This window comes from Zosterops lateralis, assembly GCF_965231275.1.
Source record: "Zosterops lateralis genome assembly, chromosome: 27".
NCBI classification, from domain to species: Eukaryota; Metazoa; Chordata; class Aves; order Passeriformes; family Zosteropidae; genus Zosterops; species Zosterops lateralis.
This window is the reverse complement of record NC_139787.1, coordinates 1-270,541: the sequence shown is the minus strand read 5'-3', so window position 1 is coordinate 270,541 and position 270,541 is coordinate 1. Positions and strand designations below refer to the sequence as shown.

Genomic DNA, 270,541 nt, shown 5'->3' with positions numbered 1-270,541 from the left:
AGGATCCCCTGGGCACAGTGACAGCACCCCCAGAGACAGGGACAGTATCCCCAGGGACAGCAACAGCGCCCCCGGGTGACAGGGACAGGATCCCCTGGGGACAGGGGTGGCACCCCCAGGGACAGGGGAAGCACCCTCTGGGGACAGGGGCAGGGCAGCACCCCTGGGCACAGGGACAGCACCCCCAGGGACAGGGACAGCATCCTCTGGGGATGGGGACAGGGACAGCACCCCTGGGGACAGCGACAGGACCCCCGGGGACACCACAGAGGGGACAGCACCACAGGCACGGCCACCCAGCCTGGCCCTGTGTCCTCATCACTGCACCCCTGTCCTGTATCCCCTGTCCTGTATCCCCCATCTCTGCACCCCCATCCCTGTGTCTGCCCCTTCCCCGTGTCCCTCTCCTGTCCTGGCATTCCCCACGTGTTTATCCCCGTCCCCGTGTCCCCGTGTCCCCGTGTCCCCTCACCGTAGATGACATCCTGCCTCTTCATGACGTCCATGCGGTGCTGCTGCAGGAAGGAGTTATCCACCGCCAGGCTCCACGAGTCCGCCTCGAACTCCTTCCCGTCCGCCTCCAGATCGCTCAGCAGCTGGCTCAGGATGACGTCAGGGCCTGCGGGGGACATTGGTGGCACACCGAGTCCTCCCTGTGTCCCTCCCCCGTGTCCCCTGAGGTGTCCCCAGGCCCCTGAGGTGTCCCCATGTCCCTGTGCTGTCCCCATGTCCCCTGAGGTGTCCCCACATCCCTGAGGTGTCCCCATGTCCCCTGAGGTGTCCCCATGTCCCTGCAGTGTCCCCATGTCCCTGAGGTGTCCCCACATCCCTGAGGTGTCCCCACGTCCCCTGAGGTGTCCCCACATCCCTGAGGTGTCCCCACATCCCTGAGGTGTCCCCAGGCCCCTGCAGTGTCCCCATGTCCCTGAGGTGTCCCCACTTCCCTGAGGTGTCCCCACTTCCCTGAGGTGTCCCCAGGCCCCTCAGGTGTCCCCAGGCCCCTGCAGTGTCCCCACGTCCCTGAGGTGTCCCCACGTCCCTGAGGTGTCCCCACGTCCCCTGAGGTGTCCCCACATCCCTGAGGTGTCCCCATGTCCCCTGAGGTGTCCCCAGGCCCCTGCAGTGTCCCCACCTTCGTCGATCAGCGACTCCACCGAGAGCGTCCGGTTGCGCATGTTGAGGGAATCCGTGGACTGGGACAGGATGCGCCGGATGCCCAGGGGAGAGTCATCGTTGAAGGTCCTGGGGGAGCGGGTGGGACACGATGGGGACTCTGGTGACACCTCCCGGATCCCCCTGTGTCCCCCCTGCCCCGTTCCCTGCCCTTACCCCGAGATGTTGGTGGTGGAGACGCTCTTGGACAGGGACAGGGAGGGGCGGCCGCGGCGGGGCCCCAGCAGCGTCTGCCGGAAACTCTCCGAGGGGTAGATGGCGGAGTTGGGGCGCTCCCGGATGGCATCTGGGGAGGGGACACGGGGGGACAGTGCTGGGACCCCCCCGGCGCCCCCCAGGCTCTGCAGGGACATGGGGGAGGGGAGGGGAGGGGAGGGGAGGGGAGGGGAGGGGAGGGGAGGGAAGGGGAGGGGAGGGGAGGGGAGGGGAGGGGAGGGGAGGGGAGGGGAGGGGAGGGAAGGGGAAGGAAGGGAAGGGAAGGGAAGGGAAGGAAGGGAAGGGAAGGGAAGGGAAGGGAAGGGAAGGGAAGGGAAGGGAAGGGAAGGGAAGGGAAGGGAAGGGAAGGGAAGGAAGGGAAGGGAAGGGAAGGGAAGGGAAGGGAAGGGAAGGGAAGGGAAGGGAAGGGAAGGGAAGGGAAGGGAAGGGAAGGGAAGGGAAGGGAAGGGAAGGGAAGGGAAGGGAAGGGAAGGGAAGGGAAGGGAAGGGAAGGGAAGGGAAGGGAAGGGAAGGGAAGGGAAGGGAAGGGAAGGGAAGGGAAGGGAAGGGAAGGGAAGGGAAGGGAAGGGAAGGGAAGGGAAGGGAAGGGAAGCTCCCCCCACTCACTCTTGTTGCGCAGGGACACCGACTGCAGGGCTGAGCTGTTCTTCAGCAGCGCCGCCTTCTGCTGCTGCGGGGGAGCGGAGACGTCACTGTCCTCGCGTGTCCCCAGTTCCCACCTCCCCCGGTCCCCTCACCCCCCCCGGGTCCCTCTCCCGCCCGTCCCGCCTCACCCGCGCTCACCTTCTGCTTCACCTTGGTGCAGTTGGGCAGGGTGTCCTTGCAGCGGTTGTGGATGGTGACATTGCAGGCTGCGGGGGGACACGGGGCGGTGACGGAGAGGCCACGGGGACCCTCCTGCCACCCACCCCTCCTCCCCTCCCCCGGGTCCTGCCGGAGCGACGGGAGCAGATGTGGTGGGAATGCGGGTGGATGCGGATGGCCCCGAGCTGCAGCTGCCAGGGAACAGCTGCGCCAACCCCGAGGGCACCGCGCCAGCCTGGGGCCACCAGTGCCAGCCCAGGGCCACCAGTGCCAGCCCAGGGCCACCAGTGCCAGCCCAGGGCCACCAGTGCCAGCTCGGGGCCACCAGTGTGAGCTCAGGGCCACCAGCGCCAGCCCAGGGCCACCAGAGCCAGCCCAGGGCCACCAGTGCCAGCCTGAGGCCACCAGTGCCAGCCCAGGGCCACCAGTATGAGCTCAGGGCCACCAGTGCTGGCCTGGGGCCACCAGTGCCGGCCTGGGGCCACCAGAGCCATCCCAAGGCCACCAGTGCCTGCTAAAGGCCACCTGTGCCAGCCCAGAGCCACCAGTGCCAGCTTGGGGCCACCAGCGCCAGCTCAGGGCCACCAGTATGAGCTCAGGGCCACCAGTGCCTGCTAAAGGCCACCTGTGCCAGCCCAGAGCCACCGGTGCCAGCTCAGGGCCACCAGTGCCAGCCCAGGGCCACCAGCACCAGCTAAAGGCCACCAGTGCCAGCTCAGGGCCACTAGTTCCGGCCCAGAGCCACCAGTGCCAGCACAGGGCCACCAGTGCCAGCTCAGGGCCACCAGTGCCAGTTCAAGGCCACCAGTATGAGCTCAGGGCCACCAACGCCAGCCTGGGGCCACCTGTGTCAGCCTGGGGCCATCAGTGCCAGCCTGGGGCCACCAGTATGAGCTCAGGGCCACCAGCGCCAGCTCAGGGCCACTAGTGCCAGCTCAGGGCCACCAGTGCCAGCACAGGGCCATCAGTGCCAGCTCAGGGCCACTGATGCCAGCTCACTGCATTGCCCAAAATCACAGTTTTCCACCCCAGGAAAGTCATCCTGGAAAAGCCACCGTGGCACAGTCATCCATCCTGGCAAAGGCCACCCCAAAAAAAGCCGTCCCAAAAAAAAAAAAAAAGAAAAAGCCTCCTCAGGAAAAGCCACTGCGGCAAACCCGATCTGCCAAAGCCACCCCAGCAATTCCGCCCCAGCAAAGCCACCCCAAAAAAAGTCATCCCAAAAAAAGCCTCCTCAGGAAAAGCCACTGCGGCAAAACCGCCACGGAAAAGGCACCCCAGGAAAAGCCACCCTGGCAAATCCAGGCTGGGGTTGTCACTGTGGCAAAGCCACCCTGGAAATGTCACCACGGAAATGCCACCATGGAAATGCCACCCTGGCAAAGCCACCCCAGCAAAGCCACCCTGGCCAAGCCACCACGGAAATGTCACCACGGAAATGTCACCCTGGCCAAGCCATCCCAGAAATGTCACCCTGGCAAAGCCACCCTAGGAAAGCCACCCCAGAAAAATCTATCCTGGCAACTCCATTCCAGCAAAGCCACCCTGGCCAAGCCACCAAGGAAATGTCACCACGGAAATGCCACCCTGGCAAAACCACCACAGAAATGTCATCCTGCCAAAGCCACCCCGGGAAAGCCACCCCAGAAAAATCCATCCTGGCAACACCATTCCAGCAAAGCCACCCTGGCAAAGCCACCCCACCAAATCCTCCCTGGCAAAGCCACTGCAGCAAAGCCACCCCGGAAATGTCACCCTGGAAATGCCACCCTGGCAATTCTGCCCTGGCACATCCTCCCCAGCAAAGCCATCCTGGGAAAAACCGTGATGGAAAAGACACCCCGGAGGAGCCATCCCAAAAAAAACCCACTGCGGCAAAGCCACCCTGGCAACTCCACTCCGGAAAAGCCACCCCAGCAATGCCAGCCTGGCAAAGCCACTGCAGCAAAGACACTGGTGGCAATTCTGCCCTGGAAACGCCAGCCTGGGAAAGGGATCCTGCCAAATCCAGCCTGGGAAAGGGATCCCATCAAATCCAGCCTGGGAAAGGGATCCCATCAAATCCAGTCTGGGAAAGGGATCCCATCAAATCCAGTCTGGGAAAGGGATCCTGCCAAATCCAGCCTGGGAAAGGGATCCCATCAAATCCAGCCTGGGAAAGGGATCCTGCCAAATCCAGCCTGGGAAAGGGATCCCATCAAATCCAGCCTGGGAAAGGGATCCCATCAAATCCAGCCTGGGAAAGGGATCCCATCAAATCCAGCCTGGGAAAGGGATCCCATTAAATCCAGCCTGGGAAAGGGATCCCATCAAATCCAGCCTGGGAAAGGGATCCCATTAAATCCAGCCTGGGAAAGGGATCCCATCTAATCCAGCCTGGTAATATCACACCACCAAATCCACCCCATCAAATCCAGCCTGGCAAAGCCACCCCATTAAATCCAGCCTGGGAAAGGGATCCTATCAAATCCAGCCTGGTAAAGCCACCCTGTAAAATCCAGCCTGGTAAATTCATCCCACCAAATCCACCCCATCAAATCCACCCTGGCAAAGGGATTCTATCAAATCCAGCCTGGCAAAGCCACCCCATAAAATCCACCCTGGCAAAGGGATCCTATCAAATCCAGCCTGGCAAAGCCACCCCATTAAATCCACCCTGGCAAAGGGATCCTATCAAATCCAGCCTGGCAAAGCCACCCCATTAAATCCAGCCTGGCAAAGGGATCCTATCAAATCCAGCCTGGCAAAGCCACCCCACCAAATCCACCCCACCAAACCCACCCCAGCAATGCCACCGTGCCAATCCTGCCCTGGCACATCCCCCCCAGCAAATCCCCCCTCCCAAATCCCTCCTGGCCACCCCAGCCGGGCCCATCTCCCTGGAATGTCCCCCTGTTGTCCCCCCACTGTCCCCCCGCTGTCCCCCTGGAATGTCCCCCCACTGTCCCCCTGCTGTCCCTCCTCTGTCCCCCTGCTGTCCCCCCCCTGTCCCCTGCCATCCCCCCGGGTCACTCACTGGGACACACGAGCGCCTCCTTGGCCGTGATGCTCTGTCCCCCCACTGTCCCCCCATTGTCCCCCCATTGTCCCCTGCCATCCCCCGGTGACTCACTGGGACACACGAGCGCCTCCTTGGCCGTGATGCTCTTGTTGCAGGCGAAGCACATGGTCATGCCGGACACGGAGATGGTGGTGAAGAGGTGCCCGTTGGTGTAACGCGCGTCCTTCTCTTTGCCTTCCTTCATCCTCTCCTTGTCCTTGCCCTGCCCGGAGAGAGGCGCCGGCCGCCTGAGGGGGCTGCGGCAGCGGGGTCTCCCCGGGGGTCCCCCCGCGGGTCTGGGGACGCGGCTCATGGCCCCGGGGGGCCGGGGGGGCTGCGGGAGCGGCCGGGGGTCCCCGGAGCTGCCCGAGGCTTGGGAGGACGGGGAGACTCCGCCGCGCTGCAGCATCATCCCGTCTCCACGGCAACAGGAGGCTGCGGGAGAGGAGAGAGGAGCCCCCCCGCCCCGGCGCGGCCCCCCCGGCGCCGGCCCCAATGGGGAAAGGGTGCGGGGGCGTCCCGGGGGGCGGGGCTGCCCTGGGGGGGGGTTGGGGGCATCGCTCTGCGCATCCCCCCCAAAAAAAATTCCTATTTATAGCCCAGCTGGGGGGTTTCATCCTTTTTTTCCCCCCCCCAAAAAAAACCCCAAAAAACCGGGGGGTCTGGAGGCCGCTGAGCCCCCTCCCCAACAACTCCTATTTTTAGCCCAATTTGGGGGGTTTCAGCCTTTTCCCCCCCCCAAAAAAAAAAAAAAAAAAAAAGGGGGGGGGGGTCTGGAGGCAGCTGAGCCCCCACGGGGATTTTTTTTTTTTTTTTTTTTTTTGGGGGGGTGGGTTTGGGTCTCCCCCGCACGGAAAAGGGGAAGGAGCCGCTGTCACCCCGAGTGTCACCCCGAGTGTCCCCCCGAGTGTCCCCGCGCTCACCCCGGACCCCCCCGCGCCCCCCCCGGGCACAGAGAGGCCTTTGTGCCCCCCCGGGCCGTGCCTGGCACCGGGGCTGGGCCTGGTGGGGCCGGGGGGACTTGGGGGGTCAACACAGAGCCCCCCCCCCCCAAAACGGCGGCGCTTCGGGACCCCCCCCAGTTCCCTTTAATGATCCCAACGCCAAAGGGGGTCCCGGGGTCTGTCCCGGCTCCAGACCGGCAGTGCTCTCCAATGCCAGTGAAAAAGGACCCCCGGGGGGGGCTGGAGGGGGGGAGGGACGGGGGGCGACACAGGGCAGGAGTGGGACCCCCAGGGACACCGGTGGGACCCCGAGCGGGACCCCACGAGCAGGAGTGAGACCCCACGGGACACCAGCGGGACCCCCCTGACCAGGACTGGGACCCCAGTGTCACCCCAGTGTCCCCAGTGTCACCTCAGTGTCCCCAATGTCACCCCAGTGTCACCTCAGTGTCACCCCAGTGTCACCACAGTGTCCTCGGTGTCACCTCAGTGTCCCCCAATGTCACCCCAGTGTCCCCCAGTGTCACCCCATTATTCCCCCATTATTCCCCCAATGTCACCCCAGTGTCCCCGGTGTCACCCCAGTGTCCCCCCAGTGTCCCCCAGTGTCCCCCAGTGTCACTCCAGTGTCCTCCCAATGTCCCCCCAGTGTCCCCCCAGTGTCTCCCCAATGTCCCCCAGTATCCCCCAGTGTCACCTCAGTGTCACCCCATTATCCCCCCATTATTCCCCCAGTGTCCCCCAGTGTCTCTCCATGTCCCCCCAGTATCCCCCAGTTTCCCCCCAATGTCCCCCCATTATCCCCCCAGTGTCCCCCAATGTCCTCCCAGTGTCTCCCTAGTATCACCCCAGTGTCTCCTCAATGTCACCTCAGTGTCACCCCAGTATCATCCCATTGTCACCCCATTATCCCCCCAGTGTCCCCCCATGCCCGGGGGGGGGTCGGGGGGTCTCACCCTCTCTGTTCTCAGGGGTCCCTCGGCCTCCCGGCGCTGGGGGAACGGGGCGCAGGAGCAGCAGCACATCCCGGCCCCCCCGGTTTCCCCCCGGCCCCCCCCAGTTCCCCCCCCCGGTTTCCCCCCCCGGCAGCGACATCCGCCCCGCGCGCGATTGTTCCCGCCCGTTTGTTTGTTTTCCTTTGATTTTGATTTTTTTTTTTCCCTTTTTGCTCCGCCGGGTTTTGTTTGTTTTTCTTTTATTTTCCTCCTTTTTTTTTTTCTTTTTTTTTTTTTTTTTTTTTTTTTTTTGTTAATTTCTTTTCGTTAATTTCTTCTTTTTTTCTCACTCTCCCTTTTATCTGCTTTTCTTTCTTTTTCTTTCATTTTTTTTGCTTTTTTCCCCCCTTTGCTTTCCCTTTATTCTTTTCTCCCTTTCTCCCCCTATTTTTTTCATTTTCATTCCCTTTCATTCCCTCCACTTTCTTTCTTTCCTTTATCTTTCTGCTTTTCTTTCCTTTTCCGACACTGATTTTCTTTCCTCTTTATTTTCTTTCCCCTTTTTCACCTCCCTCTCCCTTTTTTACTGTTTCCCCCCCTTTTTTACTATTTTTCCCCTTTTTTACTGTTTTTTTTCTTTTTTACTGTTTTATTTTTCCTTTTTTCCTGTTTTTTTTTTCCTTTTTTACTGTTTATTTTCCCTTTTTTCTGCTCATTTCCCCCTTTTAACTCCATTTCCTTTCTAACCGATTTTTCCTCTCTTTCCCGCTTTTCTCCTCCTTTCCCGCTATTCATTTTCCCTTTTTTTACATCTCATTTCCCTTTTTTTTACACCTTATTTTCCTTTTTTTGCCCCCACACTTTTAATTCCCTTTTTCTTTTGCTTTGGGATTTTTTTTACCATTTTTCTCCTTTTCCCCCTGACTTTTCCCCCCTTTGCCGATTTCCGTGTTTTCCCTCCCCGTTTTGGGCCCCCCCGGGGAGGAAACGGAACGCGCCAGACAAAGGCGGGACCTGCGGCCGCTTCCTGCCCCCCGACCCCGGCCCGGGACCCCCGACCCCCGCCCGGGACCCCCGACCCCCCGCCCCGGGACCCCCCGGGACCCCCGACCCCCGCCCGGGACCCCCCGACCCCCGCCCGGGACCCCCCGGACCCCCGACCCCGCCCGGGACCCCCGGGACCCCCAACCCCGGCCCGGGACCCCCGGACCCCCCGGGACCCCCCGGGACCCCCCGACCCGGCCCGGGACCCCCCCGGACCCCCGACCCCGGCCCCGGACCCCCCGGGACCCCCCGACCCCCGCCCGGGACCCCCCGGGACCCCCCGACCCCCGCCCCTGCCCCCCTGCCCGGCCCGGGACCCCCCCGGGACCCCCCCGGCCTGAGACCCCTCCCCTAAAAAACCCCCTCAGGGGATTTGGGGTCTCACCCGCTCAATCGCTGCCGCCCCTCCCCCAAAAAAACCCCCCGAAAATCGGATTTTTCCCCCCGAAATGACGCTGGGAGAATTTGGGGAGGGGTCCCGCACCCCCCCGGCCCTGCTGAGAAATGGGGGGGGGACCCACGGCAGGTTTGGGGAGTCACGGCGCCATGGGGGGGGGGGGGGTCACAAAACCCCAAAGACCCCAAAATGAGGGGATGGAGGGGGGGGGATACAACAGCCGCGCCCCTCAGCGCCCCCCAAACCCCCAAACGGCGGAGAGACCCCCAAAACCCCCCCCTGAGCCCCCCAAACCCCCCCTGAGCCCCCCAAAACCCCCCAAACGGCGGAGAGACCCCCAAAACCCCCCCCTGAGCCCCCCAAAACCCCCCAAACGGCGGAGAGACCCCCAAAACCCCCCAAACGGCGGATAGACCCCCAAATTCCCCCCCAAAACCCCCAAACGGCGGATAGACCCCCAAATTCCCCCCCAAAACCCCCAAACGGCGGATAGACCCCCAAAATCCCCCCCGAGCCCCCCCAAACCCCCCCTGAGCCCCCCAAACCCCCAAACGGCGGAGAGACCCCCCAAAAAACCCCCTGACCCCTCAAAACAGGGGAGAGACCCCCAAAAACACCCCCCTGAGCCCCCCAACCCCCCCCCCCCGAGCCCCCCAAAGCGACCCCCGCACAAACCGGGGCCCCGCGGCGGCTCCGGGGGGAGTTTCGGGGTCCCGGCACTTCCGACCCCCCCCCCCCCCTTTCCTTTCCCTCCCCGGGCGGGGGAAGTTTCGTTGCCGTAAATAGACCCGGGGCTTTTTGGGCTTTTTGGGCTTTTGGGCCTTTTGGGGCTTTTTGGGCCTTTTGGGGCCTTTTGGGGCTTCTCGGGTTCCTGTTCCGGCCCGAGGAGGTTTTGGGGGGTTGGCACAACCCTCGGGGCCGCCCCCCGCCCCAAAAACACCCGCGGGGTGTGAAAGGGGGAACCCCCCGCCCCAAAAGCCCCAAAAGCCGCAGAGGTTTGGTGGGGCTGAACCCCCAAAAACCGCCCCAGGGAGGTGATGGGGATGAGCCTTCTCCTTTTGGGGGGCGTTTCCCGCCTTTTTTGGGGCAGTTCCCTCATTTTTTGGGACTTTCCCCCCCTTTTTGGGGCAGTTCCCTGATTTTTTTGGGGCAGTTTTCCCTTTTTGGGGGCAGTTTCCCCGATTTTTGGGGCATTTCCCCCCATTTTTGGGACATTTCCCCCCATTTTTGGGCCAATTCTCCCTTTTAGGGGGGCATTTTCCCCCTTTTTTGGGGTATTTCCCCATTTTGGGGGGCAGTTCCCCCATTTTTTCTGACAATTCCCCCATTTTTGAGGCAATTTTCCCCCTTTTTAGGGCAGTTTCCCCCATTTTTGGGCCATTTCTCCCATTTTTGGGACATTTCCCCCCATTTTTTTTTGGCATTTTTCCCCTTTTGGGGGCAGTTTCCCCCCGTTTTTTGGGGACAATTCCCCCATTTTTGGGGCATTTCCCCCCTTTTGGGGCCGGGGAATTGGGGCTGAAGGGAACCAAGCCCGACCGAGGCACAAAGGCCCCGCCGGGCCGGGAGGGGAAACACGGGCGGGGGTCCCAGCGGTGCCTCCCCCCCAAAAAAACCCACCAGGGGCACCCCCAGACCCCCAAATCCGCCCCCTCGGGGGCCCCCCGCGGGTCTGGGGGCGCAGTGGGGAGGGGGGACCCCCTGGGGTGGTCTGGGGGCTCTGGGGAGGGGGGGGGGGCGCTGGTGGTGGGACCCCCCCCAAAAGCAAAGGGGGATCCCCCGGAAAGCCGCGGGGGCGAGGGGGGGGGGAGGGAAATATCTCGGACAAAACTTTCTTTAAAAAAAAAAAAAATTAAAAAAATATAAAAATCCACCATTTCCCGCCCCCCCCCGACGGCGGCGCGGGGAGCGACAACCACTTCCCCCTTCTACAGAAACGGCCCCAAAACCCTCCCAAAACCCCCCCAAAACTGCCCCCAGACCCCCCAAAACCGATCCCTGACCCCCCAAACCTCCCCCTGACCCCCCAAACCGCCCCAAAACCGCCCCCTGACCCCAAAAACCGCCTCCTGACCCCCCAAACTGCCCCAAAATTGCCCCCTGACCCCCCAAACCTCCCCCTGACCCCCAAACCGCCCCCTGACCCCCCAAACCTCTCCCCGGGCCGGGGACGCCCCCAGACCCCTCAGCGCATCCCCGAGCGGTCCCGCCCTCCCCTAAAAAATCTGAATTTTGGGGTGACCTGAGGTCCCGGGGGGCACTGAGGGTTGTGTGTCCCCCCCCCCCCCCAAGGCCTTGGCCGGGCACGCAAAGCCCCGGGACCCCCCTGAGCCCCCCCCGAGCCCCCCGGAACCCCCCTGAACCCCCCCTGAGCCCCCCCCCGGGACCCCCCCGGGTTTCCCCAGGCCGGAATTGCCACAGGCCCGTCCCCGCCCCCCCCCCCGGTCACGGGGGTGGGAGCCGCTCCCGGAGCGCCCCGTGCCTCAGTTTCCCCGAGCCCGGACCCCCCGTGCCTCAGTTTCCCCGAGCCCGGACCCCCCGTGCCTCAGTTTCCCCGTGCCCGGACCCCCCCGTGCCTCAGTTTCCCCGAGCCCGGAGCCCCCCAGCCCCGGTAAAATGGGGGTGGGGGGTCCCTAAAAGTTCTCCCCCCCCGCCCGGGAGGAGGAAAAGCGACTTCCCCATCCCCATCCCCCCCCCGCCCCCGCCCCAGCTTTGGGCCCCGAGAGGGGGATGGGGGAGGGTCGGGGGTCGGGGGGGATTTGGGGCGGCGGAGGAGCTGAGGGGGGACACGCGGGGGTCCCTGGGGGGTCCCTGGGGGGTCCCGGTGCCCGCAGCGCCCCCGGGGAGCAGCTGGGGAGGGGGGTGGGTTCCATCGGGACCCCTGAAAGGCGAGACCCCCCCCAGCCCCGAGCATCGCCAAAAAAACCCCAAAAATCCCCAAAATCCCCAAAATCCGTCCGGGGCCGGGCTGGGGCAGGGCGGGGTGAGGGATGGGGAGACCCCCTCCCGCCCCCCAAACACGAGCAGGGAGGGAAAAGCCGCCCCCAGACCCCAAAACGGGCCGGGAGAAGGGGAGAGACCCCGCTGGGGCTCGGGGGGCTCCGCTGGGGGGTTTGGGGGGCTCCGCTGGGGGGTTTGGGGGGGCCCCGCTGGGGGTCGGGGGGCCCGCTGGGGTCGGGGGGCTCCGCTGGGGCTCGGGGGGCTCCGCTGGGGTCGGGGGGCTCCCTGGCCGGACCCACCTTGGCGCGGTCGCTCCTGGCCCGGGACAGGGACTCGATCCGGGACATAACCGGGGGCGCTCCCGGTGCCTCCCGGTTCTTTCTCGGCTCCTTCCCGCTCCCCCCCGGTCCCCCCCCGGTCCCCCCCGGTCCCGCCCTCCCGGGGGCGGATCGCGCCGCCCGCCCGGCCCGGCCTCGTGCTGCCCGCGGGGCCTTTGTTCCAGCGGGGTCCGGGGATCCAGCCGGGAACACCGGGATCCAACCGGGATCCAGCCGGGATCCAACCGGGATCGAGCCTGGATCCAACCGGGATCCAGCCGGGAACACCGAGATAGACCGGGATCTGGCCGGGATCCAGCCGGGACCGGCCCCCGGGATCAGCATCCCCCGGGATCAGCCCCCCCCGGCCCGGCCCCGCGCCGCCCCCTGGGCTCCCGAGCATCCCCCGGGATCAGAGCCGGGGCCCGGCCCAGCTCTGCCTGCCGCCGCAGCGTCCCCAGGGATTTGTATTCCATTATTCCCAGGGATCTCTGTTCCAGCACCCCAAGAGATTTCTATTCCATCATCCCCAGGGATTTGTATTCCAATATCCTGAGGGATCTGTGTTCCAGCGCCCTGAGGGCTCCAGCACCCCCAGGGATCTCTATTCCAATATCCCAAAGGATCTGTGTTCCAGCATCCCCAGGGATTTCTATTCCAGCACCCCCAGGGATCCCTGTTCCAGCACCCCAGAGATCTGTGTTCCATCATTCCCAGGGATCTCTATTCCAGCACCCCAGGGATTTGTGTTCCAGCACCCCGAGGGCTCCAGCACCCTCAGGGATTTATATTCCATCATCCCCAGGGATTTGTATTCCATCATCCCCAGGGATCCCTATTCCAGCACCCCAGGGATCCATATTCCAACATCCCAAAGGATCTGTATTCCAGCACCCTCAGGGAATTGTATTCCAGCATCCCAAGGGCTCCAGCACCCCCAGGGATCCCTGTTCCAGCACCCCCAGGATCCACAATCCAGCACACCCAGAGATCTCTGTTCCAGCACCCCAAGGGATTTCTATTCCAACATCCCCAGGGATTTGTATTCCATCATTCCCAGGGATCCCTGTTCCAGCACCCCGAGGGCTCCAGCACCCCAAAGGATCTGTATTCCAGCACCCCCAGGGATTTATATTCCATCATCTCCAGGGATTTGCATCCAGCACCCCGAGGGATGATCTCTATTCCAGCACCCCAAAGGATCTGTGTTCCATCATCCCCCAGGGATCCCTATTCCAGCATTCCCAGGGATTTGTATTCCAGCATCCCAAGGGCTCCAGCCCCCCCAGGGATCCCTATTCCAGCCCCCCCCGGTCCCAGCCCGGCACCCCTCGGGATTTGCCCCCAGACACATCCCGGATCTCCCCCCCCCCCTCAGTGTCCCCTGGAATCCCCCCGGAGCCCCCCCGGGCCGCCCCCCGGAGCCCCCCCGGAGCCCCCCCGGGCCGCCCCTCGGAGCCCCCCCTGGCCCGGCCCCGCAGTCCGGATGTGGCCCCGAGTCCAGCCCTTCCTCTCCGTGCCTCAGTTTCCCCTCTGGCACCGTCCTGGAAACCCCCCGAGCTCTGGGAACAGCCCAATCCCACCCCGGGGTGACCCCGGCATTGGGACCCCCAAGGGAAACAACAAATCCCACAAAATTCCCCCCGAGGAGACCCCAAAGGGCCCTTTTGGGGTGACACAAATCCCAGCCCTGCTCTCCTCCGTTCTGGGGACTTTTATCTCCCAAACCGCAGCAAATCCGGGCCCTTCCCGGGGATGGAAACTCGGGATAAAGGCGCTGTTTTGGGGAAATAAAAATGTTTATTTTCCCCGGTAAAAGAGCCCTGGGAGAGGCCCCGGCGGCGTCACCCGGTGAAACATTAACCCCCCCCCGATAAAGGGGATTTATCAGCCCCGATAACGCTCCGGGTCCTGTCTGAGCCTTTTTGGGGACCCCAAAAAACCCCCCAAATGTCACCGGGGGAGCCCCAGCGCGAAGCCCCCCCCCCAAATGGGGATGGGGGCGGCTCCTGGGGGGATTCGGGGTGTTTTATCCCGAATTTCCCGGCCCGGAGGGGAAAGGAGTGATGGGTTAATGAATAACCGGGAAAGGCCGCGGTGCCAGGGGTTGGTGTCACCGCTCACAAACCCCGCGGGAGAGGGGGGGGGATCCAGCCCGGGAGGGTGGGGTGGGATTCCCGGGGTGGGAAAAGTTGGGATCCGGAAAAAAAAAAAAAAAAAAAAAAAAAATAATAATAAAAAAAAAAAAAAAATATATATATATATATATATATATATATATATATATATATATATATAAAATAAAATTTAAAAATATATATAAAATAAAATTAAAAATATATAATAAAATTAATATATATAATAAAATTAAATATATACATAAAATAAAATTTTAATATATATAATAAAATTAAAATACATATATATAAAATAAAATTTTAAAATATATATAATAAAATTTTAAAATATATATATAAAATAAAATTAAATAAATATATATATATATATAAAATAAATTTTTTTGAAAAATATATATATAAAATAAAATTAAAAAAAAAAAAAAATCCGGAAAAAATCCCAAAAGTGCCGAGCCCGGGATGGGAACAGATCCATGGAGGAGTCTGGGCCTCGTCCCTGATTCATCCCCGACTCATCCCCGGCTCATTCCCGGGCTCCCAGGGCTGGGTTTTAATTAAAGTGCGGATTTTAATTAACTCCGGTCACCAAAGCGGAATGGAGGCCTCGGGGGGCCCCGGGAGTGGGGGGAGGGTGAGGCCAGACCCCCCCTCACCCACATTCCCCATTCCTCATTTCCTCCTCAGACACCCGGGGCCGGGACTCGCCTCCTCTCCCTCCAAAACAGCCCCAAAACCACAGAAAAAACCCCAGAGAGGCCCCCGGGTGCTCCAGGGGGGTCGGGGGGCTCTTCCCACCCGGATCCGCTCGGGGAAAACCCGCGGGGGGCGAGGGGAGGGGGCGGCCCGGCCGTGGGGACACCGGGGGGGGAACGGGGGGTCTGAGTGACCCCAGAGCCGACCTGGGGGGTCCCAGTGCCCCCAGAGCCCCCAGCACCGCCCCGGGGGTCTGAGTGACCCCAGAGCCGGGCCGGGGGGGTCCCAGTGCCCCCAGAGCCGGGCCCGGGGGGGTCCCAGTGCCCCCAGAGCCCCCAGCACCGCCCCGGGGGGTCCCAGTGCCCCCAGTGCCCCCAGTACCGGCCCCGGGCCAGAACTGCCCACCGGGACCCCCCGGGGATGGATCTGGGGGTCTCCCCAGCCCCCCCCGGGACCCCCTGCCCATCCCTGGGCTCGGGGGGTCACACGGGAACCCCCCAGGACGTTCCCCCAAAGGGAGATGATTATTATTATTATTATTATTATTATTATTATTAAAACTCCCGTTTGGGGGATAACAATCCCCTCCATCCCCGCTCTCCCAGGCGGGACCGACGCCCCCTCCCCACCCCCCACCGCCCCCCAACTCTGCGGCGCCTTTTCCCCACAAAGAATCCCAAACAAACAAACAATCGAACAAACCCCAACAAACGCCCCAAGGGGGGCGGGTTTGGGCCGGGTCCGGACGGGGCTGGGCCCGGAGCCCCCCCGGGCGGGATTTGGGGCGGGGGGAGCAGAGCCGCCCCCTCCCCCCCCATGGGAACAGCTGGCGGCGGGTCCGGCGGGAGGGGTGGGGAGGGGGAGGGGGAGGGGGAGGAGGAGGAGGAGGAGGAAGGGGATTAACGGCCCCAATGGCGCCGAGTCGGGGCCGCCCCGGGGGGGGAACGAGCGGGGTTTGGACCCCCCCCCCCAAAAAAAACCAAACCCGCCTGGGGGGACAAAGCCACTGATGTGTCCCCTCGTGCCTCAGTTTCCCCCCCTGAGCTCCCCCAAAATGGGGTGGGGAGGGGGGACCCCCCGTGCCCCCCCCGGGTCACCAAACCCCCCCCCCGAGTCACTAAAACCCCTCAGGAAAAGGGAAACTGAGGCACGGGAGGGGAAGGAGCGGGAGGAAAACATTCCCGGGGAAAGGATGGCGGCGGGAAAGGCCGGGATTGGGGCGGGGGGGATCCGGTTGGGATCCTTTCCCCGAGAACAACGCGCGTTTTTCATCCCCAAAGTCTGGGGGACGGCGAGGGACGGAGCGGGGAAACTGAGGCACGGCGGAGCATCCGTGGGCCCAGCCCGGTACCCCGTTATCCCGGTACCCCGTTATCCCGGTATCCTGTTATCCTGTTTTCCCGTTTTCCCGTTTTCCTGTTTTCCCTCTTTCCTGTTTTCCCGTTTTCCCGTTATCCCATTTTTCCTGTTTTCCTGTTTTCCCATTATCCCATTTTCCTGTTTTCCCCTTTATCCCGTTTTCCTGTTTTCCCTTTTTCCCCTTTATCCCGTTTTCCCGTTATCCCGTTATCCCGTTATCCCATTATCCCATTTTTCCCATTTTCCCATTATCTCATTTTTCCCCTTTTCCCCTTTTCCCCTTTTCCCCTTTATCCCCTTTATCCCCTTTCCCGTTATCCCGCCCAGCCGATCCCAGCCGCGCTCCCGTTTTGTTTTGTTTTGTTTTGTTTTGTTTTGTTTTGTTTTGTTTTGTTTTGTTTTGTTTTTCCCCCCCTACCTTTGTCTTCCCGGTCATCCTGCGGATGAGGCTGAGGGTCCTGTCCAGGGGGGTCCCTTCCCGGCCCGGGGGGGTCCCCGCCTCCCCCGCCAGGCGCGGGGGGCTCCGGCCGCTGCGGGAGGGGGATCGATGGACAATTTCCTCCGACAATCCCCCGACAATCCCCCCGGACAATCCCCCGACAATCCCCCCGGACAATCCCCCGACAATCCCCCGACAATCCCGCTCTGTCCCCGCCGGGAACGGGGAGGAGCGTCCGGTCCGTGTCCCCTCCCCGCCCCCTCCGGAGCCCCCCCTGTCCCCCCCCCCCCCGAGTCCCCTCTGGCCCCTTCCGGCCCCTCCCCCCCGGCTCTGAGCCCCCATTTGGGGAGCGGGTTGGGGGTCCCGGGTGTGGGGGGGTCCCCCCTGTGCTGGGGGGTCCTTGGGGACATCCCCGGGCGGGGACAAAGAGCCCTTGGAGGGGACAAATCAGCCCCGGAGGGGACAAAAGCCACCCCTGGAGGGGGAAAAACCCCCCCGGGAAGGGACAAACCCCTTTTGGAGGGGACAAACCCCTGTTTGAGGGGACAAAAGCCACCCCTGGAAGGGGACAAACCCCCCCGGGAGAGGATAAATTCCCCCTGAGGGGGAGAAATCCCCCCAGGAGGGGACAAACCCCCCCAGGAGGGGACAAACCCCTGTTTGAGGGGACAAAAGGCACCCCTGGAGATAAATCCCCCTCGAGGGGGGACAAGGAGCCCTCGGATGGGGACAAGTCACCTTTAGGGGGGGACGAGCCACTTTTGAAGGGGGAAAAGGCCCGTCCTTTGTGGGGCGGCGTGTCCCTGTCCCTGTCCTGTCCCTATCCCTGTCATTGTCCCCTGTCCCCATTCCTGTCCCCTGTCCCCGTCACTGTCCCCTGTCCCCGTCATTGTCCCCTGTCCCCATCCGTGTCCCCTGTCCCCATTCCTGTCCCCGTCATTGTCCCCATCCCTGTCCCTGTCCCCTGTCCCTGTCATTGTCCCCTGTCCCCATCCTTGTCCCCTGTCCCCATCCCTGTCCCCATCCCGGCCCCCGGAGTGGCGATTCCCGGGATCTGCCGCCCTAATGAGGACGGGAATGGGCCGTGACAGGCGGGAGGGGACAGGAGGGGACAGGAGGGGACAGGAGGGGACAGGAGGGGACAGGACACGGCGCGGGGACACGGAGGGGACACGGAGGGGACAGGGAAGGGACTCACCCGCTGACCAGGCTCTGCTGGGAGGCGAACGCGGGAATCTCGGCAGCTGGAAAAGGAAAAAGGGGAAAAAAAAAAAGGAATTTTGAAAAGGAGCTGCTGGGGAGGGGAGGGAGGGGAGGGGGGGCCGTAATTAACAGCGGTGGCAGCGCCATCGATTGTGGGTCGTTACCGGGGAGGGCGGGGCGGGGGCAGCGCCGGGGGGTCCTGGGGGGGTCCTGGGGGGTTCTGGGGGGTCCCGGGGGGTGCCGGGGGGTGCCGGGGGGGTCCTGGGGGGTCCTGGGGGGTCCCGGGGGGGGTCCCGGGGGGGACAGACTCACCCTCCTCGCCGGGGACACTGGCGATGACTCCGAGGGACGCGGATTTGGAGCGGGACCAGCCCCGGGAGCAGAACCCGGCCCGGGACACCGGGAGCCCCCACGAGTCCTCCTGTGACAGGGACAGGGACAGGGATGGGACAGGGATGGGGACAGGGACAGGGATGGGACAGGGATGGGACAGGGATGGGACAGGGACAGCGGACAGGGACAGGGACAGGGATGGGACAGGGATGGGACAGGGATGGGACAGGGACAGGGACAGGGATGGGGACAGCGACAGGGACAGGGACAGGGATGGGACAGGGACAGGGGACAGGGACAGGGACAGGGATGGGACAGGGATGGGACAGGGACAGGGACAGGGACAGGGATGGGACAGGGATGGGACAGGGACAGGGATGGGACAGGGAGAGGGATGGGACAGGGACAGGGGACAGGGACAGTGGCACCGCCACCCTCAGCCACCCCTCGGGCCCCAAAGGGAGCTGCTCCGGGGCAGGGCCGGGGGGATTGTCCTGCTGGTCCCAAAGACACCCCGGACAGCGGCAAAGCCACCCAGGGTGGTGGCACAGGCACAGGGACAGTGACAAAGCCACCGGGGCTGTGGCAAAGCCACTCCAGATGGTGACAATGGCACTCTGGGCGATGGCAAAGCCACCAGGACAACGGCCAAGCCACCTGGGGTGATGGCAGAGCCACCCAAAGTGACGACAGGGTCACCCAGAATGATGGCAAAGCCACCAGGACGGTGACAAAACTGCTTGGGGTGGTGACAAAGCCACCAGGACAGTCACAAAGCCACCGGGACAATGGCAAAGCCACCAGGACGGTGACAACGCCAGCAGGACAATGACAAAACCACCAGGACAGTGACAAAACTACTTGGGGTGATGGCAAAGCCACCAGGACAATGGCAAAGCCACTTAGGACGGTGACAAAATTGCTTGGGGTGGTGACAAAGCCACCAGGACAGTGACAAAGCCACTTGGGGTGATGGCAAAGCCACCAGGACGGTGACAAAGCCACCGGGACAGTGACAAAAGCCACCAGGACAGTGACAAAGCCACCAGGACGCGGCCTTGTCCCAGTGACCCCCTCTCCTGTCCCCTGTCCCCCTCTCCTGTCCCCTGTCTCTGTCCCCTGTCCCCTGTCCCCCTCTCCTGTCCCCTGTCCCCTGTCCCTGTCCCTGTCCCTGTCCCCTGTCCCTGTCCCTGTCCCCTGTCCCTGTCCCTGTCCCTGTCCCCTGTCCCCTGTCCCTGTCCCTGTCCCTGTCCCCTGTCCCTGTCACCAGCTCGGGCAGGCCCTGGTGACCCCGGGGGGACAGGGGGCTCCTACCTGTGCCCGCCTCAGGTCGGCCTCGTCCTCCTCGTCCTGGGCCAGCAGCGAGTCCAGGTGGTCACTGCTGTGCACCAGGGGGGCTCTGCGGGGGTCCCGGGGGGGCTGCCAGAGACCCCCCAGCTGCTCCACGCTCCCACTGGGGGGGGGGGACACCCACATTCAGCTCTGGGGACACCCCCAAAGCAGGGCTGGTCCCCCAGGGGGGAGCGGGGACTTTGGGGGGTCCCCAGAGAGGGGGGGATGGTCGGGGGATCCCAGTGACTGAATGTGGGGGTCTGGGGGACAGGGGGGGACCCCTGAGCCCGGGATTTGGGGCTCAAGGAGACCCCTGACCACTGGATTTGGGGCTGGGGGACACAGGGGGACCCCTGAGCCCTGGATTGGGGACACGAGGAGACCCCTGAGCCCTGGATTTGGGACTTGGGGACACCCCTGAGCCCTGGATTTGGGGCTCGGGGACATGGGGAGATCTTCGAGCCCAGGATTTGGGACTTGGGGACACAGGGACACCCCTGAGCCCCGGATTTGAGGCTTGGGGACGTGGGGGGACCCCTGAGCCCTGGATTGGGGACACGAGGAGACCCCTGAGCCCTGGATTTGGGACTTGGGGACACCCCTGAGCCCTGGATTTGGGGCTGGGGGACACAGGGATCCCCTGGATTTGGGGCTCGGGGACACCCCTTCTCCCGGGATTTGGGGCTGGGGGCCGGGGGGACGGTGACCCGGGGGTCTCCCCTACCTGAGCCGGCCGTAGCCCGGGATGCCCCGCGGGTCCTCCCCCGGCTCCCAGCTGTGCCTCCGGAACGGGTCCGGGGGGCTGCGGGGGGTCCGGGCTCTGCGCAGGGCCACGCGGGGACCCCGCTCTTCCTCCTCCTCCTCCTCCTCCTCCTCCTCCTCCCCATCCCAGCCCGGGCCGGGCTCCAGGACGGACACGCAGCGGCGCCTCGGGGCCGGGACCCCCGGGGGGAGCCCCCCGCAGGGCCCTGGGGGGGTGTGGGGGGGCTCCAGGGCGTTTTGGGGGGGCTCCAGGGTTTGGGGGGGATCCAGGGTTGGGGGCTCCAGGGTTTGGGGGTCCCGCTGCTCCTCAGGGCCGGACTCTGTGGGGAGGGGGCGCAGAGGGGTCAGGGGGGGGTCCAGCCCAGCCCTGGGGTGAATTTGGGGGTCTCAGCCCTCCCGGGGCAGGGGGGACATTCCCGTTCCCGCCGTGTCCCCGCAGGGTCCCCAACCCCCCCCCGGGAGTCTCAACCCCCCGCGGGCGGAGCTTTCCTGGTTATTCATTAAACACCTGGAATTCCGGACGGGAGAGGGAGGGGCGGGGACGGGGAGGGGAATGGGGGTGGGATGGGAGTGGGGAATGGGAATGGGAATGGGAATGGGAACAGGAATGGGAACAGGAATGGGAGTGGGGAATGGGAATGGGAACAGGAATGGGAATAGGGAATGGGAATGGGAACAGGAATGGGAATAGGGAATGGGGAATGGGGAATGGGGAGGGGGAATGGGAATGGGAAATGGGAATATGAGTGGGAGTGGGAATGGGAATGGGAACAGGAATGGGGACGGGAACAAGGATGGGGAATGGGGATGGGAAATGGGAACAGGAATGGGGATTGGGAATGGGAATGGGGATGAGGATGGGAAATGGGGAATGGGAAATGGGAACAGGGATGGTAAATGGGAATGGGGATGGGAGCAGGAACAGAAATGGGGACGGGAACAGGAACGGGAACGGGGATGGGGATGGGAGTGGAATGGGGATGGGGATGGGAGTGGGAACAGGAATAGGAATGGGGACGGGAACAGGAACAGGGACAGGAATGGGGACGGGAATGGGGACGGGAATGGGAATAGGAATGGAGTGGGGAATGGGAATGGGAATAGGGAATGGGAATGGGAATGAGGATGGGAAAGGGGAAGAGAATGGGAATGGGAACAGGCATGGAAATGGGGATGGGGATGGGAACAGGAATGCGGATGGGAATGGAGAATGGGAGTGTGAATGGGAATGGGAATAGGAATGGGGATGGGAACCCCCGCCCCAGGGAGACCCTGGACGAGGCTCATCCCACCCCCCAAATCCCCACCTCCTGAGGGGAGGGAACCCCCCTGGAGCAGCTGGACCTCGGGACAGGGGGCTCGGGGGGCTTTAGAGGGACCGGGGGGCTCCTGGGATTGGGATGGGACCCTGGAAGGACCTGGGGGGGATTTGGGATGGGGCTGGGGGAGGGTGTGGGATGGGAACAGGGTGAGGTTTGGGGTGGGATCTGAGATGGGATTTAATATGGGATCTGAGCGGGTTTTGGGGTGGGATCTGAGCGGGTTTTGTGGTGGGATCTGAGCGGGTTTTGGGGTGGGATCTGAGCTGGATCTGGGGCATTTCAGCTGGGCCATGACCCCCTAAAGGCCACACGGGACTGGGAAACCCCTGGGAACCCCAAACCCGACACCCCCTGAGCATCCCGACCCTGCTGGGACCCTCCTCTCTGGCTCCAGGCGGATCCCAGCGGATCCCCCAACCCCAGCGGATCCCCCAACCCCAGTGGATCCCCCAACCCCAGCAGATCCCCCAACCCCAGCAGATCCCCCAACCCCAGTGGATCCCCCAACCCCAGTGGATCCCCCGATCCCCCCCGTGGCTCCGGCCCCCCAAACCCCAAACCCCAAACCCCACCCCGGGCAGACTCACCCCGCAGGGACAGGGAGGGGACTGGGATGAGCCGGGATGAGCCGGGATGAGCTCAGTCGTTTTCCTGTTTTTACATTCCCGGCCCGGTCAGCTGATTTTAAAAACAAAAAAAATTAATAAAAATAAAAATAAAAATAAAAATAATAAGAAATCAAATCCCGCTTTTTCCTTTGTGGATGGATCTGCCGGGGATCGGCCACAGATGAGGAATAATAAATCCATATTTATTGTTTAATATTTATTAATTAAAAAATCATATTTAATCATTTAAAAAAATGAGGAAAGGAGCAGGGCCAGATGCAGGGCAGATCCAGGGGTCAGGGGGGGTCAGGGGGGGCTCAGGGGGGGTCAGGGGGGGCTCAGGGCGGTCGGGGGGGGTCAGGGGGGGCTCAGGGGGGTCCCTGGGGGGCTCAGGGGGGCTCAGGGGGTCTCAGGGGGTCTCAGGGGGGGCTCAGGGGGGCTCAGGGGGTCTCAGGGGGGGCTCAGGGAGGCTCAGGGAGGCTCAGGAGGGGTCGGGGGGCTGAGGGGGGCTGAGGGGGGAGGTCAGGGGGGTCCCTGGGGGGCTCAGGGGGGCTCAGGGGGCTCAGGGGGGTCGGGGGGGGTCAGGGGGGGTCCCTGGGGGGCTCAAGGGGGCTCAGGGGGGCTCAGGGGGGGCTCTGGGGGGCTGAGGGGGGTCAGGCCATGCCCAGGTGTCACCCCAGGTGAGCCCAGGTGAGTCCGGACACACCTGCGGGTGCTGGGGCGGGGTGAGACGCGGAAATCCCCAATTCCCGCTGTCCCGGTGTCCCCTCCCGGCCCCTCCCGGCCATTCCCCACCCCGGGGGTCCCGCTCCCCAAACCCCCCCAGCCTGCGCCCCCCTCCACCCCCCCCATTCCCATTTTCCCATTCCCGGCGGTTTTTGGGGATCGGGATCAGCCCCCGGATCCCCCTCGGGGTCAAACCGCCCCTTCCCCACCCCAGGAGACCCTCCCCGTGGGGTTTGTGGATCATTTTGGGTCCCCCAAAGGGCCGGGCGGGGAGGGGGGGGTGGGGGGATTCCGTGCCTCAGTTTCCCCGCCCCAAAGGCAGCAATTCCTTCTCCCCCCCCACAGGGAGAATTCCCGGATTTCCAGCGCCCCAAACCCGCGGGGCCAGACCCCAAAACCCACCGGAATTTCCCCCTCCCCAAATCCCCACCTGGTCCCGGCTCCGGGGGGGGGTCCCAAACCTCGGGCCGGGGTCTCATTTCCTGGGAAAATCCGGCAGGGAAAGGGTTAATCCCGCCTGGAGCGGCCCCGGCCCCCCCTGGGGGCACCTCAGACCCCCCAAAAAACAATCCCCACCCACCGGGAATAGCCGGGAAAAGCTCTGGGGGGGTCCCTGAGGCGGCAGAAACCCCCCAGAAAATCCCCAAAAATCCGAATTTTCCTCCCCAAATTCCGCCCCCAAACCTGGAGCTCCCGCCGGGAATGGCTGAGGGTTTGTCCCGCCGGGAAATGTGTTTGTTTAATTAAATAAACGGGCGGGACGGGGACCTTTGTGCGGGTTCGGGAGGCGACACTTCCCTCCCCGAGCCCCAGATTTTCCAGGGGGTTTTTGGGGGTCTCTGTCCCCTCCAGGGAGGGGATTGAGGGGTTTTTTTCCCCCCGAGTTTTGGGGTTAAATTTTGTGTCCCCGCGTTTCCTGGTCCTGCAGATCCGCCCCGGGGTGTTTGTTGTGTGTGCACAGAGATTTGGGGCTGGGGTGGGGTTTGGGGGGTTTGGGGGGTTTGGGGTGGGATTTGGGCAGTTTGGGGTGGGATTTGGGGGGGGTTGGGGGGGTTGGGGTGGGATTGGGGGGGGTTGGGGGGGCTGGGGTGGGATTGGGGGGGGTTGGGGAGGGATTTGGGGAGTTTGAGGTTAAATTATTGAACAGAGGGTGGAATGGGGGCTTGGGGTCTGTTCCACCCCCAGCCGTGATCCCTGTAGGGATAAAAATTCCTTCCTGGGAGCTGAAATTCCCAAAAATTCCGGGAATATTCCAGGGGGATGTTATAGAAATTATATAAATGTTATTATGTTTATTATATAAATTTATAAATTATATATAATTATATAATTTCTATTAAATATATTATATAATATTTATATAAATAAATTATTATATATAATTATATAATTTATATTATATTTATTATATACAATAAATAAATTATTATATATGATTACATAATCTACATTAAATATATATTATATATAATATATAAATAAATTATTGCATATAATTACATAAATTATATTAAATATATAATATATATAAATAAATTATTATATTAAATATATAATTTCTATTAAATATATTATATAATATATCTAAATAAATTATTGTATATAATTATATAAATTATATTAAATATATTATATTAAAATAATTTATTACATATAATTATATAATTTATATTAAATATATTATACAATATATATATAAATAAATTATTATATATAACTATATAATTTATAAATTATATTTATTATAAAAATTATAAATATATATATAAAAACCCCCGAGGTGTTTTTCCATCCCGGATCATTCCAGGATTCCCGAGGGGATTCTGGACCTGGGTCCTCACCGGGGGGTCTCATCCTGCTCCCCCTCCCCAAACCCCGGACCCAACAGGGGATTTGGGATCACAAGGAAACTCCTTTTCCCAACAAACCCCCGCCCCAAACCCCACCCCGGGCTCGGGGAATGAGTCCCCTCCGCCCCCTGAATCCCAGCCCCGACCCCCCAGAGCTGCTCCCGCTGGGACCGGCCTTACCCCCGTCCCGGTGGGGAAATTCCCGGTTCTCCGGTCCCGGGGAGGTCCCAAACCCCCCGGGCAGGGCGGGGCAGGGCAGGGCGGGCTGAGGGGGTGAGGAATTCCAGCCCCGGGACATCGCTGGGGACAAAGGGACTCTGTTCCCCCGGGGTCTCCACCCCCCCACGCGGAATTCTTGGCTCTGGGGTGACCCCAGACACCAAATATTGGGATTTTTTTTTTTTTTTTGGGGGGATTATCTCAGAAGAAACCACACCGAATATCGGAATTTTGAGGCAGCAAAATGCAAATTTTATTTATTTTTTTTCCATGGAGTATTCGTGATTCCGGCGGCGTCGCGACGGGAGAAATCGATGTCGGGCGTGGCGGCAGCTCCGGGGGGAGGGACCCTCGACCCCCGAGATCCCTGAGATCCCTGAGATCCCAATAATCCCTGTGATCCCAATGATCCCTGAGATCCCTGTGGTCCTGGTACCCCATCCCAGTGATCCCTGTGATCCCAGAAATTGATCCCAATGATCCCTGAGATCCCAATAATCCCTGTGATCCCAGTGATCCCAGAATCCGATCCAAATGATCCCAGTGATCCCAGTGTTCCTGGTACCCAATCCCTGTGATCCCTGAGATCCCAGTGATCCCAGTGATTCCTGTGATCCTCGTACCCCATCCCAGTGATCCCAGTGACCCCAGAAAATTGATCCCAATGATCCCTGTGATCCCTGTGGTCCCTGAGATCCTGGTACCCCATATCCCAGTGATCCCAGTGATCCCAGAAATTGATCCCAATGATCCCAGTGATCCCAGTAATTCTGGTATCTCTTCCCTGTGATCCCAGAAATCGATCCCAATGACTCCTGTTATCCTGGTACCCCATCCCTGTAATCCCTGCGATTCTGGTACCCAATCCCAATGATCCCAGTGATCCCAGAACCCGATCCAAAGGATCCCAGTGACCCTGGTACCTCATCCCCAGCAATCCCTGTGTTCCCTGGAATCCCAGTACCAGATCCCAATGATCCTGGTACCCAAACCTAGTGATCCCTGTGATCCTGATAGCCCATCCCAATGATCCCAGTGATTCCTGTGATCCCAATAGCCCATCCCTGAGATCCCAGTGACCCCTGTGACCCCGGTCTCCGATCCCTGTGATCCCTGTGGTTCGGGTACCCCCATCCCAATGACCCCAGTGGTCTCAGAACCCGATCCCAATGATCCCAGTGATCCCAGTGACCCTGGTACCCAATTCCAACAATCCCAGCCATCCCTGTGTTCCCTGGGATCCATCCCAGCACCAGATCCCAATGATCCCAGTGATCCCAGTACCCGATCCCCCCCGTCATCATCCCCGGGGCCAATCCCTGCAGGAATCACAATTTTATTACCCCCAAACCCCCAATTTCCCTCCCCCCCAAAAAAGAACTCCGTGGATGCCCATCAACGACAATCCAGGGATCTCTGGGGACCCTGGGGAGGAATCCAGGGGTCTCTGGGGCTCCGGGGCAGAATCCAGGGATCTCTGGGGTGGAATCCAGGGATCTCTGGGGCCCCGGGGTGGAATCCAGGGGTCCCTGTGGCCCCGGGGTGGAATCCAGGGGTCCCTGTGGCCCTGGGGTGGAATCCAGGGGTCCCTGTGGCCCCGGGGTGGTGCTGGGGGCTCTGTCTCTGGTCAGATCAGGGGGTAGGAGGCGTAGCTGGCGATCCCGCAGAGGTTGGAGGCGTTCCGGGCCATCCGGATGTATCCCGAGTCCCCGAACCGCAGGCCCCAGCTTCGGGAAAAGACACAGGGAAAACTCAGTCCTTGACAGGGAGAATCCTGGAATTCACTGAACCATTTGAGGTTGGAAAAGTCCTGGGGAATCACAAAGTCCAACTCTGTCCCGAGGCCACCAAACCGTGTCCCCAAGTGCCACATCCACACTTTGGATTTGGGCAGCTCCAAACACGGAATTGTGGAATTGTGGAGCGGGTTGGGTTGGGATGGACCTCAGGGATCAACATTCCAGCCTTTCCATGGGCCAAAAGGCACCTGGACAAGGCCCCTGAAGGACCAGGTGGGGGTTTGGGGGTGTCCAGGGCTGGGAATTGGGCTCTGATCCAGCCGGATCAGTGTATTAGTATTTACTGTTGTAGGAAAAATTAAAAATAAATACAGAAGTTGAGAGTGAAATAAGAAAAAACATTAAAAAATGAGAAGGAAGGGGAAATAAGACAGGAAATAAATATCAAACATAGAAATAGTCTAAAGTAGGAAAAGAAATACGAGGCCGAATACAGTAATGGGCTGATCTAATGTGTCAGTAACATTGTGGGGAAAGAGGAAATATTCTCAAATGAATGTAGTGTGTGTGTATATACTTATATACATATATAGAATTATATTTATATGATCGCTTCAAAAAAGAAGCATTATTTGGTATATTTTATAGACCAAATAATATATATATAATATATATAATAATATATATAATATAATATATATTATAACCCAAATATATATTATAACCCAAATATTCTCAAATGAATGTAGTGTGTGTATATACTTATATACATATATATAATTATATTTATACAATCACTTCAAAAAAGAAGCATTATTTGGTATATTTTATATACCAAATTATATATATATATATATATAATATTATATATATATATATAATTTATATATATTTATATATAAAAATTATATATTATATTATAATATATAATAATATATATAATAATATATATTTTGGTATATGCTTATTTGGTATATTTTAAAAATAAAACCATAAAAGTAGAAACATTTGTAAATATAATTGTAAATTCCAGTTGAATGCTCGGGGTTTGTTTTACCTGTTCTTCACCAGCCAGTAGTCCTTGTCGCCCAGGGAGCCGTAGCCCACCACCACCACGGCGTGGTTCACCTCCTGCGAGCACTGCGGGTCGTCGAACACCCCTGGGGAGGGACAAACCCCAAAATAATTCCCAAATTCCAACCCCAATCCCAGCCCTTCCTTCGGGAATTCATCCCCCGGCCTCCCAAATCCCAAAGTTTCCCAAATCTCAAAGTTTTCCAAATCTCAAAGTTTTCTAAATCCCAAAGTTTCCCAAATCTCAAAGTTTCTCAAATCCCAAACTTTCCCAAATCCCAAAGTTTCCCAAATCCCAAGGTTTCCCAAATCCCAAAGATTCCCAAATCCCAAGGTTTCCCAAATCCCACCCCAGATTCCCAAATCTTCCTCTCCACAAGGAGAAGACTCTTGGGGTGAAATAACGGGATTTAGAAGGTGGGAAGACCCCTCCAGACCCCAAAAAAACTCGACTCCCTCCAGGAATTAACCCCCGACTCCCCGAATCCCGGCGCCCCGGGCCCTCACCGGAGCTGTAGAGGAAGAAGCTGGGCCGGGTGGCGTCGATGGCCACAGCCACGGGGCCCACGGTGGCCACGGCGTCCCTGAGCGCGGCCTCGTCCCCCGGGGGCAGCTCCACGAACCGCGAGCAGGAGGCGGCGCGGGCAGAGGCGTTGTAGTGACACGTCCCGTTCTGACAGAGTTTGGGGTGAGCTGGGGGGGTCTGGGGGTGTTCCCGGAGCCCTGGAGACCCCTGAGACCCTCTGAGCCCCCCCCAGACCCCTCTGAGCCCCCCCAGACCCCTCTGAGGACCCCCAGACCCCTCTGAGCCCACCCAGGCCCCTCTGAGCACCCCAGACCCCTCTGAGCCCCCCCAGTCCCCTCTGAGCCCACCCAAACCCCTCTGAGCCCACCAGACCCTTCTGAGCCCACCCAGACCCCTCAGAGCCCCTCCAGGCCCCTCTGAGCCCACCCAGACCCCTCAGAGGCCCTCCAGGCCCCTCTGAGCCCCCCCAGACCCTTCTGAGCCCACCCAAACCCCTCTGAGCCCACCCAGACCCCCCAGACCCCTCTGAGCCCCCCCAGACCCCCCAGACCCCTCTGAGCCCCCCCAGACCCTCCAGCCCCCTCTGAGCCCCTCAGACCCCTCTGAGCCCACCCAGCCCTGCACTTCCCCATCTCTGGGTTTGTTTGTTCCCCAAAAGATTTATTTTTTCTTTGTTTGTTCCCCAAAGGATTCTCCGCCCTCTTTCCTCATCCTGGGGTGGTTCCCCTTCTCAGTCCAGCACAAACCTCTCCATCCTCATTTTCCCCTTCCCCAGACTCTCCATCCTCATCCTCCCCTTCCCTGGTGTTTCCATTCTCATCCTCCTCTTCCCTGGATTCTCCATCCTTATCCTTTCCCTGGACTCTCCATCCTCATTTTCAGCCTTCCCTGGTGTCTCCATCCTCATCCTCCCCACCCACAGACATTTCTCACTCCCTCCAGCCCCTGGGAACAGCAGCTTTTCCCTCTTTATCCCCACATTTGGGGAGTTCAATCCCACTTTTCCTCAGATGGAGCTGAGTTGTTGCTCTGACCCATTTCCCAGGATGGTGTTGTGTTTTTTTTGTTGTTGTTTGGAGGCTCCTGACCCATTTTTTCCCCCTCCCCTCCAGCTCGTTGCTTAAGAAATGGTGAAATAACCATGAAATAACCAGGTAGGAATTCTGGCTCCAGGTCCAGTCACTCCCCTCAAAAATAACCCCAAAGTTCCCTGGGACGTGTTTGGGTTCAGGGCAAAGGTGCCACCAGGAAAAACCAGGAAAAACCAGGAAAAACCAGGAAAAACCAGGAAAAACCAGGAAAAAGGAGCTGGGGAGGGGGGTTGGATGGGGAGAGGAGGGAGGAAAACAGGAAATCCATGGGGAACTCCATGATTTTTCCTGGGAAGGAGCTCTCCAGGCCCACCTGAGCCGTGTAGGGGTAGGACTCCTCGGACTCGATGCCGCCGTTGTCGATGATGTACTGGAAGGCGTTTGTCATGTACCCACCACCACAGCCCTTGTTCCCGTACATCCCCGAGCAGTCCACCAGGTTCTGGGGGCTCAGCGACACCAAATTCCCCGTTTTCAGCTTCACCTGGGCCTCCAGAGCTCCCACGGCGCTGAAAGCCCAGCAGGACCCGCAGGCGCCCTGGGGGAGGAACAGGGAGAGGTTCAGGAGATGCTCCAGGGGACTCCAGGGGGGTGGGATTCACCAAAATGAGGGTGAGGCTCACCTGGTTCTTCACCTCGGTCACGCAGCCCTTGTCCCGCCAGTCCAGCTCCTCGGGGATGTCGCCCACCGCCCGGAATTTGGGCTGGGGAGGGGGATTCCGGCGGGGGCCAGGGGGGAGCTGGAGCCCTGTCAGTGAAGCTGCCACCTCCTCACTGGTCTGGGGAGAAGGAAAATCCCAGAGGGTGATTCCTGCTCTCTCTGGGCCCCAGATCAGGGACTGAGCAGGAATTCTGAGGTGGGAGAGTTTGGTTTGGGTGTCCTCAGCTCCTTGTTTATCCATTTAATTCCCAGATTTTTCTCAGAAAAGCTCAGCTCCAGCTCCCCAAATCCCTGTAAGGTGGGTCATTAAACCCCCCTGAACTTTGGGACACAGAAAAGGGAATAATCCATAAACATCCCAAACCCCTGTGACACCTCCCTGTGCCCCAAACCCCTCCCTGAGGAGCTCTTTCCTCACAGAATTCCAGAACAGCCCGTCCCGGGCTGCTGGATCCCCCCAGGGGGAATTTTCCCACCCCAAACCCACCAATATCCCGGTTCAGCCGCGCTCCAGGGGGATTCCAGGGGGCAGGAACCCCCTGACCCACCATGTCCCCCAGGTGGTTCATGCCCAGGGTGTGGGAGCGGAGCCCCAGGGAGTGCTCCAGGTTGTGCAGCGTCACCAGCCACAGGTTCTTCTCCCAGGTCAGGCGCCGCAGAGAATCCTCCTGGAATTCCAGGGGGGCCCTGTGAGAGCTGAGAGAGCCCCCCCGGAGCCTTCCCAGCCCAGTTCATCCCAGTAAAGGCTGCTGGGAGCCCCGGGTGGGTCATCCCTGGGGGCTGGTTCTGCTTGGAGTGCCCTGGTGACTGGTGAGAGCCCCAGAAAATCCTGGGATAATCCTGGGACATCCTTGGGACATTCCCAGGACACTCCAAGATTCCTTGGACACCCCCAGCTCCCCCCTGTGACATTCCCAGGCCATTCCTGGGACATTCCAGGATTCCTTGGGCACCCCAGGATTTCCTGGGCACTCCCAGCTCCCCCCCAGTGACATTCCCAGATATTCCCAGGCCATTCCAGGATTCCTTGGGCACCCCCAGCTCCCCTGGCACATTCCCAGGCCATTCCCAGGATATTCCCAGGACACTTCAGGATTCCTTGGACACTTCAGGACATTCCCAGGACACTCCAGGATTCCTTGGACACCCTCAGTGACATTCCCAGGCCATTCCCAGGACATTCCAGGATTCCAAGACACTCCAGGATTCCTTGGATACTCCCAGCTCCCCCCCAGTGACATTCCCAGGACACCCCAGGATTCCTTGGACACTCCTGGCACATTCCCAAGACACTCCAGGATATTCCCAGGACACCCCAGGATTTCCTGGGCACCCCCAGCTCCCCCCCAGTGACATCATTTCCCACCTTGGGGTGATATTCCTTGCCGTAGGATTTTTTCCAGAGCTCCCAGTGCTGGTCCAGAGCGGGGTCGGGGTGTCCCAGGGCCAGCACCAGCAGGGCCAGGAGGGTGACGGGGGCCAGAGGCTCCATCCCGGGGTTTGGAGCGGGAGCCAAAGGCCGGGATTGACCCCTGGGTGACAAATCCGGTCTGGGCAGGGAGGTGACAACACCTGGGTGACCTGGAGGTGGCACCGACCCGCCCGGACACGTGTCCCAAAAATTCCCTGGGGGGGACAATCCCGGCCCCGCGTCCGTGGGGACAGGCTGGGACAGGCTCCCTGACAAACCCACGCCCCAAAAATCCCCAAATTCCCGTTTTTATCCAATCAGGGCCCTCCAGGACGGGATACACCAACAATCCCACAATCCAAACTGAGTTTTGGGATAAGACAAGACCCCAAACCCCCATAAATGCTCTTGTGTCGGAGCTTTACTTCCTCAAAGTGTCCCTGGGGAGGGTTAATGTTGTTATAAAAACACCAAACCCACACAAATTACCTCCAGAAGCTGCTCCGGGGGGCTCTGAGCTCCAGCAGGGGGTGGGGACGGGGAAAGGATCCGGGGATGGATTTGGGATGGATTTGGGGATGGATTTGGGTGGATGTTCCCAGCACCAGCACTCCGGGAGATTTGGGGCCCCACGGGGAGAAATCACGAGCCAGGAAATGAGGGAAGGAGGAACCGAAACCCCAATTTCGATTTCATTTCAGATCTGAGGAGGCAGAGGGGCTGGAGGCGCCAGAAAACACCCGGGGAGGGAAGGGGTTCGTCCCTCCAGCCCCCCAAAAACCCGGGATGGGGCTCCCAGGGAAGGGGGATGGATTTGGGGGCTCCAGGTGGGAACGGGGAGAGCTGAGCCCTGATCCCAGCAGAGCCAGATCCTGGGAAAACACCCCAGTTATTCCCTTTGAGGTGGGAAATCAGGGATGGGGAGAGGAGCCTCGTTGGGATCAGAGCGGGGTGGGGAGTGGGAGGCACGAATATTCCCAGTAATTCCAGTTAAACCACAGACAGAAAAGGTTTATCCACATGGAATTCCCAGCAGAGCCCAGCTGGAGCATCCCGAGGGTCCCCACGAGGGACAGAAAAGGAGATTTGTCCCAGCCCAGGGTGGTGGTGGCACCCAGGACTCCCCAGGAATTTGGGATTCTCTGATGGATCAGCCCCCATTTCCCTGGATAACCCACCCCAGCCCCTCCCAGGGGGGGAATTCCCTCCCCAAACCCCCCAAATCCCCGCAGAAAAAAACCAGAACTGACTCGATTTGGGGTGTTTTATCCAAAATTTATTGTTGGGGGGCGCTGGGGGCTGCAGGGAGTGGGAGGAATTCCCATCTCCGAGGTGTCCCGGGGGGCTCAGTGCTGCTTCCTCCGGAACGAGCAGCCTGGGGGGGAAACAGAGCCTGGGAATGCTGCAGGGGCTCTTTGTGTCCCCCTGGGAATGGGAATTATGTGCCCCCAACCCCAATTTTGGGGGGTTTTTGCTGCTCAGGGGGGTCTCCGAAACAAGAGACAATTTTAAACTCTTCTTTGGGATTGCAACCCACCCCCAACAGAATTCCAAAAGTCTCCTGAGGGGGAATCCAGCCCCTGGGACCCCACAAACCCCCCTGGGACCCCCACAAACCCCCCTGAGACCCCACAAACCCCTCTGGATCCCACAAACCCCCCTGGGACCCCAAAAACTCCCCTGAGACCCCACAAGCCCCCTGGGACCCCACAAAACCCCCAGGATCCTACAAACTCCCCTAGGACCCCACAAACTCCCCTGAGACCCCACAAATCCCCCCTGAGACCCCACAAACCCCTCTGGGACCCTACAAATTCCCCTGAGACCCCCACAAACCCCCCTGGGACCCCAAAAATCCCTCTAGGATCCTACAAACTTCCTGAGACCCCAAAAACCTCCCTTGGACCCCACAACCCCCCCTGAGACCCCACAAACCCCATCCCAAGGCAAAACCACCCTCTCCTTGAATCCCACCTCCCTCCAGTGGCATCCACACCCTCCCCACCCCCTCCCCTCCCTCTCCCCGGGGGTCCCGGGATTCCCAAACCCCCCCAAATCCTCCCCGTGGGATGTTTTTACCCACCCTCGGTGAGGCGGGCCTTGCCGCCCGTGGGCTGGCACAGCACGGTGGAGCAGCCCACGCACAGCACCACGGTCTGGGCATGGCTGAACACGGTGGTGATCTTGTAACAGCCTGCGGGGACAGCGGGGACAGGAGTCAGCGCGGGGACACCGGGACAGGGGGGGAAACACGTGGAGAAACACAGGGACACGGGGAAGGGCAGGGGAGAGCACTGGGACACACGGAGGGGACCCTCGATGCCCACCGGGGCACTTGACGTCCATGAAGTACGAGTTGGGGCTCTGCACCAGCCGCTTCTTCTTGTGCTTGCGCTTCTCCTCCTCGGGAGACGGGTGCAGCAGGTCCTTGGCGAGCTGCGGGGACACGGCGGGGACGGGGCGAGGGGTCAGTCCTGGGGACACGGAGATCGCTCCCTTTCCCTTCTCTCCCCCCCCGTCCCCTCACGCCGCCGCCGCCATCTTGGGCCGCCCCCCTTGGTGATCCTCGCCCGCCGCGCCCCGCGCGCCCCCGGCCCCGCCGCCCCTCCCGCGCCTTCCCCGCGCCCTCCCGCCCCTCTCTGGCCCCGCCGGGCGCTGTCCCGGGTGTCCCCGGGGCGGCGGGGGCCGCGCAGGGCCGGGCCGCACTCACGGGCATGGCGGCGGCGGCGTGAGGGGCCGGAAAGGGACGGGCTCAGCCCCGCGGCGCCATTTCCGCTCCGGGGTGGGCTCAGGGCCGGAAGTGGGGCGGGGCCGGCTGTGGAGGGCGGGAATGCTGGGCGCCATGTTGGGAAGGTCTCTCACTTCACCATCTTTTTTGGGATTGTCGTTAAAACTTCCCCAAGTTTTCGTCGCTTTGGGGAAGGCGCCTCTTACTGCCGCCGTTTGGGGCGGTCGTTTGAGTTGTTGGAGGTTGGGAAGGTGCCTCATCCTCGGTATCTTTTTTATTTCCCCCATTTTGATAAGGTCCCCATGTTGCCGCCATTTTGGGGCCGTGCCGCTCCCGCCATTTTGGGAGGGTCACTTAAACCATCTCGGGACGGCGGCGCCATTTTGGGAGTGTCACATCGGGCTCGTGACGTCATGCTCTCAGTGATGTGACGTCACCGGGGCGTGGCGTCACGGCTGCGGGGCGTGTCCCCAGGCAGGCCCCGCCCAGGAGGGGCCGGGCCGGTCCCGGTGGCGGCGGGCGGTGGCGGGGCCATGGCCAAGGCCTACGACCACCTCTTCAAGCTGCTGCTGATCGGGGACAGCGGCGTGGGCAAGACCTGCCTGGTCATCCGCTTCGCCGAGGACAACTTCAGCAGCACCTACATCTCCACCATCGGTGGGTGGGACTCCCCCCCGGGACGCCCCCCCAACCCGGGACCCCCTCCGGGACCCTCCCCCAACGGGGACCCACCGGGATTCACTGGGACCCCCCAACCCAGGACCCCCCAAGACCCCCCCATGGGACCCTTCCCAACTGGGACCCCTCTGGGATCCCCCAGCCGGCATTCACTGGGATTCCTCCTCTCCAAAATCCCCCAGGACCCCTCCCAGGACCCTCCAGCCCGGGACCCCACCGGGACCCCCAACCCAGGACCCCCCGAGACCCCTCAATGGGACCCCCCCAACCTGGGACCCCCCCATGGGACCCCCCCATGAGACCCTCCCCAACTGGGACCCCTCCAGGATCCCCCAGCCAGGATTCACCGGGAATCCCCCTTCCAAAATCCCCGGGACCCCTCCCAGGACCCCCACTGTGGGATTCACCGGGACCCCCCACCCGGGACCCACCGGGACCCCCATCCTGGGACTCATCAGGACCCCCCGGGACCCTCGCCCTGGACCCCCCACCCCGGAATTGACCCGAACCACCCCCGGGCCCCGATTTTTCCCGGATCCTCCACCCGGGAATTCTCCGGGATTCCCCAACCAGAACCCCCGTCCCGGATTTTGCCCCCCCCGCGTTTCCCGGGGAGCCAGATGGTCACTGGGAGCACTGGGAGGGGACTGGGAGGGGACTGGGAGCACTGGGAGGACACTGGGAGCACTGGGAGCACTGGGAGGGCACTGGGAGGGGACTGGGAGCACTGGGAGGGCACTGGGAGCACTGGGAGGGGACTGGGAGGGGACTGGGAGCACTGGGAGCACTGGGAGGGCACTGGGAGGGCACTGGGAGCACTGGGAGGGCACTGGGAGGGCACTGGGAGGGCACTGGGAGCACTGGGAGGGCACTGGGAACACTGGGAGCACTGGGAGGGCACTGGGAACACTGGGAGCACTGGGAGGGCACTGGGAGCACTGGGAGAGCACTGGGAGGGCACTGGGAGGGGACTGGGAGCACTGGGAGAGCACTGGGAGGGCACTGGGAGAGCACTGGGAGGGGACTGGGAGCACTGGGAGGGCACTGGGAGCACTGGGAGGGCACTGGGGGCACTGGGAGGGCATTGGGAGCACTGGGAGCACTGGGAGCACTGGGAGGACACTGGTCCCTCTCCCTTTTCCCCCAGGGATCGATTTCAAGATCCGAACCGTGGACATCGATGGGAAGAAGATCAAGCTGCAGGTCTGGTGAGTTGGTGGAGGGTCAGGGGAGAGCGGGAAACCCCCAAATTCCCCCAAAAAATCCAAAAAAATCCCCCAAAATGTTTCTGCAGGGACACGGCGGGACAGGAGCGTTTCAAAACCATCACCACAGCCTATTACCGCGGAGCCGTGGTAGGGCAGGGGGCTGCAGCCCTTGGGGGGGCTCTGGAGGCTCGGACCCCACCCCAAAACCGCGGGCAGGGGGTCCTGGGCCCCCTCCCCTTGACCCCAAATCCCCCTCCCAGGGCATCGTCCTGGTGTACGACATCACCGACGAGAAATCCTTCGAGAACATCCAGAACTGGATGAAAAGCATCAAGGAGGTGGGTGGGGGGGTTTTGGGGGGCTCGGGGGGTTTTGGGGGGCTCGGGGAGGGTCTCAGGGGGGTCCTGCCCGTGTTTTTTCCCCCTCCCCAGAACGCCTCGGCCGGGGTCGAGCGGCTCCTCCTGGGAAACAAGTGCGACATGGAGGGGAGGAGGAAAGTGCAGCGGGAGGCGGCCGAGAAGGTGGGGAGGGGGCTCAGGGGGAGCCCTGGGGGGGCTCCGGGGGGCTGGGAGGGAACCGGGGGGGGCTGGGGGAGCCCGGGGGGGTCTGTGGGGGTCTGTGGGGGTGGGACTGGGAGGGGTCTGGAGGAGTCTGGAGGTGGCTCTGGGGTTGGGGGGTCCCTGGGACTGAGGGGTTCTGGGAGGGTCCTAGGGGGCTCTGGGGGTTGGGGGGTCCTGGGGATCTCTGGGGGCGCTCTGGGGGGTCCTGGGGGGCTCTGGGGGCGCTCTGGAGGAGTTTGTGGGGCTGGGACTGTGGGGGCTCCATGGGACTGGGGCTGCCTGTGGGACTGGGGGTTCATAGGAGGGTTTGGGGGGGTCACAGGGGGCCGGAGGGTCCCCAGGGGATCACAATGGGGTCACAGGAGGCTGGAGGGTCTCCAGGGGGTCACAGGAGGGTCGGGGAGGGGTCACAGGGGCCCAGAGGGTCTCCAGGGGATCACAGGGGGGTCACGGGGGGTCACAGGGGCCCAGAGGGTCCCCAGGGGGTCACAGGGGTCCCGGTCCCTCAGCTGGCCAGGGAACACGGGATTCGCTTCTTCGAGACCAGCGCCAAGTCCAGCCAGAACGTGGAGGAGGTGAGGGGGGTCCTGAGGCGGGGAGGGGGCTGCACCCCGAGGTGTGGGGGGTCAGGGGGGTCCCCAGGCACTGCCCCCCGCCCTAAACAGCCCCCTCTGCCCCCCAGGCTTTCCACACCCTGGCTCGGGACATCCTGCACAAATCCTTCCGGAAAGCCGTGAGTGGGGCCGGCATTTTGGGGAGGGGGGGACAAGGGAGAGACCCCCCTGCGCCCCCCTGACCCCTCCCCTCTGTTCGCAGCCCCCCGGCAGCAGCAGCAGCAGCAGCAGCAGGGCCCTGCTGGAGCCCGGCGCCCCCCGAAAGGCCGGCGGGAGATGCTCGCTGGGATGAGGGCCCGGGACCGCCCGAGACCCCCGGGGCAGCGCGGGCGCCTCTCCGGAGGGATTTGGGGGGGAATTCGGGGGGATTTGGGGCTGCCCCCCTTTCTCTTCTTGTGCCATAAAGCCCCGCTGTGCCTTGTCCCGGCTCCGGAGTCTCTTTGGGGGGTTTGGAGGGGGCGGAACGGGGTCGGGACCGGGATCAGAGCCAGGACCGGGACCGGGATCAGAACCAGAACCGGGATCAGGGTCCAGACTGGGATCAGGACCGGGGTCAGGACCGGGACCGGGATCGGGACCAGCGGCGGCGCCCAAGCCACGCCCACAACACCAAACCGGGATAAACACCACGCCCACTCTCATAACCACGCCCCAAATAGCTGCGTATCCCCGCCCCTAATTAAACATAAGGCTACGCCCCTAGTTAAATATAAACAACTCCCCTAATTAAATATAAACCACGCCCCTATTTAAGTATAAACCACGCCCCTAGTTAGGCGAAACCACGCCCGTTATTATTAAAGGCACGTCCCTTTGCTCCCTGCAAGCCACGCCCCCTCTCTCCCATTGGCTGCCCCGCCAGGCCCCGCCCCTCCCTCCCGGCCTCCCCCGGCAGTTCCATCATGGCGGCGCCGTCGTCGGTGCGGGGCCGGGCCCGGTAGTTCCCGCTGTTTCCCGGCGGATCGCGGCGGTTCCTGAGGGGCTCCGGCGGATCCCGGCGCCCCGATGGGGCCCGGCGGGCTGGCGGCGCTGCTGGCGGTGCTGAGCGCGGTGCCCGGCGGGCTGCGGTGAGCGGGGCCGGGGGAGAGCGGGGGGCGGGCGGAGCGGGCCCGGCGCGGGGCCCTCACGGGATCCTCTGTGCCCACAGCGCGGCGGCGGCGGCGGCGGCGGCCGGCGAGGAGCGGCCCGGTGAGCGGGGCCGGGGCGGCGTTCGGGGCTGTCCCGGGGGGCTCGGGCTGGTCCCGGGGGGCTCAAACCGGGCCTGATCTCGGTCCGGTACCGGGGCTCTGTCCCGTCCCCGGTAACGCCGCCTCTCCCCGCAGCGAGCCCCGCGGTGGCCACGCCGTGCTGGCGGGTGGAGCAGTTCGTGGTGGCGCAGGAGTGCGCGCCGTGCTCCGGCTTCGAGATGGTGAGAGCGGGGCCGGGGCCGGTGGGGGAACCGGGGCGGGGTCAGGGGCGGTTGTTTTTTTGTTTGGTTGGTTGGGGTTTTTTGGGGTTTTTTTTCTTTTTTTTTTTCTTTTTTTTTATACTTTTTCTTTTCTTTTTTTTTCTTTCTCTATTTTTTCTTTTTCTTTCTTTTTAATTTTTTATTTTTCTTCTTCTTTTTTCTTTTTTTTTCTTTTTCTTTTTTTTCCTTTTCCTTTTTTTCTTTTTCTTTTTTGGGCGGGGCCCGGGGCGGGGCTCCGTGAGGGGCGGGGCCGGGCCGGGATTTGGGGCGGGGCCTCGGGCGGGGGCGGGGCCTCGGGGGGACCCCGAACCCCCCAAACCCCCCTGACCCCCCGTTACCCCGGGGGTCTCCCCTGACCGGCCCCTCCTCGCCCCCCCCGTTGTCAGAAGACCATCCCGGCCTGCGGCCCCACCGGATTCATCGAGAGGATCAACTGCGCCTCCTCCCAGCGGGATGAGTACAAGAGGTGAGAGCGGGCCAGGGGTTCCCTGGAATTGGGGCTGAGAATTCCCTGGGATTCGGGCTGGGAATTGCTGTGGGATCGGGGCTGGGAATTCCCTGGGACTGGGGCTGGGAATTCCCTGGGACTGATTAGGGTTGGTTATTCCCAGGGAATCGGGGCTGGGAATTCCCATGGGATCAGGGCTGGTCATTTCTGGGACATTGAGTCTGGTTGTTCCCAGGGGATCAGGGCTGGGAATTCCTGTGGGGATTAGGGTTGGGAATTCCTGTGGGATCGGGGCTGGGATTTCCCTGGGACTGGGGCTGAGAACTCCCTGGGATTGGGGCTGGGAATTCCCTGGGGTCAGGGCTGGTCGTTCCTGGGGGATCAGGGCTGAGAATTCCCTGGGGATGGAGGCCTTCATTCCCTGAGGATCGGGACTGGGATTTGCCTAGGGGTCGGGACTGGGAATTCCCTGGGATTGGGGTCGGGAATTCCTGGGGGATCGGGATTGGAATTTCCCATGGGATCAAGGCTGGGAATTCCTGTGGGATCGGGGCTGGGATTTCCCTGGGATTGGGGTCGGGAATTCCCTGGGATTGGGGTCGGGAATTCCCTGGGATTGGGGTCAGGAATTCTCCAGGGGATCATGGCCGGGAACCCCCCGGTCCGGGTCACTCCCAGCCCTGTCACTCCCGGGATTGGGGCACTCCCAGCCCGTGTCACTCCCGGGATTGGGGCACTCCCAGCCCGGGTCACTCCCAGCCCTGTCACTCCTCCGGGCCGTGCTGCAGCTGCCGCTCGGCCGCCCTGGAGTCCCAGCGGTTCTGGCGGTTCGTGGGCTCGGCGCTGGCCGTGGCGGCGGCGGCGGCGGCGCTGGTGGTGCTGCGGCAGCGCGTCCTGGACCGCCGGGCGCTGGAGAAGGTCCGCAAACAGATCGAGTCCATTTAGAGCCCCCCGGGGGCTCGGAGCCCGGAATTCCACCAGCCTGGAGCCCCGGGAGGAGGAGCAGCCCCTCTGTCTCTGCCCAGAGCTGGAATCCTGCTGGGATCTGCCCGGGAGAGCGGCCAGGGACCCCCTGGAGCAATAAATCCTGGTCACTGCTCCTGGAGCGACGCTGTGTTCATCCCTTGGGGGGAATTCACATCCCCCAGTGCTGGGATTGGCTCTGGGATCACCCTGGGTGACTCCAGGAGGGGGATGGGGAATAAATCCTGGTCACTGCTCCTGGGGTGATGCTGTGTTCATCCCTTGGGGGGAATTCACACTCCCCCAGTGCTGGGATCTGCTCTGGGACCATCCCGGGTGACTCCAGGAGAGGGATGGGCAATAAATCCTGGTCTCTGCTCCTGGAGCGATGCTGTGTTTGTGTCCTGGGGGGATCCCCAGTGCTGGGATCAGCTCTGGGACCATCCCGGGTGTCCCCAGGGTCCCACTCCAGGAGAGGGGTGTGGAATAAATCCCTGTCATCGTTCCTGGGGTGATCCTGTGTTTGTTTCCGGGGGGAATTCACACCCCCCCAGTGCTGGGATCAGCTCTGGGACCATCCCGGGTGTCCCCAGGGTCTCACTTCAGGAGGAGAATGTGGAATAAATCCCGGTCATCGTTCCTGGGGTGACGCTGTGTTTCTCCCCTGGGGGGATCCCCATTTCCTCCAGCACTGGGTTCATCCTGAGGGTCCCCAGGAGCCCCCCGGGAGCAGAATGTGGAATAAATCCTGATTAACGTCGCTAGAGCAGCGCTGGAATGTTTGTCCTTGGGGAATCCCCCATTCCCAACCCTCTGATATTCCCCGGGGTGCAAATGGAGTGTGAGTTTATTCTGGAATGTTCCCCGGTCACATCTCCTCCCCCCGGGCCCCTGTCCCCGTCCCCGCGTCCCGCCGGGAGGAATTGCCGTCCCCTGGATCCTTTTGGGGGGCGGGACCCCCGGGCCCCTCCCCGGCTCCGCGCGGCGCTGCCGGTCCCGGTTCCGCCCCCGGGAGCCCCCCGGGCCTGGGGGTCCCTCCGGCCGCCAGGATGTTCCTGGAGATCCCTGCGGGGACAGGGGGGGCCGGGCAGCGCTGGGGGCGGGCGGGGGGCGCTGTCCCCCTCCCCAGCCCCCTCCCCAGCCCCCCCCCGGTACCTCCGGTGGGCCCGAGCCCGGCCCCGCTGCCGCCCTGGCGGAACGGGCTGGAGCCGGGCAGGAGGAGCAGGAACAGCGACAGGAGCAGGACCTGCGGGAGGGGTGGGGCCGTGAGAGCCCGGTGGGGCCGGGAGACCCCCCGGGGTGGGGCTGGGAGGGGCCCGGGAGGGTCCCAGAGAGGCCGGGAGGGGCTCGGGAGGGTCCCAGAGGGTCCCAGAGGGGCCGGGAGGGTCCCTGAGGGTCCCAGAGGGTCTCAGGAGAGTCCCAGAGGGGCTCGGGGAGGTCCCAGGAAGGTCCCAGAGGGTCTCAGAGGGTCCCGGAGGAGCTGGGAGGGTCCCAAAGGGGCCCGGGAGGGTCCTAGAGGGGCCGGGAAGGTCCCAGAGGGTCCCAGAGGGTCCCGGAGGGGCTGGGAGGCTCCCAGGAGGGTTCCAACGGGTCCCGGGAGGGTCCCAGAGGGTCCCAGGAGGGTCCCAGAGGGGCCGGGAGGGTCCCAGGAAGGTCCCAGAGGATCTCATGGGAGTCCAAGAGGGTCCCAGATGGTCCCAGATGGTCCCAGCGGGTCCCGGCGGGGCCGTACCAGGACACAGGTGCCGGTCTGGGCGGGTTTCGTGGCCGTTTCCTTGATCAGCGCCTGGAGCTGCCGCAGGAGGGACCTGCGGGACCGGGGGGGGGGGAGGATCAGCTCCGTGCCCGTCCCGGACCCCCCCGTGCCCCTCCCGGACCCCCCGTGCCCCTCCCGGAGCCCCCGTGCCCCTCCCGGAGCCCCCCGTGCCCCTCTTGGACCCCCCGCCCTCACCCCGGACCCCCCGCCCTCACCCGTTGCTCTTCTCCAGCTCCTGGACCTTTTTCCGCAGCTCCTGGTTGAGGGCGGAGCAGGCGGCGGCCCTGCGGGACAGGGACGGGACAGTGACAGTGACAGGGCAGGGACACACCTGGGGACACACCTGGGGACACACCTGGGGACACACCTGGGGACACACAGCGGGATAACGGGAACCCGCCCCACCTGCTCTCCAGCCCGTCCAGGTATTCCTTCTTCCTCCTCCGGCTGTCCTGGGCCGACTGCTTGTTCCGGATCTTCCTCCGCACCTTCTTCAGGAGCCGCTCCTGGGCCTGGGGCACCGGGGGTCACTGCTGTCCCCCCCTGTCCCCCCTTGTCCCCCCCTGTCCCCCCCTGTCCCCTCCTGTCCCCCCCTGTCCCCTCCCGGGGACCCCCTGTCCCCCCTGTCCCCCCCGTGTCCCCCCCTGTCACCCTGTCCCCTCCTGTCCCCCCCGTCCCCTCCGACCCCCCCCCCGGCCCCTCCTGTCCCCTCCCGACCCCCCCTGTCCCCTCCTGTCCCCTCCTGTCCCCCACTGTCCCCCCTGTCCCCCCCTGTCCCCCTCTGTCCCCTCCCCGGGGTCCCCCCGTGTCCCCCCCTGTCCCCCCTGTCCCCCCCTGTCCCCCCCTGTCCCCCCCTGTCCCCTCCTGTCCCCTCTCCTGTCCCCTCTCCTGTCCCCCCCTGTCCCCCCCTGTCCCCTCCTGTCCCCCCGCACACACCGGGGTGAGGGGCAGGGCCCCGGGCAGGGTCACCCCCTCCTGCGCCAGCAGCCGCTTCTCCTCCTCCGTCAGATGGAGCTGCGGGACAGAGAGAGGGGCTGGGGGCTGGGGGGAACTGGGGGGTCCAGGGAGGGACTGGAGGGGCTGGGCGCGGGCTGGGGGGGCTGGGAGTGAATTGGAGGGGCTGGGGATGGACTGGGGGGGGGTCCGGAGATGGGCTGGAGGGGCTGGGGGTGAATTGGGGGGGTCCGGGGATGGACTGGGGGGGGTCCGGGATGAATTGGGGGGTCCAGGGATGAATTAGGGGATCCGAGGGTGAATTCGGGGGGTCCGGGCTCTCACCGCGGGCGGGGGCTCGGGCCGGGGCTGGGGGCGAGGCCGGGGAGCCGCGCGGGGCCCCGGGGGGCGCTCAGGTCACAAACCACCTCCAGCAGCACCGGGGGGGCTCCGGGCCGGGGGGCTCCAGCCCGCAGGCGAGGTCGGGGTTCACCGCCGGCCCCAGCGGCTCCTCGGGGCCCTGCGGGGAGAGCGGGCTGGGACCCCCCGGAAACCGGGCTGGGACCCCCCGGAAACCGGGCTGGGGGAAACCGGGCTGGGGAACCGTGACGGGACCCCCGGGATGTCCCGGTGCCCCCAGGGGGTCCCGCCCGCCCCCGCGCCCCCGCCCCACTCACACCATCCTCGGGACGGTCACGGTCTGGAAACCCAAAACGGGCACCGGGAACGGCCCGAGGGCTCCGGGGGCTCCGGGGGCTCCATGGGGCTGCCCGGGACCCCCCGGGGGATCCCCGGTGTCCTGGGACAGGGGAATGAGCCCCCCACGGTCCCTCCTGGGGGTCTCCCGTGTCCCGGTGCCCGGTGCGGCCCCTCCTGGGGGGTCCCCCGCTCTCCGCCGCCCCCGGCGCTGCCGGCCCCGGCTCCAGGATCTCCGGGATCCCGGGAGCGCCGCCAAGTCCCGCCCGGTGCCGGGAAGGGCCGCGATCATCCCTCCCCCTCCCCGCCCCCCGGCGGGCTCGGGGCTCCCCGCCCCAACCGGGACATCGGGGACACCGGGGGGGGGGCGGGGGGGGGGCTGTGCCGGTACCGCGGCCCGGGGGGCTCAGAGGGAACGGGGGGATCCCCGGTAACGGGGTCTGGGGGTGGAGGAACGGGGGAACCCCCCCGGTAACGGGGTCTGGGGGCGCAGGAACGGGGGATGGTCCCGGTAACGGGGTCTGGGGGCGCAGGAACGGGGGGATCCCCGGTAAGGGGCTCCAGGGGGGACATGGACATTCCCCCCCCCCCCGCCCCGCCCGGCCCGCCGGACACGTGCGCGCTCCCGGGCCCGCGGGGCCGCGCGGCCTCCGCTCGCTCCCCATTGGCTGCGGCGCACGTCGGTCAGTGACGTCATAGGGGATCCCGCGTCACCATTGGCTGGGCTGGCGGCCCCGGCCCCGCCCCCCCCGGAGTTCCCGGGACGCGTTTGGGATGCGGCGGGCGGTGAGTGCGGGGGGTCGGGGGGTCCTGGGGGCTCGGGGGGGTCCTGGGGGCTCGGGGGGATCCGGGGGGTCCCGTCCCCGCCCTCGGTCCCCGTTCCCGGCCCAGCCCCGGAAAAGCCCGTCCCGGACTCCCCGTCCCGTTCCCGGGGCTCGTCCCGGTCCCGGTTCGGGTCCCACACCCGGCCCTGGGTCCCCATTGCGCTCGTGGCTCTCGGCCCTCGATCCCTAACGCGCTCCGCGATCCCCGGATCCCCATCCCGGTCCCGGATAAACAATTCCCGATCCCGGTCCCGGTGCGGGAAACCCGGGTCCTGATCCCGGTCCTGATCCCGGCCCCGGTCCTTTATCCCGGTTCTTTTTCCCGGTCCGGTTCCCGTTCCCCCCCCCCCGGTCCCTCCCCGCCCTGTCCCTGTCCGTGTCCCGGGGGGCCCCGGGCGGGGCGGGGGGAACCGGCGGCCCCGGGTGAGTCACCGGCCCCGGGGGGCTCTGACCGGGGGGGGGCTCTGACCGGGGGCTCTGACCGGGGGGGGGCTCTGACCGGGGGGGGGCTCTGACCGGGGTCTCTCCCCGGGGGGCTCTGACCGGGGGCTCTGACCGTCCCCCCGTTCCAGCCCCTCTCCCCGGGGAGCCCCAGCCCGGCCCGGAGCCCCCCCGGCGGCGGCGGGCGCTGATCTCGGGGCCGGGATGGAGCCCGGGGCGGGGGTCGCGCTGTCCTGGAGCCCCGGGGCCGCCCCGCAGCCCCCGCCCGCCCTGGCGGTGAAATTGGGGTCTCTGGTGATGCTGCTGCTGGTGCCCCTCGCCTGCGGCCTCGCCCCGCTCTGGTGCTTCCGGCAGCCCCCCGGTACCGGCATGGGGGGCCTGGGGGGGCTGGGGGGACTCGGGGGGCCTGGGGGGACTCAGGGGGGGCTCGGGGGGACTCAGGGGGATCGGGGGGTCTGGGGAGGCTCAGGGGGTCCCGGGGGGCTCGGGGGCTCCTGGGGAGACTCAGGGGGCTTGGGGGGTCCCAGGGGGCCTCAGGGGTTCAGAGGGTCCTGGGGAGGATGGGGGGAGGGATCAGGGATTTGGGGGTCTGAGGGGTTTTGGGGGTGTGGGGGGTTTTGGGGGTGTGGGGGGTCCCCCGAGGGGATGGTGAAGTTGGGGGGTCTGGGGAGTTTGAGGTGGGGGGGGGGGTTGTGGGTGTCTGGGGGATTCCAGGGGCTCGTGGAGTTTGGGGGTTCCCGGGGGTCCTGGGGAGTCTGGGGGGTCCCGAGGGTCTGGAACAGGATCTGGGCTGTTCCCAGGGGGCCTGCAGGGCGCAGGGCTGGGGGGTTGGGGTCTCACTGGGGTCTCAGCCCCCCAATCTCCCCCAGACCCCCGCAGCCCCGTGCTCAGCCTGGTCAGCTGCTTCTTGGGGGGCGTTTTCATGGGCACCTTCCTGCTGGACCTGCTGCCCGACTACCTGGACAGCATCGCCGCGGCCCTGGAGGGGCTGAGGGTCACGGTGAGAGCCCCGGGGGTCACTGGGGGCCTGGCCCTGGCCCTGGCCCACTGTCCCTGTCCCCACAGGTGTCCTTGTCCCCACTGGTGTCCCTGTCCCCACAGGTGTCCCTGGCCCTGGCCCACTGTCCCTTGTCCCCACGAGTGTCCCACTGTCCCACTGTCCCTGTCCCTTGTCCCCATGGGTGTCCCTGTCCCTACAGGTGTCCCTGTCCCCAGAGGTATCCCTGTCCCACTGTCCCTGTCCCACTGTCCCTTGTCCCCACGGGTGTCCCTGTCCCCGGGGTCGGGGTCAGCAGCCCGGGCTGGTGGGGAGGGGGTGGCTGGGACAGGGACAGGGAGAAAGGGACAAGCACAGAGCAGGGGGGACAGCAGGAATGGGCTGCGGGGGTGAGGACACTGAGGGTGGGGAAGGACAGAGGGGCTGGGACGACAGAGGAGGGACACTGGGGACAGGACAGCAGGGCCAGGCTGGGGACAGTGGGGACAGGGACAGCTGGGCCAGGTTGGGGACAGTGGGGACAGGGACAGAAGGGGCACATTGGTGACAGTGGGGACAGGGACAGCAGGGCCAGGCTGGGGACAGTGGGGACAGGGACAGCAGGGCCAGACTGGGGACAGTGGGGACAGGGACAGAAGGGGCACATTGGTGACAGTGGGGACAGGGACAGCAGGGCCAGGCTGGGGACAGTGGGGACAGGGACAGAAGGGGCACATTGGTGACAGTGGGGACAGGGACAGCAGGGCCAGGCTGGGGACAGTGGGGACAGGACAGAAGGGTCACATGGCCCCAGTGGAGCAGCCAGCACGGTGACAACACCCCCAGAGCCACCATGAGCCCCTTGTGCCCCACATGACTCACGGAAAGAAAGATCCTCCCTTTACCCACAGCTTCCCCTTCCCCACTGACCTCACCCCCCTTTTCCACAGCTCCAGTTCCCCCTGCCCGAGTTCATCCTGGCCATGGGCTTTTTCCTGGTGCTGGTGCTGGAGCAGGCCACGCTGGCTCAGCGCGAGCTGGCCGAGCCTCCCGAGGAGTCGCGGGCGCTGCTGCCCAACGGCTCCATCCAGGGGGCTGCTCCCGGCTCCTCGGGGGGCTCGGGGGTGTCCCCAGCTCCCCCCGGTGCCCCTGGGGCCCTCCGTGCCGGGGCGCTGGCGCTGGCGCTGGCGCTGCACGCGGTGCTGGAGGGGCTGGCGCTGGGGCTGCGCGAGGGCGAGGCGGCCGCGCTGCGGGTGCTGCTGGCCCTGCTGCTGCACAAGGGCGCCGTGGCCTTCGGGCTGTCGCTGGAGCTGCTGCGGAGCCGCCTGCGCCCGCCGGCCGTGGCCTCGTGCCTGGCGCTCCTGGCGCTGATGTCGCCCTTGGGCGTCGGGGTGGGCACGGCGCTGGCGGTGGGCGCGGGGCCGAGGCAGCGCCTGTGCCGGGCCGTGCTGGAGGGGCTGGCGGCCGGGACCTTCCTCTTCGTCACCTTCCTGGAGATTCTGCCCCAGGAGCTGGGGGTGCCGCGGAACCGCATCCCCAAGGTGATGCTGATCCTGGCCGGGTTCGCGCTGGTCAGCGCCATCCTCTTCGTCAAGGGGTGAGAAGATCCACCCTCAGTGCTCAGAGGATCCCGTGGAGGTCCCGTGTAACTCCTCTGCGTCCTCTTTTGAAGTGCCAAAGTGCCTCTCCTGTCTCTGTGCCTCAGTTTCCCTCCCTAAACTGTCCTCTTCCTCAAGGGGAGACCACGCTCAGTCTGGGATCCCCCATTCTCACTCACAGAATTTATATCCCACCCCGCACCCTCTTTTTGCCAAAGTGCCAAAGTGCCTCTCTCAGTGCCGTGCCTCAGTTTCCCCGTCTGCACAAGGGATTGGTGCTGTGAACCCCCCCCTCAGGACCCCGGGAGGGGGTGAGTGTCCCCCCACCCAATAACCACAAGTGCCCTTACAGACTCCCCCGGATTTGGGGATGTTGTTTGAAGCAAATAAAGGATTTGACCCAAAAGTGCTGTCTGTGCCTGGGGAGGGCGGGATGCAATTTGGGGTGTGGGTCATAGTGTCCCCCCTCCTCCGGGTAAATGGGCTGGGGGACTCTGGTTCCCCCTAATTTTGGGTCTGGGGGTGTCTGCTCTGTTCGCAGGCATGGGGCGGGGGGTGACCCCGCTGTACCCCCAAACCCGCCCCATCTCAGGCCCCCCTCCATCCTTGTTCCCCCAAAAGCCGCGGGCCACGCCCCTTCCCGTGGCCACGCCCCCGCCCCGCGCTCTCCCTCCCTGGCCGCGCGGTGCTCACCGGGACTTGTAGTCCCCACCTCCCTCATCACATAACACCTCCTAACCCAGCGCCTCCATTTCCCAGCCCACCCTGCGCAGCGCCCGCTCGGCCCCCTGGGAGTTGCAGTCCAGACACCTCGCGTACCCCATTGCTGGCTCTGCCCGCTGAACTACAAATCCCAGAGTGCCGCGCGCGGCGGCGGAGCGGCGGAGCGGCGGAGCGGGGAAGATGGCGGCGGCGGGCGCGGGGGCCGGGCCCGGGCCCGGCGCGGGACCCTCGGCTGGGGCCGGGGCCTCCAACCCGCGCAAGTTCAGCGAGAAGATCGCGCTGCAGAAGCAGCGGCAGGCGGAGGAGACCGCGGCCTTCGAGGAGGTGATGATGGAGATCTGCTCCACACGGGTGAGGACGGGCCGGATGCGCCGCGGGGCGCGGGGGGCCGGGGCGGAGGAGCCGTGAGGGGCCGGGGGCGACCGGGACTGAGCGGGAGGGGAGCGGGGAGAACCGAGAGGGACTGAGAGGGGACTTGAGGAGCCGGCGGGGGCCGGGATTGGGGAGATCCTGAGGGGACGGGGGGGGGCGAGGGCGTGGGGGGGCCGGAGGGGCCCTGAGGGGATGGGGGGCCCGTGAGGAATTTGGGGAGGGGGTTAGAGGGGATCGGGGAGGCTGCGAAGGTGCTGGAGGGCAGTTTGAGGGGTCGAGGGGCGCTCTGGAGGATTTGGGGTGGGGGTAGAAGGGTCCAGGGGGGCTGTGGAGGGGTTTTGGGGGAGTGTTGGGGGGGGGTGTGTGAGGATTTTGGGGAGGGGGTTTAAGGAACCCAGGGGGGGCTCCCGGTGGATCCCCGCTTCCAAGAGCAGCTCCCGGAATCGGGGTGGGAAAAGGATCCCCGATCCCTGGGACCCCACCCCTGTCCCCCCGCCGAGCCCCGGGGTCTGTCCCTGCCCCGGGACCCCCGGGACCCCCGAGATCCCGCCCGGATCCTGCAGCCCCCGGGGGACGCTCCATCCCGGGGGATGCTGAGCTCGGGGAGAGCCCGGCGGGATCCCGGAGCCGCTCCCGGGGTGGGATCTGGGGTAAATCCCACCCGGCAGCCCCGGGAAGGGGAAATGCCGGCCCCGAGGGGTCTCAGGGTGTCGGGAATTGCTCCAGACGCGCTTTCCCAGGCAGGGAATTTCCCCGGTCAGGAATTGCCTCCCGAGACCTGTGGGGATTTCGTGATCCCGGGATTTGGTCCTTCCCAGCAAAACTGGAGGATGGAGGAGCCAGGATTGGGATCCGGGGAGACATAAAAAGGCTCTTCCAGGGGATGGGGGCAGCTCTGTCCCTGGGAAGAGCCAGGGATGCCCAGCAGAACTTTAAAAAAAGTGGGAATTTTTGTGTCGGGGAGCCCTGTGGCTGCTGGCTCTGCGGGATCCGGGATCTGGGATATCACTGGCAGAGTGACAGGGACATCCTCGGGGAGTTCGGGACGGGCTGGAGCTTTCAGCCCGTTCCTGGGGAGTTCAGGAATGGGGTGGAGCATCCTCGGGCAGTTTGGGAACGGCTTCCATCCCCCGGGATTTTGGGAATGGGCCCGCGGTGTTTGCAGAGCAAACAGCTGGTTAATGTGCAGCGGGGGCAGCCGGGATCACTCCTGGAATCGCTCCTCTGGGAATTCATCCCCTGCTCCCTCTCTGGGATGGTTCCTCTGGGAATTCCATCCCTAATCCCTGCCTGGGCTGGTTCCTCTGGGATCTGTTCCCCGTGTGTGGGATCTGCAGCCTTTCCCAGCCTTGCCCTGTAATTCCTGGAGTTTTCCTGGCTGTTTGTGAGCTGCTCCTGGACTCCAGGCTCCCGCAGGGATCCTGGCTCGGAGCACAATCCCAAGACCTTAAGCCCCAGCGCAGCTCTGGGCGCTAATCCCGCCAGCTGCTGCCTAAATCTCCCGTTTTTTTGGGTTGTTTTCCTTGTTTTTCCCCTCTGGATCTGGATTTCTACGGTTTTATGCTCAGGGATTCGGTGTTTCCCGTTTCTCAGCTGGTTTTTTTTTTTTTTTTTTTGGCTTCAGCTTCTCTTTCCCTGGGATTTCTCCAGGAGCTCTTGGATCTACTGAGGGACCCCCAGCTCTGAAGGGGAAGGGGATTTGGGGGGTTGAGGCCGGGGAAATGCTCCCTCCCTGTGGATTGGGAGAAGGGAAACCCTGGGTTTGATCAGGGGAACTCTGCCCCGTCAGGGTTTGGGGATCGGGCCATCCCCTGGTGCTGGAGTTCCCTTTCCCAGACTGTGGGATCCCGGTGTTTTCCTGGGATCCCGGTGTTTTCCTGGGATCCCCTTATCTCCCCCTGGGCTTTGCTGTGGCTCCTTCCCCCGGCCTTGAGTCCTGCAATCTCCGGGACGGCCTTGGCCAGGATGAGGCGGAAAATCCCTCCGGATCCGTGGAGAAAGACTGTCTGGGACAGGGGAAACGGGGCTGCCGGGCTCAGCCTGTGCTCCAGGAATGCAGAACGGGGATCCCTGCTCTGGGATCTCATCCGTCCTGCCCTGGAGCACCTCTGGGTGCTGGAAAGGTTCTCCAGAGAGGGAAGGGGCCGGATCCAGTGTGCCCCCCCAGGATGAAGCAGTGTGGGAACAGGAGCCCGGGTGTTTGAGGGGCAGTTTGAGGGGGCCTGGACGCCCCCCTGACGTGCCCCCACGCCGTGTCCCCCCAGCTGCAGGCGCAGAAGCTGCGGCTGGCCCACAGCCGGGGGCCCTTCTACAGCGGCTCCCTGCCCAACGTCAACCAGATCGGCACCGGCGTGCCCGACTTCCAGGTGACTCCCCGGGGGGTCAGGGGCCTGGCTGTGCCTCGGGAGGGGACACGGGGACGTTCCCACATCCCTTTACCCGCTCTCACTTCTGGAACTCCAGAGGGGAGCTGGTTGTGAGCCAGGGTGGAATCCCCTCCTGTGTCCCTCCGGCCCCGTTCCTGGGTGGAATCTCTTGCCCTGTCCCCAGCCCCGTTCCCGGGTGGGCTCACCCGTTCCCAGCCCCATTCCCAGGTGGGCTCCAGCCCCATTCCCAGCCCCATTCCCAGCCCCGTTCCCGTTCCCAGCCCCGTTCCCGGGTGGAATCCCCTCCTCTGTCCCCCCAGCCCCATTCCCGGGTTGCCTCACCCATTCCCAGCCCCATTCCCAGCCCCGTTCCCGTTCCCAGCCCCGTTCCCAGCCCCGTTCCCGTTCCCAGCCCCGTTCCTGACCCTTTTCCCCCCCGCAGGGCCCGTCCCCGCTGGACTCCACGCGGAGCACGCGGCACCACGGGCTGGTGGAGCGCGTCCAGCGGGACCCTCGCCGGATGATGTCCCCCCTGCGCCGCTACGTCCGGCAGATATCCTTTGTCCGTCCTCTGTCCATCCTTTGTCCATCCTTTGTCCATCCTTTGTCCCCTGTCCCAGCACTGTCCTGGCACTCCTCCAGGGGGTTTGGGATCCCCCAGGCCCCCTCTGTGTGTGATCCTTAACGTGCCCCCCACATCGACAGCTCTCCCTACGGACCCACGTACCTGTCGCCTCCGCCCGAGCCCAGCTGGAGGAGGTAACTCCAGCTGTCCCTGGATCCCGGGGATCTGTGCCCATCCCGGGGGTTTGGGGGTGGGAGAGGCTCCGGTACAGGCGCCGTTCCTGGGAATTGGGGTGGGGGCAGAGGGGGAGCCCGGGCGTGTCACATTCCGGGATTGTCCCACAGAGTGGGGGCTTGAGGGGGAATTTCATCCAGGAAGAGGGATCTGGCTGAGGGGAGTCCCCAGGGACAGGTGACAGATCCGAGCTCCAGCTCCGTCCCTGGAGTGTCTCTGTCCCAGTGTGGGGGTGACAGCCGTGTCCCTGTCCCCATCCCGTGTCCCTGCTGTTCCCAGCCCTCCCGTGGCAGGGAATGGGGTCGTGGATCCCTGAGAGGTGTCCTGCCTCTCCTGTGGCTCCCCCACCCCATTCCCTCCCCTGATCCCACTTTCTCCCCCCACAGGACCATGCCCTGGAGCAACTTCCCGATGGAAAAAGGACATTTATTCCGGCTGCCCTCAGCTCTCAACAGGTGCTGCATTGTTTGATTCTGTTTTCTCTGAGTCCCCAAGCCCTTCCTTGGGACCCCTGGGGAGGAGGTGGCCCTGGGGACCCCTGGAGGGGCCCTGGGACCCCCCCTGGGGAGGAGGTGGCCCCTGACTCCCCCTCGGGGCCCCCCGCTGGAGGGGTCCCTGTCCTCCCTTGTGCCAGCTGAACAATGTCCCTCTTTGTCACTGGCCCCAGCGGCCCTTTCCCAGCCCGTCCCTGCCCTCCTCCACCTTGGAACAACTCCTGGGGTGCCCCCAGCCCCTGAAGGGTCCCCAGAGGGGTCCCAGGGGGTCTCATTGTCCCCCAATGCTGAGGGGTGGTGGAGGAGATGGGAGTGGAGCCCCTCTGGGGGCACAGGGAGAGGGACCCTGGTGGGGAGGGGGCACAGGAGTGGCAGGAGGGGCTCAGGGCTGGGCTGGGGGGCTCTCAGTGGGCTGGGGGCCAGGGCTGAGCCCTGACCCAGGCTGCTCTCCCCGTCCCCAGGACGAATTCTGACTCGGCGCTGCACACGAGCGTGATGAACCCCGCGCCCCAGGACGCCTACCTGGGCCCCTCACAGCCCGGGCCCCCCCTGGCCGCCGTGCTGGTGAGCTCCCCCCATGCCCTGCACCCCCGGGGGGCTCTGGGGGGGGTCCCAGGGCAGCCCCCTCCCCTTTGTGCTCCCCTGACCCTCCTGATCCCCCGCAGGTTTCCTGGACGGGGACTCGGACAGCAAAGGTGAGCCTGGCACCCAGCTGTGTCCCCAGCTGTGCTCTGATGTCCCCCCTGTGTGTCCCCTCCCCACACTGACCCCCTGTGTGTGCCCCCTCCCCACACTGACCCCCTGTGTGTGTCCCCCTCCCCACACTGACCCCCTGTCCCCTTCCCAGTGTTTCTTTTCCAAGTGCCTCCCATCGAAGAGAACTTTGACGACAACAAGCACTCGCTGAAGCCCTGGGACACCAAGAAGGTGGGTGGGGGGATGTCCCCCCGTGTCCCTCACCCCTGTGAGGCCTGGCCTGGCCTCATTCCTGCACTTTGATCTCACAGCTCTCGTCCTCCTCGGCCCGGCCACGCTCCTGCGAGGTCCCGGGAATCCAGTGAGTGCTGGGAGAGGCTGGGTTGGGGAGGGGTCCCAGAGAGGGGCTGGGATGGGGAGGTGGTCCTAGGGAGGGGCTGGGATGGGGAGGGGGTCCCAGGGAAGGGATCCCGGGGAGGGGGTCCCAGTGAGGGGGTCCCAGAGAGGGGCTAGGATGGGGAGGGGGTCCCTGGGAGGGGCTGGGATGGGGAGGGGGTCCCAGGGAAGGGATCCCGGGGAGGGGGTCCCAGTGAGGGGGTCCCAGGGAGGGGCTGGGATGGGGAGGGGGTCCCAGGGAGGGGCTGCAGGTAAGGAAGGGGTTTCTGGGGATGTTTGGAAGCAGCTGGGCACTGGGGAGGGGGATGTTTGGAGCTGGGCAGGGGACACTGGGGGACACTGGGGGACACTGGGGGACACTGGTCAGAGGCTGCTGGGGGGGGCAGCCCTGCTGATCCTGCCCTGACCCTGCCTCTCCCTTTCCCACAGCATATTCCCATCCCCGGATCAACCTGCCAACGTGCCCCTCATGCCCTCGGCCCTCAACACGGGGGGGTCCCTGCCCGACCTGACCACGCTGCACTTCCCGTCCCCCCTGCCCACCCCCCTGGACCCCGAGGAGGCCCCGTACCCCGCCCTGAGCGGGGGCAGCAGCACCTCCAACCTGGCCACCACCATGACCCACCTGGGCATCAGCGGCACCGGCGGCGTGGGGCTGGGCTACGACCCCCCAGGTGAGCCAGGACCCCCTCCCTGCCCCGGGGGGGCTCTCGGGGGGCCACAGAGGATCCCACCAGGCTGTGGGGGACACAGGGAGCCTCTGGCCAGTGTCCAGCAAAGATGGGGACCCCTGGTCAGTGTCTGGGGACACAAAGACCCCCCACCCAGGTGGTGTCCTGGGGGGGCTGTGGCAGCTCCAGGAGTTCCAGTCTGGGATGGAGAAGTCTGGGAGAGGGGTGGGGATGGGCTCTGATGGATTTGGGGGTCCTGTGGGTGTGTGGGGGGAGCTCAGCTCCCATCCCGTTGCCCTCCTGCTCTGTGGGGTCCAGTGGCGTTGTGGGGCCTGAGGGGAGCCTGGCTCTCATTCCTGGGGTCTGACGGTGTCAGGGGTCTCACGGGGGTCAGGGAGGTGCCCATCTCCCTCCCTGGTGCCCCCTGACGCCGCTGTCCCCCTGCCCGGGGTGTGTGTCCGTCCCTGTGTCCGTCTCCATCGTTTTGGTCGCTCCGTCCCCTCCCTCATCCCCCGGGAGCCCGCCCGGGCCGTCCCGGGGCTCGGGGCTGTGCCGGGGTAACGGTGCTCTCTGTTTTTGTCCCCACAGGACTCCCCTCACCTCTGCAGAGCTCCCTGAGTAACCCGTCCCTGCAGTCCTCCCTGAGCAATCCCAACCTCCAGGCCTCCCTGCGCAGCCCCTCTCTGCAGGCCTCCCTCAGCAACCCCTCGCTCCAGTCCTCCCACAGCAGCTCCTCCATCCCCTCCTCTCTCTCCAACCAGTCCCTGCCTTCCTCCCTGTCCTCCTCGCTCTCCAACCCCTCGCTGCCCACGTCCCCCCGCAGCCAGCCCCTCCAGTCCTCCCCCAGCAACCCCAGCCTGCCCTCGGGGCTGGGGGGCTCCTTCGGGGCCACCTCGCCGCGCCGGCGGGTCCCGCTCAGCCCCCTGTCCCTGCCCGTGGCCGGCGACTGCAGACGGCAGCACCCCAAACAGTTCTCACCAACAATGTCACCCACATTGTCCTCCATCACCCAGGTACGCATCGTCCCCACGCTCCAGCGCCGCCGCTTCCTCTTCCTCGGCCTCCTCCTTGTCCTTCTCCTCCTTCCTTATCCTCCTCCTCCTCTTCCACTTCCTTGTCCTCCCTGTCCTCTTCCCCATCCTCCTCCTTCATTCTTCTTGTGTTCCCCCTTTGTCTTCTTTCCCTTCCTTCTCTTTCTCCCCTTCCCTATCCTTGTCCTCCTCATCCTCGTCCTTGTCCTGGTCCTCCTCTTTGTTCTCTTCCTCGCCTCCATCCTCGTCTTCCTTGTCCTCGTCCTCCTCTTTTGTCCTGTTTGTCCTCAACCTCCTTGTCCTCTTCTTTCCCCTCCTTCTCCTCCTCCTCCCCTTCACTTCTGGTCTCGTTTCCATCCTCATCTCACCCACACCCCAGGGCCCCCCTCGCCCCCTGCCCCTCTCCCGCGCTCAGGGCCAGTGGGGGGGACCCCCGTGTCCCTTCCAGGCCCCCCCTTGTCCTCTCAGAGGGGACCCCGGCCCTCGCTGGGTCCGGGCACAGCCGTGGCTGAGTTCGGGGGGTCTCAGGGAGGGCTCCCAGTGCCGGGGGGGCTGGGGGAGCCCCCCACCCCGGGGAGGGGCCCGGCGCTGACCCCCCGTCCCCGCTGTCCCCTCAGGGCGTCCCCCTGGACACCAGCAAGCTGCCGGCGGACCAGCGGCTCCCCCCGTACCCCTACGGACAGCCGGGGATGGGGCTGGGCCCCCAGCCCCCCCCGCGGGCCCCCGCGCCCCCCCGCGGCCCTACAACCCCCCCTACGGCCCCGGCAGCGCCCTGGGGCAGCCCCTGCCACAGCCCCCCGCAGACTTCGGCCTGGGCAGCGTGAGTGGGGGGCTCGGGGGCCAGTGGGGGGCATGGGGACCCCTCTGGGGGGCACGGGGACCCTCGGGAGGGCACGGGGGCCCGAGTGGGGGACATGGGGACCCTTCTGGGGGGGACACGAGGCCCTCGGGGGGGAGATGGGGACCCTCAGGGGGGCACGGGGATGGGGACCCCTCTGTGGAGGGTGTGGGGATGGGGGCTCCTCTGGGGGGGACACGGGGATGGGGACCCCTCTGGGGAGGACATGGAGACCCTTCAGCAGGGTCCTTTGAGGGACAGACACGGGATCAGGGGACCCTGCATGGGGGACGTGGGGATGGAGACCCTCTGGGTGGGTCCCCAGGGCACAGGGCAGCCTCTGTAGTGGGGGGTCTCTCCTGACGTGTCCCTCCCCACAGCTGGAGCAGTTCGGGATCGGGGAGAGCCCCCCCGGGAACAGCGGAGGGTTCCCCGAGGAGTTGGGGGCCCTGAGTTACCCCCCGAGCGAGGGGGGCTACGACCCCCCCGGCCTGAACCGCCCAAACCTGAGCAACTGCAGCCGCCACGGCCCCATCCCCAACATCATCTTCACAGGTGGGGCTCGGGGGGTCCTGGGGGTCTCTGGGCTGTCACAGGGGGTCACAGGGGGTCTTTGGGGTGGCACAGGTGGGTGGGTGGGCTGGGGGCTGTTTGGAGGATTTGGGGTGAGGGCTCGGAGTGGAACCACGAGGGTCCCTGGGGTGTCACAGGGTGTCACGGGGGGGTCTCTGGGCTGTCACGGGTGGGTGGGTGGGCTGGGGGCTCTGTGGAGTGGCACAGGGGGTCACAGGGTGTCACAGAGGGTCTCTGGGCTGTCACGGGTGGGTGGGCAGGCTGGAGTCTCTGTGGAGTGGGCCGGGGGCTGTTTGGGGTGGGCTGGGGGCTGTTGGGGGGTGTCACGGGGGGTGTTTGCCCTGGGGTCTCCTCAGCTCACCCCGTGTGACCCCCCGCCCTTCCCCGCAGGCGACTCCCCCCCCGGGCTGTCCAAGGAGATCGCCACGGCGCTGGCGGGGGTCCCGGGCTTCGAGGTGGAGGGGGGCTCCCTGGGGGGCCTGGGGGGGCTGGAGGAGGAGCTGCGCATCGAGCCGCTGACGCTGGACGGGCTGAGCATGCTGAGCGACCCCTGCGCGCTGCTCACCGACCCCGCCGTGGAGGATTCCTTCCGCTCCGACCGCCTGCAGTGAGCCCGGGGGACCCCCGGCCCCGCGCCCCCCCCGGGGCCCCCCCCGGGGCCGCCCCCCGGCCCCGCCGCCCGCTGCGCTCCCGCTGAGCCGCCGGGAAATGGATAAACCGTCCCCGGGAATAAATCATCCCCGGGAATAAACCATCCCCGGGAATAAACCATCCCCGGGAATAAAGGCGGCATCCGCATGGAGGGGACTGTCCCCAGCGACCCCTCCCCAGCTCCAGCCCCGGTGGTCGCTGTTCTCCCGGGAAAACTCCGGGAAAAGTGGGCGGGGGGCTCCGGCCGGGCACTGCCGGCCCCATGGACCCTCCAGACTGTTGCTGTCAAGGGCTCTGAGCGCCTCCAGTGAGCCCCCGCCGGCACGACCCCCCCCTCAATTCCCACCCCGGGGCTGCCCCCGGCCCCACCGGTCACTGTGGAAAATCCTGGGAAAGGTGGGGAGGGGGCTCCAGCCGGGGCTGTCAAGGGCTCTTTCTGCTCCATCCGAGGCTGGGGGGGGTCCCCAGCACCACGAGCCCCCCCAGTTCCCCCACCGGGCCCTGTTCTCCCCCGGGAAAACCCCGGGGCCGGGAAAATCGGGGAGGGGGAGACAATCGAGGCACCCCGTGCCCCCCCCAAAGCAAACCTGGGGGGTCCCACCCAGCGCCCCTCCCCGAATTCCCACCCCCAGACCCGACCAGGCACTGTTCTCCTGGGAAAACCCTGGGAAAATTGGGGAGGGGGGCGATCCAGGCCCCCCCAGACCCCGTGGGAGGGGTCCCGGCCCCCCCCCCCCGGGGTGGCTGTACATAAACCCCGTAGGTAGAGACCCCCGGGGGGGCGGGCGGGGGCCGCTTCTGCCTTTACTTTATCATTTTTCCGGCTAATCATCATGTTTAAGGAGAAATCCCGCTCCCCCCCGCCCCCTCCCCACTATGTACCCCCAGCGCCCCCTCCCCAAATTACCCAGCTGCCGGGGACGTGTAGAAAGCACTTGTAACTTTGCCCTCCCCCCCCCAAATTGCCCCCCCGGGGGAGCACGGGGGGGACCCGTCCGCGGGTGGGGGGCCCTGGGCCCCCCCCGGAGGGAGCCAGAGTGATTTATTATTATTATTGTTATTTTTTAAAATATATTCTATGTTAATTAAATCCTCCCCTTGCCGGCGTGTGGTTGATTTTGGGGGGGTTTACGGGGGGGGTTCAGCTGCTCCAGGCCCCCTTGGGGATGGGGTCACTTAGCGGGGAGGGAACAAGGGGGTCCCTTAATGGGGAGGGGGGCAAAGGGGTCCAATTTTGGGGGGGTAAATGGGATCTCTGACTCGGAGAGGGGGAAAAAAGGGGTCCCTCACATTCCTTGGGGGCTCCTTGAGTTTCCTGGGGAGGGTCGGAGGGGTTTCTTGCGGGTCCTGGCAGTTTCTATGGGATTTGGGGGGGTCCTGGGGGGTTTCGGGGGTCCTGGGGGGGTCCTGTCCTGGGGAATTTCGGGGGTCCTGGGGGTGTCCTGGGGGGGGGGTCCTGGGGAATTTCGGGGGTCCTGGGGGTGTCCTGGGGGGTTTCAGGGGTCCTGGGGAGGGAGTCCTGGGGGATTTCGGGGGTCCTGGGGGGAGCAGTCCCCCGGCGGGTACCGGGAGTCCTCCGGGCCGGCAGGGGGCGCTGTGGCGGGCGGGGGCCGGGCGGGCGCGCGGTCGCGGCCCAGCGGAGCCCAAGACGCGGCCCCGGCCCGGCCCGGCCCGGCCCGCAGGTACCGGGGATGGGGGGGCGGTCCGGGGGGCCGGATCGGGGGTCCCGCGGGGCTGCGGGGGCTGCGGGGCCGGGCCTGGGCCCTGCCAGGCCGGGGGCTGGAGCCGATCCCTCTGCGGGGCCTGTGGCGCCGGTGTGGGGGAGTCACCGGGGGGGACACGGGGATGGGACCCCGCCGGGGGCGGGACAGCGGGGGGGACACCGGGACCGAGGACCGTCCGGAGGTGTCACCCGCAGGGACATGGGGACAGAGGACCCTCCGGGGGGTCATCGGGGGGAACACGGGGATGGGGGACCCTCCCGGGCCCTCCGCAGGAGGTGACCCCCCCCCCCGGTCTGGGGCTGTCACTGTCCCCAGGGGGTCCCACCCCGGGTCTGGGGCTGTCACTGTCCCCAGGGGGTGTCACTGTCCCCAGGGGGGTCCCACCCCCAGCCAGAGGCTGTCACTGTCCCCAGGGGCTTGTGACCCCCAGCCAGGGGCTGTCACTGTCCCCAGGGGGGTCTCACCCCGGTCTGGGGCTGTCACTGTCCCCAGGGGGGTCCCACCCCCAGCCAGGGGCTGTCACTGTCCCCAGGGGGTTGTGACCCCCAGCCAGAGGCTGTCACTGTCCCCAGGGGGGTCCCATCCCCGATCTGGGGCTGTCACTGTCCCCAATGGTGTCCCCCCCCCCCAGCCAGGGGCTGTCACTGTCCCCAGCGGAGTGTGACCCCTCTGTCCAGCGCTGTGCCCGCCGTGCCCGGGGGTGCCGTCCCGGGGTCCCGGAGCCCCCCAAGGTGCCCCCGCGGGGGTCTCAGCCGTGTCGCCCCCGGGGTGGCGGGGCCGGGGTGACGTGCGCGCTCCGGGCCCGGCGCCCGTTTCCTTCCCCTTTCCCGCTCCCCCCCGGCCTCCCGCGGCTCCGGCGGCTCCGGGGGCCCCCCGTGCCCAAACCGGGGGTCTGGGGACACCGAGAGGGGCTGGGGGCTCTGCGGGGGCTCTGGGGACCGGGGGAATTTGGGGAGGGGGCGTCCTGCCGGGACCCGGGGGCGCTGCGGGCAGAGAGGGGGCACAGGAGGGGAAAAGGGTCCCCAAACCGGGGGAGCAGCCCCCAAACCGGGGCAGCCGCAGGGTGGGGGTCTTTCCTCCAGCCCTGCCGAGGGGCCCTGCCCGTGCCGGGCCCGGGGGGGCGGCAGGAAGGCTCGGGGGGTCCCCGCGTCCCGCGGCGTGACCGGAAACCTCCTCCCTTCCCGTCCCGTCCCGTGCCCGGTGACATCGGCCGTGTCCCCGCAGATGCTGTGACAGCCATGTCGGACGAGAAGCCCCCGCAGCTGGTGGATTATTTCGTGGTGGCCGGGCTGGCCGAGGCGTCGCGGGCGCTGGAGGAGGAGCAGCAGGCGCGGCCGGCGCGGCCCGGGGAGCCCATCACGGACGTGGCCGTGATCATCCGCTCGCAGGGCGAGGAGGTGCCGCAGGGCTTCACCTGCATCGAGACCAGCACGTCGGGACACCCCGTGGACCTCAACGCGGGGCTGCTCAACAACCCCCAGATGTTCCTGTGCTACAAACGCGGGCGGGACAAGCCCCCCCTGATCGAGCTGGGGTGAGTGGGGGGACCCCGGGGCTGCCCTGGGCCACGGGAGATCCCTGGGGTGCTCCAGGCTGGGGACAGAGGCTGGGAAAGGACCTGGGGGTGACACAAACCCAGGGGTGACACAGACCTGGGGGTGACATGGACCCGGGGGTGACACAGACCCAGGGGTGACACAGACCTGGGGGTGACACGGACCCGGGGGTGACATGAACCCGGGGGTGACACGGACCCGGGGGTGACACAGACCCGGGGGTGACATGAACCCGGAAATGACATGGACCTGAGGGTGACACAAACCCAGAGGTGACATGGACCCAGAGGTGACACAAACCTGGGGGTGACATGAACCTGGAGGTGACATGAACCTGAGTGTGACACAGACCCCGAGGTAACATGAACCTGGAGGTGACATGGACCCAGAGGTGACATGAACCTGGGGGTGACACAAACCCAGAGGTGACATGGACCCAGAGGTGACACGAACCAGGGGGTGACATGAGCCCAGAGGTGACACAAACCCAGAGGTGACATGAGCCCAGAGGTGACACAAACCCAGAGGTGACACGAACCAGGGGGTGACATGAGCCCAGAGGTGACACAAACCCAGAGGTGACATGAACCCAGAGGTGACACGGACCCAGAGGTGACATGAGCCCAGAGGTGACATGAGCCCAGAGGTGACATGAGCCCAGAGGTGACACCTCCTGGCGTCCCCCACCCCTGTCCCCCTCAGGGTGCACTACGAGGGCAAGGACCGGCCCAAGCCGGGCTACCAGATCCTGGACACCACCCCCTACAGCCGCTCGGCCAACCTGGCCTCGGGCTCCCCGGGCCACCAGAGGACCTTCCTGACCTTCCGGCGCGCGGCCGAGCCCCCCGGCCACCACACGCTGGGGGTCACCGACATCTGCCTGGTGATGCCCAGCAAGGGCGAGAGCACCCCGCACACCTTCTGCCGCGTGGATAAAAACCTCAACACCAGCATGGTGGGTTTGGGCAGGGCTCCTTTCGCCCCTCCTGGTGCTGCCCAGCCCCTGCTGACCCCCCAAAATCCTGATCCCTCCTGGCAGTGGGGCCCTGCGCTGTACCTGTGCTACAAGATCGCCGTGGCCAAGGACAACACGCTGGTCTACGAGGCAGGTGGGGAGCTCAGGATGGGGGCTCTGCTTCCCCTCAAGAGGAGTCAGCGTTGTTTGTTGTTATTATTATTTTTAAAAATATATTCTGTGTTAATTAATCTCACCCAGCTGGCACGGGGCTGATTTGGGGGTGGTGCAGAGGCTCCTGGGTCTCCTCAGGGGGGTTTGGGGAGCACAAAGTGGGGGCTTTCAGCTGCCCCAGCACCCCTGGGGGGGCTTTGCCAGGTCTCTGGGACTGGAGTCACTTACTGGGGAGGGGGACAATGGGGTCCCTTACTGGGAAGTGTGGCATCCCTTATTGGGGTGACAATGGCATCCCTTACTGGGGGGACAATGGAGTCCCTTACTGGGGTGACAGTGGGGTCCCTTACTGAGGTGACAATGGGGTCCTTTACTGAGGTGACAATGGGGTATGGGGTCCCTTACTGGGGTGACAGTGGGGTCCCTTTTTCGGGATGGGGAGCAATTGGGTTTCCCGTTGGGGGGACACTTTGGGGGGTGGTTTTGTGGAGCTGTGGGCACTCACCTGGCCGCCCCCTCCTCTCTGGGGTGGGGGAGATGCCCCGGGGGCCGATCCCGGTGTCCGTTGTCCACGTGTCCGGTGTCCGTGTGTCCGTGCAGGGCTGCTGAGCCGCTACCCCGAGCAGGACAGCGAGTCCTTCCCGCTGCCCGAGTCGGTGCCCGTGTTCTGCCTGCCCATGGGGGCCACCATCGAGAGCTGGCCCGTGGGCACCAAGTACCCCCTGCCCGTCTTCTCCACCTTCGTCCTCACCGGCGCCTCGGGGGACAAGGCACGGCAGCACTGGGGGCTCGGGGGGCGTGGGGCGGGGGTCCCCAGTGCCCTGGGAGGGGTTGGGTCTGGAGGTCTCAGCACCCACAGCCCCAGTGGGACTGGGATCCTCCACCCTCATGGGATTGGGATCCCTGTGCCAGGGGTTCCCAGGCTCTGGGACTGGGATCCTCAGTGCCAGGCATTCCCAGGCTGTGGGACCAGGATCCTCAGCCTTCATGGGACTGGGATCCCCGGTGCCGAGGTTTTAGGGCACTGTGGGACCAGGATCCTCAGTGCCGGGCATTCCCAGGCTGTGGCACCGGGGTCCCCAGGCCATGGCATCGGGATCCCCAGGCTAAGGGACCGGGGTCCCCAGGCTGTGGGACCGGGATCCCCAGGCTATGGGACCGGGGTCCCCAGGCTAAGGGACCGGGGTCCCAGTGCCCGGGCAGCCCTGACAGCCCCTCCCCGCAGGTTTACGGCGCCGCCATCCAGTTCCACGAGGCGTTTCCTCGGGAGCGGCTGTCGGAGGCCCAGGCGCTGCGCCTGGGGCTGCTCAGCGTGGTGGACCGGCGGCCGGTGCCCGGGCGCTCCCTGCACACCCGCAAGAGCATCTGCGTGCTGTCCCACTGGCCCTTCTTCGAGGTCTTCCGCAAGTTCCTCATGTTCATCTACCGCTACTCCATCTCGGGCCCCCACGTGCTGCCCCTGGAGACGTGAGCGCGGACAAGGGGGGGCGCCGGGGGGGGCGGGGGCCCGCGGCGACCCCCGCCCGGCTGACGGGGCCGCTCCGCCCGCAGGCACATCTCCCACTTCATGCACAACGTGCCCTTCCCGTCCCCGCAGCGCCCGCGGATCCTGGTCCAGGTGAGTGGCCCGGGAAGGGTCTCAGAGTGGCCCGGGGGTCCCCCGTGTCCCCCAGCACGTCCCTGTCCCCGCAGATGTCCCCGTATGACAGCCTGCTGCTCTGCCGGCCCGTGTCCTCCCCGCTGCCGCTCAGGTAGGACCGGGGGTGCTGGAGGTGGGAGGGGACAGGTGGGGAGGGGTCCTGTGTGACCAGGGGATGTCCCCGCCCGCAGCGGGGCCAGTTTCCTGACGCTGCTGCAGAACCTGGGCCCCGACAACGCGGTGGCGCTGCTGGTGGCCGTCCTGACCGAGCAGAAGCTGCTCATCCACTCCCTGCGCCCCGACGTGCTGACCAGCGTGGGCGAGGCCCTGGTGGCGGTGAGTGACCGCAGGGGACACCCTGGGGACACCCTGGGGACACCGTGGGGACACCGTGGGGCTGGGGACCCGCCGTGCTGGGGATCCTGGGGATCCTGGTCCCAGAGCTCTGGGGATCTGTGGCACTGGGGATCCCCACCCCACAGCCCTGGGGATCCTGGTCCCACAGCTCTGGGGATCCTGGTCCCACAGCTCTGGGGATCCTGGTCCCGCAGCTCTGGGGATCCTGGTCCCACAGCTCTGGGGTCCTGTGGCATTGGGGATCCCCACCCCACAGCTCTGGGGATCCTGGTCCCACAGCTCTGGGGATCCCCACCCCACAGCTCTGGGGTCCTCTGGCACTGGAGATCCCCACCCCACAGCTCTGGGGTCCTCTGGCACTGGGGATCCCCACCCCACAGCTCTGCAGACCCCATCCCGCGGCGCTGGGCCCCCCATCCCGCCTGTTGGGGGGCCCCACCGTGCTGACCACCCTCGTCCTGTCCCCAGATGATCTTCCCCCTGCGCTGGCAGTGCCCCTACATCCCGCTGTGCCCGCTGGCGCTGGCTGACGTGCTGTGTGCCCCCGTGCCCTTCATTGTAGGCATCCACTCCAGCTACTTCGACCTCTACGAGCCCCCCCGCGACGTCATCTTCGTCGACCTGGACACCAACACCATTTTCCAGTGAGTGTCCCCAGGGCTGGGGGCGGGTGGGCTGTGCTGGGGGGGGTCCCAGGGGGTCCCGCCCTGCCCTCGTGCCTGTGCTGTGCCCCCAGGAGCGAGGAGAGGAAGCTGCTGTCGCCCCGAGCGCTGCCCCGCCGGCCCTGCAAGGTGCTGCTGGCCTCGCTGCACAACCTGTCCCAGCAGCTGGATGAGCGTGAGTGGGGGGTCCTGAGGGTGTGATGGGGGGGTCCAGGGTGTCCCGGGGGGTCTGCACATCCCTCACCTCTGCTGTTACACGGAATAGTCCAAATTGGGAAGGGGGGGTCAAAGGGCGCCCTGAAATCCTGCCCTGTCTGGGATCATTTTGGGATAAAACGAGACGAAAAGGGAAGAAAATCAGGGCTGACAATGGACTACAATCAAAGAGAAGATAGGACGTAACTGGGAATGACAGGATCAGAGCTGTGGCTTCATTCCCAATGGTTCCCAACCATTCCCTGCCCACCCAGTCCCACCCCTGGGGCTCTCCCTGGCACCTGCTGTCCATCCCCGGTGCTGACAGTGTCCTGTCCCCGCAGTGCTGAGCGCGCCGGGCGAGGAGGAGCCCCCGGAGCTGGTGCTGAGCGACGCGGAGGCGGCGGGGGCGCGGCGGGCGCAGCTGGAGCTGGAGGCCAGGGCGGCCTTCCTGCGCTTCATGGCCTGCGCCCTGCGCGGGTACCGCTCCTTCCTGCGCCCCATCGCGCCCGCGCCCGCCCCGGCCGGCCGCGACGCCGGCAGCCTCTTCGCGCTGCAGGGTGAGCCCGGGGTGGCCCTGTGCTGTCCTGGTCATCCGGGGCCATCTTATCCCCATCCCCATCCTGTGCCTCCCATCCCATCCTCTGTGTCCCATCCCTGTCCCTGTCCTATCCTGGTCATCTGATTCTGTCTCATCTGCATCCCCATCCTGTGCGCCCCATCCCATCTTGTGTGTCCCATCCCATCCCATGCCATCAATCCCATCCCATCCCGTGCATCCCATCCCATCTTGTGTGTCCCATCCTATTTGTGTATCTCATCCCTGTCCCTGTCCTGTCCTGGTCATCTGGTTCCATCTCATCTGCATCCCCATCCTGTGCATCTCATCCCATCTTGTGTGTCCTGTCCCATGTCATCCCTCTCCCTTCCCATCCTGTCCCATCCGTCCCATCCCATGCCGTGCCATCAATCCCATCTCATCCTGTGTGTCCCATCCCATTTTGTGTGTCCCATCCCATCCTGTGCATCCCATCCCGTCCCATCCCACCTTATCCCACCCTATCCCATCCTATCCCATCTCATCAATCCCACCCCATCAATCCCATGGATCCCACCCCACCTCAGTGACGCTGTCCCTGTCCCCACCCGTGTCCAGGGTTCCTGCGCTCCCGGGAACGGGCGTACCAGCGTTTCTACGGGCAGCTGCTGCGCACGCAGCTCTTCACGCAGTTCATCGAGGACTGCTCCTTCGCCAGCGACCGCGAGCCCTGCCTCGAGTTCTTCGACACCTGCGTCGACAAGGTGTGTCCCCGTGTCCCTGGTGTGTCCCTTGTGTGTGTCCCTGTGTCCCCTCCGTGTGTCCTGTGTGTGTCCCTCACTCCCTGCCTAGAGTTCATCATACCTGTGTCCACAAGGTGTGTCCCCGTGTCCCCAAGGTGTGTCCCCGTGTCCCCAAGGTGTGTCCCCGTGTCCCCGCCGTGCCCAGGTGACCCTGCCGCCCCTCCCCAGGTGCAGGTGGACCTGGAGAAGCCCGAGGACACGCCCCTGATGGAGCTGGACGACCCCCGGGGTGGGGAGCACACGGTGTTCATCACCCCCCCGGAGCAGCCGGCGGGGCCGGACGGGACCGAGCCCCCCGCGCGCTACAGGTGAGACCCCCCCGGGCCCTCCCTGCGTCTCCCCCTCCCCAAACCCCCCTCACCTGTGCCCCCCACAGGTATGACGGGTTCCCCACGCTGCGCCCGGAGCTGCTGGAGCCCCCCCGGGACCCGCTGGTGGCTCAGCTGTGCCAGGCCCGGAGCAGCGCCCCCAGCAGCCCCGCCCCGCGCCGCACCAAGCAGGTGAGGGACAGCACCTGGGCACGTGTGGCTGTGACAGCTGGGCAGGTGCTCAGGTGGGACAGCACCTGGCTGAGTGTCCCCGTGAGCCGTGACACCTGCCCAGGCGCCCACCTGAGGGGCTCAGCTCCCCTTCCCTGACTCCCCGTCGTCCCCAATGTCCCCAGGAGATGAAGGTGGCCCAGAGGGTGGCCCAGAAGTCCTCGGCAGTGCCGGAGCTGTGGGCCAGGTGCCTGCTGGGGCACTGCTACGGGCTCTGGTTCCTGTACCTGCCCACCCTGGTGCGCGCCGCCCCCGCCAAGCTCCGCGCGCTGCAGCTCGCCTACGACGTCCTGAGGAAGATGGAGCAGCACAAGGTGGTGCTGCCCGACGAGGTGGGTCAGCTCCTGCTCCGGGATCCTCCTGGGAAAGAAAAGGGGATCTGCTGCTGGGATGGGGAGGGATGGGGTCACCGGGCTGGAGTGTCCAGGGAGCGGCTGCTGAGGGAAACGGTCAGTGCTGGGGGCAGCACTCAGGGCAGGAGGGACTGTGTGGGGGGCTGGAGGCGTCCAGGGAAGGGGAAGGGGCTGGAACAGCAGGAGAAGGGGATGGAGAACTCCTGAGGGAACTGGGGAAGGGGCTCAGCCTGGAGAAAAGGGGCTCAGCCTGGAGAAAAGGGGCTCAGCACTGACAGGAGGGGACAGCCAGGGACAGTCGGGCTCTTCTCCCAGGGAACAGGGATGGGAGGAGAGGGAACAGCCTCAGGCTGGGCCAGGGGTGGCTCAGGGTGGATATTTGGGAAAACTCCTCCTGGAAAGGGCAGCCAGGCCTTGGAAAGGGCTGCCCAGGGAGGTCTGGAGTGGCCATCCCTGGCGGTGTCCGAGGGAGGCCTGGCCATTGGTCTGGGTGACCAGGTGAGGTTGGGGCACAGGTTGCACTCTGTGATCCTGGGGCTCTTTCCCACCTGGATACCCGTGTGATTCTGAGGGTGCAGCCGTGTCCGGGGTGCCCCAGGCTCACCTGCAGCCGCCCCCCCAGGTGTGTTACCGCATCCTGATGCAGCTCTGCGGGCAGTACGGGGAGCCCGTGCTGTCCGTGCGCGTCCTGCTGGAGATGAAACGCGCCGGCATCGTCCCCAACACCGTCACCTACGGCTACTACAACAAGGTCACCCCGAGGGGACGCGCCGTGGGGGGGGTCCTGGGGGTCCCCCGGCCACCCCTGACCCCCGTGTGTCCCCCTGGCAGGCGGTGCTGGAGAGCAAGTGGCCGGCAGGGACACAGGGGGGGCGGCTGCGCTGGGCCAAGCTGCGGAACGTGGTGCTGGGGGCGGCGCAGTTCCGGCAGCCCCTGAGGCAGCGGGAACGCCGGAGCGCTGCTGGAGACCCCCGGGGTGAGGAGGGGGCTGGGGGGGAGCCGGAGACCCCCGGGGTGAGGAGGGGGGACAGGGGGGAGCCAGAGACCCCCGGGGTGAGGAGGGGGCTGGGGGGGACGGGGGAGGCTGTCACACCCCACTGACACCCCACTGACACCCCCCTGTCCCCTCGCAGGTGATGGAGCCCCTCTGATTATCTCAGGGGCCCCAGTGATTCTCCCCTGTCCCCTCCTGAAATCCCTGAACTCCCCTGGGGCGGGGGGCTGCTATGGGGGTCTGTGGGGAGGCCCTGTCCCCCCATTGACACCCCCTTGTCCCCCCAGGATGGGAGTGTGGGGGGGCTGCTGTCACTGACCTCCCCATTTGGGGGTCTTGGGGAGGTTGCTGTCACTGACCCTGTGTTGTCCCCTCCCTATTTGTGGGTCTTGGGGGTCACTGTCACTGATCTCACATTGTCCCCTCCCCATTTTTGGGTCTGAGGGGGTCACTGACCCCTCTGCCCCCTCCCCATTTGTGCTGTCGGGGGTCACTGACCCCTCTGCCCCCCGCAGGTGCCCAGGCGCCCCCCGCCCCACGCCCCCCCCTGCAGCGCCAGACCACCTGGGCGGGCCGGAGCCTGCGGGACCCCGGCCCGGCCCCGCGGCTGGTGAAGAGCGGCAGCCTCAGTTTCCCCGGCAGCGCCCGCAGCGAGGGGGGGGCGCGGGCGGAGCCCCCCCTGCTCCCGGTGAGCCCCTCGCCCCCCGCCCGGCCCCGGGGCGCCCCCCGCTCGGCCCACGGGAGCCTCTCGGACCTCGGCACGGACGAGAGCGGCGGGGACGAGGCGCCGGGCGGGGGTCCCGGGGGGGGTCCCGGGGGGGTCACCCCGCGCCGGGGGCTGGCGGCCAAGCTGCAGCAGCTGCTGTCCCCCGGCAAACGGCCCGCCCCCCGCCCCGCCGAGCCCCCCCGGGAGCCCGGGACGCGCCGGGGGTCGGAGCAGCGGGACGGGGACCCCTCCTCACGGCGCAGCCCCGCAGAGACCCTGCTGAGACCCCGGGAGCGCCCCGAGTCCACGGCGTCCGAGGTACCGGGGCTGCGTGTGTCACTGTGTGTCACTGCGTGTCATTGTGTGTCCCCACAGCTATCCCCCTGACCCTGTGTCCCCTGTGTCCCCCCCAGAGCTCCGTGTGTCACTGTGTGTCACTGTGTCACTGCGTCACCGTGTGTCACTGCGTGTCCCTCCGGCCATCTCCCCCTGACCCCATGTCCCCCCCCAGAGTTCCCTGTCCCCATGTGTCACTGTGTCTCCCCCCTGACCCTGTGTCCCCCCCAGAGCTCTGTGTGTCACCGTGTGTCACCGCGTGTCCCCCTGACCCCGTGTCCCCCCCAGAGCTCCGTGTCCCTGGGCAGTGAGCTGGACCTGTCAGACGCCTCGGGGGGCAGCAGCGGAGCCCCCAAATCCACGGAGCCCTCCATGGATGGGACAGCGGGGACAGAGCCCCCCGCCCTGGAGGTGAGAAATGGGGGGGCAGAGGGGTTTGGGGAGTCAGAGCCCAGGTTTGGGGGGGCAGAGCTCAGATTTGGGGGGTCAGGGCAAGGTTTGGGGGCAGAGCCCAGTCTGGGGGCAGAGCTCAGGTCTGGGGGGGTCCCAGCCCAGCCCGGGGCACAGCCCAGCCCAGTGACCACTCCCCAGGTGCTGCTGTCCAGCTGCTCGCGCTGCCCGGGCTGTGCCGGGCTGGTGTTTGACGAGGAGCTCATGGCCGGCTGGACCTCGGACGACTCCAACCTCAACACCTCCTGCCCCTTCTGCTCCCGCTCCTTCGTGCCCTTCCTGAGCATCGAGATCCGCGACTTCCGGCGGCCCCTCAGGTGGGGACCCCCCTGGGACACCCCTGGGACCCCCATCCTCTGTGGGGACACCCCTGGGACACCCCTGGGACCCCTCAGGGACCCCCATCCTCTGTGGGGACCCCCCTGGGACACCCCTGGGACCCCCATCCTCTGTGGGGACCCCCCTGGGACACCCCTGGGCGCCCTCAGGGACCCCCATCCTCTGTGGGGACACCCCAATGTCCGAGCGCCCTCCCCATGTCCCCGAGCTCTCCCCACACCCCTCTTTGCTCCCCTCTATCCATCCTTTGGGGAGCCCCAAACATCCCCCAGTGCCCCCCATTCCTGTGACCCCCCCGTGTCTCCCGCAGCCCCCCCGGGGCCGGCCCGGTGCCCCCCTCCCCACAGGGGCCGGTGCTCAGCGACCGCCGGCGCTGCCTCGAGCTGGACGAGACCCCCGAGCTCTGCAACGGCTGCGCCGAGACCCCGGTATGGGGGACCCGGGATTGGGGCTGGGGGACCCCGGGTTGGGGCTGGGAACGGGGGATTCACCCAGAATTGGGGCTGGGGGGGTCCCTGCAGGGGCTGGGAATGGGGAGGGGTCCCTCATCCCTGTAATTTGGGGTTGGGAGAGCCCCACCTGAGATTTGGGGTCACCGGGGGTCCCTGTTGGTGTTTTGGTGGTCCTGGGCTGGGCAGGGGGTCCCTCACCACCACAGTTCGAGGGTCACAAGTGTGTCCCCCTATTCCCAGTGCATTACAGGGCTGGGCAGGGGGTGTCCCCCCACTCTAATTCGGGGGTCCCAAGTGTTTCCCCCTATTCTAAAGTCCCAATCCATTACGAGGCTGGGCAGGGGGTGTCCCCCCACTCTAATTCGGGGGTCCCAAGCGTTTCCCCCACCCTGCAGCCCCCGGGGTGCTGGGAGCGCGTGGCCTTTGCCTACCTGAGCCCGCTGGTGCTGCGCAAGGAGCTGGAGAGCCTGGTGGAGAACGAGGGCGGGGAGCTGCTGGCGCGCCCCGAGCTGGTGGACAGCCACCCCATCATCTTCTGGAACCTGGTCTGGTACTTCCAGCGCCTGGCCCTGCCCAGCAACCTCCCCCTGCTGCTGCTGGGCTCCCAGCACGCCCCCCGCGACCCCCAGGTGGGTGTTTTGGGGGGGTTTGGGGGGGCTGTGAGGGGTTCTGGGGGTGCTGAGGGTGCTGACCCCCCCTCACCCCCTGCCCCGCAGCCCCCCGAGCCCTCCCGTGTCAGGGTGAGGCTCCTGTGGGACGTGCTGAGCCCCGACCCCGAGAGCTGCCCCCCGCTCTACGTCCTCTGGAGGCTGCACAGTGAGAGGGGGACAGGGGGACGGGGGTCTGGGGGTTTGGGGATATGGGGGTGTGGGAAGGGGGATATGGGGATGGGGAATGGGGAGGGAGAAATGGGAATGGGGATATGGGAATGGGAGATGTGGGAATGGAGATATGAGAAAGGGGAATGGGGATATGGGGATGGGGATATGGGAAAAGGGAATGGGGATTTGGGGATGGGTGTATGGGGATGGGGATATGGGGATAAGGGAAAGGGGATACAGGAATGGGGATATGGGATTGGGGGTATAGGACTGGGATATGGGAATGAGGATATGGGAATGGGAGATGTGGGAATGGAGATTTGGGAATGGAGATATGGGGATGGGATACAGGAAGGGGGATATGGGAATGGAAATAGGGGAATGGGAGATGTGGGAATGAGGGACACTGGGGGATGGAAGGAGTAGGGGAATGGCCAAGAGCAAAGAGGGGGATCAGGGACACCTTGGGGGTCCTGCAGGTCACATCCCTGGGGATTTGGGGACTCTGGGGTCGCTCTGGGGTGACACTTTGGGCTCCCCCAGGTAACATCCCCCCACGGCTGCACCCCTGGGGCCCTGCCCCTGCCCCGTTCTCTCTGCCCTTCCTGGAGGCCCTGCTGAGCCACGTGGGGCTCAACGAGGTGCACAAAGCCATCGGGCTCTTCCTGGAGACCCTGGCAGCGCCCGGAGCCCCCCAGACCCTTCACAGGTACCGACAGACCCCTCAAAATCCCCCCAGATTCCCCTGAAATCCCCCCAAAATCCCCTCACCTTCCTCCTCCAGGAGCATCTACCGGGAGCTGCTGTTCCTGACGCTGGCGGCGCTGGGCCGGGAGCACACGGACATTGGTGAGGGGAGGGGGGACATTGGTGAGGGGCTGGGGGGACATGGGTGGACATGAGGGGACATCGGTGAGGGGCTGGGGGACATGGGGGGCTCAGGGGACATCGGTGAGGGGAGGGGGGACACGGGGGCTCAGGGGACATCGGAGAGGGGCTGGGGGGACATGGGGAGGGGCTCAGGGGACATTGGGGAGGGGTTGGGGTCATTGGGGACACAGGGGACACGGGGGGCTCAGGGGACATTGGGGAGGGGCTGGGGGGACATGGGGAGGGGCTCAGGGGACATTGGGGACACAGGGGACACGGGGGGCTCAGGGGACATGGGCGAGGGGCTGGGGAGACATGGGGGGACATTGGTGAGGGGCTGGGGGGACACAGGGGGCTCAGGGGACACAGGGGTGGTACTGGGGAGCTCGGGAGGGGGATCCAGGGGGCTCAGGGGGGGACACGGGGTGACACAGAGGGACACGGTGGCTCTGGGGGGGACATGGGGGCTCAAGGGGAGCTCAGTCTGTGTTCGTGGGGGGACACCGGGGGTCCCTTTCCCCGCGCTGACCCCCCTGTCCCCCCAGCCGCCTTTGACCGCCGGTACCGCTCGGCGCTGGGGAAGCTCGGCGGGGCCCTGGGGCGGGACGAGCTGCGGCGGCGGCGGGCGCAGCCCCCCAGCGCCAAAGCCTCCGACTGCCGCCGCTCCTTCGGGGCGCCCCCCGAGTGCTGAGACCCCCCCCCCCCACCCCGGCCCGGGGGAAAGGGACCCCCGGGAACCCCCCAAATGCTCCAGGGCGGGGAGAGAAGGAATCGCCAGTGTTAATGAGACCTCCCCCCATGGGGAAAGACCCCCCAAAGTGTGACAGGGACCCCCCAATGCCGGGGGGGCCGAGGTGGGGAAGGGACCCCCCCCAGGGGGGAGAAGGGACCCCCAGGACCCCCCCTCAAATTCTCCAGGGTGGGGGGAGAAGGAGAAGGGACTCCCCCCAGGCTCACAACGGGTTTTATATGTCAGTGTTAATATATTTTTATTTATTTATTCACCCCCCCCCCCTCCTCCCCTCAGAGTGAGAGCGCGGGTGGGTCTGGCGGCGGGGGGCTCTGGGTGTTTCCCCCTCCTCAATTCTGCCCCCGTTCTCACCCCGGGGGGAGCTGGGCTTGTTTATTTCCCCCCCTCAGGTGGTGCCAGGGCAGCTGGGGCAGGGGGCTCTGGGTTTGTCCCCCCACCCCATTCCCCAGCCCTTCCTCGCCCCCCGGGGGGGTTTGGTGGCCATTGGGGGGGGGTCCGGGGCCGCCCCCTCCCCTCGCACTGTGCAATAGCAGCCCCCGCCCCAGGGGCCTGTAAATAAAAGCTGCTGCGGTATTTTCCTCGCTGTCTCCGGGGGGTTTCATTTACCGGGGAGGGGTCGGGGGGTGCGGGGCCCCCCGGGGGAGGCGAGGCCGGACCCGCCATGTCGGTCCCGGGCGCCGCCATCTTGGAGCCGGGCACGGGCCATGAGGCCTCGCCGCCGCCGGGCCCTTCGCGCCGCTGCCCCGCCGGGCCTGGGAGCGTGTGGAGAGCTCTGCCCGGTGCTCCCGGAGCCGGGACAGCCCCCGGAGCCCCGCGCGGCCTCGCACCGGCGCCACGTGGGGCGGAACCGGGCCGGTGCTGGGCCCCGGGCCGGTACGGCGGCCGCGAGGGGCCAAAACTCCCTGGCGGGCCGGGGGAGAAGTCGCGCGCCGCCACCGCGCGCCGGCCGCGGTACCCGGATGTTCAGACTCGGGGACCCATTAAAGGCGCCCCGCGGGGAAGCTCGGCGCGTTCCCATTGGTGCGGCGGGGCGTCAATCTTCGCCGTGACAGCCAGTAAGGACCGGGCGGCGGGCTAACGGCGGATTGCCGCGACGCCACCGGTGGGCCCGGGTGCCCGTCTGGACGCCGCACCAATGGGCGTCGCGGCTGGGGTCGGGAGGCGGGGCGGGCGCGGCGGCGGCGGCGGCCAATCAGCGGCATTGTTTGTGGTGGTGCCGGTTGCGCTCGGCGGCGGCCGCGTCTGCTCCGCCCGCCCGGCCCGGGACCCCCGGGACCCCCCGGGACCCGCCGGGATCTGCCGGGATCCGCCGGGAATCCACCGGGAAACGCCCGGAACCGCCCGAACCCGCCGCGATCCCCCGCGCCCCCCGAGGCAGGTGAGGCCCGCGGGGGCGGCGGGGCCGGGCCCGGCGGGGGCGGGGCAGGGCCTGGTCCGGGGGGGGGCGAGACCCGGCGGGTTCGGGGGCGATCTGGGGGCGATCTGGGGGCGATTTGGGGGCGGATCTGGGGGCTGAGGGGCGGATTTGGGGGCGCTGCGGGCAGGAGGCAGAGCCCGCGGGGTTTGCGGGAGATCCGGGCTGCGCCTCGGGGGCGCCGAGCTCCGGTCCGGGGGGAGCAGAGCCCGGCGGGCTGGGCGGCGGCGGAGAGCGGGTTTGGGGGCGCAGATCTCGGGTTTGGGGAGCAGATCTCGGATCTGGGGGAGCAGTGCTCGGATTTGGGGGAATAGATCTCGGATCTGGGGGAGCAGAGCCGGAAAGGACTGGAGACACAAATTAGGGGGGAGGGAAAGATCTCGGATTTTGGGGAGATCTCGGAGATCTGGGAGTGCAGAGCTCAGGGATTTGGGGGGGCAGAGCTCGGATTTTTGGGAGCAGAGCCCGAAAGGTTTTCAGGGCACAAAGCAGATGGATTTGGGGGAGCAGAGCTGGGAGGCTGGGGAGACAGATCTGGGGGGAGCAGATCTCAGGGATTTTGGGGGCAGAGCTGAGCGATTTTTGATGAGCAGAGCTCAGATTTGGGGGAACAGAGCACAGGGATTTTGGGGAGCAGAGCGGAGCGATTTTGGGGATCAGCCCATCAGGTTTGGGGGAGCGCCGGGGAATCCCCCGGGAAAACGGGGGCGGGGCGGGGGCGTCCCGGGGGGTTCCCGGCGGGATTTCGGGGGGGCGGATCCCGGGAACCCCCCGGCTCGGCGCCCCTCGAGCCCCCCTTTGTTCCGTGCCGGGATCCGGGAGCGGCCCCCGATCCTTTTCCGCGCCGTTTCCCCGTTCCCCGCTGGAAGCGGGTCCCGGCCTCCTCCAGGATTTCCTCCCCGCGGGATTCTCCCTCTTTTCCTGCCGCCCCCCCTCCCCTCCCCTTCCCTTCCCGGCTCAAACCCGGCAGGGAAACTTTGCCATCCCCGGAATAACGCGGGGCCGGAGCCTCCGCCTCCCCCGGGGGCTCTGCCCGGGCTTTGGGTGGGATCGGGGGGGAAACGCCGCACTGGGGGGCGAGGGGAGGGCACGGACCCCTCCTCACCCGCATTTTGGGAAGCTGGAGCCTCTCCCCCCAAGGAGGAGATCCCAGAGGATTTCTCCTCCCAAGGATGAGGATTTCTTGCTCCAGAGGAGGATCCTTCCCCAGATTCCCAAAAATCGAGGCGTTCGGGCGCCTTTCCCTCCCCTCGGGGGCTGGAGAAGGGATCTGTGATGGCGGGGGGAGGGGGTGGATTGCCGGGAAGAGAAGAGGAGGAGGAGGAGGAGATTTGGGAATCTGGGAGGAAGAGCGGCCGCGCCGGGATCGATCGGCTTTTCCAGAGCGTTTTTTTTTTTTTAATCCATTTGATTTTCTGGAGCCTCCTCGGCCTCTGCCGGGCGGGAGGAGGAGGAGGAGGAGGAAGGGGGAGCACGGGAATGGGAGCAGCCTCCTCCTCCTCCTCCTCCTGGCAGGAGTGTGGGAGGATTTGACTCCTGTTCCTCGGTGCTCCCGGGTGGGGGCTGGGGCGGGATCGCACAGGCACCGCCGATTTTTTGGGAATTTCAGGGGTTTTTAAAGATTGGAGGCGCAGGGAGACACCCCCCCCCCCCCCACTCTGGAACCCCCCGTCACATCCCAGGATTTGGGGCATCCACGATGCTCCAGGTGCTGTTGGGGTGAAATGGAGGCGAAATACCCCCATCCCTGAGGATCCCCGAGGATGGGGGTCCCAGGGGTGTCCCAGGGGGGTCCCCACAGAGGATGGGGGTCCCTGAGGGTGCCCAGGGCTGTCCCAGGGGGGTCCCCACCTGAGGGGCCGCCGGAAGTCGCGGATCTCGATGCTCAGGAAGGGCACGAAGGAGCGGGAGCAGAAGGGGCAGGAGGTGTTGAGGTTGGAGTCGTCCGAGGTCCAAACCTGAGCTCTGACCCCCCAAACCTGAGCTCTCACCCCCCAAACCTGAGCTCTGACCCCCCAAACCTGAGCTCTGACCCTCCAAACCTGAGCTCTGACCCCCCAAACCTGAGCTCTGACCCCAGACTGTGCTGGGACCCCCAAACACAAGCTCTGCCCCCAGACTGGGCTCTGACCCCCCAGACCTGATTGTGCTGGAATCCTGATTCCAGGATTGTGCTGGAATTCGTGGTGTCAGATCCAGTGGGATCCCCCCCAGGGATCCATCGCGGTGCCGTGGGCAGCTCCGATCCTTTGGGATCCCGGGATCCCTAACCCGGAGCATCCCCCATCCATCCCCCAGCTCGGAGCATCCCCTCAGGTGTTCCCAGGACCTGCTCAAGAGGGTTGAGCCCACTCGGGATGTTCCTGGAAGCCCCTTCCCCTCCCATGTCACATTCCAAGGGGGATCCACTGGAATTTCCCGGATCCCTTCGCCCGCCCTGCTGGGATCTGGGGAAAATCAATCCCTGGAGCTTCTTTCCCCATTATTTCCCAGTTTATTGAACAGTTTTCCGTGCTTGGCTCTGCTGTGTCCGATGGCAAAAAGCTCCTTGGTCCATCAGTGTTCCTGGTGGAGGAAATCTCTGAGTTTGGGTCTCACAGGGATCCTGGAATTCTGCTCCAAAGTCTCGGGGAGCGCAGCCACGGGTGGCTGGGGTTGTGTTTGCCGTGGGGTTTGTTGGTGCTTTGGGCTCTTTTCCAGGTGTTTTGGGATATTCCCTATTTTGCACCATCTTGGGATGGGCTGGGGTTGCGTTTGCCGTGGGTTCTGTTGGTGCTTGAGGCTCTTTTCCAGGTATTTTAGAAATATTTTGAAAATATTCCACATTTTGCAGCGTCTCGGGATGCTCCCGGTGCCGTGGCTGGGGTTTGGGATGTGTTGGGATGCGCCCTCATTTCCCTGCAGGAATTTCCCCAATATCCCACCTAGATCTCCCCTTTCCCACCTTAAAGCCATTCCCACTTTTTCTGCCACTCCACATCCTTGTCCCTCCCAGCCCTGGGAGCCCCTTTGGCCACTGGAAGATGCTCCAGGCTCCCCCTGGATCTTCCCTTTCCAGGCTGGGCAATCCCAGCTCTCCATCACGAGGCTCTTTCTCAGCTCCAGGTGCCCCTTCCAGCAGGACACGGGGAATGTCCAAGGATATTCCTGATACGGAGCCGGGGGAGCTGCCCTGTTGTGTCTGGGGCTCCTTCCATCCCCATCCCGCTGATTTTGGGTTCCTGGGCACCTCAATGCACCTCAGAGCTGGGGGAGCTCATCCCAATCCCTGGAAATGGGTCAGGAAGAGGCTGCAGCTCCGGGTTTGGTTCTTTTTATATTCCCCGTGATTTTCCAACGGATTTGGCGGATCCGGGACGAGCTGGGGGAGGGGGGTGACTCTTCCCTTCAGGTCCCAGTGTTGTGACTCTGCCCCCTGGGAGGTGGGATCCCCAATCCCGGGGGTTTGGGGTGGTGGTGCCCGGGGTGTGCCCGGGATCCCCCCGAGGAGCAGCACCACCCTTTGGAATCCGGAGGGTGTTGGGAGCGGCGCTTCCAAGCCTAAAATTAGCCCCGAGAAGGCCGGGTTTGATTTCCTTGGATCCTCGTCGCCTCCATGTCCTTCCATCTCTGCTCCACAGGCTCCACTCCACCAGGTTGGAGTCTGGATTTTGGGGCTGAATCCCAAAATTGTCCCATTTGGGAATCCTGAGGGAATCCGCTCCAGTTCCTTGGGGCCGGATTTGGGAAGAGTTGGATTTTTGTGCCTTTTCCACACCTGGTGTGTTTTTCCCCATAAAATTCGGGCTTCGTTTTCATGGAGCCTCAGAAGATGGATGCAAATCCTGGTGTTTTTTGGGATGAGGCTGAGCCAAAGCCGTGTGTGTCCCTGTGGGAAGGGGAGGCTGCTCCTTGTCCTCCCTCCGGGATCCATTTTTGGTTCCCCAGTCAGTCACGAGCAAGAATTTCCCCAAAATCCACCTAAAATTCCCCAAACTCCAGGGCCCAGACCTCCAGGTGCAGTTGCTCCATCCCCAAATCCTGTTTTTTAGGGAGGGCCTGGCTGGAAAACCTGCTCGGGCTGTTTCCTGCAGGATCCGCGGCCCCCAGGGGATTTTAAGGTCGATGCTCCAGGGATTCGTCCAGGTTGGGCCCTTGGCTGAGGGGAGGGTTGGGAATCTCGGCTGCTCCCAGTTCCAGCTCACCTCAGGGATGAGGAGCTCCTCCTGTATCCGTAAGGAATTTCCCTGCTCCTCAAGCCCATCCCAGCACTTGCCCTGTGCTGCCTCCACAGCGGGGAGCTCTGAGAGGAAAGGAGGCGATCAGAAGGACGCAGAATTCCAGGGAATTCCAAAATGGTCCTTCTCGAGTAGCTCCAGAACTCGGTGGATTTTCCTCTTCATCAAATCCACGGATTCCAATTAATAAACCTTGGAGCCCTGACAAATTCCAACACCTACTTGTGCGGCGGGGGCATTCCCGTGGCCGCCTGTTCGCTCCCTGTGCAAGAATTCCTGCAAACCAGCAGGAATCCTCGGGGTCCGTGGAACCCGGAGCGTTGGGAATGACTCCCGTGGGATCAAGGAGAGGGAAGACGCCCAGGAAAACCCTGGTTTTCCAAGGAATGTCCAAGGTTGGATCCAGAAATCCCGGAGCCCAGCGTGGTTTTACCTGGAAGTGCTGGGCTGGGAAGCAGGAGCTGCTGGAAAAGGTTGGGAATGGCACCGGGATGGGAATCCCAATCCAGCCCATGGTGACATCACTGAGGGGAGCAGATCCCAAATCCCGAGGGGATCAGATCCCGAATTCCGAGGGGATCAGGCAAAGGACACGTTCCCACAGCTGGAGTTGGGATGAATCCACAGGAACAGGATCACGCCGCCTTCCCCTATCCCGGGAATCCTTCGGCCCCGTTGAGTTTGTTGTGGAACCTCCTGGAGCGGTGCCTTCCCTGGAGATCAGCCGCCTTTGGATTCCCCTCGGAGAAAAATCATCCCTTCCCTCGCTTCATCATCCTCCAGTTTTCCCAGAATCTCTTCCCCAGCCCGAGGTGTCGGCCCGGAGCCGGGTCAGGACGGTGCCCGAGGAGGGAATTGGATCCAGGAATCCTCTGTCGTGGGGAAGAAGATCCAGGGATCCTTTGGATTTGGGATAAAAGGAGCTCTGGTCACCAACTTCCTCAAAGACCCTTTTCAGCCTGGAAACAGAAGGTCCCAGGGAATGGATCCATAGGGAAAAATCCCCAAATCCAATTTAATGATGTTTTGGGGCTTCCTTTGCCCATCCTGGCTGGGAAGATCCATTGGAAAGGTTGGATCAGGAGCAGGGATGGGATCAACCTCCCTTCCCAAACCCCACCCAGCAGGAAACAGGGATGGGAGGGCTGAAGGAAGAGAGGGAGGATGGAAACAGCCTGGAATGGTCCTGGAAAACCAGGGAATGGGGAAATAAAGGAATTTGCTGCTCTCCTGTGCCCTCTGCGTTTTCCATGGGCACAGCCTGGAATAAATCATCCCAGAGCCCATCCCACCCCTTCATTAGCTGATAAATCCATGGAAACGAGCGTGCAATTAAAGCTAATTAATCCTTTCCCCCTTTGGAAACCAAATTGTTCCATTTTATCCAATAAAGGCAAACTGGGGTTTCCAGGGCTGGAATGCGACGGAATTCCCAGACTCCCACAGCTCAGGGCTGGGTGGGGTGAAGCCATGGTGGGACGTTGGGGATTACGGGATTATCGGGGTGTTTTGGGGGAATCCAACACCTTCCATCTGCTCCAGGCCCTGCCCGGCCTGGCCTTGGGCACTTCCCGGGATAATTCCCTGTGCCAGGGCCTCACCACCCTCGCAGGGAATCCCAGAGTGGGAATTGGGCTGGAACAGCTCAGGGGGTTCAGGAAAGCCAAAATCCCTCTGGATCCTCCAGGGCCAGCCCCGCAGGTGGCACCTCCCAGCCCATCCCAATGGGGCTTCTTCCCATCCCTGGGCATTCCCAGGGGATCCTTGGGATCTCCTCTGGGATCTCCACCTGCTCTCTCTGATCTTTGGGACCCTCTGGCACCGTCCTCACGTCCCTCAGCCTCCCCTTCCCTCGGTGTCTGTGCCGGGAGTTTGGGGTTTTCACTGACACCCCTAGGGGCGTTCCCGGCCTGTTCCTGGGCGTCTTCTCCGGGATCTTCATCCGCAGCCCTGGGAATGTTCCATGGGATCTCTGGGCATATCATTGCCTGGGATCCCTGGCTGGACATGTTCCATGGGATCCCTGGGCACATTCCATGGGATCCCTCTGCACATTCCCTGGGATCCCTGGCTGGACACGTTCCATGAGATCCCTGATCACATTCCATGGGATCCCTGGGCACATCATTCCCAGGATCCTTGATCACATTCCTTGATCACATTCCATGAGATCCCTGGCTGGGTGCATTCCCGGGATCCCTGACCAAATTCCTTGGGATCCCTGGCCACATTTTCGGGATCCCTGGGCCCAACACTCCTGGGATCCTTGGCCACATTCCATGGGATCCCCAGGCACATTCCCTGGGATCCCTCGGCACATTCCATGGAATCCCTGGGTACATCATTCCCAGGATCCTTGATCACATTCCATGGGATCCCTGACTGGAGGCATTCCCGGGATCCCTGACCAAATTCCTTGGGATCCCTGGGCACATCATTCCCGGGATCCCTGGGCTCATTCCCTGGGATCCCTGGGCACATTCCATGGGATCCCTGATCACATTCCCGGGGTCCCTGCGCATCCTCCCCGGCCGGGCCGTCCCGAGGCTCCTCTGCCGGACCAACCTCGGCCCGCGCGGGTTTTTTGGGGTTTTTTTTGGGAACGGGAGGGGCGGATCCCGCCGGCGGCCCCGACCCTCGTTTTTTTGGGAGGGAAACAGTTAAAATTCCAGGGGAGGGAAGGAGCTTCCATGAATGAAGACAAAGTTTGGCGGGGGGCCAGGAGCTGGGGGAGGGGGAGCGGGGAGGGGGCGGCCGCGCCAGCGCCGAAATCCCAGGAAAATTTAACCCCCCCCTCCCAAAAAAAAAAAAAAAAAAAAAAAAAAAAATCCGTAACCAATTCCACGTCGGGAAGTGCCAAAAAAAAACCAAAAAAAAACCGGTCGTGACCGGATTTTTTTTTAAAAAAATTTTATTTTATTTCCCCCCCCTTTTTTTTTTTTTTTTGCCATTCCAAATTTTTTTTATTTATTTTTTTAATTCTCTTTTTTTTTTAATTCCTTTTTTTTTTTTCTCTCTCATTTCTTTTTTTTTTTTTTTTTTTCCCTGCCCCGCGAGGCATCATGGGAAAAAAAGTCAGCATCCCCCCTTTTCTTTTGTTTAATAAAACAGAACGCGCATGATTGGCAGGGAAGGGCCCGCTCGGAGCGCGGCTCCGGCTCCGGCTCCGGCGGCTCCGCGGGCGATGGAGCGCCCCGGGCCCGGCCCCGGCCGCCCCCTGCCCCTGCCCGGGCCGCTCCCGCCGCCCCTCCCTCCTTCTCTCCCCAACTCCGGGCAGCAGCAGCGGGATTATTGTACCTGTGAGTATCCCTGGGACCACCCTCAGACCCCCCCGGGGAGGTGGGTTTGTGGGGGAATTCGGGCCGGACAAAAGAGACGAGCAAAGCTGCTTTTTTTCTCTCTTTTTTTTTAATTTTATTATTATTATTATTTTATTTTTTGGCAGCGGAGCGGGGGATGCCTCCGGGGGATGTTTTAAGGAGAAAAGCGGCGCCGGTGGGTGCCGGGGTTTGATTTCCTTCCCTTTTTTCCCCACCTCATCCCCACTCCCACCATCGCTATTCCCGGGAATTCTCCCATCCCGCCCTCCCCGGGGGGCTGCAGGGGCGGCAGGAGTGCCGGGGGTCGGTGTCACCCCCCTGTCCCTGTCACTGTCCCCGTCCCTGTCCCTGTCCCCTGTCCCATCCCTGTCCCCATCCCCATCCCTGTCCCATCCCTGTCCCTGTCCCTGTCCCCATCCCCATCCCCGTCCCTGTCCCTGTCCCCTGTCCCTGTCCCCATCCCCATCCCTGTCCCTGTCCCTGTCCCCTGTCCCATCCCTGTCCCCTGTCCCATCCCTGTCCCCATCCCCATCCCTGTCCCATCCCTGTCCCCTGTCCCATCCCTGTCCCCATCCCCATCCCTGTCCCATCCCTGTCCCTGTCCCCATCCCCATCCCTGTCCCCATCCCCATCCCTGTCCCTGTCCCCGCCGATCGATTATCGATGGATTCACGGGGGATGCACAAAGGCAGCGCCCGCAGTCGAGGAACCCGGGCAGGGTTATATAAGGAAGCCGGGGAAGTCTGCGTCATCCCGGATGGGGAGGGGGCCGGGCGCTCCCTCCTCCCCCCCCCCCAAACCTCCCATCCCGTCGGGTTTTTATCGGGTTTTATTTTTCCAGATGGTTTTTTCCCCCAAAACGCGCCGTCCCCCAGATGGGTCTCCTGGAATTTTAAGACTTGGTGGAGTTTTTGGGGTCTTTTCGCCCCCATTTCAGGGTGTAAAGTGGATTCTGGAATTCCCATTCTGCTCCCACATCCCAAAAATCCCGGGGTGGGACCAGGTGTGAGGCCCACGAGGTGCTGGACATTCCCTCAGGAGAGAAACAGAGTTGGACAAGAGCACAAACTTGGGAGGGAAGGGAAGGGAAGCACTTTTTGGGAGGGATGATTTTCCTTTCCTCCTTTCCTGCTTCCCGTTGTTGGTTCTGTGCTTGACCCGGAGCTGGAGGATCCGGGACATCCCGGGCTGGGGGTGCTGATCCAGGATATCCAGAACTGGGGGGGATCCAGGCTCTGGGGCCGGCGTGTCTGACCTGGGACAGGTGTCCCCACCTTGGGATCCGGGAACGGGAACAGCACAACTCCCGGGGCAGATTCCTCCACAGGAATTCCCACCCTGCCACATCCCCTGTCTGCTCCCACCCCGACCCTTCCGTTTCTCATCCCAGATCTTCCTCCCTGTTCCCATTCCCCTTCTCTCCTGGGAGCAGCCACGTCCCTGTGGGTTCTGGGACAGCTCTGGGGCCGTTTTTAGGGTCTCTGTGGGTTCTGGGATGGATCTGGGGCCGTTTTTAGGGTCCCTGTGGGTTCAGGGATGGCTCCGGGGCCGTTTTTAGGGTCCCTGTGGGTTCTGGGACGGCTCTGGGGCCGTTTTTAGGGTCCCTGTGGGTTCAGGGATGGCTCTGGGGCCGTTTTTAGGGCTCCTCGGGCGTTGCTTTAAATCCCTTTGCTCATCCTGCTCCCAGGAAAACCCCTACAAACCACCCTCAGCCTCCCTTACCTGCCTCAGAATTCCTCCACATTCCCGGACACATCAGTGGGATCGGGAGCACCACAGGGGTTTTTGTTCAGCCGTGTGCAGGTTTTTTTTTTTCCCTTTTCCCTTTCCCTTTCCAGCGGCGTTCCCGGACCCCGCTCCCGGCCGCCGAGAGCGTTAAATCCTAATTACCTTTTTAGGTTATTATCCCTTTTCCTGCCATTCCCTGCTCGGGAAGGCTGGCCCTGGGAGCCAGCCATTTTGTGCTCCGTGTTTTACGGCGCCGACGACGTCGGGATGGGATTGGGGCCGCCTCGTGCCGGGGATGAGGAGCCAGCCCCGCGCGTTTCCCACGGGATCAGCAGGGCTTTGATGAGGGATCCCGGGATTCGGGGGGGATTCGGGCAGCGGGAGCGCGCCCAGGTGAGCTGGAGGAGTTGGATCCTGCCAATTCCAGCTCCCTGATCCCGGGAAAACAGGATTTGAAGTGGGTTTTGTTCCGTCGGTCTCGTATCCAAGTGATGTCCTGGGTGTGGAGCCCTGGGATGGAGCTGGAGCCTCTCGGGGCACGTTGGCTCTGGGATGGATGTTCCCGTGGGTTTGGGTGCTGGGTCTCTCCTGGGATTATAAATCCCGGCCCTAAATGGAGATTGGGGGATGCTCTGGGTGCCCTGAGGTGGGAAGGTGCCTCTTCCTGGGAATACCAGAGGCTTCCCAAGGAGCGGAGCTGCTTTATCCCTGATTTCCCATCCTCGGATCCCAGGGATCCACCTTGGCTCCTCCAGGCCCTGCCAGCGGCTCTGCTCAGAATTCCAGCCCTGCTGGAGCAGGGTTGGGAAACCTGGGGGTGCTGGGGAGACCTCGTGGTGGATCAGGGATTGTTCCTGGTGGTGGATCAGGGATCCCTCGTGGCCGATCAGGGATTGTTCCTGGTGGTGGATCAGGAATTACAGCCCCTCCATGAGCTCCAGAGGGTCCGAGCCCAGGAATTGGGGCCAGAAGACCAACGTGGAGTTTGACCCAACAGAAAACCGTCCACGGGGGCTGGGAAGGGGCTGGAACCTCCTGGGACCTCCCTGGATAAAGCCCAGCTGGAATTAACTCCTGGTGCTGCCGAGTCTCGGTTCTGGATTCCATCGGGCAAATCCCAGGATATTTTCCCTCCCGGCTGCATCTCTCCCTGGACATTCCCACTTCTCCCTGGAATATTCCTTTCTTTTGGCCCAGCTCGCTCCTTCCAGCCTTTCAAATCCTCCCGCCCGGGTGTTTTTTGGGTTGTTTTTTTTTCCCCCCGTGGGCGCCACATCCAACATCCACGGCAAAAGGGGTGCAGCTGGTTTGTCTGTGAGCTCCAAACCCGTCCTGCCAGCCCCGGGGAGCAGGAGCAGCACCCGGAGCCAGCGGGACGTGCCGGGGAGCGCGTGGTGCCCCGGCAGGGACAGGAGCAGCATCTCCATGGAGAACCGGGAATCGCCATCGGGACGGAGCCGGGCCGCGTCCGGCACTCCGGGATTCCTGGAAAGCATCCCCAGGTCAGCCCACCCCGCTCATCCCAGCCCCGGCAGCCTCAGGGACCTGCCCCGGCTCCAGGTGTCCCTGTCCAGGTGCTCCCAGCTGGAGACACCCCATGGATTTTACAGCTCCCGTTTCCCGTGAGCTTTGCCGCCGTTTGGGGATTCGGTTCCGGCGAGGAGGATTTTTTTTTTTGGGGGTGAAGCTGAAGGGAGAGGCCGTTCCCTGGGATGTGGCAGATCCCCCCAGAGCTGTGCCCGAGGGCAGCGGGGCCGGATGATCCGGTTTGGGATGTGCCGAGACCGGAGCCGAGCCCGGCCGACCTCCAGACCTGCTGGATACCCTGGGATAATTCCTGCTCTTTGCCTTGCTGCGGATTTCTGGATGGAATCAGGAGCTCTCCCAGCGCTCTGGAAATTCCCAGCGGATCCTCCCCTTCCCCCCTCCAGCCAAAGGGCCCCATTCAATACCGAATCCGAAGCCTAATTTAATTTTTATTGGATCTGGCTGAGCCTGGAGAACCTCTGGAGCGGATTAAATAGTGGTGGGCCCCATTCCTGGTAACGGCACTTTGGGTTTGTTTGGAATGCCGGAGGGGAGGGCGTCGGGAGCCCACTTTGGTGATGGAGCAGGAGGCGTCCACATGGGTGAGGGAATTCCTGCGGGATCCTTCCACCCCCCGGAGAGGACGAGCGGGAAGTCGGTGCAGGAGATCCTGGATCTCCCCGCTGGATCCCAGCCCGTGCTCAGCTCAGGTATCCGTGCAGAGCTCGTTATTCCAACAGGGATCACCCTGGTGCCGTGGCCCTGCTCCTCTCTCCTCCCCGGAGCAGCCCTGGGCCCGTTCCTGGCTGCGCTCCCGGGCTCCTGGCGCGTCCCCAGCGGCTCCAGCCGCAGCGCTGGGCGCGGCCCCGAGCGCTCCCGGGGTGTCTGGAACATCCCCGACCCCCCCGGGGTCACCGCTGCGGGACGGGGGCGGGAGCAGCTCCTGTCCCGGCCTGTCCCGGCTTGTTGGGCTAAATTTGGGAGACGTGCGGAGAGACGGGACGAGCAGGTAGGGGAAGAGCCCTGGGTGCTCCTTTGGAGGCTCCGTCCGGCCCTTTTTTTGGGGTCATATTTGGGATTTCCATCGGTTTTCCCGCCGCCCTCCCCTGCTCCGTCCCGGTGGCTCCATTGGGAGCTGAGCTCGTGTCAGGGTGTGTCATTCCAGGGGTTTGTACCCCAGCCAGAGCCTTCTCCTCCCGGCAGGGGTTTGGCTCGGGGAAGGTTTATCCCGGGAATAACTCGGGGCCGAGTCCAGGCAGGTGTGGAGCAGCTCCAGGTGCCCAAATCCAGCTGCTCAGAGCGGGGACACTTTCTGTTCCCTGTGGAGCAATTCCTGATGTTCCCGAGCCTGCCACATGGAATTCCCAGTTATTCCCCAGGTGTTTGTCCCATTCCCCGGCCCCGCTCCGCAGGGAAAGGCCTCGCCCAGCTGGTTTGCAGGTGGAGCTCCACTGGCTCTTTGTTGTTGGAGCTGGTTCCTTATCAGCCTGGGAGCGGGGTTGGGATGGGGCTGGGATGGGCTCCAGGCTGGGGATGGGGTTGGGATGGGCTCTGTGGCTCCCGCCCGTTTTCCAGAGGGCATTCCTGCACCTGGAGAGGTGGGAGGGCAGGGATGGACCTGCCCCGGAGCTGCCGAGCATTCCTGCCTGGAAAACCTCTCGGTGGGGGATTTCCTGGCGTTCCAGGGCTCCCCAGGGGCTTCATCCCGGCTCCCCTTCCTCGCTGAGCCCCATCCATGGGGTTTAATCCCCAAGGAGGGGATTGTGCTGCTGCTCTCAGGGATTTCAGGGCCTTTCAGAGGGAGAAACTCCTGACCTGGATGGGGCTGGGGAGGCTGGAGCTCCGTGAGGAGATCAGAGCTCTCCAAGTGGTCAGAGCTCTGTGAGATCAGAGTTCTCCAGGGTTTTGGAGCTCCATGAGGAAATCAGAGCTCTCCAAGAGGTTGGAGCTCTGAGAGATCAGAGTTCTCTGGGGTGTTGGAGTTCCATGAGGAGATCAGATCTCTCCGAGGCAGCCGAGCTGAGCTCAGAGGGGACCCCGGGGGGCCCTCCCCGGGACCCTCAGCCCTGACAGCGTGTCCCTGTCCCCAGGATGGACCGGATGACGGAGGACGCGCTGCGCCTGAACCTGCTCAAGCGCAGCCTGGAGCCGGCGGAGGAGCGCGACGACGTCCTGGCCAAGAGGCTGAAGATGGAGGGGCACGAGGCCATGGAGAGGCTGAAGATGTTGGCGCTGCTCAAGCGCAAGGACCTGGCGGGGCTGGAGGTGCCCCACGAGCTGCCGGTGAAGCCGGACGGGATCAAGGGCTACGAGGAGAAGCTCAACGGGAGCCTGAGGCCCCACGGGGACGGGCGGAGCGCGGCCCGGCCCGGCAAGGAGAACATCAACGACGAGCCCGTGGATATGAGCGCCAGGAGGAGGTGGGTGCCGGGAATTCCGGGGGTCTGGAGGGGTGGGAGGAGCTCAGGTGGGAGTTAAATGGGGTTTGGGGGGTCTTGGAGAGCCCCTTGTGGTGGTGCCGAGAGTTGGGGAGGGATTTGGGAATGGAGGGATGAGGAGGAGTGGCTGCCCATGGACAGAGGGTGGGTGGGATATCAGGGAGGAATCAGGGAGGAATTGCTGTTCCTTGTGAGGGTGGCACAGATTGTCCAGGGATTTGTGGATTTCTCATCCCTGGAAGTGTCCGAGGCCAGGCTGGACAAAGGTTGGAGCAGCCTGGGACGGTGGGAGGTGTCCCTGGAGGGTCCTGCTCCAGTGCAGAGCCCTGGGCTGCGTCCTCAGAGGAATTCCCTGGATCTTGTGCAATGTGAGGCTCCCCAGTGGGGCACCAGCATCGGACACGGACACCTGGATCGGGAATTCAGCCCTGGAAAGAGATGGGAATGTTCCACTCCAGGTTGAGAAGTGGGACTGGGAATGTCTCATTTTCCTGGATTTTCCTTGGGAATGTGCTCCACGTCTCCACGTCTCCTCACCTCTGCCTGCCTCCCTTGCCGTGGCTCCTGCAGTGATTCTGTTGGAATTCTGCTCTCACCTGGACAAAGGAAATCCAACAATCTGTGATTCCTCATGGATGGCTCCGTTTCCCTCTCGGATTTAGACTCTGCCTTAATTCCCCTGATGGATTGTCAGTAACCCAGCCTGGATGCTCCTGCAGAATTATCCCCAGGAAAACCCAGATTCCAGTGCTGGATCACTCCGGATGTGCCAGCCCAGTTTGGAACTCCTGGGCTGCAGCTCTGTTTGCCTGGATGGGCTCCCTCTGCCTCCTTCTCCTTGGGATGCTCTGGAATTTCTGCCCCTGGAGCTTTGGAATATCCACGGAACCAGCTGGGATGTTTGGGAGACGAAGGCAATCCCAGCTCTGAGCATCTTCCCGGGAGCTGGGATTTGGCTCTGGGCTCCCTCCTGGGCGTTCAGAGCTCAAAGTTTGGGATGAGATACTCCACGGTCTCCACTCACTGTAAGGACCTTCCAGAATTTCCTCTGAGCCTGGCGTTCCTACTCCTCCGTGCTGGATTATCCCTCAGTTTTCCAAGGCTCTCCAGCAGCAGGGATGAAATCCAGGACAGCAAAGGGCTTTTCTTGGAGTCTCCTTTCCCAGGATGATCCTGCCTGGATCCCGCTGGATTCCACACTGATTTTTGGTTTATTTCTTTTCCCTGCTGCTCCCTTTTGTTTCCCAGTCCCAGTCAGGGATCAGTTGGATGTTCACACAGGTTTCCTCTATGGAATGAGCTTTTCCAGTGGATTTGGGTTGGGATAGGCTGGGAGTGGTGCCCTGGGCTCAGCCCCTTTTCTGCCACAGCGAGGATGAGCAATTCCAGGCCGGAGTATCCCTGCCATTCCCTCCCATCCCAGCACCAGGATACCCCCCTGATTCCCACCTGGTGGGATTTACACCCCTGGGGAGGTACCTGGGGGGTGACGGAGTGTTTTTGAGTGAGTCCTTCCTTCCTGGTGTCCATGGGAGCCGCTCCACATCCGTGCTGGAATGAGGGGGGATCCTGGTCCCAAAACCTCACACTCCAGCCTCAGTGGGGCTCCTGACATCCCACAGCCCAGGCTCAGTGGGGCTCCCGAAATCCCACACTCTGGGCTCAGTGGGATCCCCAAACCCCACACCCCGGGCTCAGTGGGGTCCCCAAACCCCACACCCCAGGCTCAGTGGGGCTCCTGACATCCCACACCCCAGGCTCAGTGGGGCTCCTGAAACCCCACAGCCCAGGCTCAGTGGGATCCCAAAATCCCCCATCCCAGGCTCAGTGGGCTCCCTTTCCCCTGCAGTGACCAGGACCGGGGCAGGCTGACCCCGTCCCCCGACATCATCGTCCTGTCGGACAACGAGGCCTCCAGCCCCCGCTCCAGCTCCCGCATGGAGGAGCGGCTCAAGGCGGCCAACCTGGAGATGTTCAAGGTGAGGCAACGGGAATTCTGTCCCAGGAAAAGCCACAGGGGTGGGGGAAGGATTTGGGGCATCCCTCAGCAAATCCCAGGTGAATCCTCCCCCTGGTTCCTGCACCGAATTCCCGCTTGGATTCGGTTTCCCCTCACGTTCTGCCCCGTGTGGGGCGTTTTCCAGGGGAAAAGCCTGGAGGAGAGGCAGCAGCTGATCAAGCAGCTCCGGGACGAGCTGAGGCTGGAGGAGGCCCGGCTGGTGCTGCTGAAGAAGCTGCGGCAGAGCCAACTGCAGAAGGAGAACGTGGTGCAGAAGGTGAGGGGTGGGCACGGGGTGGGAGAACGGAGCGGGCACGGAGCCCCCTCTGCTCTGCTCCACCTGTGGGGTTCCCTCACCAATATCCCCCCTGGAAAGACAAAACCCTTTGGCTCTGCCCCTGGATTCCCGCGTGGGGCTCTGATCCCAGAGCTTTGGGCTGGTTTCCACTGGTCTGGGCTGGTTTTCCCAGCTCTCTGCTCTCTCCCTGCCCTGCCAGACCCCCGTGGTCCAGAACGCCGCGTCCATCGTGCAGCCGTCCCCTGCCCACGTGGGACAGCAGGGCCTGTCCAAGATCCCCTCCCGGCCCGGAGCCCAGGGGGTGGAGCCGCAGAATTTAAGGACATTACAGGTGAGAGCATTCCCCTTTTTTCCTGGAAAGTGCTGGGGGCACACGGAGCTCAGGGGGAGGCAGAGGAATTCCTGCCAGTTCCTGGCGCTCGGGGTCGGATTTGGGTTTGTCAGGAATTAAGACTCAGGGATCCTCTTGGGGCTGGATATTCCCTGATCCTGTGAATGCCCAGTGTCGCAGCTGGAGCTGGGGTGAGGATGGTGGGAATTCTCCCAGGCCTCCCAAAGGAAAAGCTACTGGGAGTGTTTGCTCTTTGCTCCATGGATTTCTGCCAGTCTCCTTGACCATGGAGGCAATTCCAGCCTCCTGTGGAGGCAATTCCAGCCTCCCCTGGGAAACAGGGATGTGCTGGCACGAGCTGGGGAAAAGGCCACAATCCTATAAAATCCAGGACACTTTGGGGAAAAGCAGGAATTTGGGGAATTAGGAGTTACCTGGGATTCTGGACAAGCAGGAATTCAACGCTCCCAGTTTCCCTCACTTTTCTACGATTTTATCGCCGATCTCAAGGAGCACGGGGGGGACAGTTTGGGGTTCTCCCCTCTGCTCCTCCCGGGCTCTGACTCCCCTGGATCCCCCGCAGGGCCACAGCGTGATCCGCTCGGCCGCCAGCTCGGCCCTGCCCCACATGTTGATGTCCCAGCGCGTCATCGCCCCCAGCCCGGCCCAGCTCCAGGGCCAGAGGGGGCCCCAGAAACCCGGCCTGGTCCGCAGCTCCACGCCCGGGATGAGCCCCGCCATCAACTACCAGCCGGTGCGGGGCTGGGCTGGGCTGGGGTGGTTTACACTGGTTTGGGATGGTTTACACTGGTTTGGGCTGGTTTGGGATGGCTGGGCACTGCTCAGGGCTGGTTGGGTACTGGTCTGGGATGGTTTCCACTAATTTAGGCTGACTGGGCACTGGTTTGGGGCTGGTTTCCTCTGATTTTGGATGGTCTGGGCTGGTTTGGACTCGTTTTCACTGGTTTGGGCTGGCTGGGCACTGGTCTGTACCGGTTTACACTCGTTTTTTTACCGGTTCGTACCGGTTTGGGCACTGCTTTGAGCCGGTTGGGGCTGGTTGGGCACTGCTTTGGGCACCCTTTGTACGAGTTTGCACTGGTTTGCACTGGTTTGGGCTGGTTTGGGCTGGTTTGGGCTGGTTTGGGCTGGTTTGGCCTCAAAGCCACACCCGCTCACACCTCTGCCCTGCACTGCTGGGACCCCCCATCCCCTGTGTCCCCCAACACCTTCCCGTGCTCCGGGGACCCCAACCACCCCCAAATTCACTCTGACCCAACCCCATCCACCCCAAAATCCCCAAATTTCCCATCCCAAATCCCCAAAATCCCCACTCCCAATCCCCAAATTTCCCATCCCAATCCCCAAATTCCCAATCCCCAAATCCCCTCCCCAAATTCCCATCCCAGTCCCCAAAATTCCCATCCCAAATCCCCAATCTCCCCCTCTCCCTCCCCAGCAATCGGGCTCCTCGGTGCCGTGCCAGCGCTCGGCCTGACCACCCCAAATTTCCCACCCCAAAATCCCAAATCCCCAATCTCCCATCTCTCCCCCGCAGCAATCGGGCTCCTCGGTGCTGTGCCAGCGCTCGGACTGACCGCCCCAAATCCCCATCCCAATCCCCAAATTCCCAATCCCCAAATCCCCAATCTCCCCATCTCTCCCCCGCAGCAATCGGGCTCGTCGGTGCCGTGCCAGCGCTCGTCGTCCTCCGCCATCTACATGAACCTCGCGTCGCACATGCAGCCGGGCTCGGTGGCCCGCGTCTCGTCCCCCCTGCCCAGCCCCAGCGCCCTCTCGGACGCCGCCAACTCGCAGGCGGCCGCCAAGCTGGCGCTGAGGAAGCAGCTGGAGAAAACCCTGCTGGAGATCCCGCCCCCGAAGCCGCCGGCCCCGCTCCTGCACTTCCTGCCCAGCGCCGCCAACAGCGAGTTCATCTACATGGTGGGGCTGGAGGAGGTGGTGCAGAGCGTCATCGACAGCCAAGGTTACTGCCCGGGGGGGAAACGGGGGCACAGGGGGGTTACGGGGGGGTTTGGGTTGGATTTGGGGCGTTCTGGGGTGGGATTGTGGGGTTTGGGGGGAAAAAGTGGGGTTTGGGGGGAAAAAGTGGGGTTTAGAAGGAGTTGCTGGGGTTTAGGGTGAAAATGTGGGATCTGAAAGGGTTTTAGAAGGAGTTGCTGGGGTTTAGGGTGAAAATGTGGGATTTGAAAGGGTTTTAGAAGGAGTTGCTGGGGTTTAGGGTGAAATTGTGGGGTTTAGGGTGAAAATGTGGGGTTTAGAAGGAGTTGCTGGGGTTTAAGGTGAAAATCTGGGACTTGGAGGATGCTTGGAAGGGTTTTAGGAGTTGCTGGAGTTTGGGAGGAAACTGTGGAATTCCATGGTGGCTTTGAAGGCTGTTTAACAGGCTTGCAGGATTTCAGACCTAATTTGGGGTGATTTCAAACCAAATTTTCAAGATTTGGCCAATCCTCAGGAAATCCCATCACATTCACAATATTTCCCCCAAAACCCTCAATATTTCGGCCCAGTTTTTTGCGGTTTCAGCCCATATTTTCAGCCTCTCAGGGCGGAATGCCCCGTTGTGGGCGGGTGCTGAGCGGGGTGTGTGTGCAGGGAAGAGCAGCCCGGCGGTGCCGCGCGTGGAGCCGTTCGTGTGCGCCCAGTGCCGCACCGACTTCACGCCGCACTGGAAGCAGGAGAAGGGCGGGAGGATCCTCTGCGAGCAGTGCCAGACCTCCAACCAGAAGAAGGCGCTCAAGGCCGAGCACACGAATCGCCTCAAGAACGCCTTCGTCAAGGCCCTGCAGCAGGAGCAGGTGGGGGTTTATTGGGGGGCCTGGGGGGGTGTGGACGGGGCTGTTCTGAGCGCCCAGCTCGGCCCCTGTAGTTGGGTCATCCTGTCCTGAACCGTCCCAAACCATCCCAAACCATTCCTCCCATCCCAAACCATTCCTCCCATCCCATCCCATCCCAAACCATTTGTCCTGTCCCATCCCAAACCATTCCCCCATCTTATTCCAAACCATCCCAAACCATTCCTCCCATCCCAAGCCATCCCAAACCACTCGTCCTATCCAATCTCATTCCATTATCCCCATCCCGTTCCAGGCCATTGATCCCATCCCACTCATCCCATTTCAGCCAGGTTGGGGGATGGCATTCCCATGGGAATTGGATGGGATGGCATTCCCAGGGAATGGATTGGGGTGGCATTCCCAGGGAATGGATTGGGGCGGCATTCCCGGGTGACAGAGCGGGGTCCCGTGTCCCCACAGGAGATCGAGCAGCGGCTGCAGCAGCAGGCTGCCCTGTCCCCCACGGCCGCGCCTGCCGTGCCCAGCGTGGGCAAACAGGACGGGATCCTGCGGCACCACACGCTCCGGCAGGTGGGATAACGGGGTCACGGGATAATGGGATCATGGGGTGGGATAATGCTGTGGGATCATGGGGGTGTGTGGGAGGGGATGTGACCATTGGGATGGGATGGGATGGGATGGGGTCATGGGATGGAATAATGCTATGGGATCATGGGGATGGATGGGAGGGGATGTGTCCATCGGGATGGGATGGGATGGGATGGGATGGGATGGGATGGGATGGGGTGGGATGGGGTGGGGAGGAGCTGCCTCCCCCTCTCCCCTGTCCCCACAATCCCAACCCTCCCCCGTGTCCGGGCAGGCCCCGCAGCCCCAGAGCGGCCTCCAGCGCGGGATCCCCACCTCGGCCCGCTCCATGCTCTCCAACTTCGCCCAGGCCCCGCAGCTCTCCGTGGCCGGGGGGCTCCTGGGAATGCCAGGTACGACCCTGCTCCCCCGGGGGAGGGTGGGAATGGGGCTGGGGCGAGCGGGGTGGGCATGGGATGGGATGGGGATGGGGATGGAGAGAACAGGGTGGGATGGGATGAACAGCTCAGGCCACACTCGCTGGATTTCGGGGCAGAATTTGGGAATTCCCACATGGTGCCAGCCACATCCTGGTACTTATTGCCTTGCAGGGGGGGTTCTGGGGTGGCTGTGGGATCAGTGGGGTCAGTAGGATCAGCAGGATCAGCGGGCTCAGTGGAATTACTGGGATCAGTGGGGTCAGCGGGATCACTAGGATCAGCAGGATGGGTGGGATCAGTGGAATCAGTGGGATCACTGGGATCACTGGGGTCAGCGGGCTCAGCAGGACAGCTCCCCGTGTCCCCAGGAGTGAACATCGCCTACCTGAACGCCGGCATCGGGGGCCACAAAGCGTCGAGCCTGGCGGACCGGCAGCGGGAGTACCTGCTGGATATGATCCCGCCCCGCTCCATATCCCAGTCCATCAGCGGACAGAAATAGCCCCGGCTGCCCCCCGACCCCCCAGCCGGGCCCGGCCGGCGCCTCCCGGGGAGAGAAACAGACCACGAGAACCCGAGAGAAACAAAACAGAGAAAAACGTGGGAAAAAACAACAAGACAACAACAAAAAAACAGACAAACATTTCAAACGGCGACCTGCCCCCCGTTCCCAGCCCGAATTCCCTTTGGTTTCTCCAGGCCGGGAGCAGCCCCGGCCCCGCCGCTGGTTTTGTAACGCCGCCGCTTCCTCCTTGTGTTGTGGGTTGTTTTTTTGCCCCTTTTTTTCCTTAATTTCCCCCCCCCCTTCTCTCTCTCTCCCTTCGCTCCATGGATGGTTAAAGCTTTTTTATCCCTTTTCCAGAGACTTTGGCAAGGGCACCTTCCCCAGTTCCCTGGGGGGGAGATTTTGTGCTGATTCCGGGGGGTGCCTGGGGGAAGGAGCCCCCAAATCCCCTTTGGGTCTGATCCTGGGGGGACAAATCCCCTTTGGGTCTGATCCCGGGGTGTCACCAGCCCCTGACCCCATTCTGGGGTGTCACCACCCCCTGGCCCCGAGCCCTGGGCTCCAGTCCCCATCCCCATGTCCCCTCAGGGGTGACAGACGCTGCCCCAGGAGCCACTCGGGGGTCCCTCGAGGTGACCAGACCCCCCACAGGTGTCCCCCAGGGGTGTCCCCATAGGGGGGACACGGTGGCTCCGGAGCCGAGAGCGGAGCGAAGGTGCGGCCAGGGCGGGTGAGTGTCCCCAAGCTGTCCCCAGGCTGTCCCCAGGCTGTCCCCAGTCCCTGCATGCTCCAGAGCCGCGCTCACCCCTCCCTGTGTCACCTCTGTCACCTGGGGGTGGCACCGGGGTCGCCAATAGCACCTGTGTCCCCCAGGGACAGCAAAGGGGGGGCCCTGTGTGACACCCTGGGGGTGACAGGGGCGGCACTGGGGGGTCTCTGGTGTCCCCGGGGGTGGCACTGGGGGGTCTCTGGTGTCCCCGGGGGTGGCACTGGGGGGTCTCGGTGTCCCCGGGGGTGTCGAGGACAACCCAAAGCAAGAAAATGAGCCGCGAGAAAAACTCTCGATTTGCACTTCAGCCTTCCCCACCTTCCCCTCCCCTTTTCCCCTTCCCCATTTCCCTTTTCCCATTTCCACTTCCCCATTTCCCCTTTCCCCATTTCCCCATTTCCCCTCCTCTCCCTCCCCGTGTTTTTCATGGTTTCAGTGAGTTTTTTGTTCATTCCCCTTTTCCCTGACTTTGAGCCTTTCCCCAGTTCCTGCTCCTCTCGTGCAATTCCCGATTGGAGGGGGGGGCCCAAATCCCCCCCAAATCCCCCAAACCTGGGGGAGCCCCGGCCCTGAACGGGAGGGGGAGACCCCAAAACCAGGGGGGGACCCTCCACCTGTAAATTTTATGGGGGACCCCACCCCTAAATTGGGAGAGGGAGACCCCACCCACCCCATAAACTGGGGGGGGGGACACCCCAATCCCCCCTAAACTGGAGGAGGGACCCCCCCCACCCCTCTGGGCCCCCTCTCCAGCCCCCTCCCCAAATTCAATGAGCACTTACCCTGGGGTGGGGTTTGGACCCCCCCAAATCCCCCCCAGGACCCCCTTCCCACCCCCCAGAGGCAAAAAAAAGGGGTTTATTCTGGTTTTGGGGGGAGGGTGGGGGTTATGGGGTTTTGTATCCAGAAATGGGAATTTTGGGGTTTTTCTTTGGCTTTGACCTTTCCCAGCTGCTCCCCCCCCCCTTTTCCCCTTCCAGGTCCCTCCCCAAAATCCCCGCCCCGGGAGCACTTTGACAAATCGGGTTTTTTGGGGCTAAAACCTGAATTTTTTTGGGTTGTTTTAGGGGTTTATTTTACTTTGGAGGGGTCACTCCCCCCTCCATCCCCCCGGGGGTCCCCCCCAAGTGCCACTGTCCCCCCTCCTCCCCCAGCGCCCCCCGGGCCGAGTTTTAACGAGAAAATGAATTTTTACAAAACCTTAAAAAAAAGGGGTTTTTTTATTTTCATCCACGAAAATGGTGAAAAACCTGGAAAAAAAAAAAAATAAAAATCCCAAACCCAAGTGCAATAGGGGGGGGGGCCCGGGGGGGCCGAACTCTTGGTGCTATAAATGAAATTTGGGGGGGGGGGACACGCCCCTGTCACCCCTCCCTGGGGGGGGGTCTCAGCCCCGGGGGCTGCGGGCAGTTCCCCCTCCCCCCAAAAAAAAAAAAAAAAAAAATGATCCCGGGCAGTTCCCACCCCCCAAAAAACGACCCCAACCCCCTCCCGGGGGTCCTGGGCAGTTCCCACCCCCCGAATTGACCCCCAAAGGACCCCAGACCCAATTCCTGGGATGGGGGGGGGACGTTCCCAGCCCCGGGGTGACCCTCGGCCCTTCCTGGGCTCCTGAGCAGTTCCCACCCCCCAAAATTAACTCCCCCAACCCCAAAAACGGCCCCGAGCCCTTCCCGGGACCCCCCACCCCAATCCCGGAATTCCAGGGGGGATTTGGATCCACGCCCCCCCCCGCCCCAATCCCCCTCCCCAGCACAGGTTTATCCCTATTTTTATTATTATTATTATTATAATTATTATTATTTTCGGCTTGCCCCCCCTTTCCCCCCCCCAGGGCTGTGATATCCCAGAAAATTCCCTTTTTTTATTCCCCCCAATCCCGCCCTCCAGCTCCAAACTTCCAGGATTTTTCCTGCTTTTTTTCCAGCTAGGGGTAGATCCGCTTGTGAAAACGCTTTTTCGGGGTTTCTGTTTCGGGGGAGGGGAGGGTTTTTATTTTTTGGTTTCCTCCAAAGGCATTTCCCCCGTTCCCGTCCCCAATTCCCAATTCCCGCCCCAGTTCCCGGTCCCGCCGCCCCTTTTTTTGCTTCCGCTCTCGCTGCCGATATAACCAGGACTCATCCGTGTATATATAAAAAAAAAAAAACTTGAGCTGTTTTTTTTTTTTTTTTTTTTTTTTTCTTGACACGTTAAAAAAAAAAAGGCGAAAAAACAAGAAAAAAAATTACAAAAAAAAATTACAAAAAAAAAATTACCAAAAAAAAGAGACAAAAAAAAAGAGACAAAAAAAAAAAAAAAATTTAAAAGGAAAAAAAGAAAAAATCCGCCAAGAAGAAAAAGAAAAAAAAAAAAAAAAAAAAAAGACAAAACCAACCAAACCTGTACATTGTGTAGAAAAAAAAAAAAAAAAAAAAAAAGAAAAAAAAAGGAAAAAAACCGGCCAAAAAAAAAAAAAAAAAAAAAAATTTGACAAAAAAAAGAAAAAAAAAAAGACCCTTTCCCGGGACGGACCCCGGGAAGGACCCGCCGGGGTGTTGTGGAAGTGTCACGTCCGTGTCGTGTGACCCCGTGTGTGTGACATGTCATGAACCGTGCAAGGAGGGGGGGCCGGGGGGGGGGGGCTCCGGCAGCCCCCGGCCCCTCCCCCCGAATTCTGTGCCTTTGACACGGGGCGGCGCCGGGACCCCCGGGGGGGCCGAGATCCCTGTTCCTGTATTTGCACTGTTTTTATTCTGGATTCTGGATTGGCTTCCCGACAATACACGGCTCCAACAAGCGCCTCTTCCTGCGCCTCTTCCTGCGCCCGAAAACCCCCCGGGGGGGGGCGGGGAATTGGGGCTGGGGGCGGGAAACCCGGGGGGGGGGGGGCGGGGAATTGGGGCTGGGGGCGGGAAACACGGGGGGGGAGGGGGATTGGGGATGGGGAGGGGGGTCGGCCCGGAATTCCACGATTTTATCCCCGAAATTCCAAATTTTCACCCAGAAATTCCAAGATTTCACAAAAAAATTCCAAAATTTCAGCCCCAAAATTCCAATATTTCAGCCCAGAATTCCAGGATTTCAACCCAGAATTTCAACCCCAAAATTCCAGGATTTCAACCCCAAACTTTTGAGTTCTGCTCCCAATTTTGAGGATTTTGCACCCGGGTTGTTTATTATTATTATTATTATTATTTCCTGGCCAAATTCGGGGATTTGGGTAAAATTTCCAGGATTTCAGCCCAGCTTGGGTTTTGATAAAAAAAAAATTCAGTATTTTAGGCCCAATTTTCAGGCCAAAACTGTGGGATTTGGGTCTCAGTTCCCAGGATTTGAGGCCCCATTTCCGTGTGTGGAATTCTGATCCCAATTTTGGGGGTTTCCAGCCCCACGTTCTGGGTTTGGGCCAAACTCTGAGGACTCCAGTGACGATCTGTGGGATTTCAGCCCCAGTTTCTGGATTCAGCCCCAAATCAGTGAATTTAATCCCCATTTCCGGGTTTTGGCCCCATTTCAGGATTTCAATTCCCATTTCCGTTTCTCAGGCCAAATTTCGGGGATTGTGGCCCCATTTTGGTGATTTCAGCCCCAATTTTTGGCATTTCAGACCCGATTCTGGCCGGGGGGGGGGCGGGTGGAAATGGGGCTTTTTGCACAAATTTAAAGGATTTTCCCCTTTTTTTTTTTTTCCTCTTTTCCATCGGGTTTGGCAAAGGGGGGGGGGAGGGGGGAATCCCCCAGTTTTTGGAGAGAGGCTTAAAATAAAACGACTTTAAACTTCAGCCTTCGGTAATAATTATTGAATTGGAGAGGAATCGTTTCCCGGGGGCGGCAGATTTGGGAGGGGACCCCAAACCCAGGTGGGACCCCAAACCCAGGTGGGACCCCAAACCCAGGTGGGACCCCCCAGTCCCCCCCAAAACCCTCCAGGACACGGGGACAGAGGTTTGGGGGTCCCCAGCCCCGATTGAGGGACCAGATTTGCTACAAAAGAGTTTTTTATTTGCCAAAAAAAGAGACCCCAAAATGGGGAATTTGTTGTGTACAAAGAACCCCCGGGGAGGGGGAGGCACCGGCGGCGGGGGGGGGATGGGGGGGGATGGGGACCCCCGGGAGGGGACAGGGGGGGACCTGGGGGGCACTCGGGGACATGGGGGGGACACGGAGGGGACAGGACGGGCAGGGGGACCCCCGGGATGGACACGGGGAACCCCCCAGGACACACCCGGGCTTCACAGGGGGCACAGGAGGGGCAGGGGGACCCCAGAATCCACACGGGGACCCCCTGGACTGACATGGGGACCCCCAGAGCGGACACGGGACCCCCAGAATGAACATGGGACCCCCAGAACGGACACGGGACCCCCGGGATGGACACGGGACCCCCAGAAAGGACATGGGGACCCCCCTGGACTGACATGGGGACCCCCAGAGCGGACACGGGACCCCCAGGACAGACACGGGACCCCCGGGCCGCCCCCGGGACCCCCGGGCGGGCTCAGATCCGGATCCGGCCGTGGCGGAGCCGCTCCCAGCGCTCGGGGTCCAGCGGGACGAAGGTTCGCGCGGCCTCGTCCAGCACCAGCAGCGGCTCCGGGACCCGCGCGGGGTCGCAGCCCTCCCGCGCCAGCCGCGCCTTCTGCTGCTTGAACGTCTCCGTCATCTCCAGCCGCTCCTGGGGGCGGCGCCGGCGGTGGGGACCTCCCCGGGACCCCTGAGCGCCCCCCGGGACCCCCCGGGACCCCCAGCCACCCCCCGGAACCCCCGGCACCCCCGAGCGCCCCCCGGGACCCCTCGGGACCCCTGAGTGCCCCCCGGGACCCCCAAAGACCCGCCGGGACCCCCGGGACCCCCGAACACCCCCCAGGACCTCCAAACACCCTCGGGACCCCCAGAAACCCCCCGGGACCCCCAAACACCCCCAAACATCCCCCTGGGACCCCCAAAACCCCCCCAAGGGACCCCCCCCGGACCTCCCGGGACCCCCGAACACCCCCGGGACCCCCCGGCAGCCCCCGGCCCCCCGGTACCTGCAGGCGGAGGAAGCGCGGCCGGGCGAAGGGCGGGAGCAGCTGCTCCAGGTGCCGGAACAGCCCCGGGGCGTCCAGGGAGCGGCCGGGCCGCAAAACCAGCGCGGCCATCCCGGCCCGGCCCTCGTGCCCTGCGGGAGGGGACATTGGGGACACCTGGGACACCTGGGGACACCTGGGGACACTGGGGACACCTGGGACACCTGGGGACACCTGGGGACACCTGGGGACACTTGGGGACACCTGGAGACACCTGGGGACACCGGGGACACCTGGGACACTTGGGGACACCTGGGGACACCTGGGGACACCTGGGACACTTGGGGACACCTGGGGACACCTGGGGACACCGGGGACACCTGGGACACCTGGGGACACCTGGGGTCACCTGGGACACCTGGGGACACCTGGGGACACTTGGGGACACCTGGGATACCTGGGACACCTGGGGACACCTGGGACACCTGGGACACTTGGGGACACCTGGGGACACCTGGGGACACCTGGGGACACCTGGGACACCTGGGGACACCTGGGACACCTGGGGACACTTGGGGACACTTGGGGACACCTGGGGACACCTGGGGACACTTGGGGACACCTGGGGACACCTGACACCGGGGACACCTGGGGACACTTGGGGACACCTGGGGACACTTGGAGACACCTGGGGACACCTGGGACACCTGGGGACACTTGGGGACACCTGGGGACACCTGGGGACACCTGGGACACCTGGGGACACCTGGGGACACCTGGGACACCTGGGGACACCGCGGGGCCAATGGGGTCACCGGGGGCGGTACCTGGGACGGTGACCCCGTAGACCGTGGCCTCCTGCAGGGACTCGTGGGCCAGCAGCGCCTCGGCCACTTCCGTGGTGGCCACGTTCTCGCCTTTCCACCTGCGAGGGGACGGGAGGGGCGGGACGGGGATGAGACCCCCCCTCAAAATAACGTTTAACGGGGCCGAGACCCCCCGGCCGAGCAGGGAGGGGGCTCGGGGGGTCTCCCCGCCCCGGGGGGGCTCCGGCACCTGAAGGTGTCCCCGGTGCGGTCCCGGAACCGCACGAACTGCTCCCGGTCCTGCTCCACCAGGTCCCCGGTGTTGAAGAACGCGTCCCCCTCGGCGAAGACCCCGCGGAGCAGCTTCTGCTCGGAGAGCTCGGGGCTGCCCGCGTAGCCCAGGAACGGGGTCCGGGGGGTCACCGGGGCGATCAGGAGCCCGGTCTCGCCTGCGGGGACGGGGACAGGGACAGGGGACAGTGACGGGCCCGCCCCGGGCACCCCCGGGCCGCCCCCCGCCCGCTCCTCACCCGTCCTGGCGCGGATGCAGCGCCCGGCCCGGTCCCGCTCCGGGGCTCCGGCCGCGACATCGTAACGAACAACCTCAAAGGGCGAGAAGAGCTGGGGAGGGGCGGGAGGGGCCGGGGGTCAGTGCCCGGGGGGTTCGGGGCCTGTTCGGGGCGTGTTCGGGGCGCGGCCCCTCACCCCCGCCCCCAGACCTTGTAGATGAAGCTGCAGCGCCCCACGGCCCCCGGGGTGCCGGTGTAGTTGAAGAGGGTGACGTTGCCCTCGCTCATCCCGTAGGTCTCCACGATCCGCACGGGCCCGAAGCGCCGCTGGAAGCTCCGCCACACGTCGGGCCGGAGGCCGCTGCCCACCGCCAGCCTCAGGCCGTGCTGCCGCTCCCCGGGGCGCTGCGGGGCCGCCGTCAGCTCCGGGAGACCCCCAAACCCGGGGGACCCCCGAGACCGGGAACTGCCCCCCAAATCCGGGGGACCCCCCGAGACCGGGCCCGACCTCAATCCCCGGGGACCCCCCAGCCCGGCCCGCCCTGACCTGGGGCCGCCCCCCAACCCCCGGGGGACCCCCAGCCCGGCCCCACCGGCAGCTCCGGGCCCGCCCCCCAAACCCCCGGGGACCCCCGAGCCCGGGAACTGCCCCCCAAACCCCGGGGACCCCCAGCCCGGCCCGCCTGACCTGGGGCTGGTTCACCAGGTACCGGCACAGCTCCCCGATGTACTGGAACACGGTGACGCCCTCGGCGCGACAATCCTCCCAGAACTGGCTGGCCGAGAACTTCTCCCTCAGCACACAGGTGGCCCCTGCGGGACGGGGAACGGGGGATCAGCCCCCAAATCACCCCCGGGACCCCTCCGGGCCCCCGCCCCGCTCACCGATGCCGAGGCAGCCGACCACCCCCAGGAGGGCCCCAGCCATGTGGTGAAGGGGCAGCGCCAGGTAAACGACGTCCCGGCCGGAGGCTCCCACCAGCTCGTAGAAGCTCAGGCACATCACGGCCTTGAGGTGAGACACGCGGGCGGCTTTGGGGAGGCCTGGAAGGGGAAAAGAGAGAGTTGAGCCCCCCCAGGCCCACCCAGAGCCCCCCCCGGCCCCGGGCCCGGCCCCACCGGTGGTGCCCGAGGTGAAGATGTACAGGCAGGTGTCGTTCATGTCCCGGGGCTCCCACACGTCCTCGGGCTGCAGCTCCTCCGAGGCCGCGTCCAGCAGCTCCTGCAGCGCCAGGGCCGGGGGCGGGTACGGCCCCGCTCCCAGCACCCACACGGCCACGCCGTCCTCGCGCAGGGCGGGCAGCAGCGGCTCCAGCGACCCGAACAGCTCTGGGGGACGAGACCACCCTGCTGACCCCGGCCCCGCGACCCCCCGGCCCCGCGTCCCCCCGGCCCCGTGTCCCCCCGTCCTGTGTCCCCCCGGCCCCGTGTCCCCCCGGCCCCGTGTCCCCCCGGCCCCGTGTCCCCCCGGCCCCGCGTCCCCCCGGCCCCTCTCCCACCCCGTTCGTTATTCCCCGGCCCCGCTGCGGCTCCCGGTGCCCTCACCCCCGGCCCGGTGTCCCCGGTGTCCCCCGGTCCCTCCCCTGTCCCCGCCACGCCCCGGGATCTCCCCGCTCCTCTGTCCCCCCATCCCCCGGCGCCCCCGGTGCCTTTTCCCTCCGTTCCTGGGTCCCCCCGTGTCCCCCCGTGTCCCCCGGGCCCCCAAAACTCCCCGAGTTCCTCTCGGTCCTTTTCCCGCCTTGCCGCTCCCCTCCCGGTGTCCCCCGTGTCCCCTCTGTCCCCCCGTTATCCCCCGGTGTCCCCCCATGTCCCCCCGTGTCCCCATTGTCCCCGTTATCCCCCCCTGTCCCCCGTTATCCCCCCGTGTCCCCCCTGTCCCCGCTGTCCCCCCGTGTCCCCCCGTATCCCCGCTGTCCCCGCTGTCCCCCCGCTCTCACCGTGGGCCACCAGCACGGCCCGGGCCCCGCAGCCGCGCAGGCAGTGCCGGAGCCCCGCGGGTCTCAGGGCCGTGCCCAGGAAGGCGGGGCGGGCCCCGAGCGCCGCCAGCCCGAACCAGCCCCAGACGAACCGGGGCTCGTTGCCCACCAGGAGCCCCACGGTGTCCCCGGGCCCGGGCGGGGCCCGCAGCGCCCGCAGCGCGTTCGCCACCCGCGCCACGCTCCGCGCCGCCCGCCCCAGCGGCTCCGCGCCCCCCCGGGCCCGCAGGAACGGCCGCGCCGGGGCCGCCCGCGCCGCCCGCAGGAACCGGGAGACCAGGCAGCCCCCGGGGCCGCCCCCCGCCCGCCGCCGCGCCCGCAGCGCCCGCAGCGCGAACGCCACATCGGCCCAGAGGTGCGGCCGGAGCCGCCGCTGCAGCGCCAGGAGCGCCCCCAGAGCCCCCAGCGCCCCCAGCGCCGGCCGCGCCCCCAGGAGCCCCCCCAGGAGCCCCAGCGCCCCCAGACCCAGCGCCGCCGCCAGCGCCGCCGCCAGCGCCATCGCCCGGCCCGCCTGGGGGCGGGGGGACACGCCCACCCTGGCCACGCCCCCGACCGCGCCCACTTTGGCCACGCCCCCTCTGAGCCCCCCCCAAGACCCCCCGCCAAACCCAGCCCCGCCCGCCTGAACCCATCCCTGTCCCCCCCGTGTCACCCCTGTCCCCATTGCGGCCCCCCCAGTGTCACCCGTGTCCCCTCCCTGTCACCCCCCAGTGTCACTCGGGTCCCCATCCCTGTCCCCCTGTCCCCCCAGTGTCCCCCCCCGTCCCCGCGCTCCCCCGCCCGCGGTGTCCCCATTGTCACCTCCGCCCGGTCCCCTCTCTGTCCCCGCCCTGTCCCAGATTCCCGGTGGCTCTGGGGGGGTTTGGGGGGGTCTGGCATTGTCACCGTCCCCGGGGGAGTCACGTGACGTGCCCGGCCAGGCCACCCCGGGGGGGACACGGGGACACCGCCCCTCCCCTCCCACCCCCCCCCGGCACAAATTTGGGGCCGTTTGATACAAAAACACGAATTTCTTTTATTGCTGCTTTTTTTTCTTACAAACATTTATAAACGCTGAGGGAGTCCCGGGGGGGCGGGACCCCCCAAACCCCCCTGACCACGGGGGCTGGACCCCCCCAGGACCCCCCGGGGTGGGGCAGGGCAGGACCCCCCACGGCCCCCTCCCCAAATCACCCTGGAGCAGCCACGCGGTTCCTTCCACCCTTTATTTACATTTCTGTAGGAAAACCTGGGGGGGTGGGGGGGTCACCCCTTTTCCCCTCGGGGGACCCCTCCCCACGGCGGTGAAAAGGGGGGGAGGGACCCGAGGGTGGGGAAGGGGGAGCCCCGACCCCCGGGGGGGAATTTGCTGTGCTGGCACCGGTTTGGGGGGCTCCGGGGGGGTCCCGGTGACCGAGGGGCAGTCCCAGTGACCCGGGGGCTGTTCCCAGGGCCGGGGGGAGGGTCCTGGAGACCAGGGGGCTCCCCGTGACCGGGGGGGGTCCCTATGGCGGAGGTGGCTCCCTATGGCCAGGGGAGTGTCCCCATGGCTGCAGGGGAGTCCTGGTGACCGGGGTGTCCCCATGGCTGGGGGGTGTCCCCCACAGCCCCAGAGGGGTCCCAGCCCTCAGTCACTGTCCGAGCCCACGGCGGAGGAACCTTTCCTTTTCCTCTTGGCCGGTTTGGGTTTGGTGTCCTCTTCCTCCTGCAGGGACAGGGGACACGGGGGGTCACTGTGGCCATCCTGGGGAGGCTCTGGGGACCCCGGGGGTCTCAGAGGGTCTCTGGGGGGTCTCACCGAGGCGCTGCTGGAGCCCGACTCCTCCTCGTTGTTGGGGGGCTGCGCCGCGCTCTTGCGGCTGCGGGGGCTGGACAGGGCCGTGCCCTTCCTGCGGCTCTTGGGGGGTTTGCTGGAGGAGTCCTCGTACTCCTCGGCCAGGGAAAACAGGTCTGAGAACCTGCAGGGGGGCACAGCGGGGTCAGGAGGGGTCTGGGGGGCCCAGGAGGGGTCTGGGGTGCCCAGGAGGGGTTTGGGGGGCCCGAGGAAAGGAGGGGTCTCACTTCATCTTGTGAGCCTCATCGCAGCTGGCCTGGACGTGCTGCAGCGCCTGCAGGATCGGGGTCTGGCTGAAAACTGGGGGAGAGGGGGGAATTCGGTGGGAATGGGGTCAGGGAGAGCAGCCCCGAGCCCAGATCCCACATCCCAGGGAGGCACCCACAGTTCTGCTTGGTGTTGGTCAGGTTGAGCCGGAGGTTGTCCAGGTGCTCCAGGATCTGCTCCAGGGTCAGCTGGGCCAGTTTGCTGCTGGAGCTGCGCAGGCTGGGGGGGAAATCCCAAAACATGGGGTGAGACCCCAAAAATGGGGTGAGACCCCAAAAATGGGGGTGAGACCTCAAAAAATGGGTGTGAGACACTGAAAATGGGGGTGAGACCCCAAAAAATGGGAACAGCATTCCCAGACCTCTGGCGCTTTAGGGGCAATTAAAATAAAATAAAATAAAATAAAATAAAATAAAATAAAATAAAATAAAATAAAATAAAATAAAATAATTAAAAAATTAAAATAAAATAATTTTAAAAATTAAAATAAAATAATTTAAAAAATTAAAAAAAAAATTGGGGAAAAAAAATTTCCCAGGCCATGAATTCCCATCCCCAGACCTCTGCCGTTTGCGGGGCAGGCTGTTGTTTTTGATGAGCAGGGCCTTGATGTGCTCGCCCAGCAGGTCGTCGTGGCGCAGCCCCCAGTGCCGCAGGATGCTGGTGGTGAACTGGTCCTCGGGGTGGCACGGCCGGCTCAGCACCATCTTCACCATCTCCTCGCTGGGCCTGGGGGACACCCCTGGGACACTCAGAGACACCCCGGGACCCTCAGAAACCCCCGTGGAACCCTCAGAAACCCCTGGGACCCTCAGAGCCCCCCCCAGGATCCCCAGAGACCCCCCGGGACCCTTGGTGTCCCCCAAATCCCCTTAGTGTCCCCCACCCCAGGCCTACAGGCCCTGCCAGGGGCTCCCAGCCCATCCTGGGGACACAGGGACATGGGGGACACAGGGGACATGGGGGCCAACCCCAGCACTCACTTTTCCCTGCGGAGCTGCAGCAGGAGGCAGGACAGAGCCTCAGGATGCTCTGGAATGAGACAGGAATGTCCCCAGGAATGTCACCCCCGGGAATGTCCCCGGGATGTCCCCAGGGTGTCCCCAAGCTCACCCTTGTACTTGAGGTGCTGCAGGATGGGGATGATGGTCTCCAGGGGGATGTTGTGGGCCAGGAAGAGCTGCCAGGTGCAGTACTGCTCAAAGGTCTCCCAGTCCAGGCTCTGAACTGGGGGTGGGGACAACGAGAGGGGACGGATAATGGGGACGGAGAACGGGGACAATGGGGACAGTGGGGATAATGGGGACAATGGGGATAACAGATCTGTCTCAGCCCCTTCCCGAGGTCTGGGGACCCCCAAACCTGCCCGGGACCCCCCACCCCCCCGGGCACTGGGAATGGGGACAGAGCCCTGTCCCAGGAAAGGGACAGAGTTAACGAGGCTCCCTAATTAACAGGTTTATCCCAAAGCTGGCTCAGGGAGAGCGGGATTTGCTCTGGGAACACCGAGGGACCCCACAGGGAGGCTGCAGAGCTGGGATTTGGGGATTTTCCCCTTTCCCTGCCTGGCACAGCAGGAACTCCCTGGAATCCCACCCCGCGAGGCCACGGGGGCACAGGGATAAATCCCACAATCCGCCTTGGGACACTGATCCTTTAATTCCTGCCCTGGGGAGCCTCGGGGCAGCTCCAGGGATCTCCCTCTTGGGAAGGGCCAAGCCTGGGTTTGGGGCAGGATTTGGGGGAACTGCTCATTCCTGTTTCCATCCCCATTCCCATCCCCATCCCCATTCCCATCCCCACTCACTGAGGATGTTCAGCACGGAGTCCTTGCGGAACATGACCAGGTTTCCCATCATCACGTGGCACACGAGCTCCTGGAGCTGGGGGGGGGGGACAGGGAATGGGCTCAGGGGGGCTCTGGGGACCCTCCCCAGGAGGGATCCGGCGGGAAAAGGGGCAGCACGTCCTGGGAGTGTCCCTGGGATGGGAGATGGGGGGTCCCCCACACACAGAGCCTGCTCTGGCTCTCGTCCTCTGGATCCCTGATCCTCTGGATCCCTGATCCTCATCCCTCCTGCCCTGGATCCTCTGGATCCCCCCCAGGAAAGCACCTGGAGCCCCCCGGAGCAGGAGGGGAAGGAAACGCTCCGGGGCCCTGCCGGGATTTTGGATTTCGGAGCCAAACCCTCCAGATCCCGGGGCATTCCCGGCTCCAAAGGCTCCCAAAGCTCTCCCGGCCCACGGAGAACCCTCTGGAGGGGCAGGAGGGGCCGGGGGTTATCGGCACATCCCGCTCCAGGCTCCAGCTCCAGACGGCGCCGACATTCCAGAGGCGGCCCCGGCTATTCCTGGGTTCTCATGGCAACCCGGGGCAGGGAGAAAATTCCTGCCGGGAGCTCCAGGCCGGGCAGAACCAGCGGAGTCCCCGGGAAAAGGGGCTCATTAGGGGATAATTAGCGCTGATTGCCCAGGAAATGGCTCTGCAGGGGATCCCCGGGATCAACCTTTGGGGGATCAACCTTTGGGGGAATCAACCTTCGGACAGGGCGGGAGAGCCCCGGAGATTTTGGGGGCTGAGTCCGGCCGGGATTTGGGAACTGGAGCTCATGGAATCCACGGAACTGAGCCCGATCGGCTCGTTTTGGGGTTAAACCTCCCGGGAAGGGGGAAAGGGGCCGGGAATGGGGAAAGGGGCTGGAATTCCCCCGCACCTGGAAGGAGTCGATGACGGCCACGATCATGTTCAGCAGCTCCCCGCTCCGCAGGGTCTCGTCTGGGAACTGGGAACGCACAAAACCCGTTTGGGGTTCGGGGCAGGACACCAGGGACAGGCCCCCCAAAATCCCCATGGAAAACCCCCCGAGGGCTCGGAGAGCGGGGGGCAGCCGTCAGCCAGCCCGGAGTGCTGGAATTCCCTGTTTTCCCTCTGCTCCTGGCCCTGATCCCTGTGCCAGGGCCCCGCAGGAAACACAAAATCAATCACAGCCGGAGCTGAGGGCCGGGAATGGGGTTTGGGGTCACCCTGAGGAACAGACTGACCCCACTCTGGGGCAGATCTCAGGATTTGGGGTCACTGTGGGGAACAGCCTGACCCTGCCCTGGGACAGGGCTGGGGACACACCGGGGGACACACCTGGGACGGGGCTGGGGACACACCTGGGATGGGCTCAGGGGTGTATCTCAGGACACACCAGAACAGGCCCACCCCAGGGACACTCAGAGCACACCCGGGCACACCTGGGCAGGTGAGGAGGGCTCACCTCGGTGTAGATGGAGGGCGTGAGGAAGCAGAGCAGGCGCACGTCGTCCTCCTGACACGCCTTCATGTCCATCATCAGGCAGGTGTGCAGCTCCCCCAGCTGCGTGGCCTGGGCGAACGACTCGTAGAGCCCCATCCTGCCCAGCGCCGCCTTGCTGGGGACACAGCGCACCTGGTATACCTGGGGCACCTGGTACCTGGTGCACATCTGGTGCACACCTGGCACCTGGTACACCTGGAGCACCTGGTGCACCTGATACCTGGCACACCTAGGACAGCTAGCACTTGGCACACCTGGTACACCTGGTACCTGGCACAGCTGGTGCATTTGGTGCACAGCTGACATCTGGCACAGCTGACACACCTGGCACCTGGCACAGCACAGCTGGCACCTGGCACACCTGAGCTATGGCTCCATCGGGGACAAGGACACCCACAGGTGGGAGGGGCCCAGGTAAGAGGGCAGGATCCAACTGAGGGGGCGTGGCCCAGCCGAGGGGGGGCGGGGCCCAGCCGAGGGGGCGGGGCCGGGGCTCACCTGGCCCGCAGGTAGTAGAGCAGGTGGTACCCGATCTTGGGCTGTTTCTGGTAGAGCTCCGAGAGCAGGTCCAGCAGCAGAGAGAAGCCGCTGTTGTCCTCCTGCATCTGGCACAGGTTCCTGGGGAACAGCAGGAGTGTCACTGGAGTAATGGTCCCAAAAACAGCCCAAAACAGCCCAAAATACTCTAAACACCATCCCAAAACACCCCAAAACACTCCCCAAAAAAGCCCCAAAACACCTCCAAAAAAAGCCCCAGAACACCCCAAACCACTCTGGGGTTTCCCACTACAAACACCACAGAGGGAAGTGAGAGACCCCCCTGGATTTTTGGGATCAGCCCCGGGCTGGATGAGGCAGGGAGGGGCAGGATCCAGAGGGAATTCCCAGGGATTTGGGAAGGGACCTACCGGAATATCAGGTAAAGGGGTTTCCCCACGGACTCCTCCAGGGACCTGCGGGACAGACGGACACTGTGAGCTCTGGGAATTCCTGGGAATTCCCCAGGAATAACCCTGGATCCCTCTGGATTCCCCCAGGAATAACCCTGGATCCCAGTGACTGTGGGGAGGCAGGAACTCCAAGGAGACCCCTGGAGAAGGAGCTGAGCTCGGGGCGAGCCCAGCACAGGAACTTCCCAGGGAAAAGGGAACATTCCCCCCAGGAAAAACCCCAAATCTCGGCCCCAGGGGAGAATTCCGGGCTCTCACTCCTCCGTGATCTCCTCCGGCAGAACCTCCCCGCGGAAATGGGCCTTGAAGAGCTCCTGGAGGCACGAGGCGAGCACCGAGAGCTGCTCCGAGTCAAAATCCTCCTGGGAACGGCACGGGAAGGGCAGGGAGGGGATTGGGAATGGATCCCGGGGAGTTCCCAGTGCCAGGGACCCCAAATCTCTGCCAGGGACCCCCAAATCACTGCCCGGGACCCCCAAATCACTGCCAGAGATCCCAAGATTTTGAAAACAATCCCAGATCTCTGCCACTGATCCCAGACCACTCCCAGCAATCCCAGATCTCTGCCAGCAGCTGCTGGGGACATTCGGGCCCCAGGAACAGGGACATGGAGCAGGGATGGATCCATGGATGGAGCTGCCCAGGCTCCAAAGTGGATCCCAAACGGATCTGGGTGTCCCCAGGCTCCCGTGTCCCCCCTCCAGGGGCAGAGGCAGCCCCAGATCCCACCCAGGATGGATCCCAGATCCCGGATCCCACCCCAGGCACTCCCAGCTCCGTTACCTCCAGGACCTGGTCCACGATCTCCTGCATCACCTCGCACTGCGCCTCCGTGTCGCTGCGGGGACAGGGGGCACTGGGGTCACTGGGGGCACTGGGGTCACTGGGGGAGCAGGGACGGGGAACTGGGAATGCTCGGGACGGGCTCAGGGCCGGGGCTGGGGGAGAATCCCCGTGGATCCCGGGGCTGGGATGAATCCCACCATTAAAATAGGATTTTAATGGCACCTAAAGCCAGAAATTCCATGGAATCGCTCCAGGAACTCTGCTCAACCTCCCTGGGATGCTGGAAATCCAGGGAGGAGGTGACAAAACCTTCCCAAACCCTTTTCCTGCAGGAATTCCCCCTCCATGGGGACAAACCACGGGGCTGAAGGAGCTCTGGAGATCCATGGGAATGGGATGGGGATGGGAATGGGATGGGGATATGGGGAACAGGAAATGGGGGATGGCCCCACCTGCCCTTCTGCAGCTGCAGCACTTTGTCCTTGAGGGACTCGTCCAGCTGCTCCAGGAAGGGGGTGATGTCCACGGGCTCCTCCACGATGGACTCCTTGATGGGGTGGAACCTGAACTCCCTTTTCTTCCCTGAAACCAGGGAAATCCATCAGGGATTTTCCTCTTTCCCACAATCCCTGTCCTGGATCCTCCTCCCCTGGAGCCGTGCCCAGAGCTCTGGGATAAAGGTGGGAAGGGATCCAAACACTGGGAATGTCCAGGATTGTGGGCCCTGTTCCCAAATCTGACCCTCCAACATTCCCAAGGCGTCTCCAAAGATTTGGGATTGGGATTCTGGGGCTCCCAGGTCACATCCTGCCCCATCCTGGGCCTGTGGCCACTTCCCAGTGCTGGGAAAACCCCCTGGCACGGTGGGAATCCCACAGGGATCTGAGCAGCGAGGTGGGAATGGCTCCAGAGGGGGGGCTGAGGGGATTTGGGTGAGACCAGTCGGGATCTGAGCCTGGAAAACTGCTCTGAACTCCTGGAAACAACCAGGAAAGGGAATAAACCCTTTGGGCACAGCTCCAGAACCACTGGAATTTGGGAAATCAGCCTCCCTGTAGGAGGAAAACCTGGGATTTCCCTGCGGGATCAGCTCCTGGGCTTGGAGGGGACTGTGCTGAGAGCAGGGAATGCTCCATCCCTGGGGAATCCCGGGGGAATCCGGGAGCTGCCCCACCTTTGCTGCTCAGCTCCTCCTCGTCGTCGCTGAAGGCGGCCTCGGCGTTGTCGTAGCAGCCGTCGTCCTTCTCCAGGTGATTCTCCATCTCCATGGGGACTGGCTCCTCGATTTTCACTGGGGGATCACCGGCCCAGGTGAGTCCTCTCCCCAAAAAAACCCCAGCCCCGGGTTTTGGGGGTGCTTTGGGAAGGGATCCCATCCCCTAAATCCCGACCCTGCTCCCCCTGGAGCTTCTCCTGACCCATCCAGCCGCTGCTGCTGGAGGAATTCCATGGAAAAATCCCTCAGAGGATCTTCTGGGAGCTCCTTCCCCATTCCCTACCTTCGATGGGGGGCGAGGGGGAGCTGCAGAACTCCGGGAATTTCTCCCTGAGCATGGCCCGGAGCTCCTTGTCCAGCTTGGGGTTGTCGAAGAGCGGGGCCAGGTGCCTGTGTGGGGATGGGACAGGGGTCAGCAGGGGCTGGGAATGAATCCTGAACCCTCATCCCCATGGGAATGCTGGGGGCTCCTCCCTGGGCCACCACAACACGGGAGTGGGACGAGGGGCTGGAATTCCCAGGGAAATCCCTCATGGAGCAGCCCCCAGAGCCACCAGGACACAATTCCAGCTGCTCCCAAAGTTTCAGGGATAACACCATGACCCTGGAGCTCCGGGATAGACCCAGGGGAGGAGCAGGGGCAGCTGTGTCCAGGCTGGAAATCCAGGAAAAGGTGGGAAAACTGGGAAAACCCCGGGGCTCTTACGCCAGGACTCGCTTCTCCACAATGTGGGTGAGGGAGTTGAACACGCCCTGCCGGACGTGGGCTTCCAGAGGGGGGTAAAAGTTGGGAATGATCTGGAAAGAGAAAAGGGATGGGGAGAGCAGGGTCAGGGGTCTGGGAGCGGGAGGGAAATCCCTGCCAGGGGCAGGAAATTCCAGGCTCCAGGAGTGAAGAGCCCTGGATTCTGGGCTCTGTCTGGGCCTTTGCTGGGATTCTTCCCTCCCTGGAGCCCGGGACATCCCAAAAATCCTCCCATTCCTCCCAGTTCTGCTGCTGGGAGGAGCCAGTTTGGACTGGGGCAGCTCCAGGCCCTCCCCAGTTCCTGGAACCAGCAGCTCCTGCCCCGGGATGGGACACTCTGGATCATTTCCCCGACACTCTGATCCCTCCCTGGGGATCCCAAAACTGGGAATATCCCAAAAATGAGGCTCAGGAATTCCACAGGGGAACAATCCCGAGGCCTTTTTTCCCTCCACCACCCTGACAGCTCTGCCTTCCCACCAGTGATGGTGGATCCAGAGCTCCAGGAATGTTCTGGATTCCTCCCACCCAGGGCTGGGGACAATTTGGGGGATAATTTGGGAGCTGAGGGGAAAATCCCTCCCTCGTTTTGGGAGGTTTGGGTGACTCTGGAGCCCAGAGAGGGGAAACCCCAGGGAGGAGCTGTTGGGGTGGATTTTGGAGCCCAGCAATTCTCTCCCAGCTCTCCCCAGCCCTGCAATGCCCCGGGGAGGGAGGGGAGCTCACCCTGCACATGAAGTCCAGCAGCGTGGCCGTGATGGCCGGGTGGGGCTTCATGGAGTGGTGCATGACCAGGATGGCGGGTTCTGGGGAGGGACAGGGGGTCAGGGCCCAGACACCCCAAAACCCGCTCCTGGGGGGCTGGGAGGGATCCATGGGGTGGGAGCCAGGGGCTGAGGGGCAGCCAGGCCCAGAGCTGCCTGTGGGTCACAGCAAGCCCTGGGGACAAGCCCGTGGATCTGATCCCAGTGCAGATCCCCAGGATCCCATCCCCAGGATCCCATCCCAGGGCAGATCCCCAGGATCCCATCCCAGGAATGGCCCAAGACCCCACCCCAAGACAGGTCCCCAGGGACCCCAGCCCCAGGAACAGCACATGGATCCCATCCCAGCACAGATCCCTATAGATCCCAACCTAGAATCCCATCCCAAGGCAGGTCCCCACAGACCCCCTCCCTGGGAAGATCCCCAGATCTCATCCCAAGACAGGTCTCCACAGATCCCATCCCAGTGCAGATCCCCATGGATCCCAGCCCAGGAGCAGCCCAGGATCCCACTCCAAGGCAGATCCCCAGGGATCCCCCCAGGATCCCCATCCCAGGACAGATCCCAGACCGATGTTCATGATGCTGTCCTTCTCGGGGTTGAAGAAGAGCCAGTCGTAGAACAGTGCCAGCTTCGCGTTGGAGGCGGCCACGTTGGACTGGGGGAGACCAAAAATTATCCCAAATTATTCCAGGGAGACGCTGCTGAGATCCCCTCCAAGATCCCTCCGAGATCCCCTGAGCCCTGTCTGGAGTACCCCGAGCCCCGTTTTTGGGATATTCCCATTCCCAGCTCATCCTGTGCCCCCTTTGGGGTACCTTGAGCCCCGTTCTGGGTATCCTGACCCTTGTTTTTGGGATATTCCCATTCCCAGCCCATCCCGAGCTCCATTTTGGGGTCCCCCCATCCCCATTTGGGTCCCCCAGGCCGCTGACCATGCAGGTGGTGAGCAGCCAGCTGATGACATGCCCTGTCTGGGGTATCTTGAGCCCCATTTTTGGGATATTCCCATTCCCAGCCCATCCCGAGCCCCATTTTGGGGTCCCCCCATCCCCATTTAGGATCCCCCCATCCCCATTTGGGCCCCCCGCCCCGCTGACCGTGCAGGTGGTGAGCAGCCAGCCGATGATGGCCCAGCGGGGCAGGATGTCGGAGCTGAGCACCTCGTTGGACGGGTGCACCACCCCGCAGATGTACCGGATCAGGTCACAGCGCAGGCTCTGGCTGTCGGGGGTGGACAGGTACTGCCTCTGGAACCAGTCCTGGTACCGCTTCTGCTGCCCAAAACGCACCTGGGGACAGGGACAGGTGAGCTGGGGACAGGGGACAGGCTGAGCTGGGGACAGGGGACAGGCTGGGGACAGGTGAGCTGGGGACAGGGGACATGGGACAGGTACTGCCTCTGGAACTAGTCCTGGTACCGCTTCTGCTGCCCAAAACGCACCTGGGGACAGGGACACCTGGGGCTGAGCTGGGGACAGGGGACAGGCTGGGGACAAGGGACAGGCTGGGGACAGGGGACAGGCTGAGCTGGGGACAGGGGACAGGCACAGCCAGGGGCGTGGGAGGGGATCCAGGAGGGAATTCTGCAGGAAGGGCTGGCACTGAACCCACAGGATCAGCTGAGCTGGAGGGAATCTGGGAGGGAACCCATGGGGAATTTGGGAAGGGATCCCAGGGGGAATTTGGGAAGGGATCCCAGGGGGAATTTGGGAAGGGATCCATGGGGGAATTACCCTCGAGGTCATGAAGAGCAGCTTGGTCTCCATGTCGGGGGTGAGGCGACACGCCAGGAATTTTCGGGAGGTCCTGGACTGCAGGAGCTGCAGGACACCTGGGGAGGGACAGGGAGTGGGATTGGGGCTGGAAAAGGGCTCAGACACGTCCAGAGGAAGTTTTTATTCTCCTGAGCAGCACCCAAGGTGTTTCAGGGGGATTTCACTGGGCTCCAGAGGGGTGGGAACACTCCAAAGCCCCATTTCCCTGGAATTCCTGCTTTCCATGGAGCTTCTCCAGGCCCTGCTCAGAGTTTTCCAAACCACTTAATTAAGGGAAGTGACTCTTGATTATCCCGGAATTCCAGACCGGTTTGGGTTGGAATTACCCAAAAATGACCCAGTCCCATGGACAGGGACAGGGACAATTCCCACTGGATCAGATCGTTCCAAAACCCAGCTTAGAGCAATCCCAGTGAGGAGAAATTATGGAATTACAGAGCCTGGAAGGAGCAGCACCATCTAAGGATCCCACGAGGTTTCCCGGGATGGGATCCCGGGTTTCCCTTTGCAGCTTTTGGGGAAAAATCCCGGGAAAATGGGGTTTTTCAGGGAGTGTCCAGGGGTGGTACCTGTGAACTGGGAGCTGAGCACCTGCGGGTTGTGCAGGATGTCCTTCCAGAGCTGCTCGAACTCCGGGATCCGCGCCACGTTCTGCAGCAGCCGCACCAGGTCCCGGCCAATCATGAAACAGTCCATGAACTGTGGGGAAAAACAGGGAAAATCCTCATAATGAAACAGGCCATGAACTGTGGGGAAAGGGAGAGAAATCCTGGTGATTAAACAGGCCATGAACTGTGGGGAAACAGGGGAAACTGGTCATGGAACAGGCTATGAACTGGGGAAAAACAGGGAAAAAGGGAGGGAAAATCCCCATCACAAAACAATCCATGAAGGGGGAAAAAGGCAGGAAGGTCCCTGCAGAGGCTGGGGCAGGGGGATGGGACAGGGAGGGGACGAAGGCTCGGCCCTCCCTCCTCCTCCTCCTCCCCTCCTCGCCCCATTCCCACCCTGGTTGGGATCAGGGTTGGGATCGGGGTGAGGGGCAGGGAGGGAGGGTCGGGAGCTATTTTGGAGCTCCCAAAGCCAACAAACAGCCCATAAATCTGTCTCTTTCCCCCCAGGATCACAGCCAGGCCCTGCAGTGGGGCCAGGCAGGGGGGAAAGGGGAGAGCTGGGAGCTGGGGGAGGATGGGGAACGAGGATTTGGGATAAATCCCAGCTCTGGGGGGTTCTCCTGATCTCCATCCGGAGCCAAACGAGGCCTGGAGCTGCTGCAGTGCCCCCACACCCACAAAGTGCCCTTCCCAGGGAAGGATCCCCAGGGGAACAGGATCCCATCCCAGTCCATTCCCCTGTTCTCGAAGCAGGGAGATACAGGATCCCATTCCCTCCCAATCCTATTCCCAATCCCATCCCACTCACCCTCTCCCGGAGCAGGGAGATGCAGAACTCCACCTCCTTCTGTCTCAGCGCCTGCAGCGCGGCCGTGCCGTGGTGATCCACGATCAGCCGCAGGTACGTGTACACGGCCATGGCCACCAGCAGGCTGCTCTTCAGCACCCACTCCCTGGGGACAGAATATGGTGTGGGGAACCCAGACCGGGCATGGGAAACCCAGATCCCAACTGGAAAACCCAAATCCCAACTGAAAATCTCAAATCGGCCACGGGAAACCCAAAATCTGCCATGGAAAACCCAAATCCCAACTGGAAAACCCAAACCAGCCATGGAAAATCCAAATCTACCCTGAAAATCCCAAATCTGCCCCACAGGAGCTGCAGCAAGAGCTGGGAATTCCTGGTTTGGGAACATGGCAATTCCCGGTCTGGGGAACGTGGGAATTCCCATTTTGGGAACATGGGAAGGGCCGCACCTCTGCTCCGTCAGGATCTCCAGCACGTTCTCGGCCAGCCAGATGTTCTTGGCAGTCACGTCCCCACCTGGAAAATCCACAGGGAAAACAGCACAGGGATGGAGCAGCGGGATTTGGACACCCCAGGGAAATCTGGGAATGCCAGAACATTCCCTGGATAACTGTGAGGAGGGATCCAGGGAACAGGGAAAACAACTGTGGGGACAGGAGGGATCTCACACCCAGGACTGTTCCAAGCCCTCCCTGCCAGGACCACGGCTCCATCCCCTCCCTCCCGGCATTTCCCGCTCCGTGTTCCCGGCAGGAAAACGACTCCAGGGGCTGCTGGGGACGGAATTCCCGCCCCGGGGACAGGGAACACGGGAGAGGCTCCGGAAAGGCGGGAGCACGGCCGGATCCCGGGGATCTCCCCCGGGGGATCAGTGGCTTCCCATTCCCAGTGATCCCAGGGGAAAGGAACAGGAAACACGGAGCTTCCTGCCTGATCCCGCCTGATCCTGCCCTGCCAAGGAACTCCTGAGCTGGATGAGGGTGAGGGAATGGAGGGAAGATTGTCCTGGGGACATTCCCCTGCATGGAGGGGATCCTGGGGGATCCTGTCAGGATCCAGCCTGAGAACAGACCCTGGGTTTGGCTCTGTGGGTTCCCAACTGGGGACAGACCCTGGGGACAGACCCTGCCTGGCGGGATCAGGCCACGTTCCCAAGGGATCCTGGCTTGGATTCCCGGCTCAGATCCTGAGGATTCCTGGCTCAGATCCCAAGGATCCCCTGCCCAGATCCCAGAGGATCCCTGCCCTGCTCACCTGCGATCTGTTTCATGAAGGTCATGCAGACCCCGTCAGCCCCCAGCACTCCGCTCTTCACCAGCTCCCGCAGCAGCCAAACCAGCTGGACAGGGAAATTCGGGATCAGATCCCTCCCCTGATCCCCCCGGGATCCCCCTGGCATCCCATTCCCATCCCAGGAGATCCCAGGAGGGGACAGGAGCCCCCAGGAGGGGATCCCTGACCTGGGTCCTGCAGGTGTCCTGCAGCTTCAGGTATTTCTCCATCAGGATGTGGTTGATCTTGTTGAGGACGATGTTCATCCCGTCCCGACTCACCAGCGCCAGGTCCCGGTAGCACTGACAGGGAAAAGGGGGGAAAAACTGCCTGGAAAACACATCCCTGGGATCAGCAGCCACCCCTGGGATCAGCAGCCACCCCTGGGACCGTCAGCCTGAGCAGGGAATGGCAAATCCACGGATCTGGGGGGGAATAAATCCCAGGAGGGAGAGCCCTGTGTGTGTGTGGGGGGTCGTTCCTGACTGATCCTGGCAGGATCCTCGGGGAAGGATCTGGATCAGGGACACTCTGTGGGATTTCCACCACTTCAACCCAGCTGGGAGGAGCCCAGGGATACCATTCCCCTGGGAAAACCCTCAAATCCACACTGGAAAAACCTGGAATGAACCCCCTTGGCCCCATGGAAACAGGGAATGTCACCCCAGAAGGACAATCCCCTGAATTCCTCCATTCCTGACACAATCCAGGGGCTCCTCCCTGGCCCTGGGGGTGGTTAATTAACTCCCCAGTGATTAATGGAGGCTTTAAATGAGGGGCCAGGGAGGGCAGCACAGCCCTGGGGGAGGAGGAGGAGCAGCAGCAGCTGGAGCCAGATGTGCCCAGCTGGGGACACTGAGGGGGGGCCTGGGCAGATTTGGGATCCCTGGGGAAGGTTTTGGGGTCTCTGTGCCAATTTTGGGGTCCCTGGGGCAGATTTTGGGGTCCTGGAGAGATCCCTGGGCAGGTTTTTTCTCTCTGGGCCCCAAATTTTGGGGAATTTCATTTTTTCCCGGCCCCATCAGACCCCAGGAATCCCCTGTGGGCTCCTGGGGCAGGAAAGGGTTAACAGCCCAAATCCCGGCAGGAACAGGGATCCCTCCCTGGCTCCAGCAGAGTCTGCCTGATCCAATTATCCCAATTAATTATCCCCTGGAAAAGCAGCCCTGTGTGCTGCTGGTCCCCAGGCTGCCACTGCTCCCTGAACTCCAGAGGAAAATTACAGAGCAAAAAATCCAGAAGGAAAATTCCAGAGCAAAAAATCCAGAAGGAAAATTCCAGAGGGAAAATTCCAGGGCTCTGATTCCACGAGGGGATTCCTGGGGCCTGGATTTGCTCCCAAAATCCAGGATTCCGATCCCAAAATTCAGGATTGTGATCCCAAAATCCAGGATTCTCATCCAGGAGGTGGAACTGATGGGTCTGGACTACTGGGAATGAATTTTCCCTGGGACTGACCCTGTTCCTGCTCCATGTGATGGAATTCCAGGATCATCCATGTGTTGTCTCCATGAGAAAAACCCATCCCAGGAAAAAAAAAAAAAAAAAAAAAAAAAAAAAAAAAAAAAACGGGAAAAAAACACCCTGAGAGGTCCCTGGATCTCCAAATCCCAAGGAATTTCTGGGATGGGAAGGAGCCTGAGCTCCTCTCGATGCTGATCCTGGTCATGGCTCGGCCCCACAGGGAATTCCAGGGAAAATTCCCTCCCTTTTCCATGTTGTCCTCACCTTCTGTGCCTGGGCCGGGTCAGTCAGGACGAGGGTGAAGAGCCCCAGACAAATCTCCTCGTGCTGGGGGGTCCCTTTGCAGATCTGGGAAAAGATTCCAAGCTCCAGGTAAATTCCAGGTGGGATTGGAGGGGAAGGGAAGGAAAATTCCACCCACCCCAAAAAAATTCCCCTCAGGAATCTGGGACATTCCCAATTCCCAGTTCCCAATTCCCAATCCCCAATTCCCAATGGCCCAGAGCCCCTCCAGGAGCCACATCCCGGGATTCCCAGCACTCCAGGAGGGAATTCCCAGACTCCAGGACCCAAATCACAGAATTTATGGGCTCCAAGAGCCACGTCCTGGAATTCCTGGGCTCCAGGAGGGAATCCCCACCATCCCAGGAGGGATTCCCCCCCATTCCCGTGGTCACTCACGTGGGCGTTGAGGGCGTCGTTGGCCTCGCGCTCGGACAGGCCACTGGTCAGGGAGGTGACGATGCCCACGCAGCGCTCCAGCCTCTGGGACAGAGAGAGAACGGGGGGAAATCAATGGGAAAAAATGAGAAAAACATGGGAAAAAAACAAGGGGAAAAATGGGGAAAAAATGGAGAAAAAAAGAGAAAAAAATGGGGAAAAAAACGGGGAAAAAACCTGCCCCGGTTTATCCCGGTTTTATCCCGGGGACATCTCAGACTCACAGAGTGGGGAAAATCCCAGTGGAAATTGGGGGAACTGGGGGAATAACCCGGAGCAGGATCATCCCCAGACCCCGGGAATTCCTCCCGGGAATTCTGGCCCCGGTTCCCGGCTTTGCCCCGGTTTTATCCCGGTCTCTCCCGGTTTTATCCCGGTCTCCCCCTCACCTCCTCCAGCTCGTCCTTGCAGTCCAGCAGCGAGCTCTGCAGCAGCTTCCCCGCTTTGCACTTGGGCGGCTCCATGGCCCGGGCGGGGGGCGCGGAGACCCCCCCCCGCCGTTGTGGGCCCCGGTGCGACCGGGGGGGAAACCCCGGGACAGTCCCGGGTCGAGCTCCGGTCACCGGGGGGGTCCCGGTAATTAATGAGGGGTGGGTCGGTGATGAGGGGAGGCCTCGCCCCTCGCGGGAGGGGCCCCGGTGCGGGGTAACGGGGGAGAAGCGGCACCGCGCGGTTCCGGTGCGGTGAGGAAGGGCCGGCCCCGGGCGGGGTGTCCCTGTGCGGGGGGTGTTGTGGGGCTCGGTGCCGCTGCCGCGGCTCCCGGGCCGGGCCCGGCCGGTCCCGTTGGGCTCCGGGCCGGGGGGAGGCGGCGGCGGCGGCCGGAAGTTACCGGGGAGCGACGGAGGCGCTGGGCCGGAAGCGGAAGGGTCACGCGGGAGGAAGGTCCCGCCCCAGCCGCCGCTGCTGGCCAATGGAAGAGGCGGGATGACAGTGAGTGACAGCTCGAGGGGAGGGAATGGAGGGGCGGGGCACAGATGGCGGCTTGGCCTATAGGAAGGAGGGGGCGGGGTCTGAGCGGAAAGAGGCTCCGCCCACCAGCGAGAGCAGGGGAAACCCCCGGAACCCCCTGGGAACCCACCGGGACCCCCAGGGAAACCCCCAGGGAAACCCCCAGGAACCCCAAGACCCCACCGGGACCCACCGGGACCCCCAAGGAACCCACCGGGACACCCAGGTAAGCCACCGAGAACCCCGAGAACCCGGCGGGAACCCACCAGGACCCCCAGGGAACCCCCCGGACCCCCCGGGAACCCACCGGAAAACCCACCGGAAAACCCGAGACTTCCGAGAACCCACCGGGAACCCACTGGAACCCCAGAGGACCCCCGGAAATCCCTCGGTAACCCCCTGGGAACCCCCCAGGACTCACCGGGACGCCCCGAGAACCCACCAGGACCTCCCAAAAACCCCCTGAGACCCCCCCGGGGAGTCAATCTCCAGGACACCCCCATCCCCCTGGACCCCCTCAATTCCCGCAGCCCTTCGGAGATCCCTCCCCAAATAACCCGGAGCCGCCCGAGCGCGTCCTCAGCAGCTTTATTACAAAACTCAGAGCTCTGGTGACCCCCCGGACCCCCCCAGCTCGGGGGTCCCGTCCGGGGCCCGTTTGGGGGTCGCAGCGACCCGGCGGGACCCCCCAGCCCCCGGCCCGGGGAGGGGTCTGTGCTCGTGGTGCCCCCCGGGCTCCGGGGGCTGATTTTTGGGTCGGGGGATGTTCCAGGGGTTGATTTTGGGGTGCAGGGGGGTCACCCGCGCTCCCCCAGCAGCCAGTAGGTCCTGAGCTTCCCTTTGCCCTGCGGGGGGACGGGCTGGGGTCACCCCGGGGGTCGGGGGGGGTTTGCCCCGAGGGTTGGGGTGGGGGGGTCAGCAGTGGGGGGTTTGGGGCAGGTTTGGGGTCAAGGCAATTTGGGGCCAGGGCAGTTTGGGTTTAGGGGAATTTGGGGTCGGGGCAGTTTGGGTTATGGGGAGTTTGGGATTGGGGCAGTTTGGGGTCAGGGCAATTTTAGGGGGGCTCAGGGCCCACCTTCATCTCCACGTCCCCCCGCAGCTCCAGCTCGAAGCCGCCGAACTCCTCCAGCACGGCCTTGGTCACCTCCGAGATGTGGATCTTCAGGGCTGGGGGGGGTGGGACCCTCAGCGCCCCGGGGTGTCCCCACAGTGTCCCTGGGGTGTCTCTGGGGTGTCCCTGGGGTGTCCCCAGGGTGTCCCCTGAGCCCCCTCAGCCCCTGCAGTGTCCCTGGGGTGTCCCCTGATCCCTCCCAGCACCCCGTGGTGTCCCCTGGCTGTCCCCTGGCTGTCCCCATGGTGTCCCCTGGCTGTCCCCTGGCTGTCCCCTGCTGTCCCCATGGTGTCCCCATGGTGTCCCCGGGCTGTCCCCAGGCTGTCCGCCCTGTCCCCGCTGTCCCCCGGTGCTCACGCTCGCCATTGGACTCCATGCGCGAGGCCGTGTTCACGGTGTCCCCGAACAGGCAGTACCGCGGCATCTTCAGCCCCACCACCCCGGCACACACCGGCCCTGCGGGGACGGCGGGTCACTGCTGGGTCACCCTGAGGTGACACTGTCCCCCTGTGCCACCCCTGTGCCACCCCAAGGGGTCATTGTCCCACTGTGCCACCCCTGTGCCCTCCCAAGAGCCCGGGGGGTGCCCAGGCCCCATCCCCTCTGGCTGTGTCCCTGTCCCCATGTCCCTGTCCCCGTGTCCCCTGCCCCGCTGATCGCTGTGGCTGCCGTGTCCATCCCTGTCCCTGACCCTGACCCCATTCCTGCTCCCATTCCTGCTCCCATAGGATACTGACCCATGTGAACACCAATGTCCATTCTCCATCCCCATTCCCCTGGACTTCCCATCCCCACCGATGTGGACTCTGATGCCCATTCCCCATTCCTGTTCCCATTCCCCATTCCCATTCCCCATTCCCGTTCCCATCCCACCGGTGTGTATCCCGATGCCCGTTCCCCATTCCCATTTCCATTCCCATTGCCATCCCACAGGTGTGTATCCCGATGCCCATTCCCATTCCCATTTCCATTCCCTAGAATCCCCACCGGTGTGTATCCCGATGCCCATTCCCATTCCCGTTTCCATTCCCATTCCCATTCCCATCCCACCGGTGTGTATCCCGATGCCCGTTCCCCATTCCCATTTCCATGGAATTCCTAAGGATCCATACCGGTGTGTATCCCGATGCGCAGCTCCAGGCGCTGCCGGGGCCGGTGTCGGATGCGGAAGGAGCTCACGGCCTCCAGCAGCGCCAGCGCCATCCGCGCCACCTCCCGCGCGTGCAGCTTCCCGTTCCTCACCGGCAGCCCCGACACCACCATGTACGCGTCCCCGATGGTCTCCACCTGCGGGAAAACACCGGGAATTCCCGCTGGGAAAGGCCTGTGGAGCGCCAGGCCCGGGCGGGGACACGGGGACACCTGGGGGGGACACCTGGGGGTGACACCTGGGGGGGACACCTGGGGGGGACACCTGGGGCTCAGGGATGGGGACGAGGAGGGGATGGGGCACAGGTTGGGTGATCCTGGGATTCTGAGGTGTTTGGAGTCTTTAATTCTGGGATTATTATTATTATTATTAGAATATTATTATTATTATTAACAACAGGATTCTGGTTCTGTTATGACTGGGATTATGTAATTCTTGGTTTTTGTGGTTCTGTTATGCTTGGTTCAGTAATTCTGGGATTTTGGGGATATTGGGATTTTGGAATATTAACATTGTTAGGAAACCGGAACTCTGGGATTCTGGGATTTTGTAATACTGTGATTCCCTGATTTTGGATTTCTGGTGTTCCCTGATTCTGGCATTCCGTGATTCTGGATTTCTGGGTTTCCCTGATTCCATAATTCCCTGATTCCAGATTCCTGGTGTTTTCTGATTCTGGAATTCCCTGATTCTGGATTTCTGGGATTCCCTGACTCTGCCATCCCACAGAGGGACACACCGACACCCTCCACCATGTCCCCACCCGTCCCCAGGTGTCCCCAGGTGTCCCCCCGACCTTGTAGACGTCGAAGTTGTCGATGATGGCGTCGAAGCAGGTGTAGAGGTCGTTGAGCAGCGTCACCACCTGCAGGGGGGTGCTCTGTGCCGACAGCGCCGTGAACCCCACGATGTCGCTGAAGTAGATGGTGACGCTGTCAAAGGCCTCCGCCTGCACCGTCTCCCCCCGCTTGAGCTGCTCTGCCACCGAGCTGGGGACAAGGACAGGGCAGGGGGGGGTCAGGGTGGGCACAGCCCCTCCCCAGGGTGACCCCCCTGATTTTGTACCTGCAGGGATTTTTTTGGGGCTGTCCTGGGGTGTTTGTAATGGGGGGAAAAATTTTCCCCTTTTTTTTGGCCATTCTGGGTGGGAGCTGCTGGGTTGGGGGATTTTTTGGGAGGAGAGAGAGGAGATTCCAAGGGGAACGTTTTCCATGAGATCCCAAGGTGGCTTTTCCATGAAATTCCATTAAATTTTTCCTTGAAATTCTGTGAAATTCCATGAAATTCCTTGAAATTCTGTGAAGTCCCATGAAATCCCATAAAATCCCACGAAACACAGCCTGACTCTCACACCCTCTCACGTAAACCACGTGTGTATTTTTAGAATTTATCTGTGTGTTTTTGCACAGTTGTTCTCTGAGAGGAGAACTTTGACTGATGGTCACACAGTGACCAACGGGGTCAGGAGGTCGTGACCCACCTTTAGGCCAATCCTGACCTTCTGTAAAAACTGTAAATAAATTAATTGGAGTCATAAAAAATAAAGATTTTTCCGTGTCTGACTCTGCTGCCACCTGCTTGTCCTCTCCACTCCCACGTGTGACCCCTCTGAGTGAAGGGGTGACATTTGGTGACCCCTGAGGTGTGAGAACAGGGTCCCCCATCACAATCCCCCCAGCCCAGGACCCTCCCCGGGCTCACTGGGGCAGGATCTGGTAGAGCAGAGCCTCAGCCTTGCGCTTCTCCTCCAGGTAGGCCTGGGTGCGCTCCTCCACCAGCTCCTCCAGGTTGTTGGCGTATTGCTCCATGCGGGACAGGAGGTTGTCCAGGATGTTGGTGCTGTTCTCCCTGCGGGAACGGGGGCACCTCATGCCTGGGGGCCCTTTTGGGGGTCACCTCCCACTTGGGGACCCTTTTTGGGGGTCACCTCCCACGTAGGGACTCTTTTCGGGGGTCATTTCCTGCCTGGGGACCCTTTTTGGGGGTCACCTCCCAACTGAGGACCAGTTTTGGGGGTCACCTCCCACCTGGGGACCCTTTTCGGGGTCACCTCCCACTCGGGACCCTCTCTGGATGTCACCCCTCACCCGGGGACTCTCTCTGGGGGTCACCCCCGGCCCGTGGCTCGGGCTCCGCGGTGTCACCTGTTGAACTTGCGGAGCTGGACCCTGATCTGGTTGAAGTCGGGGCGCTCCAGCGCGTCCTCGGCCCAGCAGTGCTGCATCAGCTGCCCCAGCTCCTCCAGGTGACAGCCCACGTTGGCCGAGGGCCGGAAGCTCGGCCGCTCCCCGCTCTTCACCCTCTCGATGATCTCTGCGGGGCCGGGGGCTCGTCAGTGGGTCCAGAAACCCAATGGCTGGTCCAGGAACTCATCACCAGGTCCAGGAACCGATTAATGGGTCCAAGAACCCATTAACGGGTCCAGGAACCCCTCAGTGGGTCCAGAAACCCAATGGCCAGTCCAGTAACTTGTCACCAAGTCCAAGAACTCATTAGCAGGTCCAACCATCCATTGATGAGTTCAACAACCCCTCAGTGGGTCCAAGAACCCATTGGCCAGTCCAGTAACTCATTAGCAGGTCCAAGAACCCATCAGCAGGTCCAACAATCCATTGATACGCCCGAGAACCCCTCAGTGGGTTCAGTAACTCATCCCCAGCTCCAACCACCCCCCGACACCTCCCAGACCCCACCACCATCATTTCCCACCGCCCGTCCCCACACCCACACCCCACCAGCCGGTCCTGCCATCCCCCCGGGCATGTCCCCACCGTGTCCCCACCCACCCCACGTCCCCCCTGACCTTTGGGGCTGAGCTCCAGGCCCTCCACGTAGAAGACGCCGCAGCGCAGGGCGATCTCCTGCAGGATGATGCCGAAGCTGTAGACGTCGCCTTTCTGCGTCCCCCGCGCCGGCGGCTCCTCCATGCGCAGCAGCTCCGGCGCCGTCCACAGCTTCTCTGCGGCACCGGGGACGGGGGTCAGAGCCTGCCCGGGGCTGGGATGAGCCTCACGACTGTTTTCGGTGATCTGAGAGACCCCCGAGCTGGGAAAGGAGCCCCTGGCCTGGCTGAGGTGGAATGTTTGCCAAGTCTGGGAGGGCTGGTGTGAATCTCCATGAGAACAGAGGACAATGGGACTGGTCACAGTGGGCTGAGCCGAGGCTGCCTGTCCAAACTGGTCTGTCCGTGCCAGGGGTACAGCTTGGAGCTTGTTCCTGAGCACCCAACCCCAACATTCCTGAGCACCCAACCTCAACACGGGTGGTTCCCCCTTTGGCTCTGTGCCCCTTGCTTTGGTCCCTTTGGCTCTGTCCTCTCCCTTTGGTCCCTTTGGTTCCCTTTGTCTCTGTCCCCTCACTTTGGTCCCTTTGGCTCTGTGCCCCTCATTCTGGTTCCTCCTTTGGCTCTGTGCCCTCACTTTGGTCCCCACCTTGACCAACCTATACAGACTCTGGAGACCCCCACTCACTTTTGTGATCACCCCACTGGAGAAGATCGTGTCAGGCCTCGGGGACTTGTAGCTACAATCCCCTTCCCCTCTTTCTCTCTCTTTCTCACTATTCCTTATTTCTCTCCCCACTATCTCATTGGTTGGCACTAAATAAAGGTGCATTTTTTTATTGAGTATTGTGAACATTTTTATTGAGTTCTCCCCTCGCTCTGTCTTTTGCTCTCTGAGATCCTCAAAACGAACCATCAGGTTTTCCTGCGTATGTTTGACACGGGCTCAGCCCAGGGGACACTTTTGGGGACATTTTTGAGGACACTTTTGACACGGGCTCAGCCCAGGGGACACTTTTGGGGACATTTTTGAGGACACTTTTGACACGGGCTCAGCCCAGGGGACACTTTTGGGGACATTTTTGGGGACACTTTTGACACGGGCTCAGTCTGGGGGACACTTTTGGGGATGTTTTTGGGGATGTTTTTGGGGGACGTTTTTGGGGACGTTTTTGGGGACACTTTTGACACGGGCTCAGCCCAGGGGACACTTTTGGGGATGTTTTTGGGGATACTTTTGGGGACATTCTTGGGGACATTTTGACATGGGCTCAGCCCAGGGGACACTCTGGGGACACGTTTTGGGGTGGTGGGGAGGGTCTCACTGGCGAAGAGCGCGTGGGTGTCGTCGCGGTCCGGCGCCACCCGGAAACTCTCCAGGCCGTAGTCCGTGATCTTCAGCACGAAGCGCGAGTCCACCACGCAGTTGGAGGACTTGAGGTTCCCGTGGGACACGATGACCCCGTTGTGCAGGAACTGCATCCCCTGCAGGGGCGGGGAGGGCAAAGGTGTGGCCGGACCTCGTGGATCCGTGGGGTGGGAGGTTCTTGTGGGATGAAGGATCCCTGTGGGATTGGGATCTCTGTGGGGTGGTGGATTCTTGTGAGGTGGGGATCTCTGTGGGACAGGGGACCTCTGTGGGCTGGGGGACCCCATGGGCTGAGGGATGCCCACAGGACTGGGGACCCCCACAGGTCTGGGGACCCCCCCAGGGAACGTCACCACTACCTTGACGATGTCGTTGGTGAGGGAGTAGCGGAACATCCAGTCCAGGGTGATGCTCTCGTTCTCCAGGATGTCCTGGGGACACGGGTGGGGGTGAGGGCTGGCCCCGGGCCGGGGGTCCCTATCCCCTGGCAGCCCCAGACCGGGGGTCCCTGTCCCCTCACACCCCCAGACCGGGGGTCCCTGTCCCCTCCCAGCCCCGGGAGGGTCCCGGCCGTACCTGGAGGCTCCCGCGGGGACAGTACTCGGTCAGGATGCAGATGTTGGGCGGGTCGGTGCAGGCGCCGATGAACCTCGTCAGGTGCTCGTTCTGCACGTCCCTCATCTGCCCGGGGGGGACAGAGAGGGCTGGGCCGGGGTCCCGCCGTGTCCCTGACCCCACAGGGGTCCCCCCGTGTCCCCCTCAGGCCCAGGGACACCCCAGGGGTCACCCACGTACGTGTTTGAGCTCGAACAGGACCTTGCGGGTCAGCTCGATGCGTTTGCGGTTCACGTGCTTGACGGCCACCAGGTTACCCTGAGGGGACACAGGGGACACGGGGACATGGGGGACATGGGGGGACATGGGGGGACATGGGGGACATGGGGGGACATGGGGGGACATGGGGGACATGGGGGACATGGGGGGTGGGGCACGGGGGACAAGGAGGGTGAGGACAGTTGTAGGACTGTCCCCCCGGCTCCCCCGGCCCTGTACCTTGTAGTAGGCGGTCTTGGCATACACCTGGAACTGCCCCTCTCCCGTCATCAGCGAGCCGTAGTTGGAGCCCCTCTGTGCCAGGGGTGTGGGGTGAGCCCCGGGCACCCCGAGCCTCCCGTCCCCTGTCCCCGAGCGGGGCTGTGGGGTGACCCCAGTCCCCACAATCCCTGATCCTTCAGCGGGGCTGTGGGGTGACCCCTGTCCCCAGGATCCCTGTCCCTGAGCGGGGCTGCGGGGTGACCCCGGTCTCTGGTCCCCAAGAGAGGCAATAGGGTGACCCCAGGCTCACTCCCCCCGGTCCCCCCAGTCCCCCCCGTGTCCCCTGGTCCCCTCCATGTCCCCTCGGTCCCCCCTGTCCCCCTGGTCCCCTCGGTCCCCCCTGTCCCCCTGGTCCCCCCAGTCCCCTCCGGGTCCCCCCTGTCCCCCCTGTCCCCCCCTGTCCCCCCCTGTCCCCCCGGTCCCGGCGCCCACCAGGGACAGGGTGAGTCTGCTGCCGGCGCTCCTCAGGTGTTTCTCCATGGTGCTCATCTGCACGTCCTCCCAGCGCACCCTCCACAGCTCTGCCGCCAGCTCGTTCTCCAGCTGCAGCTTCCTGAGCCCGGGGGGGAGTTTGGTGAGACCCGTGAGACCCCTGCCCTCGCCCCCCGCCCCGCCCGAGCCCCCGCACCTGTAGATGAAGAAGGAGGTGGCGGTGATGGCCATGAGGATCAGGCTGACCACCAGCGACAGGACCTCCAGCGTGGACAGCGAGGCTGCCGGACAGGAGGGAGCGGTCAGCGCCCCGGGGGAGGCCGGGCGGGGGTCTCTGGGCTCCCCCTCCTCACCTTTGCGGCACTGGGGGTCGGTGCCCTCGAAGCCACACGGGGGGACGTCGGGCGGGACCGCGTTCCCCGGCCAGTGGAAATCCCGCCCCGGCACCATCTGGATCTTCTTGGTGGTGCCGTTGTAGTTGGCCACGATCTTTGGGGGAGGGGGACAAGGAATTGGGTGGGGGGGAAGCCCCCGCAGCCCCCCCCGGCCCCCCCTGCCCCTCCCCGGGGCTCACCTGGAAGTTTCCCTGCTCGGGGTCCATGTCCCACAGGGAGTAGTCGCTCTCCCGGTCCCCCTGCTCGTCGATCTTCAGGAAGCCGGTGACCCCTGGGGAGGGAGGGGCGGTGAGGGGCTGGGGAGGGGGCGGCCGGTCCCAAAATATCGCCCTGGGAGCGGGGCTGGGGGCGGGGGCTGGGGCTGGGGGCGGGATGGGGACAGGGACAGGGCGGGTTTGGGGACAGCCGGGCCGGGCCGGGCCGGGCCGGTCTCACCGTAGAAGGTTCGGTTCCACATCTGGCGGGTGATGGCCGAGGCGTCCCCGACGGAGCCGCCGCGCTCCAGGGTCTCGTTGAGCGCCTGGGCGTAGAGCAGGATCGCGTCGTGGAAGGCGGCGGCGATGAAATTCATCTGGGGACACGGGACAGCTCGGGACAGCCCGGGACAGCCGGGGACAGCCCGGGACAGCTCGGGACAGCCCGGGACAGCCCGGGACAGCCCGGGACAGCCCAGGGACAGCCCGGGACAGCCCGGGGACAGCCCGGGGACAGCCCGGGACAGCCCGGGACAGCCCGGGACAGCCCGGGACAGCCCGGGGACAGCCCGGGACAGCTCGGGGACAGCTCGGGACAGCCCGAGACAGCCCGGGACAGCCCGGGACAGCCTGGGACAGCCCGGGACAGCCCAGGGACAGCCTGGGACAGCTCGGGGACAGCCCGGGACAGCCCAGGGACAGCCCGGGACAGCCCGGGGATAGCCCGGGACAGCCCAGGGACAGCCCGGGACAGCTCGGGGACAGCCCGGGACAGCTCGGGACAGCTCGGGGACAGCCCGGGACAGCTCGGGACAGCCCGGGACAGCTCGGGACAGCCCGGGACAGCCCAGGGACAGCCCAGGGACAGCCCGGGACAGCCCGGGACAGCCCGGGACAGCTCGGGGACAGCCCGGGGACAGCCCGGGACAGCCCGGGGACAGCCCGGGACAGCCCGGGACAGCCCGGGACAGCCCAGGGACAGCCCGGGACAGCCAGGGACAGCTCGGGGACAGCTCTGGACAGCCCGGGACAGCCCGGGACAGCCCGGGACAGCTCGGGACAGCCCGGGACAGCCCGGGGACAGCCCGGGACAGCTCGGGACAGCCCGGGGACAGCTCGGGGACAGCCCGGGGACAGCCCGGGACAGCTCGGGGACAGCCCGGGACAGCTCGGGACAGCCCGGGACAGCTCGGGGACAGCCCGGGACAGCCCGGGACAGCCCGGGACAGCTCGGGGACAGCCCGGGACAGCCCGGGACAGCCCGGGGACAGCCCGGGACAGCCCGGGACAGCCCGGGGACAGCCCGGGACAGCCCGGGACAGCCCGGGACAGGGCACAGCTGGAGGTCCCCGCCCCCGGATCCATCCCGGCAGCTCCGGCTCCACCCTGTGTCCCCTCTGTCCCCTGTCCCCGTGTCCCCCCAGCCCGGAGCCCCCAGCCCGGAGCCCCCAGGTCGCACCAGTCCGTCCTGCACGGAGAAGTTGAAATGTTCCCGCGCCTCCTCCTTGAGGCGCTGCAGGAAGGGCCGGTACTCGGCGTTCTCGGGCTCCTTGTAGGTGATGATGGTGACAGCCTGGGGAGGGGGGACAGCGGCTGGAGGGGCGGGGCGGGGCCGCCGGGGCTGCCCGTGCCCACCTGGGACCCTCTGTGCCCACCTGGGACCCTCTGTGCCCACCTGTGTGTGTCCCTGTGCTCACTTGGGACTGTCCCTGCCCTCCTGGGACTGTCTGTGTCCCCCAGCCGTGTCCTATGTCCCCCCGCCCGTGTCCCCGCTCCCCCCCAGCCGTGTCCCCGTGTCCCCGCGCCCCCCACTCACCTGGAAGGCGCGGCGGGCGCGGGCGTCGTGCGGGTCCCCGCGGAGCCAGGGCCGCCGGGGCTCGGGGAAGCTCCGGCCCGTCAGGCTGGCCCCGAACGTGTCGATGTAGAAAAAGGCGAAATCGCCCCCCGTGAGCCCCTCGGCCTCCGCCTGCAGCAGCAGCTCCCGCAGCGTGTCCGGGGCGCAGCACAGGTACACCACTGCGGGGGGGCGTCAGCGGGGACCCCCAACACAGGGACCCCCGACCACAGGGACCCCCGAACACAGAGACCCCCGAACACAGGGACCCCCGAGCACAGGGACCCCCGACCACAGAGACCCCCGACCACTGAGACCCCTGACTGCCTGAGACCCCAGCCCCGGATCCTGGGGGACCCTGGTTATTGTGTGACAGGGACTCAACATCCCCAACACCCCTGGGACACCCCTGGAGACCCCAGCCCCGACTGCCCGGGACCCCAGCCCCACACCCCAGAGACCCCAGCCCCTCACCCCGGGGGTCCCTGGTCATTGTGTGACCAGGGTCTGAGACCCCCAACATCCCCTGGAGACCCCTGCAGACCCCAGCGCTGCACCCCTGCAGACCCCAGCCCCACACCCCGGGGGTCCCAGCCCCACACCCCGGGGGTCCCAGCCCCACATCCCGGGGGTCCCAGCCCCACATCCCGGGGGTCCCGGCCCCGCACCCCGGGGGTCCCAGCCCCACACTCTGGGGGTCCCGGCCCCGCACCCCGGGGGTCCCCGGCCGTTGCGTGACCCGGGCCCGGCTGTCGCTGTCCCCGGGGTGGGGGTCCCGCCCCCTCTGCCGCCCCCCCGTCCCGTCCCGTGCCCTGCCCGGCGCTGCCCCGGGCGCGGGGCCGAGGTTTCCTGTTTTCCCGACTCCGTTTCCTCCTCCCCGCGGCGCTGATGGAATTCCCGGCGACACCGTGACCCCGGGGGCCCCTCCAGCCGGGGGACACCGCAATGCACCCCCGGGGGGCCCAGAATGCACACCCGGGGGGCCCAGAATGCACACCCGGGGGGCCCAGAATGCACACCCGGGGGTCTCAAAATGCACCCCTGGGGTCCCAAAATGTGGAACGGGGCAGAGCCAGCCCGGGGTGACACCGGGACAGGTGACAACGCCCGGAGACCCCGGGGGGACACAGGATGGGGAGGGGTCCGGGGGGTCCGGGGGTCGGGGTGGGGCAGGAGCAGCTCCAGGGGGGTGTGCGGGACCCCCGTGTGCGGCTGTGGAGGGCGAGTGGTGCTGGGGACAGCCGGGAGTGACTGTGAACAACAGCCATGGACAGCCCTGTACAACCGTGAGTGACTGTGAATAACAGCCGGGAGTGACTGTGAACAGCCAGCCATGGACAGCCGTGAACAGCCGGGAGTGACTGTGAATAACAGCCCTGAACAACAGTGTGAACAGCCATGGACAGCCGTGAACAGTCATTAACAGCCGGGAGTGACTGTGATTAACAGCCGGGAGTGACTGTGAGCAGCCATGGACAGCCGGGAATAACTGTGAATGACTGTGATTAACAGCCCTGAACAACCGTGAACAGCCATGGACAGCCGTGAACAGCCGTGAATAACTGTGAACAGCCATGAACAGCCCTGTACAACCGTGAGTGACTGTGATTAATAGCCCTGAACAACAGTGTGAACAGCCGTGAACAGCCGTGAACAACTGTAAACAACAGTGAATAACTGTGAACAGCCATGAGCAGCCGTGGATAACTGTGAATAACTGAATGACTGTGAACAGCCATGAAAAGCTGTTAATGAACAGCCGTGAACAGCCGTGAACAGCCATAAATAACCAGGTACAGCCATGGACAACTGTGATTAACCATGTACAGTCATGAACAGCCATGAGCAGCCGTGAACAGCCGTGAATAACTGTGAACAACCCTGAACAACCCTGAACAACTGAACAGCCGTGAGCAGCCATGAACAACCACGAACAACCTCGAATGACTGTGCAGCTGTGTACAGCCCTGCCCAGCTGTGTGCAGATGTGCACGGCCGTCACACCTGTGAGCAGCTGTGTCCAGCTGTGCACACCCACAAAACACCCATGTACAGCTGTGCACACCCACGGAACACCCGTGTACAGCTGTGCACACCCACAGAACCCCGTGTACAGCTGTGCACACCCACGGAACCCCGTGTACAGCTGTGCACACCCACAGAACCCCGTGTACAGCTGTGCACACCCACGGAACACCCGTGTACAGCTGTGCACACCCACGGAACCCCGTGTACAGCTGTGCACACCCATGGAACCCCGTGTACAGCTGTGCACACCCACGGAACACCCGTGTACAGCTGTGCACACCCATGGAACACCCATGTACAGCTGTGCACACGCACAGAACCCCGTGTACAGCTGTGCACGGCCCTGCCTGGCCACCAAAAACCTCTGCACAGATACAGAATAACCACAAAATCCCCCTGTGAGGTCGTGCACAGCTGGGCACAGCTGCAAACGCCCCTGAAAAGTTGTGGACAGATGTGACACCCACGGACACCTGCGGACACCTGTGACACCCATGGGCACCTGTGGACACCCATGGACACCTGTGACACCCAGGGACACCCGTGACACCCAGGGACGCCCGTGACACCCCCGTGTGAAGCCGGGCACAGCCGGGCACAGCCCAGTGCAGCCGTGCACAGCCATGTATGGCCATGGACACCCGGGCACAGACAGGCGCGCCCAGCCTGGGGCACCCATGGGTGTCCCTGTGGGGCTGAGGACACCCCTGTGGGGCTGGGGACACCCGTGTGGGGCTGGGGACACCCCTGTGGGGCTGTGCGCCCCCGTGTGGGGTTCTGCACTCCCGTATAGGGCCAAACACCCCAGTTTAGGGCTCCACACTCCCATGTGGGGCCGGGCACTCCTGTTTAGGGCTCTGCAGTCCCTTGCAGGGCTGTGCACCACCCTGTCCCTGTCCCTGTCCCTGTCCCTGTCCCTGTCCCCGTCCCCCTCCCCGTCCCGGGCACTCACCGCGCCCCTTGGCCTTGATCTCCTGGATGATGAAGGAGAAGTTGTCGCCGTGGCGGAACACGACGTCCACGACCGTCATGTTGCTCAGGGCGGGCAGCTGGACGTACAAACCCTCGGCGGCGAAATAATAGGGCCGGTCGTCCACGCGCCCGTCCCAGTAGACCAGCAGCGCCCGCCGGGTCCAGTTGAAGCGCCGGTGCAGCTGCACGCCCAGCTCGCCCAGTTTGCGGTGGCTGGGGCCGGTTCGGGTGGTCAGGCCGAACTCCGCGCTCTTGTCGTCGAAGCCGTGAGCCTCGGCCCCCGCCGTGAGCAGCGGGAGCCGCCAGTGGCTGGTGAACCGGGCCACGGGCGCCGCCGGGTAGACGCACCCCGGCCCCAGGAACGCCGCGGGCTGGTGGGCGAGCCGCAGGTCCACGGCCACCAGCGGCGCGGCGATTTCCGAGCAGAGCCCGTGGCGGTCCTCGCTGTCGCCGAAGACCCAGCGCAGGGCGAAGCCGGGCAGCAGATCCGGCCGCGAATTGACGGCGGCCGCGGCCAAGCGCACGGCGGGCCCCACGCGCGGCCAGGCCCAGGGGTAGGTGAGGTTGCGGCGGGGCAGCACCACGGCCAGGGTCAGCGGGGTCGGGGTGGTCGCCGCGGCCGGGAGAAGGGCCGGGAGCAGGGCCAGCAGCGGGGCCAGCACCGCCGGCATCGCCCACGGAGCGAGAGAGGCTTTTCCACCCACCCCCGTCCGCCCCCGCCGCGGGGGCCGAGCCCTGGCCGGGCCCCCCCCACTGGTGACACAAAGGGCCGTTATCAGCCACACCGATTAACTCCTTCCTGCCCGCCCCGTCCTCCCCCCACGACATTCCAGCCGGGATGGGCGGCGGCGGATGGGGCCGCCCGCGGGAGGGCGGGGGAGAATTCCCCCCGTGGGGGCGGTGGGATGGGGTTTGGGGTGGGGGGAGATGGGCAGGGGTGGGTTCGCTCCCTGCGGTGGGTCCCGGCCGCTGTCACCGCCCGGTGCCGCCCTGAGCCGGTCGCGCGTGGGGCGCGGGGGGTCGAGAAACTCATTGGGGCGGAGGGGACGTCCCGAACCACGGACCCACCGCTGTCCCCACGCGGCTCTGGGGGATCCGGGGGGGCTCGGACACCTCTGGGCTCCCATCCCACCTCCGGGGGAGGTTCCGCCCCGCGGGGGGGTCGCGGCGGCCCCACGGGCAGCGGGGGGTGACCCCGGTGATGCCCCTCGGGGGTCGGGGGGGACACTGGCAGCGCTCGGGGGGACACGGGCAGAGCCTGGGGACACGCGTGGGTGGGGGACACACTTGATAGCGGGGACGCGCGCGATGGTCCGGCCACGGTGCGCCCGCAGCTCCCGGGGACGCGGGTGGGCGCGGGCCGGGTGACAACCGGGACAATCCCGGTAACCCTGCGCTGCTGCCGACCCTCTGCGCATGAAAAACCATTAAGGAGCATTAAGAACTCAATTAACAAATAAATTAACGAGCAAAACAAATCTCGCGTGGAGAAGAAAAGAGTGTCACTAGCAGAGGATGGTTTCGATCCATCGACCTCTGGGTTATGGGCCCAGCACGCTCCCGCTGCGCCACTCTGCTGCTGCCCTCCGCCCCCTGCCGGCAGCTTCTATCACTGCGGTGCCGCGCGCTCCATCCACGGAGCCCGCGCCCCCTCCAGCGGCCGCCCGGCGCGCGCCGCCATTGGCCGCTTCCCGCCCTGATCGATGCTGCGCTTCACCAATGGCTGCGGAGAAAGCGCCCGCTTGGGGCGGGCACGGCGAGAGCGGCGGCCAATGGGAGGGCGGGTTGCTGAGGGGTCCGCGAGCGGCGCTTCATTGTCGGGAACGGCGGCGACATGAGGTGAGAACAGCGGGACCGGGGGACACCGGGAACGGGGCCGGGATGGGCCAGGGAGCGACAGAGAGCTTGGCGGGAGCGGGAGCGAGCGGGGGGGAACGGGAGGATCCCGGGGTTAGGGGAGGAACGGGGTAAATGGAGGGAGAACCGGGACACCGGGGACTGTGGGGGGACCGGCCCCGGGAGAGGCCGCGGGACCGGGGGACACCCGGTGCGGGAGCGGGAATAGACCGGCGGGAGCGGGGAGAACAACCGGGAGGGCATCAGGACCAAGGGGAACCGGGGGGCGGCGGGGCCGGGGCCGAAACCGGGGGGACACGGGGGAAGGAGCCCCCCGTCACCCCGTTCCCGTTCTCTCCCCGCAGGGGCGATCGAGGCCGCGGCCGCGGCGGCCGCTTCGGTTCCAGGCGAGTCCCGGCGCTGCTGTCGCGACAGGACCGTGTCGTGACCGGGGGCGGGAGGGGCGGGAGGGGCCCCGGGAATGAAACGGGGTTTTCTCTCTCCTCTTCAGGTTCCGGCCCTTCGTGCCCCACATCCCCTTCGACTTCTATGTCGTGAGTAACCCCCTGCCCCGAGGGCGAGTCCCGGGAGTTTTCTGGGAATTTGTCCGGGAATTTGTCCGGGATTTTTCTGGGAATTTTCTGAGAATTTTTCCGGGATTTTTCCAGGATTTTTCTGGGGATTTTTACCGGGAGTTTTCCGGGATTTTTCCTCATGTGTTTCCCACCTTTCCCAGGAGGAAACCATCCCCTCCTCCCAAATTCCCTGAGTTTTTCCCTCTGCACAAATGACCCCAAAGCCACAAAGGGGAGTTTAACGACTTTAATGAACAAATCCTTTAACAGATTTAACAAAACTCTCTGGAGCTGCACAGGTGGGAGCTCCTGGACGCCTGTGGAGCTCCTGCAGGGTCACACCACCATGGGGGATGAAATCCAGGTGGGAATTGTGTCCCGTTCCAGTGTGAGATGGCGTTTCCTCGTGTCAAACCCGCGGCAGATGAAACAGCCTTCAGTGAGGCTCTGCTGAAGAGGAACCAGGACCTGGCTCCCACTGCTGCCGAGCAGGTGCTGTGCCCAAAATTCCCCCAGATCCTCGGGATGGGGCTTGGGGAATCCCAGATTCTTCAGGAGTGGCCTAAAAGAAAGATGAATTAGTGCTCTGGAATAATCACCCTGGAGGGGTTTTGTGGGCTCTGCAATCAGGGTCATTCCAGCTGTCCCTGGGTCACCCCTGTCCCTGTCCCTCCCCAGGCTTCCATCCTGTCCCTGGTGACCAAAATCAACAACGTCATCGACAACTTGATCGTGGCCCCGGGAACGTTTGAAGTGGTGAGTTTGGGGAAAAAAAACAAACATTCCCATGGTGAGAGATGTGGATGAGACCCCAAAATGGGACAACGGGAAGATGCTCCTGGCTCGGGGGTGATGCTGACCCCCACCAAGGGTTGAATTCTCGGGATTTTGGGGCTGTTTTCTCCACCCCAGCAAATCGAGGAGGTTCGCCAGGTGGGCTCCTACAAGAAGGGCACCATGACCACAGGGCACAACGTGGCCGACCTGGTGGTGATCCTCAAGATCCTTCCCACCTGTGAGTGTCCCCTGGGCGGGATCTGAGTGACCCTCAGTGCCAGGACCTGCTCCAAACCCTTTTCCTGCTCCTTTTCCCCCAGTGGAAGCCGTGGCAGCCTTGGGGAACAAGGTGGTGGAGAGTCTGAGGGCGCAGGACCCCAGCGAAGGTGAGGGGTGGGTTTGTTCCTGTGGAATTCCCAGTTTTTCCCCCATGGAATTCCCAGTTTTACCCCCCATGGAATTCCCACCTTTTCCCCATGGAATCCCTGCCCTTTCCCTGCGGAATTTCCCTATGGAATTCCCAGTTTTCCCCACGGGCTCCCCTCCTCTCCCCGCAGTCCTGACCATGCTGACCAACGAGACGGGATTCGAGATCAGCTCTGCTGACGCCACGGTGAAGATCCTCATCACCACGGTGCCGCCCAACCTGCGCAAGCTGGACCCGGAGCTGCACCGTGAGAGCCCCACTGTGCTGCCCTCCCCTCCTGCCCCGAGCTGGGGCTGTTCCCGGGGCTGGCTGGGAATAAAAACAGGGAATTTGTGGCTGTTTCAGTGGACATCAAGGTGCTGCAGAGCGCCCTGGCCGCCATCCGGCACGCGCGCTGGTTCGAGGAGAACGCCTCGCAGTCCACGTGAGTGGGGAGCCTGAGGAGCTCATTTAGGGCTGGATGAAAAATTCTCCTTCCTGAGGATATGGGGAGTTGTGCTGGTGTGGGATTGAGCCTCCTCCTGCCTCTGCTCCAGGGTGAAGGTGCTGATCCGGCTGCTCAAGGACTTGAGGATTCGGTTTCCGGGCTTTGAGCCGCTCACACCGTGGATCCTGGACCTGCTGGTGCTGATCCTGATCCCAATCCTGATCCCAATCCCGATCCTGATCCCAATCCTGATCCCAGTCCCGATCCTGATCCCGATCCCGGCAGGAGTTGGGATTCTCCCCCAGGCCGGGATCCCCCTGTCCCTCCCGCCCCAATTCCCGTTGTTCCTCTCCCCTGCAGGGACACTACGCCGTGATGAACAATCCCACCCGGCAGCCCCTGGCCCTCAACGTCGCCTACAGGTCTGTGGCATCACTTCCCCCACCAAACTTCCCACTGTGGCTCCATTTTCCCGATAAAACCACCGGAATCTCACTGGGAGACAAACCCAGCTCATTCCTGGTGGTGTTTTTTTGCTGGAAAAATGCAGTTTTTAACCCGGACTGTCCCGTTGCAGGCGGTGCCTGCAGATCCTGGCGGCCGGGCTGTTCCTGCCCGGCTCCGTGGGGATCACGGACCCCTGTGAGAGCGGGAACTTCCGCGTGCACACCGTGATGACCCTGGAGCAGCAGGTCAGGGGGGTCCCCAGAGGTGCCCCCAAAAGGGGAGGGGTGCTGTTGGGGGAAGGTGAATCAGCGGAAATTTATAAATAGGATTGCTTAGCAAAAGATTCTGAAAATATGAAAACCTATCATTGAAATAGAAACGAAAGTTTACTTCAAGTTGTAAGATAGTGAGTTTTAGTTACTTTATAACCTAAAAACAACAGCCTGGCCAGCTGAAGGAAAATCCCTTTTAACTGAACAATTACCTTTCTGCTGGCTGAGGGATCCAAAGGTCAATGTAGCAAAACCAGAAAAGCCTAAAGAGGAGTTTTTAGAGTGTAAAATATAACACAGTGTGGTAATGCAGTAGTTCTTATAGGCTGTGTGTAGATTCTATAGGATTTTGTGTCTTGTGTTGGTTGTAAATTAGAATATTCATGACAAAAGGAGATATAATTGTAACAAAGACCTCGCTCTCTCTCTGGCTCTCTTGCTTGCTCTCCTCCCCTACTCTCAGCTCTCTCTTCCCCCTAATCACTCTCTCTCAGCTCTTCCCCCTGACCCCTGTCACCTCTCTCACTCCCCTCTCACCCTCCTGTTCTTTCTCCCTCTCCCTTTGGGGTTTCCCTCCAGCCCAGGCTGGTGGCTGAAGGCAAAACCCTTTTTCCCCTCCACTCTTGCAATAAAACCATATTCTAGACTATCTCAGGTCAGCAGATTCCCTTCTCCCTGCCATCCAGAGATGCTCCTGCAGAGAGGGGACAGGCAGGGCCGTCCCTGTCCCCACACTGACTGAGCCATCCCTGTCCCCACAGGACATGGTGTGTTACACCGCCCAGACCCTGGTCCGCATCCTCTCCCACGGGGGCTACAGGAAAATCCTGGGACAGGAGGGGGACGCCAGCTGTGAGTGGGGCTGAGGGGGAGTGTCGGGGTGGGCACAAGGCTGGGATCCCCTCAGGGGGTCCCCAGAGTCACCTCTCGGGGACAGACCTGGCGTCGGAGATGTCCACGTGGGACGGGGTGATCGTGACGCCCTCGGAAAAGGCCTACGAGAAACCCCCGGAGAAGAAGGAAGGGGAGGAGGAGGAGGAGAACCAGGAGGAGCCGGCGGCTGGAGAGGAGGAGGAGAGCATGGAGACTCAGGAGTGAGGGCTCAGTGACACCTGTGCTGGCTGCAGCAGGTGAGGGGACACCAGGGGGGGTCTGGGCCCCTCCTCATCCTCACCCTGTCCCCTGTCCCTGTCCCGTGTCCCTGTTTTGTAAGTTGCACATTAAAGTGTTTCCCCCTTTCCCAATGTGTTTGTGCAGCTCCATGTGGGATGGGTGGGAATGAGGCAGGTGGAGCAGCAGGAAAAGGATCCAAGAGTTTAAAAGAGCCAGCTGGGGCTGCCCAGACTCCAAAAATCCCACCTGGGCCTCCCAAATTCCACCTAGGGCAGCCCAAATCCGACCTGGAGGTGCTCAGACCCCCTTGGCAAACACTTTTGCCCGATTTGTTGTCCCCAAGGCCCCTCAGAGGGACGTGGGAACATCACAAACTCTCAGTCACTTTTTATTCCAGCGTCCACAAAAGTGGGAACATGGTCCCAGTGCCCTGGGCTGCAGGTGATGGGAGTCATCACTGGGATGAACAGGGATTGCTGCTCCCCTGGCTGGTCAGCTGGTCGGTTGGTCACTCGGTCACTTGCCCTGGTAGCCTCCGGCCTCCAGCATCGCCCTCCTCCTCACGGTCTCCTTGGCCACGCTGTGGTTCAGCCTCCTCAGGCGCTCCTGGGCACACAGAATTCACCTGTCAGCACCTCTGGGGGGGCTCTGGGACCCCCCAAACCCCCTCATTTTCCCCCCGCCCTCACCTGGGCGTTCTGCAGGATGTTGTTGACAAGCACCACTCGGCGCCGGGCGTTCAGCAGCTTCTTCACGTAGGGGTCGAGGTCCAGAGCCACTTTCTGGTCCTCGTTGATGCGGCAGAGCTCTGGGGAGGGGTTTGGGTTTGGGGTGAGCCCCCTGAGCCCCCCGATGCCTGAGGGGGACAGGGGGGGCTTTGCTCACCTGTGGCGAGGCTGTCGATGTGTTCCCGCAGCTCCACCTGGCTCTCCCTGTGGGAAGGGAATGGGTAAAGCCCTGGATCCGCACCCCAAATCCACCTTTATTCCTCCCCAGGATGGGATCTGGACACCCAGCCGCCCCCCAGCCGCCAGCACTGCCCACCTCAAAGCCCTTCATCCCCAAAACTCGGCCGCATGTACCCCCAAAGCCCCTCAGCCCCACAAAACTGCCCTTCCCGGCTCCACCTTCCCCTCAGCCTTTCAGCCCGGCCCGAGGCGCCCCGCCCCGCTCTCGGCCCGTCCTGCCCCGCTCTCCGCCGCCCCTGTCCGTGCCCGGACCTGACGCTGTGGACGTGGCGGTCGAGTTGTCTCACGGCGGGCCGCAGGAACTGCAGGAGCCCCTCAGCAAAAAGCTCCCGGGCCCCGGGGCCGCTCCCCGCCGCCATCTTGGCCCGCCCGCGCCGCGGGGGCTGCCGGGAAAGCGAGTCCGCGGGGAAGGGGAGAGGCCGCTTCCGGTGCGCACCGTGGGGGCTGCTGGGAAATATAGTCCCCAGGGGAGGTGCGAGGGCACAGCTGGACGCACATCTGGAAACGCATCTGGAGGCGCATCTGCCCCACTGAGCGCCCGTCAAAGGCGCTGAGACTGCAACCTTATGCATTAATTGTTAAAACAACATCTTGTCGATCCTTTCACCTATTTTTTTTGGCTTTTTTAATTTTTTTCCCCTTTTATTTTCACACAAAAGTTAAGCCGGGAGGAGGAAAATCAGCCTCGAGAGCTTCACTACACCCAAGGCCACAATCCCCATCCATTAAATAACTGTCACACCAACACATTTTTGGGTCACTTTTCTTCCCGCTCCCAGCCCTGTTCCGGTCCCGTTCCCGCTCCCAGCCCTGTCCCGGTCCCGGTCCCGCTCTCAGCCCTTTCCCAATTCCGACCCCACAAAAACAAAAGGAGCAGCCGGAGCGCGTGAGGCGCCGCCGCGCCGCAGCCAATGGCAGCGCCCGTGACAGCCGGGGCTCGCCCCGACAGCCAATCGCGGCCGCGCTTTCACGGCCCGAACACCCAGGCGGGCCACGCCCCCGGCGCCGCCGGGCTCCGCCCCCACCGGAAACACCGCGAGTCTCCGTTATCCCCCGGTTATCTCCTGGTTATCCCACCGGGAATGCCGCCGGTCCCGGTTATCCCCCCGGGAACACCGCTGGTCCGGCCCCGGTTCTCCCCCGGGTCCTGGTCCCGGTTATCCCACCGGGAATGCTGCGGCTGCCGGTCCCGGTCCCAGTTATCTCCCCCGCTTATCCCCCGGGTCCCGGTTATCCCCCCCCCCGGTTATCCCGCGGGTCCCAGAGAGCCCCCGGGAACGCCGCCCTGGGAGGGAGGCGGGAGCCGGTGGGTTCCCGGTGTGATCCGCAGCTTCTCCTTTGGGCTGTGAAGGAAATTCAGGAAAATCCCATTTAAGGAGAAAAAAACCCACCCGGAGCTTTGGGAATCGTCTCTCCTTTGAGGAACCAGAAATGTGACATTCCAATTGAACAGGAACAGGGCACAGAACAGGTGAAGTGTGGAAGGGGTGGGTGACAAAAGCCTTTTTAGGGACTAAAGACCCTTTTAGTTGCTCTGGGTTCCATTTTTTTTTTTTTTTTTTTTTTAATGATGAATTTTGGAGTCTGTTCTGGCAAAGAGGCATTTCAACTCCACTGTCCTGGCTGAATTTGCTGTCTGTCCTCTCATTTTTTTTAAACAAACACCTGAACCACACCGCTGAAAGAACTCAAACTTCAACCCCCCAAAATCCACTAAAACAAAGGGGAAATTTTCCATTTGCTCCAATCCCACGGGAGTTTTTGGTGCAGAACGAAAGGATCCGAGTCTCTGGATGGAGAACAGCAGCCAAACTCAGGGTCTTCCTGCTGGCGAGGCTGCATTTGGCTTCAGGTGGGTTTAACTCCAGCTGGGAACTTCTCCATCCCAAAACGTCCAAGTGCTGATCCCAAAAATGCAGCAGACAACCCAAAACCCAACAAACCCATCCCAAAACTCAACCAGGGAGTTCCAGAGGCACATAAACCCCTGGTCCCCAATCTATCCCTGGTGCTGGGAAAAGCCACCAAGAAAGATCCTCCCAAAGAACAATCCAAAAAAAGTTTAATACAACAGAGAGTATCAAAACATCGAAGAACACACTAAAGTCTGAATTCTCCATCGGGGATTCCCAGCGCGGCTCCCGATGGAACAATTCCCCACCCCGGCAGTCCCGGCCCCTCAGTCGGCGGCCTCGGGATCCGTCTGTGCCATGTAAGCGTCCAGCTCGGCGTCCAGGTGTCCCTTGGTCTTGGACATGTAGGCGTCCAGCTGGTTGTCCAGCTGCTCCTTGGTCAGTGCGGGCCGTGCGGAGCCTCTGCCGCGGCCCCGGCCCCTGCCGCGCCCGCCGAAACCGCCCCGGCCGCGCCCGGCCATGCCGCGCCCTGCGGAACAGGCACCGCTGTGTCCCGGCTCTGCACCGCACAGATCCCTCAGATCCACGGGGAACAGGCACCGCTGTGTCCCGGCTCTGCACCGCCCATCCCGGCCCAGATCCCTCAGATCCATGGGGAACAGGCACCACCTCGCCCCGGCCGGTACCGCCCAGCCCAGGCTGCTCCACGGAGAACACCCTACAGCTCCATGGGGAACAGGCACCGCTGTGTCCCGGCTCTGCACCGCCCAGATCCCTCAGATCCACGGGGAACAGGCACCGCCTCGTCCCAGCTCCGCCACGGCCCGGTACCGCCCAGCCCGTTTTTTCAACCCCATTTTAACACCAACATCTGGCTGCAAGACCATCACCCCAGACACCAACATCTGCCTCCCAGGTTTCCCCTCCCACCCCTGCTTCACTTCAGTCTTAGAGTCTTAAAAATAACCAGGATAAACGGTTTGAATTCCAGGCTTGGAATTCTTGGGGCTGCTAAGGTTTCCAGCCCCAGGCAGGGAAGGAGGACCCCAGGAGAATTCCCGTTGTCCCCGGCCCGGGCACTCACCTCTGCCGCCGATCCCGCCCCGGCCCATGGCGCCCCGGCCCAGGCCGCCTCTCCCCGGGCCCCCGCGGCCCCGGATGCCGCCCCTCCGCAGCCCCATCCGCGGGGCGAGGCCGCGCCCGCCGCGGAGCAGCCCCTGGCCTGGGGGGAGAGACACCAAAGGGATTTCAGCCCCGGGAATGGGGTGGGGGGGGACAAGGGACATGGGGCGGGTTTATGGGAAGGGACAGGGGGCGGGAAGATGAGAAGGGACAGAGGACAAGTGGACGGGAGGATGGGACAGGGGACAGGCAGACGGCAGGGCACTGACCTCGCAGCGCCACCCCTCCTCGCAGCATGGCGCGGGCCCCGCGGCCCCGCAGCGCCCCCCGGGGCAGCCCCCGCTGGCCCAGGGCCAGCCCCCGGCCCCCCAGGGCCCCTCGGGCCAGCGTCCCCGCCGGCCGGCCCAGCCGCGCCTGGATGTTGCTCTTGCCGAGGCGTTGCTTCAAGCTCTTCTGGAAGAGAAGATTTGGGGAAAGGGGAGGGGACAGGAGTCATGCAGCAATCTGGGACTGCGGACACGATGCGGGGACGGCAGCACGGCTGGGACTGGACAGTGCCATGGAGGGTTTGTGTCCCCATCAGCGGGCACAGCCCAGGGAAGGGTGGGGTTAAGGGCCGGCACCGCGCTGCCCGCGGGACTGTGAGGTGAAGCACCCGGCAGCTCCCCGAGCCCGGGATGAGCCGTTTGTCTGGAAAAATAGAGAGGAGACATCAACAGCCAGCACCCGACAACCCCAACGCTGACAGCCAGGGTGTCACTCATCCGGGGTGAAAAATTCTCTGCAACGCCCTCACAGGTATCTCATCTTTAGAGATAGAGAATTCATCAGCATCATCCAGGCTGACTCCTGGCCCTCCACAGACACCCCAAAATCCCACTCTGTGCACCCCTGGAGCTCTGGCAGCCCCGGGGCTGTGCCAGCACCCTCTGGGGAAGAGCCTTTTTCCCTGATCTCCAGCCTGATGCCCCTGACACAGCTCCAGCCCTTCCCTGGATCCTGTCCCTGCTCACGGGAGCTGCAGATCCCCAAATCTGCCCTCAGGCTCCTCTGCTCCAGCTGGACACACCAAAGTGCCCTCAGCCACTCCTCATATGGCCCTTCCCCATCCTCTGGACACTCTCCACCACCTTTTTTACAGAATCTCACAAGTCTCCAGGTTGGAAAAGCCCTCCCAGACCACTGAGCCCAATCCTCAGCCCAGGGCATCGAGTGCCACCTCCAGGCTTTAACTGGGACGGGAACATCTCCAGCTTTGGGCACTCCGAACCTCTCTGGGAGGAAATTCCTCCCTCCTGTCAGGGAGCTTGCAGAGCCCCTCTGAACCTCCTTTCCTCCAGCATCTCCCCACACTCACCACCCTCCATCCCCTTCCCTCGTGCCTGCACCTCATTCCTCTTCCCAGATCCGTTTTTTCTCCACCTCCTGCAAAGCCCAAATCCCTTTTCCTCTCACCTGTTTGAGCTTCAGCATCTCCCCACACTCACCCTCCATCCCCTTCCCTCGTGCCTGGACCTCTTTTCTCTTCCTGAAGCCGTTTTTTCCACCTCCTGCCAAGTCCGAATGCCCTTTCCCCTCACCTGTTTGAGCTTCAGGGCTGCCTGCACAGACGGTCTGTTCTCCATCTGCTGGGCCAGGCGTCTGTTTCGGGCGCTGGCCAGCTGCTGCTGCTGCATGGTGGCCCTGATATTCACCGGCATCGGCTGTTTGTTCTTCAGCATGTTAGTGAAGCTTCAAGGTCGAATAAAATGGGGTTTCATTAAAGCTTAAAACACACAATTTTTATCGGCATTTCACGGTGCTCAAGTGGGGCTCCAGCTCCCATGAACCTTTATGCAAAAAGAGGGATTTTTATGGATTTTCCCCCTCCGTGAGAGGCAGGAGCGAGGTGGAAGTTTTCAGGTGGGGAAATGAGGGAAAAGCTGGAGGTTTAGTGGGTTTAGAGATGGTAGAAAGGGGTGATAAACCAGCAGGAAGCAGGGATGGTTGTGACAGGGGAAGAGGGGGAGAAACAGGACAGGAAAAGCCAAATCAGCCCCAAAAAATCTGTGAGGAGTGTTAAAATTCCAAGCCAGGAGGTTGGTTGAGAAGACACCAGGCTCGGGTGTCCTCCAGCAGCGCCAGCCAGGTTGGAAGGGAATCTTCTTAAAGCCTTTTCCAACCCTTAACGGCTCCATGATCCTGCAAAATTCCGCCACCCAGAGCATCTCCTGAAGTTCCACCCAACTGTTCTCCTGAAATGCTGACTGGGAATTGAGCTGGTGGTTTTAATTTCTCAATCCAAGAGCAAACGAGCAGCAGCAGCAGCGAGGTGGTAAATAAAAGCTCCTGAGCAGCAGGAGGGGGGATCCTAAATCCCTAAAAACGAGGGAGTTTGTGCTGAGGAGGGAGGGAATGAGCTCCCACACCTCCCTGCAGCACTGCTGGAGCAAAATCTGCTCCATCCTCAGCGTGTTTAACCGCAAAAATGCTCAGCAGGACACCCATTAGTCACGACATGGAGAAAGCCCAGCGGGATGACCCAGGGGAAGGAGGAACTCGAGGACAGAGAGAGAGAGATGGAGGTGAAGCGAAGCTGTTGCCTCTTACAAGGCCCACAGGGCCTTTGGGCGGGTTCTGGGGCGGCCGCCGGCCTCTTACAGAGCCCACCTGGGGCAGGTGAGACCCTCGGGCTCGGCGGCTGAGCCCAAAATACCAAATGTCAAAACATGTGGGAGGAGAGACAAGGGGAGGGTTGTGAGGTTGGTCTCTGCTCTTACAACGCATCATCATCATCATCATCCCCCAGGCCGGGATTTTACGAGGCGAAAACGACATTATAAAAAAAATAAAAAAATATAAAAGAACAACCACCACAACTGGAGATATTTTCCCCCGTCAGGAATTTTGGCCCTTTGTTGGTCGGAGGGTGGGGTGGGTGTGGTGCCACTCGCTCGACGAGGTGGAAACCACGGTGGGTTTTTTTTTTGTTTGTTCTGACTTTTTTGGATTTTTGGATAGTGAGAATTAATTAAAAATAAAAATATTATGATTTCTTAGGAGCTGAAGGTGCCGTTGGCTTCCTCACCGCTCGTTCAGAGACATCTTGGTGGTGCTCTTTAGCACGACCTTCGGTGCTGACTGTGCAGCCATCTTCAGAGAATCTGCAAAGACAGGGCCCAAAAGAGGAGATTTTAGACCTTTATTAGACTAAATATTAAAAATCCCCCTCCATTCTGGCTCCCCTGAGGGGAGGAAATCAACATTAGGGCGGGTTATGTGTAATAAATTCGTTTATTTTCGGTGATTCTTTGGTTCTGATTCTGGGATTTTTAATTTTTTTTTTACAAAAAAAGAGAGTCCTCTCCCAGTTTTAATAAATCAATGAATTGCTTTATTTCTCCGTTGCCAAAAATTTATCTTTTTACAAGGAATCTTTCAGCAATATCAGGAGGAATTAATACAAAAATCCGCCAGCAAGATGGGAAGCAAATATTTTCGGAGCAAAGACGCAAAAACAGAACCAAAGACATCAAATTTATACAATTATTATATATAAAAATAATATATAAAAACTATATATTTAAAATATTTAAAATATATATTTTAAATTATACATTCGATATATTTTAAAATGTATTTAGATTATATATTTAATGCATTTAAATTATATATTTAATACACTTAATATATTTTGAAATACCTATAAACTATTAATTTATTTTTATTTAATATATTAAAATTATTTAAATTATATATTTAATACATTTAAATATATATTTAAATTATGTATTTAATATATTTTAGAAATATATTTAAATAATAATTAAACATTAGAAAAACCTCTGTGGAGACAACTACGAGTGAGGCAGTTGTAGGTATTTTATTTATATATTTTTAATGTTTTCTAACCCTCTACCACGTCTAATAAATACGAGATTAATTTTAATTCACTTTCAGTAAAAAATTATCGTTTTACTTATAGGTTTTTTAAAATAATAACACAAAAATTCAGCTGTAAATAGCAACTAACGCCTTTAGCACAGCGACACGTCTACATTTCCTACTTTTTTATCATCACCAAGGTACAAACCCCGATTTTAAGGGCACAGGGAAATAAAATTCCCAAGACGATGCTACAAAACCACCTTTAAAGACGTGGAGGTTCCACCTCCCTCAGGGCAGGGATTTAAACCAGAAACACCCCGAGTTCCATCCCCCGAGCTCTGCGGATCGATTTATAATTAATTTAATTTGTAATTTATAATAAGCAGCAACCTTAACCTTCAACCGCTTCATTGAGAGGATTTAAAGCAAAAAAAAACCAAAACCAAAAAAAAAAAAAACAAAACAAAACAAAACAAAAAAAAAAAAAAAAAAACAAACCGGAGACGACAGAAGGTCTTATTCCTATTTTCATGATTTTATTTTAATATAAAAGCAGCTTTTTTTCGATTTGAAGTGGTTTTTAAAGCGTTTTTCTTCCTGAGGGAAAACAACAAAACAAAAAAACCGCTCCGTCCCCCTCAGCCTCGACTCCAGAGGGGGAAAAGCCCCGATCCTGACTGGGCTCCTCGGTCTATGAGGGGCCTATGAGGGGACCGAGGAGCGGCTCCCCCCCCGCGCAGCCCGGCCGGTCACTCACCGAAGCACACGGTCGCCAGGGTCTCTCCCGGTGGCTTCGGGGGCTCCGGCGGGCGGGCGGGGTGAGTGTGGAGCCGGCGCGGGGCCGGGGCTGGCGCTGAGCTCCGCCCGCTCCCGCCGCCGCCGCCGCTTCTTCTCCCCTCAGCCGCCCTCGACAAAATGGCGCCGGCGCCGCTCCCGCCCCCGCCGAAATGGCGGCCGCGCGCTCGGCCACGCCCACTGCCGCGCCAGCCCCGTACCCGGTGGGCGGTGATTGGTGCAGACCCCAGGAGGGGGCGGGGAAAGAGGCGGGGCAAAGCCCGTTCTTGGCGGGAGTCGGGGCGGGGTAGTGGTGACATCATAGAGAGTGATGTCATGGAATCGTCATGGAATCGTCATGGAATCGTCATGGAATCGTCGTGGAATTGACATGTAATCGTCATGGAATTGTCGTGGAATTGTCGTGGAATTGTCGTGGAATTGTCATGGAATCTTGGAATTATGGAATCACAAACCCCTGGAATCCTGTGGGATCCAGGGGAAATGTGGACTTGGAAGGGACCAGTAAGGACCACCCAGTCCAACCCCTGACCCTGCCCAGGCCGCTCCCGGTGTGTCCCAGCACATCCCTGGGGCCTCTGTCCAGCAGCTCCTTGACCCCCAGGCCCCGGGAGCTCCCGGTGTCCGTCCAGGGCTGACCCCGGGCCGGGGCCGCGGGCGGACGATGGCGCTGGTGGCCCTGGCCGGGCTCTTGGCCAAATTCCCGTCCCTCCGTGCCGGGACATCCCGACCGGTTCCTCGGGTTCCCCGCGGGCGCGGTGCCGGCGCCTCTGGAGCGGCGAGTCCCGACCTGTCCCCAACCACCTCCCAAAATCCCAAATCCACACCCCGACAGCGGCCGGGATCACCCTGCCCGGGGTCACCCTGCTCTGGGTGGATCCCAGGGGTGGATCCCGGGGGTGGATCCCGGGGTGGATCCCGGGGTGGATCCCAGGGGTGGATCCCGGGGGTGGATCCCAAGGGTGGATCCCAAGGGTGGATCCCGGGGTGGATCCCAGGGGTGGATCCCGGGGGTGGATCCCGGGGGTGGATCCCAGGGGTGGATCCCAGGGGTGGATCCCGGGGGTGGATCCCGGGGGTGGATCCCAGGGGTGGATCCCAGGGGTGGATCCCGGGGTGGATCCCAGGGGAGGATCCCAGGGGTGGATCCCAGGGGTGGATCCCGGGGGTGATCCCGGGGTGGATCCCAGGGGTGGATCCCGGGGGTGGATCCCGGGGGTGGATCCCAGGGGTGGATCCCAGGGGTGGATCCCAGGGGTGGATCCCAGGGGTGATCCCGGGGTGGATCCCAAGGGTGGATCCCAGGGGTGGATCCAGGCACTCGGGGTGATCCAGGGTGGCTTTTCCCCAGAGTGGGAACATTCCCGGGGGGTCAGGGATCCCGGTTCTGGGGGAATGAAGGAGCTGACAACAACAACACACCCTGGGCTGGGTCGGTGCCTTTATTGTGGAGCTGGATCCTGGTGGGATCCCCTGGGAATGCTGGGGGTGAGCTGGGGGGGCTGCCAGAGGGGGAACTGTGGATTTTGGGAACGCTGGTCCTGCTCCCGGGGGGGGTCAGGCGTTCTCCCAAAAGAAGGTGTTGCAGGCCACGGTCAGGGCGGCCACCAGGACCACGAACTCCTGGAAATCCACCTCCCCATCGCCGTTCTCATCCAGGTCCTGCATGATCTTCTCCACGGCCCCCGAGTCCTTCTGGGTCTGGGGAGGGGCACGGGGTGAGCCCGGGGAATGGGGGAAAGGAGACCCCCCCCCAGACCCCAAACTGGTCCCAGTTACCTCCAGGAAACATCCCAGTTCGCTCTGCAGCAGCTCCTTGAGCTCCTTCTTGCTCAGCTTGTACTTGTCGCCCTCCTTGCCCGAGTAGTGGTGGAAGACGTTGATGAGGGTCTCCATGGCCCCCTCCAGCTGGGATCCCATGGCTGAGGCTGTGGGACCCCCAGAGTGTCACCCCTGTCCTGGTGCCACCCCCTAAATGTCACCCACTCCCCAAAATGTCAGCAACCCCCCAAATGTCACCCACTCCCCCAAATGTCACCCACCCTCGGCCATGATCCCTCTGGGCAGGCCTGGGGGGTCTCAGGTGGGCTGGGGGCTCTGAGGTGGGGCCCGGGGAGGGTGGACAGAGTCACCTGCGCTCACCTGAGCTCCCCCGTGCTCCGAGTGCTCCCTCCCATCCCAACCGGGCATTTAAATAATCTCCAAGCCCCCCCCGTCCCCCGGGAGGATCCGATACCGGGGCTGGACAGCCCGGCTGGCACCGCCGAGGGGGGGACGGGGCTGCGGGGACACCAACTCCCCGGGGTGTCCCCAGCAGCGCCCCGGAGCCGCTGGGCCACTTTAGGGGGTCTCCTCGTCCTTCAGGGGCTCCCCATCCTTCAGGGGGCTCCCAGTGTCACCCCCTGGATGTACCGAGGTGCGGGAATTTTGGGGACATTGTGAGATCTGGGACGGGCACTCTGGGGACAATCCTCACCCGGGACCGGGGGGTCTCCCCATCCTTCAGGGGGGTCCCCATCCTTCAGGGGGGCTCCCCGTCCTTCAGGGGGGCTCCCCATCCTTCAGGGGGTCTCCCCATCCTTCAGGGGACCCCCCGTGTCGCCCCCCGGATGCCCCAGGGTGCCCCAGGGAATTTTGGGGACGTGGCAAAGGCTGGGACGGGCACTCTGGGGACACCCCCCGGGGACCCCCCGGGTGACCGTGGTGACCCCCCCGTGACCCCGCGGTGTCACCGCCGGCATCCCCCGTTTGTCAGCGCGGCCGGTCCCTCTCCCGGTGCCCGCGGGGTGTCCGGTGTCCCCGGGGCCGGCGGCAGCGCCCGGGGCTATCGGGTGACTCCGGCTCTCAAAGGGCTCTTGTCCGCCTCAAAGGCTCCACAATCTCAAGGCAGGACGTTGCTCCGGCAACGCCTCGGCCGAGAAATCGGATTCCGAGCCGGGCCCGGGCGATGCTGATAAATCCCCGCGGATCCCGTTACGGCCCCGGATCCGCCCGGGCTGGAGCCCCGCGGGCTGCGCGGCGTCCCCGGGGACCCCGGCCCCAAAATCCTCAGCCTCAGAATTCCTCGGGCCCCAGATTCCTCAGGTCCCGAATTGTGGACCCCCTGAACTCCTCAGCCCTCAAATTCCTCTTCCCCAAAATTCTGCAGCCCCTGAATTCCTCAGCCCCTTAATTCTTCAGCCCCCAAATTCTGCAGCCCCCAAATTCCTCACCCCTCAAATCCCTCAGCCCCCAAATTCCTCACCCCCCCCCCCTCTTTGAGACCCCCGCCCATGAGTTGGGACCCCCAAAGAGGAGCCGCCTTTCCCCAGCCCCGGGCGGTGCCGGGCTCCCCATCCCGCCTCCCAACCCTAATTTGGGGCTAATTAATCACATCCTGCTCCCTCTTCTCCCACCTCCCGCATTTCCCGTCCCTGGGCTGGGAAAGGGCCCTGCCTGGGGAGACCCCAAATCTGGTGGTCCTTTGGGGCTGAGCCCCCTCCCCACTGCCCTGGGAATGGGGGGGAAGGTCCTGGTTGGTTTTGGGGGGTCCCGGCTGGGAATGGGGAGTCCCGGATGGAATTTGGGGATCCCAAGGGGCAGCTCAGGACCAGGACAGAGCCCCCTGTTTGGGTTTGGGGCAGGGACGGGGGGGGTTTGGGGCTCCAAGAGGGGTCGGGTCCCGAGCTCTGGGGCTGGGGACACGGGAGGGGCCCCGGGGACACTCACTGGCGGTGTCCCCTGTCCCCCGGAGCGGCTCGGCGGCCGGCAGGATCCCGGGAATGTCCCGGGGAACGTCACCGGGGGGGCCGGGCACTGCCCAAAAATAACCCGGGACAAGGGGGGACAGAGGGGGCGTTCCCAGACCCCCCAAACCCTTTGGGACAGCAGGACCGGGGTGAACCCCAACACTGGGGGGTCCCGGGGGGTCCCAAACCCAGCAGACGGGACAGAGCACGCCCGGCTGGCAAAATTCCCGGGAAAAAAAATCCTCTTTCCAAAGCGGGAGCAGCGAGAAATGCCAAGAGCTTTACACACAACTTGGAACAGGTTTCAGCCACTGCGACTCCCCTGCTCCACTTTGGCCCAGTCAAACCAGTCGCTCCAGTTCGCCGGTGCCGGGGCTGGGCCGATCTTTGTCTCCACGGTCCCATCATCGCGGGGCTCCGGGAAAAGAAGAGGCTTTTCCATGGCCGGGGTTTGGGGCGCTGGGAGGAGCTGCAGGGGCCGCGCTGGGGACACCGAGGTGGCTCCGGGGACAGGCGGTGGCCTCGCGGTCCCCCCGAGGGGACACTCCGAGGGTGGCCACTGCTGGTCACCACGGTGACCATCCCGGGCCGGGGTTCCCAAGCCAGACAGGTTGTGGAGAACCCCAGGAGCAGGATGTGGACACTGAGCCCTGGGATGGACATGGTCACCCTGTCACACGGGGTCCTGTGGTCTTATATGGCCCCATATGGTCCCTGTCCCTGTCCCTGCCCCTGTCCCTATATGTCCCTATATGATCCCTGTTCCTGTCCCTATACTATATGGCCCCTGTCCCTACATGGCCTCTGTCCCTATACAGTCCTTGTCCCTGCATAGCCCCCATCCCTTTCCCTGGACGACCTCGGTCCCTCCCTGGTCCCAGTCCCAGTCCCTTTATGGTCCCAGTCCCTTTACGGTCCCAGTCTCAGTCCCTCCATGGTCCCCTCCTGGCCGTGCCGGGGTCCCCAAGGCCGGGTCACCACCCCCTGCCCCTGGGGACAGTCCCCATGGGGGATCTCAGGGTGACAAAATCCCCGGAGGTGCCTTTCCCTGGTGTTGTGGGGTCACTGCCCCTTTCCTCACCCCCGTCCTGGCTCCCCAAATTCCAGGCCCGGGGAGTCACGGGCCCGCCTGGCTCCGGGGCCGGTGACTCACCCCAAACCTGTCCCGGTCCCCGCCGGGCCTGACTCAGCCCGAGCTTTCCCAAGAGCCCATCTGGGTCCCCTGGTGTCCCGGCCTTGTCCCCACTCTCCGTCATCCCGGGATCCGGATGGGGCTGCAGGAAGACAATTCCTGTCCCGTGAGCTGTGGGGTGGGGACAGGGCCACCCCGGTGTCCCTGGGATCCTCCCTGTCCCCATAGAGAGGTGCAGTGACTGTGTCAGGGCTGCTGACGGTGACACTGCCCACGGTCCCCAAAAAACACCCCGGGGGGCTTGGGGACCCCCAAATCTCCGTTTGCTGCCTTGGGGGGGCTGCTGGCTGCAGCTTTGCTCTTTGTCACGGCTGTGGGTGAGCCTGGGGACATTGGGGACAGTCCTGGGGTCCCTCCATGGGGCAGCCCCGTCCCCCTGTGGACACTCCCCAGGGCTGCCCGTGTTATAAATAAATAAATAATCCCTCTGATTATTTATAATACCCGTTCCCAACCCCCCTAATTAATTCGAATTAATTAGTTTTTACAGAGCCCACTATTAATAGCGATGATGATGATGGTGATGATGATGATGGTGATGTCAGCGGGCGGCTGAGTCACGACTCTCACTCGCTGCGGGTCGAGCCGGGCCCTGGGCCGGGATGTGACACCGACGTGACAGGAATGTCACCTCGGGCTCCGGGGTCACCTCCGTGTGTCCCCACAGGGAAAGGGAGATGGGGGTGACACTGCCCCGCACCCCCCGGAATGGGGCTCGGAGTTTGGATCCGATCAATTCCCGGAGCTCTTTTCCCAGCCTGGACCATTCCGGGAACGTTTCTGGGAAGGGGCCGGGGCGCTGCTCCAGCCCGGGGGGTTCTCTGCCCGCCGCCCCCTCCGGAGGGGCCCGATTTTGGTCCAGTGCCCGGGCGGGGAGGAGCGGAGCACAGGACGGACAGACGGACGGACGGACGGACGGACCGCGGCGCCCGGGCGGTGTCTGCGCGTCCGTCCGGCCGCCCCAGGAAACCCAACACCGGCCCCGGGAGGTGCGGGGGAAACAAAGGCTGCGCTGTCCCCTCCTGCGGCGAGGGTATAAAAACCTCCCCGAGGCTCCCGAAACGTCCCCAAAGCTCCCGGAGCCTCCCGGAGCCGCCCGCAGCGAGGGGTAAGTGGGGACACCGCTGTCCCCTGCCCGTGTCCCCGGGACCACCGGGACCTGCCGGCCCTCATCGCTCGGGGGGCTCGGAGCCCCTCCCGGGCCGCCCCTCTGCCCCTGACCCGGGCCCGGCCCGTGTCCGCAGCCCCGGGGAGTGTCCGGTGCCATGGCCGAGGCCGAGCAGCCCCCGCAGCCCGAGCTGACCGAGCAGCCCCAGGAGCCCCAGGAGCCCGAGCTGACCGAGCTGGAATCCGCCATCGAGCGCATCGTCACCGTCTTTGTCACCTTCGCCTCCAAGGAGGGCAGGAAGGGGACTCTGACCACCGGGGAGTTCAAGGAGCTGGTGCGGCTCCAGCTGCCCCACCTGATGAAGGTGAGCGGGGTGAGCAGCGCCCCGAGGTCCCCCCGAGCTTTGGGGGTGCTCCCGATCCCCGGGACCTGCTCTCGGGGGGCGTTCCCTGCTCCCCCCGCCCCGTCCCGGGGTCCGGGCCTGTCCGAGCCTCCCCCCGCAGGACGTGCCCTCCCTGGAGGAGAAGATGAGCGAGCTGGACGTGAACAACGACGAGGAGCTGAGGTTCGGGGAGTTCTGGAGGCTGATCGGGGAACTGGCCAGAGCCGTCAGGAAGGACAAGGCGGGCAAGAAGTGACGGGGGCGCTGCGGACTGGGGGATGTTCAGCGAATAAAAGAGGTTTCTCTGAGGGCTGAGAGTCGCTGCTGTTCTTGGTGGGGACGTGGAAAGGACCACGCTGACCCGTGCGGGTGTGAGATGAGAAAAAAAGGCGGGGTTATTTTGGGGATCTCGATTTATATAATTTATGGGATTTGGTCAAAGACTGGGGGATGAGAGTGACACTACTCTGACTCCAGTGGTCAGCTTAGAAGTTAATTTAATTTAATTTAATTTAATCCATTAATTTGTCCTTTCCCCCCCGGAAAAGGAATTGTTATTTACAAAATATCAGTTTTTGTTACAATTTGTGAGAAAACTCCATCCCGAGAATGGAAAACATCAGGAGGCTGAAAAATCAAGGGAGACACTTTTGCCCTGAGCCCCCTGGGCACCCAGGGGTGCTGCCTTGGGGTCACCCCGGGATGGACAGGGCCATTCCCAAACCCATCCTCGTGCTGCTCTGGCCTTTGGGGTGACACCCCGAGCCCCACAGACACCTCGGGGTGCCACCCTGAGCCCCAAAACCACCTTGGGGTGCCACCCCGAGCCCCACAGACACCTTCCTGCCCCTCTGGGGGGGCAGAGCTGTGGCTGTGGCCGGGGTGGGGTCCAGGAGATCCCCTGGCAGCGATGACCACAATGACCACAATGACCACAATGACCACAATGACCACATTGACCACAATGACCACAATGACCACAATGACCACCATGGCCACCATGGCCATGATGACCACCATGACTATGGAGAAGAAGACGAAGAAGGAGAAAAAGAAGAAGACGAAGACGAAGACGAAGAAGAAGAAGAAGAAGAAGAAGAAGAAGAAGAAGGAGGAGGAGGAGGAGGAGGAGAAGAAGGAGAAGAAGGAGGAGAAGAAGGAGGAGAAGGAGGAGAAGAAGGAGGAGGAGGAGGAGGAGGAGGAGGAGGAGAAGATGAAGATGAAGATGAAGAAGGAGAAGGAGAAGGAGAAGGAGGAGAAGAAGGAGGAGAAGAAGGAGGAGAAGGAGAAGGAGGAGGAGGAGGAGGAGGCGTTTCCCCCACGCTGGCGCCGGGCCAGGTCCCTGGATGAGCCGCCTCGCCCCGCGGGGCTCCCACTCGCACCGGCCCCGGTATAAAAGCCCGGCCCGGCCGCAGCCCGCGCACACCTGGGACAGCCCGTGCCGCAGGTAAGTGTCCCGTCCGCCCTCGGGTCGGGGGTCTGCGCCCCCGGGACCCCTCCGCTCCCACGCTCGGCTCTGCCACCGCTCGCCGCGACTCTGAGGACTTGTCCCGGCAGCTCCGCCGCCGCCTCATCCCCCGGGGGCTCCTTCCTCGCCCTCCCGGTTTGGAGATGAGGAGGAGGAGAAGAAGCTGAGAGAGCTGAGTTTGGCTTCCTTCCCTCCCTGCCAGCTCCTCCCTGGACCCCCGCGGCAAAGGAGAGACCCCCGGAGAGGAGAGACAGAGAGACCCCCGAGGAGCAGCAGGATGGGCCAGTGCAACTGCCGCAAGAAGCGCAAGGTCCGGTGGGGACAGCGTGACACCGGGACAACCAGGACCCCCGGCGGGGACACTGAGACCCCCGGGCGGGGACACTGAGACCCCCGGGCGGGGACACAGGGACCCCCCAGCGGGGACAACCAGGACCCCCGGGCGGGGACACCGGGGACACCGGACGGGGACAACCAGGACCCCCGAGCGGGGACACCGGGACCCCCGGGAGGGGCGGGACGGGGGTGACCCCGCACGGCCCCGGAGCTCCGGGCACGGAGTGACTCTGGACGAGCCGGGGGCTGTTTTTTGGGGGTTTTTGGGCACGGGGAACTCGCCTCAGTGGATTGAACTCCGGGAGCTCTCCGGGGATGCCCCGACGGCACAAAAAGCTCCGGGTTTTTTTTTCCCTCGGTTCTCAAACGGGACGGGCCCTCCCTGCACCCCTTTGGGGGCTCCGGGACGAGGCTCTGGAGGCTCTTCCCAAATGGGACATCGCGGATGTTCCCAGGGCGGAGCCGCAGGTTTGGGGTCGGTCACTGGCGCTTCCCTCGGACGGAGCCGCGGGAGGGACCAGGGAGTGACCAGGAGTGACCGGAAGTGACCAGGAGGGACCAGGAGTGACCAGGAGTGACCAAGAGTGACCAGGGAGGGAGCAGGAGTGAGCAGGAGGGACTGGGAGTGACCAGGAGTGACCGGGATGGCACCTGGAGAGGCTGTGACACCCAGGGGAGCTGCCCCCCCTGAGACCTGTCCCCCCACTCTGAGACCTGTCCCACCCCTCAGGTGACCTGTCCCACCCCTCAGGTGACCCATCCTCACCCCCTGTCCCCCCCCAGGACTGCCAGGAGCTGACAGACGTGGAAAGGGCCATCGAGACCGTCATCAGCCAGTTCCACTGTTACGCCGTCAAGGGCCAGAAGGAATATCTGACCCCCAACGAGATGCAGGAGCTGGTGGTGCAGAAGCTGCCGCACCTGGGCAAGGTGAGGGGCGGGCAGCAGGAGCTGGGGAGGGGGCCCGGGCTGTTGGCTCAGCCTCATCACCCCGATTTTCTCTCCGCAGTGCGTGGGACCCCTGGAAGAGAAGATCGAGTGCATGGGAGACCCCAATGAGGCCAAGCTGGAGTTTGGAGAGTACTGGGACATGATGGGGGACGCGGCCAAGGGCTGCAGGAGGAAATAGAAGAGTGGAGAGGGGACGGGAAGGGGCCTGAGGGCTCAGGCTCAGCTCCTGGAAGGGCGAGAGGGGCAAAAAATGTGCTCGAGAGGGGAAAAAAATAGAGTCGGTCCTGTCGGAGGATTCCTGGATTCATCCCTGCCTTCCTCAGCTCCATCCTCAGCTCCATCCTCAGCTCCATCCCTGCCCTCCCCGACTCCTTTCCCCGTTCGGGACCGTTCCCTTCCCGCCCCCAGCTCTGCCCCGGGGGGCTCGGGGGGGCGGTCCCGGCCCTGCTCCCTCTCTCCATCCTTTATCCCGACCCCAAAACCCTCCTGGGGCAGCTCCCCCAGCCCCGGAGCGTCACAGCCAGAGGGACTCGGCTCCTCTCCCTCGACCCCCCCTCGGATTTGGGGGTTCGTCCCCCTCCCCAGCCCCGAGCTCTGTCCCCCCCCGGGCACCCCCGGGGCTCTGCCGTGGCCCGGGAACCTCCCTGGATTTGGGGGGTTATTTTGGGATGTTCTCCCCCATCTCCAGGGGGTTCCCGATGGAAGGGGCGGGTTGGGATCAGCTCGGGCCACTCGCGACTATTTTTATTTTGTATAAATTAATAAAGGAAAACACTGGGAAAAAACGAAAAAACCCAAAAAAATCCCAAACAAACCGACCCAGGATGGGGCGACCTCGTTTGTCTTTGGGGCGGGGGGGGGAAGTGGGGGCGAGGAGGGGGTGGGGCTGCAGCGAGGGTGGGATGGGGGTCACATCACTCTGGGGGGTGCAGGGGATGGTTTGGGGTGCAGGGGATGTTTGGGGGTGCAGGGGATGGTTTGGGGCTGCAGGGGGTGGTTTGGGGTGCAGGGGATGTTTGGGGGTGCAGGGGACACTATGGGATGCAGGGGATGGGGGTACAGAGGATATTTTGGGGGTACAGGAGATGGTTTGGGGTGCAGCAGATGCTGCAGGGGTGCAGAGGATGGAGGTGCAGGGGATGTTCTGGGGCTGCAGGGGATGCTGTGGGGGTGCAGGAGATGTTTTGGGGGTACAGGGGATGTTTTGGGGATACAGGGGATGTTGTGGGGCTGCAGAGCATGGGGGTGCAGGGGATGGGTGTGCAGGGGATGTTTTGGGGGTACAGGGGATGTTTTGGGGGTTCATGGAATGTTTTGGGGGTACATAGGATGTTTTGGGGGTGCAGAAGATGTTTTGGGGTGCAGGGGATGTTTGGGGCTGCAGAGCATGGGGGTGCAGGGGATGTTTTGGGGGTACAGGGAATGTTTTGGGGGTACAGGGGATGCTGTGGGGGTGCAGGGGATGTTTTGGGGGTACAGGGGATGCTATAGGGCTGCAGGGGATGTCCTGGGCGTGTCTGTGACCCCCGTGACCATCCCAGGCCTCCCCACACTCACAATAATTCCCTGCTCCTCCCCATCGTGGGGACCCCACAAAATCAGACCCAGCCCTGTGATCCAGACAAGGAAATTTTGGGAATTTTTGCCTCCCGGGCTGAGACCTCTGGGGGGAATCCCAAAATCCTGGGCTTGGGAAGAGCTGCCAGGCCAAGAGCGAGATCCCGACTGTGGGATTTGGGTGTAATTACAGCAAATTGGGAAAGACTAAATGACACAAAGCTGAGAGTGAGGAAACGAGCTGGAGGACCCGGTTTTCCCACTTCTCCTCTCCCAGCCAGGCCCTTCCCACCGAGCTCCACATCCTGGAGGAGTCTGCGGGCAGTGGAGTTTCCCCCCCAAAAAAAGGAGTTTCCCCAAAAGGGAGAGGGCGTGGGCACCCCATCAGGGTAAAAAAAGACCCCAAAACCCCAAAAAAACCCAAAAACCCCAAACCCAAAGTGCTGCAAAGCTCTGGGGAAGGTGATAAGAGCCGGGGGACAGGTCGGGCTGGTGGCGGTGGCAGCTCAGCCTCAGCCACTCTCCGTCTGCTCTCACCCCGGGCCGGATTTCACAACGGGAATTACTATTTATCGTTCCTTCCTTGGAAGCAAATGGATGGAAATTAGGCAGAAAGGTGTGGCCAAGTTTAATTGGAGACAGGAAATGTGTCAGGTCCGGGGTGATTTGGGGGGGAAAGGGGAGCCGGGGCTCCCCACGATCCTCCTCCCCTCACCAGCCTGGGAATGTGCCCCGGGAGTGGGGACACGGAGCCTGTCACACCAGGGAGGACAATTGTCGGGGAGGACAATTCCTGCGACATGAGGCACCACTGGATGAGTCCCCTGGAGGATCTGGAATGTTCTGGAGGTGATGGGAACAGCTCTGCCTCACGCTGAGGACACAACACCGGGACACCCACCCTGGAGGTCACCAAGGTCCCCCAAATCCATCCCTGGACTCTCCTGCAGTGCAGAGCTCATCCAGGTGACACCAACACACCTGGGCGAGCCAAACCCGGGTCAGGGAGTCCCCAACCTCCTCTGGAGGGTCCCAAAACTTGAGAACGAAGCTGGGACACTTCACTCCCAATCAACACGCCCTGGATGCCTCGTAAAAAAAAAAACCTGGATGAGGTTGTGACATCTGCCAGGCAGAGCAGAGCGATGAAAAGGGCCCGAGTGATTCAGGCGCTGAGCTGTTCGCCCCCGGGCTCCGGGAGGGATTCCCACCCCCTCCCGGGATGTTGTTGCATCAACTCCGCCGCCACGACAGCGGCAGCGCCCCCGAGAACAGGTTTGTTTCCTTCCCGACCGAGATTAGGAAGAGGCCGGGGCTGAGAACTGCCATGACAATTTTTTTTTTCCGGGATTGGGGGAAGAGCTCCCAGAGGTGCCGGGAGCGGGTGATGAAGATGATGATGATGGTGATGGTGACTCCCACCAGCCCTAAAATCACCTCCCCGTCCCCGATAAGGAGGAGGCTCGGGGGAATCTGATCTCGGCATCGGATCGCTCTGGGAGGACACACCAGACCTGCAATTTGCCGCGATTTTTTAATTAAGGATGGAGTTTTACGAGTCTCATCCACCCCCGGTGAGGGCAGATGTTCCCAGTGCTGGACAAGGCCCTGCCTGGAGCCTCCAGGAGCTCCCAAAACCTGTGTCAGCCCCTTCCACCCCCCAAAACGAGAGTTTTTGACTCAAATAAAAGATTTTATTTGCCCCCGGTGCCTGGGGAAAGGTGGGATGGAGGAGCCGGGCTCTCCCTCATGGGTGGATTTGCAAACTCTGGGAATTCTGTGCCCTCTCCCCTCTGTCTGGGAGCCCTTTAGGAGCCTTTTGGGGTGTTCCCCCTCACCCCCAAACCCCGGGAAGGCGCCGGGAAGGGACCCCTGCGGGTCTCTGCTCGCTCCGACCCGTCCCAGGTGTCGCAATCCCGGGGAACCATTTCCCAGGTGAAAAAACCCGGCCCGGGAAACGCCCTTGAGGAACGTCAGGGAGGGGTGGGAATCTCCTTAAAAACCCGGCTGGGCCTGCGGGATGGGTGCGAGGTGAAGGAGAGAGCGACGACATCGAGTCCCACCGCCCACGGACGGACGGACGGACGGACGGACAGACAGACAGACAGACAGACAGACAGACACAGCGGGACCCCCCGGCAAAATGCAGGTGGGGACTCCCAGGGAAAAATTCCCGGGATTGGGAACTCGGCCTCGGGACCCTCGGGATGGATTTGGGACTGAGAAGAGCCTCGGGATGTGCGTTGGGAGATGGAAATTCCTGGAATCGCTCGGAGGGACCTGCCCGGGGTCACCGGGAGGGGTCGGGATGGCCGGGACGGGGATCGGCGGCGCCCGCGGGGGTTCCCTGTCCCCGGAGAGCTCGGCCCGGGGGTCTGGCTGCTGGAAAAGGGCGATTTGACAGCGCTGGGGCCGCTCTGTGCCCGCCCTGGGGACATCGGGGACCCGGAGGGAGGGGACCGGGAGGGGACAGAGGTGGCGGGGCCGCAGTGCAGCTGCGGGAGAGGCGCGACCTGCCCGGCGCAGGCAGATGGGGCTGGGGCTCACCCCGGTGCCAGTGTCCCCTGTCCCTGTGTCCCTGTCCCAGGGTGGCCTCAGTGTCCCCCATGTCCCACCCGGCAGTGTCCCCTGTCCCAGGGTGGCACCAGTGTCCCCGTGTCCCTCGTGTCCCCACGATGTCCCCATGTCCCCACGATGTCCCCATGTCGTCCCCATTGTCCCCGGGGCTGTCCCGTGAGTCACCGGCGGAGCAGCCGCAGCAGCCTCGGTGCCCCAAGGCCGGGCTGGGCTCTGCTGGCAGAGTCTGGTGACACTGTGACACCCCTGGTGACACTGTGACACCCCTGACACCCTGTGAGGAGCCGGGACACTCCGGGGGGGTGCTCGGGGTGTTTTTGCTGCCAAAACTCCTTCAGTCCCTGGGCTGGGCCCGGGCTGGAACCGCTGTGAGCCCCAAAGTCACCCTGGTGCCACAACCCCTGAGCTGGGGACAGTCCCCAACCCCCGGAGTGACCCCGGGATGTGACACCAAAGGGACAGGGAGGACTTGGGAGGACACAGGGCCACGCTGAGGCACTTGGGGAAAGGAGCAGAGGGTGGCGAGCCTTTGGTGTCACCTCCCTGGTGAGCCTCGGCGTCACCTCCCCGATGTGCCACGTCCTGGGGCCGGATCGGGCTGAGGAAAGGGACAGGAGCCAAATTCTGGCACGGGGCAGGTCCTGACAGAGCGGGCCAGGCTGGGGACACCCTCTGGTGACGTCCCCACAGTGGGGACAGCGCTGGGCCACCCCGAGGTCACTGTGGCCACCCCGGCGTTGTCACCTGGGCTGGGCAGGGGGAAGGGGACAATGACCCTGGGGAGGGTCAGTGACCCCAGGAAAGGTCAGTGATCCCCAGGGAGGGTTGGTGACCCCAGGGAGGGTCAGCGATCCCGGCGGGGCAGGAAGGAGCCAGGTCCGGCCCAGGTGACGCATTTCCCTTTGTCACCGGGATGTGACGGGCATCGTCCTGTCGAGGCGGCCGCAGTCAGGAGCTTCCTGCCTTGGGGACAACTGCGGGGACACTGAGGACCCTCAGCAGGCAGGAGGGGACACCGGGCTGTGGGGGGGGACATTGGGGACACTCAGGAGGCAGGAGGGGACAGTTGTGGGGACACTGGGGACACTCAGCAGGCAGGAGGGAACCCCAGGCTGTGTGAGGGGACTCTGGGGACACTCAGGAGGCAGGAGGGGACAGTTGTGGGGACACTGGGGACACTCAGCAGGCAGGAGGGAACCCCGGGCTCTCGGGACGGGCTCGGCAGGTCGGGGCCTGCCCCGCCGGGGCCGTTCCCCACGAGCCGTGAAGCAACAGGGAGGGTTGGCCGGTAATTCCTGCCCCGTTCCACCCCTGATGAGCTTCTGGGAACTCGCGGTCCCGGAGCTGCTCCAAAAAAACCCCCCGGGGGGCTCCTCGTCAAACCCAGCGCGACCCAGGCGCGGGGGCGGCGGCCCCGGGGCCGGGAGGGGCCGAGACCAGGCGGGGACATGGAGGAGTTCAGGGGGTTCCCCCTCCCGAGGGGGGCAGAGAGGAATTTGGGGGTGATTTTACAGGAGAGAGGAGATGAGACCCCCCAGGGGGGGATTTTTGGGGTGACTCTGTTGGAAAAGAGACCCCCCCAAGTGTCAGTGAGGGATTTTGGGGTGACTCTGTTGGAGATGAGACCCCCCTGAGGATTTTTGGGGTGACTCTGTACAGGATTTGGACCCCTCCAGGTGTTCACCTTTCCCCAGGGACAGTTTTTACCCACTGGGGGTCCCTGGTGGAGCCCCCCGAGCCCTCCCCTGGCTCTGATGAGGGTCTGACCCCTCTCCCGCCCCTCAGGCCGCCATGGGCGAGTGCACGGACCTGGAATGGGCCGTGCAGGTTCTGGTCAACAACTTTGACAAGTACTCGAGTCGCTGCTGCTGCTGCAAGAACCCGCGACGGATCAGCAAAAAGGATTTCAGGAAAATGCTGAGCCGGGAGCTCAACCACATGCTGACGGTGAGGAGGGGCGTCCTTGGGTCTGGCCCTGGTTCGGGTTCTGGCGCTGGTTCTGTTTTTGGCTCTGGTTCTGGCTCTGTCTGTGGCTCTGGTTCTGGCGCTGGTTCTGTCTCTGGTTCTGGTCCTGGTTCCAGTTCCAGCTTTGGTTCTGGCTCTGGTTCTATTTCTGGTTTTGGTTTCTGGTTCTGTCTCTGTATCTCTCCCTCCGGTTCTGGCTCCGGTTCTGGCTCCGGTCCGGTCCCGCCCCAACCCTCTCCCGCCCCCCAGGACACCGGGAACCGCCGCGCCGCCGACAAACTGATCTGCGACCTGGACGAGAACAAGGACGGGCGGATCAGCTTCCAGGAGTACTGGACCCTGATCGGGGGCATCGCCAGCCCCATCGCGCACATCATCCGCCAGCAGGAGCAGAGCGTCAAACTCACCAAATAACGGGGCAGCCCCCGAAAAACTGCTCCTCCGCGCCCCCCGCTCCGGGATCTGGGGTTTGGGGCGGGATTTGGGGTGGGAGGTCTCGGGGGGCTCCTCCTCCTCCTTTTTCCTCGAGAGTTTCCCCCCAGCTCTGGGATGGGAATTCTGTCTGTCCTCAGCTCCTGCTGGCAGAAATCCCACCCCGAGCAGGACCCCCCTCTGCCCCCTCGGGGGTCCCCCAAAATTGGGGAGGGTCCCATTGGGGCAAAGGGCGACAAAGGGTGACAGTCCCGGTCCCCGGGCGGTGACAGCAGCGCGGGTATTTATTGCGGCAATAAAAATTGGGAGGAGCAGCGGGAGCCGAGCAGGTTTTGGGTTTTTTGGGAGGAGCTGAGGGAGGGGAATCCGCTTTGCCCCGCCCCGGCCCCGCCCCCTCTCATCAGTGTCCCCGCCCCGGCCCCGCCCCGGCCCCGCCCCGGCCCGCCCTGGCCCCGCCCCCTCTCATCAGTGTCCCCGCCCCGCCCGAGGCTGGTGACAAGGCCAGGAGCCCCCACGGGGTGTCAGCGGCCGCCGCCGCCTCCCCACGCCCTGGGCGGGGCCACTGTCACTTTTGTCCCGGGAAAGTCTCGGTGTCCCCATGGGGGTCCCCCAGGGCAGGGGGGCACCGCGACCCCGCACCCACGACCCCAATTCCTGTCCTGTGTCCCGGCACGTCCCACGCGGGATGGGAACAAAGACCCCCGGAGACCCTCGGGGACCCTCGGGGACTCTCGAGGACCCCTGGGCTGGGCAGGGACCCTCGGGGCCCCCCGGGCCGGCAGCTCCGGCTCTTCCCGGGGATTTTCCGCCGGGAAGGGACTCGGCGAGCAGGGCGGGGTCCTCCCGAGCCCCCCACTCCGGGGTACGGGGCTGGTGGAACCGGGACCCCCCCACAAGACCCCGGTACCGGGGAACCAGGACCCCCCCAGGCTCCGGAGAACCGGGACCCCCCGAGCCCCCAGTACCGGGGAACTGGGACCCCCAGCCCCGGGCTCCGGGGAACTGGGACCCCCACAGGGTACGGGGAACCGGGACCCCCCCCCCCCAGTCACCGGATCTGGGGAACCGGGACCACCCCCAACCCCCGGATTTGAGGAACCAGGACCCCCCGAGCCACCGGAGAACCGGGACCCCCCCGAGCCCCCCGTCTCTGACCCCCCGGGAACAGCCCGGGGTCCTGCCCCGCCCCAGCACCAGCCCCGAGTCCCGCTCGAACCGGAGCCGGGGGAACCGTCCCCGTGAGAACGGGCGGGGCCGGGCTGAGTCACGGCCGAGGAATCCCCGCGGGGCGCGGCCGGAGTGACTCATCCGGGCGGGCCGGGCCGAGCCGAGCCGGGCCGGGCCGGGCTGGGCTGGGCTGGGCTGGGCTGGGCCGGGCTGGGCTGGGCCGGGCTGGGCCGGGTCCGGCTCCTCCGGGACCCCCGAGATCCGCCCTGGACCCTCGGGAACCCCCAAAATCCCACTCGGAGCCGCCTCAAAGGGACAATTCCGGGAGTTTTTCCCCTCATCTCGTCCCTTTCCCAGCCCTGGGGGAACCAAATAAACTCCCAAGCCGCAAATAAACCCCAAATAAACTCCCCCACCCCACCCCCCAGCCCCAAATAAACCTCCCAGCCCCAAATAAACTCCAGATAAACCCCAAATAAACTCCTCGACCCCCCCAAAAAACCCAAATAAACTCCCCGACCCCAAATAAACCCCAAATAAATTCCCTAACCCCAAATAAACCCAACCCCCCCCAAATAAACTCCCCAGCTCCAAAATAAACCCCAAATAAACTCCCCAGCGCCAAATAAATGCCAAATAAATTCCTTAGACCCCAAATAAACCCCAAATAAACTCCCCAACCCCAAATATTTGCCTGCTTTGGAGTCTCCGGGGTCCCTGGGGACCCTCAGCAAGGCCGGGACAGGGTAGGGACAGTTTTGGGGGGCCCATCCCATTGCCCCGGGGGGTTCCTGGGCCGATCCTAATGGGATCACACACTTCGTTGGGCAAAAATGGGGTGAGGGCGAAACCCGGGGCTGGGAAAGGCCCTGGGGGGGTGCAGAGCCTATAAATCCCCTCCGAGCCCCGAGTGCTCCATCCCAAATCCTTGTGAGCTGAGCTGAGCTGAGAGGTGAGTCCTGGATCCCAAAAACCCCCCAAAATCCTCCTGGGATGTCCCAAATCCTGATGGCAGCTCTGTCCTGTCCCCTCCTCCACCCTAAAACCCCCTGGGATGTCCCAAATCCCGATGGCAGCTCGCTGTCCCCAGGCTGTCCCCATGGCGTGTCCCCTGGAGCAGGCCATGGCCATCATGGTCACCACCTTCCACAAGTACTCGGGCAAGGAGGGCGACAAGTACAAGCTGAGCAAGGCCGAGCTCAAGGAGCTGCTGAACAAGGAGCTGCCCATCTTCGGGAGCGTGAGTGTGGGGACACCCCTGGGGCCCCTTGGGGACATCTCTGGGAGTCGTGTGGGGACACCCCTGGGGCCCCTTGGGGACATCTCTGGGCCTCCTGAGGGACATCCCTGGGCATCCCTCGGGGACAGTCCTGGGCATCCCTTGGGGGCATCCCTGGGTGTCCGTCAGGGAGATTCCTGGGAGTCGTTCCGGGGACATCCCCTGGTGTCCCTTGGGGACGCCCCTGGGCATCCATTGGGGACATCTCTGGGCATCCCTTGGGGACATATCCAGCTGTTCCTTGGGGACATCTCTGGGACCCTGTGGGGACATCCCCTGGTGTCCTGCAGGGACGTCACTGGGCATTCCTTGGGGACATCTCCGGGTCCTTCTCCCGGGCCAGGAGGAGGAGGACTCGAATTTTCCAAAGGAAATTCTGTTTGTTTTTTTTAAAAAATCCACTGAAATATTTTGTCCGGCAAAAGAAATCACGCTCAGATTTCCATTTTCTTTCATAATTTTCTTTAACCTCTCACTTCCCTTTTCTCAGCTTGTGCTTTCACCCGGGAGGCTTTTTTTTTTTTTTTTTTTTTTTTTTTTTTTTTTTTTTTTTTTCCTCTTCCAAATCTTTCCACCCCCTGGAGGCACTTTTGGTACTTTTTTGGGCACTGCTCAGGTGACTCACTCGCAGAGAGAAGGGAAACCCCTCCCCGAGGCAGAGGAGGGAGAGGGGAGGGAAAGGGCCACTCCTCACCCCAAGTCCTTTTCCCCCCGGACAGAAACAAATGGACGAGGCCGAATTCAAGCGCCTCATGAACGACCTGGACCACAACAAGGACAGCGAGGTGGATTTCAAGGAGTACGTTTGTTTCCTGGCCTGCATCACCATGGGCTTCAACGAGTTCTTCAAGGACGACCCCAGCAAGCAGCACCGCAGGAAGTGACCCCTGCCCGCGCCCGGTCCGGCCCTGAGGGTTTTAATAAAGGATTTCCCTGATCCTGACTCGCATCTGGGGTTCTGGTTGGTCTTTTCCCTGATCCTGACTCGCATCTGGGGTTCTGGTTGGTCTTTTCCCTGATCCTGGCTCAGTTCTGGGGTTCTGGTCGGGTTCCCCCCCACTCCTGGCTGTTCTGGGGGTTCCGTTCAGGCTTTTCCCCCAAACCTGGCTGAGTTCCAGGGGTTCTATTCAGTTTTTCCCCAACTCCCAGCCCTGTTCCGAGGGTCTATTCAGTTTTCTCCCCACTCCCGTCCCCGTCCCGGGGCTCTGTGCCCGCGGGCACCAGCTCGGGGTGACTCACGCCTTCCTCCCTCTCCGTGGGATTTTCCAGGCCCAGCCCCGTTTTATTGGAGATGTTTGGGCACAAACCACCCTCGGATGTTCCCCCCGGACGCTCCTGGGTGCTCGGGGAGGGTTTGGAGCCCCCCGGGTCACAGCGGGGGGATTTGCTGAGCCCAGCCCGGGCCCGGGCGAGGCACCAAAGTGTCCCCGGTGCCCGAATCCCCCGGGACGGGGCTGGGATTTGGGAATCTCGGGGCTGGTTTGGGAAAAGGTCCCTCGGCTGCTCTGCGGCTTCGCAGGGAAATAATCCCGGGTTTAAAACCTGCCCCGGGGCGGGGAGAGCTGGCAGACCCCGACCGAGCCTGTCCCCAGGACCCCAGCTCCTCCCCAACCCCCAGGACTTTCCTGAGCCCTTCCAGCTCCTCCCCAGATCCCCCAGGCCTTTCCTAAACTCTTCCAGGTCCTTCCAGGAGCTCCCAAATTTTCCCTGCCCCTTTCCCAGGCCCTTTATAAAGAAATTCCCACAAATTTCCACTCGCTGATGAGGTTCAGCCAAAAATATAAAGAACTAAAACACCGAAACACCGAAATAAAACACCGAAATATCGAAATAAAACACTGAAACACTGAAATACCAAAATAACTCTGTTACACAAGGGCACCGCCCTCGCCGCCAGCGAACACAAATCGCTGCCCGGGCGACTGAAAAACACACACAACAAATAAAAAATAAAGAATAAAGAATAAAGAATAAAGAATAAAAAATAAAGAATAAAAAATAAAGAATAAAAAATAAAGAATAAAAAATAACTCCCTCAGGACAGCCCCCACAAACCCCGCGGGGTCCCGGATATCCCTGGGCGGGGGGGGGCGGGTGGGGGCAGCACCTGGGCAGGTGCTCACCCCTCATATCCCGGATCCCGGGGGATTGTCCCGGCCCGGAGAACCAGAACCGGAACCGGAACCGGAACCAGAACCAGAGCCAGAACCAGAACCCGTTTTGCCCCTCCTAACCCCAAACCAGCCCCGCTGGCAGCGCCCGGAGCGGGGCGGCTCCCGAGGGTTTTTATTTCTCCTCCTTTTTTCCTTTTCCATCCGTGTCCGGGCGGGCTCGGGAGTGACTCAGGCGGGGTTATAAATACCAGGGCTCGATTCTGACTCCTCTTCCGCCCTGTTCATCCTCCTCTGATCCCCCTGAGCTCTCGGTGAGTCCATTTTCTCTCTCCAGGTGTTCTCCAGGTGGTGCCCTGGCACGGGGAGGCGGAGCGGGAGGTGCCGAGGTGGGAATTCCTCATTTCAGAGGTGAAATCTGCATTTCACCTGCGAGCTGAAAATCTGCATTTCACCTGCCAGGGCTGGAACAGCCCCTGAGCCCCTTTCCCTGCCCGGAAATTCTCTCCTCGTTATTTCCCCATTTATTTCTGATTTATTTGGAGGGTGGGATCGGGGAGGGAAAGGAACATCCCGGGATGTGCCGGGGACCGGGAGGGGCCGTTCCTGAACTGCCGTCACTGAACTGCCAAACTCCTGTGTCCCCTCCCTGTGTCCCATCCCCGTGTCCCCTCCCCGTGTCCCCTCCCCGTGTCCCCTCCCCGTGTCCCCCCCGTGTCCCCCCCGTGTCCCCCAGGCCTGTCGCTGTCCCCATGGCGTGTCCCCTGGAGCAGGCGCTGGCCGTGGTTGTCGCCACCTTCCACAAGTACTCGGGCAACGAGGGCGACAAGTACAAGCTCAACAAGGCCGAGCTCAAGGAGCTGCTCACCAAGGAGCTGCCGAGTTTCAGCGTGAGTTTCATCCCCTCGTCCCGCCGGGAATTCCGGGACATGAAAAACTCCAGAATTTCAGTTCAGAATTCCAGGAATTCGGAGACGTGAAAAACCCCAAAAAGTTTCAGCTCACAATTCCGAAATTGAGGAACATGAAAAAAAAAAAAAAATTAACTTTTAAAAACCTTTCACCTTTTCTTTCCCCCCGGGGCAGAAACAAACCAGCGAGGCGAGTTTGCAGAAGCTGATGAGCAACCTGGATTGCAACAGCGACAACGAGGTGGATTTCCAGGAGTACGTGACCTTCCTGGCCTGCATGGCCATGATGTGCAACGACTTCTTCCAGGACCTGCCCGACAAGACCCCGCGCAGGAAGTGAGGGCAGGACCCGGCAGGTCCTCGGGACACTCCCGGTATCCCCCCGATGTAATTTTGTCATTTCAATAAATTTGCATTTAAATAAAAGAGGGTTTGGCCTCGCTGGGGACTCGCTGGGGTTGTCGCTGCGGGATGTCGCCGTGACTGTCAGCTGGACCGGGGTGGTCCTGGCTCTGGCCCTGGTCCTGGCCCTGGTCCTGGTCCTGGCCCTGGCTCTGGTCCTGGTCCTGGCCCTGGTCCTGGTCCTGGTCCTGGCTCTGGTCCTGGTCCTGGTCCCGGTCCCGGTCCCGGTCCTGGTCCTGGCTCTGGTCCTGGTCCTGGTCCCGGTCCCGGTCCCGGTCCGGTTCGGTCCCGGGGTGGGTTCCGCGGTCCCCGGGCCCTCGCAGCCGCCCCCGGTGCCGCTCCCGGGGTGACTCAGCCCGGCCGGTTCCCGGCGGCCGCTCCCGCCCCGCGGGGATTAACGGGAACAGCCCCGGGAGCGGCTCCGGGAGGAGCTGATGATGCTCGCGGTGGGTCGGGCTCGGTCCCTCCCCTGAAGGACCCCGGTCCCGTCCCCGCCGCCGCCGGTACCGCGGGGTTCGGGCGGCCTTCCTGCCCGGGGCGGGGTCGGTTTTACCGAGCGGGCACGTCCCGGCGCTCGGGGCCCGCCCCCGGTGCCTCCCCCGGGCTCTTCTTCCCTCTCCGTGAGAAGCTTTGAGGGCTCCAGATGTGCCACACGCCCCTTCCAGATGTGGCCGTGCCCCTCCGCCCTCCTCACCCTCAGCTCGGGGCAGCGGCGGTGACACAAAGGGACAGGAGGGGAGGGGACAGCCCCAGGCTGGGGCAGGGGGGGCTCAGGGGGGATTTTTGGGCAAATTCCTGCTGGAAAGGGCGGCCAGGCCTTGGGAAGGGCTGCCCGGGGAGGTTTGGAGTGACCAGGCCTGGAGGTGTCCGAGGAGCAGCTGCAGCTTGGTCTGGGTGGCCGGGTGGGGATTGACACCCCTGGGATGTGACACCCCCGGGAGTGACACCCCTGGGATGTGACACCCCCAGAATGTGACACCCCCAGAACATGGCACCCCCAGGACGCGGCACCCCCAGAATGTGACACCCCTGTTTTAAATAACGTTTGAAACTCGATCAGCGATTGGGCCACGAGGTTGACACCTCTCTGACCTCACTGGTCGGGTTAGAAATCCATCAGTTTGTCCTTCCCCCAGAAAAAAAAAAAAAAAAATCCACGATTTAACAAAAGATAAACTCTTCGTCTGTGCTGGGACGAGTGAGAAAACTCCAGTACAGAATGCAAACTCTAAAAAATCAGGGCGCCAGATTGTGGAAGGGTCTGAGAAGGAACTCTGCTGACCTGAGATATTCTAGAATATTTTATTTTTGCAAGGTTTTATTGCAAGGGTCGCGGGTAAAAAGGGCTTTGCCTTCAGGCACCAGCCTCGGCTGAAGGGAAGCCCCAAAGAGAGAGGGAGAAAGAACAAGAAGGTGAGAGCTGAGAGAGAAGGGAGTGAGAGAGGTGGCAGAGGTCGGAGAGCAGGGGTGTGAGCTAAGAGAGTGAGATAGCGAGGTCTTTGTTACAATTATATCTCCTTTTGTGATGAATATTCTAATTTACAACCAACACAAGACACAAAATCCTATAGAATCTCCACACAGCCTGTAAGAACTACTGCATTACCACACTGTGTTATATTTTGAACTCTAAAAACTCCTCTTTAGACTTTTCTGTTTTGCTACATTGACTTTTGGATCCCTCAGCCAGCAGAAAGGTAATTGTTCAATTAGAAGGGATTTTTCTTCAGCTGGCCAGGCTATTGTTTTTAGGTTATAAAGTAACTAAGAGTCAGTATCTTACAACTCAAAGTAAACTTGCATTTCTATTTCAATTATAAGTTTCATAATTTTTAAAATCTTTTGCTAAGCAACCCTATTTATAAGGTTTCCCTGATCCACCTTCCCCAACAACACACAGACGGGTTTGGTGCCTGAAAGGGGAGAGATTTTATTTCAATGCCACACACAGGGGAGGTGACAAAGGTGACAGGGAAGGGCTGAGGCTCCTGGGGGGATTCGGAGTCGCGTGGCTCAGCCAGAGATGCTCCTGTCTCAGCGATGGTGGCCGTGCTCGTGGCCGTGCCTGTGGCCGTGGTCAGCACCAGGGTCCTGGTGGGACTTGTTGTGGGCGTCGATGGCCACCAGGCTCAGCGTGGTCAGGAATTCGGTGAACTTGAGGCGCCCGTCGTGGTTGGCGTCGGCCTTGGTGAAGAGCTGCTCGATGTAGGCGTCGGTGCTGGTGTTGGGCTGGGGGGGTGCAAACGGGGGGCAGGGTCAGCTTGGGGATATCCCAAAAGGGCTGAACCCCCCCAAAAATCCCTCTGTCTCTTTGGGGAGCTGCTGGATCCCGAAGGATTCCGTATTGGGGTCCTCCATCCTGGGAAGTGTCCAAGGATGAGCTCTGAGCAACCCAGTATGGTGGGATTGGGAATCCCTGCCCAACATGGCTGGGATGAGAGGATCTTCCAGGCCCGTTCCCACCCATCCCATGGATCCCATTCCATCCCATGGATCCCACAGATCCCATCGATCCCATCGATCCCATCCCATCCCATCCCATCCCATCCCATCCTGTCAATCCCATGGATCCCACGTATCCCCCGGACCCCACGCAGTGTCCCTGGGCCCTCACCGGCGCCGTGTCCCTCAGGAAGGGCTGGGCCGTGTCCTGGAGCAGTTGGGAGAACTCCTTCCGGCTCAGGTAGTCGTCGATGGGGTACCGCACCGCGTACCGGTGATAAATATTGACGGCACATTCCAGAGCCAGCTCCAGGTCCGTCTTCATCCTGCTGGGGTGGGACAGCAGCGGGTGGGACAGAATTCCAGGACAAGGACAGGGACCAGCTCCCAGCACCACCAGGAAGGAGCTGCTCACCTTGGAGGAGTTCTGGTCTCTGCAGAGGACACACAGGACGAGGCAGGAGGAGGATTGAGTGATGCTGAGCTGGGCAGGAACCCTCTTATACCCTCCCGGAGCTCCTGGTGGTGACAGGCGCGGGTTCCCCTCGGGGCAATCATCCCAGGAGTTGTGCAAGGCACATCACACCCAGGTGTGGATTTTGTGTTCCTCACCCAGCTCCAGGAACTGTTATCGAGGGAGGGGAAGCCCCAAAACTCGTCAGGCCAAAAAAAAACCAACCAAACAAGGAAACGCCAGGAATGACACCCGTGATGGGGCACAGCAAAAATGACATCTCGGGGGTCAGGGGTGGCTGGCAGGGGCTGTTCTGGAATGTTCTCCAGGAGTTTGAGGGAGGGGATGGAAAAGGAGATCTCTGGGTGGGGGTTTGCAGTGGGATGTTGCTGCTTTTACCCAGTGGAGGGTTTGTCACTGATGTTTTTTGGTGGATTTTGTACCAGGGGTGGTCAGCACATCCCACCCCACCCTCTGAATCCAGGGGTGTAGCCCCTGGTTTGGTGCCTGAGGGGTTTTTTGGTTTTCTGAAATTTTTTTCCCAGGGAATTTTCTGCAAACAACAGAAATGTTTTTGTAACTGCAAATCTGTTTACATTTTCCCTTGGAGGAAAATGTTCTTGATGTCCCTCTGCTCGGACCAATGTGAGTGAAGAGGTTTGTCTTTGTTTCATTGATCCAATTGGTCTGTGTAAAATAATATAAAAAAATAGTATAAAAAGGAGACAATAACATAAAAGGGAGGCACATCCCAAAAATAAAGAATTTTCAGCTTTGTGAAGTCAAAGTCTTTGTGTCATCGTGGTGTAAACCAGGGTCAGTTTGTCCCTGATGTTTTTGGTGAATTTGGTGCCAGGGATGTCCAGCACACCCCCTGAATCCACGGAGTCACTCCTGAGGACAAATCCTGGCACGTTGTGGTGTCAAAACTCCTGGGAGGTGGCACTTCCCGCACCAGGAATTGGTGCCTGATGACAATCCTGGGCACTGCCAACTGTCCCCAGAGTCCTGGGACTCTCCCAGGGTTCCCTGAAACAGAAATTTGAGAAATCTCAGCTAATAATTTAGATTCAAGAACATATAGTGTGTGTTAAAATGTGTTCCAAGTGGTATTTAAGAATATATGAGCTCGTGTTTAATGGACACTGAATGCTGTGTCTGTTACCCTTTTACATATATTTAATATATATATAATATTATATAAATAAAAATATGTTATATAATATATTAAATTTTTATATTAAAACAGATATAAATTTAAAATATATATTATATAATATAAAAATACATAATATATTAGAATCACATATATTATATAAATATAAAAATATATAATATATATTAAATAGAATAAATATAATAAATATAAATATATAAATATACACATATATATAAGATATTAAATTTATATATAAAATATATACAACAAACAAAAAATATATAAATATAAAAAGATATATAATTTATTAAATTTATATATATACCATTAAATATATATTATATATAAATAGATATAAATATATAATATATTATATTTATATATAAATATATAAAAATTAAATATATAATAAATAAATATATACAAATCTATATTATATGATACATTAAAATATAAAAATATATAATAAAATAAATATATATGTAAAATATAACACCACAAGTATGAGAAACCTCCAGTATAATAAAAAAACCCAACTAGCCTAAACAGCAGAACAACAAGACTAAAAGCACAAATAAAAAAATCCAAAAAACACAGACTCTAAAACGATATTTCCCTTAAAAACTGTCAAAAAAGCCAAAACACAGAAAAGATAAAAGTAAAAAAAGTGAACGCCAGAAGACCCCCACCACAGCCTGGAGACCCCCACCACAACCTGAAGAATAAATAAATACACACTGCTCTAACAACTATTATTAGTTTTGCAGTGCCCAGAAAAATTTTATTTTGAATTTGAGCAACACAAAAATAAAATTTTATTTTGAGTTCTGAGCAAAATAAAATTCATAAATTATATTTTGAATTCAGGCAAAAAATAAAATTCAGAGTTTTACTTTGAATCCGAAGGTTGCAAAACCCCAAATGTTGGAGGGGGGGTGGATCCACCCCAAATCCATCCCTGTTTTGGTCATTGGGATTTTTGGGAAGTGGGAACGGCAGCGGGAATGGGGAAACATCTCCCCAGTGGCCTCGTAATCCCGGAGCACGAGGAACCGGTGCCAGAAAAACACGGAATTGCAAAAGAGGGAAGACAAAGGGATGGGTTTGGGGATGGGGACGGGCGTGGGCTGGGCACAGGGACACGGGTGACCCTGCAGGGACAACACGGGTGGGAACAGGCCTGGGGGTGCGTGAGGGTGTGAGTGGGACACGTGGGGAGGGGACAGGACACCTGGGGGCCATGGGGACAGGACACCTGGGGACCATGGGGACAGGACACCTGTGTGCCATGGGGACAGGACACCTGGAACCCTTTTTTGGGGTCTTGGGGCAGGGGACAGGAGCTGAGGGGGGGTTGACACTTGCCCCAGGGCTGGGGGGGCTCTAGGGGCAGCCCCAGGGCTTGGGGAGGGGTGGAGAGGGGACAGGGTGGATCCCTGATGGATTCAGGATGGATCTGTGACAGTGGAGATGGATTCAGGATGGATCCCTGGCAATGGGGAGGGTCCATGATGGATCCCTGATGGATTCAGGGTGGATCCCTGTGAGCAGCATTGCTCCAGATCCAGAAGCTCTGACAATTCCGACATCAGCCCAAACCAGGAGCCTGCCCCAGGTGGAACCAGCGGGTTTTGGGTGGTGACATGGGGACAGCTCCAAATTTGGGGACCTGCCCTTGTCCCTCGAGGCGAATGTCACTCACTGTCACCCTGCTGTCACCCTGCTGTCACTCGGGCACCGCTCCCCTGGCAGGGCTGGGTGTCACCAGCTGCCTCCCCCATGGGTTTTGGGGAAAAAAATGGGAAATTTGGGAAAGGGGCCTCACCAGAGACATTCCCTGCCTGCTGGGGGATGAGGGGGCAATTTGGGGTGGGTGACACTCCAGTCTGGGATAAGTGACACTCCAATTTGGGATGAGTGACAGTCCAATTTGGGATGGGTGACACTCCAGTTTGGGATGGGTGACACTCTACAAGGAGCGGGAAACAAAAAGAGCCATCAGGTGAGTCAGGGATACGGGAATCAAACCCCAGGAACGGGCACTCCTCTGTCTCGGCTGCTCCTTCCCTCCTCCTCCCACCCATTGTCTGATTTTAAATCTTCTCATTGTCTTCATTGTCTGTTCCTTCTCATCCCTGACACGAGTGACACCGAGGTGGCAATTGCACAAATCCCTGCCCCAGCCAAAAAAGATCCCAACTTTGGGTTTTCTCCTGTTTTTTGTGCCCAGTTTCCTCCAGGAAAAAAAAAAAAAAAAATCTCTGGAGCCAGAGCAGAGGTCTGGTATGAAAACAACGGAAAATATTCCAGAAAAACAAGTTATAAAACACAAACTTGGGTGGTGTCCAGTCAGCTGGGGGTGTAGAAAACAGAAATCACATTCAAAATTCCTCCAGGGGACAAAGTCATTCCTATTTCCCTGTTTTTTCCACGTGGAACAGCCCAGTTTGCTCCCACAGCTGAAGGAAAATGTGCAAATTTTCGGCCCCGTTGCAAAACTCCCCCGAGTTTTGGCAATTTCTGGCCTTGCCCATGACGAGCCTGGGGATTTTCCCTTCCCTGAGCCCTTCAGAAGTGATGTTGGGGACAAATGTTGGAGCCCAGGAGATCCTTTTGGGACCCGAGGAAGGGAGTTTGAGCCCTGGACGAGGAGGTGTGGAGCTGGTCCAGGGAGGTTGGAGACTCTGGCACAGAGAGAAAGACGCCGGGTTTGATTTCAGTCCATGGGAAAAGATTCCAACATTGAAAGAGGAATTACAACCCACAAAGATGTGAAAAAAAGTAGTTTAGCTCAGCAAAAGATGAAAAATGTTGTAGTTTTGGGGTTTTTAGAATGGAGGTGAATGGGGGGACAAAAATGGAGGATTTAGGGCGTTGCCCTAAAAATTCTTCTCCTTCTTCCTCGTCCTCCATCTCCTGATGTGATGACACAAAGTAGTTTGAGAGGATTCAAAGTAGAAATTACTTTTCTAGTACAGGCACTGGGCATTGGTGTGAAATGGTGAATAATTCAACACATATAAAATAATAATAATTAATATTTTTGACACGTATAAATATATAATTTAATAATATAACAATAATATTATAATAATTATTTTTGAAACGTATAAAAGAATAATAACTATTATTTTTGACAGGTATAAATATATAATGTAATAATATAATAGTAATAATATAATAAGAATAATTAGTATTTTTGACATGTGTAAAATAAAATAAAATAATGATAATGATAATGATAATGATAATGATAATGATAATAATAATTCTTCAACATCTGTATTAAAGCAAAGCAAAGCCCCATCAGTGGTCAGTCATGTCGTGTCCCAGCCCCTGTCCAGACCTTGGCTGGGAGCAGAGAAAATAGTGAGATATCAAATAATAAACAATATTCTCGCTCTGATTTTTAACTTCCTGATGATTGTTCACGTATTTCTTCTGAAATTTCTCAAAAACAAAGCAGATTGTTTTCATATTTCTCTATGTTGGACTCCTGAATTGACAACTGGGGTCAGAGTCGTGTCCCTCCTGTCCTCCAACCCTTGATCAAAAATTCCAAATCCTATTTAAACCCCAAAATCATAATAAACTGCCCCTTCTTTTCCTCACTTCAACACGGCCCTGGTGACTTTGTGATTCTTTCATGTCCATAACAGCGACACAACACGAGAAACCTGAAAACAAGACCTTGAAAATTCCTCTTCTTCCTTCTGACACGACTCAGGGGATTTGAGAGGACAAAGGACTTTTAAAAACCTGAATTTCGGGGTGAAAAAACCCAACCCAAGAGAGACAAAAACGACATTTCCAGAGCCTGGTGGGTGCAACCAGGAACTGGGAGCAGAGGAATGAGGGCCTGGCAATTTCCAGGTGTGGGAAATGCAAACTCAAGCCGCTGCTTGTGGCAGGTGTGTCACTGACTCTGATGAAACAACACCTGGGACAGGTATAAAAGGGCTGCTCTGGGTCACACCGACACCTCCATCCCCCCTGCGAAGCCTCCTGGAGACCAGGGTGAGTGGGGCAGGGATGGTCCTGCCAGGGGGAAAAAGGGTGAGGGAGGAGAAGTTTGGGGTGTGGGCTCAGCTCAGTGTTGTGGGTTGGTTTGGGTTGGAAAATGGGGGGAATTAATGGGATTTTGGTGACATCTTTGGTGGAGGCACCATTAATTCTGTGTCTTTTGTCCTGACCCCCCTCGTTGGTCTGACCCCGTTTCTCTCACCTAAAAAACGTCCCCAGGTGTGTTGGGACAAGCTGCTCCCTTGGCAAAGCCAACCTGGAGCCAGCAAATCCCCAAATCCTTCATCTCCTGCTCCTCACCAAGGAGCTGAAGGTTCCTCTGGGCACGATGAAGCTGTAGGTGCAGCTCCTGCTGATTTTGGGGGTTCAAAAAAATCTTACTTTGTAATTTTGGCTCCTCTCACCTTGAGCTTTGTAATTTTTAGCTCCTCACTTTGAGATTTGCCATTTTTGGCTCCTCTCCCCTGTCCCCGCAGGTCCTCCCAGAGCTCAGCCATGTCCTCCAGCACCCACAGCCACGCCGGGAGCCACAAACTCCCTGGGAATTGCACCCTGGAGAAGGCCCTGGAGACCGTGGTGGGCATTTTCCACCAGTACAGCATCCGGCAGGGAGAGATCGACCAGCTCAGCCTCAGCGAGTTCAGCACCCTCCTCAAGGAGCAGGCGCCGTCCTTCCTGGAGACCTGTGTGAGTTCTGGGGGGACAATCCCATGGGAATGGGGTTCAGGGCATGGGGAGTGACCTGTGTGACTTCCAGAGGGACAGTTCCATGGGAATGGGGTTCAGGGGGGTTCAGGGAGAACAGGGAGTCCTTCCTGGGGATCTGTGTGAGTTCCAGGGGGAAAATCCCATGGGAATGAGGTTCAGGGGGGCTCTGGGGGACCTTCCTCCAGGGGGAAAATCACACAGGAAGGGGGTTCTGGGGTTTTTTTGGGACAAAATCCCGTCCCCTCTGAGGGTTTTTGGGGCTGAGGGTGTGGAAGAGGAGGGTCAGGACATCCTGCACCTCCCAAACCCTTCCCGGGGATCCCAAAAACTCCGTTTGCTCCCATGGGGGTGGAGCAGGGACCTGACCCTTCCCCTCGTCCTGTCCCCAAAATTCCAGAACAGGAACAAATCCGGATATCTGGAAAACCTCTTCCAAGAGACCGACCTGAACAATGACAAGGAGCTGAGCTTCAAGGAGTTCACTGTGGTGCTGAGCAAACTGGCCGACGACGTTCATCGCATCAGCCACGGCTCCCAGCGCTGCGGGTCGGACCGGGACTGAGCCCGGGATGGGAAAACGCGGAAAAACGGGAGACAGAAAAGCTTTGGGAACGGCTGGTTCCCGCTCATGACACAATAAAAGCATCGTTTGAAATTCTCTTGAGGTTTTCTGGTTCCTCATCCCCTCCCGTGTCACCTCGAGGGGACAGAGCTGCTGCTCCTTGTCCTGAAAACCAGCCGCTCTCCTGCCCCTAAAAGTGAGTTTGGGAAGAGTTTTGTAACCTCAGGGTGTTCCTGAAGGTCCCCAGGCACTTCCAAGCGGATCTTGGGCTGAAAACAAACCTCTGAATCATCTAAAATGGTGAAAAATGGTGAAAAATGGTGAAAAATGTGAATTTCTGGCTCTGTGAAGGCACCTGAATGTCCTTTGGAGCTGCTGCTCAGCTCAGCTTTTAAGTTTATTTCCACAAAATGTCAAAACAAACTCTGTCCCACCCCTGTCCCCACTTTTGTCCCCCTGCACCCCATCCTTGTCCCCCCTGCCACCTCCTGGGCTGATCAGGGTGACCTCAGGAGGTTTTCCTGAAATCGCACCAAAATTCTGCAACACCAGGATGTCCCATTGTGAAATGTCCCCGATGTCCCCAATGTCCCCAGATGTTTCACATCTCCCGGTGTGAAATGTCCCCGATGTCCACAATGTTCTGTGCACCAAAAATGCCCCATTATGAAATGTCTCTGATGTCCCCAGTGTCCCCAATGTCTCCAGTGTCCTCAATGTCCCCAATGTCCCCAGCGTCCCCAATGTCCCTAGATGTTCTCTGCACCAGAACCCTCCCCGGTGTGAGTTGTCCCCAACATCCCCAATGTCCCCAATGCCCCCAATGCCCCCAGATTCTGTGCACCAGAACCCCCCTGGTGTGAAATGTCCCCAATGTCCCCTATGTCCCCAAGGTCTCCAGTGTCCCCAATGTCCCCAGTGTCCCCAGATGTTCTGTGCACCAGAACCCCAAGTTGTGAACCATTGGTTGAGGTGAGTTCAGGAGCTCCAGAGGGGCAGCACCATCAGGGAACTGCAGCCCTGCCCTTCCCAGGGGGAATTCCCTCATGGAAAGGGAAATTTGGGGTCCCCAAACCCAGAGGTGTCCAAGGAAGGGCTGGACCTTGGTCGGGGTGACCAGGAAGGGACAAAGACCAAGCTGAGCTCGACCTTGGAGGGTCTTTCCCCAGTGAAATGATCCCAGGATTTTGTGATTTCACCCCAAATCCCAAACCCTGGCTGGTGGGGGGCTCTGCTGTCAACTGGTGGGGTTCTGGTGCCCAGAATGTCTGGGGACATTGGAGACATTGGGAACATTTCGGGGTCATTTCAGGGTCATTTTTGGGACATTTCAGGGACATTTTGGGGACATTTCAGGGACATTTTGAGGACATTTCAGGCACATTTCAGGGACATTTTGGGGACAGCAACACTGGCTGGTTGCAGCAGGACAGGAAGGGTACCCCAGCACCAAAAAACAATCTCAGAGAGGAGGAAAATGTAGGAGAATCCCAAGGGGAAGGGGTTTTACCCAGAGCTGGGGGACAGTCCCAGCGGGGCCAGGGGCCAGGGCCACCCCAGAGGGGACAGAGCCAGACCCCCTGGGGCTGTGACACCCCGACCTTGCGGGAAAAGCCACAAAGATCCTTTTAGGGAACTGCCCCGGGGGCCTTGAGCAACTCCCGGGGGGGTGGGTTGGAAGGGGATGGGGACAATGGGGACAACGGGGACATTTCACAATGGGCCGGGCTATAAAGGGACACCGCGGTGACACCGGCCCCGCACCTGCCCCGGGGGACAGCGCTGAGGTGACAAGATGAGCAAGGCAAGTCTCGGGGAGTGCTTGGTGTTTTCTTGGATATTTGGTATTTCCCTGGGTGTTTGTTATTTCCCTAAATATTTGTTATTTCCCTGGATATTTGATATTTTCCTGGGTGATTTCCCTGGATATTTGTTATTTCCCTAAATATTTGTTATTTTCCTGGATATTTCGTAGTTTCCTGGCTGATTTTCCTGGATTTTTTTTTTTTTATTTCCCTGAATACTTGTTATTTCCCTGGGTATCTTTTATTTCCCTGGTTGTTTGTTATTTCCCTGACTCTGTTATTTCCCGACACTTGATTTATTCCTCCCGCAGTCCCAGCAGAGCCAGGAGCCCCTGTCGGACCTGGAGAAGGCCATGAACGTCATCATCGACGTCTTCCACCAATACTCCCGGCGGGAGGGGGACAAGGACACCCTCACCAAGAAGGAGCTCAAGCTGCTCATCGAGAAGCAGCTGGCAAATTACCTGAAGGTACCTGAGGGGGCCCAGGGATGGGTTCTCCATACGGGGAGGGAGCTGGGATGGATCCCGGGGCTTGGATCCACCACCAAGGGTTTGGTCTCATCCCCAAAAGTTCAATTCAGCCTCAGGGATTTGGGTTCGGCCCCAGGGTTTGGGTGAATTAGTTGGACTCACCCCCAAGGTTTGGATTCACCCTCAAAAAATTTGATTTACCCCCAGGGGTTGGATTCAGCTCCAGGGTTTGGGTGAATCGGTTGGATTTGGATTCATCCCCGAAAGTTGGATTCACCCCCAAAAATTGGATTCAGCCCCAGGGCTTGGATTCACCCCCAAAAATTGGATTCAGCTCCAGGATTTGGGTTCAGCCACAAGGGTTTGGATGAATTGGTTGGATTCACCACCAAGGATTTGGATTCAGCCCCAAAAGTCGGATTCAGCCTCAGGGTTTGGATTTGGCTCCCAGGGGTTGGATTCATCCTCAGGGGTTGGACTGAGCCCCAGGGTTCAGTCCCAGGGGTTGGATTCACCCCCAAAAGTTGGATTCATCCCCAAAAACTGGATTCACCTCCAAGGGTTTGGATTCATCCCCAAAATTTGGATTCACTCCCTCCCCACTCTGCCCTCCTGCCCAACCATCCCACTCCAAAACTTCCCCATGAAGGAACCCTGGCAGCCCCTCATCCCCTTCTCTGCAAAAATTGGGATTTTGCTGCCCAAACCCTCCTTTTCCCCTGGAAAACCACGGCAGAAATGCTCCCCAAAATCCCATTTATTCCTTCACTCCCCAAATCCCATTTATTCCTTCACTTCCCAAAATCCCATTTATTCCTTATTTATTTTATTTGTATTATATTAATTATATCATTATATTATTTTATTATTATTTTATTATTTATCATCTATATTATATTTTATTATTTCGTTATTTTAGTAATTATTAATAATTATTTTTCATGATATTTTATTTTCTTACTTATTCTAAACCCCAATTAAATATTTTCCCACCTCGGAGGGTGAAATTTTTTGTGGTGGAATTTTCACCTTCACCTCCAAATCCCATTTATTCCTTTTATTATCCCATTTTATTGAATTCTTTATTATATTTATTATATAATATTAATATATTTATTGTATTATGATATTATTTATTATTTTATTATTTATGATTTTGGTTTGATTTGATTTATTTTTTTTTATTTTCATTAAATTTTATTTAATTACTTATTCTAAATCCCAATTAAACCTTTTCCCACCCCCTGTGTGTAATTTTTTGTGGTGTAATTTTCCCCCTCCCCTCCTCTCCTCCAGCACGTGAAGAACAAACCCAGCCTGGATCAGATCATGAAGGACCTGGACGTGAACAAGGACGCCCAGGTCAGTTTTGGGGAGACGATGCTGCTGGTCACCCGCGTCACCTGCGCCACCCACGAGCACCTGCACGAGGTGGAGGATCACCAGCACCACCAGCACCAGCACCAGCACCAGCACTGAGGCTCCAGACCAAAACCCCCCTTTTCTCTGAGAAATTTTGGAGCTTGGGAAAGAAAGTTTATGGAGTGGAATCCAACCCAACCCAACCCCGACCTTCATCCTCCTCGTCCTTCGTGTGTGGTGGATTTTTGGTGGAAAATAAAGATTTAGTTTGAGGCTCTTGTGATTTTCTCTGTGGTTTTTTTCTCTCCTCTAAATCGGGGTTTAATAAAGGGATCAGGAGATTTGGTAATTAAAGAGGATTTGTTGAGTTATTGGAGTCTGAGTTTTGAAAAGAGATAATTTAGTAATTAGTAATTAAAGATAATTTAATTTAATTTACTAATTAAAGAGAAATTATTAAATTGTCAAAGTCTAAGTTTTGAAGAGAGATAATTTAATAATTAATAAGTAAAGAAAATTTAATTTAATTTAATAGAGAATTTGTTACATTATCCAAGCCTAAGTTTTGAAAAGAGATAATTTAATAATTAGAGAATTTAATTTAGTAATTAAAGAGGATTTATTAAATTACCAAAATCTAAGATTTGAAAAGAGATAATTTAATAATTAATAATTAAAGAGAATTTATTAAATTATCGAAGCCTAAGTTTTGAAGAGAGAGAATGTAAAAATTAGTAATTAAAGAGAATTAAATTTTTAAAAATAATTAAAGAGGATTTATTAAATTATCAAAAATCTAAATTTTGATAAGAGATAATTTAATAATTAATAATTAAGGAGAATTTAATTTAATAATTGAAGAGAATTTATTAAGTTATCAGAGTCTGAGTTTTCAAAAGAGATACTTTAATAATTAGTATATGCAGAGAATTTAATTTAATTTAATTCTTAAGGAGGATTCAATAAATTATCGAAGCCTAAGTTTTGAAAAAAGGTAATTTAGTAATTAAAAACTAAAGGGAATTTATTTAAATTTAATAATTAGAGAATATTTATTAAATTATCAGAGGCTAAGTTTTGAAAAGAGATAATTTAATAAATAATAATAAAAGAGAATTTAATTTAATAATTAGAGAGGATTTCTTAAGTTATCAAAGTCTAAGTAAGTTTTGAAAAGATAATTTAATAATTAGTAATTAAAGAGAATTTAATTTAATTTAATTATTAAAGAGAACTTATTAAATTTTCAAAGTTGAAGTTTTGAAGAGAGATAATTTAATAATTAGTAATTAAAAAGAATTTAATTTAATTTAATAATTAAAGAGAATTTAATTTATTTTAAAAATTAGAGAGAATCTATTAAATTATCAAAGCCTAAGTTTTGAAAACAGATTAGTAATTAATAATCAAGGAGAATTTAATTTAATTTGGGGAATGAAGGAATAAATGGGATTTGGAGGTGAGGGTGAAAATCCTCCCCCAAAATTCCACCCCCGGGGTGGGAAAAGCTTTAATTTGGATTTAGAATAAATAAATAATTTAATAATAATAATAATAAAATAAATAAATAAGGAATAAATGGGATGAAGGATGAGGAAGGATGAGGAGGAAAACCCCTTTTTTAGTGTTTATTTTCCACAGAAAAAAACATTTTAGGGCATTTTTACCTCCCCATTTTTGGGTGGACACATTAATTTTGGGATATTAATTTTTGCGAGGCCAAGAATTGAAAACAACCCCAAAATCCTCACCCAGAACACCCCAAATCTGCACCAAAAAAAAGTTTTTTTTTTTTGTTAAAAAATTGTCTTAAAACATCCACAAAGCTACTGAGCAACTTCCTGATTTCCAAACCCCTTTTTTTAGGGCAGGAAAAAGAAAAAAAAAAAAAAAAAAACACCCAACCCTTTGGGTGATTTCCCAAGCCCTGAAATTGCCCAGCTCCGGGAAAGAACCTTCCAGAAGGTTCCCCAAAAGCCGCGGAGGTGAAGCAAGAACCTCCTCAGGGTTAACACAAAACCCCAAAAAACCAACCCCGTGTTTGCTTCACCCCCAGGGTTGCCTCAGCTTCCTCCGGGGCCGGGCTGGGAACCCCAAAAACCCCCAAATTTCAGTGTCAAACCTGCTGGGGGAGCGGGGTGTGCTCAGCTCTGAGCCCCAAATGGGGGCGGGACCCCCATCCCACAGAGCTTTGGGGACCCTGGAGTCGCATCCCATTGAGATTTGGGATCTCCGGAGCCCCATCCAGCGCTTTGGGGTCCCTGTAACTCCATCCCATAGAGTTTTGGGGTCTCCTGGAGCCCCATCCAGGGTTTTGGGGTCCCTGTAACTCCATTCAGAATTCTGGGGTCTCTGCAACCCCATCCCAGAGAGCTTTGGGGTCTCTGGAGACCCATCCCACAGAGATTTGGGGTCTCTGGAGTCTCATCCTGGGCTTTGGGGTCTCAGGATCCTCATCCCATAGAACTTTGGCGTCTCTGTAACCCTATCCAGAACTTTGGGGTCCCTGTAGCCCCATCCTGCAGAATTTTGGGGTCTCTGTAACCCCACCCCACAGCATTTTGGGGTCCCTGGAGCAGGGCAAACCCCCACACCCCACAAGGGAAGGGGAGCCATCTCGGTGCCACCACCCCAAGGACTCGAGGACAAGAATTTTTTTACCAAATTAAGATTTTTTTGGGGTCCTCGGGGGGGATCCAGCCCGCCCCAAGTGACCCCAAAAACCCCCAAGTCCCCCAAAACCCCAAACAGGAACGTATAAAGAAATAACTCGGGGATTTGTGAAGAAGTAAAATTTTAATTTATAAAGAAATAAATCGGGGATTGATAAAGAAATAAAACTGAGACCCACATAGGCCGACCGGAGAGCTCCACACCGACCCACAGACTCAGTAGCGCCTTGCGGGACCCTTTTGGACCCCCGCCCGGCCCGCGATTGGCGGGCTCGCTGAGGCACCGGCAGCGCTGATTGGACAGCGGGCCCCGGGACCGCCCCGGCCCCGCCCAGCCCGCGCTGAGGGCCCGGGGCTCCGCTCCGCGCTCAGCACCGGCGCCGGTTCCCCCGGCCCCTCTCCCCCCGGCCCCGGTTCCCCCGGCCCTGGCACCGACCCCGATCCCCCCGGCCCCGGTTCCCCCGGCCCTGGCCCGACCCCGATCCCCCCGGCCCCGGTTCCCCCGGCCCTGGCACCGACCCCGGTTCCCCCGGCCCCGATCCCCCCGGCCCCGGTTCCCCCGGCCCCGGTTCCCCCGGCCCTGGCACCGACCCCGGTTCCCCCTGGCGCCGATCACCCGGCCCCCACAGGTGCGAGCCGTTCGGATGAGGAGGGGAACAGACCAGGCACAGGTGGAGCTGTGAGGGGGCCCCTGATAACGAGGGGGCGGTTCTGGCCGGGGACGGTTTAAGAGGGGAGCCGCAGCTCGGTGTGCTATCGGCTGTGGGGAGTGACGAGCTCGTCCTGAGGTCTTGGCTGTGGTTCACGGAGTGACTGCAGGAGCACGTGGATTTGGAGCATCACTTCGGGAGGTGACAAGGGATAAACTATTATACCCAGCAGCAGCTGAAGGAGAGCCAGCTTGGGTTTATAGAGAGGACTTTTTTTTTTTTCCTTTTCAGCTTCATCTTAATAAACCCTCCTCGGTGCTCCCAGAAGAAAAAGGAATTATGGAGACAAAAGGAGCGGAAATCACTTAAAAAATTCTCTTCTGTTGTTGTCTGTGTTTAAAGTAGAGGGAATTTCTTTTCACCGAGACTTTTAATGAGCTGTAGTATTTCTATGTGTTTCTAATTCAGCATTATGTTCTTTGGTGGTATGTAGTGTTTTTTATTTTTTTTTGTGCTATTTATTATGTATAATTTGGGTTTTGAGTAAAAATAACTTTATAGTGGGTTTGTTTGTATTTGAGGCAGATTTAAGTAGCTCTTTTTGAGAGACTTCTGATGTATATTTTTGGGGTTTTGTGTATTGTATGTAGGGATTCAGGTTGGATAGGGCTAGTTTTTTCTTTTTAGTGGTTTTAAGGTGATTTTTAATGTTCTATTGTGTAGCTTTATTTAGTTTGTAGATGCTGTATGACAAGGGATGTGGTGTATTTATTTCATGTTAGGTTTTGTAGTTTGCATGTTAGAGGATTTTTGAACTGAATTTTGTTGTTGAATTATTTTTGGGGGATATTGTGTTTTTCAAGGGTACATTTTCTAAGGTTTACAGTGGTGTAATGGCTGTGGTGTGAGATATGGGGGGGGGTTTATTTACTGGTGGCTTTTATCATGGCAAGTGTGTTATGTTTGTTTTGGTGTGTTTGAGACAGTGTGATATAGTTAATTTTTTAGGATTTCTTAATATTTATAATTAGATTATTGTGTTATAGGGGTTTATTTAGCATGCTTAACTACAGTATATGTTTTATAGTGTTGGATAATTTGGGAGATATGGTATGTGGTTGAACAGATTTTTTGATTCTGTATTTTTAGGTTTTTTTGCAGTTAAAAGTTGAGACTTTTATGTTAGTAAGAGAAAATAGGTTTTGATTTTGTATATAGTGATGGGGTTGATGTATATGGTGTACTAGTGTTGACTAAGAATTTAAAATTCTGTAGTTTTGATGTGTTAGGTTAATGAATTTATATAGTTCAAAAAACATGGATTTTCTGCTTGTTTAGTTAGAGGCAGGTCTTTAAGTTAGGGGGTTCCTGGGTGTATATTTTAGAAGTTTGTTGAGGGGAGCGGACATGGGGGTATCTTTATTATATTTGGGAGTTAAACTATGAGTAATAAGAGTTGGCTTTTTTTTTGGTGGACTTTTGTTTGTGTTTTCTAAAATTGATATATTTGTGTGATTAGGGTAGTGGTGTTTCTGGTACAACTCTAAGCATCCCTTATTGTTTGTGTGTTTCAGGTGGTCACTTGTATTACACTGAGATCCTCTCACCAAATGGCCCACAGCCCTGCTGAGATCATCCATGGATGTTTGATTTTCTTTATGGCACCTGACTGAGAGACAGCAGGAATTTCCCAGAGGCAGAGACAGCCTTCCTTGCCCCTGATGTGGATTCTCATCCCTGAACATCCCAGAGATAAGTGAAGGGCTAAAAGCCACAGAGGGGGTGAAAGTGGGGTGTGGGGTCAGGGGTCACCGGGAGGGATTTTTGAGTCAGGTTTGGAGATGGGGATGTCCAAGATGTGACCCCTTTAGGGCACGTGAAGGGAAGGTCTCACAGTGCTGAGGTGTGCAGGGCAGAGCAGTCCCAGGGCACGTCGTGTCACTTGTCTGTTGTGCACTCTGTTTCTTGTATAGTGTTGTTTGCCTTAACCCTTCAAAGGGTCTTTTAGTAATTCCAGGCATTTTTCTTAATATCTCCCTCTTCCTGGTGCTGATACCAGGCTGGGCATCCAACCTTTGACTTGGGAGCTCAGACACATCGAAATCCATCTCTCTTCAGAACCATCCAGTCCAATGCCTTTTCAGGTCTTGTTCTGAGCTGTATCCATAGCTGTGCACTGCTGTGATCCATTCTGGTGGATTATGTCTTTTCAAAATGGAAGGCTATGTAGAAGATTCTGACCGTAGGATTCTCGGGCATCCATCCCTGCGTTTCTTGGGATCAGTGATCCCGTTGGCATCTTCTTCCTGCAGGGTTCTCTGAGCCTGGTCAGCTCCCCATGGGTCTTACCTCGGTCATCTCATTGCGAGTTCTCTCGGTCCTCAGGGTCATTCTTCTTGCTGAGATATTTCTGTCCCTGTTGTGTCCCCCCTTTTGTCCTGTCCTGTGTCACGGGTGTTGGTGTGTTTGGCCTGGAGCTGCTCTGCCTTGTTGCTCAGTCTGGGTGTAGGGAGAATGGGAGAAGTCTTGGGGAGTTGAAATTTGTCATGTGGGGTGTAGTTGGGCTGTAGAGGGTATTCCCGGATTGACACAAAGTGTCTGGAATTGTCAAGTTCTCCTGCAGCACTTTGACTTTTGTCCTGACTTTGTTTCAGATGCAGATGGATTAAATCCATGGCAGAGTGCCCCATCCTGGGTGAGGGGGCTCCCCTGAGAAGGTCAGTCACTGTTTGTGTTTGCAGGGGAGTGTAAATGGTGGCCATGTTACAGCCCTGTTCTTTGTCTTTATTTTTAGGAGGCAAAGCTGGGTCTCTGCAGTCAAGGTGAAGTGGACGAGGTGAGCAGTGATGGGTGGACAGAAGCAGTTGCTACTGCTGGAGTCTCACTTGCTGGTGCAACTTTGGGCATTCACTGTTATTTTTTTTATTTTAGGTGATCCCCTTGGCAGATGTGCTGGCCCAGGATGCCAGAGGAGGGCAGATGGGTGCAACATTAAGGTTCACTTGTGCTGTGCTTCAGTCAGAGCAGGGAGGTTGCTGTTTCACAGGAACTCAACATGATTTTTCCTTTTTTGTTTCTTTGCAGGTGCTGCTGCTGCCCCAGGTGTTCCAAGGAATAGAGGGAGGGGGTGAGTTGGCCCTTGGGCAGGTGGCCCAGAGGTGAGTGCTGTGCTCAGTGTGTCCCTTTTCCTTTTGCTGGGTTCACTCTGGGCAGCCTCTGGAGTGGGGGGAGATCTGAGGGGGAGCCAGGACAGGGGTGCAGAGGAGCCCCGGGGGTGACTCTTCTGGAGTGGAATAGTCACATTTTGTGTTCTGTGGTCCCAGGTAGTGTGAGGAGGTGCACAGCTGGAGTTTGGATTGGGCAGCACCGAGAGAACGTCTCCAAATACCCGGAGCCAACACATTCATTTCTGTCGAGGAGGGATTTTGTCCACTCATATTCAAAATTTAGGGGGTTGTTGGGGTTGGTGGTGGGGTGAAGGAGAAAAACCTTTTCAGTCCCCGGAGGCAATTTAAAGTTACCTTAGAGGAGAGGGCCCTTGTGGGATGGACCCCCCAGGAGTAAAAAGAGTGAGGTTGGCACAAAGTGTCTGGAGCTGTCAAGTTCTCCTGCAGCACTTTGACTTTTGTCCTGACTTTGTTTCAGATGCAGATAGATTAAATCCCTGGCAGAGTGCCCCATCCTGTGTGAGGGGGCTCCCCTGAGAAGGTCAGTCACTGTTTGTGTTTGCAGGGGCGTGTAAATGGTGGCCATGTTACAGCACTGCTCTTTGTCTTTATTTTTAGGAGGCAAAGCTGGATATCAGCAGTCAAGGTGAAGTGGACGAGGTGAGCAGTGATGGGTGGACAGAAGCAGTTACTATTGCTCCAGCCTCACTTGCTGGTGGAACTCTGAGCATCCAGTGCTGTGTGTTTTAGGTGTTCCACTCACACGATGCCGAGCTCCCCTCACCAGCTGGACCCTGGGAACATTACAGGACTCTGTGGTGAAGCCTTGACCTTCTCCATTTGAAGGGGCCATCCAGGTGGGCTTTGATAACATCCGAGGAGTTGAGGTGTGTCAGGGAGGAGGAGCGAGGCTCTGCTCAAGTTTCAGCAGTGCCACATCACCTTGTCTGCTCTTAACCCAGGCACACCCCGCAGTGTTGGTGTCTGAGCAGAGCTGGAGCACAGGGCCTGAGGACCTGGGTGTGCTCAGGAGGTGGTGAGTAGCAGAATTGCTGGTTTTTGGTCAATGTGCTGCTCAGATAACACGGTCACGTTTGCTTTTCTTTATTGTAGCTGATTGAGAGACAACAGCCCAGTGACAGCAGGAATTTCCCCAGGGGAGAGGCGGCCTTTTTTTGTACCTGACATAGATTTGCATCTCCAGATGTCTGAGAGATAAGTGGAGGGCTGGGAGGCACGGAGGGGATGACAGTGGGGTGTGGGGTCAGGGGTCACCAGGAGGGGTTTTTAATTCAGGTTTGGAGACAGGCATGTCCAAGATGTGACCCCTTAGGCTGTGTAAAGGGAAAGTCTCATTTTTGATCCCAGTGCTGAGGTGTGCAGGGCAGAGCAGTCCCAGGGCACGTCGTGTCACTTGTCTGTTGTGCACTCTGTGTCTTTTGTTTTACCCCTTTGAGGAGTCTGTAGGAAATACTAGGCATCGTTCTTAACATCTCCCTCTTCCTGGTGCTGATACCAGGCCAGGAATCAAAACTCAAGATCTCAGACACACATCAGAATCCATCTCTCATCACAAGCATCCAGGTCTTGTTCTGAGCTGTATCCACAGCTGTGCACTGCCACCATCCATTCAGGCAGATTAGGTCTTCTACAAGTGCACAGCCAAGTGGAGGATTCTGACCGTAGGATTCTCAGGCATCCATCCCTGCGTTTCTTGGGATCAGTGATCCCGTTGGCATCTTCTTCCTGCAGGGTTCTCTGAGCCTGGTCAGCTCCCCATCGGTCTTACCTCGGTCATCTCATTGCGAGTTCTCTCGGTCCTCAGGGTCATTCGTCTTGCTGAGATATTTCTGTCCTTGTTGTGTCCCCCCTTTTGTCCTGTCCTGTGTCACGGGTGTTGGTGTGTTTGGCCTGGAGCTGCTCTGCCTTGTTGCTTAGTCTGGGTGTGGGGGGAATGGGAGAAGTCCTGGGGAGTTGAAATTTGTCATGTGGGGTGTAGTTGGGCTGTAGAGGGTATTCCTGGATTGACACAAAGTGTCTGGAACTGTCGAGTTCTCCTGCAGCACTTTGACTTTTGTCCTGACTTTGTTTCAGATGCAGATGGATTAAATCCATGGCAGAGTGCCCCATCCTGGGTGAGGGGGCTCCCCAGGGAAGGTCAGTCACTGCTGATGATGAGAGTCCCATATTTCACATTTATTGGCACTCCAGTGCAGGGCACCTGCATTTACAGCTCCAAACAAGTGAGTCCCTTGGTAACCCACCCTGGGGAGCAGCTGGAGCCTGCTCTGGGCTGGGGGACCAAACACTGGGGCCTGACACAGCTCCACACTGAGGGGGCTTTGGAAAATGCCTGGCTTTGTCCAGGATTTTTTTTATTATTTTTTTTATTTTTTTTTTTCTACAAGGTTTTAGTCATCAACTTGTAACAATAAATGGTAAAGTCTGAAAACATGAGGGGCTGGCAAGTTATACACACCAAAGACAATTTATTTTTTTAAATAGCTGTGAGACTTATATCTTGATTTTAGGACTCTCTTTTTTTGGTCAACTTTTTTGTTAAAAATCTTATTTTGAAGTGCCTCAACCAAGGACATCCTGTTTGAAACTTTATTCCTATTATTTTTCCTCTTGCAGGTAGTTGGCAAAAAAGGACAGAGCCAGTAGGAAGCAAAGCCAGTGGAAGGCCTTATCCCAGTCCATCTGTTGTTCTGTGTTCTTTAAAAGAATTTCTATTATTTTTAATTTTTTAACTTTATTTTATATTATTTTTAGATTTTTATTTTAATTTTTATATTTTTATTTTTTGTGTTAATTTTTAAAGACTTTTTTATCAATTTAATTTATTTATATTTTTTCATGGTTTTTTTTTTGTTCCTTTTTAAAATATTATTTCCTACTCAGAGTATGTGGAAGTTTGGCCTAACAGGAGAGAAAAACCAGGAAATGACTGACATCAAAGAACGCTAAATTCATCTGTGCCACACTTTAATATAAAAAGAATAAAGAATAATATGAAAAAAGGCCAACCATTCTCTGTTTTCCAGGAGACTCCCATTCTCTGCACACTGTCCACCCTTCTGGTGGACTTCTACACAGAAACCATTAACTTGTTTATCCTGTTTCTCCCTCTACATATTTTTTGTTTTCCTTGTTCTTTTATTTCCCCCATACTTCTTCTTACCCTGAGTAGGTGGAAGTTTGGCTGTTGGCAAGAAAGAAGTTGAAAAGTGACCTCCCTGGATATAATTGAGAGTGCACTTAGTGAAGAACCTCTGAATGTGCTGCTAAATAAAAAGCCTTAACAGAGAAAGGTGTAAAGACTGTGGTACCCTTTTTCCCCTTTTTTTCTCCCTATGCACAGTATTACCAGGAGTAACTTGATGTCAGGTGTCTCTCAGAGGTAGCAATAAAATTAAGTACACACTTTATTTTCTAACTCTCTGAACCTCCTTGTTTATTAGCCAAGAAATTCAAAATTAAGCAAACAAGAAAATCCCAAAACAAAACCCCCCACAACCAATCCCCCGCTCCCCAAAAGTGTCTTTATTATTTTAATAAAGATTAAATATTTACCCCTTAGAAAACCAGGGTCATTCAATTTTAATTAACTGTGGCTCTGATGTCTTTGGTTAATGAATTCATATAGTTTAAAATACCAAAAAAAGCAACAGAAAGAGAACTATAAAATACAAAAAATTATACAGTAGACATACTGTATAATATTACATGTTCCCTATATTATAATATGTTAAATATACCTAATATAATGTGCATGATATAATAGATAAATTGTAATGATTAATAGAAATAACAAAATAAGAAATAGAAGAAATATTGAAGTGTAGCCTAAAATAAATGCTTTTTTGGTTTTGGCTCGGTTGATGGTGGGGTTCTCGTGGTTGTTGTGGTTGGGGGTCTTTTGGGACCTTTATTTTCGGGGATGTTTGGAAGGGGAATTTTGGCCACGTTCTTTTTTGCCTCCGCTCCGTGCGGCAGCGCTGCCACCGTGTGGACACAGAGCGGTACTGCAGCTCCCCCTGCCTGGCACCGGGCTGTGATCTGTGAGGCAATGCTGCCATCCTGTGGATGAAGAACAATACTGCAGCTCTCCCCCAGGCTGTGATCTGTAAGGCAATGCTGCCATCTCGTGGATAAAAAGCGGTACTGCAGCTCTGCTCCGGGCCGCGCTGTGCGGCAGTGCTGTCACCTTGTGGATATAGACTGGTACTGCAGCTCTTCCCCGTGCCAGTCCCGAGAGCTGTGCAGCAGTGCTGCCATCGTGTGGATAAAAAGCGATACTGCAACTCTCCCCCGTGCCGTCCCCGAGGGCCCGTAGCAGCCCCGGGCTGTGAGCTCACGGGCAGTGTTGCCGCCCGAGCGCCGAAAGATCACGGCCAAAAAGACGGAAAAAAAAATGCAAGGACCCCGGGCGCGTGGCAGCCGGCTGCCTGCGCGCGACCTGGACCACGGAACCGCCCCGGAGCGATTTTTGCGCGGCGTACGCAGGTGCGCGGACACGGGATGGGGGCTGAGCGGCGCCACGGCAGTGTTCGGGCAGGCGATGTGGTCAGGCGCCTGTGCGAGCAGCCGAGGGGGACATTTGGGGGGGGGGGGGGCCACAACCAAGATGGCGGCGCGGCTCGCGGCGCTCGACCTTCCAAAGATGGCGGCCAAAAGGGCGGGAAATAGAGAGGACCCCAGGTCTGTCTATCTGGCTGCCTGCACAAAAACCCGACCACGGCACCGCCCGGGGGAAATTTTCCCTGGCCTGTCCAGGTGTAGAGACACGGGATGTAAGTTCACTCGCGCCGCAGCCGGGTTCAGGTTAGTGGATTTAGTCAGGCGCCTGTGTTAGACACCGACGGGGACCTTAACGGTGCCACAAAAAAGATGGCGGCTCGCCCGGACTCGGCTTCAGCCACAACTAAGATGGCGGCGGGGAGGGGCGAAAGTGACGTAATGCTCCTCGCATCCGAAAATAGCCGGGGGGTGACGAAAGTGACCGAGAGTTGCCGAACAGCCGAGAATAGCCGACGGCTGACGGAAATGGCCGAGTTTAGCCGAACAGCCGAGAATAGCCGAAGTTTGACGGAAATGGCCGAATTTCCCCGAACAGCCGAGAATAGCCGAAGTTTGACGAAAATGACCGAGTGTTGCCGAACAGCCGAGAATAGCCGACGGCTGACGGAAATCGCCGAGTGTTGCCGAACAGCCGAGAATAGCCGACGGCTGACGGAAATCGCCGGGTTTCCCCGAACAGCCGAGAATAGCCGACGGCTGACGGAAATCGCCGGGTTTCCCCGAACAGCCGAACCCAGCCGAGTTTCCCCGAACGTCGTCCCCCTCAGCCGAACCGAACGAACCGGGGGCAGTTCCGGGGCGGCCCCGGTGTCCGCCGTCACTGCCGCTTCCTCGGCGGGCCATTCAAGGCGGAGTCGGGGCCGCTGCCGATTCCCCGGCGGGCGGGCGGGACACGCTGGCGCTGTGCCCGGAGCTGGAGCACTCGCTGTCCCCGATGGAGCCGAGCCGGGAGTTCCCTTCCCGGTAAAGGGCCCGGAGTGCCCGTGTGGCCCCGAGAGCCCCCAGAACATTGATTTGGGGGGGTCTGTGCCAGCCGCTTATGCCCTAATGGAGAGGGATTTCTCACAAGGACACGCAGTGATGGACAAGGGGAACGGCTTCATCAGGATGAAGGGAGGCTGAAACGACGCGGAAAGAACTCCACAACTAATCCGAGTTGTTAGAGCGGTTTGTATTTATTGACGTGGGGAATAATTTTATCAAAGACACGCATACCCCCCAGGGGATTTGCCCCTTTCTTATTTTCTGAGGTTTTACATATTCATGATATCTTACAGACTTTCTTCATACATATTTATTTTTTTATCTTGCCTATTTTTGTTTGCTATGGTAATTACTTTATGCTTTTCTGGGCACGCTCTGTTTTTAGTGGTGGTGGTCTCCAGGCCGTGGTGGGGGTCATTTTTTATTAATTTTTTCACCTTTATCTTTCTCATGTGTGCTTCGGCTCTTTTGGCACAATTTTAAGAGAACATATTGTTTTAGAGTCTGTGTTCTTTTCTTTACTTGTGCTCTTAATGCTGTTATTCTGTTGTTTAGGTTAGTTCTTGTAGTTCATTTTCTGATTATGCAGAAGGTTTCATATTTGTAATGTTTAAATATATGCAAAAAAAGTAATAAGCACAGCGTTACTAAATGCTATCTTATATATTTTAAAATACTACTTGGAGTATATTCTAATATACTGTATATGCTCTTTAATTTACTATAAATATTTACTATACTGGAATTTGAGTACTTGTAATTTACACAGCGTAAAGCAAGAATGAACACTTAAAAAAATTCTATTGCATGATTTTTTTAATATAAAAAGCAGGGGGAGAGGTGCTTCCTTTTATTTTCTTCTGATTCAATTGTACTTCTCACTTACAGCACCGTAGAAACCCTGTTCTGTTTTGGCTGCTGAAGGACACTGCAGCACCTCCAGGTGCACCTGAAAGGATCTCGACACCGAGAGAGATTTGTTCTGTTTCCACATTGACTCTGTTGAAAGGTGAACGCAGAATGTCCATGGGTCACCCTGCCAGCTCCACTTGGCTCAGCAGGCATCGCAGGGAGGGCGCTCCTGTCATCTCTCTGGTGAGTCTGGAGGTGGGTTTTTCTGCTGCTCTGGGGCTGTGCTGGGACCCCTCAAATTCCAGTCAGAGGTGCTGGGCACTGCTGGGCCTTGGGGACACCACTGAGAGGCGGCTGCTTTGGTTCTTAATACCTGGAAATCCATGGATTGCTGGGTGATTTCCATAAGTTCTCCTATTTTGTAGGAGCTGCAGGGTGAGGTCAGCATTCTGAGGGAGGCCCTGGTAAAGCTGCCCAGGACAAGGAACACGGAGCATCCGGGGGCTTCTCCCTCCTGAGTTTCTCCTGGAGCGTGCTGCGTGTCATGCTGGATTTTTAACCTGGCTTTGGGGTGTTCTCCTGCAGTCCCAGCTCCAACTGCTGCCCCTGAGCCGAGGCCTTGCTGTGTCCCAGCACTAGACCCAGCAGGTGGGTCCTGCTTTTCCAGCCCTTTAATCCCACGTGCAGTCCCAGATTCCCGGAGCTCCCCTGGGCCCAGCCTGGACTCGCTCCCTGGGAGCTGCACTTCAGTCTGCCTGAACCAAGGACCTCCTGTTTGAAACTTCATTCCTGCTGTTTTTTCTCTTGCAGGTATTTGGCAAAAAGGGAGAGAGCCAGTAGGAAGTGGAGCCACTGGAAGGCCTTATCCCAGTGCAGGGTTCCCACTTTTCTCTCTGACTCCTGGAGAAATGCCTGACCATAACCAGAGACTGTCAGTTTGATTTCCAGCCCTTTACAGTAAATCGTGGCTTTCAGCTGGAATGTGTTCTTGGTGTCCTCCTCCTCCTCCATGGATTTGTCAATAGAATTGCTGACTTTTGCTGAGTTGAATTTTGTTATTCCAGCAATTGTGGCTCTTTGGTTCCATTGAAACTTCCCAACTCTGCTGGGAGTTTCAGCTGCCAAATACAAGTAACATTGGAGTTTATTTGGGCTGTTACTCCCACAAACTAGAGATCATTCTGGAATAGGAGTAAATTGGCATGTTTAACTCCCTCTTCCCTGGAAAATCAGAGCAGAGGAAGCAGATTTGAAATCATCATTCCATAGACTTCCACCGACTTCCTGGCTGTTCCAAAAGTTTTCCATGTTAGAAATTTCTGGGCTTGTTTTCCAGGCAAGCTGGGAGTTAGATATTATTCCTTCCTTTTATTTGATGTTTTTCCTCTCTCTGATTTTAGTAAGGCAATATTTATTTTTTCCTATTTTTCATCCGAGTTGGAATTTTGCTAATTCTTAGGGGACATTTCCAAGGAAATTTCCCCAGTTAAGGTTGGTAAATCAGGAATGTGTCAGCACCATATCCACAGAATTCTGGGAATTCCCAGGAAAACTTGTAAAGTGTTTAATTGCCATGTTTCATCTCGTTTTCAAGTTCAGTTGAGTGTGTTTTTAATTAGATAAGTTCCATTAAAACTTAAATCCTGGCCTAGTTGCTGTTCCTTGGACACAATGAGGTGGTTCTTTCCTGCCTTGGCACATGTGGGTGTTCATCCCAAGTGAGCTTCCTGCTAAAACAGAATTTGTTTCCAAGCAAAACTGGGAATTTTCTATAAAACCTTTTTTTCCTGGAGGCACTGGGTTTGTTTTCCCTATCCCTGCCTAATCAAGAAAACTCCTGGGGCCTGTGTTAGGAAGTGGCATGAGGGAAGGGCTGTGTTTATTTAATTTTGTAATTTTTTTTACTTATTGTTTATTTTATTTTTTACTTTTTGATTTTTGTATTTTATGTTAAATATTGTATTGTGGTTAATGTTTTAATTTTTTTTTGTTTTGTCTTTTTAAAATGCTTTTGGTTTATTTCTTTAATTTTTATATATTTAGTCTATTATTTATTTTTAAATTTTTAAAATTTTTCTTTATTACTATTTAAAATCTGAATGACTTTTATTTTTTTTTTTAATTTATGGATATTATTTCAGTTTTTACATTCATGTTATTTATTTTGTATTTTTAAATTTTTAAATTATATTTTAAATTTAGTTTAGATTTTATTTCTTTTCTTTTTTTACTTTTTTATTAACTTTTGAGGGTTTTTTTTAATTTTTATTTTGTTTTATTTTATAATATTTTTTTTCATGTTTTCATTGTTCCTTTTTTTTTTTCCTTACTCTTTTTTCCCCCGAGCATGTGGAAGTTTGGTCCCGCCCCCATCCCGGGCAGTGCAGGGCGTGGGGCGGAGCGTGGGGCGGAGCGTGGGGCGGAGCGTGGGGCGGAGCGTGGGGCGGAGCGTGGGGCGGAGCGTGGGGCGGAGCGTGGGGCGGAGCCGGGGGCGGAGCCGGGGGCGGAGCGTGGGGCGGAGCGTGGGGCGGAGCGTGGGGCGGAGCGTGGGGCGGAGCGTGGGGCGGAGCGTGGGGCGGAGCGTGGGGCGGAGCGTGGGGCGGAGCGTGGGGCGGAGCCGGGGGCGGAGCCGGGGGCGGAGCCGGGGGCGGAGCCGGGGGCGGAGCCGGGGGCGGAGCCGGGGGCGGAGCCGGGGGCGGAGCCGGGGGCGGAGCCGGGGGCGGAGCCGGGGGCGGAGCCGGGGGCGGAGCCGGGGGCGGAGCCGGGGGCGGAGCCGGGGGCGGAGCCGGGGGCGGAGCCGGGGGCGGAGCCGGGGGCGGAGCCGGGGGCGGAGCCGGGGGCGGAGCCGGGGGCGGAGCCGGGGGCGGAGCCGGGGGCGGAGCCGGGGGCGGAGCCGGGGGCGGAGCCGGGGGCGGAGCCGGGGGCGGAGCCGGGGGCGGAGCCGGGGGCGGAGCCGGGGGCGGAGCCGGGGGCGGAGCCGGGGGCGGAGCCGGGGGCGGAGCCGGGGGCGGAGCCGGGGGCGGAGCCGGGGGCGGAGCCGGGGGCGGAGCCGGGGGCGGAGCCGGGGGCGGAGCCGGGGGCGGAGCCGGGGGCGGAGCCGGGGGCGGAGCCGGGGGCGGAGCCGGGCAGTTCACGGGGCAGGGCCGGGCCGGGCCGGCGTTCTCGGTGTTTGGGTTTTGTCTGGGCTTGTCAGCCAAGTCATAAACAAGCCAACTCGGCTCCTGAACTCTCCAATGAACGTTTGAAACGCTTCCACAGAAGGACAAGTCAGGAGTGATTCCAAAGGAATATTTGTAAATGAAGGGTAACGATTTCTGGGGAATTTCCTTGGGAATTATGAACCTCAGGCATATGGACTTTCGGGGGTGGAATCCCCGTTCCAGCCTCGGGCACCTGCAGGAGAAGAGGGGTCCTTATCCACAGCAAGGGAAGCCCGGTGCCCCATCGTGTCAGCTGCAGACCATGAACCGTCCCGGGAATGAACAGCAAGTCCCCTCTGCCTCACGCTCGGACTGGGAGCAGCTGCAGGTGAGAGATGCCACAGGATGGGGAGGGGAGAGAGCAGCCCCAGGTGCAGCTGTGATGGATAATGATGGGGCGGTTCCAGGTGAAGAGGGCAGCCCCAGCTCATTTTGGTATCCAGCCGTGGGGAGTGAGGAGGTCACGCTGAGGTCCTGGCTGTGGGTCGTGGGGAGCACGTGGGTTTGGAGCGTTGCCTGGGAGGCGATGGGGATCAAACCTTTACACTGAGCAGCAGCAGAAGGTAAACCAGTGTGGGTTTATAGAGGGGACTTTTTTTTCCTTTTCAGCTTTATCTTAATAAACCCTCCCCGGTGCTCCCAGACGAAAAAGGAGTTATGGAGACAAAAGGAGTTCAAATTGATTGAAGAAACTCCTTTTTTCTGTTGTTGTCTGTGTTTAAAGTGGAGGGATTTTCATTTCACCTGGAATTTAAATGAATAGTGGCACTTCTATGTGGCTTTTATTCAATATGATGTTCTTAGGTGGTGCGTAGTGTTTTGTGTGTCTTTTTTTGGTGTTATTTGTTATATATAATTCGGTTTTTGAGCAAAGATAACTTTATGTGTGGGTTTGTTTGTATTTGAGGTAGAACTAATTTAAGTAGCTTTTTTGAGAGAGTTCTGAAATGTGTTATTGGGGTTTTGTGTGTTGTATGGAGGGATCCAGGTTGGGTAGAGCTGGTTTTTTGGGTTTGGTGGTTTTTAATGATTTATTGTGTAGCTTTATTCTGTTTGTAGGTGGTGTGATGAGGGATATGTGGTGTATTTAATTCATGTTTGGTTTCATAATTCACATTGGTCAGAGTATTTTTGAACTGAGTTTTGTTGTTGAATTATTTTTGGGGGATATTGTGTTTTTCCAGGGTTTATTGTCTAAGGTTTACAGTGGTGTAATTGGCTGTGGTGTGAGGTATAGGGGAGGCTTTTATTTATTTAGTGGTGGCTTTTATCATAGGGAGCATCTAGTGTTTGTTTTAGTGGGTTTGAGACGGTGTGATGTAGTTAATTTTTTAGGGTTTCTTAATATTTACAATTAAATGATTTTTTATTGTGTTATAGGGGTTTGTTTATTTAGCCTGCTTGACTACAGTATACATTTTATAGTTTTGGGTAATTTAGGAGATATTGTTTGTAGTCTAATGGATCTTTTGGTTTTGTGTGTATTTATAGGTGGTTTGTTTGTTTTGATGGTTTTGAGGAATTAAGAGTTCATTGAGTTAGGAATAATTGTTTTTGGTGCTGTTAATTTAAGTATATTTGTGCTACTTTTATTTCTATGGATTGAATTGTTTGTTGTTGTGGTTTAGGGTAAACCTGAGAGGAAACTTTTGGATGGATTTTTTTTTTTTAGAGAGTAAACCAAAATGGTCTTTCTTTTAAATTGGTTTGGGAAAGAACTTCTTTGTAGAAAAATGGGAAAAAATATTTATTTAACAAAGTGCTCACAAGCATAAAGAGTGAATGACATAAAATAATAAAACTTTCTGTTATTTTGTGGCGAGATGGTAAATTCAGAATGTCCTTGCTGTGGGTTGTAGCTCCTTTGGTCTCTTGTCAGCTCTTCCAGCATTGATAAAATGCTGAGGTCCAGGCCCCCTGGGCTGCAGGTGCAGCTCTTGGTGCTTCTCTGGGATTTTCAGTCTGCAGCAGGTTTAATGAGCCCTGAGAAAAGGGGGGAAAAAAAAAATCAGTGCAGGGAACTTCTCTGCCCTAAAACTAACAACTAACAAAGAGCCATCAGATCTGTGTGCTGCAGTCTGTCTGTGCTTCAGCTGAATACACTGGAGAGGGAATGCAGAGGAGTGACCACTGTTCTCTTAAAACAAGCTGTGTGCTTTTTCTTTCCTTGCTTTGCTCTCAAAATCAGTCTGAAAGGTACAGAAGGCATTTTTGAAGGAGTTATTTTAACTATTTGATGGTTTTTGGCACTTCAAGTACTTGTTTTGGAGTGTTTGGGGTTTTGAGTTAGTTATAATGGGATAATTTTACTTCTAATTAGGTGTTTTTAGGTTTTATTGCAGTTAAAAGTTGTGATTTTCTTGTTTTGTTAGTAGAAATAGAAAATAGGTTTTGATTTTGTATATAGTGATGGGATTGGTGTATTAGTGTGGACTAAGAATTTAAAAGTCTGTGGTTTTGATGTGTTAGCTTAATGAATTTATAGTTTAAAAGACGTGGGGTTTATGCTTCTTATTTGGTTAGAGGCAGGTCTTTAAATTGGGGGGGTTCTGGGTGTGTATTTTGGAGGTTTTTTGAGGGGAATGGACATGGGGTTATTTTTATTATATTTGGAAAATGGACTACGAGTAATAAGAGTTGGCTTTTTTTTTGCTGGACTTTTGTTTGCATTTCCTAAAATTGATATATTTGTGTGGTCAGGGGAGTGGTGTTTCTGGTGTAACTCTAAGCCTCCATTATTGTTTGTGTGTTTCAGGTGGTCCAGTTGTATCACACTGAGATGTCCTCACTGACCAGCCAACAGCCGTGCTGAGATCATCCGTGAATGTTTGGGTTTCTTTATGGTACCTGACTAAGAGACAACAGCCCGGTGACAGCAGGAATTTCCCAGAGGCAGAGACAGCCTTCCTTGGCACCTGATGTGGATTCTCATCCCTGGACATCCCAGACATAAGTAAAGGGCTAAAAGCCACAGAGGGGATGAAAGTGGGGTGTGGGGTCAGGGGTCACCAGGGAGGGGGTTTTAAATCAGGTTTGGAGATGGGGATGTCCAAGATGTGACCCCTTTAGGGCACATAAAGGGAAGGTCTCACAGTGCTGAGGTGTGCAGGGCAGAGCAGCCCCAGGGCACGTTGTGTCACTTGTCTGTTGTGCACTCTGTGTCTTTGTGTGTTTTGTTTTGTGTGTCTTTTGCCTTAACCCTTCAAGGGGTCTTTTGGAGACCCCAGGCATTGTTCTTAACATCTTCCTATTCCTGGTGCTGATACCAGGCCGGGCATCAAACCCTTGACTCGGGAGCTCAGAGGCTCCTCAGAATCCATCTCTCTTCACAACCATCCAGGCTGATGCCTTTCCAGGTCTTGTTCTGAGCTGTATCCACAGCTGTGCACTGCTGTGATCCATTCAGGTGGATTAGGTCTTGTCAGAATGCAGAGACAGGTACAGGATTCTGACCGTAGGATTCTCAGGCATCCATCTCTGCTTTTCTTGGGATCAGTGATCCCGTTGGCATCTTCTTCCTGCAGGGTTCTCTGAGCCTGGTCAGCTCCCCATGGGTCTTACCTCGGTCATCTCATTGCGAGTTCTCTCGGTCCTCAGGGTCATTCTTCTTGCTGAGATATTTCTGTCCCTGTTGTGTCCCCCCTTTTGTCCTGTCCTGTGTCACGGGTGTTGGTGTGTTTGGCCTGGAGCTGCTCTGCCTTGTTGCTCAGTCTGGGTGTAGGGGGAATGGGACAAGTCCTGGGGAGTTGAAATTTGTCATGTGGGGTGTAGTTGGACTGTAGAGGGTATCCCTAGATGGACACAAAGTGTCTGCAGCTGTCAAGTTCTCCTGCAGCACTTTGACTTTTGTCCTGACTTTGTTTCAGGTGCAGATGGATTAAATCCATGGCAGAGTGCCCCATCCCGGGTGAGGGGGCTCCCCTGAGAAGGTCAGTCACTGTTTGTGTTTGCAGGGGAGTGTAAATGGTGGCCATGTTACAGCCCTGCTCTTTGTCTTTGTTTTTAGGAGGCAAAGCTGGATCTCTGCAGTCAAGGTGAAGTGGACGAGGTGAGCAGTGATCAGTGGACAGAAGCTGTTGCTGTTGCTCAAGTCTCACTTGCTGGTTCTACTCTAAGCATTCACTAGTCTGTTTTATTTTATTTTAGGTGGTCCCCTTGGTAGATGTGCTGGCCCAGGATGCCAGAGGAGGGTAGATGGGTGCAATATTAAGGTTCACTTGTGCTGTGCTTCAGTCAGAGCAGGGAGGTTGCTGTTTCACAGGAACTCAGCATGATTTTTCCTTTTTTGTTTCTTTGCAGGTGCTGCTGCTGCCCCAGGTGTTCCAAGGAATAGAGGGAGGGGGTGAGTTGGCCCTTGGGCAGGTGGCCCAGAGGTGAGTGCTGTGCTCAGTGTGTCCCTTTTCCTTTTGCTGGGTTCACTCTGGGCAGCCTCTGGAGTGGGGGGAGATCTGAGGGGGAGCCGGGACAGCGGTGCAGAGGAGCTCTGGGGATGACTCTTCTGGAGTGGAATAGTCACATTTTGTGTTCTGTGGTCCCAGGTAGTGTGAGGAGGTGCACAGCTGGAGTTTGGATATGGCAGCACCGAGGTGAAAGCAGAGAACGTCTCCAAATCCACGGAGCCAACACGTTCATTTCTGTCGAGGATGGATTTTGTCCCCTCGTATTCCAAAAGCTGAGTGTTGGGGCTGGTGGTTGGGAGAAGGGGAAAAACTTTTCAGTCCCAGGAGGCAATTTAAAGTTACCTTAGGGAGGAGAGGGCCCTTGTGGGATGGACCCCTCAGGAGTAAAGGGATAGGGTTTCTCCTTAGCATCACTGGAGCCTTGGCCAGGCAGGGCAGTCCCAACCCATCTCTGCATTCTAGCAAGATTTGCACCATTGGTCTTCTTAGAGTCTTTGAGAGTCCACGGGGTTAGGGTGCAGTGGGGGGAGATTCTTGGCCTTGTCCGCCTGGGCATCCTGGGATCCGTGTCCCAGGAGCATCCTGGGTTGCAAGGTGTAGGGTAGTAGGGTTCAGCAGGAGGACGCAGAGCAGTTCAGCAGTGACCTACAGAGGCTGAAAGCTGAGGGAGGGCTTGAGAGGTAAAGAACTCAAGGGCTAGAGAGTACACAGTGAAAATCAGGGGTACAGGCTGGGATACAAGTCAGAGTACAGGTGTACCAGCCCTCACAGCACTGCTACCAACACTGTGTTTCCCTGAGAGCAGGTGCAGGCAGGAACCCTAATGCAGGACAATGCCAGAAGCCCTGAGAGGTGCAGGCAGTAAGCCCAAGGCAAGGGCCAGGCAGGAAGTGATAGTGGGGGGCAGAGTCCACAGGGTTTGGGTTCACTGGGGATGTCCACTCTGCATTCCTTTCCTGCTCTAACTGGGGTTGCTCACACCCCTCATGGAGGCCGTATGGGTGGGCTCAGTGCCAATAATGTCTCTAAGACCTTGGCACTGCAGGAGTCAGCCTCTGAGCACAGCTGAAGTGTGCTGCCTGATCACCCAGGCACACTTAGGAGAGGGGGAGCAGCAGAATTGCCAGGTTTTGGGGGATGTGCTGGTGAGATTATGCTTTGATATTTGGTTTTCTTTATTGTAGCTGACTGAGAGACACCAGCCCAGTGACAGCAGGAATTTCCCCGAGGGAGAGGCACCTTCTTTGGCTTTTGACATGGATTGGCATCCCCAGATGTCTGAGAGATAAGTGGAGGGCAGGGAGCCACAGAGGGGATGAAAGTGGGGTGTGGAGTCAGGGGTCACCAGGGAGGGTTTTTGAGTCAGGTTTGGAGATGGGGATGCTCAAGATGTGACCCCTTAGGCTGTGTAAAGGGAAAGTCTCATTTTTGATCCCAGTGCTGAGGTGTGCAGGGCAGAGCAGTCCCAGGGCATGTCGTGTCACTTGTCTGTTGTGCACTCTGTGTCTATTGTGTGTTTTGTTTTGTGTGTCTTTTGCCTTAATTCTTCAAAGGGTCTTTTGGAGACCCCAGGCATTGTTCTTAACATCTCCCTATTCCTGGTGCTGATACCAGGCCAGGCATCAAACCCTTGACTCGGGAGCTCAGAGGCTCCTCAGAATCCATCTCTCTTCACAAGTGTCCAGGCTGATGCCTTTCCAGGTCTTGTTCTGAGCTGTATCCACAGCTGTGCACTGCTGTGATCCATTCAGGTGGATTAGGTCTTGTCAGAATGCAGAGACAGTTACAGGATTCTGACCGTAGGATTCTCAGGCATCCATCTCTGCTTTTCTTGGGATCAGTGATCCCGTTGGCATCTTCTTCCTGCAGGGTTCTCTGAGCCTGGTCAGCTCCCCATGGGTCTTACCTCGGTCATCTCATTGCGAGTTCTCTCGGTCCTCAGGGTCATTCTTCTTGCTGAGATATTTCTGTCCCTGTTGTGTCCCCCCTTTTGTCCTGTCCTGTGTCATGGGTGTTGGTGTGTTTGGCCTGAGCTGCTCTGCCTTGTTGCTCAGTCTGGGTGTGGGGGGAATGGGACAAGTCTTGGGTGTTGAAATTTGTCATGTGGGGTGTAGTTGGCCTGTAGAGGGCATCCCTAGATGGACACAAAGTGTCTGGAGCTGTCAAGTTCTCCTGCAGCACTTTGACTTTTGTCCTGACTTTCTTTCAGATGCTGGGGGATAAAATCCACCCTCTTTTTTCCCCCGAGTATGTGGGAGGTTGGCTCTCAGCAAGGAAGAATTTGAGAAATGACCTCCCTGTCTGCTGGACGTCTGGATATAATTGAGAGTGCAGTTACTAAAAATCCTCTGTATTTTCTACTAAATTAATAAACCTGAACCGAGAAAGCTGTGGACACCGTGGTGTCTGTTTTTTCCTTTCAGGTCTCATTCTACCCATGCACAGTAATACCAGCAATAACTTGATGTCAACGTGTATTTCAGAGGCAGAGATAAAATAATATGGACATTTTATTTTGTAGCTCTTTGAGCCTCCTTGTTTATTAGCCAAGAAATCCAAAACAAACCCCCTCTCCCCAAAAGCACACAGAAAGAAAAAATATGCCCATATTTTTTTAATTAAGATTAAATATTTATCTCTTAGAAAACCAGGCTCATTCAATTCTAATTAACTGTGGTTCTGATGTGTTAGGTCAATGAATTCCTATAGTTTAAAATATCGGTAAAAATGGAAAGAACTGAATACAAATTGAAAAAAATTACAAATGCAAAAAAATAAAAATATAGGTAACAAAATGAGAACTATAAAATATGAAAGATAATAGGAATAGATACACTATTGATACACTATATTATTACTTGTTCTATTTATTATAATATGTAAAATATACTTAATATAATGTACATGATATAATAGATAAATTTGTAATGGTTATTAGATATATCAAAGGAAGAAATAGAAGTTATTTTGAAATGCAGCCTAAACTGAAGGCTTTTTTGGATTCGGTATGGTTGATGGCAGGCGATTTGTAAGGCAATGCTGCCATCCTGTGGATAAAGATCGGTACTGCAGCTCCCCCCGAGCCGATCTGTAAGGCAATGCTGCCATCCTGTGGATAAAGATCGGTACTGCAACTCTCCCCCGCGCCCGCCCCGAGAGCTGTGCGGCAGTGCTGCCATCCTGTGGACATACAGCGGTACTGCAGTTCTCCCCCGTGCCGGTACCCGAGGTGAGCAGCAGCCCCGGTCTCTGAGCTCACGGGCAGTGCTGCCGCCCGAGGACCGACAGATCACGGCCAAGAAGGCGGGAAAAAAAAAGAGGGGATCCAGGGCACGTGGCAGCCGGCTGCCTGCGCGCGACCTGGACCAGGGAGCGGCACGGGAGCGGTTTTTCCGCGGCATACGCAGGTTCGTGGACACGGGATGGGGGCTGAGTGGCGCCACGGCAGTGTTTGGGCAGGCGATGTTGTCAGGCGCTTGTGCGAGCAGCCGAGGGGGACATTTGGGGGGAGTGCCACAACAAAGATGGCGGCGCGACTCGCGGTGCTTGACCTTCTAAAGATGGCGGCGAAAAGGGCGGGAAAAATGAGGACCCCCCATGTGTGTCTTTCAGACTGCCTGCACAAAAATCCCGACCACGGCGCCGCCCGAGAACAATTTTCTGTGGCGTTTCCAGGTGTAGGGACACGGGCTGTGGGTTCAGCCGCGCCGCAGGCGGGTTCGGGTTACTCATTTTAGTCAGGCGCTTTTGTTAGACACCTATGGGGGGCCTTAAGGGGCGCCACAACCAACATGGCGGCTCGGTTCGCTGCTGTTGACCTTCTAAAGATGGCGGCGGGGAGGGGCGAAAGTGACGTAATGCTCTCTGCCACCAAAAAAGGCGAGGTGTGACGAAAATGACCGAGTGTTGCCGAACAGCCGAAAAGAGCCGACGGCTAACGGAAATGACCGAGTTTCCCCGAACAGCCGAGCCCAGCCGGGTTTCCCCGAACAGCCGAGCCCAGCCGAGTTTCCCCGAACGTCGCCCCCCCTCAGCCGAACCGAACGAGCCGGGGGCAGTTCCGGGGCGCTCCCGGCCGGTGTCCGCCCTCACTGCCGTTTCCTCGGCGGGCCATTCAAGGCGGTGTCGGGGCCGCTGCCGATCCCCCGGCGGGCGGGCGGGCGGGACACGCTGCCGCTGTGCCCGGAGCTGGAGCACTCGCTGTCGGCGCTGGAGCCGAGCCGGGGTTCCCGGGGAAGGCGGCAGGGGAAGCCGGTAAAACGCCCGGAGTGCTCGTGTGGCCCCGAGAGCCCCCAGAACATTGATTTGGGGGGGTCTGTGCCAGCCGCTTATGCCCTAATGGAGAGGGATTTCTCACAAGGACACGCAGTGATGGACAAGGGGAACGGCTTCATCAGGATGAAGGGAGGCCGGTTTGGATTAAATATCGGGAAGGAATTGTTCCCTGGGAGGGCGGCGGGGCCCTGGCACGGGTTCCCCAGAGAAGCTGCGGCTGCCCCTGGATCTGGTGGAAGGTGTCCGTGCCCTGGGTGGGGCTGGAATGGGATGAGCTTTCCCTTCCACAATTCAGTGATTCTGGTGGTCTGGCTGAGCTCAGTCAGCCTGAGGGGCTGTTGCAAATTCAGGCTGAAAGTTGAGTGCTTGTAATTTACACAGTGTAAAGCAAGAATGAACGGTTAAAAAAATTCTGATGCATGATTTTTTTAATATAAAAAGCATGGAGGGAGAGGTGCTTCCTTTTATTTTCTTATGATTCAATTGTACTTCTCACTTACAGCACCGTAGAAACCCTGTTCTGTTTTGGCTGCTGAAGGACACTGCAGCATCTCCAGGTGCACCTGAAGGGATCTCGACACCAAGAGAGATTTGTTCTGTTTCCGCATTGACTCTGTTGAAAGGTGAACGCAGAATGTCCATGGGTCACCCTGCCAGCTCCACTTGGCTCAGCAGGCATCGCAGGGAGGGCGCTCCTGTCATCTCTCTGGTGAGTCTGGAGGTGGGTTTTTCTGCTGCTCTGGGGCTGTGCTGGGAGCCCTCAAATTCCAGTCAGAGGTGCTGGGCACTGCTGGGCCTTGGGAACACCACTGAGAGGCGGCTGCTTTGGTTCTTAATACCTGGAAATCCATGGATTGCTGGGTGATTTCCATAAGTTCTCCTATTTTGTAGGAGCTGCAGGGTGAGGTCAGTATTCTGAGGGAGGCCCTGGCAAAGATGCCGAGGAGAAGGAACACGGAGCATCCGGGGGCTTCTCCCTCCTGAGTTTCTCCTGGAGCGGGCTGCGTGTCATGCTGGATGTTTGACCCGGCTTTGGGGTGTTCTCCTGCAGTCCCAGCTCTAACTGCTGCCCCTGAGCCGAGGCCTTGCTGTGTCCCAGCACTAAACCCGGCAGGTGGGTCCTGCTTTTCCAGCCCTTTAATCCCACGTGCAGTCCCAGATTCCCGGAGCTCCCCTGGGCCCAGCCTGGACTCGCTCCCTGGGAGCTGCACTTCAGTCTGCCTGAACCAAGGACCTCCTGTTTGAAACTTTATTCCTGCTGTTTTTCCTCTTGCAGGTAGTTGGCAAAAAGGGAGAGAGCCTGTAGGAAGTGGAGCCACTGGAAGGCCTTATCCCAGTGCAGGGTTCCCACTTTTCTCTCTGACTCCTGGAGAAATGCCTGAGCATAACCAGAGACTGTCAGTTTGATTTCCTGCCCTTTCCAGTAAATCGTTGCTTTCAGCTGGTTTGTGTCCCTGGTGTCATCCTCCTCCTCCTCCTCCATGGATTTGTCAATAGAATTCCTGACTTTTGCTGAGTGGAATTTTGTTATTCCAGCAATTGTGGCTCTTTGGTTCCACTGAAACTTCCTAACTCTGCTGGGAGTTTCATCTGTCAAATCCAAGTAAGATTGGGGTTTCTTTGGGTTGTTACTCCCACAAACTAGAGATCATTCTGGCACAGGAGTAAATTGGCATGTTTAACTCCCTCTTCCCTTGACAATCAGAGCAGAGGAAGCAGATTTGAAATCATCATTCCATGGACTTCCACCGACTTCCTGGCTCTTCCAAAAGTTTTCCATGTTAGAAATTCCTGAGCTTGTTTTCCAGGCAAGCTGGGAGTTGGATATTATTCCTTCCTTTTATTTGATGTTTTTCTTCTCTCTGATTTTAGTAAGGCTATATATTTTTTTCCTATTTTCTATCCTAATTGGAATTTTGCTAATTCTTAGGGGACATTTCCAAGGAAATTTCCCCAATTAAGGTTGGTAAATCAGGAATGTGTCAGCATCATATCCACAGAATTCTGGGAATTCCCAGGAAAACTTGTAAAGTGTTTAATTGCCTTGATTCATCTCGTTTTCAAGTTCAACTGAGTGTGTTTTTAATTACATAAGTCCCATTAAAACTTAAATCTTGGCCTAGTTGCTGTTCCTTGGACACAATGAGGTTGTTCTTTCCTGCCTTGGCACATGTGGGTGTTGATCCCAAGTGAGCTTCCTGCTAAAACAGAATTTGTTTCCAAGAATTTTCTAGAAAACCTTATTTTCTGGGAGGCACTGGGTTTGTTTTGCCTATCCCTGCCTAATCAAGAAAACTCCAGGGGCCTGTGTTAGGCAGTGGCATGAGGGGAGGGCTGTGTTTATTTAATTTCGTATTTTATTTTACTTATTGTTTATTTTTTTTTTAAATTTTTGATTTTTGTATTTTATGTTAAATATTGTATTGTGGTTAATGTTTTAATATATTTTTTGTTTTGTCTTTTTAAAATGCTTTTGGTTTATTTCTTTAATTTTTATATTTTAGTCTATTATTTATTTTTAAAATTTTCAAATTTTTCTTTATTACTATTTAAAATCTTAATGACTTTTATTTTTTTAAAAATTTATGGATAATATTTCAGTTTTTACATTCATGTTATTTATTTTGTATTTTAAATTTTTAAATTATATTTTAAATTTATTTTAGATTTTATATTTTTTTTCGTTTTTAATAACTTTTGAGGTTTTTTTAAAATTTTTATTTTGTTTTATTTTATTTTATATTATTTTTTTTAATTGTTCCTTTTTTTTTTTTCTTATTCTTTTTTTTTCCCCGAGTATGTGGAAGTTTGGTCCCGCCCCCATCCCAGGCCGGGCACGGCGCTCGGGGGCGGAGCCAGGGGCGGCGCTCGGGGGCGGAGCCAGGGGCGGCGCTCGTGGGCGGCGCTCGTGGGCGGAGCCAGGGGCGGTGCTCGTGGGCGGAGCCAGGGGCGGAGCTCGTGGGCGGAGCTCGTGGGCGGAGCTCGTGGGCGGAGCTCGTGGGCGGAGCTCGTGGGCGGGGCCAGGGGCGGGGCCAGGGGCGGGGCCAGGGGCGGGGCCAGGGGCGGGGCCAGGGGCGGAGCCAGGGGCGGAGCCAGGGGCGGAGCCAGGGGCGGAGCCAGGGGCGGAGCCAGGGGCGGAGCCAGGGGCGGAGCCAGGGGCGGAGCCAGGGGCGGAGCCAGGGGCGGAGCCAGGGGCGGAGCCAGGGGCGGAGCCAGGGGCGGAGCCAGGGGCGGAGCCAGGGGCGGAGCCAGGGGCGGAGCCAGGGGCGGAGCCAGGGGCGGAGCCAGGGGCGGAGCCAGGGGCGGAGCCAGGGGCGGAGCCAGGGGCGGAGCCAGGGGCGGAGCCAGGGGCGGAGCCAGGGGCGGAGCCAGGGGCGGAGCCGGCGTTCTCGGTGTTTGGGTTTTGTCTGGGCTTGTCAGCCAAGTCATAAACGAGCCAACTCGGCTCCTGAGCTCTCCAATGAATGTTTAAAACGCTTCCACAGAAGGACAGGTGAGGAATGATTCCAAAGGAATATTTGTAAATGAAGGGTAACGATTTCTGGGGAATTTCCTTAGGAATTATGAACCTCAGGCATATGGATTTTCGGGGGTGGAATCCCCGTTCCAGCCTCGGGCACCTGCAGGAGAAGAGGGGTCCTTATCCACAGCAAGGGAAGCCCGGTGCCCCATCGTGTCAGCTGCAGACCATGAACCGTCCCGGGAATGAACAGCAAGTCCCCTCTGCCTCACCCTCGGATTGGCCGCAGCTGCAGGTGAGAGATGGCACAGGATGGGGAGGGGAGAGAGCAGCCCCGGGTGTGAGCTGGGAACAGTGAGGGGGGACAGAGCAGGCACGGGTGGAGCTGTGATGGATAATGATGGGGCGGTTCCAGGTTAAGAGGGCAGTCCCAGCTCATTTTGGTATCCAGCCGTGGGGGGTGAGGAGCTCACGCTGAGGTTCCGGCTGTGGTTCATGGGGAGCACGTGGGTTTGGAGCGTTGCCTGGGAGGCGATGGGGATCAAACCTTTACACTGAGCAGCAGCAGAAGGTAAACCAGTGTGGGTTTATAGAGGGGACTTTTTTTTCCTTTTCAGCTTTATCTTAATAAACCCTCCCCGGTGCTCCCAGACGAAAAAGGAGTTATGGAGACAAAAGGAGTTTAAATTGATTGAAGAAACTTCTTTTTTTTCTGTTGCTGTCTGTGTTTGAAGTGGAGGGATTTTCTTTTCACCTGGAATTTAAATGAACAGTGGCACTTCTATGTGGCTTTTATTCAATATGATGTTCTTAGGTGGTGCGTAGTGTTTTGTGTGACTTTTTTTGGTGTTATTTGTTATATATAATTTGGTTTTTGAGCAAAGGTAACTTTATGTGTGGGTTTGTTTGTATTTGAGGTAGAACTGATTTAAGTAGCTTTTTTGAGAGACTTCTGAAATGTGTTATTGGGGTTTTGTGTGTTGTATGGAGGGATCCAGGTTGGGTAGAGCTGGTTTTTCTGTTTGGTGGTTTTTAGTGATTTATTGTGTGGCTTTATTCTGTTTGTAGGTGGTGTGACGAGGGATATGTGGTGTATTTAATTCATGTTTGGTTTCATAGTTCACATTGGTCAGAGTATTTTTGAACTGATTTTTGTTGTTGAATTATTTTTGGGGGATATTGTGTTTTTCCAGGGTTTATTGTCTAAGGTTTACAGTGGTGTAATTGGCTGTGGTGTGAGGTATAGGGGAGGCTTTTATTTATTTAGTGGTGGCTTTTATCATAGGGAGCATCTAGTGTTTGTTTTAGTGGGTTTGGGACAGTGTGATGTAGTTCATTTTTTAGGGTTTCTTAATATTTACAATTAAATGATTTTTTTATTGTGTTATAGGGGTTTGTTTATTTAGCCTGCTTGACTACAGTATACATTTTATAGTTTTGGGTAATTTAGGAGATATTGTTTGTAGTCTAATGGATCTTTTGGTTTTGTGTGTATTTATAGGTGGTTTGTTTGTTTTGATGGTTTTGAGGAATTATGAGTTCATTGAGTTAGGAATAATTGTTTTTGGTGCTGTTAATTTAAGTATATTTGTGCTACTTTTATTTCTATGGATTGAATTGTTTGTTGTTGTGGTTTAGGATAAACCTGAGAGGAAACTTTTGAATGGGTTTTTTCTTTAGAGAGTAAACTAAAATTGTCTCTCTTAAATTGGTTTGGGAAAGAACTTCTTTGTAGAAAAATGGGAAAAAATATTTATTTAACAAAGTGCTCACAAGCATAAAGAGTGAATGACATAAAATAATAAAACTTTCTGTTATTTTGTGGCGAGATGGTAAATTCAGAATGTCCTTGCTGTGGGTTGTAGCTCCTTTGGTCTCTTGTCAGCTCTTCCAGCATTGATAAAATGCTGAGGTCCAGGCCCCCTGGGCTGCAGGTGCAGCTCTCGGTGCTTCTCTGGGTTTTTCAGTCTGCAGCAGGTTTAATGAGCCCTGAGAAAAGGGGGGAAAAAAAAAATCAGTGCAGGGAACTTCTCTGCCCTAAAACTAACAACTAACAAAGAGCCATCAGATCTGTGTGCTGCAGTCTGTCTGTGCTTCAGCTGAATACACTGGAGAGGGAATGCAGAGGAGTGACCACTGTTCTCTTAAAACAGGCTGTGTGCTTTTTCTTTCCTTGCTTTGCTCTCAAAATCAGTCTGAAAGGTACAGAAGGCATTTTTGAAGGAGTTATTTTAACTATTTGATGGTTTTTGGCACTTCAAGTATTTGTTTTGGAGTGTTTGGGGTTTTGAGTTAGTTATAATGGGATAATTTTACTTCTAATTAGGTGTTTTTAGGTTTTATTGCAGTTAAAATTGTGACTTTCTTGTTTTGTTAGTAGAAATAGAAAATAGGTTTTGATTTTGTATATAGTGATGGGATTGGTGTATATGGTGTATTAGTGTGGACTAAGAATTTAAAAGTCTGTGGTTTTGATGTGTTAGCTTAATGAATTTATAGTTTAAAAGACGTGGGGTTTATGGTTCTTGCTTGGTTAGAGGCAGATCTTTAAACTGGGGGGGTTCTGGGTGTGTATTTTGGAGGTTTTTTGAGGGGAATGGACATGGGGTTATCTTTATTATATTTGGAAAATGGACTACGAGTAATAAGAGTTGGCTTTTTTTTTGCTGGACTTTTGTTTGCATTTCCTAAAATTGATATATTTGTGTGGTCAGGGTCGTGGTGTTTCTGGTGCAACTCTAAGCCTCCATTATTGTTTGTGTGTTTCAGGTGGTCACTTGTCTCACACTGAGATGTCCTCACTCACCAGCCAACAGCCCTGCTGAGATCATCCCTGGATGTTTGGTTTTCTTTATGGCACCTGACTGAGAGACAACAGCCCGGTGACAGCAGGAATTTCCCAGAGGCAGAGACAGCCTTCCTTAGCACCTGATGTGGATTCTCATCCCTGGACATCCCAGAGATAAGTGAAGGACTCAAAGCCACAGAGGGGATGAAAGTGGGGTGTGGGTTGGGAGTCACCGGGAGGGATTTTTGGGTCAGGTTTGGAGATGGGGATGTCCAAGATGTGACCCCTTTAGGGCACGTAAAGGGAAGGTCTCACAGTGCTGAGGTGAACAGGGCAGAGCAGTCCCAGGGCACGTTGTGTCACTTGTCTGTTGTGCACTCTGTGTCTGTTGTGTGTTTTGTTTTGTGTGTCTTTTTCCTTAACCCTTCAAGGGGTTTTTTGGAGACCCCAGGCATCGTTCTTAACATCTCCCTGTTCCTTGGACAGGCACTGATACCATTGAACTTTGACTCAGGTGCTCAGACACACATCAGAATCCATCTCTCTTCACAACCATCCAGGCTAGTGCCTTTCCAGGTCTTGTTCTGAGCTGTATCCACAGCTGTGCACTGCTGTGATCCATTCTGGCAGATTAGGTCTTCTAAAAGTGCACAGCCAAGTGGAGGATTCTGACCGTAGGATTCTCGGGCATCCATCCCTGCGTTTCTTGGGATCAGTGATCCCGTTGGCATCTTCTTCCTGCAGGGTTCTCTGAGCCTGGTCAGCTCCCCATGGGTCTCACCTCGGTCATCTCATTGCGAGTTCTCTCGGTCCTCAGGGTCATTCTTCTTGCTGAGATATTTCTGTCCCTGTTGTGTCCTCCCTTTTGTCCTGTCCTCTGTCACGGGTGTTGGTGTGTTTGGCCTGGAGCTGCTCTGCCTTGTTGCTCAGTCTGGGTGTAGGGGGAATGGGACAAGTCTTGGGTGTTGAAATTTGTCATGTAGGGTGTAGTTGGACTGTAGAGGGTATTCCTGGATTGACACAAAGTATCTGGAGCTGTCGAGTTCTCCTGCAGCACTTTGACTTTTGTCCTGACTTTGTTTCAGGTGCAGATGGATTAAATCCATGGCAGAGTGCCCCATCCCGGGTGAGGGGGCTCTCCTGAGAAGCTCAGTCACTGTTTGTGTTTGCAGGGGAATGTAAATGGTGGCCATGTTACAGCACTGCTCTTTGTCTGTATTTTTAGGAGGCCAAGCTGGGTCTCTGCAGTCAAAGTGAAGTGGACGAGGTGAGCAGTGATGAGTGGACAGAAGCAGTTGCTACTGCTGGAGTCTCACTTGCTGGTGCAACTCTAAGCATTCACTGTTTTTTTTTTTTTTTTAATTTATTTTAGGTGGTCCCCTTGGCAGATGTGCTGGCCCAGGATGCCAGAGGAGGGTGGATGGGTGCAACATTAAGGTTCACTTGTGCTGTGCTTCAGTCAGAGCAGGGAGGTTGCTGTTTCACAGGAACTCACCATGATTTTTTCCTTTTTTGTTTCTTTGCTGATGCTGCTGCTGCCCCAGGTGTGCCAAGGAATAGAGGGAGGGGGTGAGTTGGCCCTTGGGCAGGTGGCCCAGAGGTGAGTGCTGTGCTCAGTGTGTCCCTTTTCCTTTTGCTGGGTTCACTCTGGGCAGCCTCTGGAGTGGGTGGAGGTCTGAGGGGGAGCTGGGACAGGGGTGCAGAGGAGCCCTGGGGGTGACTCTTCTGGAGTGGAATAGTCACATTTTCTGTTCTGTGGTCCCAGGTAGTGTGAGGAGGTGCACAGCTGGAGTTTGGATATGGCAGCACCGAGGGAACGTCTCCAAATCCCCGGAGCCAACACATTCATTTCTGTCGAGGAGGGATTTTGTCTGCTCGTATTCCAAATGCTGAGCGTTGGGGCTGGTGGATGGGAGAAGGGGAAAAACCTTTTCAGTCCCAGGAGGGAATTTAAAGTTACCTTAGAGAGGAGAGGGCCCTAGTGGGATGGACCCCTCAGGAGTAAAAAGAGAGAGGATGACACAAAGTGTCTGGAGCTGTTGAGTTCTCCTGCAGCACTTTGACTCTTGTCCTGACTTTGTTTCAGGTGCAGATGGATTCAATCCATGGCAGAGTGCCCCATCCCGGGTGTGGGGGCTCCCCTGAGAAGGTCAGTCACTGTTTGTGTTTGCAGGGGCGTGTAAATGGTGGCCATGTTACAGCACTGCTCTTTGTCTTTATTTTTAGGAGGCAAAGCTGGATATCAGCAGTCAAGGTGAAGTGGACGAGGTGAGCAGTGATGGGTGGACAGAAGCAGTTACTATTGCTCCAGCCTCACTTGCTGGTGGAACTCTGAGCATCCAGTGCTGTGTGTTTTAGGTGTTCCACTCACACGATGCCGAGCTCCCCTCACCAGCTGGACCCTGGGAACATTACAGGACTCTGTGGTGAAGCCTTGACCTTCTCCATTTGAAGGGGCCATCCAGGTGGGCTTTGGTAACAGCCGAGGAGTTGAGGTTTGTCAGGGAGGAGGAGGGAGGCTCTGCTCAAGTTTCAGCAGTGCCACATCACCTTGTCTGCTCTTAACCCAGGCACACCCTGCACTGTTGGTGTCTGAGCAGAGCTGGAGCACAGGGCCCGAGGACCTGGGTGTGCTCAGGAGGTGTTGAGTAGCAGAATTGCTGGTTTTTAGCCCATGTGCTGCTGAGATCACACGGTCACATTTGTTTTTCTTTATTGTAGCTGACTGAGAGACACCAGCCCAGTGGCAGCAGGAATTTCCCCGAGGGAGAGGCACCTTCTTTGGCTTTTGACATGGATTGGCATCCCCAGATGTCTGAGAGATAAGTGGAGGGCTGGGAGCCACAGAGGGGATGAAAGTGGGGTGTGGGGTCAGGGGTCACCAGGAGGGGGTTTTAAATCAGGTTTGGAGATGGGGATGTCCAAGATGTGACCCCGTTAGGGCACGTAAAGGGAAGGTCTCACAGTGCTGAGGTGTGCAGGGCAGAGCAGTCCCAGGGCACGTCGTGTCACTTGTCTGTTGTGTACTCTGTGTCTTTTGTGTGTTTAGTTTTGTGTGTCTTTTGCCTTAACCCTTCAAGGGGTCTTTTGGAGACCCCAGGCATCGTTCTTAACATCTCCCTATTCCTGGTGCTGATACCAGGCCAGGCATCAAACCTTTGACTCGGGAGCTCAGAGGCTCCTCAGAATCCATCTCTCTTCACAACCATCCAGGCTGATGCCTTTCCAGGTCTTGTTCTGAGCTGTATCCACAGCTGTGCACTGCCACCATCCATTCAGGTGGATTAGGTCTTGTCAGAATGCAGAGACAGTTACAGGATTCTGACCATAGGATTCTCAGGCATCCATCTCTGCTTTTCTTGGGATCAGTGATCCCGTTGGCATCTTCTTCCTGCAGGGTTCTCTGAGCCTGGTCAGCTCCCCATGGGTCTTACCTCGGTCATCTCATTGCGAGTTCTCTCGGTCCTCAGGGTCATTCTTCTTGCCCAGATATTTCTGTCCCTGTTGTGTCCCCCCTTTTGTCCTGTCCTGTGTCACGGGTGTTGGTGTGTTTGGCCTGGAGCTGCTCTGCCTTGTTGCTCAGTCTGGGTGTGGGGGGAATGGGACAAGTCCTGGGGACTTGAAATTTGTCCTGTGGGGTGTAGTTGGACTGTAGAGGGTATCCCTAGATGGACACAAAGTGTCTGGAGCTGTCAAGTTCTCCTGCAGCACTTTGACTTTTGTCCTGACTTTCTTTCAGATGCAGGGGGATAAAATCCACCCTTTTGTTTCCCCCGAGTATGTGGGAGGTTGGCTCTCAGCAAGGAAGAATTTGAGAAATGATCTCCCTGTCTGCTGGACGTCTGGATATAATTGAGAGTGCAGTTACTAAAAATTCTCTGTATTTTCTACTAAATTAATAAACCTGAACTGAGAAAGCTGTGAACACCGTGGTGCCTGTTTTTTCCTTTCAGGTCTCATTCTACCCATGCCCAGTGTTACCAGCAGGAGCTTGATGTCGAAGTGTATTTCAGAGGCAGAGATAAAATAATATGGACATTTTATTTTGTAGCTCTTTGATCCTCCTTGTTTATTAGCCAAGAAATCCAAAACAAACCCCCTCTCCCCAAAAGCACACAGAAAGAGAAAATATGCCCATATTATTTTAATTAAGAATAAATATTTATCTCTTAGAAAACCAGGCTCATTTAATTCTAATTAACTGTGGTTCTGATGTGTTAGGTCAATGAATTCCTATAGTTTAAAATATCGGTAAAAATGGAAAGAAGTAAATACGAATTGAAAATAATACAAAAAAATAAAAATATAAGTAACAGAATGAGAACCATAAAATATGAAAGATAATAGGAATAGATACACTATCGATACACTATATTATTACTTGTTCTATTTATTATAATATGTAAAATATACGTAATATAATGTACATGATATAATAGATAAATTTGTAATGGTTATTAGATATATCAAAGGAAGAAATAGAAGTTATTTTGAAATGCAGCCTAAACTGAAGGCTTTTTTGGATTCGGTATGGTTGATGGCAGGCGATTTGTAAGGCAATGCTGCCATCCTGTGGATAATGATCGGTACTGCAACTCTCCCCCGCGCCCGCCCCGAGAGCTGTGCGGCAGTGCTGCCATCCTGTGGACATACAGCGGTACTGCAATTCTCCCCCGTGCCGGTACCCGAGGTGAGCAGCAGCCCCGGTCTCTGAGCTCACGGGCAGTGCTGCCGCCCGAGGACCGAAAAATCACGGCCAAAAAGGCGAGAAAAAAAAAGAGGGGACCCAGGGCACGTGGCAGCCGGCTGCCTGCGCGCGACCTGGACCAGGGAGCGGCACGGGAGCGGTTTTTCTGCGGCACACGCAGGTGACGGACACGGGATGGGGGCTGAGCGGCGCCACGGCAGTGTTTGGGCAGGCGATGTTGTCAGGCGGTTGTGCGAGCAGCCGAGGGGGACATTTGGGGGGAGTGCCACAACAAAGATGGCGGCGCGACTCGGGGCGCTTGACCTTCTAAAGATGGCGGCGAAAAGGGCGGGAAAAATGAGGACCCCCCCCATGTGTGTCTTTCAGACTGCCTGCACAAAAATCCCGACCACGGCGCCGCCCGAGAACAATTTTCTCTGGCGTCTCCCGGTGTAGGAACACGGGCTGTGGGTTCAGCCGCGCCGCAGGCGGGTTCGGGTTACTCATTTTAGTCAGGCGCTTTTGTTAGACACCTATGGGGGGCCTTAAGGGGCGCCACAACCAACATGGCGGCTCGGTTCGCTGCTGTTGACCTTCTAAAGATGGCGGCGGGGAGGGGCGAAAGTGACGTAATGCTCTCTGCCACCAAAAAAGGCGAGGTGTGACGAAAATGACCGAGTGTTGCCGAACAGCCGAAAAGAGCCGACGGCTAACGGAAATGACCGAGTTTCCCCGAACAGCCGAGCCCAGCCGGGTTTCCCCGAACAGCCGAGCCCAGCCGAGTTTCTCCGAACGAGCCGCGCCCGCCCGAGCCGGGGGCAGTTCCCGGGCGGCCCCGGGTTGGTGTCCGCCGTCACTGCCGCTTCCTCGGCGGGCCATTCAAGGCGGTGTCGGGGCCGCTGCCGATCCCCCGGCGGGCGGGCGGGCGGGACACGCTGCCGCTGTGCCCGGAGCTGGAGCACTCGCTGTCGGCGCTGGAGCCGTGCCGGGGGTTGCCAGGGAAGGCGGCAGGAGAAGCCGGTAAAACGCCCGGAGTGCTCGTGTGGCCCCGAGAGCCCCCAGAACATTGATTTGGGGGGGTCTGTGCCAGCCGCTTATGCCGTAATGGAGAGGGATTTCTCACAAGGACACGCAGTGATGGACAAGCGGAAGGGCTTCATCAGGATGAAGGGAGGCCGGTTTAGATTAAATATCAGGAAGGAATTGTTCCCTGTGAGGGCGGCGGGGCCCTGGCACGGGTTCCCCAGAGAAGCTGTGGCTGCCCCTGGATCTGGTGGAAGGTGTCCGTGCCCTGGGTGGGGCTGGAATGGGATGAGCTTTCCCTTCCACAATTCAGTGATTCTGGTGGTCTGGCTGAGCTCAGTCAGCCTGAGGGGCTGTTGCAATTTCAGGCTGGAAGTTGAGTGCTCATAACTTACACTTGCATAAAAGCAAGAATAAACACTTAAAAAAATTCTAGTGCATGATTTTTTTTTAATATAAAAATACAAGGAGAGATGCTTCCTTTTATTTTCTTCTGATTAAATTGTATTTCTCACTTACAGCACAGTAGAAACCCTGTTCTGCTCTGGCTGGTGAAGGACACTGCAGCATCTCCAGGTGCACCTGAAGGCATCTCGACACCGAGAGAGATTTGTTCTGTTTCTGCATTGACTCTGTTGAAAGGTGAACGCAGAATGTCCATGGGTCACCCTGCCAGCTCCACTTGGCTCAGCAGGCATCGCAGGGAGGGCGCTCCTGTCATCTCTCTGGTGAGTCTGGAGGTGGGTTTTTCTGCTGCTCTGTCCCAGAGGGGTTTTCTATATTGCTGCTGTTGGCATCGTAGTGCTGAGTTGTGAGGAACATCACCTGTGTAGGGCAAATCCTACAAAAAAACCAAACAAAACTGCCTTTTGTATGAGAAATTGCATTTTGTCCAGGAAAATCTCACCGGGCTCAGGGCACAGGAGGGTTCCTTCCCATCTGATCAGGAGAATACACAAAGCAAACTCATAAAGGGCCTGTCTGGAGCCTGTTGGGCTCAGCCTTAGCAGGGGGAAGGGTGGCCAGAGGGGCTCAGGCAGGGCTTGGGGTGGGTCTGACCTGCACTGGCCACGTCTGCTCTGTCCTTGCTGAGGTGGGCAAAGGCAAATCTGACAACTGAGTGTGTGCTTGAGACTCTCACTCAGCTGTCTGAGGATCTGTCTAGAAAATGGAAGTGGAGTTGGGTTTAGTTTGGTGTACAGCACTTAAAAGTGGTCTTCAGATATTCTTCAGTAACTTTATCCTGAATTAAGGCTCCACGCCAGAGTTCTTTGGTGCAAGCATTGTTCTAATAGACGGCTTTTCATTTGGGCTGGTTTTAATGTCTCTATTTTTTTTCTGAAGTCTCTATTTATTTTGATGTCTTATTGTGGATGTTCACCCTCGTACTCTGGACAGTGGTTTGGGGATTTTTTCCCTTCATTCCCCAGCTATAATACCTTTTTTTTTTTTTTTCCCTCCCCCATGGCAGTAAAATTCTCTAAAGCACTAAACCGGCTGCAGAATGGCATTTTCTCAGAGAGTAATGCTGCTTCTCCCAGCCAGCCCTGCACTGTTCTTGGTGCCATTTTTCACTGTTTCCTGTAGCCCCAGAATCCGTGGCTGTCCCTCAGGGTTCTGAAGGAGCGCTGTATTTGGATTTTTGGCTTCAGGATCTAAACTGTGGCATCTGGGCTCTATTCTAGGAACCCTGGAAAAGCAAGCTCTTATTCGTGAGGAACCATTAACTCTTGAAAGTCGAGCTGTCTTGCAAGAGGTGCTGCAAAGGGTGAGATTTAACCTGATATCATTTTTTTTAATCATCTCTGTGAAACCTTAATGTGCTTCAGCAGTTTCTGCGGAACAGATGATTTCACCCCGAGCATTTCAGTGCATTGTAACACGTACTGCACTGCTTCATGTAATTGCTATCTTGTGTCATGGAAGATCTTCAGCAAGTTTTCCTTCAGTTTTCATGGTAATCAGCATTTTGTGTTTATCCAGCACAGCATCAGGTTCCTATTTGTGTCTCAATAATTTGACAGGTTGTTTTTGGTTAGTTCTGATTCACTTCTCCAGATCTTGACTTAACTTTGAGTCACGTCTCTTCTGCCTTTTGTGCAAATGGACTTAATGTTGTTGCTGTCACTTTGTATTGAAATATCGAGCAGCTTTTACTTCTGGGGTTTCCATAGTCTGCTCTTGGCAGGTGCAGCCTGTGCTTCAACCTGGAGCCCTCAGTCCGCAGGGAAATGGACCTTTGGGAAGTTCTTACAGCTCTATTTAATGCTTTGTGGATGATGCTGATTTTCTGGAGGTAGGCTGTCCATTCTGACCCATTTTCTTCTCTCTCCTTGCAGGCTGGACCTGCTGAAAGGCTGAGGCGAGACCAGGATCTGCAAAATCTCTGAGTCTGTCTTGCTGAGGCTGAAGCCATGTTTGCTGTCAACGGTGACATTGTGGAAGATGCTAAAGACTGAAAACTTTGGGGTTTTTCCCCTGAGTCACCAGACTCTGTCTGCAGCTGTGCCCTGTCTATCTCTTAAAAGAGTTTCTGGGTTTAGAAAGGTTTTTTACATTCTGCAATATTAATCTATAACTCAATTGAAAAGAATCATACTCTCTCAGTGTGGTGTTAATTGCTCTGAGTTGGTTAATTAAAATTATTGGTAAGGGGTTTTAGCAATCGTTGGATGGCCCCTGGAGCTGGCAGCTCTTGTTCAATTTGTCTTCATTCCTTTCATGTTTTTCAAATATTTCTTAAGCAATTACTGCAATTAGGATATAATTTTTGCCTTGTTGGATTGGGAAATCCAAGCCGAGGTCCTTGGAGAGACTGAGGGGATGGGGAGCTGAGCCTCAGGCTGGGTTTTGACAGTGGGAGTTTGGTGAGGAAGAAAAGAGAGATCCCCCAAAAGTGATTAAGGCCAGTTCTGCTGGCTTTGGGTGCTGCTATCCCCAGAAAATCATTCTGGTTAAACGGGACTTGGAGAAGCAGGGGGATGTGCCGGGGGTCCTGTGCTGGGACCCCCAAACACTGGTCAGGGCTGCTGGGAAGTGTCAACTCCAGAGGAGGAACACTCCAGAGGGGCTGTGCTGGGACCCCTCAAATTCCAGCCAGAGGTGCTGGGCACTGCTGGGCCTTGGGGACACCACTGAGGGGCTCCGCTGCCTGATCCAGGGAGTTCTCCCATTATTTTCTGTCGTGCTTAGACTCTGGCAGGTCATTGCAGCTCCACAGGCTGAAAATGCCATCAGAGCAGTTGGAGTCACAGACGATTACACAGAAGCCAATCTGGGAGAGGAAATGAGCTGTTCCATAGATTTATTTTTCCCAATGCGTTTTGAAATTATACCAGAATCTTTCCTCTCCCCTCGGACCCGGCTCGGCTGAGCTGTGAGGGGCGGGGCCGGCCCAGGGAGAAGGGCGGGGCCGCGGGCGATGGTCCCGCCCCCACTCCGCTGGGCGGAGCCAGGGGCGGGGCCGGGCAGGGCCGGGGGCGGGGCCGGGCAGGGCCGGGGGCGGGGCCGGGCAGGGGCGGGGGCGGGGCCGGGCGTTCCAGGGGGCGGGGCCGGGCCGGGCCGGCGTTCTCGGTGTTTGGGTTTTGTCTGGGCTTGTCAGCCAAGTCATAAACAAGCCAACTCGGCTCCTGAACTCTCCAATGTATGTTTGAAACGCTTCCACAGAAGGACAGGTCAGGAGTGATTCCAAAGGAATATTTGTAAATGAAGGGTAACGATTTCTGGGGAATTTCCTTAGGAATTATGAACCTCAGGCATACGGACTTTCGGAGGTGGAATCCCCGTTGCAGCCTCGGGCACCTGCAGGAGAAGAGGGGTCCTTATCCACAGCAAGGGAAGCCCGGTGCCCCATCGTGTCAGCTGCAGACAATGAACCGTCCCGAGAATGAACAGCAAGTCCCCTCTGCCCTCACCCTCAGAGTGGCAGCAGCTGCAGGTGAGAGATGGCACAGGATGGGGAGGGGAGAGAGCAGCCCCGGGTGTGAGCTGTGAACAGTGAGGGGGGACAGAGCAGGCACAGGTGGGAGCTATGTTGGATAATGAGGGGACGGTTCCAGTTTAAGAGGGGAACCTCAGATCAGTTTAGCATGGAGCTGTGAGGAGCTCATGCTGAGGTCCTGGCTGTGGTTCATGGGGAGCACGTGGGTTTGGAGTGTTACTTGGGAGGCGATGGGGATCAAACCTTTCTACCCAGCAGCAGCACAAGGTAAACCAGTGTGGGATTATAGAGGGGACTTTTTTTTCCTTTTCGGCTTCATCTTAATAAACCCTCCCCGGTGTTCCCAGAAGAAAAAGGAGTTATGGAGACAAAAGGAGTTCAAATTGATTGAAGAAATCCCTTTTCTGTTGTTGTCTGTGTTTAAAGTGAAGGGGTTTTCTTTTCAGCTGGAATTTTAATGAATAGTGGTACTTTCATGTAGTTTTTATTCAATGTTATGTTCTTAGATGGTGTGTAGTGTTTTGTGTGCCTTTTTTGGTATTATTTGTAATATATAATTTGGTTTTTGAGATAAGGTAACTTTATGTGTGGGTTTGTTTGTATTTGAGGTAGAATTAATTTAAGTAGCTCTTTTTGAGAGACTTCTGAAATGTGTTATTGGGGTTTTGTGTGTTGTGTGGAGGAATTCAGGTTGGGTAGGGCTGGTTTTTTCTGTTTGGTGGTTTTTAGTGATTTATTGTGTGGCTTTATTCTGTTTGTAGGTGGTGTATGATGAGAGATATGTGGTGTATTTATTTCATGTTTGGTTTCATAGTTCCCATGGTCAGAGTATTTTTGAACTCAGTTTCATTGTTGAATTGTTTTTGGGGGATATTGTGTTTTTCCAGGGTTTGTTTTCTAAGGTTTACAGTGGTGTAATTGGCTGTGGTGTGAGGTATAGGGGAGGTTTTTATTTATTTAGTGGTGGCTTTTATCATAGGGAGCATCTAGTGTTTGTTTTAGTGGGTTTGGGACAGTGTGAGGTAGTTAATTTTTTAGGGTTTCTTAATATTAATAATTAGATTATTGTTTGTTGTTTTGTAGGGGTTTGTTTATTTAGCCTGCTTGACTATGGTATATGTTTTATAGTTTTGGATAATTTAGGAGATATTGTTTGTAGTCAAATGGATCTTTTGGTTTTGTGTGTATTTATAGGTGTCTGTTTGTTTTGATGGTTTTGAGGAATTATGGGTTTATTGAGTTAGGAGTAATTGTTTTTGGTGCTGCTAATTTGAGTATATTTGTGCTGGTTTTATTTTTGTGGATTGATTTGTTTATTGTTCGGTGCTTCTCTGGGTTTTTCAGTCTGCAGCAGGTTTAAACAGTCAGAAGAAAAAGGGAAAAAAAAAGTCTTTGCTTTAGCTGGCTAAAACTAACTAAGAGCAAAGGAGATCTTTGTGCTGCAGTCTGTCTGTGCTTGGGCTGAATACACTGGACAGGGAATGCACAGGAGTGAACGCTGTTTTCTTAAAACAGGCTGTGTGCTTTTCTTTCCTTGCTTTGCTCCCAAAATCAGTCTGGAATGTACAGAAGGCATTTCTGAAGGAGTTATTTTAAATGTTTGAGGTTTTTTGACGCTTAAAACATTTGTTTTGGAGGAAGTTTGTTTGAAGTTTTTGCTTAGTTATAATGAGATTATTTTATTTTTAATTCGGTGTTTTTATGGTTTTTTTGTAGTTAAAAGTTGAGACTTTTTTGTTATTTTATTAATAGAAAAGAGGATTTGTTTTTGTATATAGTGATGGGATTGGTGTGTATGGTGTTGACTAAGGATTTAAAATTCTGTGGTTTTGATGCATTAGCTTAATGAATTTATATAGTTTAAAAGATGTGGGGTTTACGCTTATTTGATTAGAGGCAGGTCTTTAAATTGGGGGTATACCCAGATATATAAGATATGCATCTTGGAGGTTTTTTGAGGGGAATGGACATGGGGTTATTTTTATTACATATTATATTATGCTATACGTTTTTATATTATATATTATATAATATATAATATATTATATTATATGTTATTATATATATTATAGTATACATCATTATATTGTATTATTGTATTATATTGTATTATTGTATTATATTGTATTATTGTATTGTATTAGGTAGTTTGACTATCAGTAATAAGAGTTGGGGTTTTTTTTGCTGGACTTTGGTTTGTGTTTCCTACAATTGATATATTTGTGTGGTCAGGGCAGTGGTGTTTCTGGTGCAGCTCTGAGCATCCCTTATTGTTTGTGTGTTTCAGGTGGTCACTTGTCTCACACTGAGATCCTCTCACCCAACAGCCCTGCTGAGATCATCCGTGGATGTTTGGTTTTCTTTATGGCACCTGACTGAGGCAGCAGGAATTTCCCTGAGGCAGAGACAGCCTTCCTTGGCCCCTGATGTGGATTCTCATCCCTGGACATCCCAGAGATAAGTGAAGGGCTCAAAGCCACAGAGGGGATAAAAGTGGGATGTGGGTTGGGAGTCCCCGGGAGGGATTTTTGGGTCAGGTTTGGAGATGGGGATGTCCAAGCTGTGACCCCTTTAGGGCACGTGAAGGGAAGGTCTCACAGTGCTGAGGTGTGCAGGGCAGAGCAGTCCCAGGGCACGTTGTGTCACTTGTCTGTTGTGCCCTCAGTGTCTGTTGTGTGTTTTGTTTTGTGTGTCTTTTGCCTTAACCCTTCAAGGGGTCTTTTGGAGACCCCAGGCATCGTTCTTAACATCTCCCTGTTCCTTGGACAGGCACTGATATCATTGAACTTTGATTCAGGTGTTCAGACACACATCAGAATCCATCTCTCTTCACAACCATCCAGGCTGGTGCCTTTCCAGGTCTTGTTCTGAGCTGTATCCACAGCTGTGCACTGCTGTGATCCATTCTGGCCGGTTAGGTCTTCTAAAAGTGCACAGCCGAGTGGAGGATTCTGACCTTGGGATTCTCGGGCATCCATCCCTGCGTTTCTTGGGATCAGTGATCCCGTTGGCATCTTCTTCCTGCAGGGTTCTCTGAGCCTGGTCAGCTCCCCATCGGTCTTACCTCAGTCATCTCATTGCGAGTTCTCTCGGTCCTCAGGGTCATTCTTCTTGCTGAGATGTTTCTGTCCCTGTTGTGTCCCCCCTTTTGTCCTGTCCTGTGTCACGGGTGTTGGTGTGTTTGGCCTGTAGCTGCTCTGCCTTGTTGCTCAGTCTGGGTGTGGGGGGAATGGGACAAGTCCTGGGGACTTGAAATTTGTCCTGTGGGGTGTAGTTGGGCTGTAGAGGGTATTCCTGGATTGACACAAAGTGTCTGGAGCTGTCGAGTTCTCCTGCAGCACTTTGACTTTTGTCCTGACTTTGTTTCAGGTGCAGATGGATTAAATCCATGGCAGAGTGCCCCATCCCGGGTGAGGGGGCTCCCCTGAGAAGGTCAGTCACTGTTTGTGTTTGCAGGGGAGTGTAAATGGTGGCCATGTTACAGCACTGCTCTTTGTCTGTATTTTTAGGAGGCAAAGCTGGGTCTCTGCAGTCAAGGTGAAGTGGACGAGGTGAGCAGTGATGGGTGGACAGAAGCAGTTACTATTGCTCCAGTCTCACTTGCTGGTGGAACTTGAAGCATTCACTGTTTGGTTTTTTTTTTATTTTATTTTAGGTGGTCCCTTTGGCAGATGTGCTGGCCCAGGATGCCAGAGGAGGGTAGATGGGTGCAACATTAAGGTTCACTTGTGCTGTGCTTCAGTCAGAGCGGGGATGTTGCTGTTTCACAGGAACTCACCATGATTTTTCCTTTTTTGTTTCTTTGCAGGTGCTGCTGCTGCTGCCCCAGGTGTGCCAAGGAATAGAGGGAGGGGGTGAGTTGGCCCTTGGGCAGGTGGCCCAGAGGTGAGTGCTGTGCTCAGTGTGTCCCTTTTCCTTTTGCTGGGTTCACTCTGGGCAGCCTCTGGAGTGGGGAGAGATCTGAGGGGGAGTCGGGACAGCGGTGCAGAGGAGCCCTGGGGGTGACTCTTCTGGAGGGGAATAGTCACATTTTCTGTTCTGTGGTCCCAGGTAGTGTGAGGAGGTGCACAGCTGGAGTTTGGATTGGGCAGCACTGAGAGAACGTCTCCAAATCCACGGAGCCAGCACGTTCATTTCTGCCCAGGATGGATTTTTTCCACTCATATCCCAAAGTTAAGTTGTTGGGGTTGGTGCTGGGGTGAAGGAGAAAAACCTTTTCATTTCCAGGAGGGAATTTAAAGTTACCTTAGAGAGGAGAGGGCCCCAGTGGGATGGACCCCTCTGGAGTAAAAACAGTGAGAGTGACACAAAGTGTCTGGAGCTGTCGAGTTCTACTGCAGCACTTTGACTCTTGTCCTGACTTTGTTTCAGATGCAGATGGATTAAATCCATGGCAGAGTGCCCCATCCCGGGTGTGGGGGCTCCCCTGAGAAGGTCAGTCACTGTTTGTGTTTGCAGGGGCGTGTAAATGGTGGCCATGTTAGGAGGCAAAGCTGGGTCTCTGCAGTCAAGGTGAAGTGGACGAGGTGAGCAGTGATGGGTGGACAGAAGCAGTTACTATTGCTCCAGCCTCACTTGCTGGTGGAACTCTGAGCATCCAGTGCTGTGTGTTTTAGGTGTTCCACTCACACGATGCCGAGCTCCCCTCACCAGCTGGACCCTGGGAACATTACAGGACTGTGTGGTGAAGCCTTGACCTTCTTCATTTGAAGGGGCCATCCAGGTGGGCTTTGGTAACAGCCGAGGAGTTGAGGTTTGTCAGGGAGGAGGAGGGAGGCTCTGCTCAAGTTTCAGCAGTGCCACATCACCTTGTCTGCTCTTAACCCAGGCACACCCCGCAATGTTGGTGTCTGAGCAGAGCTGGAGCACAGGGCCCGAGGACCTGGGTGTGCTCAGGAGGTGGTGAGTAGCAGAATTGCTGGTTTTTGCCCCATGTGCTGCTGAGATCACACGGTCACGTTTGCTTTCCTTTATTGTAGCTGACTGGGAGACACCAGCCCAGTGACAGCAGGATTTTCCCCGAGGGAGAGGCGGCCTTTTTTTGTACCTGACATGGATTTGCTTCTCCAGATGTCTGAGAGATAAGTGGAGGGCTGGGAGCCACAGAGGGGATGAAAGTGGGGTGTGGGTTGGGAGTCACCGGGAGGGATTTTTGGGTCAGGTTTGGAGATGGGGATGTCCAAGCTGTGACCCCTTAGGCTGTGTAAAGGGAAAAGTCTCATTTTTGATCCCAGTGCTGAGGTGTGCAGGGCAGAGCAGTCCCAGGGCAAGTCATGTCACTTGTCTGTTGTGCACTCCGTGTCTTTTGGCAACTCGTCTCTTTCGTGTCTTTTCCCTTTGCCCTTCAAGGGGCCCTTCAAAAACCCTGGCATCAATCTTAGCATTTCTGATCTCTGCATTTCTCAGCCAGGTGACTTTGACTCAGGTGTTCAGACACACATCAGAAGCCACCTCTCTTCACAACCATCCAGGCTGGTGCCTTTCCAGGTCTTGTTCTGAGCTGTATCCACAGCTGTGCACTGCTGTGATCCATTCTGGCCGGTTAGGTCTTCTAAAAGTGCACAGCCGAGTGGAGGATTCTGACCTTGGGATTCTCAGGCATCCATCCCTGCGTTTCTTGGGATCAGTGATCCCGTTGGCATCTTCTTCCTGCAGGGTTCTCTGAGCCTGGTCAGCTCCCCATGGGTCTTACCTCGGTCATCTCATTGCGAGTTCTCTCGGTCCTCAGGGTCATTCTTCTTGCCCAGATATTTCTGTCCCTGTTGTGTCCCCCCTTTTGTCCTGTCCTGTGTCACGGGTGTTGGTGTGTTTGGCCTGGAGCTGCTCTGCCTTGTTGCTCAGTCTGGGTGTGGGGGGAATGGGACAAGTCCTGGGGACTTGAAATTTGTCCTGTGGGGTGTAGTTGGGCTGTAGAGGGTATTCCTGGATTGGCACAAAGTGTCTGGAATTGTCAAGTTCTCCTTGCTAAAAATCAATTTAAGGACTGAAAACATGAGGGGCTGGCAGGTTATACACACCAGAGACAGCTTTTTATTTTTTTTATCTTTTTTTTTTTAATAGCTGTGAGACTTACATCTTGATTTTGAGACTCTTTTTTTGACCAACTTTTTTTGTTAAAAACCTTATTTTGAAGTGCCTCAACCAAGGACATCCTGTTTGAAACTTTATCCCTGCTGTTTTTCCTCTTGCAGGTAGTTGACAGAAAAGGATGGTGCCAGTAGGAAGCAAAGCCCCTGGAAGGCCTCATCCCACTCCAGCTGTTGTTTTGTGTTCTTTAAAAGATTTTATATTTATTTTTAATTTTTGACTTTTTTTTAATATTACTTTTAGATTTTTTTTAGATTTTAATTTTATTTCCATGTTTTTATTTTTTGTATTTTTAATTTTTAAAAAACTTTTTATTAACTTTATTCAATTTTTTTTTTAATTTTTATTTTTTCATGTTTTCTTTGTTCCTTTTTTAAATACTATTTCTTACCCAGAGTATGTGGAAGTTTGACCCTAAAGGAGAGAAAAACCAGGAAAAGACTGACATCAAAGAACACTAAATTCATTTGTGCCACGCTTAAATATAAAAAGAATAAATAATAACATGAATAAAGACCAAGCATTCTCTGTTTTCCAGGAGACTCCCATTCTCTGAACACTGACCAGCCTTCTGGTGGACTTCTACACAGAAACCTTTAACTTGTTAATCCTATTTTTCCCTTCACATATTTTTTATGTTTTCTTTGTTCTTTTTTTTTTTTTTTTTTTTTTTTTTTTTGTCCGTTCTCTTTCTTACCCCGAGTAGGTGGAAGGTTGGCTGTTGGCAAGAAAGAAGTTGAAAAATGACCTCCATGTACATTGGGTGTCTGGATATAATGGAGAGTGCAGTTAGTGAAAAACCTCTGTATTTTCTGCTGAATTAAAAAACCTGAGTGGAGAAAGCTGTGAACACTGTGGTGCCTTTTTTTCCTTTCAGGTCTCATTCTCCCCATACACAGTATTGCCAGCAGGAACTTGATGTCGAGGTGTATTTCAGAGGCAGCAATAAAACAGTGCAGACATTTTATTTTGTAACTCTCTGAACCTCCTTGTTTATTAGACAAGAAATCCGAAATTAAGCAAAAAAAAAAAAAAAGAAACCCCAGAACAAACCCTCACCAAACAACCCCCTCCCCAAAAGGACGCAGCACAAGAAAATTATTTCATTATTTTAAAATTATTTTTATTATTAATAATTATTATTTTAATAAAGATGAAATATTTACCCTTTAGAAAACCAGAGTCATTCAATTCTAATTAAGTGTGGTTCTGGTGTCTTAGGTTAATGAATTCATATAATTTAAAATATTGTTTAAAATACCAAGAAGTAAATAAAAAAAAATACAAGTACAAAAAATAAGAAAAACGTAAGTAACAAAAGAAGAACTATGAAATATGAAAAATAATACCAATAGATGCACTATATATTATTACATGTTCCATATATTATAATATGTAATGTATACCTAATATAATGTGCATGATATAATAGGTAAATTTTAATAATAGAAATAGGTAATATAAATAGATAAATTATAGTAGATAAATACATTATATAATAGAAATATCATAATAAGAAATAGAACAAATATTTAAATATAGCGTTAAATGAATGCTTTTTTGGCTTTGGCTTTGTATATGGTGGGATTTTTGTAGTATTTGTGGTTGGGGGTCTTTTGGGGCCTTTATTTTCGGGGATGTTTGGAAGGGGAATTTTGAATTTTGGCCACGTTCTTTTTTGCCTCCGCTCCGTGCGGCAGCGCTGCCACCGTGTGGACACAGAGCGGTACTGCAGTTCCCCTGCCTGGCGCGAGGCTGTGATCTGTAAGGCAATGCTGCCATCCTGTGGATATAGAGCGGTACTGCAGTTCTCCCCCGTGCCCGTAGCAGCGCCGGGCTGTGAACTGTAAGGCAATGCTGCCATCTCGTGGATAAAAAGCGGTACTGCAGCTCTCCGCCGTAGCAGCCCCGGACTGTGAGCTCACGGGCAGTTTTGCCGCCCGTGCGCCGAAAGATCACGGCCAAAAGAAACGGAAAAAAATGAGGGGACCCCGGACACGTGGCAGCCGGCTGCCTGCGCGCGACCTGCACCACGGAGCCGCCCGGGAGCAATTTTTCCGCGGCGTACGCCGGTGCGCGGACACGGGATGGGGGCTGAGCGGCGCCACGGCAGTGTTCGGGCAGACGATGTGGTCAGGCGCCTGTGCGAGCAGCCGAGGGGGACAATTGGGGGGGTGCCACAACCAAGATGGCGGCGCAGCTCGGGGCGCTTGACCTTCTAAAGATGGCGGCCAAAAGGGCGGGAAACAGAGAGGACCCCATGTGTGTTTATCTGACTGCCTCCATAAAAATCCCGACCACGGCGCCGCCCTGGGAAAATTTTCTGTGGCGTTTCCAGATCTCCGAACACGCGCTGTGGGTTCAGCCATGCCGCGGGCGAGTTTAGGGTAGACGTTTTAGTCAGTTTTCTGTCTTAGTCACCGATGGGGGCCTTAAGCGTGCCACAACCAAGATGGCGGCCCGGCTCGCTGCGCCTGACCTTCTAAAGATGGCGGCGGGGAGGGGCGAAAGTGACGTAATGCTCTCTGCCACCAAAAAAGGCGAGGTGTGACGAAAATGACCGAGTGTTGCCGAACAGCCGAAAAGAGCCGACGGCTGACGGAAATCACCGAGTGTAGCCGAACAGCCGAGAAGAGCCGACGGCTGACGGAAATTGCCGAACCCAGCCGAGTTTCCCCGAACGTCGCCCCCTCAGCCGAACCGAACGAGCCACGGGCAGTTCCGGGCCGGATTTGCCTCCTTTCTTATTTTCTGAGGTTTTACATATGCATAATGTCTTACAGACTTTCTTCGTACATATTTATTTTTTGATCTTGGTTATTTTCGTTTGTTATGGTAATTACTTTATGCTTTTCTGGCCATGCTCAGTTTTTAGTGGTGGTGGTCTCCAGGCTGTGGTGGGGGTCTTTTTTAATTCATTTTTTCACCTTTATCTTTCTCATGTGTGCTTTGGCTTTTTTGGCACAATTTTAAGAGAACATATTATTTTGGAGTCTGTGTTCATTTCTTTATTTGTGCTCTTAATGCTGTTATTCTGTTGTTTAGGTTAGTTCTTGTAGTTCATTGTCTGATTATTTGAAGGTTTCTTATTTGTAATGTTTAAATATATGCAAAAAAGTAATAAGCACAGTGTTACTAAATATATTAATAATATATTAATATATATAATAATATATATAATATATTATATATATGTAATATATAATAAATATATCTTATATATTTTAAAATACTACTTGGAATGTATTCTAATATACTATATTATATACTATATTATATACTATATATTATACTATACTAATATACATAATGTATATGGTCTTTAATTTACTATAAAGGATTAGTTGTGATTTTTCAGTTTATGCCTCAGAGGCCGGTGTAGATTAAATATCAGGAGGGAATTGTTCCCTAGGAGGGCGGCGGGGCCCTGGCACAGGTTCCCCAGAGAAGCTGTGGCTGCCCCTGGATCTGGTGGAAGGTGTCCGTGCCCTGGCTGGGGCTGGAATGGGATGAGCTTTCCCTTCCACAATTCAGTGATTCTGGTGGTCTGGCTGAGCTCAGTCAGCCTGAGGAGCTGTTGCAATTTCAGGCTGGAAGTTGAGTGCTCATAACTTACACTTGCATAAAAGCAAGAATGAACGCTTAAAAAAATTCTACTGCATGATTTTTTTAAATATAAAAATACAAGGAGAGGTGCTTCCTTTTATTTTCTTCTGAATAAATGTTATTCCTTACTTACAGCACTGTAGAAACCCTGTTCTGCTCTGGCTGGTGAAGGACACTGCAGCATCTCCAGGTGCACCTGAAGGCATCTCGACGCCAAGAGAGATTTGTTCTGTTTCCGCGTTGACTCTGTTGAGAGGTGAACGCAGAATGTCTATGGGTCACCCTGCCAGCTCCACTTGGCTCAGCAGGCATCGCACGGAGGGCGCTCCTGTCATCTCTCTGGTGAGTCTGGAGGTGGGTTTTTCTGCTGCTCTGTCCCAGAGTGGTTTTCTGTATTGCTGCTGTTGGCATCGTAGTGCTGAGTTGTGAGGAACATCACCTGTGTAAGGCAAATACTAGAAAAAAACCAAACAAAACTGCCTTTTGTATGAGAAATTGCATTTTGTCCAGGAAAATCTCACCGGCCCCAGGGCACAGGAGGATTCCTTCCCATTTGATCAGGAGGGTGCACAAAGCAAACTCATAAAGGGCCTGTCTGGAGCCTGTTGGGCTCAGCCTTAGCAGGGGGAAGGGTGGCCAGAGGGGCTCAGGCAGGGCTTGGGGTGGGTCTGACCTGCACTGGCCACGTCTGCTCTGTCCTTGCTGAGGTGGGCAAAGGCAAATCTGACAACTGAGTGTGTGCTTGAGACTCTCACTCAGCTGTCTGAGGATCTGTCTAGAGAATGGAAACGGGCTTGGGTTTAGTTTGGTGTACAGCACTTAAAAGTGGTCTTCAGATATTCTTCAGTAACTGTATCCTGAATTAAGGCTCCATGCCAGAGTTCTTTGGTGAGTGCATTGTTCTAATGGAGGGTGGTTGTTCCTCTGAACTGGATTTAATGTCTCTGTTATTTTTTGAAGTTCTGATTTATTTTGCTGTGGTGTTGTAGATGTTCACCCTCGTACTCTGGACAGTGGTTTGGAGATTTTTTCCTTCATTCCCCAGCTATAATACTTTTTTTTTTTTCTTTTTTTTTCCATGGCAGTAAAATTCTCTAGAGCACTAAACCGGCTACAGAATGGCATTTTCTCAGAGAGTAATGCTGCTTCTCCCAGCCAGCCCTGCACTGTTCTTGGTGCCATTTTTCACTGTTTCCTGTAGCCCCAGAATCCGTGGCTGTCCCTCAGGGTTCTGAAGGAGTGCTGTATTTGGATTTTTGGCTTCAGGATCTAAACTGTGGCATCTGGGCTCTATTCTAGGAACCCTGGAAAAGCAAGCTCTTATTCGTGAGGAACCATTAACTCTTGAAAGTCGAGCTGTCTTGCAAGAGGTGCTGCAAAGGGTGAGATTTAACCTGATATCATTTTTTTTAATCATCTCTGTGAATCCTTAATGTGCTTCAGCAGTTTCTGCGGAACAAATGATTTCACCCAGAGCATTTCAGTGCATTGTAACACGTACTGCACTGCTTCATGTAATTGCTATCGTGTGTCATGGAAGATCTTCAGCAACTTTTCCTTCAATTTTCATGGTGATCAGCATTTTGTGTTTATCCAGCACAGCATCAGGTTCCTATTTGTGTCTCTCAGTAATTTGACAGGTTGTTTCTAGTTCTGATTCACTTCTCCAGATCTTGACTTAACTTTGAGTCACGTCTCTTCTGCCTTTTGTGCAAATGGACTTAATGTTGTTGCTGTCACTTTGTATTGAAATATCGAGCAGCTTTTACTTCTGGGGTTCCCAAAGTCTGCCCTTGGCAGGTGCAGCCTGTGCTTCAACCTGGAGCCCTCAGTCCGCAGGGAAAGGGACCTTTGGGGAAGTTCTTCCAGCTCTATTTAATGCTTTGTGGATGATGCTGATTTTCTGAAGGTAGGCTGTCCATTCTGACCCATTTTCTTCTCTCTCCTTGCAGACTGGACCTGCTGAAAGGCTGAGGCGAGACCAGGATCTGCAAAATCTCTGAGTCTGTCTTGGTGAGGCTGAAGCCACGTTTGCTGTCAACGGTGACATTGTGGAAGATGCTAAAGACTGAAAATTTTGGGGTTTTTCCCCTGAGTCACCAGACTCTGTCTGCAGCTGTGCCCTGTCTATCTCTTAAAAGAGTTTCTGGGTTTAGAAAGGTTTTTACATTCTGCAATATTTATATGTAACTCAATTGAAAAGAATCATACTCTGTCAGTGTGGTGTTAATTGCTCTGAGTTGGTTAATTAAAATAAATGGTAAGGGGTTTTAGCAACCCTTGGGATGGCCCCTGGAGCTGGCAGGTCTTGTTCAATTTCTCTTAATTCCTTTCATGTCTTTTAGTTATTTTTTAAGCAATTACTGCAATTAGGATATACAATAAGGACAGCAGAATTTCTGCCTTCTTGGATTGGGAAATCCAAGCCGAGGTCCTTGGAGAGACTGAGGGGATGGGGAGCTGAGCCTCAGGGTGGGTTTTGACAGTGGGAGTTTGGTGAGGAAGAAAAGAGAGATCCCCCAAAAGTGATTAAGGTCAGTTCTGCTGGCTTTGGGTGCTCCTACCCCAAAAATTCATTCTGGTTAAATGGGACTTGAAGAAGGCGGGGCGCTGGGCGGACTCAGGGCGGAGCCGGGGCGCTGTGGGGCGGGGCCAAGAGGTGGCCGGGGGCGGGGCCGGGCAGCACCGGGGGCGGGGCCCAGAGGCGGCCGGGGGCGGGGCTGGGCAGTGCCAGGGGCGGGGCCAAGAGGCAGCCAGGGGCGGGGCCGGGCAGTGCCGGGGGCGGGGCTCCACGGGCGCGGGGCGGGTCCCAGGTGCCAGGACCCCGGACCCCACCGGAGAGTTCCACACCGAGCTCATAGAGCATCGGCTTTTTCCGGCACCGATTTGAATCCCCGCCCGGCTCCCAATTGGCGGGCTCGTTGAGGAATCGGCAGCGCTGATTGGACAGCGGGTCCCGGGAACCGCCCCCGGCTCCGCCCCACGCTCAGCACCGACCCCGATTCCTCCCGGCCCCGATCCCCCGGCACTGTGGAGGTGTAATGGATAACGAGGGGACAGGCCAGGCACAGGTGGGAGCGGTAATGGATAACGAGGGGGCGGTTTAAGAGGGGGAGCCTGAGCTCAGTTCGGTATCCAGCTGTGAGCAGTGAGTGCTCGGGTCCTGGCTGTGGCTCTTGGAGTGAAGGCAGGAGCACGTGGGTTTGGAGCGTCATTTCTGGAGGCCACGAGGGACAAACCTTTATACCCAGCAGCAGCAGAAGGTAAACCAGTGTGGGTTTATAGGGGGGACTTTTTTTTCTTTTTCAGCTTCGTCTCACCAATCCCTCCCCGGTGCTCCCAGAAGAAAAAGGAGTTATGGAGAAAAAAGGAGTTCAAATTGATTGAAGAAACTCCTTTTTCTGTTGTTGTCTGTGTTTAAAGTGAAGGGGTTTTCTTTTCAGCTGGAATTTTAAAGAATAGTGGTACTTTCATGTAGTTTTTATTCAATATCATGTTCTTAGGTGGTGTGTAGTGTTTTGTGTGACTTTTTTGGTATTATTTATTATATATAATTTGGTTTTTTAGTTAAGGTAATTTTAGGTGGGTTTGTTTGTATTTGAGGTAGAATTAATTTAAGTAGCTCTTTTTGAGAGACTTCTGAAATGTGTTATTGGGGTTTTGTGTGTTGTGTGGAGGGATTCAGGTTGGGTAGAGCTGGTTTTTTCTGTTTGGTGGTTTTTAGTGATTTATTGTGTAGTTTTATTCTGTTTGTAGGTGGTGTGATGAGGGATGTGTGGTGTATTTACTTCATGTTTGGTTTCATAGCTCACATGGTCAGAGTATTTTTTTAACTGAGTTTTGTTGTTGAATTGTTTTTGGGGGATGTTGTGTTTTTCCAGGGTTTGTTTTCTAAGGTTCACAGTGGTGTAATTGGCTGTGGTGTGAGGTATAGGGGAGGTTTTTATTTATTTAGTGGTGGCTTTTATCATGGTGAGCATCTAGTGTTTGCTTTAGTGAGTTTGAGACAGTGTGAGGTAGTTAATTTTTTAGGGTTTCTTAATATTTATAATTAGAATATTGTTTATTGTTTTGTAGGGTTTGTTTATTTAGCCTGCTTGATTAGAGTATATGTTTTATAGTTTTGGATAATTTAGGGGATATTGTTTGTAGCCAAATGGATCTTTTAGTTTTGTGTGTATTTATAGGTGGTTTGTTTGTTTTGATGGTTTTGAGGCATTATGGGTTCATTGAGTCAGGAATAATTGTTTTTGGTGCTGTTAATTTGAGTATATCAGTGCTATTTTTATTTTTGTAGATGGATTTGTTTATTGTTGTGCTTCTCGGGGTTTTTCAGTCTGCAGCAGGTTTAAACAGTCTGAAGAAAAAGGAAAAAAAAAAAGTCTTTGCTTTAGCTGGCTGAAACTAACAAAGAGCAAAGGAGATCTGTGTGCTGCAGTCTGTCTGTGCCTGGGCTGAACACACTGGACAGGGAATGCACAGGAGTGAACACTGTTTTCTTACAACAGGCTGCGTGCTTTTTCTTTCCTTGCTTTGCTCTCAAAATCAGTCTGAAAGGTACAGAAGGCATTTTTGTAGTAGTTATTTTAAATGTTTGAGGATTTTTGGTGCTTAAAATAATTGTTTTGGAGGAAGTTTGTTTGAAGTTTTGGCTTAGTTATAATGAAATTATTTTATTTTTAATTAGGTGTTTTTATGGTTTTTTGTAATTAAAAGTTGAGGCTTTTTTTGTTATGTTAATAATAGAAAATGGGTTTTGATTTAGTATGTAGAGATGGAATTAGTGTATGTACTACTGTTGACTAAGGATTTAAAATTCTGTGGTTTTGATGTATTAGCTTAATGGATTTATATAGTTTAAAAGATGTGTATTTAATGCTTATTTGGTTAGAGGCAGGTTTTTAAATTGGGGGGGTTCTGGGTGTGTATTTTGGAGGTTTTTTGAGGGGAATGGGCATGGGGTTATTTTTATTATATTTGGAAAATGGACTACGAGTAATAAGAGTTGGCTCTTTTTTTGCTGGACTTTTGTTTGTGTTTCCTACAATTGATATATTTTTGTGGTCAGGGCAGTGGTGTTTCTGGTGCAGCTCTGAGCATCCCTTATTGTTTGTGTGTTTCAGGTGGTCACTTGTCTCACACTGAGATCCTCTCACCCAACAGCCCTGCTGAGATCATCTGTGGATGTTTGGTTTTCTTTATGGCACCTGACTGAGGCAGCAGGAATTTCCCTGAGGCAGAGACAGCCTTCCTTGGCCCCTGATGTGGATTCTCATCCCTGGACATCCCAGAGATAAGTGAAGGGCTCAAAGCCACAGAGGGGATGAAAGTGGGATGTGGGTTGGGAGTCCCCGGGAGGGATTTTTGGGTCAGGTTTGGAGATGGGGATGTCCAAGCTGTGCCCCCTTTAGGGCACGTGAAGGGAAGGCCTCACAATGCTGAGGTGTACAGGGCAGAGCAGTCCCAGGGCACGTCGTGTCACTTGTCTGTTGTGCCCTCAGTGTCTGTTGTGTGTTTTGTTTTGTGTGTCTTTTGCCTTAACCCTTCAAGGGGTCTTTTGGAGACCCCAGGCATCGTTCTTAACATCTCCCTGTTCCTTGGACAGGCACTGATATCATTGAACTTTGACTCAGGTGCTCAGACACACATCAGAATCCATCTCTTCAGAACCATCCAGGCTGGTGCCTTTCCAGGTCTTGTTCTGAGCTGTATCCACAGCTGTGCACTGCTGTGATCCATTCTGGCAGATTAGGTCTTCTAAAAGTGCACAGCCGAGTGGAGGATTCTGACCGTAGGATTCTCAGGCATCCATCCCTGCGTTTCTTGGGATCAGTGATCCCGTTGGCATCTTCTTCCTGCAGGGTTCTCTGAGCCTGGTCAGCTCCCCGTGGGTCTTACCTCGGTCATCTCATTGCGAGTTCTCTCGGTCCTCAGGGTCATTCTTCTTGCCCAGATATTTCTGTCCCTGTTGTGTCCCCCCTTTTGTCCTGTCCTGTGTCATGGGTGTTGGTGTGTTTGGCCTGGAGCTGCTCTGCCTTGTTGCTCAGTCTGGGTGTGGGGGGAATGGGACAAGTCCTGGGGACTTGAAATTTGTCATGTGGGGTGTAGTTGGGCTGTAGAGGGTATTCCTGGATTGACACAAAGTGTCTGGAGCTGTCGAGTTCTCCTGCAGCACTTTGACTTTTGTCCTGACTTTGTTTCAGGTGCAGATGGATTAAATCCATGGCAGAGTGCCCCATCCTGTGTGAGGGGGCTCCCCTGAGAAGGTCAGTCACTGTGTTTGCAGGGGAGGTGTAAATGGTGGCCATGTCACAGCACTGCTCTTTGTCTTTATTTTTAGGAGGCAAAGCTGGATCTCTGCAGTCAAGGTGAAGTGGACGAGGTGAGCAGTGATGGGTGGACAGGAGCAGTTATTGTTGGTGAAGTCTTTCTGGTTCTACTCTAAGCCTTCACTGTTATTTTTGTTTTATTTTAGGTGGTCCCTTTGGCAGATGTGCTGGCCCAGGATGCCAGAGGAGGGTGGATGGGTGCAACATTAAGGTTCACTTGTGCTGTGCTTCAGTCAGAGCAGGGAGGTTGCTGTTTCAGAGGAACTAAGCATGATTTTTTTCCTTTTTTGTTTCTTTGCAGATGCTGCTGCTGCCCCAGGTGTGCCAAGGAATAGAGGGAGGGGGTGAGTTGGCCCTTGGGCAGGTGGCCCACAGGTGAGTGCTGTGCTCAGTGTGTCCCTTTTCCTTTTGCTGGGTTCAGTCTGGGCAGCCTCTGGAGTGGGGGAAGATCTGAGGGGGAGCCAGGACAGGGGTGCAGAGGAGCCCTGGGGGTGACTCTTCTGGAGGGGAAAAGTCACATTTTCTGTTCTGTGGTCCCAGGTAGTGTGAGGAGGTGCACAGCTGGAGTTTGGATGTGGCAGCACTGAGAGAACGTTTCCAGATCCACGGAGCCAACACGTTCATTTCTGCCCAGGATGGATTTTGTCCGCTCATATTCAAAAGTTGAGTTGTTGGGGTTGGTGGTTGGGTGAAGGAGAAAAATCCTTTTCAGTCCCAGGAGGCAATTTAAAGTTACCTTAGAGGAGAGGGCCCTAGTGGGATGGACCCCTCAGGAGTAAAAAAGAGAGAGAGTTTCTCTTCAGCATCACCAGAGCCTTTGCTGGGCAGGGCAGTTCTGACCTGTCTCTGTGTTCTGGGGAGCTTCACATTGTTGGCCGCCTTTGGGGTTCCAGCGGGTTGGGGTGCACTGGGGGATTCCTGGCCCAGCACACCCTGAGATCCCTGTCCCAGGTTATTCCTGATAAGGAGTAATGCAGGCTGTGAGGTGTGGGGTAGTAGAGTTCAGCAGGGGGAGTTTACAGTGACACACAGAGGCTGTGGGAGGACTTGAGAGGCAAAGGACTCACAGGCTAGAGAGCACACAGTGAAAATCAGGGGCCCAGGCTGGGATACAAGTCAAGAGTACAGGTGTACCAGCCCTCACAGCACTGCTACCAACACTGTGTTTCCCTTAGAGCAGGTGCAGGCAGGAACCCTAATGCAGGACAATGCCAGAAGCCCTGAGAGGTGCAGGCAGTAAGCCCAAGGCGAGGGCCAGGCAGGAAGTGATAGTGGGGGGCAGAGTCCACAGGGTTTGGGTTCACTGGGGATGTCCAGCCTGCATTCCTTTCCTGCTCTAACTGGGGTTGCTCACACCCCTAATGGAGGCCGTGGTGGGTGGGCTCAGTACCAATAATGTCTCTAAGACCTTGGCACTGCAAGAGTCAGCCTCTGAGCACAGCTGAAGTGTGCTGCCTGATCACCCAGGCACGCTTAGGAGAGGGGGAGTAGCAGAATTGCTGGTTTTGGGGGATGTGCTGGTGAGATTATGCTTTGATATTTGGTTTTCTTTATTGTAGCTGACTGAGAGACACCAGCCCAGTGACAGCAGGAGTCTCCCAGAGGGAGAGGCGACCTTCTTTGGCACCCAATGTGAATTCCCATCCCCAGACATCCGAGAGATAAGTGGAGGGCTTGGAGCCACAGAGGGGATGAAAGTGGGGTGTGGGGTCAGGGGTCACCAGGAGGGGTTTTTGAGTCAGGTTTGGAGATAGGGATGTCCAAGATGTGACCCCTTAGGCTGTGTAAAGGGAAAGTCTCATTTTTGATCCCAGTGCTGAGGTGTGCAGGGCAGAGCAGTCCCAGGGCACGTCGTGTCACTTGTCTGTTGTGCACTCTGTGTCTGTTGTGTGTTTTGTTTTGTGTGTCTTTTGCCTTAACCCTTCAAGGGGTCTTTTGGAGACCCCAGGCATCGTTCTTAACATCTCCCTGTTCCTTGGACAGGCACTGATATCATTGAACTTTGACTCAGGTGCTCAGACACACATCAGAATCCATCTCTTCAGAACCATCCAGGCTGGTGCCTTTCCAGGTCTTGTTCTGAGCTGTATCCACAGCTGTGCACTGCTGTGATCCATTCTGGCAGATTAGGTCTTCTAAAAGTGCACAGCCGAGTGGAGGATTCTGACCGTAGGATTCTCAGGCATCCATCCCTGCGTTTCTTGGGATCAGTGATCCCGTTGGCATCTTCTTCCTGCAGGGTTCTCTGAGCCTGGTCAGCTCCCCGTGGGTCTTACCTCGGTCATCTCATTGCGAGTTCTCTCGGTCCTCAGGGTCATTCTTCTTGCCCAGATATTTCTGTCCCTGTTGTGTCCCCCCTTTTGTCCTGTCCTGTGTCACGGGTGTTGGTGTGTGTGGCCTGGAGCTGCTCTGCCTTGTTGCTCAGTCTGGGTGTGGGGGGAATGGGACAAGTCCTGGGGACTTGAAATTTGTCATGTAGGGTGTAGTTGGACTGTAGAGGGTATTCCTGGATTGACACAAAGTGTCTGGAGCTGTCGAGTTCTCCTGCAGCACTTTGACTTTTGTCCTGACTTTGTTTCAGGTGCAGATGGATTAAATCCATGGCAGAGTGGCCCATCCTGTGTGAGGGGGCTCCCCTGAGAAGGTCAGTCACTGTTCAAGAAGAGTCCCATATTTCACATTTATTGGCACTCCAGTGCAGGCCACCTGCATTTACAGCTCCAAACAAGTGAGTCCCTTGGTAACCCCCCCTGTGGAGCAGCCGGAGCCTGCTCTGGGCTGGGCTGGGGTACCAAACACTTGGGGTGACACAGCTGCACACTGAGGGGACTTGGGAAAATGCCTTCCTATGTCCTGTGGTTTTTTTTTTGTTTTGTTTTGTTTTTTTAATATTATTTTTTTAATTTTTTAATTTTTTTTTTAAATTTTTTTTATTTATTTTTAAGCTTTCTACAAGGCTTTAACCATCAACCTGGTAAAAATAAACTGTAATGACTGAAGACATGAGGGGCTGGCAGGTTATACACACCAGAGACAGCTTTTTTTTTCTTTTCTTTTTTTTAATAGCTGGGAGACTTACTTCTTGCTTTTGAGACTTTCTTTTTTTGGCCAATTTTTTTTGTTAAAAACCTTATTTTGAGCTGTGCTGCCTCAATAACAAATTTATTGTAAAAATATCTCTAATGTCAGAAGATGAAAGCACAAACACCAACATGCCACCACCTTAATGTTTAGCGGCAAAACTTGATCTTTGCTGAAGTTAAAACTTCTTTTTTTTTCTGCTAATAAAAGTTAATGAAGGTATTTATCAGCTTTTGCTGGCCTTTGGTGATACTCAAGGTCATTAAAAAATTGCTCTACTTTTTCTCAAATAAATACAGAATTTAAACCTCCCTCATTCTCTCCAGACTAGAAACATGTGAATTGATTTTTGATCATCTTTCTTTTGGTTTCTGTGGGTTTTAAGCTGCACGGAGAAGGTGTCTGTGGACACGGCACCAGGGAATGGTGCTGGGGAGGGCAGGAGGGGAAGGAACTGCTCAGAAATCCAGCAGCAGCAGTGGATTGGGAGCTGGTGGTCCTGCCTCAGTGACACTCCCCTGGACAGTCTGTGCAATGATAATATTCCTATTTCCCCTCCTGAACGTGGAGTTGGAGGAGAACAGAAGTCTTGGCATTGGTGGGAAGGGGAACACCAAGAGAAAACTGCTGTTTGTGTCCTCAGAGAGCGGTGGGGAGAGCCTGAGAGAAACACTGGCTGGCTGAGGGGTAGTTGTGTCCCCTCTGGAATAAATCCCTGTGTCTCCTCAGAGCTGCTGGTTTGCAGTAGAGTTTGGGCACATTTTGCTGCAGCTTTGGTTCTTAATACCTGGAAATCCATGGATTGCTGGGTGATTTCCATAAGTTCTCCTATTTTGTAGGAGCTGCAGGGTGAGGTCAGTATTCTGAGGGAGGCCCTGGCAATGCTGCCGAGGGCAAGGAACACGGAGCATCCGGGGGCTTCTCCCTCCTGAGTTTCTCCTGGAGCGTGCTGCGTGTCACACTGGATGTTTAACCCGGCTTTGGGGTGTTCTCCTGCAGTCCCAGCTCCAACTGCTGCCCCTGAGCTGAGGCCTTGCTGTGTCCCAGCACTAAACCCGGCAGGTGGGTCCTGCTTTTCCAGCCCTTTAATCCCACGGGCAATCCCAGATTCGCGGAGCTCCCCTGGGCCCAGCCTGGACTCGCTCCCTGGGAGCTGCACTTCAATCTGCCTGAACCGAGGACCTCCTGTTTGAAACTTTATTCCTGCTGTTTTTCCTCTTGCAGGTAGTTGGCAAAAAAGGAGAGAGCCTGTAGGAAGTGGAGCCACTGGAAGGACTTTTCTCTCTGCCTCCTGCATAATTGTTTGACCATAACCAGAGACTCGGTTTGATTTCCTGTCTTTTCCAATAAATCATTGCCTTCAGCTGGTTTGTGTTCCTGGTGTCATCCTCCTCCTCCTCCATGGATTTGTGAATAGAATTCCTGATTTTTCCTAAGTGGAATTTTGTTATTCCAGTAATTGTGGCTCTTCTGTTCCACTGAAACTTCCCCACTCTGCTGAGAGTTTCGGCTGTCAAATAAAAATAAGATTGGAGGTTTTTTTGATTGTTACTCCCACAAATGCAGATAATTCTTCAATAGGAGTAACTAGAGCTGTTGAATACCCACTTCCCTTTAAAATCAGAGCAGAGGCAGCAGATTTGAAATCATCATTCCGTGAACTTCCACCAAAAGTTTTCAATGTTAGAAATTCCTGAGCTTGTTTTCCAGGCAAGCTGGGAGTTAGATATTATTCCTTCCTTTTATTTGATGTTTTTCCTCTCTCTGATTTTAGTGAGGGAATATTTATTTTTTCCAATTTTCCATCCCAATTGGAATTTTGGTACTTCTTAGGGGACATTTCCAAGGAAATTTACCAAAATAAGGATGGTAAATCAGGAATTGTTCAGCACCATATCCACAGAATTCTGGGAATTCCCAGGAGAACTTGCTAAGTTTTAATTGCCACGATTCATACCTTTGTAAAGTTAAATTTACTGCATTGGTAATTACATAAATCCCATTAAAACTTAAATCCCGGCCTAGTTGCTGTTCCTTGGACACAATGGGGTGGTTCTTTCCTGCCTTGGCACATGTGGCTGTTCATCCAAAGTGAGCTTCCCCATAAAACAGAATTTGTTTCCAAGCAAAACTGGGAATTGTCTACTAAACCTTATTTTCTGGGAGGCACTGGGTTTGTTTATCCAATCACTGCATAATTGAGGAAACTCCTGGAGCTGTGTTAGGCAGTGGCATGAGGGGAGATCTGCATTTATTTATTTTCTTCTTTTTATTATTTTTTTATTTTTGTATTTTTATGCTCTTTTATTTTATTGTGGTTTTTCTGGGGTTTTTTGTTTTGTATTCTTTCAAAAAATTATATTTTTTCTTCTATTTTTTAATTTTTACATTTCTTTTAGATTTTTATTTGATTATTTATATTTTTATTTTTATGTTTTATTTAGCATTTATAATTTGTATTTATTTTAATTTTTTATTAACTTTTATTCAATTTTATTTATTTTTTCTTGTTTTCTTTGTTCCTTTTTTTCCCATATTCTTTCTTACCCAGAGTATGTGGAAGTTTGGCTGTAAGGAAGAAAGAAGTTGAAAAATACCCTCCATGTCCACTGGATGTCTGGATACAATTGAGAGTGCAGTTAGCAAAACCCCTCTATTTTCTGCTAAATTATAAAACCTGAACGGAGAAAGGTGTAAACACTGTGGTGCCATTTTTTTCCTTTCAAGTCTCATTCTCCCCATGCACAGTATTACCAGGAATAAGTTGATGTCAAAATGTTTTTCAGAGGTAGCAATAAAACTAAGTAGACATTTTATTTTGTTACTCTCTGAACCTCCTTGTTTATTAACAAAGAAATCTAAAACAAAGCAAACAAAAAAACCCACCAAAACTCCCCCCAAACAACCCCCGCCCCAGAGAAAACACAAAAAGAGAAAATATGCTAATATTATTCTAATGAAAATTAAATATTTTCCTCTTAGAAAACCAGGCTAATTTAATTCCACTTAATTGTGGTTGTGAGGTGTTAGGTTATTGAATTTATATAGTTTAAAATATCATTTAAAATATAAACAAACAGGAATTAAAAATAAATACAAATAAGTAACAAAAATAGAAATATACAAAAAATATAAATAAAATAAATTATTACGTGTTATGTATAATATATATATGAGATATATGAGATATGAATATAAAAGATAATTTGTAATGATAAATATACATATCAAAATTATAAATATAAAAAACCATTGAAATATAGCTTAAAATAAAGGCTTTTTTGGTTTCACTTTGGTTGATGGCAGGGTTCTTGGAGTTGAGGTTGGGGGTCTTTTGGGGCATTTATTTTAGAGAATGTTTGGAACGGCATTTTTGGCCACGTTCTTTTTTGCCTCGGCTCTGCCTGTCCCCTTGGCCCGAGGTGAGCGGCAGTGCTGCCACCCTGTGGGCACAGAGCGGTACTGCAGCTCTGCCCCGTGCCTGTTCCCTATGCTCGTGGCAGCCCCGGGCGGAGGAGAGCGGCAGTGCTGCCACCTTGTGGATACAGAGCAGTACTGCAGCTCTCCCCCGTGCTGTTCGCAGCAGCCAGAGCAACCAGGACGTGGCTGCTCTCTTTGCCAGGAGGCGAGGGGTGCGGAGCAGGGTGCCTGGTTTGCCTCGCTGCATTATGTTGAGGTGCTGCTGCATCACAGGAGGAAAGAGCTTGAGGTGCAAAGGTCTGAGCGGCATGGTGGGAAATGGGAGGTGAGGAAGGGTCGGGCTAAGGATGGAGTTAGTCGAGGAAGAGACATTTCTCGTCCAAACTAAAGATCTGTAAAATCCTAGCACTGCCTCGTGTTTAATGTGTTTTTACTTCATATTTATCTCATCACAAAAAGCAAGGAACATAAATGTGACTGGTTCCCACTCTTGCAATGTGAAGATGTAAAAGCCTGTTGTGGTTTGAAAGCAAAGTGAGTGAGAGCCTCCAAGTCAGAAATACAATTTAACAGGTAGAAAGGTAAAAAAGTAAAATAAAATAAAAGCAATAATACCTCAGATGACTGACAGAGTCAGAATACAACCTGAGCAGGGTGGTGGAGCAGTCCAGATGAGGTGGTCTGTGAGCCCGTAGAAAGGTCTGGTATCTCTGCTCCTCTGGGAATCCAGTGGGTAAGGGCTGCTTGTACTGTCCCAAATCCCAGATTCTCTCCAGGTGGGAATGCTTGGCTCCTCCCCCTGGGCGGAGCATCTCCCAATGGGATGAGGAGTCGTGCAGTGGCTCCTTGATGGCCCATTAAACAGAAAGAGCTCCTGGAGGGGGTTCCCTGTGAGTCCTGGGCAAGGCATTGATGGGCCATGAGCAGAAGAGCCCAAAGGAGGGGCCTGGGAAAACACTGCCCCACCTGGTTCCAACAGGTCATGAAGATGGTGATAGAATAAATACTTTTGTACATCCTACACTACAACCCGGGACAGAGCCTGAATGAGAGAGAGGGGACTCCAGGCGGCTCTTTAAAGGTGCTGTTTATTTCATAGATTGAAGTCACAGCAGTCATGGGTCATGGGTAAGAGAGCCAAGCCTATAGCTGTCAGCATTAGCTTATAGGCAAACCTGAAGCCCCTTTAGCTCTGGTTACAATGCATTATATAGTTTTCTTTATTGAGCATCTTAACAGATAAAATCCCATCAGCATCATACAGAAGACCTTTAAATTTGTAGCCTATCACAACTACTATTATTACCATATCATGGTTAGTACTATCCAATCACATTGAGTTAGTATGTTACATTTTAAGCTTAAAGTTGTTTTTTCTCTTTTCTTGCAGTGGAAAATTCTTTGACTTTTTTTTACTTGGTAAAAACATGTTTTTGTCCGGCTGGGTTTTTCTCTTTACTTGGTAAAAGCATGTTATCATTTGTAGATGAGTTATCCTTTGCTCTCAACCATAAATGTTTTCTTCCAACTCATCTTAACCTTTGTTCAGTAACAACTAACTCAGCAATCCCTAACTTAAACTTTTTTTTTATTCTCCTGTATCAAAATTTGCTTTCATTTCTATTCTGCTTTCAGGTTCTACATTCAGAGAGCTTCTGCTAAGCATTCATAGCTGTAAAACTCTACCTGCAAATCTTCATTGTTCCCAGCATGAAGGTTTTTTACAGGCTCATGTATTACCCTGTCTTTTACTGCTTCAAGCTTGGCTTTTCCCCTGGTTTTTTGATATCTGTGGCAATGGTGTCACAAGGGGCTCCTCAGCAGGGGTTTTGGGAGTCGGTGCTCATTCTGCTTTTTCTGAAGGTGTGTGAAGGTGTGCTACCCCAATGGCTATTTTTTCCAGTGAAAAGTTTTCCACCTATGACCACCAAGGCATGCATGCGTTTTAATCTTGTAGCCAGATGTACTAAGGTTTTTACTTTCTAATCCAACATCCATAGCAGATTTCTGTTTGGATTGTGTCTGCGAGAGTTGGGATTTGTGCTGGAGAGGTGCTGTTGGGAAGAAAAGATGGAGTAAATCCTGAGTTATAGGGAAGAGGCCTATGTATGAACTCTATTAATATTTCCCTGTAATTCTGGGCATTAGGATTTGGCCTGGGCTGTCAGGACGAGTCTCAAACAATCAAACCGAGCCCCTGCCACTGTTTTTGGGAGGCTGCACCCACCGGGGAAGCCAAAAGCTTTGAAGACCACAGGTAAGGGTAACAGCTGTACCTTCTTTTTTTCCTTTCCAGGTCCCTGGTAAGTGTCAGACAAGAAGGAACCAAAACTCCTCGGGGCCCCGGCAGAGAGAGACAAGCAGAACATCCAGACGTCGGGAGAGTTTCTGCGAGTGCCCGTTGGCGAGTCTCGTTCGGTGCTGTCCCTCAGTCAGCTCCAGGGGTGCTCCCGGAGCACATTCGAGCCGTGCCACGTCCACACCCGGCCGGGTGTGGGCGTTTGCCCCTCACCAGCCCCGGCAGGTGAGAGCTGCAGGTGCCCCTCTGGTGGCAGAGGAGGCATCAGACGTGGCACGGTCTGAGACTCATGGTCTGGGAAAAGAGAAACAAGAGAAGGAAGGATGAGAACCTAATGAACCTGGGAGGCAAAGAGATTGATAACCTACAGCAGAGCAAAGAAGTAAGGACTCTGTAACTTGGGACCGAGGAGCACAGAACCAATGCTTTTCTCTGGGTAATTTTGACCACACCAGTCTGTGAAAAAGCCAGTAAAAATCCTGTGTGATGGAATGATTTTCTCTGAACGAGCCAGGCAACGTAAGGATAAAATGATTCCTATTGCACATCCTGGCCAGAAGGAAATCACGCCTTGATTCTCTAAGCCCCAAAAAATTGCTCCAGTTACAGAGTTTTTGCTTTTCCTGCAGTTTCCGTGACACGAGCTGGAGATCACATGCATGGACTCGAACGGTGCAGTGTAAATTTTCTTTCAGAATCTCTAAAAAAAAATTAAATGCATGCACCCTAACCCTAACCCTAACTCATGAAACTGAGTTAGGCCAGGCTTAGACACCAGGCCACAGCTCACGGGCCGGCGGTACCGTCCAGGTTTTAAGGTCAGAGTTTAGGGCCAGAGGACAAGGCAAAGCTATAGCCAAAGTGACTGCTGTTCTGCAGGGTGTTGGAAGAGACACTTTCCAGAGCCACACTTAAAGCCAATTTGTCTTCCAAGGTAGTTCAGCCACTGGATTTCCTCTTCCCACTCGGATGGCAAGGCTCGGCATACCCAGAGTGGAGAGGAAACTGAGTTTAACCTGGAGGGGTCTCCTCTTCAGCAGAGAACAGAGCGTGCTCAGGGCAGCCACGCTCACCTTCCTGACAGTGCACCAGGGACCCAAAAAGCTACAAAGCAAAAAGACTCCTTCAAGTGACTCACTTTCCATCATAAATGAGGAGTAAGTAAAGAGCTTTCCAAAGGAGGTGAGTACAGATGGTACCAGAAAGGGAGTGTCTGAGGTGAAAAGAGGACATACATTCCTGGGGGTAGAATATATAAACAGTATGCTGAAATAAAGAATTGATAAGGGGAAAGAGAGAAATAGTAAGTAAAACCAGATCAGCTCTTTATGTAAATCATGAAAGCTGAGGGTTTGACCGGTATTCTGTGTCTTTGAATTCAAATTTTGTGGTAGGAAAATTGACGATGAGAACTTTGGAACAGGAACAAAACCTTTAAAGGACGGCCCAGCGCTCGTCCAAAACCTATCAGACCTGCGCATAAAGCTTTCTTCCTGCGGTATCGTACCCACATTGTGTAATCTCGTATTCAGATATGAAATAAAATAGGAGCTAAGTAGTTTTAAACCCTCACACTGACACACCGGTGATTTGTGGAAGCCCAACAAGCTACAAAATGGCAACTCTACCACTTTAATACCACATTAAAAGAAAGGTAATTATAATGTACTTTGCCACTATTACCTCCTCGTGTTCCATGTGCTCTTGTTGTCAGTGATAACAATCAAATGGAAAAAAAAGATAGTCTATAAGATAAAGCTCTGAGCATCTTCCTTAAGGAAGGCTAAACACTGTACCAGCTCTTAATGGAAACTCTTTTGCTCAGAGAATTGTAAAACTATTTGCTAAAAAAGAAAAAAATTAATGGATTTTAGCTAAAGAAAAGAGTAGATTTTTTTAAGCCTACGACTCCATCTTGGAGGAAACCTCCACCCTCTGTGCTGCCTGTACTGTTACCGCCCCAGTCATCCTCACCAAATTAGAACTTTAACTTTTACAAGTACATGGATGATCAATAATGTGTCACTGCTTTATTGCATGCCTGCTCTGAGTCTTTTATTTATACTTGAGAGGACTTTTCTCTGCACTCATACTCAGCTGTCACTCAGAGTGTACCCCAGGGGCTGCAGGGGAGCAGGACACACACCCTGGAGCACAGTACAAAGCTGGGGATGCTCTGAGCAGGACACAGGTTAGCAGTGACCCCCACCTCAGCACACAGTGACAGGTGTCCTTAGCCCACCCCAGGGGTGCCAGGAGCTGGGTTCCCTGGAAATGACACCTAGGACAAGTATTCAGCCGCTGTCTGAGCAGGCTGGAAGGGACTGACACTGATCCTGTGGGACTGCACAGCTGTGAGCACATCACCCACCAAAGACAAATAGAGGAGTTCCTGACAGGTACCACCCCCCAGGCAGCCCACAGCCGCTCCAGGGACCAGCACTTGTCCTGGGACACCTGGGCAAAGCACCTGTGCAGCACAGGCCAGGTCACCCGCACAAACCAGGTGTGTGTTTGACAGCTGGAGCAGGGAGAGGCTTGCTTTTTATTACTGACTTTTCAGAGGATGAGGGTTTTTTGAGTTCCTAATGTGTACTGTTTTGTTCCACAGCAACACCTCGGTGATGCATTCCAGGGAACAATCAGTGCCCGTCTGGGAAAGACTTTGCCGGTAGGGCCAGGTAGCGCTTCCGAAGATGTACGTCAGCTTTATGCTGAGAGGTGGGAAATCCAGAAGAATACAGCCAGGTTCTTTTTGCTGATGACACCCGTATAGATGCGTCTTGTGTTCCCTTCTTGTTCTGTGTGCTCCCCATCCCACTTCCTTTCACTCTGTCTTGTTCTTCTTTTTCTTGTAAGGAATGAATCCTCAATATTTATTTAATATGTTGCTCAATCCCTCTCCCTGTTCTGTCCTGCTTTTTGTCTCCCTCCCTCACTCCCCCCATCTTTGTCTTTCCATTTTCATTCCTCCTTTCCCTTTGTCCCGCACCGTGACTCTTTCTTTGTCCCTCTCGTCAGCCTTTTGCCCGTACCCGTCCGCACCTGTCACCCAGTCCTTTGCACTTATTGTACCCTTCTCTCCATAAGCCTCCCCCCTTCTGGCCACACCTCTGTCTCCATCCCTGTGGTGTGCTTCGCCCGTCTTCCCCCCACCAGCACCTGCCGTGGTCGTTTCCTCTCCCGTTCCTCGTTTCCCTCTTTGTCACCATATGCCTCTGTCCTTGCCATGTGTCTGGCACTCTGTCTTTTTCTCTGTCTTTTTCCATGCCTCACTCCTATTCCTTATTTATTCCCTGTGGCTCTGTGGTGCTCCTTGTGCCACTTTCCCACAGGAAATCTGGGATCCTGGTGTCCCGTTTGCTATTTCTGTTCTTTTTAAATCCCTCTATGCTCTGCTGGCCATCTCAGGTTTTTTGTTTGGTGGGGTTTTTTTAAAGTTTCATCCTGCATCCAGATCTTAATCCCCCCCCCTCATCTTCTCTGCTGCCAATCCTTTGTGTCTCTTGCCTGTGACTGCAGGGGTAAGGAGGGACTGCAACCCTTCTGGGGGCTGTCCCCCTTTCTTGTTGCAGCAAAGTCCCTTTTTGGGGGGACGTACACTTGGAAAGGGCTGGAATAAAGCACCGTGGTGCTGTACAGGGCAGTTTGACTCATTCTGTGCCTTCTTTGGGGGTGAGGAAAAAAAGCTGAGGAGGTGGAGACTTGGGGGCTCTGATGTCATTTGGGGCACCATTTGGGAATAAGAGGGAGCCACCTGGCAGTGGAGGAGCAGGTGAGCGAGGAATGAGGAGGGGTCATGCTGGGTGCCCTCCCCCGGAAGATCCCAAAGCTGCCAGAAAATTCACAGGCACGAGTGTTTGTAGAATACTAAAACCTGCTAAATTTTTGTTTTTATAGATATTGTCTTATATATAGATATATATAGGAGCTTATCTTTAAATTCTTTTGGAAAGAAACCCTCTCTCTATGCACTCTATTGTATACAGGAATGTAGGAAACTCTGGCCAGAGATGGGTAATAGTTTTGAAAATAATGCCTATTGGTTTTGTGTAGGAATGATCTAGTCAAGTGCTTTGAAACCGTAAGAACAGATGCTGAGGCTGAAGGGAATAAAACAGGCTCTCCAGCAAATTTTGTCTCCGTTCTCCGCCCGCCCCAAAGCTCGCCGCAGTCCCCGGCTGACCTCAGCGGCAGTGTCGCCACCTCGTGGACAGAGAGCGGTACTGCTGCCCCCCGACTCAGAACCAGTTTTAGTTCTGCTTGTGAAATCGCAGTTCTTGTCTGACATCAGCCGTTCTAGGAAGTAAAGGGGTAGGTGGCCTTGGCATCCCTTAAGACCTCTCGTCAACTTACTCTCAAACATTTGGGTGCCAGTTATTCTAGCTCTTGAACAGAGGTACCTTTTCCTTACAGGTGGCATAGTTTGGATTCTGCTTCCTAAAATTTCTACTGTTTCAGGGTTTACCACAGAGACCATCTGCCAGGATGTAGCTCTTTGTGAATCACGGCAGTCCCGGGTGTATATTTTGAACTCCTGAATGTCAGGTTTGAAGTATTTCTTACCTCAGGAAAACAGCAGTCTTTTGCATCTACGTATCAGGTGTTGAACTTTTGCATTTCTTGAATTGTGCACGTCACAGAATTCCTCCCGGATGACAGCTGCCAGCAACTATGGCTCTGCTCGGTCACGGAGTTCAGGGGCTGTCTCCAAAGCCACCTACAGACACCGGAATGGAAATCTTTATTTACTGTCTAAAAGAATCACTCTGGGGCATCAGGCAGGGTCTAAATTCTACCTTTCAAAAATACCAACATTACATGAGTTCTTTCAGATTAAAGCTTCTGTGGAGTCAGGTCTGCCCAGCCCTCGAGCGTCACGCACTTCCCACGAACCGGTCTCGCCAGGACGGCTCGCTGACTTTTCCATCATGGGGAAAGAAGCTCCCATTTGGAGTCAGAAGCCTCGTGTGTCCTGTGGGGTTCCCCTCCTAAAACTGCAAATTTTGCAGGATTTCTTATAGTAGAAGTTTCCTGGGAGCTATGTCTCTGGCTGGATTTGGGCTCCTGCGACCATCACGTGAAGCGACCTCGAGACCCCAGGGTGTGTGGATTTCCTTACCATTGAAAGGACTTATCGTTCGCATCCGGGAGCCACGGTGTGAAAGTGGGTGTCACCTCTTAAATTTGCAAATATCACAAGAGTTTTTCTAAATGAATGGTGCTGAGAACACAAGCTCCAGCCTGCTTTGGCCTTAGAGTTGCCTCCTCTAAATGGCTCTTTAGACACTAGGTTGGAAAGTTCCTAAATATGCCAAATAGCCCTTGTTTACAGCCAGGAGCCCAGATCTGACCTTGGGATTACACGTCTTAAAGTTCAGATCATCAGAGGATTTCTCCCAGGTGAAGCCTGCTAGGGACAGCTTTCTCGCTGGCCTTAGGTATTCGGAAGGCTACTTCAAACCCCATAAAGATCCAATCAGAAATCTTTCCTACCTGTGGAATCCAGCCACTTTTCTACTCAGGTGCTATTGTAGAAAACCAGGAATGCGCTTATCAAAATTGCAAACGTCAGACAATTTTTACCGGACCGGGACTGGCAGATGGTACACCGCTGTTGTTGAGACAGCCACAACACCCCGAGTGCTTCTTTAAAACCTCAGAAGGCTTCAGGCATCAGCACCTTGTTATCTAGAAGTCTTTCATATCTCTTCTATGTAGCCTCCCATGAGCAGATCCACACAGCTCTGGCTCTTTCTCTTTCTTCTCTCGTCCTTCTGCAGTTCCAGCTCGCTCCTTCCCGTCCCTAGCACGGCCACCTAACCCCGTCCGTCCCTCACGTGCCCTCCAGTCCCCTCCTCCTCGTGGCACGGCCGGCAGACTCCAACTGTCCGTCTACCAGGTAAGTCACTCTTTTATCGCACCCATAGCCGTGAGGGCAAGGCTGGTCTCACTCTTGACTAATTAACATAGCTGCAATATATGAGAGGCAAGACTGCCTTTACCCTGTCTCTATCTGTATCCCCACAGTACACCTCCGGGTGGCCTCAGATTCTCATTTCCTCTCTATCCCTGAGCCCCCGAGGGGCTCACAACATCAATTTATCAGGAGAGTCCACAAGGCACATTATGTTACAACTCATGCGCCTGGCAGGGGAGTAATTTTCTGTTCAGAATCATCCCTATCCCAGCAGACCAGAACATTTGGTGCTCCATTAAGTCTTGGCAAAGTTTCAGGGACCTCATGACCTCCAGGGATACCATAGATGTCATCAGGTCCCTCTAGCAGGCCATCAGAGGTTTCTGAGTGGTATTCCAGGGCCTAGGAGGACTTAGGAGGTCCTACAAACTTTTCAGGGGCCTCTAGAAGCCCCCAAATCCACAGTCACCTTCTTTAAATCCTGACCGGCCTGATTCAGAACACCTAAACTATTTCCACCAGCTCCTAAAAAGCTTAAGCATCCCAGACCTGGTCCTAAAACCACTGAAATTATCCCAGCAACTGCATGTCCTTCCCAAATCTTTCTAAATCACCCCTGGACCCAAGGGACAGCTGTTTTCCATGGTGTGGACACCCCAGAGCCCTCAAGCTTCAGAGGCAGACACCAGGCTGTGCAGCGAAGCCAATGACCTCCAGGACTTTTCTTTACCTCTCCCCACCCATCCAAGTTCAAGCAGTTCCAGGTGTGACTTGCAAGGATTACAAGGCACCGGGTCCCCCAGGGGTCATTTTTAAGGGGTTACCTCTGCCTGCCCGCACAGGGAACCAGTAGGTGAGAGGGACTTCTGCTCTCCAGCTAACTCTTTTCTGTCCCTAGCACACCTGCCTATCCCCTTCTGTCCCTAGTACTGTAGCTTATGTCATTTTTCCCTCGACAGACCTCCCGTCCTCTCCTCCACACAGCACGGCTAGCAGACTCCAACTGACCCCCCTCCCAGCTAACTCACTCTCTATCACACCCATAACTGAGAGGGCTAGACTGTTCCCACTCTTTGATAATTAACACAGCTGCAGTGTAGCAGAGCTAGGATTGCCTTTAGCATTACTCCTAGTTATCTTCCCACAGGAAAACTCCTCTTTTGTCAATATTTTAGGGGACTAAAGCAAAGGGGAGAAGCCTTTTATCACCCATTGTGTCAGTTTAAGGGGGGCATCTCCCCCATTTCCTCAGTTTAATGGGTTCAGTTAGAGGAAGGTGTCCCTTTTCAGCATTTTAAAACAGCATTTCAGGGCACTTTTACCCACAGCCCGGTCCCAAATATCTCAGATGGGAGCGAGTCCGGCACATAATGCTGCCTGGGAGTCTGTTATTATTTCTTATTTTTTTCTATAATGTAGATACAACTAAGGGGACCCTAATTAAAAGTCCTAATGAGATTTATACCATTCTTATCAGCATTAATCTTCTCCCTCCTATTTAGTCACATGTGGAGTACCACTTAGTAATCATTTAGGAATAATAACACAAGTCAGCAACAAGTTATCCAATTTATCTAGCTACCTTACCAAAACACAAAGCTTTCTTTTTCACCCATTTTCTGCTCTTTTGCTCAAAGTTGTTCCAGCAAAAAAGAAAGCACTATTATTTCTCTGAAGAGTTTATCACTACATGGGGCCCTTTACTCACCTGGAATTTAAGTCAGAGGAGCCAAACAACAACAGCCTTTCCCAAGGCTTTTATACCCGGTGGGATTTGTCTCCTCCCTTTTCTCAGGGACTTGTGGGAAAGGGAGGCGGCCCCCCAACAGGGGTATATAAACCCCAGCTTTTGCTAAGGGCTTCATTCCCTCCTGGGGATCAGCTGGGATAAGAGCTCTCTTCTCTTTTCAGTGAAGGGGCTCTTTCAGTTTGTCTCAGCTTCTTTTCAGTAGGTGCTTTTGGGCACCTGCAAGTAAGGGAGGCTTTGAAGACTCCATGAAGAAGACACCATTGAATACAGGGAGTATTTAAGTTTAGGGGTTTGGGTTGTGTGTTCAGGGGTGGTAAGGTGCTTTTGTAATTTCTGGGTTTGTTTTTTTTTTTTTTTTAGGAAGAGTGCAGCTCCTGAAATTCCGGGTTGTGTCAAGTATGATACTTCAGATTCTTTCAGCAGATTCATTACCACAAAAGGGTTTGTGTCAAAGGTGATGTTTGTGATCAAGGCTTCTAATAGGTAAGTCAAGGATTGTGAGCTGGGTACCTGGTTAGGAATTACAGTTCGGGGATTTTGAAGACCACAAAGTGAGAAAGGGTGTTCACTTGAGGGCCTCCCCCAAGGCTTTTTCACAAGAAACAGCAGGTTTGTTGATGTGTCTTACAGCACATCCACCATGTTCAGAGAAGTGCTGTGCAATTTTGCCCTTCACTAACCTGGGTATCAAACATTCTAACAGCCCTCGCCTTCAAAGTGGGGTGAAACCACAGACTCAAGGGCCCAGGCACACTTAGCAGAGGGCAAGTAGCCACCTCACTGGGGTTTGGCCCACATGCCACTAAATTTGTACATTGATCTTAGCTTTCTTTTTTGTAGCTGGTTGAGGCTAACCGGCGAGCGCGGGGTCTTCTGAGGCAGACTCATTTCAGGTCCAAAGTGGGTTCACCTCAAAGATAAGTCAGGGGCCACAGCCTGGAGATATAATGATAGGACCACATTGTGGTGTAAGTCTAACAATTTATTGTCATTTGTGTGTCTTAGGTGGTCCAATCCTATTACACTGAGACCCCCCTCATCAACCGGCCAACAGACCCAGTTGGCTTCTCTCATGACCCCTCTGAAAGCGTTCAGGGACTGTCTGAAGAAGCCTTATTCTTTCCCTTTTGAAGGTGTCATTTGGGTAGACTTTGGTAACAGCCAAGGCATTGGGGTGAGTCGGGGAGGTAGGGAGGAGGAGCGAGGGTCCTCTCAAGTTTCAGCAATGCCACATTACCTTGTCTGCTCTTAAACCCAGGTATACCTTGTGACCTTGGTGTCAGCCTCTGAACTCAGCTGAAGTGTGTGGCCTGAGGACCTGGCTGTTCTTAGGAGATGGTGAGTGGCGGAATTGTTGGGTTTTGGGCAATGTGCTGCTAAGAGCACGCACTGATGTTTGGTTTTATTTATTGTAGCTGACTAAGGGAGAGCAGCCTGGTGATAGCAGGAATTTCCCAGAGGGAGAAGCAGCCTTCTTTTGCACTGGATGGGAGTTTGCATCTCCAGCTGTCTAAGAGATAAGTAGTGGGCTAATGAGCCACAGAGGGGATGGGAGCAGGGTGCTGAGTTGGCTTCTGGCCAAGAGGGGTTTTTGAGTGGGCTTTGGAGACGGGGCTGTCCAAGAAGTGGCCCCTTTAGGCTGCATAAAGGGAAAGTCTCACTTTTGATGTCAATGCTGAGGTGTACAGGGCAGAGCAGTCCCGGTGGTTGTCGTGTCACTTGTTTGTTGTGCACTCAGTGTTTCATGTCATTTCCCTTAGCCCTTCAAGGGGTGTGTCAAAAACCCTGACATCATTCTTTGCATCTCTGGTCCCTCCTTTCCTTGGGCAAGTGCCCATGCCACTGAACAGTTTACTTGAGAGCTCAGGTGGCATGGGGATTGTATCTCTCTTCAGAAGCATCTAGGCTGGTACCATTCCAGGTGTTGTTCTGAGCTGTATCGACAGCCGTGCACCGCAACGATCCCTTCTGGCGGATTTTGTTTTGCAAGACTGCAAAGTGTGGTAGAAGATTCCAAGTGGAGTGTTCTCGGGCATCCATCTTTGCGATTTTTGGGACAAGTCATCCCGTCGGCTTCATCTTCTTCCTGCAGGGCTTTCTGAGCCTGGTCAGCTCTCCATTAGTCTTTACATCGGTCGTCTCATTCTGAGTTCTCATGGTCATTCTTCTGGCTCAGAGATTTTTGTCCCTGTTGTGTCTCCTTGTTTGTTGTCTCTTGTGTCACAGGTGTTGGTGGTATTTGGCCCGGAGCTGCTCTGCCCTGCCGCACAGCTGGGTGTAGGGGTAGTAGAACAAGGCCTGGGGGATTTACTATTTGAGTTGTAGGGTCCATTGGATTCTAGGTGCTATCTGTAGATTGACAGAAGATGCCTGGAGCTGTCAAGTTATCCTGCAGCACTTTGAGTTTCGTCCTAACTTTCTTTCAGGTGCAGATGGCTTAAATCAGATGAATTAAAAACAGATCACTCTGTATTGGTGGAGTCCGTAGCTCTGAGAGGGTGAGTCTTAGTTGGTGTTTGCAGAGGAGGTGTAAATGGTGGCTATGTTACAGCACTGGTCTTTGTTTTTGTTTTTAGGAGGTAAAGCAGGATGTTGCCAGTCAATCTGAGGAGGGCAAGGTGAGTGGTGACCAGTGGATGGGAGCAGTTATTATTGCGGTGGTGTCAATTTCTGGTGCCACTCTAAGCCTCTATTATTGTGTGTTTTAGGCAGTCCACTCTCATTGTGCTGAACTCCCCTGACCAATGAGAGGATGGACCTGGGTGTGAGCCCTCTGGAAGCATTACAGGACTCTGTGATGAAGCCTTGATCTTCTCCATTTGAAGGTGCTTTTCCGGGTAGGCTTTGCTAACAGCTGAGGAGTTGGGGAGGTAGGGAGGAGGAACGGGGGTCCTCTCAAGTTTCAGCAATGCCACATTACCTTGTCTGCTTTTAAACCCAGGTATACCCTGTGACCTTGGTGTTGGCCTCTGAACCTGGCTGAAGTGTGTGGTCTGAGGACCTGGATGTTCTTAGGAGACAGTGAGTAGCAGAATTGTTGGGTTTTGAGAAAGAAATTGTTGGGTTTTGCTCATAAGATCATGCAGTGATGTTTGGTTTTGTTTGATTGGCAGAAGATTCCTGGAGTTGTCAAGTTACCTTGCAGCTGACTAAGGGAGAGCAGCCTGGTGATAGCAGGAATTTCCCAGAGGGAGAAGCAGCCTTCCTTTGCGGTGGATGGGACTTAGCATCTCCAGCTGTCTGAGAGATAAGTAGCGGGCTAATGAGCCACGGAGGGGATGGGAGCAGGGTGCTGGGTTGGCTTCTGGCCGAGAGGGATTTTTGAGTCAGCTTGGGAGACGAGGCTGTCCAAGAAGTGGCCCCTTAGGCTGCATAAAGGGGAAGTCTCAGTTTTGATGTCAATGCTGAGGTGTGCAGGGCAGAGCAGTCCCGGTGGTTGTCGTGTCACTTGTTTGTTGTGCACTCAGTGTTTCATGTCATTTCCCTTAGCCCTTCAAGGGGTGTGTCAAAAACCCTGACATCATTCTTTGCATCTCCGGTCCCTCCTTTCCTCGGCCAGTTGCCGATGCCATTAAACAGTTTACTTGAGAGCTCAGGTGGGCATGGGGATTGTATCTCTCTTCAGAAGCATCCAGACTGATGCCTTTCCAGATCTTGTTCTGAGCTGTATCAACAGCTGTGCACCGCAACGATCCATTCCGGCGGATTAGGTCTTGCAAGACTGCAGAGCTTGGTAGAGGATTGTGACCAGAGCACTGTCAGGCATCCATCTTTCCAGTCCTTCGGATAAGTCATCCTGTTGGCTTCATCTTATTCCTACAGGGCTCTCTGAGCCTGATCAGCTTGCCATCGTTCTTACCTCGGTCATCTCATTCTGAGTTCTCATGGTCATTCTTCTGGCTCAGAGTTTTTGTCCCTGTTGTGTCTCTTTGTTTGTTTGTCTCTTGTGTCACAGGTGTTGGTGGGATTTGGCCCGGAGCTGCTCTGCCCTGCCGCACAGCTGGGTGTAGGGGTAGTAGAACAAGGCCTGGGGGATTTACTATTTGAGTTGTAGGGTCCATTGGATTCTAGGTGCTATCTGTAGATTGACAGAAGATGCCTGGAGCTGTCAAGTTATCCTGCAGCACTTTGAGTTTCGTCCTAACTTTCTTTCAGGTGCAGATGGCTTAAATCAGATGAATTGAAAACAGATCACTCTGTATTGGTGGAGTCCGTAGCTCTGAGAGGGTGAGTGTTAGTTGGCCTTTGCAGGGGAGGTGTAAATGGTGGCTATGTTACAGCACTGCTTTGTTTTTCTTTTTGGAGGTAAAGCGGGATGTTGCCAGTCAATCTGAAGAGGGCGAGGTGAGCGGTGACCAGTGGATGGGAGCAGTTGTTATTGCGGTGGTGTCAATTTCTGGTGCCACTCTAAGCCTCTATTATTGTGTGTTTTAGGCAGTCCACTCTCATTGTGCTGAACTCCCCTGACCAATGAGAGGATGGACCTGGGTGTGAGCCCTCTGGAAGCATTACAGGACTCTGTGATGAAGCCTTGATCTTCTCCATTTGAAGGTGCTTTTCCGGGTAGGCTTTGCTAACAGCTGAGGAGTTGGGGAGGTAGGGAGGAGGAACGAGGGTCCTCTCAAGTTTCAGCAATGCCACATTACCTTGTCTGCTTTTAAACCCAGATATACCCTGTGACCTTGGTGTTGGCCTCTGAACCTGGCTGAAGTGTGTGCCCTGAGGACCTGGGTGTTCTTAGGAGATGGTGAGTAGCAGAATTGTTGGGTTTTGTGCAATGTGGTGCTAAGAGCATGCAGTGATGTTTTGTTTTATTTATTGTAGCTGACTAAGGGAGAGCAGCCTGGTGATAGCAGGAATTTCCCAGAGGGACGAGCAGCCTTCTTTTGCACCGGATGGGAGTTTGCATCTCCAGCTGTCTCAGAGATAAGTAGAGGGCTAATGAGCCACGGAGGGGATGGGAGCAGGGTGCTGAGTTGGCTTCTGGCTGAGAGGGCGTTTTGACTTGGCTTTGGAGATGGGGCTGTCCAAGAACTGGTCCTTTAGGCTGCATAAAGGGAAAGTCTCACTTTTGATGTCAATGCTGAGGTGTGCAGGGCAGAGCAGTCCCGGTGGTTGTCGTGTCACTTGTTTGTTGTGCACTCAGTGTTTCATGTCATTTCCCTTAGCCCTTCAAGGGGTGCGTCAAAAACCCTGACATCATTCTTTGCATCTCTGGTCCCGCCTTTCCTCGGCTGAGTGCCGATACCATTGGACTGTTTACTTGAGAGCTCAGGTGGGCATGGGGATTGTATCTCTCTTCAGAAGCATCCAGACTGATGCCTTTCCAGGTCTTGTTCTGAGCTGTATCGACAGCCATGCACCGCAACGATCCATTCCGGTGGATCAGGTCTTGCAAGACTGCAAAGTGAGGTAGAAGATTCCAAGTGGAGTGTTCTCGGGCGTCCATCTTTGCGATTTTTGGGACAAGTCATCCCGTCGGCTTCATCTTCTTCCTGCAGGGCTTTCTGAGCCTGGTCAGCTTGCCCTCATTCTTACCTTGGTCATCTCATTCTGAGTTCTCATGGTCATTCTTCTGGCTCAGAGTTTTTGTCCCTGTTGTGTCTCTTTGTTGTCTCTTGTGTCACAGGTGTTGGTGGTATTTGGCCCGGAGCTGCTCTGCCCTGCTGCACAGCTGGGTGTAGGGGACTTGAAATTTGAGTTGTAGGGTCCATTGGATTCTAGGTGCTATCTGTAGGTTGACAGAAGATGCCTGGAGCTGTCAAGTTATCCTGCAGCACTTTGACTTTTGTCCTAACTTTCTTTCAGTTGCTGATGGATCAAGTCAGATGGATTAAAAGTGGAGCACTCTGTATTGGTGGAGTCCATAGCTCTGAGAGGGTGAGTGTTATTTGGTCTTTGCAGGGGAGGTGTAAATGGTGGCTATGTTTCAGCACTGCTATTTCTCTTTATTTTTAGGAGGTAAAGCGTGATGTCGCCAGTCAATGTGAGGAGCGCAAGGTGAGGCAGTGCATGGGAGTAGCTGTTATTGCTGTGGTGTCAATTTGTGGTGCAATTCTAATCATCCCCTCTTGTTTTTTTTGTTTCAGCTGGTTCATGTGTGAGGTGTCCTGGTTCTGGATGCTAGTGCCCAGGTGGGTGTGAGTTTAAGTCAGTCCTTGTTTGTCTCTGCAGTGGCAGTGTACATGGTGCCTGTGTTACAGCATTGTTCTTTGTCTTTATTTTTAGGAGGTAACATGGGATACTGGCAGTCCAGGTGAAGCAGACAAGGTGAGTGTTGACTGGTGGATGGAAGCAGTTGTTGCTTAGGTCTCAATTTCTGGTGCAACTCTAAGCATACACTGTTGATGATTTTTTTTTTTTTTTTTTTTTAGGTGGTCCACTTGCAAGGTGTTCCAGTCCTGGATCCCAGCAGCTTGGTGGGTACAAGTTTAAGATATACATGTTTCAGAGTTCTGTCAGCCTGGAGCAGTTGTGTTTTCACAGTAACTCAGTCTGCTTTTTGCTTTGTTTCTTTGTAGGAGCTGCTGCGGCCCTACGCATACCAGGGAAGAGAGGCAAGCAGGTGAGTTGACATTTTGGCAGGATGACTCAGGTGAGCGGTGTCTAACAGCACGCTAAATGTGTACCTTTTCCTTTTGCAGGTACCCTCCGGGCAGCCTCAGGAGTCAAATGGTTATCTGAGGTGAGCCGGGGTAGCGGTGCAGTGGAGGTCTGGGGATTATGTTTTCTGTCAGGCAATTGTCACATTTTCTGTTTTGTTGTCTTAGGTACCGTGAGGTGCGGAGCCCAAGATCGGATATGGCAGCACTGAAGCGGATGCGTTCTTTTCCATTGAAGATGGATTTTTGTGCGCTCATCTTGTGAAAGATAAGTGTTTGGGCCGGTGTTTGGGTGAAGGGGAAAAAGCTTTGCAAAAGGACGCAATTCAGAGTTAGCTTAGAGGAGAGGGCCCTAGTGGGAAGTAACGGGAGAGGGTTTCACCTCGGCCTCACCGGAGGCTTTGCCGGGCAGGGCAGTTCCGCGTCCTCGCGTGTTTTGCGCCGTCATCCATATTCAAGTCTCAACAGCCTCGTGGACGTTTTCACCCGAGGAGGTCGCCTTCGCGTCCAGAGCTATCGCCACGGTCACCCGGCAGTCATCGCTTCCTTCTCTCGGCCTACCCAGCTTCTCAAGCATCCTATTAACAACTTAGGCACTAGTTCTTGTAAGGAGTTCTGTTTCATCATCACGTGCTATTGCCTTAAAGCTTTCTTTCCTTTGGCATCATCAGCCTGTGGCTCATCTTGTGCTAGGAGTCTCGGGTCCATAAGGTGAAGCTGCCTGGCAGTTTCAAGTCGCGTCTGCTGTGTTGTCTGCGTCTGCATTGTGTTGTTTGTGTCCCTCGTCTTCTGTGTGATAGGCCTTTGTTACATCCAGGCGCTTTATCCACATCCTTCCGGCCCACGTCGGCCGTACTCTCCTCACGTACTTTTCCGGATCATCCTTATTCCGGCCTCGTTACATTTTGACTTTTCGAGGCCGGCACACGGACACTCGAGCGTTCTCATCCATTTTCATTCTCAGCTTCGGTAGCGTCGCCTTTTCAGATGCCATTCTCTTGGACTTTTATAGGGAGGGTATTAGATTCCCCTCACGTGCATGCAGTATCTTCCAGAGTCATCTGAAGTCAGCACTTGTATTCTCTGTCTCTCGGCTCACATCGTATGTGCCAACGTTGAATGCGCCAATATTGCGTCTCTCAGTGTCGGCTTATATTGTGTGTGCCTACATTGTATCTGAGTCTATTGCATCTCACTATGTTGGTTTATATTGTATGTGCCTACACTGTATCTGAATATGTTGTATGTGACTATGCTGGCTTATGTTGTATTGTACTGTATGTGACTATGCTGTATCATACTATGCTGGTTTATGCTGTATTGTATTGTATGTGACCATGCTGTATCGTATTGTATGTGACTATGCTGGCTTATGCTGTATCCTATTGTATGTGACTATATTGTATCATACTATGGTGGATCCTATTGTATGTGACTATGGTGTATCCTATTGTATGTGACTATGGTGTATCATACTATGCTGGCTTATGCTGTATCCTATTGTATGTGACTATATTGTATCATACTATGCTGGCTTATGCTGTATGCTATTGTATGTGACTATGCTGTATCCTATTGTATGTGACTATGCTGTATCCTATTGTATGTGTCTATGTTGTATCAGGCTATCTTATGCCACTTATGTATGAGCTGCCCTGCCCTGGCACATAGTCTTAGTGAGGTAGAACAGTTGTAAAACTTCACAGTTCACCTCTTTTCTGTGGGGTTTTGGGCATAAGAGATGTGGGCCTGGAGTGGGGATAACTTGCTGTCAGATAACCCTTTGTTGACCACCTCTTGTTGTCTTCCAGGTCCCTGAGGAGGATTAGCATCTCTGTGCTTGCTGATGCTACAAGTTTCCTGGAATCTACCACGTATGCTGAAGAGTGACTGTGTGTGTATGAGAGTTGTCTGTGTTTGCTTGTGTTTGCCTGTGTGTGTGTGTGTGCTGACTGGTTTGACTGGTTGTAACCTTGTGTGCGTGACTTTTGCCTTTCAGGTTTTTCAACACATTTTAAATTTAGAATAAAAAATCCCCAGCTGGGGGGGTTTTTTTTAATTTTCCCCCCGGCTGGGTTTTTTTTTCCTCGGTCCCGGCCGGTCTGCGAGGCGATGTTCATCGCCAAAGTTTGGGTGCCGACGGCCTAGGGACCGGGGTTTTCGTCAGGCAGGCCGGTTTGTGTGGAGGCTCCCGGGAACCACGTTCCCGAGGAGTGCCGCGAGTGCGTGTCAACGGTTGGGGGTTGTTGGGAGGTGCTTTGAGGTGAGAGCGAGGGTGGGTTTGTTTGTAAGCTGAAGGAGGTGCATGTGTTGACTGGTTGTAACCTTGTGTATGTGACTTTTGCCTTTCAGGCTTTTCAACACATTTTAAATTTAGAATAAAAAATCCCCAGCTGGGGGGGTTTTTTTAATTTTCCCCCCCGGCTGGGTTTTTTTTTCCTCGGTCCCGGCCGGTCCGCGAGGCGATGTTCATCGCCAAAGTTTGGGTGCCGACGGCCTAGGGACCGGGGTTTTCGTCAGGCAGGCCGGTTTGTGTGGAGGCTCCCGGGAACCACGTTCCCGAGGAGTGCCGCGAGTGCGTGTCGATGGTTGGGGGTCGTTGGGAGGTTCTTTGAGGTGAGAGCGAGGGTGGGTTTGTGTATAAGATGAAGGAGGTGCATGTGTTGACTGGTTGTAACCTTGTGTGCGTGACTTTTGCCTTTCAGGTTTTTCAACACATTTTAAATTTAGAATAAAAAATCCCCAGCTGGGGGGGTTTTTTTTAATTTTCCCCCCCGGCTGGGTTTTTTTTTCCTCGGTCCCGGCCGGTCTGCGAGGCGATGTTCATCGCCAAAGTTTGGGTGCCGACGGCCTAGGGACCGGGGTTTTCGTCAGGCAGGCCGGTTTGTGTGGAGGCTCCCGGGAACCACGTTCCCGAGGAGTGCCGCGAGTGCGTGTCGATGATTGGGGGTCGTTGGGAGGTGCTTTGAGGTGAGAGCGAGAGTGGGTTTGTGTGTAAGCTGAAGGAGGTGCGTGTGGTGGATGACCGTTCTATTTTACGTGTGCTGCTTTTGTTTTGCATTTCCTGTACCAATAAAATGAGATATAATGGATGTTTCAGAAGTAGAAAAACTGTTCTATTGTCTCAATATGTATTTGGCTCGCGGTTCCCCGTATTGTTCCGTATTTGCATTTGCTGCCGTATTTCCATGTATCGCTCTGTACGAAGCTGTACTTTTATCAGCGTGTCTATGGGTTGTATCTGTACATGTATTTGTATATGTTGTTTCCATGTGTTTTGCTGAAGTGTAAATAAAAATGCTCGTTCAATAAAAGTTGAATCCACCCCAATAAAGATTCCCCCCCACCCCGCCCCCCCTTTGGCTCCTGTCTTTATTTGGTGTCATTGAGTCATTTTCTCTCGCTCTATTTCTTGCTTTCCTTCACTCTATTTCCCTACTTCCAGGTAAGTCTATTTATTTTCCTCTCTATATCTTCACGCTATTTCCTTTTCTCTCTCACTCTGCTTCTTTCTCTCTTAACTCTTTATTTTCCTCTGTTGTTCTATTTCTAGCTGTTTCTCTTTTACTTTCATTCTGTGTTTCTGTCTAGCTCTGTTTGTCTTTCCCTGTGTTTCATTGTAACTCTGTTTTTGTCTAAGTCTGTTTCTCTTTCTTTCTCAGTCTGTTTCTCTGTTTCTCTCTCACGCTCACTGTCTCAGTTTCACTCTAATGGTGTTTCTCTTTTATGTTCAGTCTAACAGCTGTTTCTCTCTTTCGCTGTGACTCTTTTGCTTTCTCACTGTTTCTCTGTTGCTATCTCTTTTGCTTTGTTTCTGTCTGTTTTTGTCTTTCTCTCACTTTGTTTTTCTGTTTCTCTCTCTCTTTGTCTCACTTTGTTTTTCTGTTTCTCTCACTTTGTTTTTCTCTGTTTCTCTTTCTCTCACTTTGTTTTTCTCTGTTTCTCTCTCACTTTGTTTTTCTCTGTTTCTCTTTTTCTCACTTTGTCTTTCTGTTTCTCTTTCACTTTGTCTTTCTCTGTTTCTCTCACTTTGTTTTTCTCTGTTTCTCTTTCTCTCACTTTGTTTTTCTCTGTTTCTCTTTCTCTCACTTTGTCTTTCTGTTTCTCTTTCACTTTGTCTTTCTCTGTTTCTCTCACTTTGTTTTTCTCTGTTTCTCTTTCTCTCACTTTGTTTTTCTCTGTTTCTCTTTCTCTCACTTTGTTTTTCTCTGTTTCTCTCTCTTTCACTTTGTCTTTCTCTCTTTCTCTGTTTTTCTTCTTTTGTAATTTAAAGTTAGAAATAAAGTTTAACTTTATTTCTAACTCTGGTGCAGTGGTAGGAATTTTCATGCGGCCAGGGAATAAATATTAAAAAAAACTTTAAATAAATAACAATATTTACTCCCTGGCCGCATGAAAATTCCTACCACTGCACCAGACTTATTATTTTTATTCTTTTTTATTTATATATACACCCTATATAGGGGGTATACCCACCCTATACTCCCCCTATATACAGGGTACACATACTATATAGCCCCCCCTATACACATACTACACCCCCTATATAGCCACCCCCACCCCCCTAATTAGTCCTCCAGGTGGGAGTAGGTGTCTATAGATACGTAGTTAATCACCACACCCCCCACCACTCCCACCTGGACCACTAACAACGCAATTAGCCAGCTGCGTAATTAATGACCCCAATTATGCAAATGACCAATCAATTAATTACCCACACATATGCAAATTACTCAATTAATTATGCAGCTAATCGAATTAATGTTTCAATTAGGGTTTAATTATAATCTATAATTATATTAATTATACTAATTATTTATGCTAATTACTAATTATATATTAGTAATTATTATACTACTAATTATTATATAATATATATAAATATATATTTATATAAATATACATACATATTTATATAAATTTAAATATATTTAAATATATTATATTTATAGCCTAATTTAATATATATTAAATATATTTATTTATAATATGAATATATTAAATATATTCATAATATAATATATATTATAATCTAAAAATATATTTATAAATATAATTATTATAAATATAATAAATATGTATATATAAATAAATATATATAAAATATATAATATAAAATAATTATTATTATACTAATTAATTATGCTAGGGTAGCGGGTTAGGGTAGCGGGTTAGGTAGCGGGTTAGGGTAGCGGGTTAGGGGTTAGGGGGTTAGGGGTTAGGGGGTTAGGGGTTAGGGGTTAGGGGGTTAGGGGTTAGGGTTAGGGGGTTAGGGTTAGGGTTAGGGGGTTAGGGTTAGGGTTAGGGGTTAGGGGTTAGGGTTAGGGGTTAGGGTTAGGGGTTAGGGTTAGGGTTAGGGTTAGGGTTAGGGTTAGGGTTAGGGTTAGGGTTAGGGTTAGGGGTTAGGGTTAGGGTTAGGGTTAGGGTTAGGGTTAGGGTTAGGGTTAGGGTTAGGGTTAGGGTTAGGGTTAGGGTTAGGGTTAGGGTTAGGGTTAGGGTTAGGGTTAGGGTTAGGGTTAGGGTTAGGGTTAGGGTTAGGGTTAGGGTTAGGGTTAGGGTTAGGGTTAGGGTTAGGGTTAGGGTTAGGGTTAGGGTTAGGGTTAGGGTTAGGGTTAGGGTTAGGGTTAGGGTTAGGGTTAGGGTTAGGGTTAGGGTTAGGGTTAGGGTTAGGGTTAGGGTTAGGGTTAGGGTTAGGGTTAGGGTTAGGGTTAGGGTTAGGGTTAGGGTTAGGGTTAGGGTTAGGGTTAGGGTTAGGGTTAGGGTTAGGGTTAGGGTTAGGGTTAGGGTTAGGGTTAGGGTTAGGGTTAGGGTTAGGGTTAGGGTTAGGGTTAGGGTTAGGGTTAGGGTTAGGGTTAGGGTTAGGGTTAGGGTTAGGGTTAGGGTTAGGGTTAGGGTTAGGGTTAGGGTTAGGGTTAGGGTTAGGGTTAGGGTTAGGGTTAGGGTTAGGGTTAGGGTTAGGGTTAGGGTTAGGGTTAGGGTTAGGGTTAGGGTTAGGGTTAGGGTTAGGGTTAGGGTTAGGGTTAGGGTTAGGGTTAGGGTTAGGGTTAGGGTTAGGGTTAGGGTTAGGGTTAGGGTTAGGGTTAGGGTTAGGGTTAGGGTTAGGGTTAGGGTTAGGGTTAGGGTTAGGGTTAGGGTTAGGGTTAGGGTTAGGGTTAGGGTTAGGGTTAGGGTTAGGGTTAGGGTTAGGGTTAGGGTTAGGGTTAGGGTTAGGGTTAGGGTTAGGGTTAGGGTTAGGGTTAGGGTTAGGGTTAGGGTTAGGGTTAGGGTTAGGGTTAGGGTTAGGGTTAGGGTTAGGGTTAGGGTTAGGGTTAGGGTTAGGGTTAGGGTTAGGGTTAGGGTTAGGGTTAGGGTTAGGGTTAGGGTTAGGGTTAGGGTTAGGGTTAGGGTTAGGGTTAGGGTTAGGGTTAGGGTTAGGGTTGGGTTGGGTTAGGGTTAGGGTTAGGGTTAGGGTTAGGGTTAGGGTTAGGGTTAGGGTTAGGGTTAGGGTTAGGGTTAGGGTTAGGGTTAGGGTTAGGGTTAGGGTTAGGTTAGGGTTAGGGTTAGGGTTAGGGTTAGGGTTAGGGTTAGGGTTAGGGTTAGGGTTAGGGTTAGGGTTAGGGTTAGGGTTAGGGTTAGGGTTAGGGTTAGGGTTAGGGTTAGGGTTAGGGTTAGGGTTAGGGTTAGGGTTAGGGTTAGGGTTAGGGTTAGGGTTAGGGTTAGGGTTAGGGTTAGGGTTAGGGTTAGGGTTAGGGTTAGGGTTAGGGTTAGGGTTAGGGTTAGGGTTAGGGTTAGGGTTAGGGTTAGGGTTAGGGTTAGGGTTAGGGTTAGGGTTAGGGTTAGGGTTAGGGTTAGGGTTAGGGTTAGGGTTAGGGTTAGGGTTAGGGTTAGGGTTAGGGTTAGGGTTAGGGTTAGGGTTAGGGTTAGGGTTAGGGTTAGGGTTAGGGTTAGGGTTAGGGTTAGGGTTAGGGTTAGGGTTAGGGTTAGGGTTAGGGTTAGGGTTAGGGTTAGGGTTAGGGTTAGGGTTAGGGTTAGGGTTAGGGTTAGGGTTAGGGTTAGGGTTAGGGTTAGGGTTAGGGTTAGGGTTAGGGTTAGGGTTAGGGTTAGGGTTAGGGTTAGGGTTAGGGTTAGGGTTAGGGTTAGGGTTAGGGTTAGGGTTAGGGTTAGGGTTAGGGTTAGGGTTAGGGTTAGGGTTAGGGTTAGGGTTAGGGTTAGGGTTAGGGTTAGGGTTAGGGTTAGGGTTAGGGTTAGGGTTAGGTTAGGGTTAGGGTTAGGGTTAGGGTTAGGGTTAGGGTTAGGGTTAGGGTTAGGGTTAGGGTTAGGGTTAGGGTTAGGGTTAGGGTTAGGGTTAGGGTTAGGGTTAGGGTTAGGGTTAGGGTTAGGGTTAGGGTTAGGGTTAGGGTTAGGGTTAGGGTTAGGGTTAGGGTTAGGGTTAGGGTTAGGGTTAGGGTTAGGGTTAGGGTTAGGGTTAGGGTTAGGGTTAGTATAGGTTAGGGTAGGGTTAGGGTTAGGGTTAGGGTTAGGGTTAGGGTTAGGGTTAGGGTTAGGGTTAGGGTTAGGGTTAGGGTTAGGGTTAGGGTTAGGGTTAGGGTTAGGGTTAGGGTTAGGGTTAGGGTTAGGGTTAGGGTTAGGGTTAGGTTAGGGTTAGGGTTAGGGTTAGGGTTAGGGTTAGGGTTAGGGTTAGGGTTAGGGTTAGGGTTAGGGTTAGGGTTAGGGTTAGGGTTAGGGTTAGGGTTAGGGTTAGGGTTAGGGTTAGGGTTAGGGTTAGGGTTAGGGTTAGGGTTAGGGTTAGGGTTAGGGTTAGGGTTAGGGTTAGGGTTAGGGTTAGGGTTAGGGTTAGGGTTAGGGTTAGGGTTAGGGTTAGGGTTAGGGTTAGGGTTAGGGTTAGGGTTAGGGTTAGGGTTAGGGTTAGGGTTAGGGTTAGGGTTAGGGTTAGGGTTAGGGTTAGGGTTAGGGTTAGGGGTTAGGGTTAGGGTTAGGGTTAGGGTTAGGGTTAGGGTTAGGGTTAGGGTTAGGGTTGGGTTAGGGTTAGGGTTAGGGTTAGGGTTAGGGTTAGGGTTAGGGTTAGGGTTAGGGTTAGGGTTAGGGTTAGGGTTAGGGTTAGGGTTAGGGTTAGGGTTAGGGTTAGGGTTAGGGTTAGGGTTAGGTTAGGGTTAGGGTTAGGGTTAGGGTTAGGGTTAGGGTTAGGGTTAGGGTTAGGGTTAGGGTTAGGGTTAGGGTTAGGGTTAGGGTTAGGGTTAGGGTTAGGGTTAGGGTTAGGGTTAGGGTTAGGGTTAGGGTTAGGGTTAGGGTTAGGGTTAGGT

The 270,541-nt window shown here is 57.1% G+C and overlaps 22 protein-coding genes and 2 long non-coding RNA genes across 34 annotated transcripts in view; 14 read left to right on the top strand and 10 right to left on the bottom strand.

Moving 5' to 3' along the window:
* LOC310919454 (uncharacterized protein) overlaps window positions 1-24,873 on the bottom strand; it is a gene marked incomplete at its 5' end in the record, with an annotated part of 30,042 nt that extends 5,169 nt beyond the window's left edge. The window contains 12 exon segments of the mRNA XM_083878819.1: window positions 473-619; window positions 1,133-1,242; window positions 1,330-1,459; window positions 1,996-2,059; window positions 2,173-2,240; window positions 5,306-5,456; window positions 16,419-16,645; window positions 17,955-18,063; window positions 19,290-19,428; window positions 20,032-20,109; window positions 23,156-23,207; window positions 24,756-24,873. Of these exon segments, the coding sequence (XP_083734945.1) occupies window positions 473-619; window positions 1,133-1,242; window positions 1,330-1,459; window positions 1,996-2,059; window positions 2,173-2,240; window positions 5,306-5,456; window positions 16,419-16,645; window positions 17,955-18,063; window positions 19,290-19,428; window positions 20,032-20,109; window positions 23,156-23,207; window positions 24,756-24,873 (1,393 nt within the window).
* A 958-nt stretch (window positions 24,874-25,831) lies between these two features.
* Window positions 25,832-31,937, bottom strand: LOC310919552 (cathepsin S-like). Of its 2 annotated transcripts, none has more exons than XM_083878943.1 (8): window positions 31,786-31,937; window positions 31,252-31,435; window positions 30,434-30,553; window positions 29,848-30,003; window positions 29,538-29,762; window positions 28,115-28,280; window positions 27,591-27,693; window positions 25,832-26,521 (listed from the first exon to the last, which is right to left on the bottom strand). In XM_083878943.1, exons 2-8 carry the CDS (start codon window positions 31,375-31,377, stop codon window positions 26,422-26,424), a joined length of 996 nt encoding a protein of 331 aa, XP_083735069.1. In that variant the 5' UTR covers window positions 31,378-31,435; window positions 31,786-31,937; the 3' UTR covers window positions 25,832-26,421. The 2 variants fall into 2 exon arrangements, with proteins under 2 accessions (XP_083735069.1, XP_083735070.1); XM_083878944.1 differs by having other exon boundaries at window positions 31,252-31,417.
* A 613-nt stretch (window positions 31,938-32,550) lies between these two features.
* On the bottom strand, window positions 32,551-34,146 carry RPS27 (ribosomal protein S27). Its single transcript, XM_083879135.1, has 4 exons — window positions 34,007-34,146; window positions 33,624-33,732; window positions 33,380-33,490; window positions 32,551-32,671 (listed from the first exon to the last, which is right to left on the bottom strand). The coding sequence occupies exons 1-4, from the start codon at window positions 34,010-34,012 to the stop codon at window positions 32,643-32,645; spliced, it is 255 nt and encodes an 84-aa protein (XP_083735261.1). The 5' UTR covers window positions 34,013-34,146; the 3' UTR covers window positions 32,551-32,642.
* Window positions 34,147-34,492: 346 nt separating this feature from the next.
* RAB13 (RAB13, member RAS oncogene family) lies at window positions 34,493-37,487 on the top strand. The gene is made up of 8 exons (XM_083879134.1): window positions 34,493-34,681; window positions 35,850-35,910; window positions 35,997-36,057; window positions 36,171-36,248; window positions 36,342-36,431; window positions 36,980-37,045; window positions 37,153-37,203; window positions 37,287-37,487. Exons 1-8 carry the CDS (start codon window positions 34,558-34,560, stop codon window positions 37,374-37,376), a joined length of 621 nt encoding a protein of 206 aa, XP_083735260.1. The 5' UTR covers window positions 34,493-34,557; the 3' UTR covers window positions 37,377-37,487.
* Window positions 37,488-37,682: 195 nt separating this feature from the next.
* Window positions 37,683-40,708, top strand: JTB (jumping translocation breakpoint). Its single transcript, XM_083879128.1, has 5 exons — window positions 37,683-38,151; window positions 38,232-38,272; window positions 38,407-38,492; window positions 38,918-38,997; window positions 39,768-40,708. Exons 1-5 carry the CDS (start codon window positions 38,090-38,092, stop codon window positions 39,922-39,924), a joined length of 426 nt encoding a protein of 141 aa, XP_083735254.1. The 5' UTR covers window positions 37,683-38,089; the 3' UTR covers window positions 39,925-40,708.
* Window positions 40,709-44,796: 4,088 nt separating this feature from the next.
* On the top strand, window positions 44,797-47,288 carry SLC39A1 (solute carrier family 39 member 1; the record flags this gene model as incomplete). The annotated part of the gene is made up of 3 exons (XM_083879097.1): window positions 44,797-44,953; window positions 45,462-45,592; window positions 46,519-47,288. The coding sequence occupies 3 exons, from the start codon at window positions 44,797-44,799 to the stop codon at window positions 47,167-47,169; spliced, it is 939 nt and encodes a 312-aa protein (XP_083735223.1). The 3' UTR covers window positions 47,170-47,288.
* Window positions 47,289-48,069: 781 nt separating this feature from the next.
* CRTC2 (CREB regulated transcription coactivator 2) lies at window positions 48,070-57,808 on the top strand (the record flags this gene model as incomplete). The annotated part of the gene is given in 16 exon segments (XM_083879076.1): window positions 48,070-48,240; window positions 50,526-50,627; window positions 51,070-51,200; window positions 51,333-51,386; window positions 51,813-51,881; window positions 52,382-52,461; window positions 52,464-52,484; window positions 52,586-52,615; window positions 52,768-52,847; window positions 52,928-52,977; window positions 53,442-53,686; window positions 54,272-54,696; window positions 55,332-55,440; window positions 55,443-55,534; window positions 55,933-56,107; window positions 56,516-57,808. Coding segments are annotated over 16 exon segments (2,055 nt in total). The 3' UTR covers window positions 56,737-57,808.
* Window positions 57,809-59,696: 1,888 nt separating this feature from the next.
* DENND4B (DENN domain containing 4B) lies at window positions 59,697-71,930 on the top strand (the record flags this gene model as incomplete). The annotated part of the gene is made up of 26 exons (XM_083878959.1): window positions 59,697-60,034; window positions 60,759-61,011; window positions 61,096-61,165; window positions 61,786-61,955; window positions 62,411-62,652; window positions 62,737-62,803; window positions 62,878-62,936; window positions 63,016-63,160; window positions 63,650-63,825; window positions 63,918-64,018; window positions 64,383-64,598; window positions 65,195-65,340; window positions 65,548-65,687; window positions 65,756-65,879; window positions 66,044-66,250; window positions 66,894-67,022; window positions 67,103-67,247; window positions 67,781-68,289; window positions 68,596-68,718; window positions 68,899-69,074; window positions 69,407-69,524; window positions 69,944-70,177; window positions 70,265-70,364; window positions 70,913-71,078; window positions 71,154-71,218; window positions 71,785-71,930. The coding sequence occupies exons 1-26, from the start codon at window positions 59,739-59,741 to the stop codon at window positions 71,928-71,930; spliced, it is 4,323 nt and encodes a 1,440-aa protein (XP_083735085.1). The 5' UTR covers window positions 59,697-59,738.
* A 14,357-nt stretch (window positions 71,931-86,287) lies between these two features.
* Window positions 86,288-93,761, top strand: GATAD2B (GATA zinc finger domain containing 2B; the record flags this gene model as incomplete). The annotated part of the gene is made up of 10 exons (XM_083878948.1): window positions 86,288-86,616; window positions 88,484-88,613; window positions 88,779-88,910; window positions 89,131-89,262; window positions 89,846-90,016; window positions 90,934-91,249; window positions 91,879-92,081; window positions 92,541-92,651; window positions 92,944-93,061; window positions 93,457-93,761. The coding sequence occupies 10 exons, from the start codon at window positions 86,288-86,290 to the stop codon at window positions 93,588-93,590; spliced, it is 1,776 nt and encodes a 591-aa protein (XP_083735074.1). The 3' UTR covers window positions 93,591-93,761.
* A 5,078-nt stretch (window positions 93,762-98,839) lies between these two features.
* Window positions 98,840-103,140, bottom strand: SLC27A3 (solute carrier family 27 member 3; the record flags this gene model as incomplete). Its single annotated transcript, XM_083878818.1, has 10 exons — window positions 98,840-99,016; window positions 99,372-99,502; window positions 100,178-100,275; window positions 100,407-100,605; window positions 100,687-100,777; window positions 100,876-101,070; window positions 101,354-101,478; window positions 101,551-101,709; window positions 101,785-101,994; window positions 102,603-103,140. 10 exons carry the CDS (start codon window positions 103,138-103,140, stop codon window positions 98,840-98,842), a joined length of 1,923 nt encoding a protein of 640 aa, XP_083734944.1.
* A 653-nt stretch (window positions 103,141-103,793) lies between these two features.
* On the bottom strand, window positions 103,794-119,944 carry INTS3 (integrator complex subunit 3). Its single transcript, XM_083878727.1, has 30 exons — window positions 119,533-119,944; window positions 119,105-119,188; window positions 118,688-118,771; window positions 117,148-117,261; window positions 116,942-117,026; window positions 116,137-116,203; window positions 115,686-115,830; window positions 114,833-114,962; window positions 114,222-114,319; window positions 113,586-113,777; window positions 113,056-113,143; window positions 112,447-112,526; window positions 111,682-111,773; window positions 111,259-111,365; window positions 110,934-111,050; window positions 110,212-110,341; window positions 109,757-109,811; window positions 109,232-109,335; window positions 108,932-108,976; window positions 108,522-108,641; window positions 107,985-108,138; window positions 107,436-107,504; window positions 106,529-106,604; window positions 105,835-105,948; window positions 105,705-105,753; window positions 105,283-105,450; window positions 104,840-104,940; window positions 104,682-104,754; window positions 104,419-104,578; window positions 103,794-104,325 (listed from the first exon to the last, which is right to left on the bottom strand). Exons 1-30 carry the CDS (start codon window positions 119,605-119,607, stop codon window positions 104,248-104,250), a joined length of 3,054 nt encoding a protein of 1,017 aa, XP_083734853.1. The 5' UTR covers window positions 119,608-119,944; the 3' UTR covers window positions 103,794-104,247.
* A 731-nt stretch (window positions 119,945-120,675) lies between these two features.
* Window positions 120,676-134,124, bottom strand: NPR1 (natriuretic peptide receptor 1; the record flags this gene model as incomplete). Its single annotated transcript, XM_083878789.1, has 21 exons — window positions 120,676-120,936; window positions 121,167-121,258; window positions 121,560-121,658; window positions 122,315-122,489; window positions 123,149-123,341; window positions 124,054-124,200; window positions 124,497-124,665; window positions 125,156-125,311; window positions 126,460-126,619; window positions 126,863-126,934; window positions 127,080-127,184; window positions 127,299-127,376; window positions 127,557-127,631; window positions 128,031-128,151; window positions 128,227-128,311; window positions 128,384-128,519; window positions 128,605-128,696; window positions 128,861-128,996; window positions 130,079-130,192; window positions 130,436-130,635; window positions 133,434-134,124. The coding sequence occupies 21 exons, from the start codon at window positions 134,122-134,124 to the stop codon at window positions 120,889-120,891; spliced, it is 3,144 nt and encodes a 1,047-aa protein (XP_083734915.1). The 3' UTR covers window positions 120,676-120,888.
* A 1,109-nt stretch (window positions 134,125-135,233) lies between these two features.
* ILF2 (interleukin enhancer binding factor 2) lies at window positions 135,234-139,817 on the top strand. Of its 2 annotated transcripts, XM_083878791.1 has the most exons (15): window positions 135,234-135,292; window positions 135,655-135,696; window positions 135,801-135,843; window positions 136,252-136,356; window positions 136,543-136,620; window positions 136,777-136,879; window positions 136,962-137,027; window positions 137,199-137,315; window positions 137,414-137,492; window positions 137,605-137,692; window positions 137,856-137,917; window positions 138,073-138,187; window positions 138,976-139,066; window positions 139,152-139,344; window positions 139,725-139,817. In XM_083878791.1, the coding sequence occupies exons 1-14, from the start codon at window positions 135,288-135,290 to the stop codon at window positions 139,310-139,312; spliced, it is 1,155 nt and encodes a 384-aa protein (XP_083734917.1). In that variant the 5' UTR covers window positions 135,234-135,287; the 3' UTR covers window positions 139,313-139,344; window positions 139,725-139,817. The 2 variants fall into 2 exon arrangements, with proteins under 2 accessions (XP_083734917.1, XP_083734916.1); XM_083878790.1 differs by lacking the exon at window positions 139,725-139,817 and having other exon boundaries at window positions 139,152-139,453.
* Window positions 139,700-140,697, bottom strand: SNAPIN (SNAP associated protein). Its single transcript, XM_083878792.1, has 4 exons — window positions 140,548-140,697; window positions 140,213-140,259; window positions 140,017-140,135; window positions 139,700-139,933 (listed from the first exon to the last, which is right to left on the bottom strand). Exons 1-4 carry the CDS (start codon window positions 140,652-140,654, stop codon window positions 139,844-139,846), a joined length of 363 nt encoding a protein of 120 aa, XP_083734918.1. The 5' UTR covers window positions 140,655-140,697; the 3' UTR covers window positions 139,700-139,843.
* Window positions 140,698-142,340: 1,643 nt separating this feature from the next.
* Window positions 142,341-148,114, bottom strand: CHTOP (chromatin target of PRMT1). 4 transcript variants are annotated; one of them, XM_083878724.1, is made up of 6 exons: window positions 147,895-148,114; window positions 146,338-146,413; window positions 144,851-145,001; window positions 143,540-143,720; window positions 143,233-143,370; window positions 142,341-142,677 (listed from the first exon to the last, which is right to left on the bottom strand). In XM_083878724.1, the coding sequence occupies exons 2-6, from the start codon at window positions 146,400-146,402 to the stop codon at window positions 142,475-142,477; spliced, it is 738 nt and encodes a 245-aa protein (XP_083734850.1). In that variant the 5' UTR covers window positions 146,403-146,413; window positions 147,895-148,114; the 3' UTR covers window positions 142,341-142,474. The 4 variants fall into 4 exon arrangements, with proteins under 4 accessions (XP_083734850.1, XP_083734849.1, XP_083734851.1 ...); XM_083878723.1 differs by having other exon boundaries at window positions 143,540-143,723; window positions 147,895-148,108; XM_083878725.1 differs by having other exon boundaries at window positions 143,540-143,723; window positions 144,851-145,099; window positions 147,895-148,106.
* Window positions 148,115-149,360: 1,246 nt separating this feature from the next.
* S100A1 (S100 calcium binding protein A1) lies at window positions 149,361-154,399 on the bottom strand. Of its 5 annotated transcripts, none has more exons than XM_083878781.1 (3): window positions 154,316-154,399; window positions 149,712-149,860; window positions 149,361-149,633 (listed from the first exon to the last, which is right to left on the bottom strand). In XM_083878781.1, exons 2-3 carry the CDS (start codon window positions 149,850-149,852, stop codon window positions 149,490-149,492), a joined length of 285 nt encoding a protein of 94 aa, XP_083734907.1. In that variant the 5' UTR covers window positions 149,853-149,860; window positions 154,316-154,399; the 3' UTR covers window positions 149,361-149,489. The 5 variants fall into 5 exon arrangements, with proteins under 5 accessions (XP_083734907.1, XP_083734910.1, XP_083734909.1 ...); XM_083878784.1 differs by having other exon boundaries at window positions 154,237-154,345; XM_083878783.1 differs by lacking the exon at window positions 154,316-154,399 and adding an exon at window positions 154,192-154,270.
* A 1,688-nt stretch (window positions 154,400-156,087) lies between these two features.
* LOC310919431 (protein S100-A14-like) lies at window positions 156,088-157,275 on the top strand (the record flags this gene model as incomplete). The annotated part of the gene is made up of 3 exons (XM_083878793.1): window positions 156,088-156,120; window positions 156,930-157,076; window positions 157,156-157,275. The coding sequence occupies 3 exons, from the start codon at window positions 156,088-156,090 to the stop codon at window positions 157,273-157,275; spliced, it is 300 nt and encodes a 99-aa protein (XP_083734919.1).
* Window positions 157,276-160,666: 3,391 nt separating this feature from the next.
* S100A16 (S100 calcium binding protein A16) lies at window positions 160,667-163,948 on the top strand. 2 transcript variants are annotated; one of them, XM_083879208.1, is made up of 3 exons: window positions 160,667-160,803; window positions 163,017-163,178; window positions 163,446-163,948. In XM_083879208.1, the coding sequence occupies exons 1-3, from the start codon at window positions 160,798-160,800 to the stop codon at window positions 163,608-163,610; spliced, it is 333 nt and encodes a 110-aa protein (XP_083735334.1). In that variant the 5' UTR covers window positions 160,667-160,797; the 3' UTR covers window positions 163,611-163,948. The 2 variants fall into 2 exon arrangements, with proteins under 2 accessions (XP_083735334.1, XP_083735335.1); XM_083879209.1 differs by lacking the exon at window positions 160,667-160,803 and adding an exon at window positions 162,165-162,417.
* Window positions 163,949-165,879: 1,931 nt separating this feature from the next.
* Window positions 165,880-169,522, top strand: LOC310919452 (uncharacterized protein). The gene is made up of 5 exons (XM_083878817.1): window positions 165,880-166,035; window positions 166,794-166,935; window positions 168,523-168,574; window positions 168,922-169,075; window positions 169,272-169,522. Exons 1-5 carry the CDS (start codon window positions 165,895-165,897, stop codon window positions 169,434-169,436), a joined length of 654 nt encoding a protein of 217 aa, XP_083734943.1. The 5' UTR covers window positions 165,880-165,894; the 3' UTR covers window positions 169,437-169,522.
* A 2,010-nt stretch (window positions 169,523-171,532) lies between these two features.
* LOC310919451 (protein S100-A12-like) lies at window positions 171,533-172,265 on the bottom strand (the record flags this gene model as incomplete). Its single annotated transcript, XM_083878816.1, has 2 exons — window positions 171,533-171,727; window positions 172,113-172,265. 2 exons carry the CDS (start codon window positions 172,263-172,265, stop codon window positions 171,533-171,535), a joined length of 348 nt encoding a protein of 115 aa, XP_083734942.1.
* A 5,806-nt stretch (window positions 172,266-178,071) lies between these two features.
* Window positions 178,072-178,846, top strand: S100A7 (S100 calcium binding protein A7; the record flags this gene model as incomplete). Its single annotated transcript, XM_083879075.1, has 2 exons — window positions 178,072-178,263; window positions 178,682-178,846. The coding sequence occupies 2 exons, from the start codon at window positions 178,072-178,074 to the stop codon at window positions 178,844-178,846; spliced, it is 357 nt and encodes a 118-aa protein (XP_083735201.1).
* Window positions 178,847-180,606: 1,760 nt separating this feature from the next.
* Window positions 180,607-182,754, top strand: LOC310919587 (protein MRP-126-like). The gene is made up of 3 exons (XM_083879012.1): window positions 180,607-180,650; window positions 180,963-181,121; window positions 182,421-182,754. The coding sequence occupies exons 1-3, from the start codon at window positions 180,642-180,644 to the stop codon at window positions 182,601-182,603; spliced, it is 351 nt and encodes a 116-aa protein (XP_083735138.1). The 5' UTR covers window positions 180,607-180,641; the 3' UTR covers window positions 182,604-182,754.
* Window positions 182,755-193,956: 11,202 nt separating this feature from the next.
* LOC310919720 lies at window positions 193,957-195,984 on the top strand. The gene is made up of 3 exons (XR_014591847.1): window positions 193,957-194,726; window positions 195,432-195,638; window positions 195,821-195,984. It is a non-coding gene; the product is annotated as an uncharacterized lncRNA (long non-coding RNA).
* A 6,466-nt stretch (window positions 195,985-202,450) lies between these two features.
* On the top strand, window positions 202,451-202,970 carry LOC310919581. Its single transcript, XR_014591835.1, has 3 exons — window positions 202,451-202,524; window positions 202,602-202,629; window positions 202,895-202,970. It is a non-coding gene; the product is annotated as an uncharacterized lncRNA (long non-coding RNA).
* Window positions 202,971-270,541: the final 67,571 nt, after the last annotated feature.

Excerpts from the sequence above, each read along its gene's own strand:
- RPS27 (XM_083879135.1), bottom strand. Across the intron at positions 33,491-33,623 it reads CATGGACGTCAAGTGCCCCG|GCTGTTACAAGATCACCACC; the intron begins GTGGGCATCGAG and ends CTGTCCCCGCAG. Across the intron at positions 32,672-33,379 it reads CAAGGCCCGCCTCACCGAGG|GCTGCTCGTTCCGGAGGAAG; the intron begins GTGGGTAAAAAC and ends TTTCCCCCCCAG.
- S100A1 (XM_083878781.1), bottom strand. The coding sequence starts at position 149,852 with ATGGGATCCCAGCTGGAGGGGGCCATGGAGACCCTCATCAACGTCTTC. Across the intron at positions 149,634-149,711 it reads AACTGGGATGTTTCCTGGAG|ACCCAGAAGGACTCGGGGGC; the intron begins GTAACTGGGACC and ends GCCCCTCCCCAG.
- ILF2 (XM_083878791.1), top strand. Across the intron at positions 135,697-135,800 it reads GGCGGCCGCTTCGGTTCCAG|GTTCCGGCCCTTCGTGCCCC; the intron begins GCGAGTCCCGGC and ends TCTCCTCTTCAG. Across the intron at positions 137,493-137,604 it reads GAGAACGCCTCGCAGTCCAC|GGTGAAGGTGCTGATCCGGC; the intron begins GTGAGTGGGGAG and ends CCTCTGCTCCAG.
- LOC310919452 (XM_083878817.1), top strand. The coding sequence starts at position 165,895 with ATGGCGTGTCCCCTGGAGCAGGCCATGGCCATCATGGTCACCACCTTC. Across the intron at positions 168,575-168,921 it reads GCGGAGCGGGAGGTGCCGAG|GCCTGTCGCTGTCCCCATGG; the intron begins GTGGGAATTCCT and ends CGTGTCCCCCAG. Across the intron at positions 169,076-169,271 it reads AGGAGCTGCCGAGTTTCAGC|AAACAAACCAGCGAGGCGAG; the intron begins GTGAGTTTCATC and ends CCCCCGGGGCAG.
- CHTOP (XM_083878723.1), bottom strand. The coding sequence starts at position 146,402 with ATGGCTGCACAGTCAGCACCGAAGGTCGTGCTAAAGAGCACCACCAAG. Across the intron at positions 143,724-144,850 it reads CAGCCCTGAAGCTCAAACAG|AAGAGCTTGAAGCAACGCCT; the intron begins GTGAGGGGAAAG and ends CTTCTCTTCCAG. Across the intron at positions 143,371-143,539 it reads AGGAGGGGTGGCGCTGCGAG|GCCAGGGGCTGCTCCGCGGC; the intron begins GTCAGTGCCCTG and ends CTCTCCCCCCAG.
- SNAPIN (XM_083878792.1), bottom strand. The coding sequence starts at position 140,654 with ATGGCGGCGGGGAGCGGCCCCGGGGCCCGGGAGCTTTTTGCTGAGGGG. Across the intron at positions 140,260-140,547 it reads CGCCACGTCCACAGCGTCAG|GGAGAGCCAGGTGGAGCTGC; the intron begins GTCCGGGCACGG and ends CCCTTCCCACAG. Across the intron at positions 139,934-140,016 it reads ACATCCTGCAGAACGCCCAG|GAGCGCCTGAGGAGGCTGAA; the intron begins GTGAGGGCGGGG and ends CTGTGTGCCCAG.
- JTB (XM_083879128.1), top strand. The coding sequence starts at position 38,090 with ATGGGGCCCGGCGGGCTGGCGGCGCTGCTGGCGGTGCTGAGCGCGGTG. Across the intron at positions 38,152-38,231 it reads GCGGTGCCCGGCGGGCTGCG|CGCGGCGGCGGCGGCGGCGG; the intron begins GTGAGCGGGGCC and ends CTGTGCCCACAG. Across the intron at positions 38,493-38,917 it reads CGTGCTCCGGCTTCGAGATG|AAGACCATCCCGGCCTGCGG; the intron begins GTGAGAGCGGGG and ends CCCCGTTGTCAG.
- LOC310919552 (XM_083878943.1), bottom strand. The coding sequence starts at position 31,377 with ATGGAGCCTCTGGCCCCCGTCACCCTCCTGGCCCTGCTGGTGCTGGCC. Across the intron at positions 30,004-30,433 it reads TGAACCACCTGGGGGACATG|ACCAGTGAGGAGGTGGCAGC; the intron begins GTGGGTCAGGGG and ends CCTTCTCCCCAG. Across the intron at positions 27,694-28,114 it reads CTTCTTCCTCTACAGCTCCG|GGGTGTTCGACGACCCGCAG; the intron begins GTGAGGGCCCGG and ends GTCCCTCCCCAG.
- S100A16 (XM_083879208.1), top strand. Across the intron at positions 163,179-163,445 it reads AGCTCAACCACATGCTGACG|GACACCGGGAACCGCCGCGC; the intron begins GTGAGGAGGGGC and ends CCCGCCCCCCAG.
- LOC310919587 (XM_083879012.1), top strand. Across the intron at positions 181,122-182,420 it reads AGCTGGCAAATTACCTGAAG|CACGTGAAGAACAAACCCAG; the intron begins GTACCTGAGGGG and ends CCTCTCCTCCAG.
- RAB13 (XM_083879134.1), top strand. The coding sequence starts at position 34,558 with ATGGCCAAGGCCTACGACCACCTCTTCAAGCTGCTGCTGATCGGGGAC. Across the intron at positions 34,682-35,849 it reads CACCTACATCTCCACCATCG|GGATCGATTTCAAGATCCGA; the intron begins GTGGGTGGGACT and ends CTTTTCCCCCAG. Across the intron at positions 36,432-36,979 it reads AGCGGGAGGCGGCCGAGAAG|CTGGCCAGGGAACACGGGAT; the intron begins GTGGGGAGGGGG and ends CCGGTCCCTCAG.
- INTS3 (XM_083878727.1), bottom strand. The coding sequence starts at position 119,607 with ATGGAGCCGCCCAAGTGCAAAGCGGGGAAGCTGCTGCAGAGCTCGCTG. Across the intron at positions 114,963-115,685 it reads TCTCCCTGCTCCGGGAGAGG|TTCATGGACTGTTTCATGAT; the intron begins GTGAGTGGGATG and ends TTTTCCCCACAG. Across the intron at positions 107,505-107,984 it reads CGCCCTCCATCTACACCGAG|TTCCCAGACGAGACCCTGCG; the intron begins GTGAGCCCTCCT and ends GTGCGTTCCCAG.